The following is a 288,358-nucleotide window of genomic DNA, read 5'->3' on the forward strand; positions in this document are numbered from 1 at the left end:
TAGGTGTTGGATGGGGGTCATGGTTCTGTGCAGGCCACTCACAAACTGGGAAAACCATTTCCGTATGGACCTGACTTTGTGTGTGGGGGGAGATTGTTGAAATGGGAAACTATTGCCACAAAGTTGGAAGCACACTATTGTTTAAAAACACACACACACACACACACACACACACACACACACACACACACACACACACACACACACACACACATGACACAGACACAGTGTCCTTGCTTGCATGAGCCTGCTACTACAGAGCCCTTAGAAAGACAGAGTATAAACACTGCCTTGGCACATGATATAAAGGCTCGAAGAGTTACTTGCTGAGATTATTAGTTTTGTTTGACAGGATAACTACTCAGATTCATGTTGTGCAGCGTCTCTTCTGCAGATTGTCTTTGGGGTTGTTGTATTTTAAACTTGATCTATGGAGCTCTTTGCTGTAATGCCTGGTATTACTGTCACAAAGATATTGACACTTGACAATGGTCTGAATGCTGGATGCTGAGTTGCCTCCCATTCTCCATCCAGCTGTTGAGTTGACATACTTTCACATCTGTCATTAGACAAATGTAATGATGTCATGTAATGATACTGAAAGACTTTTTACTTAAAAGAACCTGTCAGCTGAATACTATTTGGCCAACCATCCTCCTAGCTGCAATGGTGAGCTAGAGGTTATTGAGGCAAACTTGTGACCTGACCAAAAACAGCATCACTCACGATCACTCATTACCACCACCTAGCTGCCCTTGAGTAAGGCCCTTAACCCCCAGCTGTTCAGTGAAGCTGCTCAATGGCTAACAGATCAGACAGGGCAGCGTCCAGATGTGAATGCATGTGACTGTGTGAGTTTGATCAAGGCATTTATACAAAAGAGAGCGTGACTCTCTTTAATGAATAAAGGTTAAAAAACATATTGCTCTAGTGCTGCGGTGAAATCAGTGGAAAAAATCCACTGTTGAACCATAACTCAACTCCTCCACTGGAGGCATGGTTATTATATAGCTTTGTTACTGTCACCAGATTTAAAAAAAACAAAAAAAACAAAACCGACAATATTTTAGTATTTAGTGCATCTTTTTATACTTTCTGAATACATACTGAAGACGTAATAACTCACAAATGTATGCGAACTGAGCCCTTTATTAGAAACACCTGTACACTCGCTTATTCATGCATTTATCAAATCAGCCAATCAGCCATGTGGCAGCAGTACAATATATACAACCACACAGATACAGGTCAGGAACTTCATTTAATCAAATTAATTTATCAAACATCACAATATGGAAGAAATGTGATCTCAGTTACTTTGACCGTGGCATCATTCTTGGTATTGGACGGGCTGGGATTTTCACACACAACAGTCTTTAGACGTTTAATCGAGAATGGTGCGAAAAACAAAAAACATCCGCTGAGAAGCAGAGCTGCAGATGGAAACGCTTTGTTGATGAGCGAAGTCAGAGGAGAATGACCAGACTGGTCAGAGTTGATAGAAAAGCTACGGTAGCTGTGTGTTCTTGACACACTTTGATCATCATTTGAATGCCACAGTCTGAGTATTGTTTCTGACCATGTGCCATGTATGGGCCGCAGTTTACCATCTTCTAATGGCTACTTCCAGCAGGATAATGCACCATGTCACAAAGCAAAATTGGTGTCAAACTGGTTTAATGCATGACAATGAGTTCACTGTACTTCAGTGTCACCACATCTGAATCCAGTAGTAACTTTGGTATGTGGTAGAACACAAGGTTCACAGCATGAATGTGCAGCTGAACAATCTGTAGAAATGATGTGATTCAGTCATGTCGACATGGAGCAGGATCTCAGAGGAAAGTCTCTAACATGTTGTAGAATCCATGCCACAAATAATTAAGGCTATTTTGAGAACAAAGGGAAGCTCTACTCAGTATTAGTATGGTGTGAATATATATTTTCATTTTGTAAAATGCTTGATGATTTCCTAAAACAGCTGGCCACTGCAGGTTTTAACAAACATTACAAAAACAGGAGTGAAACAGTACTGCTGTAGGTTCACAAGAGTTGTTTAAAGTATAATATCATATGGAGATTTTTCATGGTGTATGTCTTTCTTTGGTGGAAACTTTCAGTGTTCCTGCTCCTGACTAACTGGCCAATGTGTCATGGTTCTCCAGCTAAGTGTGGCCTGAGCTGGCGTTCATAGGGATATGTCACAGACTGGAGGGGAGATAAGCTGAGGGGACGGTGTTGACCAGAGGAGATCCAGTGTCAGCTTATCAACCAGGGCTGGCTGCCTGACTGTGGCCTCGGATAAGAGGGAGAGAAAGGGCCTTTGTTTTCAGCTGGCGCACCTCGTCTGGTCTCTTGCCTATCTCATTCCCTCACTGGCCCCCATCATACCCAGTCAGCCCTCCATGTACGGCTGGGTTTCATTGCAGATACAGTATTTAAGACAGACTATTCTAATGTTTCAGATTTGACGAATGAAAGCCAGGTTCAACTGGTTATTTCTGGGTTGTGTCTGGGCATATCAGTCTTTCTGATAATACAATCAGACCATGCTCAATTGATTTTTGCCTTAACAAATGCCAGTAACCAAATAGGAAACCTGAGATCTCCTCTGTGATAATTGCACTAATTCATAAAATGTGTATGATATTATTTCACTTCTTATATTTTATATACACTCGTAAATCCAGCTCTATGTGCTTTTCCAGCGGCAACTTTTGTTTAGTCCTACAAGACTTGTAATAAGCAGCTGTACATTAGAGAATAAAGGAAATGGGTTCTTAAACCTTGAACTTCACCTATGAGAGCTGATTAAAAATGAGTCTCCCTTTGACCCCATGCATTTAGTATCTTTTTGTTTGCCGCACTGCTCTTTTGTGTGTCCACCCTCTGCACACAATCTAATAAAACAAGACAAGACACAATCATGAGTCCACAGCGATGTTAGTGGCTCTGAGAGGCTATATATAGGCACAGCAGTGCTTTGAGCTAAATGCTAATGTCAGCAATCTACACACAATAACAATGCTAACATGCATTTAGCAGGTATAATGTTTACCATCTTCACCATATTAGTTTATTGTGTTAGCATGCTAACATGTGCTAGCTAGCACTAAATACAAAGTGCAGTGCGACTGAAATGTCATTAGTTTTCAAGGTATTTGGTCATAAACCCAAGTACTGGATAAAATTTTGACCAGATGATGGTCCACTCAGTAGCGGTGTCGACATTTCTCTCTGAAGCGCAAACGTCTCATGGAGGTGCAAGAGAGCAGTGGCGATCAGGGGATCCAGGTAAATAATAGGCCCTCTCGAGACCAGGTGGTTAGCTTTTGATCCACCATAAAGATACAAAGTATTTTACAGTTGTTACAAGGACAAGCCTGAACTAACATGAGCAAACTATTCCTACGTACAGTTGACATTATAATGACTTAATGATTACTAACTACTGTGACTGTTTGGCACTGAATCGTACTTTGATGACATGATGCCAAACTTTAGCTTTTGAACAGAGAAGGGGGGAGTGATAAGACCAGTGCAGAGCCATATGTCACCTGTTTAAACGTATGTATTCTAAAAGGTACAACTCTGATCTACTACATTCTCTGAGCATGCACACTGGTTCCTTCTGCTCCTCCTGTCCTCCTGCTCTTCATATGACTCGTAGCTCCAGCTACTCGTTTAGTGCTCTCCACTTCAGCCCATTAGGGTCATCAAACAAAATTTACAGCCCTTTGGTCCCCTCCCCTGAAAGGCCTCTCTCACTGCGCCACTTTTCCCTGAGGTCCAACATTTTGATGTGTTTTGCTGTGTGTGCGTGTGGCTGTGTTGCTGGGGGTGGGTAGTGTGGCTGTCTGTAAAATGCAATATGAAAAGCAAGGAAAGAATGCCTGGGTTGTTGTGTTTTGCGTGTTGTTAATTTGGAGTGTTTTTCCTCTCACCTCTGGGAACCATATAACAAACTGCTGTGGGTGTTTGTAAAGATTTTTTTCAGTGGTTGAGACTTCATAAGAGTCAATAATAAGTTCACATTTTGAAAGCTGATGTTAATTTACAGTTATAATATACAGTTACAATTATAGAGTAGTTTCATTATTAGTCAGTTTTATACTTATGACAGAAATGTGTACAACTCTGTTGTCCTGCTTTATAGGGAAGCATCTTCTGCCCAGGAGTGGATGAAGCAGAAGGGTCACAGACAGGTATTGCACTGGAGGAGCCTGAGACCAAAGCTGTCCACTGTGCCAAAATAGGGATTAATATGAGGGGCTGATATTTGGGAATCAACCTTTGATATGATGCCAGGAGGGGAGTGCTCCCAGCTGCTGCCAGGAGGGGTGTGCTACTAGACAGTCTGGTGAGGCTGAAGACAAAGTTGAATAGTGAAATAAAACTAAAAATCTATGTAGCACCATTCAGACACAAGGCAATTGAAAATGCTTCACAAACGATAAAAAGAAATTTGAATAAATAGAATTTTTTAAATAAGTCATATCAAGATTGTATAAAATCAGGTAAGAAAATAAGTAGAGGGCTTCTTGTCCCAGTTGGAGGTGATTGAAGTAAAGTAGAAGCATTAATGTGTTGTCTTGAACCACTACAAGACTCTTGATATGTCATGATTGATGTTAAACTTGCACCATGTTTTAACCTAAGTATCGGAATAAGATGGATACACAGTTTTAGACACTGCAGTGGAATAAGATTGGTGAAAATCTGTTTAACAGGTGACAGCTTTATATGATTGTTTACAGTGTAACAACAGTAGGATCCCAACCTCATTGTAACATGGACAAGCATGGAGCTACTAGCTCCATTGGTTAGAGACAGCACGTTCAAATGTTTTGGAAAGAAATGAGACGGGTCAGGGGGAACTGTCTTGATGAGCTGAGAAGCTAATTGACTTGAAGGTAGATGAAATGATGCCAGATGTCAATGAAGAGTTGATGACAGTTTTCAAGAAGGGAAGAAAGTTCTGCAGGAGTGGTTTTTCTGAGGGTTAGGGCTTACTGTTTGGAGACAAGCTTAGGTCTTTTAAATAGAAGGTCTATCAATACAACATTAAATTTACTTGTTTGTGGATGTTTGTGTGTGGATGGGATGGTAATGCTACTTATTTCACTAGTCTGAATAGTTACCTGACTTACTGTGGATCTCAGACTCTTTCTTCTATCTTGATCGTCTCTGATTTTTAACTATTTGTGTTTTACTCTTCTACCTTATTTTTCCTCGGACAAACTCCCCTCACAAGTCCCTAACAAAAACACACAATAAGACATTAATTCCCCATCCAGCTACTGAAATCTTAACATCTTACAAACTATGAAATTACTGTAGTAACATCTTCTTGAATGAGCTGAAATTCTTATTTTGTGTCTCAACAGAATGTGTTCTTACACCGAGGGAGTTCTCGAGGGGATGGGACAGTTCTTACAGGACCCAATCGGAAAGGTTCAGTAGTTCGTGGGGATGTCTTTGTGGTGGATGAGGACACTGACTTGTTGGATCCAATCTTCCAAAATGGTGGACAAGTGAACCCCCAGTGGAAGCCCCCCAGAAATGGCGCCAAAGGAAAGCCTGAAATGTCCTCTAAACATTCAGAGGAGAATATTACCACAGAGAAGAAGACAAATTCTAGTGGGAGGACTTCATCGCTGTTCCCTGGAAAACCATCCGATGACATAATTGACCTAGACACCGGAAACACACCCAAGAAGCCCTCAGTGGGGTTTCCTGCACTTCCCAGGATCCCTTCAGATCCTAGAACATCCACAAACTCCAGCAAACTAAGAGAGGAGACAGATGATCAGGCCAGGACTGTCTCACCTATACCTCATGTCATCACCTCTGACCCATCTGCACAGGCAGTAGTTGAGGAGGGGGGACCCAACGCCACACAGAGCACCACAGACTCGGATCATAGAGCCAAGAACAACCATAGACAGCCAGACAGGGAGCACCCCGGAACTGTGGCCATTGTATCCATCGATGGTGACCTGGTCCGGAGCTCAGATGGGAAAATGTACCGGCTCCAGAGAGGACCACCAGGCCGAATGGGTCCTCCAGGACAAGAGGTGAGTGGTCTTATGGTGCTATGCTCTTGTTGGTCTAATGCCCTTGTTTTAATGCTACTGTATGCATCCAAGTGCAAAGTGCAAGAAAGCAAGTCTTCTTGAGTTTCCTCTGCCTGATGTAAACTGTTCAATGAGAAATTATTGTTTCTGCAGTTTTGAGGCTATTGACAGCCAAGGCCAAGACTTATCCCCCACTGTTTTAACAGTAAAGCTGATGTATTATATCAGAGCTATCTGTTATAAGATGAGATTTAAAAAAAGAAAAAAGTTCAAACCTTGTGAATGAAAAAGTGTGACATCTGTTTATGCTTTGCAGCTTACAAGAGCTGTTCTCCATCAGCTGCCATCTGAATCTGATCAGCTGAGGTTACGCTGCTCAAACACATGTTGATCCACATGTCTTTGATGCAGCAATCTCAGCCCTCAGAGAACCACATAGTGAACAAGTCTCAGCAGTTTGTTGTAGCATTACTCAATGTGACAAACTTAACCTCCGGCTGCCAAGTCATCTGATTGGTGCCAATGAGTAAAGTCATTTTATAAGATTCAGTCAGATGGTTTACCTGGTGTAAGAGGTGGGCCATCACAGGAACTGCAGGGTAGACAGAACCAGAACCAGACTGCACATCTGGTCACGTCTGGGCCGTTTTCTGGAGTCACGCTGCCATAAAATGCACAGGATCACTCAGCACGATTACTGTGATTGGAGCCGGCTGTAGGAAACATGAAGGAAGACGTCCCATTCTCTCTCCTCATGTACAACATCTCAGGTCTTGCTTACCTTGTTGTAGTGTATAGCCTTCCGCATCATCCTCTACATGTGTGTTGACAAACTCAGTTTATTTGAGTAAAAAGTACTAATTTACAAAAGAATATTTCTATGCTATGGCCGCAGAAAACACTCTTTTCTGACTGATTGGCATATATATTAAAATTATATACGGTAATAAGATGCCTCAAAGAGAGACCTGGGTAGCAGTTTAACATCTGTTAAATCACAGTGTAAGCTCTTTTAAATGGCACACAGTTTAACCACAGCATCAATACTTCTGCTTACTGTTGCATTCAAACACATTAACTCTCGCTAAAATGGTCGTCACTGACTACTAACTAACTTTGCTAAATGGATTATGACTTGAACACAGCCTACCTTGCTTTAAATGGCTGTTGTATAAGTGTGGTAGAACACTCTGAGGTTTCCTGTTGTAGAAAGTAATGGACTCAGTGGATGACGTGCCTCATCTGCTATACTATGAGGACAACTTGTCGTGTGTTATGCCTGTGTGTGTACTTATCATTGCATGTATTAGTATTGCTCCTTGTAGTTCAAGCATAAGTCAACTATATTAACTCCTGGTTCGTACAGGCTGCAAAGACTGATCACCCAACCAGCAGCAACTGGGTTTTCAGACTCTCATCAAATGCCACAGTAAAGATATAGAGAGATTTATTATTTCTGTACCATTTACATATAGTATCCCAGTACTCCAAGCTATAAAATCTCACAGTGTTTTATTAACATAGGTTTTGGGACCAAGACCATAAAATAAATGGCTTTTGCTTTTCAACAGGCCATGAACTGTGAGTTTTTACAAGGAGCCAGTGCTTTGCTGGTCTCCCAGGTCACTGTGTTTTGCCTGTAAGCAGTAGTAGACAAGATTTTTGTTTTAAATTTCAGAAGCAAATTTAGTTGAAGACACAACAATTTTACAATTTGACCATTACCGTTTTTTTATTATCATTATTTTATCTTGTGTCTTGGAAGACACCTTTTCTTTGTACTGTTTTTTTTTTTAATTTTTTTATCGGGGGGTTGTTTGTTATGTTTCCACAGGGATGTTCTGGTGAGCCTGGCCTGTCTGGGTTTAAAGGTGATAAGGTAAAATAACCTTGTTTATGACATTAAAGCCTACAGTGATGTGCTACATATGTCCAGTTTTCTCTTCAGGATTTAAGTACACTGTTGTCCTGTGCACCCCTGAGAAACCATCCAGAGCCATACCTTGTTTTAAAGCTCAGTTTCACCTTAGACATTTTAATACCTACAGCTATAAACTCCTGCCCATTCCTCCATTATGTCTATATGTATAATATTTATGTTGGAGCTCCAGTGCTGCAACAAATCACTTCTATGATGTAATGCTAAAAACAATGCTGTGCTATAATAATAAGTACCCCATATAAATTGATTTGTCTTGCATGAACGTACCACATACTGTTGATTTCTCACAGGGTAAAACGGGCCCTGAAGGTCGTCCAGGAAAAAGGGGGGAGTCAGGACCTCCCGGACCGCCAGGTTTACCAACACTCTACCTGTGGAGGAATACTGCTGAGGAATGGGCTGCCTTCCAGGTAAGATGGAAACCAGAAAGTATTCTTTATATTGAGTGTGATATTTACAAAATGTTGTTTTCCTTCTTCTGAACAGAATGTCTCTCTTTAATGTAGAGTCTTTCATAATTTGAGTTTAAAATGTTTGAATGAACAGTAGGTATATTTACAGCATAGAGACAGTCATTATGGTCCAGCCGCACAGAAAACTGTCATCCACCTCTGAACTTAACCCCAATTAGAGTTAAAGGGTTAGGGTTGAGTTCTGAAGAAACTGATCTCCTAAGGGGTGAGACTACACTCAGCATGATCTGTATGCTGTCAGTCAGGCATGTTAGATGAATTGTGGACCAAAGCTCCCGTCCTAGACCCGATGGCTCCTTCAGCTGAACCTCCATGATATTTTACAGTTTAACAACAAAGATCATATCAGAACATGTACAGCCCATAGACTGTAAATAAAGATGGACGTAGCCTCCGTGACATCACCCAGCTGTTCTGCTGTCACCATCTTGGCAGTGCCTGACTCCACCTAACTCCCAGCTAATCCAAAAATGGGCAAAGAGGTGGGGGCGTGTGTGGAGCCGAGACTTTGGTGCATGCCGGATTGTGGCAGCATATGCTTACCCACCTGTCACTCAAAGCTGCACGCCCTCAATTATGCAGAACTCTAAGCCTTAATAAAATATACACAGGTGGGATATATAAAAATTCACCCCCTGTACAGTTGTCACGAAGGAGGAAATTAGCTCTAGGGACCAAAACTACTTTTGTTCCAGGCTGAAACATTGTGACATGGGAGTCTATGGGGATTGACTCACTTTTGGAGCCAAGTGGCCATTTGTGGAACTGCAGTTTTTGGCACTTCAGTGTTGGCTTAATTTTCAGCCCTGGATGTTGCCACTTGGTACAGCCACAAATATTATTTGTAAAAGTGGCTCCTTGTAGACAGTAAATGGAAAGATACTTTATGGATTTATAATCTCAGAAGCATTAGAGTTTTTATACAAGCATTATGTAGTTACCATCGGCATTTCTCTAGGCCCTCATTGTGATGCCAGTCGGTCATTTGGTTGGCTGGTCTGTCGGTTGGTCAGTTGGTGGGTCCACCTCTTTGGTCCAGACTGAAATATCTCAACGACTTTATGCAGTTAGAGATTCTGCATTACTTCAATTCATTGATTCTTTGATCTAGGACTTAATACTATCAGAACTAATGGCATTCCAGTCAATATCTTGTGTATTTAACAGATGAAAATATTCAACCTGAGATATTATGGTCTACCAAACAGTCACCATACCCATTTGGCATCTTTACTGACCAACAACAAGTAGGCACTGAGGCCACACATAACATCTCAAAAGTCCTATCCTCACACAGAGAAGTTACCAGCTTTGCACTTTTGTAACTTTGAACAGCTGTTTCATCTAAATCCTGCTAAGCTATCACATCCCCCAGTGTCGCTGTAAACATCTTAACCAGTTGAAATGAAGATGGCTTTTCCTTCCTTCTCTCTCCCCCTAAGCGCCTATGTAATTCATCGTCAGTTACCTAAAAGACACACTGGACTTCAAATGTTCTTTGAGGCTAATCTTGAGGTTCTTTCTCCAGAGCTATAAGACTATCTGTAAAACCTCTGACCCTGCAGTTATAGTGCTTGCAATCTGATGCTCTGTCCTCATCTGTTTAATCTCTCTGCAGTGGACACAGCTGTTTGTCGTCCAGTGTGTCAGTGTGATGAAGAACTGTCTGTCACTGAAAAAAGATGACGAAAATAAAAGTCTGCTAGTAGTTTGTGGTGGCGATTTGTCACCGTATGCGCTTTGAACTTTATGTGGAGAGGCTACAGAGGTCATTGTCATACTTTTACTCATTCTTAATGAGGGTCAAAGATAGTTACTCTAACTCCAGGAACTGTGGAATTTGAAAGATGATTATGTTTCATTATAAGTTATGTGTTTACATTTCAGTGACCTGTCAAAAAAAAAAAAAAAATCCAACCTCCGTCATTCAAACCTATTTTGATATTTTGTGTCACTTTGCTCAATCCCAGTATCCAAAATTTCCCAATATGCCTCCAACGTCAGGGCTCAAATCTATTTTAGACGACTCCCTCCCGCTCAAAGGTCTTACATCCTGCATTTTGAGATTATTGTGCTTTTTAAAGATTCTCCTGTGATTTAGTCCAAAGTAAACTGGGAAATGGTGATTGGGGAAACTTTCCCAGAGGAAACTTGGGATGCTGCTGTGGAGAGAAAAAAACAGTTGTACCTCTTATACTACACCAGCCTGATTCAATTTAAAGTCATCCATCGTATCCACTATTCAAAAGCCAAACTCGAGAATATAGATCCTAATTTAGACAAGACTTGGATAGATGTACTGGGCTCCAGCAGACTTGACTCACATGTTCTGAACCTGCTCTCATACTGGTTAATTATTTTTGAATGTCTCTCCATAGCCACAGGCAGAAGTTTGAGGACAAACGTTTGGACGGCCATTTTTGGGGTTCCAGCAGATGATCAACCACAAACACTAAACATTACATTAAAGAATATTATAGCATATAGCATTATTGGAGAGAAGAAGAATTATATTAAACCCCCTGTTGGCAACCCTCTGGCTTAAAGACCTAATGACATTTATTAATCTTGATCAAATAAAATTTGCACTGAGACACTCTGCTCAGAAGTTATATTCCATTTGGGGTCCTATAATCAAATATTTCATAGTATTAAGAGTCTTCCTGACTCTATGTGAAGGGATTTATTTATTAATGAATTCATTTATGAATAAATCCATTCATTTGTTTGTTTGTTCGTCCTCCTTCTGTCTTCCTCTCTACCTTATTTCTGTCCTACTTTTGACTATCACTGATTTTGATTCGTTTGTCAAAGCACTTTGTAAACTATGTTTTTAAATAGATAGATAAAGTTAAAGTTATTTATGGATCCCCTCAGCTATATCTCTCTGTACCTATTTTTTTTTTTTTTTTACATATTATAATTTTATTTCATTTATTTATTTTCCTCATTTCTCTCAGTAACTCCATCATTACATTTCAAAATCAGCTGACAGTTTTGTATTGTGTCACTAGTAACAGAGAGCAGTGTATATGTAGGATGAGATAAGAGGGCTTGAGTAGAGAGGATAAAAAAGCCTGTTTGTTGATGGGTTTAAAAGAAGCATATATGTTAATGTTTTCTCACTGTGCTCAATGTAACATGAGTAAAAATAAATAAAATTCCTCATATACATTATTATCATCCATATAGACTGTCATTTTCTGTTTTTTGTTCCTGGATCTGTAACTTATCCTGTGTGTTTCCATTCTTCCTGTAGCAAACCAATTTCTATCAGTTACTTCGTGCTGGTTGGCCTGTAAGTATGCTGTGACGATTAACGGCCTTCTTTGTTTGGATGTAGTTGTTTTGTTAATTCCTGTTGACCTGAGGCTGGTTTGTTTTTTGTGAGCTTGCAGAGTAAAGAGGGTCCAACAGGACCACCTGGAGAGATGGGCAGGCCTGGGCTACAGGTTAGAGATGGGCTGCATGCACAGTTTTGATTTAGAAAATTCTGTGTTGATTAAACCTGAATTAGTGAACAATTTCTATTTTCCCTGATCTTCTTTCTCAGGGGCCTGCCGGTGAACCTGGGGACCGTGGACGACCAGGGATGCCAGGAGAGATGGTAAGCACCCAGACTATCACTTCCTATACAGTAGTAAATAGTTGTTAAACCGTTTGGTAAAAAAAGATGTTTTAGAGCCTCAAACCTGGTGTCACCTCATCAAAATTAGTCCATGAGTCTGGAAAATCTAATGTTGGGTAGCAGGGTGATGAGTGGGGGTGAGTAAACAGCAACATACTAAATGCTAAACACGGAACGTCATGCCCTGAGAGACCTGTCAATCAAGGCAGATTGACCGGCAAGACATACTCATGAAAAGTTTGAAATTTATTGAGGTTTGTTTACATTTTCAGCCATGCTAGCGGCGTGACTCTAGGGACGGCATGGTCGGTCCGTCAGTCGGTCAGCCCACCACTTTGGTCCAGACTGAAATATCTCGACAGCTATTGAATGGATTGCTTTGACATTTCGTGTGGACAATCAGGATCCATAGAGGATAAATTCTTGTTATGATCCCCTGACTTATTCTAGGAAATATGTACTATGAAATATGAAATTATTGTACCAGTTGATGGATTGGTACAAGATTTGTTACAGAGGTGGCTCCCAGAGGATGATTTGTGATCACTTTGGTGACACCTTGCCTATTGTGCCTTCATCATTTTGTCCAACACTTTGGTTTATAGCCAAATACTTACAAAACTAATGACATGTCCTTTCTGTTTCATGCTAATTAATGCATATTAAAATGCTTATTTAAGATCCTAAACATAGTAAACATTACACCTGATAAACATCAACTTATTAGCATTATCACTGTGAGCATGTTAGCATGCTAACTTTTGCAATGAGTTTAATGCATCACTGTGGCCAGCATGGCTGTAGACTCTTAGTCTTGTTTCCACACTGAATGACAAAATCACAAGTCTATTGTGGGTCTGCATTTAACGCCTCTAACGCTTTGAATAAACTTAATGGTGGGTGCAGTTAATAAAATAATGAAAAATAAAAATGTCACATTTTTATGCCGTCATCACTTCAAATAGAAATATTCTACATTTCCTACTTCCTTTTAATACAGTCTGATACATTTGGTGTCATTAGAAACTTGGGCATTGAAATTAGTTTCTGTGGAATTGGCCAATGCTTGTTCATACAGCAGTTGAGTTAAATAAAGTGTAATTTACTGTAGCTGGTGGAGCAGAGTGTGGTTAAAAGAAGTGGGTGCTGTCCGCCTGTGCATGAAACTCTATGATGTAACCATTCCCATATTGAGAGAATAAGCAATCAAAGTTGCATTGCTAAATTAAGAAGTTCCATATTTCTTTCTAAATTTGAACACACTAAGGCGTAGTTGATGTTGAAGTTTTCTAAATTTATATTGTGTAATTTCATAAGTTTCACATTCTCTCACTAAGGCCTCACTTCTTCTCATTTAGTGTTGAGTTACATAAGATTTGAAAACCACTGACATAATGTGTTTGGGTGAACAGGTTGTAAAGGTGGAGGTAATTTAAACTGTGTTACATCCATCTCAGCAACCATCTCAAAATACATAAACATGAGTCCTGGAAGTTCAATGTGACTGTATGGAAACTGAAAGCCTGGTGCCAGTATTGTGTGAGGTCTCAGTTGGGTAATAAGTTGGTACTGGGGACCAAACAGTGAGGTTAGGGATAGCTGAAAACACTCACTTGCCTGTACAACAGCTCCTGGTGACTGTTCTGTGAGAGAAGAAGAGAGAATTTATAATGGCTTCAAAAAGTATTCAGACCACTTCACTTTTTGCATACATTACTGTGTTGTAGAAATTAATGTAAAATTGCAATTTTTCCCACCGGCCTATACTCAATAATCCATAAGAACAAATTGAAAATATGTGTTTCATTTTTGGAAATTTATTAAATGTCAAAAACTGAAATCTCTCAATTACAAATGTATTCAGAGACTTAATTCAACACTTTGTAGAAGCCCTTTTGCAGCAAATACAGCTTAGATTTTTCTTGGGTTAGTCTCTACAAGCTTTACACCCCTGGATTTAGGAAGTGTATCCCATTCTTCTTGGCAAATCTTCTCAAGTGTCTGAACTGTAATCTTCAGGTCTCTCCACAGATGTTCTGTGGGGTTTGAGCCACTCAATGACAGTCAGAGACTTGTCCTGAAGCCACTACAGCTTCGTCTTGGCTAGATGCTTCAGGTCATTGTCGTGGTGAAAGGTGAACCAGTGCCCCAGCTTCAGGTCGTAGGAGGCAGGTTTTCTTCAAGGTCCTCTCTGTATTTGGCTGCATTCATTCTTCCCTCAATACTGGCAAGTCTCCCTGTCCCTGCCACTGACAAGCAGCAGTTATAGTGTCCATTGGGTTCTTGGTCACCACATAGGTGAAACACACATAGGTTTGAACCATTCAAATATTTTGCACATTATGTCCATAAGAGGGTAAACCAATACAAGAAAAGATATAACTACTTGTATAGCTGCTTATTTGAATGCACATTTTGAAGATGAACCCTCAGGTTGCTAGTGCTGCTAACTGTAACTTTTATACAAGTTTATCTCAAGGCTCCACAATTTTGCTGTGTACTGACCAAAATCTGAAGTATTTCAGTTTTTAGGTTTTGAATTGCTCAGAGTGCAACTCAGTCTGTAGCTGAGTTGGGTTTTGAACTCTCTGCCATCATTGCCACATGTTGTTGCTATTCATTCATTTCAGCTAGACTTAGATTTCATTTTGACTCCAGTGCATTATGCAATGCATTCAGCGCAGCGGATCAGGCCCACGAAAGAAATCTTTTTTTTTTTTTTTTTTTTTTACAATTCCATCATATAAATGACAAAGACCGTTTTTGCCCAGTTATTCAGTTTGTATGGCCAACTCTTGGAAGAGTTCTGGTGGTTCCAAACTTCTCCCATTTCACAATTACTGAAGCTGCTGTGCTCCTGGGAACACTCAAAGCTTCAGAAATGGTTTTATACCCTGGCCCTGATCTATGCCTCATCACAAAATTTTATTGTGGGGGTTCCTTCTGGCCTGGTTTTTGTCCTTACATGAAGTCTGAATTGTGGGACATTATGTCTGTTCAATTCAGTTAGACTCCTGTCAAGTTCTGGTCACATCTGAAGGATAATTAAAGCCAACAGGATGTACCTGACCACCACAATTTGGAGTGTCACAGCAAAAGGTCTGAATACTAATGTAACTAAGAGCTTTCAATTTCTGATAAATTTGCAAAGATTTCTAAAAAAAAAACATGTTTTTGCTTTTGGGTCATTTGGGGTTATCTAGTGTCGATTGATGGACAAAAATCTTAATCTGAATATAAATATGAATTAAAAGTTAATCCAAAACACATAGTTCTGAATACCTTCTGAAGCCATTATAGGTGGCCAAAAGTATAGATTGTGTTTAGATTGGCAGCTTCTAGGTATGAATGTGTGTAGTTATGAAAAATTAGGCAGTTAATCAACATCAGCTTTCATAATTTTAATTAACCATCTGTGAAGCAGATGCCAAACGGTTCCAGCTACTGAAATGTGAACAATGACTGCTCTTCTCTGTTTTATATGATTATAAATTGAATATCTTTGGGTTTTGAAAGGTTGCTCAGACAAAACAAGACACATGGAGATGTTACCTTTGGTTTTGGGAATTTATAATTGTAATCCTTCTCCATTTTGTCATATTTTATAAATTAAATGATAACTCAATTAATCACTAAAATGGAAATAATCATCAGTGTGTAGGACTGAAACTATCCTTGTTAAACAATGGTGAAAAAGCTCATTCATTATGTCAGTCTCCACATGTATAATTCTGTATCCATCATCCTGAAATATATCATCCTCCAGTGCCAACACAGGTGGTTTAGCATTCATTGTGAATCTGTGCATGTTCTCCACCTGTTTTCAGGCAGTTATTTTGTGTGTTGTTATTCAGGTGATGCCCTGTCTGTGTGATGAATGGCTCTGCAGAGTGGTGGAGAGGCATCAGTGTCTCAACAGTATAGACTTGTAATTTATAATGTAACTATCAGGGTGTGAAGCTCACACACGGCTGGAGAGTTTTGTTATTTCACTCTTTTTCTGGTTCATTATTTTCATTTTTTGTTTTACTTTGCTGGTTTCCTGTAAATGCTGACACACAGGCTGATAGAGAAACAGTCAGTATCCACAGTGGCTCTACCTCTGATGATTTATGTTGCCTGACAGGGGGAGCAGGGTCCCAGGGGTCCTCCAGGACGAGCCGGGGCCCCAGGGAGAGATGGTGAAAATGGAGAAGACGGTCAGCCTGGGTCACCTGGTGCTCCTGGATCACAGGTGGGCATATTCTCTATAGTAAACACTGCTAGTCTAGGATGAGTGTGTTACAGTTGGTTAAATATGTGTTTGTTTTTTCACCTGTTTAAATCTTTCCATCTTGTCTCTAATTGACATCAGGGCCCCTGGGGATACAGGGGAGAACGAGGGTCCAAAGGGGAAAAGGGTGATGAGGTGAGGAATAAAACTACACAGCTGCTTTTGTAAGGAGGAGAAGTCAGCACCATTTAAACTTTTGATTTACTGTTTGTGAAATTAAACATGTGTGGAGTGAAGAACACATTGTTGTACTGCATACAGTTTGAGCAACAACTCATAAATACTATCTTTCTCTTTTCTCTTTTACTCTAATACTGTCTTTCTTTTTTTAACCATTGACCATTTATTTAGCACATATATTTTTGATGACATTGTTTATTTAGGAATATTTTGTTCAGCTAACATTTTGTCAAATCCAGATCCAACTGTTTGGTCTAATTAGTGCTCAGTTTCATTTGAGGTTTTTTGATACTCGTGCCTTTGAGAAATGATTTGGGAAATATTATGAATATTATATTTTATTTAACCCCATTTTCATTTTATTAAAGAATCTAATCTTCTGTTAACTGTTGTCATCACACAAGCAGCTGAACAATAACTTTGCTTAACTAAAAAATAAAAATGAATAAATAAATTAATAATTTTTTTCTCTACCTCCCCAGGGTCTCATCGGCCTCAAGGGTCCAAGAGGGGACATTGGTGAACCTGGTGAGAAGGTACTCTGATGCATTTATTTGTTATCCACCTTTTAAATTAGAATTTGAATTGGCGCCAATGTTATTGACACACAGCGGTACACAACATTAATGAAAGACCTCTGGTCCTTTGTGGCTTTCGTGAAGCATGAAGATGTGGATTGCTTTAAAACAGACGGACTGTACTGCCTGCATCTCTTGATATGATGATATTTCTTTTTGAACAATACAGTATGTTGTAATGATCACATACTCTTCTGTCTTTGTATAGGGCTCAACTGGTTTACCTGGCCCACCTGGTCTTGTCGGACTACCAGTAAGTGTCTCCACTGTTACAGCATCTTTTTATATGTGTAACAAACCAGGAATTTCACATTATGTTCATAACCTTTGTGAAGAAAATAGGTGGCTCATTTTTCCTTTATCTGTGACATAAAGTCAAATGTATGTACAAATGGATATCAGCACTTTAAAATTTAAAACAATAAGGATGACAGTGAAGATGTCTCTGTGTAATACATTTCTTACACGTCTAACTGGTGTAAAATAAGAGGAAAAAGGCAATCAGCTTTTATGAGAAAAAAAAACATTTGCTTCTAAGTCTGTTTTAACCCCAAATGAGTCCTTCTTTGAGCTTTGAGTTCTAAGTCGTGAGGCGCTGACTTTCATTTTCTCTTCAATCTATTCTCTGGTTTATTTTGATTCTACATGGCATCAAATGAGAATCTCACCGCACAGATTCTGTGACCAGTCTGTATCATTGATCCTCACTTTGAATACAGTGTTTTCTATGTATTTTAATGATATATTGAATACATCTTTATTTTTATCTTCTCTGCAGGGGTCTCAAGGGGTCAGAGGTGGCTACGGGCTAGAGGGGCCCCGTGGTCCTGATGTGAGTCATGTGCTATCCGACTGTTGATCTGAACTTTTGTAACTTTGCACTTTACACAATCAGGGGTGACCCACAACATCATCAGTTGGCCTGAGAAGACATGGATTTTGCAGCATTTGTAAATTGGGGAAATGTATTAGACATCCAACCTGTCCATGGCTTGAGTCTATCCCAACAGCTTTGGGAAAGAGGAGGTCTACACCATTAACATTAATATATACATACATAATTTTGTGCGTTCTTTGCTGCTGTAGCGTTTTGTGTTAATGATGTGAATGAAGGTTAAGACTGACTTATACACTGTTGCTCATAAAGTTGGAATAAAATATTTTTTACCTCTTTCCATGAAATGATTGTGACAATGTGATTTATTTCATTTCACCTGGGTAATTGGGACACATAATGTAATTATCGCACCTGGTCAAAAGTGATTACTGATGCATTTAAGTAGGAATAAACAGAGGATTGTGTCTGAAAACTAAATTATTCCAACTTTGTGGGCAACAGTGTATCTTAAATTTATCATACAGTTTTAATCATGCAAGATTCTGAACTGTAAATATGAACCTCTGGACACTGAGGACAGTAAATCATTCACACTGTTACTTTCTTGCTGTTACTAGGGGGAGAGCGGGCTGGATGGCCCCCCAGGTCTGCCAGGGCCAACGGTAAGAAGACAGAAGGATAAGGTGATAAAATATTTGACTGTTAGTGTCAGTTATGAATATATACCTAATATTTTTTTTGTGTGCGTGTCACAGGGAGCACCAGGTGTTACAGGAGGTGTTGGCGCTCAAGGAGTTAATGGCTCGAGGGTAAGATTACACTACAAGTATTTATTACCAGCGACAGCATGGCTGGTATTATTTCACCTTGTGAGTCTTCGTGTGTGTGTGTGTGTGTGTGTGTGTGTGTGTGTGTGTGTGTGTGTGTGTGTGTGTGTGTGTGTGTGTGTGTGTGTTGTGTGTGTGTGGTGTGGTGGTGTGTGTGTGGGTGGTGGGTGTGTGTGTGTGTGGTGTGGGTGGGTGGGTTGTGTCATCAATGGGAAAATGTGTTGAGACATCCACTGTAGCAAGAACTACCACAGAGGAGGTTTTGAGGTCTTTTGAAGCAGATGTTTGAATGTCTGTGGACAGATGTCACCACAATAGCGTCACAACTGTACAAGATACATTAAGGAAACTTTACAGCTTTGTAGTTAAGATCAAAATGAAGCCAGAGTTTGGTCTGACTCATGAGTACTAAGTTAATTACTAGTACTAGTAAAAAGTACTGAGTGCTCATGAGAGTGTCAACATGCTGATTGGCATCACGGGCGGTGTGATCCCATTGTGAGATGGTCTGTAGTTATAACTCTGGAGGTGAAAAATGTTTTCACCTAGCTCTGTCTTTTTTTCAGTTAAATTATTATTCATTAAACAAGTTCCCAGAGCCCAAGCGGATGTCTTCAAATGAGCTGTTTTGTCTAAGCAACAGTCCCAGACCCAGAAATATTCAGTTCATAATGACATCAAATAGAGAAAAGCAGCAAATTGTAATATTTCAGAAGCTGGAACCAGAGACTATATGACATTTCTGCTTGATGAGTGACATTAATGAGAGGATAGATGCATCATCAAAATTGTTGATTCATTTTCTGTTGATCAAGAAATGTTTGATGGAAACAGGCAGATAGTGACTAGCTGACTAAATGATGGTAATTAGTTTGTAGTTTGGGGACCAGTTTTATAGATCTCAAACAAAATCAAGCTTAGATTTCAGGAAATTTCTCTTGTTTATAAAATGTACATGTCAGATAAAATTTCTTTCAGGGGGACATGGGACCTGCTGGCAGTGTTGGTCACAAAGGCCCACAGGTATATATTTTGATTGATCATAATTATGCAAGTTTTTTTTTTAGAGACTATGTTTGACATGAAATGTGTTGCCTTCTTTTTCTTCCCATTAGGGGCCTCCAGGTTTAGAGGGACAGATTGGACCCCCTGGACTCAGAGGGCCTCAAGTGAGTACAGTTCAAGATGAGACCGTTGATGGAGACTTGTGACTCTTTGCGGTGCTGCTTCATGAACTTGTGCAGGGAGTTTAAGTCAAACTGTGTATCTTAACAGGGACATTTGGGACTGATCGGTTTCCCCGGCCCTAAAGGACATCCTGTAAGTTTGTTCTCATCATGTTATTTTGTTTAATTTTTTTTCTTTTAAAGTTTATGTTTTTGGGCTTTTGTGCCTTTATTGGACAGGACAGTATAGAGAGACAGGAAATGGGGAGGCAGAGAGAGGGAGAATGACATGCAGTAAAGGACCGTCCGATGCAAGATTCGAACCGGGGCCGACTGCAGCGAGGACTGTAGCCTCTACATATGGGGCGCCTGCTTAGACCACTGCACCACTCGACGCCCCTTTCTTTTGTTTTCTTTTGGTGCACAGGGGATTTGCTGTTCCACATGGTGGAACAGCAAACATTACAATCTTGTGCATAATGAGGAGCCAACAGTAGTGTATCAACAAGGCCTGACCATTTAAAATCAGAAGATACAGTATCTTATCACTGCTTTCCTGTTTGTTTGTCTTTTGTTTTCTTACCAGGGGCCTGTGGGACCCATGGGTGCCCGGGGGGAACCCGGCTTTGAGGGGCCCATGGTGAGTTACACTTGAACATGTTCATCAGGGTATTACATCATAACAATAATACACTTGCAGGTTCACACTACAGTGGCAAGAAAACAGTGTGAATTACCTGGTTTCCTTTAGTAATTGATCATAAAATGCAGCGTTTTCCCATACACCTTGCTAGTGAGGTGTTTAGGGGACATCTGTAAATTATAGGTTGTAGTGGGTTACATTCTCCCCCTCTAAACAGCATGAGTCTCTGCATGTACACTGGTCACACGCTGCATCACCAGCGACCACAAGTAAAGTCTTAGCCGAGCTGAAATTTTATCTGATCTTCATCTAAACCACAAGTGTAGACAAAATGAATGTGCTTAAGCTAATAACACATAAACAATCTTTAGCGTTCTCATTCAACACATCCATTAAACATTCACGCAGCTGGTGGAAAAACCAAGTGAAGCCTTGGATTTAATAACTGTTTGAACTTCCTTTTCCCCCAATAACCTCAAACAAGCTCTTTAGTAGCTGTAGTGCACAATGTTCAAGAGGATTCTTCCTTATAGAGCTGCTTCAGCTCAGACATATTCTCAGGATGTCTGGTGTGAGCGGCTCTCTTAAGTTCATTCCACAGCATCTCTCCTGGATTAAGGTCAGGACTCTGACTGGGCTCCTACAGGTGGATTTTCTGTGTTTGAAGTCATTCTATAGTAGATTTACTTTGATGTTTAGGGTCATTATCCTGCTGCATCACCCAACTTCTACTAAGCCTCAGCTGGTGGACATCCACCCTAACATCATCCTGTAAGATACCTTGATAAAGCAGAGATTTCATTTTCCCCTTGATGTATGGCCTCAAATTAGAGTCAAAAAGATTTTGAACTTGTAAAGTTTGTAGATGTAAATCAACCTTTCTAAATCTATGAATTTGCATGAGAAATTCAAATTTGTACGTGTGTAAAAAACCTTTGTATTTGTAGAAAAAAAAGAGACAAATCAAACATTAAACAAATGATATCAGTGATAAGGTTACACAAAGACAGTCAAAAAAGTCTGGCTCTTCTGTGACCCAGGTGGATTTGCATGCATACACAGCACATTAAATTTTAACCATTGTTTTCTACAGGATCTTCTTTTTTACCTCACTGATCATCTGCGTTGTGTCTTTGGAGTTATCTTAGCTTTGCCTCCAATTCTACGGAGAGTAGCCACAGAACTCCTTTTCCACACAGTTTGTCTAACTGTGAACTGATGAATATGTAAACTATTGCTATCACTTGGTAACTCTCTCCAGGTTTATGTAAATCAACAATTCAGCAGCTCAAAATGTTTGAGTGTTTTTATAAATGAAAATAGCTCAAACCCACACCTCCAATCTTGTTTCATTTGTTCGACTTGTTAGTGCCGTTAACTGCCAACCTATACTGTGAATGTTTGAATTATGTTTTCAGTACAGACAAGATCAATACAATGATTTGTGTGTTATTAGTTCAAATAGATTGTGTCTGTTTTCTTGCATCTGCATGTATGAACAGACATATATTACATATAGATATATGTAAGAAGGTCAAAAGCACATGTGAATATTAAATTTAGTACCAGTTGTGTGCAAGGTTTTGTATCTGGTCCCATAACTTTTGTTACCACAGTAGATGTACCTCACTGTACAGCATAATATATTTTCACATTGATCTCTACAAGCACTCTGTTGGTGGACGTTTAGCTGCAGCCTCACAGTGCCATCTCCTGGATGTAAGGTCTCAGTGGATCATGACATGATTCTGTGACACTGAAATAACTTCTTCAGTGTCTGCTGAGCTTCACCACAATAACTCTCCAGCAGATTAAAGTTTTCAAGTTGATGCACTACAAAATAAATTCCATTTTTACTAGTCATTTCACCCGCTATCTGTCCTGCTGTATAGTTGGTATTGTAGTGATTGGTTTATAAATTTGCTTACATAGTATGTAATGCTTACTTAATCTGATGTCTCCTTTTCAAGTTTTAAAACATATATTCAAGAGCTTTTGGCTTTGTTTACAGGGCACTCCAGGGCTACAAGGTCCTGCAGGTTTTCCCGGGGTAACGGTAGGTGCCCAGTATAGATAACAAACATATTCACTGCTAAACATTATTGGCTGAACCTGCTTTTGATCATTTCCTTCTTTACAGGGTAACAGGGGACCAGATGGGGACAAGGGGGATGTGGGACCTAAAGGCAACAAGGTAGGACACAGCAATTTTCTGTTTGATAGCACTGAATGAAGAGAATGAGCAACTTAAATGAATAGCTCAACACTTTGAGGGATATGATTATTGACTTGCTCTTTGAGAGTTACATTTATCAACACCATTCATGTCATGTACGCTAAATGTAAAGCAGCAACCGGGGACTGGTTAGCGTAGCTTAGCACAGAGACTGGTAACGGGGAAACAACTAGTCAGGCTCTGTCCAAATCTAACAAAATCCAACTACCAGCACCTTTAAAACCCATTAATGAGCTTGATTTATCTTGAGTTTTCTTTAATCAGCACGAAACAGACTTAAAGAAAGTGAATAAGTGTATTTACCAAAATGTCAAACTATTCGTTAACATTGACACATGATTCAGAGAGGTCTCTGCCCCTTAGAAAGTCTCTCTGTTTTTCTCTTAGGGTATTAAGGGGGCAGAAGGCATTAAGGGTCCTCAGGGAGAAAGGGGCCCCACCGGCTTCCAAGGTTTCCCAGGGAACAAGGGCCAGCCTGGCCCCAAAGGCACTGAGGTACACTTTACAGCACTGTGGTTATTCGTAAATATTCTATGTGTAAGTATTTTTAAAATAAGATCCACCTACAGTCCTGTTTTCAGACAACACACCACTTGTTTTAGATCTATACTGGCAACAAATAAAATCCTTTCCATTACCATGTTATTAACCCACTGTGTTTGCAGAGCATTATTGTATTACATGCTGTTTTAAGCAGGAGAAAGAAGTGTGTGGTGAAGGTGAAAAAACAAGATAAGCTTGACTGATTTTATATTTCTTCATTCAGGGCACAAATGGAGAAACTGGTCCTCAGGGAAAACAGGGCAGTCGTGGGTTAAAGGTCAGTGATGATTTGTGCATCCAACACCGTGAAATGTCAGATGACTTCATATGTTGATCCAGATTTAACACCAGATTTAACTGTGTAACATTAGAGCTTCCAGGGGCCTAATACACATGCATTTAACAATCCACATTCTTGTTTCTACACTTGGTCATTCCACAGAAAGATAACGTGTTTAAAAAGTCTAAAAGTATTGAAGTATTTTTCTTGGAGCATGTGGAGCATGAGTCACAATGAATACTGTGAAATAATGTTTTAGATTCACTCTCAGCCTTCTGCTAAATGTCTAATCCATTGTAAAAGAAATAACTACAGCTAGTTTGTTTGTCTATCTTTGACACACAAGGTAAAGTCTTGATTGTTTAAATGTTTTTAAAACCGACCGATTAAGCCACAATTTACATCTTCACTAATAACTGACTGTTTTTAGCAATGTGTGGATGATGAAGTCTCTCCTGAAGTGAGTCATTAATTATTAGGGGTTAAAGATTCCTGCCATCTTTAAGTTTACAGTGAACTCAGTGTGGGTGAAGTATGATTGTCTCTTAAAATACTGCACCTTAGTCTTACAATATACTGATTAAAACAGAATTGATGTTGAGGAGCTGGAGATATTCAGAGGTTTTCCTTTAGTGTGGGAGCTCCAATAATGAGTGGATCCTACATTTCCCATAATCCTACTTTCCGTTAGTTTGTAGTCTCCATGTCCAATGACATCATCAGGGTTATTGTTTCCTTGAGAGCCGCAGAAGACTTTACAACTGTTTTCTCAGCCTGAGTGGTATTAACCATGATGAGTAATTTGAACTTGATGTCTAAAATTCACCACTTTAAAACAGCAACCTGATTATTCACCTTCTTTGACCTCAGGGAGTCTTCCTTCATAAATATGTTTGTTTGCAATGCTGACTTTGCTGATGTGACTATGTTACACAAGAGTAGTAACCCACACTCTGCTCCATTTGTCTAAAGTTGTCATAAATGAATCATCTGTCATTTCTGCTTCACCCTTTCTGCACAATTTCTCCCATTTTAAGAACAAGAGAGCAAATTCATGCTTTTTTATTAAATTGTCATACTGATGCTCAGCAACAAACACTAACATCTAAACCTCCTTGAAGGGGAACAGGGGACCAGATGGACGTAACGGCAAACCAGGACCCAGAGGGAACAAGGTATAAGACTCCTTTTAGCTCATAGGGTTCATCACACTGCCATCCCAGAGGCAAACATGAACTGAAAAAAAAATATGGATATACTGTTTCTGTCTCTAGAGTAAACACAGAAAAAGACAGCAAGAAACAATTTTTAAAAAATGCCATATTAGAGGTAGCACACAGAAACTGCACCGCACATCATCAGCTTAAGAAACTTACAATGTGAGTTGCTTTGTATTCAGTTTTAGTTACTTAATGCTAATGTCTTCTCTCTTTCCTTCTCTCCAGGGTCGGACTGGACAGAGGGGCCACACTGGCCAGCCAGGCCCATCGGTAAACTTGCTCACTGTCAGAAATTATTCATAGTGTATTCAAGATGAAACTCTCTGTAGCTCATGGTCATATGTTTGAAACGCAGGTCAGACAGAATCTGAATACTGGTATTACAAATATGAGAACTAAAGTTTAGTTAAATTGTTGAATTTATGAAGTAGTTTTAACAAAACTTTCTTTTTACATATACATTTCTAGTATGAGATGCTATTTTGTTTCTAGTCATAATCATGAAGCAGATTTCTAGATAAAAAGTAAACTCACCTGCCATACTGGCCTGCAGAGGCTAAACAGATTCATTCTTAATTGCTCACTTTGTTTCTATTTGAAAAAAAAATGTCATATTTTGAAAGTAGTCAAAAAAAAAGAGGTTTACAGGATGAACAGTTTGCATGTGTGTGTCTTTTGTGTCTGTGTGTGTTTTTGGTTGATTCCTCCCAGGGTTTGCTGGGGCCACCTGGACCAGAGGGAGCAGAAGGAAAGCCTGGTATACAGGTTCCCATTCTCTATCATATTTCAATCCCATCACCTATAAATGTTGTTTTTGTGTGTTGTCTTTACTTTCTGCCAGTGGACCAGTGTTTATTATTTTGTGAATTATTTCCAATAAACATGGACTTATTCCACACAGTCTTTATCACTGGGTTTGATTCCCAGCTTTGACTTTTAGAGGAAAGAGGGCTTTGTAGAGTGATGACTACAGAGGCAACAGACATTTCACTGCACATAGTCACACACTTTAAAAAATTCTTCTCTGAATACAAGATTAGATGGCTGTTGGGTGATGGTTTTGAAGAGTGACATACTGAAACACTACCAAGATGAAAATGCCCTAAAAATGTCAAACCTTCTCCCAAGTTGAGTTGAGGTTACTCCTCTGAAGTAATTGTTGGTTCAGACAGTAGGAGGCAGTCTTTGTACAGTACTGTGATGAGCTGTTGTACATCTACGGTAGAGTTCATGTTGTATCCCCGACTCATTTATTCATCACTACATTTTATCCAATATTGAGAGACAGAGTTTTACTTGGCTGGAAGATTTGTCTAATTCTGACATATTACATTACAGTACATTATTGAGAGTTTCCATCTTCATAATCAGTATTGCCATGTTTTTGTGTGTTATAACAATGATAAAAGTTTAAATGAAATTGATTAAGAGACTGAATATTCATGTCCTGAGTTTATACATTCATTCCTTACATGACCTCTGCTGCTGGGAAAAATTGCATCTCTGGTATTTTCTCTGTCTCTGTTTCAGGGTCCCTCAGGTGCAACTGGCAGTGACGGCAGTAAAGGACTGACGGTAAGACTGTTAGCTGCAGGACAACCTCAGCGTTCAGTTTGTGACATCATCCCTGCACCTCTGCGTTTTTTGGCTCTTTGCCCCCAGCTTCAGGGTTCAGTTGAATACAAACACATTATTACAGTTTTACAAGATATCCCAGGTTCAAATTATGGAGGATTTTATAGATTTGTGAGCAGGAAACTCAACGAACGCTGCCAAAAACATATTTTAAAAGGACACAACAGAACCTGCTACCAGCCAGTTAAACAGATCAGGTGTGTTGGCTAAACGGCTGAGTGTGCATGTGTGTATGTATCACACATATGCCTACACATACTGTATAATAGTATAGACACACTCAATGACCAAAAGTATTTGGTCACCTCAACATTGCACCTACATGTGTTTTTGTCCAAAAGTTGAAACTAAAGAGTCAAAACCATGAAAAAGAGCCACAGAACAAATATTTTGTGTTCAACAGTTTTTGTTAAAACTTTTAATCCTACTGGATTTATTAATCTAAATGTACTGCTGCTGACGAACAAGTTTTGTATTACCAAATTTACAGTCACCACATTATTATTAATTAAAGACAAATACAGCCTGTTAAAGAGTGTTAATCTAAATTCTTAATTACCAATACATTATCCATAATGACATTTAGGCAGTAGCTTCATGAGTTCCATTAAATGAACGACCAAGAAGCAATTAAATGGTAGATTAAGCGACTATTAGTAAAATTCTGAATCAACTCGTCTAAAAACCAAAAATATAACTGTTCACTGCACGTCTGTTATTTGCAAGATATAAATGGCAGTTTGTTTCACATTTGCATTTGGTATTTTTAGGCGGCTTTGCAATTCTCATTATGTTTTCTCATTCCTCTCTGTCCCTTTTCACTACATTTGTCTTTTATTACTGTCACTTTTTTAGGGTTTTCAAGGGGTTGCTGGGGAGAGAGGAGCAGATGGTCCACCAGGTTCTCTGGTACGCCAAGTTGTCACTCTGCGGCTTTGTCATCTGAAGGACAGAGGACTTGAAACTGACTTCTTCAGAGTTGTGGCAGCCAGGCAGGAAATTTGGAGATGAACAGCTCCTTTGATGCGTATAACTCGAGAAATAGCAGCTGGGTTGACTGTAAATATGCAAGCGGCTGAAAAATGAAGCCAACACCGAAGTGCCAGAAAGCAGTTTGTTGAACGGCCAATTGAGGCTGGCTCCATCAGTGATTCAATCCTCATAGACTCCCATGTTAAAATGCCCAACTTTACAGCAGAAATAAACATGTTTACAGCCTGGTACAAAAAACGGTTTTGGTCTCTGTAGCTAATTTGCTCCTTCATGACAACTGATTACTCACCCGTTTAAATTTTATTAAGGCTTTAAGTTATGCATGATTGACAGAATGATGACGACAGCAGAGCAGCCCACTCTGAGCCCACTCTTCAGAAACATGTGGGTGATGTCACGGAGGCTATATCCGTCTTTATGTACAGTGTATGCAAATATGGCAGCCCACAGATAACAATGTTTTGTTCAAAGATGAAAAACAAAGGACACATCAGACTCATTCAGCTAAAACGTCAGGAACATCAATCTTCTAATTTAACGTGTGGTCAGACAGCCAACAAGCATTTTTTCAAAAGATTTCAGATTTCTTTACATGTAGAAAAATCCTTATTTTCACTGTGAATGTTGCCATACATATCTGTGCAGTCCTGCAAATCTGATTGGCTAGGTAGATAAACATTGATTTGTACTTTGGCCGTTTGGTGATGGAGTGTTTTCATCTGATAGGGGCCACCAGGGAAGACAGGACCTCCAGGCTTACCAGGACCCCCAGGAGAGATGGTGAGTCCACAGGTGCACAGATACTGGTTGTGTGTGTGTGTGTGTGTTTGTGTATTTTGTCAATTTTATCTTACATAGATGTGCTTTTTGTGTTTGCGTTTTGTGTGTGCGTTTTGTGTGTGTGTTTTGTGTGTGTGTTTTGTCAGGGTTTCACAGGGAAGCCAGGCATGGAGGGACCTCAGGGCCCATTAGGCATGTATGTAAGTGATTTTTCAGCCGGGCAGATACAAGGAATGCACCTCCACTACCTTTTCATAGCACATACACTGTACACAGGATATACAATACATGTACAGTATAACGTATTGTTGCACAATAAGACTTGGCACTGGAAAGCACTGATTATGGAGCCTTGACAAAATTATCAAGATGTAGAACAAGCTAATAACAACTATCCAGGGCCGTCCCTCTGGTAGCTGTTGTGTGGTGCTGGATTTATGACATTAATTGATAATTCAGTTCTTCCGTCTGTTGTTCCCTCTCCCATTAGGGTATCCAGGGGAACGTGGGCATGCGTGGGCCTCCAGGTTTTATGGGAGAAAGGGTATGGTCATCTTTGTCTCACCTGTCTGCGATGTTAAAGCCTCATGACAACAGTAAAAGATGCTAAAAAGTTTATTATAAATGATATTCAGATATTTTTGCTAACATTTGCTGACAAAGTGCAGACGTTTTTCTTATATACTTGAGTTGTTAAAATCTCTATGTTTGCAAACACTGCAACATTAAATGTGACAAGAAAAGTCAGACTAATAATCTCTTATTTTCTTCTCCACCAGGGTGAGCCAGGTTTACGAGGTTTATCTGGGCCTGTCGGGAAGCCAGGACCTGCCGTAAGTGTACAGTCAATTTTAGTTTTTTTTTTATTTTCTATCCATGGACCCCTGGTAACTGTTAGGACTATATGAGAGAAGGACTGAGTATTGTTGAGAGGATTTGATTAAGACAGCGGCGATGATGGGGTCACGCCAAGGAGGGTTTGGTCTATAAACCAGTGAAGTGTGCAGCTGGTGTGCAGGGACTGCCAGTTTATGGAAGCGAACAGGACACAGTGATTGATTTTGTCGGGGGCACTGCTGGCAAAACTAATGGCAGAGTGACGTGACACGTTCAGCTGATGGAGGACAAATAACTGAGTTTCACTGTTGTCCTGCAATAGTTCCACTGTACAGTATGTGCTTGACACTGTTTGCAATTTATATCCTTACAGTAAGTATGGGTCTGGGGGGGGGGGGGGGTTGCAGGTCTAAGTCAATACTTATTTAAATGTAGTTGAAAAGTGACATTCTGTACATGTTTTGTTTACATACGACCATGGTTTCAACACTACTTCAATAACTGTATCTTATTGTGTAGCACATTTATCATGGAACCTGCTACAGGTTCAAATACTGTGCAATAGTTAGAAAAACGACCATATATTTGTTATTTACTGCCTGTTGGAACCAGGATCATTTCATATCTCCAGGAAAACCAACAGGCCTCTAACACTGGACTCATGTGAAATTAAACTCCATCAAAACGAATAAACATCCAATGAAATTCACCAAGCACTTTATTAACAACACCATACTAATACTGGGTAGTTCCTCCCTTTGTTCTCAAAACAGCCTCAATTCTTCATGGCATTGATTCCACAAGGTGTGAGAAACTTTCCTCTGCTCCATGTTGACATGACTGCATCACATCATTTCTGCAGATTTGTAAGCTGCACGTTCATGCTGCCAACCTCCTGTTCTACCACATCCCAAAGGTTTCTACTGAATTCAGGTCTGGAGACTGGGGAGGCCACTGAAGCTCTCATGTTCATGAAACCAGTTTGAGACGACTTTTTCTTTGTGACATAGAGCATTATCCTGCTGAAGGTATCCATTAGAAGATGATAAACTGTGGTCATAAGTTTATGCCTCAGCAGAAATCCAAATTCATCAGACCATTCTACACTTTTAACTTTAACTGTCCAGTTTTGGTGAACCTGTGCCCCCTGCAGCCTCAGATCTTTGTTCTTGGCTGACAGGCTGACATGGTCTTCTGCTGTTGTAGCTCATCCACCTCAAGCTTGTTGTTGATTCTGAGAAGCTTTTCTGTTCACCACAGTTGTAAAGAGTTGTAATACGAGTTACCATAGTTCTGTCAGCTCCAACTAGTCTGGTCATTTTCCTCTGACCTCTCTCATCAACAAGGTGTTTCTATATGCAGAGCTGCCGCTCACTGGATGTTTTTGTTTTTCTCACCAAACTTAGTAAAAAATGCTAGAGGCTGTTGTGAAAATCTCAGGAGATCAGCAGTTTCAGAAATACTCAAACCAGCCTGTCTGGCACCAACAATTATTGCATTGCACTTTAAGATTGGCTGATTGGATAACTGCATGACCAAACAGGTGTACAGGTGTTCCTAATAAAGTGCTCATTGAGTGTAAATGTCCATGAACACACAGCAGTAACACAAGTAAACACATACGAGCCTCTGTGCTAGCATCTACTGTATCCACAGACAGAAACAGCAGAAACTTAAATGAAGCTTTGTTTTGTTGTTGTTTCCATAATTAGACAAATTGTGTAAACTGATGTTTTCCCCTCTGAGTCTTCTGCTCTGTTTTGAAGTCTTGGGTGAGGCTGAAAGGTCAAACTTTCCTCTTGAAACTCATCAAAGTTTCTGCACCCTATAAATCAGTCCTCCTGTCTTTTGGTTGGTTAGATCTGGGAATAAGAAAGTCCCTCTTGCATGGAAGGGGTTAGTTTCAGTAATGGAAGTCAGACTGTTTTCTGAAGTTCACTTCTTCCCCACAGTCCTCCTTGCAGTGTCATTGGCCACACACTCTGCTCACTCACATGGTTGCTCACTGCTGTAGTGAAATCCATCAATGTGACATAGAGTGAAATCATACAGTACCAAGGAGGTGGATTCATCAGCTGCCGGCTTGAACACTAAATACGCTGGTAAACTGGACGCTTTCGTGTTCACTTCACTGGAAGCACTGACAGCCACACTCTAGCAAATAATGCTGTCAACAAAAGGAAGACATGTACAGCCTGAGTCAGGTTCTGTGTTTTACTGCAAAGGTTTTTTGAAATATCATGTCTATACTTTATTCTCAGAGGGAATAAAAGAAAATGTAATAAGACAGAGAGTAGACAGAGCCGGTGGGGATCAGTGTTTGCCAAAAAGTGAAAGCTTTAAACCTCTGATTTTCTCTTAACCGTGTGACAATACAGTCCTCACTGTCCTTGAGATAAAATAACTGTTCAGGATTCACAATTCATTAAAAACTTTGTTTTTGTTATTAGTTCAGGTAAGTTTTCTAACTTTCTTTGCAGGTAGCAGCCGAAGTGAGGTAATAGCAAATGCAGTCATGAAAGAGTGTTTAAAGAACAACAACAACAATTCATCAAAGGGATGAATTAGTTAAAACTCACCGATTGTTTCCTACTATCCACTGTACACACTGTAGCTCACGAAGCAACCAGCAGTAAAACTATCCCTCAGTGCAGATAAAGGCATTTGACATACTTAGCTGGAAGGTTATGTTCAGTGCATTTTTAAAGTTTAGCCCTAGAGAATAATATAGTGACTGGATTAAGGCACTTAATGCATCAGCAAACAGATAACCTCACACTACATGTTGCTAAAAGACAAGGACGCCCACTTTCCCCGTCCCCATCTGTCATACTTTATCAAACTGCAGCAATCAGGCCTCTCTGTGTTTGTTTACAAGAAAACCCCACAGGGTACATCTAATCTTAACCTGCATGTGTTACAGAGAGTACAGGTAGCCTACATATAAAGTGAATAGTGTATGGTATAAAATGTATCTGAACAGCATAAAATAATATGAATAAGTTATTTATTTTGATAAGATTCAATCCATCCCGCTCCTAAAACGTGCTCACCATGAACAAAAAGAAGCACTGCAATCATACATTCTGCCGCTGTTTGTAATTTTTATTGTGTGTCATGTTTATTATAGTGTTATTTCCCTTACCATCATTGTGGTCTTTGACCAACAATACGAACTGCTTTTACAGGTTGAGTTCATACTGCAGTTGAGAGACAAGAATACAAATTATGTCAGTTTTACACAAAAAAGATCAGATCTGCTTTATCTTATTTCCTCTCTCTCAGTGCTCAGACAGAAGTGTGAGCCATGGGTGGGATTAGCATGTTCTGACTTGCCTTGTCTGTTTTTCTTTTTCAGGGTCTGCCAGGTCCTCCTGGAGAGAAGGGACTCCGGGGACCTCAGGTGAGAGAAGCCTTTAATAAAAGAGTTTGTAAATCAAAGAGAAGCAGATATTTTGCTTCCATCACGTTTTGTTGATGGATTTAAACTGTGATGCCGGTGGTTTTCAATAATTTAAACTCACTGGTCCTGTTCAGACCAGGTATTAACACCTGTCTGTGGTGATCTGGTCCGATCACTCTGAAAATATTTCACTATTTGAAATGGCAAAACTTTGTATTATTTTTTAGCTGTGCACAGTGCGCTGATTTGCTCAACCCCTCTGTGCCTCTCGCTCTCTCTCTCCCTCTCTCTCTCTCTTACAAACACACACACAAACACATTGACACAAACGTTAATACAAACACTCGAAATGCAATTTAAAGCAAGGTGTGAATTGACGAACTTAGAGCTGACCACTTGTGATCAGATCACTGAAGACGCATGTTAAGCCAGGTCTGAACAGGGCTATTGTCCATAAGGAAATCCAGTTTGTAAAAGTAGCACAGCATAATGTAATGTACAATATCATACATGTATTTGTATGTTACCAATGTTCGCATGTACATTTTCTTTGTGTCTTTCTGATGAAGTTCCGACAAAAGCCCAGTTATCAAAAACACGCCAAAGAGCATCACAGATTTATAGATCTAAATCTGTATCATGGACAACAGTACCTTAGTTATGAACTTTTTAAGCAAACCTCAGTATGAGCTTCACACTCACTGAAGCTTCTTATTGGGATCCTGAGGGATATTTTTTTTATTTTACTGGTGGTGCTATCACGACACTAAAACAAAGGAGAAGGTGAACGTTTGGAGATATGGAGGCAGCTGACGAGAGCTTGGTGGGAGTTTACTGTTGCTGTTTTTGGGACCATTTGTCAGAAGTTGGGCCACCTACAGTTCCTTGGGGCAGAAATAGTTAGATTTGTAGGGAAACCTTCGGAACTAACAGACCATGTGTTTCACTTTTCTGTTTCTTAATCAACCAGTGTCTTAAGTGGAACTCATGTTTTTAATCACAGGGCCGTCCTGGAGATGAAGGACCCAAAGGGATACAAGGCCCAGCAGTGAGTTACAGTTCATAGTGAAGTTTGTTGGTCTGTATTTTTAGGAATGTTTTTAATAATTTGTGTTTGTATTTAAGTGAAATACATCATGAAGAGAGAGGATGTGCGCAGCAGGGTGGTGTGTCTGTAATTATCAAGCAGTAAAGTTCAAGTTTGGTGTCAAACATCACAAGCAGTTGTGCAGGTGCTGTCTGTCTGTCCAGAGGAAGAAACCTGCCAGAAGCTGCACATAAAAACTATACTATACTTCTCTCATCAACAAATCAGACTTAACATATTCATGAAGATGCCTTTGAGTAGAATTGCTGAGTCGCAGCAAAATTGGATAACGTCAGTATCAGTGGCAATCATCAATCATGAATAAGGTCAAATTTAACAGAATGGTATCATTTTTATTGTGGAAGAATTCACTCCATCATTAAACTCAGTGCACTGCTCTGAAATTGAATGAAAGAAGGTGATGTCATTGATTTTCTATCAGCGAGGTCCCTACAACACATGCTGACAATTGCTGTTCATTGATTATCACAGTCAATGAACTAATCATCGCAAAAATTAGGAAACTGTCAGCCATCTGTACTTGTTGATGTGCACCACTGATTCATAAAAACAGAACAGCATGTGTATGTATTTGTTGTGCATGTGTGCTGACTTGGATCTCTGATGCGTCTGTAGCTGATGTGAGTCACAGCTGACTGAATGTTATTAATAAACTTTACAACAATGACACGCTAAAACAACAACAGATACAAATTTGCAACGGATGACAAATGTTTCACTGGGTGATTCTTGAACTTGTTCTCAGCAGACTCCAAAATGTCTTTCAAACATTGTTACATTAAAATTGCAGATTAGATTATTGTGATATTCTTTTGACACAAAGGTTTAAATATTGCTCTAACAGCTGTTCTGTGATATTTAGGGCCCTCCAGGTGTTCCAGGTGCCGATGGGGCAATTGGAAAACCCGGACCCAGGGGAAGTATAGGGCCCCCAGGATCTCAGGGGCCACAGGGGCCAGCAGGAATCCCAGTGAGTGGGTACCTACCATCGACTGCTGTTTTTCTTTATGTCGCTTGTCATCTGGAAATAAACAACCCGCTGAAGCTAGACATCTGTCACATTCTAAAAACTAAACACATAAAAAAGTTGTTTAACAGCATGTTTGTTGGATCTCCTCAGGGCCCACAGGGTGCTGATGGGTTATTAGGAGCAGCAGGGGAAAGAGGACCTAAGGTAAACTACAGTACATATAAGAATTCTGTAATATGAGTGTTTTATTATGATATTTATGTCTGTATAAATGTATGTATTATGTCTGATACTATAATCTCCAGGGTTTACCTGGTTCACCTGGTGATGCTGGCCACACAGGACAAGATGGACAACAGGTCGGTGAAGTTTCATAATGAGGCAAAGAAAGCTATTTTTTTTTATTTATCTAACTTCAAAATCATTTATTTATTTTTTTTCTAGTGCTCCATTAAAAAGATAAATTAGAAACACCACAGAACTGGTCAAGTAAACATGTTTCTGAATTAAAATAAAGCTTGTTCATTGACCTGTGATCTATCTCCATCTAATCCTGTCCAAACAAACATCATAAGTAATAAAAAGTTTACCATTGTGTGGCCTGCAATGAGCTGCTTCTCAAACATAAGCCATGCATGTGATCGGTAACATCTTAAATCCACTCTGGATTTTACAGGCAGCTCTTCTGGAGAAGCTTCGTCTATATTTCTGTTGAATTTTGAGAGAAAAGTGACACTGACAAGAGAGAAAAGAGAGTAAATACGATGACTGTAAAGTCCCTGTCACCTTTACACAGTTAGATGCCGTAACATGATGGTTTTTGGATCAAACATCACCAGTTTTTTGCATCTACATTTACTTGTGTACTAGTACCACAGAAAACTTTTGATTGACAGTTGATGATTGTTTTGATCTCCCCAGGGTCTCCCTGGCCAAACAGGAATCGAAGGACCACCTGGACAGAAAGGAGACCAGGTCAGTGACTCCAGCTGCACCGGTCCTGAGTGTTTGCATCACTGTTTGCACACACCACAAGCAACTTAAAAAAAAAAAAACAGTTAAAGTGCATCTGTTTCATGCAACATGAAGCCAAGCAGACTTTGTTTAATGTTGAGGAACAGTCGACAGCCTCATAAAGCCAGCTGTGTACTCTCACAGAAAAACCTGTGTCAATAAGGTTGTCGTGCTTGACAGGGGGACATAGGGTCTTGCGGGAAACCTGGTCCTCCAGGGCTCCCAGGAGATAGAGGACTTGAGGGCCCAAAAGGCCTACAGGGACCACCTGGACCAGCGGGTAAAGAGGTAGGTGCAGTTACAGTTGTTACAGCTGTTTACGCAAAGATGATCTTCACTGTGAATGATTACAGATGTGGACACACATGTTGAGCTGCTGTCTCATAAATGACAGGGCAGCTTCACAGGAGGTGATTTTCCAATTCAGTGAAGAATTTATGGACCTCATCAGATCACCATCAGCTCCACCATGTTTACTTTATAACGTCACACAAACAAAGTGTGTGATGGTGATCAGATGTGTTTGTTTGTGTTTTGTTTATTGGTAGAATTAGATTGTTATCATCTTATAATGTCTAAAAGATTCCAGGTGCTCTGTCAAAGAGGTATAAGAACAGTTTGAAAAGCATTAAACCACTGTTACAGATAGTAAGCTGTGAATTTACATTTTTCTGATGATGCATTGGTGGCAGTGCTTAACTCGAGTTGCTCCTCTTGTCAGATGGTGATTATATAACAAATCATCTTATCAGATTATGTAACAAAAACCTATGCTGCTGGTTTACAATATGTACTGATTATCTTGTCGTGTTGTCAAGTGGAAAGCTTGTAGTGTGTGTTCTAAAGTGCTAATTTTTCAGTTCCTTGTTGAATGTAAAAGGCTGTCTTGAAAAACAATAAAATGTGGTGCACGCTTAAAGGGCGAACCTTGGATTAAGGATAAAAACAAACAAAAAAAAAACCCATGACAATTAAAAGCAAAAGGACCCAAACACCAAGACGTGGCAATGTACAGGAACAAAGTAGATCAAATGGAGCTTCAGTTGGCGCTAACGTACAGTGTATGCTAGCGACTGCTCACTGAAACTCTTCTTGTTGAGACGTGTCCTGGGAATAATGATATCCAGTCCTTACCAATACTTTGTATCATGAAGTGTTTATTTTTCTTGTGTCCGTAATCTGAAATGTCCCTGACTTCCAACAAGATTCGTAAACCAAGTTAAACAAAAAGCAGCCACGAAGTTGTCCAAGAACAGTCAAAAACTATTTGCCCCTTCACAAGGAGCAACACCTGTGTTTACTGCCTTGTGGCTTAAATTTTCTGCGGACAGCCTCGGCCTTACCATACACTTCCTAGTGCTCGGAGGAATATCACACAAATCAAATATATGGCTCCTACAAAGACAACTACGCATCTCTAGACTTCTGTTAACTCCTCTTCTGCAGGGCGATTTCGGGCATCCTGGTGAAGCTGGAGATCCTGGGCCCAAAGGGGAGAAGGTAAACATTACTACTACTTTACTTTGGTTTGTTGAAGGTGAAAGGATAAGTTAAAGTTCACCCTGTTCACATCTCTGATTACAAGCAGGATGATTGTGTTAGTTTGACTCTCTGGGTGATGTTTGCAGTTTCTGATCAGACTGTGGTTCCTGTCCACAGGGTGAGGTGGGACCTCCAGGTTTGTCTGGTCGAGAAGGCCCCTGGGGAGCCCTCGGAGAAAATGGAGAAAGGGGTCCAAAGGGAGAGAAGGGCCACATTGGACTAATGGTCAGCATTTTCACTCCTCACAGATGTGTGGCAATTGTGTGTTTAGTATTTTTTGCCACATTTTAATGAAATGCAGACATGTTCCAAACTTTTCCAAAATTTTGGATGTTGGAGGCTGTGTCCAACAGAGACAGTAAGGAAGTTAGAAAGACTTGAGAGACAGATCAACACTTGTGGTATTTATCCTTTAAAAGTTTTGATTGTATGATATGACTATAAGAGATGTATAATCAAGAACTATTTAATGTTTTATAGCCTTAATAGAAAGATCACAAATATGTTTTCTTCGTTGTGACATTTAATATCCCTCAAGTCCGAAAAGTCATGATAGACAACAGGAATTTTAAGAATTTATAGAATAGAAATAGAGAAATAGAGAGAAATAGAGTTCCTGTAGGCTTCTGGAGTTCCCCTATGATAAAATGCGGAGAAAAAACTGTCCAAGATGTCAGTTAATTATCAGTATAAATGGAATATGAAACTGACCAATCAGACTGATCCATAGAAACTGTTCCTGATGTCACATTCATTTTCTTGAACAGGGTGAACCAGGGTTGATGGGTGAAGTGGGACCTGTAGGTCTGGTGGGGATAAAGGTGAGTTTGTTACAGGATGTGTTGATGATGTCGATGACGTACTGCCTTCAAATTAACCTGTACTGAACAGTTCACAGCTGTGATTGACATTTATTGATCCATCTAATTTTTTCTTCCTGTCTCCACACATGTTCAAAACACATCTGTTTTTAGTTTTGTCTGTGGTGTGTTTGTGCTCATTCTAGGGAATCTCGGGCCCTCGTGGACCTCTGGGGCCAAATGGACCTCAAGGACATAAGGTAAAAAAAAAAAAGATTCCGTAACAAGCTGCTGCCATACACTCATAATGTTCTTAATTACTGTTTAATTAGGTAAATCAAAACAAAACAATGATTTGGACAAAAATTCTACCTGGTATTTTAAAATTGCTTTTATTGATATTGAACTGATGGTATTTCTGGTAACAAGAACGACTCATCATCACAATCACAATTTTTTAAATACTTGATTTAAGGTTTTCAGTTTTACAGTAATACAATATGTTGAAAAGACATACAAAATTATAAAAGAACATACAACACCAAGTGGAACAGATGGAACAAAACAAGAAGGCTGCCAGACAGTTTCCAGAATAACATCAATAGTATCTCAGAAATGTTTTCACAATATTAACAACTGATGATCAAGGTGAAGTAACATGAATAGATGAATTGGGTTTAACAATGCACCCGTATGGATGTTGGGTAAAATGACAGTTTCTTCTTTCAAATCTATCCTGCGTATTGTTACAGCCACAGTTTAACATAAATGTTTTCCATGTTGTCCAAGTTTCCATGTTATTCTGTTATTGTAACCTACTCTACATCAGTGCATATTTCAGTCTTGTGTAAAGTAAAAAAAGGAAGTATCTTAGAGTTTACCCTCACAGGAGTAACTCAACTAAACATAAAAGTGCTTGTCCTCAATAATCACCTCATTGAGAGGACCCCAGCCCTGCTAGGCACATACTGTATTTTCTAATACATCCTCTTTTTTTCTACACAAGCATCACCCTCAGTTCTTTGCTTGTCAGTCAATTACATTAGAAGAAATGTCAAAGGAGCAAAATTAAAGATTTTCATTCATCTCTCCAGGGAGATTCTGGGCTCTCAGGAATGACTGGACCTCCCGGGTCAGGAGGCCCTCAGGTAAACTCTGATTCCATTTAACATTTTATGCAACACTGTATAAAGCATGCGTGTGGAAAATCCATTTTGCTCTGTCTTTGTCTTGTTCATAGGGAATAAGTGGAGCACGTGGCATCAGAGGAGACACAGGGAGGCTGGGACCACCTGTAAGTGTCATTGAGTATCAGGAAATTATTCACTTTTTTTGATTTATTTGCCATATACTCAAATCATTATTACATCTGTTGCACTAAAGTTATTCTCACAGCTCACATTTGACTGGGTTGTAGCTAATGGAGGCAGTATTACTAAAAGCATGAGTTTCCTTTTGTTCTGTTACAGCAAACATTATGAATTAAGTATTCATTTGAGGATTACAACTTCAAGTGATTAAAAGAGAAAGTGAGATAATTACAGTGGTATTGAAGTTTTAATGGTCATTACAGTGGTGCAGTACTGCTGAATGAATTCACAAGGCATGTTGAGTTTAGACTACATCAACTGTTCTTTTCATCTGCTAACATCTGAAGCCCTGATAATGAAACAAAGTTTTCGCAGCAATGAGATAAATATAAGGAAGTGCATCGGGTACATCAAGGGTGGGTTTTAGCCTCATTAGCATCATGGCTCTAGATATGTCAATGTCAGTCTGTTGGTCGGTCCACCACTGTGGTCCAAACTGAAATGTCTCAAGAAATATTGGATGTATGACCATAAAATTTGGTGCAAACATTTTTCCATTTAGTGCCACCATTAGGCCAAAATTTCAGTTTGTTCATTACTTTTGTTCATGACCAAATACATGCAAAGCTAATTATTTTCCTCTCAGCTGTACTTTGTGTTTAGTAGTCATTAGCAATGATAGCATGCTAACATGTTGAACTAAGATGTTGAACATGGTGGACATTGTACCTGCTTAACATCAGCATGTTAGCATTGTTGCTGTGAACATGTTAGCATTTAACTCAAGGCAGAGCTGTGTCTATACAGATAACCAACAGCTGAGGAACTGCAAGTAATTTAAAAATGTTGTCTTTGCATAGTTGAAGTTTGAAGTGGTACAGTATTTGATGTCTGTTGTCTGCATTATTTTACATAAAACTGTTCAAGATTTAGTTGCTGTTGAATCAAGTCACCAAGCATCCCATCCAAAAAGTGGATTTTGATTTAATTAAATATACGTAAAATCAGTTTTTAAAGGAGCTATTGTTTAGGTTTTGCATTTAACAGCTGTTTACTTACCATCTAGAGGAAACATTGCAACTTCAGCATCAAACATAATTTTTTACCTGCCAAGAGCTGTCTCCAGTGGTGGAAAGCAACGCCAATGTTAAACTTTGCGGCTTTTATTCATATTACTTCTTTTTTTCAACTAAAGTTTGCATGCTAACCGGCTAGCGCCAGCCAGGCTGGCGAGTGTCGTAACTTTCCGTTAGGAGTCACTTTAGTGTCCAGGCTGCCCTGAAGAAGTAACTCTGCTCAGAGGTTGTGTTATAACCTCTTGTATTGTAAATGCAACGATGGCTGAGGCTCTTGGCAGGACTGGTAAGTAAACAGCTGTTAATGCTAATGCTGTAGCAATGGCAAACAAATTGCTCCTTTACGCCCAAATGAAAACAAAACAAAAAAACATAATAACTTGTCAAGGTGATTGTGTTGTATTGAAAGTGCATTCTTATGACGTTTGCATGACAGGGTCCAGTAGGACAAGTTGGACCTCAGGGAGATCAGGGAGCTAAAGGGGAACCGGGGCCACAGGGACTGAAGGGAGAGCCAGGAGCTCCAGGCCCACCAGGGGAACAGGTACCTACTGTATGACAGTTATAAGTAAACATGACAACAATATGACCTCAGTGCAGTTCTACATGAGACTGTGCCTTCTTGAAGAATACATCAATTGAAAACAATGTAGAGCTGTGTGCAAATATCCATAAATCTGCCTCAATAATATTGATTACCTGTAGGGTGAGGATGGTGTGCCAGGAATCCAAGGTCCTCCAGCTCTCCCAGGGTTTGAGGTACAACATCAGCTCTTTGTCTGATTGTCTGAATAACTGCTGAAGACTGCTTTTTTTCTTAGCTACTATAACATTGGTATTTGTGCTTCTTCCATTTCTTTTTCAGGGGCCTCCCGGAGAGATGGGACCCCAGGGTCCCCCAGGGCCCACAGGCACTCCTGTAAGTGTACAGATGTGCATAGCACAGATGATGAAATTACATTTTTGGCTTCAGCAGCTGATCTATTATACTAGTTGTTTGGTAGTGATTGATTATTGAGAATTAACCAAAACAGTGTTGTTTGTAATGTTTTTCTGAAAGTTATGTTATCAGCAAAATGAGAAAAAGCTATTATTGCTGTGCAGGGAGTGCAAGGAAGATCAGGACCTGAGGGGAAACAAGGCATGAAAGGGGAGAAGGTAAGGTGTTTCCGCTCTGATTCCAGCCATGATGCTAGGCCAAGCTAACTGGCCGATGGCTATAGCTTCATATTTATTCTAAGCGAATAAGCATATTTCCAAAACATGTTTTTAAAGGCTGCCCCTACCTCCTACATGCATTTGAAATTTAACCAAAGTACAATGAGAGGTTAGGTTAGCTTGGTACCATCCCCGGTTGGTTTGCTAACACTATGAAGAATGAAACGGAGTGCTGAACCAACCCTACACTAATCTTATAGTTTTTTTGGCCATTTATGTCAGACTATGTGAAAATCTTGAGCCTCAAACAAACTATAACTATTACAGTAGTTTTAAATTTCCCTACCAGAAAAGGGAATTTAATTGTTCACTAAAAAGTCTACATGAATGCGTTAACAGCTCAAGAAATGGTTTGTCTTTAATTACTTTTTTAAGTACTGACACTTCTTATCTAAATAATTTTCTCTCGTGTTTTGAGAAGGAAATGTTTTTCAATTTTTGTTCTATTGATTTGATTACAGATTTTGCCACACACAAATTACACTGCAGGTGCTAAACATCTCCTTTTGCATTTGGAATTTGTCCATAGTGATGCTAAAGATGCTGATGAGTTTTTGTTTTACCCCAACAGGGAGACGATGGCAGGAATGGAGCACCAGGGAAGACAGGACATGTTGGCAGGAGGGTAAGAGGTTTTGCAGGTGCAATGTAGTTTTAAGTAATGTAAGTCAGTGTAGCAGGAAATCCACAGTCGTAATGAATCCAAGAAAATAAATATTCAGTCATTGTCTCTGTTGGTAATTCTAATGCTATAACTTTTTATAACTCTGGAGAAGAGTCTTTGTTTAGTGTTGAAAACAGGAATTTTCATGTATATGCAGTGGCACATATACATGGGATAATAGAGGAATGTGGCCAGAAACAGCCATTCTGACAGTCACTGCATGAACTGATTCATACATAAGATATTAGGTTGTTTCGTGTGTCTGTTTTTGTGTGTGTGTGTGCGCGCGCGCGCGTGCGTGTGCATGCGTGCGTGTGTACATCCTCTTGCTTTTGATTGCCTCATTGAAAAACATGACAAACTCGTCCTCAGGGGAAACGAGGGAAGGCTGGAGTCAGGGGGACCAGGGGAGACAGAGGACCAAAGGTGGGGTATATGGAAATAGAACTTCAGGCTTTGTGTACACCCAGTTTAATTATGATGTATGAGCCAACAGTAGATTGTGTTTTGTCATTCAGGGCGAAAAGGGAGACATAGGACTGGGAGGACTCCCTGGGTGGCCCGGTCTCATTGTAAGTCAATTTATTTGTTCATTTAACATCAGTTCATCTGTTTTTATGTCATAGCTGAACATATCGACACATTAGCACTGAGATTGTCTGTTCAGCAATCTGTCCCGTTCAGTGATTTGGAAAGAAGACATCACAAGTAATGAATTCCACAATTAAAGAGCATTTTATCAGACAGTGAATTGATATGTACTTGATATATTTATTTATTTTTTGTCACCAAGGGAATCCCTGGGTTGCGTGGAGAGCTGGGGGATCAAGGTGAAAAGGGAAAAGAGGTAAGCAAGAATAAATAAACCTGACACAGAATCAGTGAAAGGTTTCCACTCAGGACCAAACCCAGCTGGATCCCACAGGATTCAGTTTGCTAAAACAAGGCTTGGTTAATTTAGTTTTTGCTAAAATAATAATGGATTATCTTAGATTCAGTAAAACACAGTGTTTTGTATTGCTCCCTTTTATACAGTATACTGTGCCTCTGAAAGAGACATTAGCTTCAAATAAAAACGTAGTGTACCTTTTCTCTTTAAAGGTAACTAGAAATGAAAATGAAGAAACATTTGAATTTTATTAAAGTTTCCAATAAGCACTGAGTAATTTTGTGCAATACATAACATGCATACATCAGGAAATTCAAAATAAAATTAATGAGAACCAACAAAATATATTCAAATATATTTACAGTATATATATATATATATATATACACACATATGTATATGCATAAACATGTACACATACATATATATATATACCTCCTCCACACATGCACACACATAGAATTATAAAATCAATTTTAGGTGTCATATGAGAAGCTCATTACAGGTTGAATCTTTTTCTGTCAGGGGGATATGTGAGGTTTTTGTTAAAGCAACTAAGGGCTCATAACCAATGAATGAAATAGGCGAAACCAGTGGTAAATTCTCCACTTTGCGAGAGTGACTCTGTGATAACTAAATGTGAAGTTTTAATGTTGCCTGATTGTCATAGCAACGTGCAAGGAGGGATTACAAGTGTTAATAAGCAGAAGTGAAAAATGCTGTTAAAACTGAGCTGTTGTTGTGCTTTAGCTCATAAAATGTGTTTTCCCACTGGGTTTAGTTTGGGCTCTGCAGATCAGAATAGTTTGTTTTTTTCATTATTGTGGAGATTAAACTGCACTGTCTGTGTCCTCAGGGTGAGAAAGGAGACATGGGACTGCCAGGACCACCTGGAGGTGATGGCATGAAGGTAGGAGCTCTCAAGGTGTAGTGTGTTAATAAGGAGATAAACATAATGTCTGCAGGCAATAATAATAGTTCAGGTGGTAACTTTGTCTGTGGGTGTGATCAATAAGTACCAGGTAATGTTCATTAATTCTTTCCTAATAATTACAGTCAAAAAGGAACGAATATTCCTAAATATGCTGTTAAGCAATGTATGCATGCTGTCTAAAAAGTTTTTCACATGTGTAAGAATTGTGAATAGATACTGTATGTTTATGTTTTCGATTAACCAGGTCCTTAGATTTAGAATAGCAATATTTTTGATGGATATCAATACAAGTTTGGCAATTAGAAAATTATTCTGACTTTTTTGCAGTTAAAGCATCAGTAAAATAACTTATTCATAATGTGTTTGTCATATTAAAGCAGTATATAGTAATAATGACTATGTAGAGATACTGAACATATTTCAATCATGATGTCAGCCTTATTAAATTATATACTAGTTATACGTACATCATACTGAAGAATCAGAAAAAACTTGTCCATCCCTTTGTCCATTACATAGTGATGTAAATTTGTCTTTGACATGGTTCACACAGTCTACAGACCAACAACTTGTCATATTGGTGGTGAAATGACTCCTTCATACACTCCCTTTATATTAGACGCTGAACAGTTTACTTTATAGTGAGCTGTAAATTTCAGATAATTATTGATTATTGATTGATTTAATTATTGGAATTTTTGGGGCTCACAATTCAGACACTAAAACAAAATGCAGAGGGGAATTATGGAGCATTATAGTAAATGATCTTCCCATGAGAGTGGAGTTGGATTGAGTTTTTAAAGGGGGTGTGAAGGGTCTTGTGTGATGAACGTTGTTTGGCATCTCACTGACTGGGTGAAAAGATGTTACAGTGGGGACTGGGTGGTGCCCGTTATTTAACTTGTATGGCCGATGATCAGAAAATGTTTTTATTTGTTTAAGAAAGAGAAAGTTGTACGTGATTTTTTTGGGTCTTTTATAGAGTCACTGTGCTGGGATGAGAACAGGACCATTAAACACTAAATGTTGTGAACTGTCCACATGATTTATCTACTGTTGTCCAGCACACTGCAAAAATGGTCACTTATTTATTTATAGCCATTTATTTATGGCTACTGTCATTTTGAATCTGGCAGCATCTTGCAAAACTCAAGAAGACGTTTATTAACTAAAGGAATACATTTGAATTAAATCTTTGCTTGGATGTGTATTGCTCTTATGACTATTTCTTGAATTGTCATGTGAGTTACTTACTTGACTTTGGCCTCATGTAAGAACCAGTCATACGAACAGATTTGTTCTTATGTGGCAGGTACAAGCATATCAAGAGAATTTGTGGCACTCACCAATTTTCTCGTACTGAGAATTTTTTCTTAGATACCAACAAAATTCATGATTAGTCCAGACCTGTTGTGCAAGTCATGAAGAAATAATCTGCCTTTCTTCATATGGCAAAAACATTTATTTTATCTACATGTATATATAGTTTTAAGAAATTTTACCTTTTTACAACACACACGCAACAAAAACAAATAGACTTCACAGAGTGGAACAAAATAAAACAGAGAACCTGCCAGCTCATAGAAGAACTGCTCATATGCATGTCAGCCTGTACAATAATTGAAATCTCCGCAAGTAGATTGAGAGTCAGAGTCCATGGATCCAATACCAAGTGAGGATGAGGAAGAGGTCCATGGCACAGGCCAGAAAGCCAAAATGCTGGCGGATCAGAGCCCAGAGCAGTACAGTACAGTTCAATGTGATTATTTCCCAGGTCGCTCCTTCGTAATATGCTCAATAAAGGGTTGGCACTTGACATAGTATACTAGATTTCTTCCAGGTATAGACAGGAAACCATGTCGTTTTGTTATTTTTAAAGCAAGGAGGGGAAACTGATTTCCACTCTTTTAGTCTAAGCCTTTTTGCTATGACCTTACTGAGCCTGAGGGCTTGTTGTGATGCAGGAGGAAGAGTCAATGGAGTAGTTGGAGTAACCAAATATCACCAACAGACAATCAGGGATTAACTGTCTGCTGTATATGTCTCTGTGCAATTGAAAAATGTCATCCTAAAAACTCTTGAGCTTGGGACATGACCAGAAAAGATGGCCGCATCCCGTCACTTGACTTACATTTATCACAGATTGCAGAGACAGATGGAAAGTTCTGGTGATGGATGACTTTAAACTGAAAAAGCTGAAGTCCAGCATTGATAGAACATGCTTTGATCCCATCCAACCCTTTCACCCATAACTCATCCAAAATCTCCTCATCAGTATCCTTAATCCATACGTCTTTAATGTGGAGAGGAAGGTTGCTCGAGAAAAAAAGTCCAATAAACTGAGATTAAATGTTTGGAGGTAGGGATTCTAGTCGTAAGGTCAAAGAAGTTGTGTTCTTTGGGCATCATATCAATGTAAAGTATAGTGTATAGTACCCAAACAGCTTGGGTCTGTGTATTTTGGTTGAAGCAGTTTGGAGAGCGTGGAGAAAGGACAAAAAGACAGAAAACTCACATCCACACAAGCGCCGGGGCTTCCACAATACTCGTCGTTTATTAACTTGCTACACTTCAACCATACCATGCCTGGTTGGACGACTCTATCTTATCATACATGAACAAAACAGAAATCACGTGTACTCTAAACGTTACTCTTGAGTTGAGGTGCAAAAAGAAATAAGGAACTCATTAACAGGCATCCACTCTTATCAAGGTGCGCTGCTCAACTAACTAAAGGAAAATAACAGCGCAGTCTGATGATGCTGCTCCTCTCGTATCTAGGCAACACAGCATGTCTTGAAGGCACATTTCACAATTTCATCTGTTACAACTGCCAATAGCGAGCAGGAGGGACGTCAACAATTGTTACTGTAGATATCCTTGATGGTAGACCGACCCTTATCAGACCAATGTGAAAAAACAACTGCCATCAAGCCTGTTTTAAAAGAGGGGTTCTGATAAATAGGAGCATAAATGGACAATTCTGAGAGACCAGACAAAGGGCATAACGATCTATTGTCTTAAAGAAAGAGGACATAAGAAAAATTGGTGTGTTTTAAAAAAGATGAATAAATTTAGGGAGTAAGTAATGAAGTAAGAAGAGGAAAGTGCTTGCATTGTGTCATTCTTGCTGTGATGTTTTTTTTTTTTCAGGGAATTCGTGGTCCTGATGGGTTGCCAGGTCCAGTGGGCCTAAAGGGAGAGCAGGTACACAGTATAAACTTTGTCAAGTTAGTTTTGTATTTAGAAGCTTGACTTTTTGACGAGGTGTAAAAATGTTTCGATGATCTCCACTTCTCTTTCTCTCTTTCCAAAGGGGAGTATTGGTTTTCCAGGGTCGAGGGGTACACCAGGGATGCCAGGACTGCCCGTACGTTTCCAATTTACTTTGTAAAACACGTTTGCAAATTTGTGCAGCACGTTTTGTTTATTTAACATTATTATTTTAGCCACCTGCCATATCCCTCTTTTCCTTTGTTTGTAACCAGTATTTTGCTTTTCAGTTTGGTTCCATACTCTTGTTACTTTCTTTAATGGAAAGAACTTTGCCGCTGTGAAAATCCTTTTGGATACACAAAGTTTATTTAGGCAATACTTTTTTACTTATTTCTTTCTTTCTCCGGGATATTCAATATTTTAGATTCAAGCAGATCATCTGTCACTCATACTTTTCTTCCAGATCGTGTCTGAAAAATGGAGATAGCAGGGTAGTGGAACGTGTGATGGAAATGTTATTGTTTTATAATAAACCCAGTCATTCCTGTAAAGTAGTAACTGCTATCTATCAGCCAAATAATCAGCTGCCAGTCTGTTGAGTCTTTCACAGTTCAGCAGCAAATTATGACTATGTTCAACCCACTGTGTCCTGGGGGAAAAAATCCATTGACTTGGGTTATTAAATGTGTGAAGCCGTGGCTGATGGGTTCGTAATGCAGTAGATAAAAGGACTCGGAAGCTCTTTGTTGATAAATGCATGTCACGGTGAAAAATCATGCTAATGCCCTTTTCTTCTCCTGTTCTCTCCTCTGTTGCAGGGTTTGTTTGGATTAAAGGTATGAAATCCTGAACTCTAGCTCTCTTGTCCTTACACTTCTGTTCAACTCACTGTTATCTGGTTCATGTTGATAGCACATATATTTATGAAGCTGTCACACTGTGGAGTCGGTGTTAGTATGTAATGGGATTGTGCCGGAGTCTTTATTTTCATATCAGTTTATTTTATGGTGTGGCATCGCCATGCAGGACAGTGCAGGATCGTATGCTCATCTCATATTCTCCTCCCTGCAGGGTTTGAAAGGATACCAAGGTTTGCCCGGTCTGCCTGGCAGGAGGGGCCTCCCGGTGAGCTTACACCAGAGTTAGACAACACAGGATAAAACACTTGAAAAATCATATTCTCTTATTACTTACAATACACTAGACACAGTACATTCAGAATGTATACATTATTCTAAGATATCTGCAAATGCCTAGAGATGATTCAGTTAAATATGAGATTAGCACAGTGATCATGCCTCTTATGTGTCTGACAGGTTGCTTAGATTATAACTTGACTGGCTTTTAGCCAATATTAGCTTAATGCAGCGGAAATAAGCAAAAACAAAAAAGAAAAGGTTGTTTGTCTATCACTTGGGCCATTGTTTTATTATTACATGCACTAATATATAGCTGAACACTACATTACTTGGTTTGCAAAAACTGTCAAAGTATGAATGTTTTCTTAAACTCAATGCCTGATCACTCACTTGCTTTATGAATTTAAGATTTTTAAGACAAAATAAAATCACTAAATTAATAAATGTTTTTTTCAGTTTACAGCTCTTTTCCTTAACAACCAGATGAAATACAGTTTTCTATAATGGATAATATTTTTCTAAATTGGAATCTATATTAGTACATACAGTATTTTTAATATATTTCTCATTTGGTGGTGTTGTCACTTGTGAATCAACCTTGTGTTTTAGGGTCCACCTGGCGTTCCTGGACCTCCAGGAGAGTCGCTGAACATGACTTTGACTCAGCTCAAGGCAAGTTATTCATATCTTTAGTGTCCAATTAAAATATTTTGGTTAATGTGGGATTACAATTACAAAAGCATTTATCATAAGAGCATATGCAGTATGTCATATTACAAGACTTACATTGTTATGTTACACTGAATATTACACAGTTTTAACTAAAAACATCAGGAATATGTAAAACATTCTCTTTAGAGTATATATAAATCTTTTGTGTATTGGTGTTTGCCATTTAAGTCAAAAACACAGACATTTTCTCCTAAAACATGAAATTAACTGTGTGTTGGGTAATTGTCCTTCCATGTCCAGGACCTGATGTACGTGTCCGATAAGCCCAACTATCCCCTGATCCAGACTCTGCTGGATTCTCTGCAGCAGGAGCTTCGGCTGCTGGTGGATCCTCCGGATGGCAGCAAGGAGTATCCTGCCACCACCTGTCTGGAGCTCTGGCTCTGTCACCCTGAATACAGCAGTGGTCAGTCACAGACACTAATCCACACTTAAAATTTCTATTTTGGAAATCACTGAGTTAGTGTAGTTGAAGTTCTGTTTCTCTGTGTTGTTTGTGTGCATCATCGTAACACGCTGTTACTGTCGTAAGTGTGTCATTATTATGATTCTCATCACATCACATCGGTGGACTAGTTAGAGCAGCAGAAATAAATGTTTTCACACTGCAATTTTTCACACTTTACATCTTTAATCTTTCTTTAGTAGAGTCCAGTACATTGGAGTGGATGCTCAGGTCTTCCTGTCATTGTGAAGTACAGTACTTTGACGCATATGCATATGTCACTGAGCTCTCACTGACCTTTCTCTGCAGGAATGTATTACATTGACCCCAACCAGGGCAGCCCGGCTGATGCTCTGCTGGCCTACTGCAGCTTCTCTTCCACATCAAAACAGACCTGCCTCCATCCTCGAGACTCTCAGGTATAAAGACATCGCCGGATGAAGGTTGCAGGAAATTGCACCTCTGGATCAATGACATGCCCGCTAATTTCACACAGCTTTGTTGTACGACCTGAATCTCATCTTGATGAATTAGCAGTCTGCCCACACTTTCAAAGTATTGACTAACACATCTGCATTGATGACTTGAATTCTGTTTTATTTTTTGGTAGTTTGGCCAGCATTCCTACTGTAACAATATTTTATTCACTCACTTCATTGCTGGGATCTGCCACACACACACACACACACACACACACACACACACACACACACACACACACACACACACGAGCACACACTCTTCCACCCTACAGCTGTCAGGACTCACTATCAAATTTACATAAACAAAGTTTTTTAGCCCTCAAACTGTATGGGACAAAACACAGTGATTACAAATCAGGACAGGATGAGATGCCGTAAACAAGACCAAAGGTACTGTAAAATTAATTATTAAATAAAATAAATTATTATAGAACAAGAAAACTGGACTCACAAAAGTATATTAACTGTCTATTTACATTGTGCTTTATTTTCATACCAAGAAGAAACAAAGAAAGCATCGAAGAACATTTATTCACATTAAAGAACAAGCAGCAACTCAGTATTAAATCTTGTAAACATACCGTACATGGAGTCCATAGGAGTAGAAGTAAATAGAGTATAACATCCATAGTTAGTGAAACAGTACATTAGCAATTACTTAGATTGTTGTATGAATGCTGGCAACATACTGGCTAGCTTGATTAGGGTTGCAAAAAATGTGCAAATGAATGTTGAACTGAAACTAAATGCTGGAGGCTGGATACATGTTTTAAAAAAAGAAAAAAATAAAGCAATGAAACTTATTACTAGACCAAGTAATACTGTATTAAAGGCAGGAACAAAGGTGGAATGTACATATAATACACACAAACAATTACTAAAGGTCTAAATTATGACCTTTACTGTTCACCTTAGTTTTAAGTTTTAAGGTGACTATTACTACTAATTGACTATTTGCTGCATTACTCTTTAAAAATTCTTTGAAAACAGACAGCATTCAACAAAGTAAGCTTTGTGTATGAAAAGCATTGCCTCCCTGTGGGAAGGAGGAGAGCAATGCATGGAATGGAAAAAAATTCAGTTTGAAAGGGTATTCAAAGTCATTTGAAGGGCATCAGGATGATCAGTATGTTATTATTCTCATTATTATTGTCATTTTCTGTACTGCAGTCTGTATGAAAACACAAAACACACATTCACCTGTCAACCTTTCCACTCCAATGCAGTCAATACTACAGAAAACATCGACTCACTCAAGCAAAGATAATATGAATTGTTCATGCGTAGTGCGAAGCGGATGCATCTTTTACTAATGCAGCCAATTTACTTCAGATTCATGCTTTAGCTGCATGCTAATCCAGAGTTCATCAGCTGCTGTCTGAGCATCACTGATGTTCACAAATCACTTACGTGAGCGCAGGACTTGCATTCAGATTTGAAAATGTGTGTCCTTTTTCCCTCTGCTCGCAGCTGCCCATAAAAGCTTGGATGGAAGAATTTTTGGAGGAAGGATCCTTTGAGTGGCTCAGCAGGCTGGAGCAGGGGTTTCAGGTGGGTCAGTCCCTCTGGATACAACTACCAAAATAAACATTCATTAAAACTGTCTTCTGTGATGTTACTGGACATTTGGGGGGAAGTAGAAATCCACAACAAACAGAAAAACACGGACACAAACATATATGGCCAGTGTGTTAGCAAGGATTCACACATCCAGCAGGAGTAGACCTCATTAGTGTCATTTGTCTTTGGTGTTTGTGTCCACCTGATGAAATTATGATTCTCTCCTTTCTGCTCTGGTTTTGTCTCCACCAACTTCTGAGAAAAAAATCAGGCTTTTTGGCTGCTACATGCTCCACTTTGTAACTTTTTCATCACTGTAGGAAATACATCAGTAATTTTCTACATTAATGTTTCTAGTATTGTTTTTCTGTCATTCATATAATGTCATTTTGTTCATTTTCCATTCAATTAGTCTTTGTTTTTACCTGTTAATATTGATTGTTAACATTATTGATCTGTAACCATGAACCATCCTTGATAGTATATTACTATTACTATTACTATTATTCTTCTCCTCAGTTTTACTATCCAGGTGCTAATGTGGTCCAGATGCGTTTTCTGAGGTTACACAGTAGCACTGCCGTCCAGAAGGTGACCTTCTCCTGCCATCCAGGACACAGACTGGGCCAGACAGACAGAGACATCAAGTTCCTCACTGACACAAGGAAGCAGAGTTACCTTGGGGAACTTAAAGACTGTGTGGTAAAAAAAAAAAATCTCTAAACTTCCTTTTGTTGCCCTACTCTTCAAAGCCTTGAGGACGCACTAGTCATGCAACTGATATAAAATCTCTTTTACATGACAAGAGGAGTATTGATCATGTATTAACTGACAGCCATGAGCCTCTTCCTCTGACTCGCTCAGAAACTATCTGGGTCACAGAAGCTTTTGACAGAACCTCTCCACGTTAAGATATGTTGTGGAGAATATTTCAACTAAAAAATATCATAAATAAGTTACATAGTATAGCTTTAAGTCAAAATATATAATGATATGTCAGATAGGAAAGGAAACAAAGTTACTGCAAAGACATTATTAGAACAGTTTGTTATAATTGTTATTAGCTTGTTATTGTTAGCAGTAGTTGTGTTAGTTGCTACTATGAAAATTGGATTGAGGAACTTTAAAGGAGGGCACTGCAATACTTGCCACATTCACACATTCATACATCACAGCCATACACTGATGGAACCGCCATCAGGGGCAGTTTGGGGTTCAGTATCTTGTCCAAGGACACTTCGACACACGGACTGGAAGAGTCGGGGATCGAACCACTGACCTTCTGATTAGTGAATGACCCGCTCTTCCTCCTGAGCCACTGCCGCCCCAGACATCATATTTAAGGAAAGTTAGTCCTGGATGTATCTTTTGGCATTCCTGGAAATATACGAGAAGAGTTATGTTATAAATAGAGGAGTGAAGGTGTCATCTTAGGTATTTTTGATGTTTTCTAACATTATATAGACTAAACAATGAATAAACAATCAACAGCTCATGGAAATAATCATTAGTTCTAACCCTAATTGATAGAAAATATAGGATAAAATATGCTGAACTATTACCGTCACGTAAAAACCTGGTAATGATTCAAAGCAGTTACATGTAAAACATGTATTCTGTTTCCTGTGTGTCAGCCTGGAGAGGAGACGGTTTCTGGACCTCGAGAGTCTGTGTTCGAGTTTGAGGACCTCCAGCTGCTTCCTCTGAGAGACTTGGCACTAATGGGAGGTGGAAACGTCACATACCAGTTTGGCTTCACTGTCGGACCTGTGTGTTTCAGCTAGAGGTGCTTGAAAGCTGTGCCGTCCCAGAGGACTCAACAGTCCAGGATACAAACCTTTGTTCAAAACATGGACACTAAGAGGACACCTGGAACACATCATCCAATTTCTGAGGACGTCACTTGCTTTTCCTGTTGTATTTGGGGATTTCATCTCTCAAGTTGAGTGACTCCATATTAATGAATTTGAGAGGGCACAGGGGCCCCCAGCCTTTTCTTTCACGGAGAAGTCAATTTTGTTTACAGAGACATTTATCTTGTATTGAATAATTTAAAAATGTATGTTTTTTATCCTTTTATATACAATGTTTTTTTTTATGTTTGATTTTTGTTATGTATTCAGGGCCTCTATTATAGTCTGCCCATTGTGTTTATAAAAGTCAGACTGTCCCAGCTGACCTCTTAACAATGTGTTCTGGATGTGGACGCAGCTACTGTCGTCCAATTGGCCGTATGTGACCAGGCCAGTAAATTCTCTCACTGTACATCCCCTACTTCAGTACTGCAAGTGAACTCAGAGGTGTCACTCTTCTCAAGGTGTTGATCCAGTTTTATTTCAAAGACCAACATTTATTTAATTCCAAATACAATAAAAGGGACCAGTCATGTTATCTTAGATACTTGATGCTGTCTCTTGTCAAGAGCAAGACCAAATTTCCTCATTTTGTTAAAATACGAAACAGCGTTTACTGTTTTTAGTTTCATGTTTTTTCACATCTCAGGTATAACACTTTCATGGGCACTGAAGCTGTTGCTACAGTATGTTAGTCAGCTTTGTAGTTTAGCTTTAAAATAAGACTTAAAGGAGCTGTTTGTAAGTTTTGCTATTACTACATAGCCAACGTTAGCATTTACTTACCAGTCTAGAAGAAACGTTGCAAGTTTCAAACTTCATTCCTTTACTCACTAAGAGTCTCCAGCAGTGGAAAGCAACTCTCTTTCTCTTTTCTTCTACTGACGTTAGCATGCCAACCAGCTAGCCCCAGTCTGGCCAGACTGTCTCATCACTTCCCGATAGTGAGTCACTGTAGCGTCCAGCCTGCCTTGAAGAAGTAGCGTTGCTCAGAGGACGTATTATAACCTCTTATCTTGTAAACACAATGTTGGCTGAAGCTCTTGGCAACACTGGTAGTAAACGGCTCTTTATACAAATAGCAACTTTAACATGTGTTAAGACTAGAAATGTTAAAGGATAAATCCATGAGAAGACCAAAACCAACAACAAACTGATTCACCATCAAGTCTAGTTTGTGTAGACAAAGTCTGATATATCTTATTCCTCTGTACCATAGAACTATTAAAAAACACAGCAGTGACCTACACTGTTGCACTGAGTGACACGTTCCTTCATTACAATAATGATACACAACAGTTTATTTTGACTCTTTGTCCCACACACACTGTCCTGGTACTGGAAATAGTCACCAAGTGTGTATTAATGTGCTGCTGAAAGCCATCCCCAGCAAAAACACTACTTAGTTCTGTTTGCTAAAACTACAGTGCGCAGTTGTTTAAGGACATCACTGAGACCATTACAAATGAAACTATACAATTTTAGCTGTTTTTAAATATTTAAATTTTCAGAAGGAAGAAATGGGCTTGGGAAACAGTGCCCCTGGCAGGGTAGGGAGGTCAGAAGGTATTCAGAGATGGAAAAGCACATTGTTGGTTTTGGTCTTTTCATGGGATTTGTTGACAATAGAAAAACAATTCAACGCCAGCCTTATCCTGTCAAGTGGTGAACTCCTGCACATTGTTAATATTGTTAAAGTTTCAGTCATTTGTCATCATTAGGCTTTAAACAACATTGCAATAAGCGTCATCTTTGTACAATAGCCACAGGCTGCATCACCCAATCACAAACAAGGTAAAATGACAGGAACACCTGAGATGATTAGACACTCAACAAGATCAATGGGCACACCTCATTGGTAGAAGAAATCAAACCTGGATTAAAAGGTATTAAAAGTGTAGCTTTGCAACAGGTGTACATTACATTATTTACTATTTTAACAATAGAAATGTTAGATTCAAGTGTGCTAAGGAGATTATCTTTTTTTTGTTAGCCTCATGTAAACCAATACACATATATCCTCACAGAAAAATACTGTAATTTCTTTCACTGTACTGTAAAGATTATGCATCAGTTCAGCAAGTGCAAGAGTAGTAGCCCAACCCTGCAGAGCTTCTTTGGCCCCTAGTGGAAAAACAAGTGCCTATTACCACCCACTTAGCATCGAGTAATTGCTGTCGGTCTGAATTTCTGCTTCATTCAATCTGAGAAGTGCTTGGGTCCAGAGAAAAGAAGCAATTCTTGTAGCTTCTCAGCAGAATCACGATTTGGTCCTGGAGCAATGGTCAGCAGTGACTGATGAGTAGTACGGTGTACAGTCTGCAGGGAGCAGAGGATACAGTTGAGTAAGATCTCAGGGAGTTTGTGGTGAGAGCGTAGTCCACTAGCCTGGCCAAAACAGCAGCTCTGAAGCTGGGAAAACACCAAAGCTTCATTTTCTTGCTTTTTACTAAATTGCCTCCAAGGTTCCACAAGGTTGAGGCATGCTACAGCTATCAAACAGAAATGTACTTAGCCTTCATGTCAGCTTAATGTCAATTAGATTCAAGTTTAGCCACAGGTCTGCAGATTCTGGCCAAGGGGTTATTTTTTAAATGTTTATTATTTGTATTTAGATTTGTCATATCATCAATCCACATGATTGCCTTAGCTGGCTGAGACTGATCATTGTAACTTTACTTGTTTTGTACAAATTGTCATTTTTAAAAAATATGAAATGACATGCTGGACATCTGTCTTGTTTGATCCCTGCATCAGCTCATTCAAAGAATTGTGTCAGCTGAATAAAAAAAAACATAACCAAATGTCGACTCTTGCTTTTGGTAATTCGAAAAAAATACATCTTGGAATGATGATGGCACTGCATAAAGAGTCAAATGTCTGTACGAAACTTCATGGCAATCCATACTATAGAAAAGCCACATGGCTACAAGGTGATATTACCCAAGAATTTGTTTTTTCTTTTAATGTCTGAAGCAATATTTTGTAAGCTAAGTTGTGTCAGACTGATAGAACTGTTCAGCTGCAGGCTCATCCACTGCTGAACAGAAAGCACAAATTTCTTGGGATTTTTATATTTTCACATCTAGGAAGAATTTTCAAGCTACTTTTGTATGTCAGATAATAAATAACATACATTTATACTAAAATGAATTCATAGCAGCAGGTCCTGAGGTATTATATAGGTGCTTATCCAATATATGGGTTACCACATATATGACAAAAGGAAAGGGTTACACCTAACAAGTTTGTTATCTCAAGATATTTCCACTGTGTGTTGCTCTTGGATTTCCATCTAGCTGCCATCTCTTTGAACTGGGTGACAGACCATTCATCTGTTGCAGAACCTGCAATTACAACACAAGCCATTTGTCAGGCTCTGCTTCGAGTTTAGCTTAAAAAAGCAAAGGTTTTAAGAAAAGAAAAAAGAAAAAACATTTAATATAATGATAAAAGTAATTTAAATTATGGAGAACTAGAGTGGCACTTAGTAGGGAGCTTGCTTCCGCCAAGGCCAGACAATCCTAGACAAGATTAGATTATTATCTGGATCTGAACCAAATTGAAGAAAGTCATAGATCTCAACACCATTAATCCGTCTCATTTTTACATCAAGTCCTATCTTACAATGTTAAGGAAATTGATTATAAAAAAGTCTTTGATCCACCCATTTAACCAACCACCAACATTTCATAGGTTGTTCCCTGACCTATGCCCCATTCCTCCAGAAAATTTGGTGGAATCAGTCAAGTACTTTTTGCGTAATCCTGCTGACAAAAAACAGACATGGGTGAAAACATCCCCCTCCTTGGCAGAGGTAATAATGTGAGGAACCATACTGGTAACTGCCAACTAGTGGAGGTAAACTCAGCTACACTTATGCAGCGGTACAACTATCGGTCAAGAGACAGGATCTTACATTGGTTCTTGTAGCTGATTCAACTGCCTCCGCCTATGCCTGTGGCTGCAGAGAACATAGCACAGTTGGCTGCCCAGACACAGCTGTACCCAAAGCCTCCAGCTGCAGGACTTATTTTTGTCGACTTTCATTTAATTTCTCTTCAATAGTTCCCAGGACTGCACCATCCTCCACACATTTGTGCTTGCTCTCTCCAAGACCCAAACTACCTCCTCTGCGCCAACTTGCTTCACGTTTGTGAATAGATTTCAGGGCGTCTGTATTGATCAGTCATCTGTTTTGGACCAGTAGCACTAATAGAGATAGTAGCAGCAGCACAGTTAATTGTAGCAGTGCCTGTAACCTTTGCAGTGGTATCGTTACAATAAGAGTCGTGTTAGCAGTAGCATTAACAGTACAGTAAGTCGCAGTACAAGGGTGTAAGAGTTGGTGAAGCTAGCCTTCAAATGTAATTAAAATGAAAAAAACTAATACATGTAATTAATTCATTCTTCGTTGTTTTGCCATTGCCTCAAATTAAATAATTTCAGTTAACTGCCAGTGTAATCTGGACTTTTTTAGTCAGTTGAACATGCAGAAATGTAAACTATGTATATGTCTACAGGCAACCATGAAATTCAGCTATATGGAGTGGTTTCCTATTCCAAATGAATGAAGAATGGATATTTACTATATGTGTTTTTGAATTAAAAACACATATAGAAAACACATATAGACATGATATACATCACCTGCAGCACCAAAAAGTTCAGGCTGAAGTTTTATGTTTAGGGGTTGTAAAGGGTTAACTCTCAAACCAGTCAGAACACATGCATACGTCACGTGACGCACAGCGTCATCTCTCGCCAGCTTTTACATTTCCGCATTTGTCTGTGGTTTCCCACACGCTAACTATAGCCATGTTTATCCCAGTTTAGTTCGTTTGACGTTTCATGAAACAGGAGTTCATTTGCGTGACAGTGGGACGGGCTGCTGTGTTACATGTTGGTCTTTCTGTCAGCTGAACAGTGTCACTTTCCATTCAGAAACAAGGCGAGGGAAGCGAGCTAAGCCCCTCGCAGCTAGCTAACAGCTGCTTAGCTTTCAGGAGAGTAACGTCGCTGAGAGGCAGCCAACCAGGCACAAAGGTGAGGGGGAGGCAGCTGAATGTATGATATCTTTGTGATTTTGCCGGTGTGTTTACACAGCATGTCAGTAATGTGTGGAAAACGGGGTGAAAGCTACAGATTAGCCCAATTAGCTTATATAGCTTTCTTGCTGCAAATGACTAGTAGTCGGTTTAATTTTTTGCGTACATTCTTAAAATACCCTTTTAAAGATGTCAGCTGTCGTAAGAAGACTATTGAAGTAGCGTGCACGATTTACAAAGCAACCTATGTTATTGCCTTGTCAGAATTATGCTCCCTATAGCGTTCCTCTTTTTACTTTTAATCACTGATAAAGAGACACAGAGACCCTGTGAACACTTAAAGGAACATCACTAAACCCTGTGCGCCGATAACAATCAAAGGGCGTTCTAAGGTTTTACAGCCGCTTCCCAAAATATCACTCAAGAGTTAAGAGCTTGTTATCATCAGCTGTCCATGGTGCTGAAGAGGGTGGCGATGCATACATTTTAAAGTGAAACTGAGAGAGACCAAAAAAAAAAAACAGTCGTTGAGTATAAAAAGCCTAATGCACAATCAACAATCATGCTTTATTTTATATGACTTGTGTGTGTAAAGGAGGGTGTGTATTTTGATCAGTGCACATGCTGCTAGTTGTACTAGTTGTATTACTCTCATAGCTCAAGTAAAACTTCAGTGAGAAGTCTTAGTTTCCTCTCCAGAAATTTTTAACAATTCATGCAGGCTTTAGCAAATTAAAATTGCAGCAGCTGGAAATTGTCTATCAATGAAGAAAAGTCCTTACAGACGCGAGAACAAAACAGTTAACAAAACATCAGGAAAACTGACATGTCAGACAGATGAATTGAAAATAGTATTGAAGGTATTTGGCAGGTAATTGCTGCACATGGTGTCTGGGCATATGTAAATCAATTAAAGTTTGCAATAAACATGGCTGGTTTGTGGTAAAATCATGAATTTCAATCTTCTAACTTGACTTCTAACATGATGGCAGGTTCAAGAAAACTGGTACATCCCCTTTGTAAAAACCTAAACGTTCAGTCAGTTAAATAACCATATTCCAATAACCCTAATGTGGCTCAAAAAAACCATCCTATAATCCTACACTTTTAAGCAAAATGTAGCCTAGTTTTACTTTAGTTATCCTGATGTCTTTGTATCTGGTCCTCCACACAGCCATAGTCCAAGAACTTGAAAGCTGTACATTTATGACGCTATGAAACAGACAAAAGTAGCAAATTCTCACATTTGCAAAAGTGGAACTATTAGTGTGTTGCATTTCTACTATTTAAATCACTAATATGATTGATTGATTATAAAGATAGTCAGTTCATTTTATGTTGATTTTTTTTTTTTCCACCAGTCCTTTCAGCACAATATTGGGATCGACCCTAATTTCACCTTTCATGTTTTACATTACCCTTGCTGTAGTAATCTTAGTTAGTCTAATTGTGGTTTTCACTTTTCTGAGTGCAGCTTCTATGAGCTACGACTGTCTGCCCCGATCAGAGGATGTATCCGCCTTCCAGAAAGGACTTCATCTCTCTGACACTCAGTGATCCGCACAGCCACTCCTACAACAACGGCAAGCACCGCAGACAGTCCTGCTGGAGGGTGAGTGGTCCTGTAGTACAGTGTTTTAGATCATTGCTCTAGACAGAGCTGAGTTTTACCACTTTGACACACAAACCCCTATGTTTGATGCAAGGTCATGAGCTTGTGTTTGACCAGATTTCACCAGAAATGCTGTCACAGGTTGTTATAGTCACACAAGGCCCTTATCTGCATCTGAGGTCCATACACCTCTCAATCACAGAGTTATGGTTTATTGTAGGACGTTAATTGAGAAAATGTTCAATGATAAAAAGACCAGATACTTTAAATGCTGGAGAAATTAAATTCATCATATTGATGTAGTAATCCTGTAAATCAAATATTTCCATGAAGCAGTCCTGCTCATTGATTTGCAACATTGTCCATCATGGCCTAGTATGATACAGCCAGAGGTATTGAAGGGATAACTGCACTTGATATAAACAGCATTAAAAAAATCTAATTTCTTGTATTTTCACATGGCCCAGCCCTAGTTGATGGGTTTCTCAGTTGTGGCTGATTGTGAAGACTACAGAAAGGCTTCAGCTGCTGGTATCAACCTGCCTGGTTATGTTTCTGATGACTTCACTGAGATAGATGATCTCTGTCTTTATGAAATGTATCTGCCTTTGTGACAAATCGATGCCTGGGTTTCAGTCTTCCTTTCTTACGTTTCTTTTGTTGTAGAGCAGCCTGAACTTTCAAACTCCTCAGATAAAAGCCTCCCCTGAGCACATTGTGTCTGTTCACAACAGGAAGATAAAACGAATTCTTTGCATCTCGTCGTCTTTCTTATACCTCCCTTTTCACATTTTCTTTAATCTTGTTTTCTTTATTTTCAATGTCTTTCAACTCTCTCACCTCATTTTGCCCTCTGACTATGAGCGACCTCGTCTTCATTCTTGGTTTTCATACTGAGGTATATTATGTTACAGTTACCATATCACATCTCATACTTTTGTTTGCTATTCCTTCTGCGGGGGGTTTGAAACGCAGAGGCTTCGTTAACAGGTTTCCCCTTTCATCCTTGTTCAACTGGTCTTACAGCCTCGCTCTCAACGAGACTACCTTGTTTGTTCACTGAAATTTTCTGTGTAATCCATTCAGTTTTATCAGTTCAGTGGTCTTAGATGGAAATACTAAAAGATTAGAATTTCACCAATTAATGAGCTCTGTGTGTTCACAGCTATTAGTGTTGTGTTCAACACACACCAGTCATGTCATTTACCGTCTTGCATTTGATGCATATCATCTGACAGCAGTAGGCCAAGTAAATGTCAGGCAACAGTAGCTGGGACGTTCTAATCTCTGGAGCATTTGCGATGAAAATTGCAGATTTTCTGGAGAGTCAAAAATCTGTTGCTATTGAGAAAAACGGACAGTGGTGTATCCTGATGGACAACAGCCTGCAGTGATGCATATCAAGACACCACAGGTATGTGGGGCTGCACAGAAAGCAGTGGGCGTTTTGACATGCAGAAGATGCTGGTGTGCATTCCCTTTAGTTTTACAATATATGGCCTAAAACATGTTGTTTTCCCCCCAACAAATCTGCTTTATTTTAAACACAGTTGGACCATCTGTCACTTTCAAATCAGTGTCCACATTTATTTAAAAAAAAAACAGAAGGTTATGATTAAAAATAAGCTGTAATGTTTTCAACTTTCTTCCTTTATTTTACACCTTTGCATCCTTTTTGCAATCCTAGAACTAGTATAAAACATGAGGTATTATTTTGTTTTTATTGGTAATATTTTACTTTCAAAAACATCTGCAGATACCCTGATTATTAGGCAAAGCGCTTCTTTAATCATCAACAATCATCTTTTCATCAAAAACCATAAAACCATCTTCTCGTAAAAAACAAAAACAGCATGGTCAGCTCTCATCAAGGGAATTCATTTTGTATGAATTGAAAAGGCAAACCACTGCTCTCATTGACTGATCTATAACTTTTTATTTGGGAAGTATATCAACAGACATTTCTTCTATAAATCCAGTTTTATAGCAGAGACTGGATCTGGCTCTCCCCTGGACATGTGGTCAAATTTGATGAGTGTTTATGGTTCCTGAGAGAACCTCTGTCTGCAAATCATGTTGCTTTGAGTGGCTTGTTGGCTCAACATTCGCTCCACACACAATGAAAGGGGCTTCACTTGCCACTTGCTTACTAGTCACACTGGTTTTCTTGGGACACACGTCGGGTGTAAGCGCTGAAACTTTCATTGGTATGTGTGTGTGAGTGTGAGTGATTCTGTATTTCAACAGGCAGCCTGCTGAATGAATCTCCTGCCTCCAACCCAGTGCAGATAGAGAAATGTAATAATGGTCTCTTCTTCATTGTGCACTGTCAACTTTAAAGAAGGGAATGTAACATCTAATAACTACATTGCTGTTCACATATTCAGCTGATGTGTTAGGGAAAGACAGTTGTGTTGACAGTGATATACAGCAAATGTCTGATTAATAAAATATGTTTCTTGTAATAAAATATCCTAAACTCAGGGTTTAGTAGCTTTAGAGCTTTTGGCTGCATGTCTTAGTGCAAATCTGAGTATATTACATCTTGTCAAAAAGTATAACACTGGATCTTATGAGATCCAGTATTCAGAATAAAACCTACATTTTTGAAGATGTACCATCAGGCTGTGCTGAATGTTCTCATGCTGTTGTGTTAAATGAACTATAGCAAAGTAAAATGAAAACGTCCCCTGAGATAAAGTCTGTTGTGTGTTCCGTCACAGCTCGCAGACGATGGCTCAATACTTTCATGGTGTTGCACAGGTGTTAATTAGAGTAGGTAGCAGAGTGGTACCAGCCTGCCTGTTTGTCTTCTCTCCTGAGAGAAGCCTGAGTCTGTCCCTCCCTCTGCACTGCTGGGTTGCACTGGTTTAGTTTATTTGTGATCTCTCACTGAGCTTAGTGCCTCAGGTGGAGAGAGATGTTTAGTTTGTACAGGGTAAGCTGGACAAGGAAGGCCATAAGGCTTCTCCCTCTTTTACTTTGCTATTTTTAAAAGAAGCTTAAACAGATTTAAGATATTTTAGGACGGGGAGGATGATATAATATACTGACAAATGCTCCTGATTTTAATTTAGAGTTGTTAGACATGACTCAATGAGGTAAGTTCTGTTTGTTTATCTCCCTACAGAAATGGAAGCAGCTGTCTCGGCTCCAGCGAAGCCTCATCCTGTTCCTGCTGGCTCTGCTGCTCATATTTGGACTGCTCTCCTATCCAAGCATCACAAAGCAATGGGGAGGTAAACAATGCCCACACAATACTACACTTGCACACAGGCAGAGACAAGTCTGTCATTAATTCAAATGGTCCTGCTCCATGACTAGTTGAAGCTGATGCGTTGGATTGCCTGTTTTGTTGTGTTTGGAGACCCTGTGATAGTTAAGCTTTTTAAATTTAGATTAGTTTTTGTGTGCACCTGCTTCCTTGGACTCTTTTTACTTCTGTATGTGCTGTATTTGATTTTCAGCCCACGTACACACTAAGATGGTTAAATCTGAAATGCCTCTATTTCTCTCTGTTTGGGCATTCCATTCACACAGCCAGTGTTTTTTACACCCACAAGCTTTTCAAAAATCCCTCTCCAGAGAAGATAAATGTGAAAGCTCCTTGAGTTTTAGTTCGGACTGGAAAGACTGAGCTTTTGGAAAAGCATGATATATTGTGTGCCTGCCCAGACTTGGTCAGGGTCTGTGTGGTAGGGAAGTTTGGAAGACAACTTCCATCTTCATCTGTGGCCATCTCTGTGATGAGCCGGTTTTAATGCTATGATGTGTTTTGGCAGACAGTTTTAGACCCATAATTTAATCTATAATGCTTGAAATAGTGAGCTGCCGCAGTCTCAGTTTGCTTTCTTGTTCATTTTGTGTGTGTAGGGTTGGCGGACAGGGAGGACTGGCTGGAGCTGAATGACAGAGAGCTGAAGGCCATTCCTCCAGGTGTGAAGCCTGTGTTGGGTCCAGTTGCAGATAAAGCTCCCGTTCCTGTGGCGAGGCCACATGTGGGACCAGTTGTGGGACCAGCTGTGGGACCAGCTGTGGGACCAGCTGTGGGACCAGCGGTGGGACCAGCGGTGGGACCAGCGGTGGGACCAGATGCTGTGGCGGAGCCCAGAGGACCAAACACCCCCATTTTGGCAAAACCTCCCACTAAGGTCAGAGTTGTGTTTCTATGTATTTATTTCAGTGACATCAATCGACAATAAATTAAAACATAAAAACGCTAGAGTTCACAAATTCTCAGGATATTAGTTATCAGGTGTCCTTTGTGTAACATCTTGGTGAATTAGTTTGATGAAATGGTTGTAAAAGATCAGTCATGATGCTGTAATAACCTAGGTGGCTCACACATCTACAAATTTATTAATCCTTTACCATAAGGTGTTCATGTTGTCCCCTCATTTTTAGCTCTAGCCGTTTGTTTATCCACAGAAAAAGACATTTCCGAACAAGAGAGGTCCGCCGAGCCTACAGAAAGATGGAAACGTTTCAGATACAGTCGGTGGGGAAAAGCAAGAGCAGGAGGTTGTTCAAGATGGAGGAGGCGGGGATGAGGACAAAGAAAAGAAGATTGTCAGGTGATCTGTTGTTTGCTTTTTCCCCTTTTAAATGAATGTACAAAACAACTGTTTTGGAACAGTGGGGAAAAAAGGATGACTTGTTAACACGATGTTGCTTAGAAAATCAGAATCAAACATGTTCCAGCTGCACCGACGCCCTGTAACAGCTGTTTTTGAAATACGTGCATCAGAGAAGCAGTTATAAATAATTCAGGCATCAGGCGTCAAACATCAGATAGGTTTTTACTTTTGTTATGCAGCTGGAGAGGAGCGATGATTGAAGCCGACCAAGCCACTGAGCCTCCACCCTCCCCCAATGAGAAAGAAGCTGCAGCGCCCCCAGCCAACCCTGCTGACACTGTCCCACTAGAAGGTCAGTACTGAACTGCTGGACTTCTTACCAAGAGTTTTAGACAGCAAGGGCAAAGGGACATGAGAAATTAAGGTATACAGTCTGCAACTAACAATTATTTATTTAGTCTTTAAAATGCTAAAGATGTCCATCAAAAGTTCACTTCTTCAAACGTCTGACCAACAGCCCAAAACCCAAAGAGAACAATGATGTAAAACAGAAGCTGTAAGGTTTTGTCATTAGAAGTAGGGAGTAATGAAGGAAGGAGCTGAGAAAAGTTCAAATTTTTCGGGTTTTATATTTCCCCTCAAACGGATTCTTTAACAGTGCTTTGGCCAGCTCTACTGGTATATGCTGTTTAAAGCCCAGCACCTTTTTCTGAGTTAAAGTTTGAACGTGTCTAACAGCCCTGCTGTGCTCAAAGCAGCAGCATCAACACATGACACAGAATATTCTATCTGCTGAAAATAATTATAAAATGAGACGGGCACTGTAGAGGGCTTCCTCTCTCTACACAGACTTTTAAGATTATACTTTCATTTCTTATTCATTCCTTTGTGGGCCTTTGTTTGTAGTTTCAACTGGAAAAGTGGACAGACTGGAGGCAGTACGTGATGCCTTCAGACATGCGTGGAAGGGCTATAAGGACTTTGCCTGGGGTCATGATGAGCTCAAGCCCATTTCCAAGTCTTTTGGCGAGTGGTTTGGACTGGGTCTGACCCTCATTGATTCCCTGGACACAATGTGGATTATGGGCCTCAAAGAAGGTATTGTATGTCACTTATTCCCTCTCTCATGTTTTAATACAGTTGTCAAATGCAATACTAATATAGGCAGATGATATATATTTTGTTACAAATACCAAAAGTATTTGTTTTTTTTTTTTTGTTAAATTGAAACTTTTTCAGCTTGCACAGGTGCATCTTTGCCATAATTTTCACTGCCTGGAGCATATTTGTATCTGTTGTATCCACTCACATCTGTCTATTTGTGCATTATGTAGGTAATCGTGCAGTCGCTGAAGGTTAGCTTTGCATTTAGTTTTAACAAACTTTGAAGGGGAAGCTTCACTGATTTTATGCGTCAAAGTCTTTTTACAGATGTTGGAGTAGCAGTGCATATGTAAAAAAAAATATGTGTAAAACGTCCTGTGGCTCCAGAGGAAGCTGTGTGAGGTCTAATGTGTAAAAGTGATGGGATGTGGCGTTAGAAAGAAGTGAGCTTATCAGATTTCTGTAGCCCGCTACTCATCGCTGCATGAACCTCGTAACTTAAAGCTCCAGTAGCTGCTACTATCATACTACTACTTGCACAGGCAGTCAGCAGTCCAGTTGAATTATGGTAAATGTAGTGCCAGGATTTGAAAAGGAAGAAGAGTGTATGGAATAAAAAAGACAATAACTGGTTCAGCTGGTTTTTTTACTGTTGATTGTGAGTCTGTAAGGGGAGTGTGATGCTAATTAGTGGAATTTTCTTTGAAGAATCTGACAGAACATCAGTGAAGGACTGTCTCTGGAGTTGGTTACTAGACCACTTGATCAAAACAACAGCAAAACATCTTTAAAACGCCATGTTAAATTAATCAAGTGTAGTTCTTTCTTCTCCTCTCTATCTCCTCCTCATTCTTATACTCTGCCTCACTCCACACAGAGTTTGAAGAAGCAAAGACCTGGGTAGAGAAAGAGCTTACCTTCAACAAGAATGTGGACGTGAATCTTTTTGAGACGACCATCCGTGTCCTCGGGGGCCTGCTCAGTACCTACCATCTTACAGGAGACCAACTCTTTCTAGACAAAGCAGTGAGTCAGTCCATAACATACATTCATAGTGTCTGTTTTCTTATGTAGTGCAGTTGTTTTAGAACATAATGGTGCAGGGTAGTTTTAAGTTTTTCTAGACATCATGTTCAAATGAACAAGAAAACAACACTTGTAGCTTATTTGTGGACTTTTTAAAAAATTATTATTAGATCCTTTATTTGAAGACGTAGTTTCATTGAGTTCGTAATCTCTTTTTCAAGAAAGACCTGTGTACAAAAATAAACATATACTATTTATACTTTGACTTGTCTATAAAAAATAGACACACACAGGTAATTCACAGACATACATTATTCATTTTCACATTTAAGAAAAGTATTTTAAACCAGTTTTTCCAAGTTCAGTGTGAACAACAGGTACAGCTATAGTTAAAATGTCCTGTGACCCGACATTGTGACCAGAGAGCAAACGTAGGTAGTTTCTGCAGGAGAGCCTTATATAAACTACATACAGTGCTGCTCCCTTCTGTTTGTTATGGAGGACCATCCCACCTTTTCATATAGGATGCAATGGTGAGTGCGAAAAGTGTCACCTGTGATGAAGTGCAGTGCTCTGTGATACAGAGTCATGAGGCTTCAGGGTTATGGGAGAAGCGTGCACATATACAATATCACCATTATCAAAAGCAGATAATATTTCTGCTCATGGTGTCTTCATATTTATTGTTGTGGTAATGTTACTGCAAAATAGATTCCACAATACCTAGAAAGCAGAACTAGACCATCTATCTCTGTTCCTCTTTCCACTTAAAGAAAGATCTCGGGTCCAGATTGATGCCTGCCTTCAAAACTCCCTCAAAGATCCCATTCTCAGACGTCAACATCGGGAAGGGAACAGCCCACCCCCCTCGCTGGACGTCTGACAGCACGCTGGCTGAGGTGACGAGCATTCAGCTGGAATTCAGAGAGCTGAGCCGCCTCACCCAGGAGCCACAGTACCAGGTCAGGACAACACAAGGGTCTCCATAACAGTGCGCGCATCAAATAATTACATTTGACATTACTTTTAATTCTCTGAGATGGACTGTAAAAAGATTGGAGGTGGTTCATATTAATATTTCCTGGGTTCAGATGGAGGGTTTCAGTTCACTTAAAATCAGACATTAAGCACAGGTCGAAAACACTTGCGTGATTGAAGTGACAAGCATGACCTAGGATTTGCTTTAAATCCATCTTGTTGTCAGTGTATGAGTGATTCCAGAAACCAGAGCTCGCGCCTGAAGATTTTCAACCCAGCCTGACAGTAACTTGAATAAGATCTGTCATAACCTGAGCCAGCCCTCTGAGACATAGCTTTTGACGAGCCCAATTGCATCAAAGTGTGAAATAGCTAATGATTTTGCAATGATAAACAGCTTAAAACCATCTTTTTCAAACACATGAGCAGTAAGTGAAGTGAAGCTCAGGTTCACTATCTCATGTCTTGGCAGTAATGTCATCTCCTCTGTGGTTTTATCTTTCCAGGATGTTGTGAATGAGGTAATGAAGCTGGTCCACAAGCTGCCAGGCAAACATGATGGCCTGGTGCCCATGTTCATCAACACCAACAGTGGCCAGTTCACGCACAAAGGAGTCTTCACACTCGGTGCCAGGGCAGACAGCTACTATGAATACCTGCTTAAACAGTGGCTCCAGGGAGGCAAAACAGAAGACGAGTGAGTCCAGCTTTACTTTTCTGATTTAATGTTCTGTGATTCAGAGAAATATTTGCAAAAGCTTGTAAAAGCTGAAACAACAGAACCATAGGAAAGAAAACTTAGTGTATCGCAGCCTCTCTCGAAGTGTGGTCCGCTGACCACCAGTGGTCCACAAGTGACCCATAGTGGTCCGCGAGTAAATTAGTTAAAACATGTTTTAAATTTAGTGTTTCTCAAAACCGTCTGTGAGTGACCACATGCCTACTAGAAAGTTTCGTATATGTGATGTTTTCAATATTAAATCGACTCGTATGTAAATTCCAATTCAAACATTATTGGGCAGATATGAATCGGCTGTTTTAGAATATAGTTGGAACTCGCTGTAACGACTGTTTTGCGACGCTGCCAACTCACGTAGCTTTGCCAGTTTATAGTTTGTTTTACCATTTATGTTAAAAATGATCAGCATGACATTTGAAAGGAAATGAACCTAACAGTTAACCTGCCCTGGGATTGTGCTAAAATTCACCAGTTATTAGCAGCCTATTAACTATCAAACACAGAAAGAAGACAAAATCATGGACTGGAGGATTAAGACCGTGTCAATTAACAGAAAATCAAATAAAACCTCAGACATAATGGACACAACAGGCAAATGTTTAAGTGTGGAGTTTTAGTAGTAATTTAGTCACCATGACTGAGACTCGTGTTGCCTATGGTGATGGTGACATCCGGCCAGTGTTCATATGTGTGTGATCGTTCTGATGTTACATAAATAACAACACTAGTTGCCGTACAGTGTGTGAGCTGCAAAGTTTCCTGATTATCGAAACTCTTTACATGATTGAGGTGACCAGATAGCTGAGTGATTAAGGCTCTCGGGATCAAGTATTTTCTGAACAAAGTCACTGCTTCTATTTCTGGCAGGTCGGACTTTCTGTGGCATGTCATTACCCTACTCTCTGCCCCCCACTCACACACACACACACACACACACACACACACACACACACACACACACACACACACACACACACATATCATCACAAAATCTGAATCACTTTAGAGAGAGTACATCGTGTTAGAGCTGAGACATATTGCTAATTCACAACTTTTCAAAGTGCTTATCAAGACACATTTAGGATAATGACAATCAGTGTAAATTGTCAGACTCTACATCTTACAAGCTGCAGCTACACCGTTAATTTTTAGTGGAACCATATTGTGATGATATGATTCTGTTTTATTATCTGCTCCAAGTAAATTGGATTTGGTGACTAAATGAGTCTTTGAAGTTTCTGTTTCAAGCATGTGAAGACTTTTGTCTGATGTAATGTATAATAGTGGAACTCACTGCAATGTATTAAACATCACTTAAAGTATTTTACATGAGATCTTTTATTTACACTATTTGCTGTATCGTGATATATGTCGACGTGTTGTGACATTGTCAGCCATTCTGCCAGCCTTAAAACAAATCTCATTGAACTGACTGATATCTATAATATAAAATTGACTATTATTCACACAACTAATATTTCTATGTTAATCTGTGTGTTTTGTCCAGCCTGTTGGAGGACTACCTGCAGGCCGTGGAGGGAGTAAGAAAACACCTGGTGAAACAGACGGGGCCCAGCAGACTGACCTTTGTGGGAGAGCTGTCCCACAACCGCTTCAACCCTAAGATGGTAGAGATGCTCACTTAAAGTCAGTGTGTGAAATACAGGGGCTGTCAGGGGCTCACAGACCCGGTAATTAACTTAGGACCTGGACATACAGGAGCCTACTTTGGAAGTACCACACGCATGAACCCCTGATTGTCATAGTAAGGTATTTCACACGCTGCCAAAACTTGATAAACATCTACAGACAGTGACCATCTTGTTGAATCAATCAGCTGCTGTGCAAACTCATCTGCAGTCAGTCTGCAGTCAATCTTTCTCTCTGTTAGCCAGTCCGATCAATTCCAGCTCTCATTTCGCTTGTCTTTCTCAGTTCTTCACTTCATGATTGATCCCCCTGTGTCACTCTTCTACAGGATCACCTGGTGTGCTTCCTGCCAGGAACCTTGGCACTGGGGGCCCACAACAACCTTTCAGGGGACCACATGGATCTGGCAGTGCAGCTAATGGAGACCTGTCACCAGATGTACACACAGATGGAGACCGGGCTGAGCCCAGAGATCGCTCACTTCAGCCTGCAGGCCAGTGATGGGCGCGATGTTGTTGTCAAGGTGAGGCTAATGGCATTTGATTGTCCCGTCTTTCTTTATTTAGATCGTCATTAATAATATTTATACTTTTGTATTTCTTTTATTTTAAAGACTCCCCAATTTTCATGTACAACCTCTATGAAAAGGTGTTTATATTACTACCACTACTTATATTGCTTCTAGTACTTATTAGTGTGTCTGTTTTCGGTGTGTGCACAAACTATAAATTATAGCCTACATGTGATGTGATGTTGTAAAAAGACATGGACAGACATGGCTGGTGCATTATGTTTTTTGGGTTGTCTGTCCGTCACTGTGACCTCACAAAACACACTTTTGGTTTTGAAGCAAGAATTCATATGCTAATTTTGACAAAAGAGTTCCCCATGTTTATCATTTGACTGTGGACTGATGTGGATTTGAACTGCAACTTGACTGCTTGGTGGAGGCATAGAACTGCAAGGTGGTAGTTGTAGCTGTAGTATTTTTGTACTTGTCTCCTACTTGTACCTGTCTTCATCAACTTCAAATATAAGTATGAAACATTTTAAACATTTCAGGAGTTCATTGTGGTTCCAGGATTAAAAACTAAGGAAAACTGATGTCGGATCAGACATCATTTGTTTTTTAGTAATTCAGTGTGTGAACTAACCACTGGCTGGAAATGGGGAACATTTGTTAAACACTCCCTCTGATCAAAAACATGTTTTTCCTGTGGTTTCATGTCCTTGGTTGTTCAGTTTTCAATCCACAGGAAGATGCAGGTTCAGGTTATAGACACTTAATCAGGTAAGGTCAAACAAAATAAGAAAATGAAAAAAATTTCAAGTAACAAAAAAAATGAAGGAAATCATCATAAAAAGTTGAAGGTTGTTCCAGAGCCTTGGGGACTGGTGGAGTTGTTATTAGTGTGGACTCTTATTCAACAGCTGAGGGATTACTTGTACAGACAGGCTTTTCATAACTTTCTTTATTGTAGTTTTTATTCTTTCACTTTTATTAACTTAAATCCCTGTCTGAGAAATGTGTAGTGCTTCCATTAACTGAATTCTAAGATGAAGAACTCTTATAGTTTGTGGCAAAGTTAGCAGAGTCACATCTAGCCGCAGGATGTTTTCAAAACATTTGTTTTTTCTTGTTTCTTCGTGCTTGGAGCCATAACTAATCTCGCCAAGATGCTCTCAATTTTCTTTTTTTTATTTCTCCCTCAAAGCACTGTGAAGGAAGCACATACATCTGTGTGCCACTGCTGTCCAACTGTCTGCAGTGTAGTCACTCACTGAATTTTGAATCCGTATCTTATTTAATCTTAATGCTCTGTCGTTGCTTTCTTGATAAGTCTTGAAAATGCCATTTTCAGTTTCAGTGGCTTTGCCTAGTAAAATAAGGTCAAACTAAAAAACTGATCTTTATCTTATCACTTTTATTGATTGCAATATTTATTGGCACCTTCCTCTTCATCCTCCAGCCTGCAGACAGACACAACCTGCTGAGACCAGAGACAGTGGAGAGTCTCTTCTACATGTACAGATTCACCAAGGACACTAAGTACAGAGACTGGGGATGGGAGATACTGCAGAGCTTCAATAAATACACTAAGGTACTTCAGTTTAATCACCCCTTTTAATTATCCAGCCAATTAAATTACAGTTTATAGAGAGATGAGCCATATCACCTCTATTATATGAGGGTCAACTGAAATGTTGATTTTTTTTTATATTGCTTTGTTTTGGAGATCCAGGTGTGGTACTAAAAATTAAGATTCAGGTGAGAAAGATTTATTCTGACAGCAAAAATCACTGTGGTCAGATTTTTGACAAGGAAGAAAAGAAAAACAGGTCAACATGTCAGACCACAGTTACGAAAATATGACAAAGTCGATCTTCCTCTCAGGTTCACTGACATTGTTGGCAGGAAAGCCGAGTATGTTTTTCTGTGTAAAACATCTGGCAGCTTTGGGAAAGTTAAACTTGCATCCTCCATAGTGCTTTTTTTTCTGCTTGATTAAACCTCTGACTATATACCTCTGCTGCAGGTCTCCGGTGGTGGCTACACATCCATTAACAATGTCCGTGACCCTGTTAACCCCGGCCCCCGGGACAAGATGGAGAGTTTCTTCCTGGGTGAGACGCTGAAGTACTTGTATCTGCTCTTCTCTGACGACGTGGAGCTGCTCAGTCTAGACAAGTTTGTCTTCAACACAGAGGCCCATCCTCTCCCCATATGGCCCTCACCACCCAAGTGATGTCGCCATACAGTAGACGTCTGTTAAAATCAGACCCACAGAGTCCTGTATGAGTCAAAGACTGTCACTGGCGCTCAGCCGGGCACATCTCTAAGCAACCATCCAGGCTGGACTGCTGTGTCAAGCAGTGAAGCAGATCTGAGCTGTCCACCTGTACTTTGATGCATTTCCATGTGAAGGAGTTTTTTTTTTTCCCTTTTTCTTTACTTTTTCTAAGGAAGAGGTTTGTGTTAGAGCTGGTCTCTAATGATAAAAACTTTTTTTTAAATCAGTCGTGATGAGCTGGAGCTAACAGGAAACAAAAAGAAGAAAGTGGGAGTGCTTTATCACTTGGTGACGGGGAGAGTTCTTGTATTTACTCTTTGTGGTTATAGCAAATATGTTTCCCCCATGTGCGGTAAAACCCTCATTGTTCCTACATAGTCAGGTGTCATGACTGTGAAGGAGTCAACAAATGCGATGTTTGAAGGTGCAGTAACCAGTGATGGTAATGTATGGAGTATGTGAAGCTAAATTCATATTTAAACATGTTGCTCTAATAGAGGAATCACATTGTTTGCCCTTGCTTTGGCAACATTCAGTGCACTTGCTCATGTATTAAACTGATGTAAAATAAGTGAAGTTAGGTCTAGTTAGAACTTTTTAATCCCTCTCAGGACTTTGTTTCCCTGTATTGTCCCGTCCTAAGTGTTTGGGAGCAGTGGGCAGTTAAAGTGCAGCGTCAGGGACCAGTTTCACTTCTGAGGCCAGTGCCTTGCTAAAAAGCAAAGGCAGAATATTCCTAATAACTAACATGCATGTCTTTAATTAAGACTCTGAGGCCATCAGATTGAAACGGTGGCTATAATGCTTATTTTCACTCAAATGGGACAGTTAAAGAGCTGTGAAGCCCCAGAGAGCATTGCACTTCAGATTGATTACTTATTGGTTGATTACTTATTGGATCACTTTTGCACATGTAGCAATAATGGCTTAGATACTGAAAGACAAGAAGTTAAATCTGAAGCTCACTGCACACGCGCACCTTGTTGTGTGTTCAAAGGGAAATCTGGTTGTTGTATGATCTTTACATTTAGTGCGAAGTCATGTTTTTTTTTGTTTGTTTTTTTTTTGGTCGTGGTACTGTGACCTAAAAGTTTGAAAGTAAAGTGTGTATAAAGGTGTAATGAATGAATCAGTCCTGAATGATTTTCAGTCCAGGCTGAACACTTAATGACACAGTGTTTTACTGATGAATGTAGACATTTGTTCTGTAATTTTCTTTTTAATTTTGCATTTTTGTCACGGAGGAACACTAACATGCACGACTGTACCCTGCTTTTGAGTCTGATCCTGGTTTTGATTATATTCACACTTGTTTTATATGAATTAAAGGGGAATGGTCTGAGGCGACCATGCAATTAGATCAAAATAAACCGCCTGGGTACATTGTCATTTCCCCTGTCAGGGACGAGATACTGTACACACAGCCGTTCATTCATCCTCTCTCCATAGACGACTTGTTTAAGAAGTGAAGTTTGTTGAATTGTTTTCTTCATACTTGAAGGAGTTTGATTCATTGCTGTTTAGCAATCCCTGACTCCCTGTCAAATGTGATGAAGAGCATTGTGGGAGCTCTTTTTTTTTTTTCCATACGGTGATGTTGACAAATCATTTTGAAGGACGTATCCGGCCTCATGTGTCTGCTGCTTTGAAGATGGTTCAGTTCTTCACTCTAGAAAGGATCTTGAGTTTCTGTTTTGACGGACAGCAGTGTTCCAGTTTTCACCATCTTATTCTTGTTAATGAACTTCGTCCAACAGAGAGCCATATGCTAACCCACGCCATTGAATGTGCACCACGTTTGCCAACGCTCTGCTGTGCCTGTTGAAATGAATATTGTGCTATGGTGGTTTGTTTTTTGTTTTTTGTTTTGTTTTTTTTTTTATTGCTGCTGTATCAGTGGTGTTTATTTGTGAAGTGTTAGGTGTGAAAGTTTGATTTATGGCTCGTATTTTTACTCTGGATGGGTGGGTGAAAAAACAATATGGGTGTACATATTTTGTGTAAATTGTTTCTACTGAATCAAACCTGTGTGTCTGCTGGCGTTTGAGATATTTCCCGTCTTAATGTTCTTTGCCATCACATCAAAAAAGTTTGGCTTTAAGCAGGTCTTTACTCTTCTGCATTTCCAATGTTTTTTTTTTCCTTGAAATCTTTCATAAATATTATCATGATGGTTTAAAAACCCCTTTCAGACATGGAATTTGTATCATTTCTGCGTTCACCTGTCCGTTAAAGCTGTCAAAGTCTGTTCAATGTATGTTCAATGGATAGAGCTGCAATACTTGCACACTTAATTGCATGTGTAATTTATTCTGTCTAGTAATGTCCATGCAAAGTTAAAATATGCTAAGACATCAGTTTCACAGACTGTATGTGGAGAGCAGGCTGCATTAATGATGATTTAAGACTTATGAAGACTGATGTCTGATTTATTTTATTTTTTTGTTTTTTTATGTCTTTTGTCCACAGAGTGACCTCCATGTCTGAAAGGGGCCTGCAGATGCTCCATGACTCTTACCTAATTCTGTTATGGTTTTGATGAGTGTAATATTCTTAATGTAATTATACTACAACTAAATCTGCCAGCAACATTTCACACTTGATGGGATGAAGCTGGCATTATTCTGTCGTTCTCCTAGTTGTCATCAAATTCTACGAAAATCCAACAACGTGTTAGTCAGCTTCTTCCCAAGCCTGTCTGTGGCACTGGTTCCTTCTAAAAATGTAAATCTTCAAAGATGGCTCACAAATACGTAGTTTCATTTTTTTTTTTAAAGTCTCAGTAATTCCCTCAAACAGCTGGGCACTGTAGTTTTTAACAAATGTTATTCAAACAGGAGTAAACAGTGCATTTGTTGGGGACTATCTTCAGCTATGGATTAATATGCATTTGGTGCTCTAGCAGGGGCAAGTGAATGGTGTATGTGGGTTTGAATCAAAATAAGTTACAGGGTGTGTATATTATTGAAGAAACATCACCCAGTGCAACAGTGTGGCTCACTGATGTGTTTTCAATAGTTTTTGGAAACAGTGGAGCTCTGTGGCAAAGAGGAATAAGATACACGAGGCTTTGGCTACACAGGCAATACTTTGAAATATATTTCTTCATTGTTTTTGCATTTACATTTATTCATGTGGCAGATGTTTTTGTTCAAAATGATATACAATTGAGGAACAGTCCAAGCCACAGCAGATCGATGTGATCTTATTGTCTCATATCAACAAGGTGACAGATTTTGCCTTTCCATTTTTAAGATGCAAGTAAAGCAGCTTTATTTTTTAGCTTGATCTGTAGAAACCAGTAATACTGCCAGAGACAGTGAATGACAGGTTCTTCTCATTGATAAATATTCTGTTCTCTCTCTTATTAGCCTTTATATCATATATTCATAATCACTGTTTTGTGTTAAGTAACTGATGGTAACCGAAGAGATAAAAGAACACAAAAGACTCATTGAGCTCCACATTGAGCTCCATGGTGAGCTCCCACAGAACCTATTTAAATTCACTCAGCTCTGGCATTTCATATTGTAATGGTTTCACAGCTGATTGCTCCACCTTAAATATTCTTTTTTTTTTTTTAATGGAATCAGGCGGTCTAATCTAATCTGACTTTTTTTTTATATAAAAGTCTTAGAGTAGTAAAACGGATTCTGCAGAGGTTGTTTTGCAAAAGTCTGTGGAGGATTTTAAGGTTTTTTTTTAAAGTGGAGGGTTTAATGTACAGTATTTGATCTACTCTCTTGTCACCTGATTGGCCAAATCTCCCTCTTTTGATGAGACTGCTAATTATTCTTAATGTAATTATTAATGAATCCAAGCCATATCAAAATGACAGCTCTGCTATTTAGATGTATGTAGGCTACAGAACAACAGTGTTGTTGATTGTTTCTTGCCTGCAGAGGTTCCTGCTTCACTGGCTGTGACCCTGTGTCAGGGACTATCGACATGGATCAATAATGTTTTAGTGCTTGAAAAAAAGAAACACATCTTGACACAGCGGTCACTTCTCCATGGTGACAGAGCCGCTCTGTTGGCCTATAAGTCAATAATCCATCTAAATATTTTTGAGAAGTATTCATTTTAAATTAGAAATTACTTTTCACTTTTCTGTTTACTGCAGTTTTGAGAGCTGACACAGTTTCAGCACTTTCTCATTTATGTTTCTTCTTTTCATGGTTTCTTACTTACCATCAAACCCATGTTCACTGTACAGATGACTGAGCACTTTGTGGCTTATTGCAATGTTCACCAAATTCAAACTATTTTCCTGCCAACTACATTTTTAAATAAAGCTTTTCAGTGAACGTTTTGTACTGTATCTTGTTCTGAATTGATTTTTTTTTTCTCTCTGAGAAAACCCTGAAGAAGATTCATGGCTTCGGCACACTTCACTGCCTCCCCAGCACAGTAGAGGCTGTTATAATAGGCGATTAATTCCCACGGTTTTGAAATGAGACCTTGAACAATCACAGGCTAAATAAAACATCAAGTCCAGCTGCCTTTGACTCAGTATGTTGATATTTTCAGTTCTGCAACAGCAGGGGGCAGCAGAAACCATCCATCACTGTCCACACTACAGCCACTTACTAACGACTCTAATGAATGCATGGCTTACATTTGTTCTTCCAAGAAATGTTTTCCATCTTCGAGTAACAGAAGGCAGGGTGTCTGTACCCATGAGTCTTTGCAGCAGGTCTAAAAGGAGGCTTGTGAACAGTAGGAGGGAAAGACTCTCACATATGGTGCACTGTACTGCAAGAGCAGCATATGCCTGAGCCTGCTCTTTCTTCAGGTGCTATAGGTAAGTTTTCTCTGCTGCCAAATGTGGGAGTGGGTGGTGGTGATGGTCGCTCACCAAGGGGTTACAAGAGGTTATAATACGTCCTCTGAGCAGCTACTTCTTCAGGGCAGTACGGCCAGACTGGGCCTAGCTGGTTAGCATGCTGACTTCAGTAGAAGAAAAGGGTGAAGGAAACAGAAGGAAGACGACAGTTAACGTTGGTGTTAGCAGACAGCGCTTAAAGAAATAAAGCTTGATGCTTAATTTGCAATGTTTCTTCTAGACTGGTAAGTAAACAGCCGTTAATGCTAATGTTAGCTATGCAGCGGTAGCAAAACTCACAGCTCCTTTAATTTTTTTTATTTTCTTTAAATTTAGTAATTTTTCTGTTCTTTTTTTTTCTTATTTCGATATAACTTTGTTCATGAGAACTGCCTCCTCCATGTTGTTTCCACCTCTGGCACCATGTGACTCGTGTGTGCCTATTTGACTGACACACCATTCAGCGTGAACAGAGGTCCACGACTGATGTGTGTAACACAGTAAAACTGGTTTGCATTGGACAGGGTTGACATTTGCCATCATTTCTATTCAGCATTTACTTTCACTCCAATGCCCAAAGGGTCTGCTGGTCGCTCTCTTGAGCAGCAACCCAGCTCACACACCCTCAGACAAACAGTTGATGAATGAGTCACTGCTGTTTGGGAGTGAAAAATGTTTACATTCATTACAAAATGTTTTCATCGGTCAGGGCCGTGGTGAAGTCACTGCTGCGGCGCTCACATAAAAATGAAACCCGACAGAACTCCACTTAGTAATATGGGAGGTAAATACAACAAGCGGAGGCTGCAGGTGAGATGTGTGTCATCCCTGACATCCACTGCTCACTCTCTCGTGACAGCAGCTGCGGCAACATGCAGCATGTGACATTTTCACATCTTTAAATCGCTAAGCACAGTGATCGTACAAAAGGGACATGACTCATGATAATACACAGATGCTCTTTGTTTGTTGAGATTTTCATGCCTTATGTTTTTTATCACATATATACAGTGTATCACCAGATATAGTGTTTTGTGCAGGAGTATTATCTGGAAAACAAACATGGTTGTGTTAGACGCACTTTGAGAGATGTACTTTTGATTTCAGATAAAGATCAACAAACAGACATATCAGTGACTGTATAGAAATAATGCCCCTTGCTGATAGAGAATTGATTTAATATTTGCCACTGCAACTGCAATAAATATTCTTATAGGCTGTAATTATGTACAATAAGTTATGTTGGACTAGCCTTTTGTGTTTCTCACCTGATAATAGGCCTTTTCCAAACAACACTGATGTAAACAAACCCTTGGCAGCATCGGAAAATGTTAATAACTTAAGTTCTTGTCGTCTACCATTCTTTCAATTTGTCAAATGTTGTTCATTCATTTATCTGTGTAGTTATATTTTCTGTAAATTATATCTGCCTAAGTGATGTTTTGAAGGCGGAATGGTTCCAGACCTCTGAATGCAGTATCTTGTGTTTTGATTTAAGATTACAGGCTACACTGCTTTTCATGAATGTTAATGTGGAATATTCTGCTCACGAGAAATGTGGATTTGGTGGATCTGACAAAAGAAATTATGCAGACCAGCCTGCAGCAAAGGTAGTTGTCAATATAACCCCTGATACTGTGCAACCATGAATCATTTTGCATTGATCCTATTAGAGTTTTTAGCAGCTACCAGTGTGGGATCTACTGCTAGAGCCAGATGGTTTAGAATCCAGATATAATCCAAAATTCTTTAAATCTTCAGTGCATAATTAGATTGGGGTGTTTCTCAGATTTATGTTGCTGTTGTTGACTTGAGGGATGCTGTGTGTTAGTACTATGGTAGTCCGTGGTTTGGCTCTGAGACTTAGCCTGAGGCTTAAAGCTGCATCTCTCTCCCAAAAGAATACGAAGAATAAGTTTTACACAAACTAATTGTTGCCCGTGGGGGAATTTAGAGAGATTTTCACCCAGAACCCACCAGCTGTCACTTTGCCTTTTGCCAACAAATTGGGTTGAAAGAGTCTTATGAATGTTTCAGTTTCCCTGCACTGTATTCAAATTATGAGAATGAGTGCTGTCTTAACAATTTAGCATTTAGCACATTGTCTGCTGTATGTGGTGTCCCTGCCTGTGCGGGACGTGTCTGAATGAAGGTTAAATTTGAATCAGGTAGCTCACACGACCTTCTGTGTTTTCAGTGATTCTTACTCCCAGAATTTAGAAATGACTTTAATAACTTGCTATTGATAATCAAGAAAGAATTATGGGACACTGTCACTGTGACTGTGATTTTCTTATTATGTGTTTAAGTGTTTGAGAAACTGACCATGTAATCTCCCCCTCTCTTATTTCCTGTGCGGCTCTACAATAAAGGCAAGGACATAGAGGTTGTATTCTTGGTGATAGTTCTGGAAATCAGCTGGGTTTATATGAAGAGACATTTAATTCTCAGATTACAAACTGTTGTGGATCTGAGACGTGCTAGAACCCTTGTTAGGACTGTTTCTCTTATCATGGCTCTGTAAAAGCTGGAACCCTGTTGTCTTTAATTTAGCTGCACTCACTGATTAATGCACTGCTGTGTTTTGAATGTGGCTTTTCTAATTGTTGCAGAATGACAATGAATATGAAGTGAGACACCACTCTGAGAAGTCTCAACAAGGACGTCAAGGGAGTGATCAACAAACATTTGTCTGGTAAATGCCACTGTACTCTCTTTACACTCTAAATAACTGTGTTATGATTATCCAAATATAACAGTCTGAGTCTTCATTTGATAGAAGATGAATTCCACACAAGACAAATTCCAAATTCATCTGATGTAGCAGTTTAGACACTGTGTCCGTTTCCAAACCCTCCAAAAAGATTAAAGAGCAAAGTAACACCCCCTGAAAACCTTGTTTTTCTGACCCCCGGTGGTTTTAAATCCCTCCTTGCTGCTGTGGTGTAGAAGTGTACTCCAGGATATGTGACACAGTGCATTTTAATGAGAAACCTTAAATGTAAACATAACTCCGCAGAGCACCTTTAAGTTCCTCTTCAAAGCTGGTGCCTGGGACCCGTCAGTCAGAAGTGAAGATTAAATATTTGATTTGGATGTGTCTTTTAATAAACCTGAACCCAGGAAGTCCCTAAAATGACTTCCAGTGTGTTTAATTTCAAAAGCAGGTGAGACAGTCTGTTTAGTTTCTTCCCCCTGTAGGCGTCTGAAAAGGTAAAGTGTGATTATCTTTTCTCTCTATCTTCCTTTCTTCGGGTCTCTTCTCCCCTCCACCTCGGTGGAAGGTGATCCATGGATGGTGCAGCCTCACGGAGCAGTGTGACTCCTCTGATCACTGAGAGCTGAATTCATCTGAGCAGCTGGAGACCTTGGCACCAGCCTGTGCTGTGCGCTGTGAGCTGTTATCTATCAGCAAAATGTCAGCCGCAACCCTGTGGTCTCTCAGATGAGAAATGAAAAGAAAGGCAGGGGGAATGAAGGAAGGGAAGATGGAGAGATGAGAGCAGCTCCGGTCGCTCTTTGCCAAAAATTATCTTTGTTGGTTAATGTTAAAAATCTCAGAATTTCACAAAGACTACCTCAGGTGATGATCTACAACACAGTTGCATGACCCAGACCAGCCTATTCATATCCTATTTTACATCATTTTGGAAAAAAAAAAAAAAAAAAAAGGTTATCGTTATGCGTACCCTGTGTATAAAAAAGTCAGTACACTCGATTAGTGCAACACAGCATTGTCTTTATCTTGCAAAATATTTAGATATTGCAGATATCTGATATTAAGATCTGAAAAACATCTAACGACCACAGGTTCATCGCTGACGATGTGTCCAGGTTGCACCCCAAGGTGTATTATAGAACTAATACTTTTAATAATCAGCAGAGAGACATCATTCCTATCTTTTTTCACTGTTACATGGTGCTGACAGAAGCTTACTGCCCATACATTTGTCTTTATATGAGTTAGCCAAAAGTGATGCAGTCTAATACAACAGTCCTGCAATAAATCTTATCTTTATTAAGGTTATAATGTTCAGTTTTTGTATGAACTTTTTCAGAGATGTGTTGATTCAACTTTACATTCATTTTGGAGGCTGTAGTTCGTGGTGCTTTTGAATTGTATAGTGAAATAGTGGCAGATGTTTCTATCATTCTGTCCACCCCTTTTATGAATGAGGCTCGGCTAAATAGCAGGTGGGAACATGAACAACAGGCTTTGTTCTGTCAGACTGCATTGGTTTTTGCTAAGTGTATGTAATAAACTGGCGACAGAACGTACACAGTAATTATATTTTTCAACGTAAGATTCTTTTCAGTGCATTGTCTGTTTTTCAAATGTCTCTTTAAGCAACATGAAAACCTGCCAAAGCCCCTGCTGTGTCGATACACAACACATGTAAAACCTTTTTCTGTACGTCATTAATGTCGATTTCCTTCTTCATGTTGTCTGTCCAACTTTATATTCTTTTTTTAAGTAATTTTTTTCATGCGTTGTTGCCCTTTACTATAGCCACAGTGAGACAGGAAAGTTGGGGAGAGAGGGGATGACACTGGATGACATGCAGCAAAGGGCCTCAGGCCAGACTCGAACCATACAGGGCCACTGTGGTAATGACTGCAGTACTGTGGTACGTGCTCATGTGGGCCACCACAGCACCCTCACTTCATATTCTTTACTTGTAATTCCTGGTTTTGTTTAGTGTGAAGGACTTTGTTCTCTTTCGTAATCTGTATTTGGTAGTCGGTGTAAATGGATGAAGTCCACTGGACAGCTGCTGTTTCTGCTCATGTGCTGGGTCGTTTCATACGTAGAGTAATTTGACTTTTCTTCTGTGTTTTGTCTTTGTTTTTGCTTTACCGATACAGGTTGACTTTAACGATTGTTTTGTTTGTTGTTGTTTTTGTGCGACCACTTTGTAGAAGTTAATGTGGATCCAAGTGAATGTAGACTAAAGAAAGCTATGCTGGTATGTGCTATATTTTTATTGGCACTGGTTATGAATGACTCTCTTGTGGCAGCTGAGCTCATCTTTCTGTTGACAGGTGCATTAAGATGCTTTCATGCTCTTTATTTACCTCAGCGGTGAAATATGAGCTGCCCTGTTTGTGTGTTAGCTGAGTTGGATTTGCTGTTTATGTTGGACCACTGATTGTATAAGTGATTGTATTTCATGCACACAAAGTGCTCGGCCTTCATGAGTTTATAAGACACTAAAAATACAGTTGCACTGGTCATTTCATTACATTTCAATTCATTTCAAAATTATAGGATATTTTACAGCTCAGTCTTAAACAAAATATACTGCCTTCTCCCTCAAGCTTAATTGGCAAATAAATACTGCTTCAAAAAAAAAGCTCCCTTCCTGAATCACAACTCAAGTTTTTCATAATCATCCAGACAGAGAGAGAAGAAATGGACAGAAACTAAGGAGATTTTGATAAAACGTACATTCTTTACGTCCTCTTCAGCAGGACAGAAAAACTAAACATGAACCTTATTCTCACTTTCACCTATAGCTCACAAAACAAACAAAGTCTGTCTTTGGAGGGGCATTAAACCTGCCGGTATCCAGGACGAATGGTAGTGATCCTGAACGTAACTGTGCACATAGTGATCTTTGTCTTTTTCTAGTGGATGTTTTTATTGTGAGCGGGCTTTAGAAATGTAGAGATTACTGTTTTCTTGCTCATGGTTGAATCCCTGTAAATCTGGTTTCATAGCAAACTCGATGTGGCTTTTGTCACATACACAAAAGGTTTTGTTTTTCCTTTTTTTCCATACATACTTTATATTCAGCTCAACATTAAAGAAATGTTTCAGCTCAAAACTGTTCTTCATATCACATCAGCTGCTCCAAGCTACACACATCTGTAAGTTTAAAGGTTTTTGGGAAATATGCTCAACTGTTGTGAAGAAAACAGTATCAGTTTCATTTGTATGTTCAGGCAAGTGGATTGGGGTTCAAAAGAATAAAGGTTTTTTGCACATTTTTCCGAAACGTGTCCAAGCAAACTTACCTGTGGCTTTGAAATCCAGTCTGCAGGTATTTCTGGTCACGTGTCGGTGCTGCAGAGCTACGGGTGCCTCTGCTCGACAACATGCAGCAGAGGCCAGCAGTGATCTGAATGTCCGGATTTCACAGCATACGCTCAATGCCACAGCCATTTGTGATTGATGTCCAGCTTATCCCTGCAGATTATCTGACTAGTCATTTGCAGTTCGCCAATTGATAGCCCTGCACACTGCCACTGTGTGTGTGTGTGTGTGTGTGTGTGTGTGTGTGTGTGTGTGTGTGTGTGTGTGTGCGCGTGCCTCTGTCTGTTTGCGTAAATTCTCTAGAAGTGTATAATTTGTGCATCCACATGCTGCTGTCACTGCAGCAGCTCAGCTAACTGTGATCCCTCATCAGATCAAACAATCAATCAACAAAAAAAAACACAGCAGAGCTATTTTTAGCCGTGGATCAATGTTGTGCTGCGAAGTGAGATGGATGAGGAGCAGGGCTGACAAGTCAAAAGGGTTCCACCATAATCTTTGACATTTGACATTTTAATAACATAATGGCCTCCACAGAAATTAGTTGCTTTAGTTATTTGAATGTCATCAGTGATTATTTTCAGCATCAGTCTATGAGAAAAGTTTTGGGCCATAAAAAAAGTTACATCTTTAGACTTTATGGCCTGAAAGTTTTCTTTTATTGACAAAAGCTTCTGTATCTTTGATGTCACCCCAGACCTTTTTCAGTCCATAAAAATACAAATGAATTAGATTCATTATACAGTATAAAAGAATATTATGAAAGAAAACAGAAACAGTTGTCTTTTGTTTGTATGTTTTTCTATGTCAGTAACCCACCTTGTTAAAAAATAAAAGACTGTCTCTGGTTCTCCTCATAGCCTGTCGAGCTTCCTCTTTAAACACCATTAGAGTGTCTTCACAGGGGAGCTGCTCATGTAGAAAATTGGATAGACTAGAAAGCACACAAGTTCTGCCCCTTTTTTTATCTCAAGATTTGTTCACAGAGATGTAAACCTTAATTAACGACTGAGATATGTGTAAAGTCTGTTATTATATTTGTTATATATTATATTTTTATATTCAGGTTAAGAAGGCACAATCCCTTTCTTTTTGTCTTTTAATCAAATTACCTATACTTCTCTTGAAAGAATTTTTATTTCTACATCTATCAAGGATGCATGTCTCATTCAGGTCGACTTATTTCAGACAGAAAAATTATACTTCCCTCTTTTAAAAATGAGAAGCAGTGCAGGGAAAGATGTTCTTGCAATTCAGTGCTTCAGCACGTACTGTAAAAGTTAAATAAGGTGGACACAATAAAAGTAACACCTGCACAGTCGTACACCAACAATACCCCAGCTCAACAGCAGCAAATATAAAATGGTCACAGATGTCTGGATTCAACCTCAAGACTCTTTTGCTACCAACCAAACTTTATCCATAGCACCAACTTTTGAGAACTGTCAAGTACCAAATGCTGGATCTGGTATTGCACATTCCTTCTTACCTGCTGTTTCTAAGCTCCACCAGCTCATTTGTGTCTACATCCAAAGTATTCTCTCTCTCTCTGCATTTATTCAGCTGTCATTTCATGTCACAGGATTTTGTGACCCATCTCCACCCCTTCACCACTTCAAACTGTGGACGCCTGACCATCTCTAATCAAACCCCTTGATCAGAAGTTTCCCCCTCATGAAGACGACCCCATCCCTGAGCCCATTCCTCATCACCATAAATAGTGTCTAGGCTGTGGGGAAAGTTTCTTCAAATGCAATTTGCATAAATTTGCATACTCAAATAAAAGGTTAAAACAGAAGAACTGTAAGGCCAAACTGCATTTATGAGACATCATTTGAAAGGTAACATCTTCTAGTTTCTGAAAATGTGCTTTTTTAGCATGGGACTAAAACCCAACCTAAACTACATCAGCATAGTATTTTTTTTGTCCTCTCCTGAAACAAGTCATATTTGATAACAATAACTAGATATACTTTATACAAGAACTATGAAAATCCTTTTCCTTCTACATCTTGTCAAAAACTCCTGTGTGAAGTTTCAGGCCTCTGGGCATAACCCTATGGGGCATGGTTAGTGCAAAAATTACCTGAATACTTGAATTGTGGAGCATCTAACCAGGTATAACATGTCAATATTGACTAAAGTTTAAGCATTTACAACTCCAGAACGCCTTTGTAACGTAAAAAACTAACTGTCAAAAATTAACTTCAAATTTAAGAGGTTGGAAACACTGTATCACTTTCCATGGGGATCCACTTTCCGCCAAGGTCTAAACGCCGAGCCTGTTCCTCCTGTTCACAATAAATTCCATTCCATTTCACTTTTCATTTCTCATAGTCCTTCGTTCCTCTTATTGGTCTCTCCCGATTGAAATAATTTAGTTGTCTGTAGGGCGGGGCGATAAAAGCATCTTGATAATAATATAATATCACGAAAAAAAATTCTCACAATAAGGTTTACAGACTGGTGAGTAACTTAAGATAAATGTCTGTTCTGCATTTGGGTCAACCCTCTGTGCAATCACCCTGTTAGGCTTACTCACCTAACATGTTTAGGGTCAACAAGGACGGAAACAGCCACACTGTTGGAAACGTGAAAATGAGCAACCATGAGGAAAGTCAAATGTCTGCACAAGACAAGAAAATTGAGACAAAGACAGGTCGCACAGCACTGATGGAACTGCCAAAGAAGACAGGAAATACAACAAACCATTTGAAAAGGTATCAGTATTCAGAAAACCAAAGTACCAAAATAACTAGCACCAACACATGTCAACATTGTAAGTTGCATTTCCATTTAATCCCCTGGGTTTTCCTGCAGTGCCATTGTGACAAGTTAAAAGAGTAATCACTAATGGTATGTTACAAGTTTAACATGGCAGTGAATTCATGTCTGTAATAATTGATATTCTGATTTTCTGTGATAGATGTGTAAATCATGAGAAACAATTCATATCATGAGTTTAAAATTGTTAAATAACAGAAGAGATACATATTGTGTTGACAAGGGTTAAAATGCAAAAAAAAAGTCTTTATTTAATGAATTGTTTATTTAGTTTCTTGTTGTTAAAAGATAATATTAAACAGTATTATCCTTGATCTATTAAGTGTTCTTAAATTGCTAGTCTGAGATTGATTGCTTTAGTCTCCACCCACATATCAAGGGACTGTGGAGTAAACGCTCCCAATGAGGAAACAGCACCCGATCCCTCTCGTGACGATTTCTCCCCGTTTCTCAGGTATGTTATCTATATTGTGTACTGCTAAAGTGGTTGTCATAATTTTGTTATGAGTACAAATGTAGAGAGAATGCGCATGTAATGTTTTGACTGAATTACAGTGAAGTCTCGCGGAATAGAGTGGCGCAGCAATGAGTCCTAAAACCCGGAAATTAGTGGGCATTTAAGGACTTCCGGTTCCCAAGTCCCACAGTCTATAGGTTCTTTGAATGGGTTTTTGGGTAAATGGCTGAAATAAGGTCTGTGGTTAACACAGACTCAAGACAGTTTCATGTTTTATCCTACGACATAAAGTACACAATTAAATATGCCAGTCGTGATATCTTTAAGCTTTTACAACTAAAAAAGACCAGTTGCTAACAAGTGGCTAAATGAGACTACAGAAGTTGTCTGGGATGTTAAATGTCATCACACTGAACTCAAAGAAGGATCAACTCACCTGTCCACCTTTACAGACTCGTTGTGTTTAATACTTGCGTTTTAGTAAATTATTACTAACTTACACAGTTGTTTACATATTGTTTATTTACTACGTTTTGTGAGAGTTGCTGTGAGCTGTAGCTACATGTTGTTTACCATTAGAGAAAATGAAAAATTATGTCTCAAGAGAAATACCCTATGCTGTTGTAACGTAAATGAGGGTATGTTCTCTACTGAAACCAACCCTTTTGTGCAGATGTGTTTAAATTATGTTCATATTTGATTATCCATTTGAGTAAACACTCTCACTGGGAAAACATCACTCCATCACTCTTTTGATTATTTCTAACTGTTTCTCCATCATTTTGAATTAGTCCAATTTGTTTCTTTATGACCAAATACCTGCAGAACTAATGGTATTGTCGTTGCATTTTGTGCAAATTAGCAAATGTTAACATGCTAACGTGTTAAACTAAGATAGGGAACCTGGTAAACATTAAACCTGCTATGGCTGGAAATGCTATGGAAATGGTTGGAAGGAGCTGTTTTAGGCACCTCCATTATTTAAAGTTAAAAACTTCAATTGAATCATCTGTGCTTTTAGAGTAGTCATTGTAACACTTTTTCAATATAAAACATTAAATTATGCCTCCTTTCATGCAAACAGACAGGAATTTTACTCACATTATCAGTTAAATGTCACACTCTGGAGCAATGACTCGAATACATACAGTAAAACTAAATGAAGCTCTCTTCCTCTAAGATGAATAACCATTTATTGTATTTTAAAGTTAATCAGTGGGAAAAGTTCAGTGTCACATGGCTCATTAATGTGCAACTCCAGTCTGTAATTGTTAATGTTTTCAGACACTCAGTTCCACTTCCCTGCAGTCTGTCCTGCTGTTGTCTCCCCACCTCCTGTCTCACACTTACAGGTGAGGGCCACATGTAGCTTATACTCAGGTTTCATGTTTATCCAGTTTGTATCCAAGCTGTTTACCGTGCTTGTTGTGCTGTGGACACTTTTTTCTCCATGCTGAGTGCCAGCGTTTTATAGAAGAAATGATAAATTATTATTATAAATTATAATTCCAGGGTGTTTACGTCTAAACCTTATAGGATGAGGTTCAGAGGGTGATGGTTTGATTTCCGAAGTACATGGCACACAATGAAATCTGGAGTCTGTATGCTAATTAAATTTTTCAATCCACCCTACTACCACCTGTAAACTACTGTTACATCAGTAATGGGAATGTTGATTGAAATGCAAATTCATATTGCTCGCTTTTAGCTCTATTTTGGCCGCCGCTTTGTTCACCAGCTAGTCTCTATGTTTTTGGTAGTGGGCAGTGGATTTATCAGAAACCAAAACAGTAACGTTGTGGCCCCTAAAACCAAAAGAATGAGTTGCAAGATGTTAAAGTGCCCGAGTTTGTCTCTGTGAGCCCTTTCACATTTCTTATAGTCATTGGACTCATTGTTAATATGGAAAGATGGAGCAGTTTTAAATGTAATTGGCTTTTGTTTTCTAATGCCCACCTGTTTAGAGCTTATTTATCTTCCACTTGATGAAAACTGATGACTCTGTTGAGCTTTTGGTCATGAGCTGTTAAGCCTATTAGGTGAAGTATTCAAGCCTTGTTAAGCCTTCAAAATGATTACAGTTAACCATGAAATGCGGTAATTTCCTTGTGAGTAGGTAGCCTATTTTATTTTGGAGAATCTTTTCCAGAGGCAAAATGCTCTGGTCACACTGATCAGCTAAAGGGAGTAGCTTTGAGCTTATAGTGCATCTGCATTGCTGTCTGTCTCACACACACACACACACACACACACACACACACAGTTACACACAGAGCTGTGATGGTAATGCAGCGGTTCAGCTCAGCGCGGCCATCTCTTCATTAACACATTAATTGTTCTGCCACTATGAGAAAATCCGTCTTTCTACGTCCCTGGGAATGCTTTGCAGGGCATTCAGCTAAGAGCTTCTGCAGTTAAAATTGAAAACTGTGATAATAACCAAAATCATTAGCTCAGTGGGTGTTCTTGAAGAACTCTGCATGTTCATCCCCTCTCTTTCTCCTGCTCTCTCTGTCGTTCACTTTCTGTCTCACACGCTGAATTTTCTTTATCTGTCTCTTCTCCGCTGCTCTGCTTGTTTTGCAGTGTGTGTCCAGTATAATGCTGTTTGGCTTTTCAGTGTTTCCCACTGGTGAACTCCACTAATTACTGCGATCAATCAACTTCAAAACACACACTCAAATAGACACATGTGCACACGCTTGTACACAGTATCTGTTTGACCTCCTGCTCAGCCACACAGACGAAAAGATGCTGTCAAATGTTTGCAGTTTCACCTTGTTTCATTCACCGGTAGCAGAGCAGAGCACAATCCCACAGTGTTATCTCTGTACTGCTCATCAGATATCTGACACGCTCTTCTTTCATTCATCTATTGCATCTCCACCTTTCCATGTACACAAGGCTGTATAGAGCAGATAATCATCAGCACTATCTTCTTAAAATTAGATGTTGTCTATGAACAGTAAATACAAGTATGTTGCAATTTGTTGACCTCTCTAAACTCCATTTGTGTAGTCAATGGCGATCCTAGACTCTGGGCACCCATTAAAGGCACCCATTTCCCCTTGGGGGCCCCAAGCATTTGCATGGTTTTCCTATATTGATGATGCGCCTCTCTATTGTGCCATTAACAGCAGTCTTAAAAAGAATCATTAGAAATAAATAAGACCAAAACTGAACAGACCAGCTGATGGGATATTTGTCTTGTACCCTGAAATGATTGCTTTCCAAGAGTTCACTGTCAGTATAATTGCACTGTGAAAACCAGATTCATATTTACCTTGTTATTGTTTGTCACCCTGTAAATTATAATTCAAAACATTTCACTTGTCATAGACTGCAGCGTGTCACTTCAGCTTGACAGGATTATTGGCCAGAGACACTTTTCAGCTGTGCTGGTAATTTAAGCCTAGCTGACCCCGCAGGCTTCCAGCCAGCTCCTGTCATACACACAGAGCTTGTTAAGATTTGTTCTGTTTTGTGGTATTAGACAAGGAGTTTACCGTGTTTATAAAAAATAGCTCCAACAGCAACTGCTCTTCTCTGAAGGGGTTAGAGGTGTTGGGTGGGGTTGAGGTCAGGGCACTGTGCAGGTCGGTCAAGCTGTTCACTGTTAACCTGGGAAACCATTATGAACTCAGCTTTATGCATGGAGGCATTGTCATTCTGTTTTGATATCCATGAGAACATATATTTGTGGTTTTAAGAACCAAAATCCATATCAGTGTAGTTTTACATCTCCCCTCTCAGGCTTCTCTCTAGTAACAACAGGTCGGTGAGCCAATCAGAAGAGGCTCTGAACCTCCCTTCTGATTGGCTGACTGTTTTCTGAGTGATCGAATAAAAATATAGCAGATTTCAGGTAAACACTCAGAGATATCAAATCCTGAAAGGCTGGATGGTGGATCCAGGTGGGTGGGGCTTGGGGCGTAGCTGACAGGGGTGACTGCTTTGTTGTGACATCACAAAGTTACAGAAGTCCTGATGGCTGTTTTTAAGGCTCAGTTTCTGAATACAGGCTTTGTGCATTTCTCTGTGGACTGAGGCTTTGATACTTGCACAGTATTAATATAGAACCTAGTCCTGCTTAATGGTCAAAAAAGTAATGGAAATCTACTTTTATACACTATGGGACTTTTAACTCTGACTAAGGAGGTTCCAGCTTCTCATGAGGATTTGCTTCTCTTCTCTGTTTTCTATCATTGTAAATTGAATTTCTTTGGGATTTGAATTGAATTTCTTTGGGATTTGAATTGAATTTATTTGGACAAAACAAGCAATTTGAAGACGTCACCTTGGACTCTGTTAATCTGTGATGAGCATTTTTCTACTTTTTATGACAGTTTACTGACTAAATGATGGCTCCATTAATCTGAAAAAAAAACAGATTAATCAATAATGATAATAGTTGGTAGTTGTAGCCCTGATCATTACACCAATTCATTCATAAACGGAAATGAACCATTACTGTCATGGACAAGCCAGCTTGGGATGCTTGTTTAGAAGAGGGTAATTGAAAATAAAAGAACCATTAACTGATAAACCTTCTCCTCTGAAACCATGCATGAGCTATCAGATGCTCATGCTTTTATCTCAGCCGCTCTGCTGACAGTTCTGCTGTGTCACTTTCAGCAGGCACAGTGCTGACTTCATCTGTGAATTCAGCCAGCTCGGCTTTAACCTCATTTGCTCCTCTGTGTGTTTTTTGTGCATTCTCCATCTCATTGATTCATTTCCAAAGACAATTTTCATTTTCCAAGTTTGTTTTCATTTTCAAAGTCCACTGGTCTGTTTTCAGCCACACTAATTACTTTGACATCAGTAATTTTATCACACAGCACACACTTGGTCACAATTTTAAATGAAAATAGCACTGCTTTCTTTTCTGAGAGCAGGTTGTCCTCAGTTTGCCCTGGTCAGCCTCTCAAACGCTTCAGTTAAAGCTGAGGGAATATTTGGCTCCAAGCGGCTGCAGATTTTAAGGAAAGCTCAGCTCTGAAACTCTGCCAAAACCACACAGTGCCATTTGTCAACACAGCAGCCTCAGAGTGCAGGGCTTCATTTGCAGCTGACATCGTCACCATTCTACACCTGCGAATGATCACTCGGTCAACCGAGTTCAACCCCACTTTGCTCCTTTTGGCTACAGCTCGAGGACTCATGGCTCAGGGATTGCAGCAGGAGGCCTGCTGGTAAAAACCTACGTTTGAATAAGAGAAAAGAAATATTAGGGACAAATGTACTAAACTGACATGGTATGATAGTGTAATAATGCATTTTTAGATTGTGGGGTTTAAGAAAAACATCAACACAATAGTTTAACACAAAAAAGTAAATCAAGGACAGTTGTTTGCTTTTTATTCCACATAAACATTAAAATGAGATTTTCTTTTAGCATCAGATGAATTTGAAGCCCATGGATAATTTAAAAAGTTGTTCTGGTGCCTGAGGATGTTCTCATTCACCATTATTATGATAAAGTTATTTTGGAATATAACATCATAGCACTCAGTGGTGCCACTCTGTGGTCAACTGGTAATTAGCCACCAACACAACCTCTGATCTAAAGTCAGATGCCTTGTAAAGGATTACATCTAATTGAGAAAGTGTTTTTTTTCTTTTTACTTTAAATCTGTTTGACTGTTAAACAGAAGTGCCTTAAAATATTATTATGACAAATGTATCTGCCTTCTTAATGAACACAAATAGTTGACCTTTGAAATTTGCTCCAAAGACAATGATCTGTTTTATTTGATGCACTGCAGGTTGTGATCATGCATAGTTTTGTCATTTTTCTGTAGCTGACAAAATGAATAGTAATAATGAAAGTCAAATAAATGTAATACATATTAGTATAATTTTTTTTTTTGCTTAATTTATTGTATTCCTCTCAATGAATGTGTATTTGATAGAAGTTCTGCTCATTCATAGCCTACAAAGTAAATTTTAAAACTGTTAACGAGTTGTCGTTTGTTGGAAAAAGCACAGGTGTAAATAATGAGACTAATGATGGCTGAGTCAAATTTAGCTGCTTCAGTGTTGGGTGCTCTACTGCCATTGTACATGTTGGCTGTTAATAGTGTCATTAACACCAGTTTCTACTGTGTCAAGTAATTAGTGAAAAATACAACAAACAAACTTTAAATGTTGAGTTCTGTCTAAGACAAGCTAGTCGCTCAATTATATGTTGAAATAGTGCAAGCAATAAAAACAAATCATTTGAAACCGCAATTCTTTGCTTTCACAGGACATGCAGTAGGATACCTATGGGATATAGTCTAACAGCCTACAGAGATGGAAAACGTAAAACAACCCGACCACTATATCGTCGAATTAAAGTCCTGTTTGCTCCAGGTTGTGCCATTGCCACGAGCGCATGTTGTTGGTCTTAAGCAACGCAGTGGATGCACGCGGCTGCGTCATTTCCTGACAGAGGACGGTCTGAGGCGAAGGAGCCGCCAGTCTTCGCTCAGTCGTTGTAGTAACGTCTGAGAAGCGGAGACGCCGAGCAGCAGGTCACCTCCACACCGCTACCGGACGGATAATACAAAACACAGGCAGCGAGCAAATGTCGTTTGGGTCCTGTTAAACTGCTGGATATTTATATTTTTGTGAACTTGACGTCGTTTGGAACTAAAACCGTGAGCGGAGCGGGATATTGTGAACTCCTCGGGACGCTGAGCAGGAGCATAAAAATAACTTTTTTCTTTTTCTCTTTCTTCGTCGAGGAAATAGTTGGTTTTGCTTGTTGAATTGGCTGAGCATCACTGGACCAAGTAGCCTACAAGTAGTTTTCAGTCCTGGGGTTGTTTATTCCGCCCTGTAGCGGAACTGTTGACGGTGAGGCGGACACCAGAGAAGCAGCGGCTCGGCAGCCACCTGACCTCCTGGAAAATAAGACCGCAGCTAATGACACGGAGGCTGAGATCCTGACGTGGCTCATAAGCTCTCTGACGGAGTAGGACGACTTTTCCGCGAGGCTGTTGCATGTCCAGTTTTGACGCAACGTTTCACACATGAAGTTTGCAGAATCCAATTAGGCTACTCATAGGCTATCTTAATTATGGTAAGTGCTAATTAATTTGTGTCAACTGTGAAATTGAATTAGTTGGACTTAATTGCCCGTTGAAGTTACCGCTTTTTGAGCTCTATCCAGCAAATTGCGAGTAATAAGTGGAGCATCTGTCAGAGCCAGACAGCATGGATATAACCGGAGTGCACGTCCTCCAGCGGTAGTGATGCCAAGCGCCGGTCTGAACCCGCGCCGCCAGCCCGTAATGCCTGCTCTCTAACCCGCACCAGTGTGGCGCCTTGTCCCGGTCACACAGCTAGGATGAGCAGCACCGACCTGGAGCGCATGTCGCTCAGCTCCTCGGCCAACTCGGTGGCCTCCAGCGCGCGGACGCTGTCGGCCAACGTGAGAAAGCTGCACAACGCGCTCAACCTCCTACTCAACGACTTCGAGAGGGAGCAGTTCATCCACTGTCTCAACGTCTACCACTCCAAACGCAACGTGTACGACCTGGTGCAGACCCTTAACGTCATCCTCAACGCACCCAGCAAGCGGCAACTTCTGCCCATGCTGCGGCTGGTCATCCCCCGCTCTGACCAGCTTCTCTTCGAGCAGTACACCTCGGAGGGCCTCTACTTGAAATCGGATTTAGTTGCAAGCAATGGCAACGCTGAAACTCCACCGGGCGACTTCCCCAGCGCCAGCCCGACTCCCCCGGGGCATTTCTCGCCGAGCAACCCGCCTGAGTTTCAGGTGGCGTTGCGTGGCTCGCCGGACAGCTTCAGCACCAGCAGCGACGGGACAGCTCCCCTGGTGCCGCTGCTCGGGAGGAACTTTATCCACGAGCCGCCGGGAGAACTGCGGCAGGTGACCATGAAGCGGCACAAGAGCAACGAGGGCCTGGGCTTCAGCATCCGCGGCGGGTCGGAGCACGGGGTCGGCATCTACGTGTCCCTGGTGGAACCGGGGAGCCTGGCAGAGAAAGAGGGACTCCGGATCGGTGACCAGATCATGAAAGTCAACGACAAAGTCTTCGACAAAGTCACTCATGCTGAAGCAGTGAAGGTAAGTTTGCCTTTTTTCTCTCTACACCAAACCTGCACTTGCACAGCTATTACAACCTGCACGTTCATCCCTTTAACAGAGGCTATAAATCTAGCAGCCAGCAGCAATTCAGTGAACTGGCACGAATGTCAGAGTCATGGGGACTATTTGCACTGGCCTTGTACTCATAACCCACATCTCGTGTGTATAATAAGATCCCGACTCATATTAATTATGTGTTTGGCCTCGGTGTCTAAGACTGACCTCATGGAGCTAACAAGACCCGATTGGTTCAGGGAGAATAATTTTATTGACTGGAATCAGCTATGGCTATTTCTTATATGAGTGGGCAACGTGTTGCAGCAGCGCTGTTGTGCAAACTGTGCACTGACTCTACTACTTCTAGGAAAACATGCAGGTAACTAAACACCTTGAGAGCAGCTGGTAACCATAGAGCAGTATGTGTTTGTGTGAAAGTGTGGAAAGAGAGGTGGAGGTTGGCCCTACAGCCCTGGCGCTATAAAGTAAGAATAAAGACTGGGACTACTTTAGCTCTTTGAACTATTGTCAATGCCGCGAGTGTAAAGAAAGCCTATTAGCAAATGAGGTGATAAAAGAGCATGTCTGATTTGTGTACAGTGAAAATTGATTTAAGAGGAAGCCTTTGAAGGTCCTTGGTTTTATGAGTCCTGTGAGCTGTGCATTGTGCTGGAAATTCATCTTATCAGTTTCTTCTCTTTCCGGGACAGGTTTTACCGTGTACTCATTCACACCTATTTATCCACACTCATGTCACAGAGATTCATAGTCAGTTGTAAAGGATCTGGTGAAGAAACCATACTCTCCCTTATTTATTGCTTTTACTTAATTTCATTTTTTTTTTTTTTATATATTTTTTTTTTTTTTTTTTTTTTTTTTGAAAATTCATACCTGTTCATTTATTATTTCTCTTTTATAGTGTATGTCCATATACCATATTGTATTTACTGTTGTGGCAATCTTTTGAACAGATTTTAATCTTAGTGAGATTTGTACTATAAGGTTCAGCACGGTGATTTCTATCTACCCAGGCAACCATGGCTTACACTTTGAGAGAAGACTTATTGATCAGTTAAAAGATAGGACACAAAACTGCCTAGACAATGAGAAATAATCACCAAAGTGCTAGTCTAGTTGTTGTCTGTAGTTGAAAGGTCAGTGGCTTGTTCCCTCTGACAACCATGGATTATAGCTTGAATTAAGTTCTGTCTAACCTTCTCTGATCTTGAAAAAGTCATCCATGCTTTTATCTCTTCTCGTGTGGACTTTTGTAATTCACTTTATGCAGGGTTCAGCTATAAGGCAATCCCCTGACCCTCAGTAAATCCAAACTACTCCCCATACAGGCTTTCACCTAATGCCAAGAGATGAGAACATGCTATACCTGATTTTTTACTGATTTTTTTCAGCAAAAATTTCAGGTGTTACAAGGTCAAGGTCCTGATATTTTGTCATCCCCTATCCTCTGGATAACTGTGCCTCTCCTTTGCCCTGAGTTGGCCCGATGAATGCATTTTCATGGTTTTATTGTAATATGCTGTTTTATTTTGTGGTGTAAAACAATTTGGAGCTTAGTCCGTCCCGTTAATACATCTGTGAGGGAAACTCAAAACCCCAATGTGTTCATACATAGCTTTTTTGTGGACTTTTGTGATGAAGCAAAGCTTTAGTGTTGTGTGTCCCTCACTTGTAAATTGCTTTGGATAAAAGCATCTGCCAAATGAGTAAATGTAATGTAATGGAAATGAAAGCGGTCATTATCCTAGTTTTGTCTTCATAGTTTCTGTAAATCCGCTCCTCAGACTAAATTCTTTCAGGAGACTGCAGCAGAACGTCCCTGCACCTCATATTGAACATGATCTCAAACTGCGTTGGATAGAATACTAATGATGGAATTAACCATTCATATTTTTCCAATCAATTTTCTTCACATTTAAAGTCATCCCTGATCTGTGGAGCAGAGGCTATTGATTCCTGTTAATGTAAGTGAATGATTAGAGAGTTTGCTTAAGTTCCTTACATTTTGTATGTAACCAGCTGAGACTAAGAAGAAGTGAATCCAAAAGATGGTTGAAAGATATTCTCCTCATGTGTGATGCCTACATCTCTCTGTAATATAGTATTCCTTTATTATCTTTATTCCTACTGTTACTGTCAGCAAATCCTGTTTTCATGATTGTTCTGCAGCTGTTTTAGACCATTAAGCCGTCCATAATGACTATGGTATGTCTATATCTATGACTACTAGTTACACTGCTATGACTGCCACTTGGCCTAGTGCTGTTATTAGCACCCAGCCAACAGAAGAGAAGCCTTGCTTATATAAAATAACCCCCTGGTGGTCCTTAATGCTTCAGTTATTTTTATGCCCTCTAGGTTTAGACTAAATGTTATTAAAGGCTTTTAGAACCATAATCATTTTAACCTTTTAAACTCTGCCAGACCTTCTAAATAGTTTGTCATTACAAACTTCTGTTGTGCAGCCAAACCTGTCTGGTCTTATACAGACCTACACAAGTGTTTTTTATATTCTGTTTCAGATATCAGATGACATACGTATATGATATTTCTGCCTGATGCCATAGCAGCTTAGGTTTGAATATTTCAGTCAATCTGAGCATCGTGTGCCTTCAGTGATGTGTTCGAACATGCAGGGTATGTGATGTAAATGAAAGAAATCATTATCTATAGTGTAAAAGAAGTTTAAAGCTATTCAATTTCCATCATGTTATACAACCCCTTTTTCACTCTTTGGAGTTGTGGACAGATTATTGAGCTGTTGATTGATTCTAAAAGCACTTACTCGTTAGAACAGCCTAAATACTGGATTTAAGCAATAACTGACCACAGACAACAAACCACAACACTTTGAATAAACAGATAAATGTCATTTCATTTCAACAATAATTTTATTCACAGAGGCGCTCTGTTGGGAGGGGCAAAATGGGGAAGGGGAAAAGGGTCCCCTGATGTCCCCTCATATTGGGACCAGTCTGCCACTAGTCTTCACGTTTATGTGTGTTTTCAGTGGGTGTCTTTGCCTGGGGCCGTCCAGAGTTGAGGATTGCCACTGTTTATTCATTATAGTTACTATTATCATCATCTTAACACAATATAACATTTTTATTGTTTTTTTTATAGCCACATTATAGGCTACCATCCAAGTCTGAAAACATCCCACTGAATTTAAGCTTCTGATACATTTGACAGATGAAATGTCACCTCTGAATTAGCTGCTGTCTGTTCAACTCTGGATGAATCCAGTTGTGACAGCAATCACATCTGATCCAGTGTCCTCACCTGCTCCCAGAGTATCCAACTTCAGAGCTCCACCTGTCAGTATTTTTATATTAATCTCCAATCAAATGACTCTGTGTAATGTAAGGGCTTGTGGTGACAAACCAAAAGAGAGTTATCACCCAACTCACACAAACCTTTTTCGCCTTTTTTAGCTCAGTTTTGGTTTTATGGCATGCTATATGATTCGATCTCGGCATTGATCCAGGCAGCTGTTTTTTATCGAAAAAGGTCTGATATCCCCACTGTAATAGCAGACAAATAAAAGTTGGCGACTAAATAGTGAAGAAAGTGGAAAATCTATCAGATAAAGAGCCAGATATTTTTCTTATGGGCTGAAACACAGTTAAAAAGAGTGAATAGTGGACCTTTATTCACTAGGTGGACTTAAACAAAACTGCAAATGAATGATAATGTTGATCCATCTCTGCTTGATTTGTAAACAGGCATTTTTTTTTTAGCAAAGAAGCCAAAAAACGGGATGAACGCAGTTTTAAAAGTCTGCACTGTATACCCCAACCCCAAGTGTTGAGTGATTTTTGAGTCTGTCAGCAGCTACAATACTGCTCATTGCTTAGCCAGAATGTTATATGAAAGTCACTTGTTTACCTCACACACAAATAAGAAATCACTAATCCCACACAAACAAGAAGCTTGGCTTTAAATAAGTCTTTGAAACACATTTTGTTTCCAGCACATTACTCATTCACACTGTTTTTTCCCCGCTGTATACCTCTGCTTAGGCTTAATCCGCTCCACTTTAGCAAACCTGTGTTGCCTGATGAATTCAGGGATGGCCTCTGAAAGCAGTAGGTTGTTATTTGGCCCAGGGGATGAGTCAAGGGCTTACAGCTGTATTTCTTTGTGTGTCTGACTCTCCTCCTCCTAAGAGCCTGCCTTGGCCCTGGTCCCCAGAGTCACTGCCAAGGTTAGCTACCCAGTCAGCATTTAGACCTTTTCTTTATCATCATCTCCGTGATGTGCTGGACAGTCAGGAGATGTGACAGGATAGGGATTGGGACATAAATTGTGTTGTCTTGGAGCCAGAGCCACAACATCAACAAGACAAGCAGTCTTGTCTCACCATCAGCCACAGGCTGCCTGTCTCTCAGACTTTTTAATCTGATTGGTTTCAACTCTGAGGGGGTGTGAGAGGGAGAAACAAAGGCAGAATGGTGGTGTAGAGCCACAAAGACCAACACCAAAGAGAGACAGCGGAGAAGACACAAGATGGCTGAGCATGACCTTGTTGGTCATGTTTCCCTTATATTCCTTTTTGTCTTAATTAGTTTTGAATGCTGTCTACAGTAATTCAAAGAAACACTGTAGTTTGGTGTCAGTTGCTGACAGTTGCTGCAATGACCGGCCTGCAAAGGGACCAGAGGGTGAGGAGATTTAAGAAAAGAAAGAGACCAGCTCGTCTAAATTCTCTGGGTCGACACCTGGGCTGCTGCCAGCCACATTGACATGCAAAGACTTGGCCACAAGTCAGAGGAATGGGAGCTGAGAGGCCTAGAGTAGCTCTGCACACTGCTAATGGTCGGTGTGTTGATTAGATGGCGGAAGGCAGATAGAAATCTCGTTAAACTTAAGGACGGTTTTAATTGATTCATAGCTTGGAGCTGATTCCGCTGTGACAGAGGTTCGTCTTGCTTGATGTTATCAACATGCAGACCTGCACCAGAGTGCTCGCTGTGGAGAGTCTGCAATTGCTTAGCCCACTTTACATGTTATTATGCACTGGGCAAAACTGACACCTCTCCAGTGCACATTATTTGGACTTTAAGGACACCATTAAATAGCATGTTTACTTCCCTAATGTGATGTGATTCCTCTTGAAACAGGTTGTTGGGGTGGGACAAATATCAGTAATGGAGTGTGTTTTATTTTTTGACGGGAGAGCCACACAGGAGGCGTTACTTGTGGTAACTGCTGTCTTCGCTGTCAGAATCAGTTTGCCCAGTAATCCATCCCAAGTTCAACCTAAAAGTTTTGTGACCCTATAACGTCATTCTATTTGTGCTTTACAAAAAACTTCCTGGAAACATTACAGTTAGTCTAACCCACAAGATTTGATTACTGCTTGTTTAACATGTTTAGCTACCACAGACAAAATTATTTCCTGATAGTGTAAACAAGCTGAAAGTGTCTTCTGACGGCTTTACTGCAGAGATGGACGAGGGACTGAATCATCTGTCAAGCCGCCAAAAGTTACTGCTCTCATAGAAAGTCAGGATGAGGAAAAGAGCTGAACAATGCGAACAGTCAGAGAAAATCATTCTGACCACTATAAGAGCCCGACAGTATGGGACTGATGAACAGGCAGCACAGGATTTACTTTCTGCCTTAATGGAAGTGTTTCATGTTTCACTTCAAGGATGAGGACTCTCTCTCTTTTGCATCTCAAGGAAACTTTCCCAACAGCTCGAGTCTGAAATTGTTTCTTATTTTCAAAATGTCCTTTTCCAAAAACAAGTGCTGGAAAAAAACTTTGGGTGGACAGGGTGTTGGGGTCTTTTGACTTTTCTTTAGCATAAGTTTATACATTTTTAAGTATATGATGGCAAATTGGTTTTGACTTATCGGCTCCAATGCAGCAGCAGTTACCACTCATGCGTCACTTGAGCATCTGAGGGTCTTGGGGTGCAAAGACACTCTGAACCTATGTTGCCGTAGCTGATTAAGCACTGCAGTGAACAGCCTGGAATAAATGAGGTACAGTGTCTTTAGGCCTGGCCTCTGGGCTTGTATTTACACACGTTTGTTGGTATGTGTCTAATGATACTGATCAGCAAATTTGTATACAAACTCTCCAAATAAGTTTGGAGTGCATATTTCTATAAACATGGGGTTGATTGTTGCCTAAAGGCACCCTGAAGGTTAGACAACTCCACAGCACAAATGTTGTGCTGCTGAAATCACAGCAAAGGTGAATTATTTCTCTTCTCTTCTTATTCCCAGTCCTCAGCAGCTACTGCTAACATGCCCTTGAGCAAGACATTTAGTCCTTAACTTATCAAGTGGCAAAAATTTGCAGATTTGCTGTCAAGTGGTAAGTTTCCCTGCTGTAATGTGTGTTGCTGAATATGAGGGAGGACATTGCTAAAAAAAACCTGGATGCACAATAAAGCTTCCTGGATAAACAAAATACTTACTAAATAGACTAAAAAAGTCTATAACTTGTTTTTTTGGCCTCTTTCTGCCATGGCTCCATTTATTACAGTCTCTGAAAGCCCATTGGTTTACATAACTACTTCTCCAGGGTCTCAAATGGCATTTTATATCACAGAAGACTTGTTTTGGTGAATGTGTGCACTCATACAAATTATTCATGTGTATACAAATCATGGTGTGCTTTAGGGCTGTCGTTAATGCCTCAAAGCTTTGACCGTTGCGATGGTAATTGATGTTCAAATCAGTATTTGAATGCTGCCTTCTTTAATTATTATTAAACTGTATATATGCATTACCACAAAATTACCAAATAGCCAATGAAATAAGAAATATTAATTCAGCTTTACTCATTATGCATCAGCATGAATTATTATTACTTATTTTCAGACAAAGACATTTAATCTTAGTGATAGTTTGGTGCATCACAGCTCTCATCTAATGTTACCAGCACTGACACATGACCATATGACCGGCTTAAATTACAATTTGCAAAGTTGAGGAAGATCACCCCCAAGACGTTGAGCTCCACATATGCCAAAGGAAACTTGCATATAACATGTGATTTGGCAAATCACCTAAAATTAATATCTTAGCCCTTTTGCATGCTAGAATTTTCTTTTTTCAATTTTGATATTCACAGGTAATTCTCACTGAAGCCTTGAAGCCCCAAGAATTGGATTTGGGACAGGCCTACGGTGCTCATTGTGCTCTGATTTGTATGAAAGGTACAGCTTGTATTTGGTGGAAGCATGCAGTTTTCTGTAAAAGCTGCAGAAACAGTGTCTATTCATGATGAAATAAAGGGACCTTTGGTTGGTTCTCAGATGTTTCATGTTGAAATGATTTATGAGATTATGTAACCCTTTTTTTTAAATCGCAGCACTTGTTGCTTTAGCCACACAGGGTTTAATTATTATATTTGCTTTTTTAAAAACAGGCAATGTTAACGAGATTTGAGCAAAAATCCCACAACAGCAAATGAATCAAGGGACAATAATTTCTCTCTGAAAGAGTCATTTAAAAAAAAAAAAAAGACTCCACCAAGAAACAGCAGCCAATAACGCAATTTACAGTTTTTTGTATGAAGTGGAATTTGGCAGTATAATTTAAGAACTTTTGCATTTCAGTCATCTGTCATAATTAATTGAATTGCGCTTCATTCACTTTCATAATCACAGTTTAGCTGTATCTCAAGACAGCAATTTTAATTTACTTCATCTGGTAATTAGTTTCCATGTTATTTTATTTAATTGAATGGTTTTCTATTTTTCCTAATGGGAGTGTTTCTCGGAATATAACATGCATAGAGCAGGACCACTATCTAAACTGGCATAAAGGCTGAATTTGCATGACATTATGACTGTATAGTTAACTGTATGATTACTGTATGGCTACTGCTACTCAACAAAAACCCATGGACAAATGCCGATATATAACATTTGAGTCTTTTAGCCAGTGTTTGGACAACTCCAGTACAAGGCTGATGCCCCAGTGTTCTTAATGTGGCTCGTGACTACTTCATTATGATTTTACACTAGTGAGATGATTTTTACATTATCAAGAAGTTTTAGCATGTTGTTTTTTGGGAGCAGTGAAAAGTGGTGCTATAATAAAGCGGTGGTGCCGTAATACAATCAAGCTCTATATCTTTAATAAAATGTACTCTACTGTAAAACAGGGCTGTTGAAATGCTGATTTTTCTATATGGTCAACAGCTGTCTATAATGTAGGAGAGTGGATTGAAGTGTTGGATCAGCCAACCAGAAACTCTTGATTAAACAAAGTGCGGACTCACGGTTACTTCAAAAACTACCCTTGTGGTGCCCTTAAGCAAGACACTTAGCACCTGACTGCTCCGCTGGCCGGCAGTTATTTGGCCACCAGCTTGTGCTGGCCGGCTTCCAGTTGTGACAGTGTGTGGCTATATGCATATGAAACAAGTCATGGCTGACGTTTGGAGGATCAGCACTTCTTCTTATTCTTCTTAAATTCTCGGCAGATTGAACTCTGCCTCAAGGACAGAGGGAAATTTCCGTCGACCATACAGATCCAGCCCTGTGGTGAGAGACATTTCCCTTTTCCATCAGCTACCAGTTCTTGTGTTGACCAGAAGTTTGAAAAGAAGAAGAAATCCCTAAATTTGGCATAAAATAATGTGTCGGACCATCTTAGAACTGCCACATTCACACAGATTGTAGAAGCTTCCTTGCAATGAAACATTTACTCAACCCACAGTTATAAATGTTGGCAAAGTGCAGCGTTTGTTTCTTCTTTACCCACAGTGTGCACTTTTTTTTAATTATCAAAACCTGGAGCAAAACCTGGCCACATCAGTACCTCTACATTTATTAAGACATTTTTTTCTCTCACAGAAAACAGCAGAAAAATGTTTTGTTCAGTTCAGGTGAGCAACTACTCAAAGTGGAGGAGTGCAAGTCTCTCAAGCTTTTAATCAGGAGGGAGGGTAGAAGAGTGTTGGTTAGATACTTTGGCTGCAGTCTAAGGAGTTGGCAAAAAGAAAATGGAGGGAAAGGAAGCAGAAACATAATGGATGGATGGAACAATGAATAATGAAGTTTTGTCTATAGTGCATAACAGTGGAACACAGCTCACTGCATGAACTGATTCATCATTTACATGTGATTTTTGCTTATGCCCGGTCATATTATGATGAACATACTGCAAGTATTGGAGAAATATCATATCACAATATTGATTTAAATCATATTCTCCAGGCCTTCCAGCAAACACTACACCTCAAGGTTGAGTGCAGCTCCTCAGTTCTATTCCTCTCTGTAATTAACAAGTGAAATATTTATAAATTGCTTTAATTAAGTGGGCGGGTGCCAAGTCTCACCGGCTTTGTGTTGTGCCATGCTGCACTGATGAATATTGAAATGTTTACTGTCGTTGGAGGCTTAATGGTGAAGGGATGGGAGATGATGGGACCACACAGAGAGGCGTTCTTTTTGTAATTTATATGTTGTCTGAGGCAGGGCAGGAGATGATGTCATTTGCAGCGTTTTAAAGCTGTAATCTTTCTCACTTGTTGATGTTTTAATCTGCCATTCTCCATCTCCTCCTCCTTTATCTTTGTAAAATAATTTTTGTTTTTCATATAAAGCTACACTTTCACCATCACTTGTCCATACAGAAGATGATAGATTTTACCATTTTACTTTCACTTGCTTTTGCTGGGCCATACCCCCTCACACATGTGCACATTAACAGACACATGCAGTTTTATCCCTGCGAGCTGTTCCTGGCACTAAATCAGGAATATCTCTCCTCTTTTGCCTCCTTTGGCGTCAAATATCTCATAATTTTATCCATCTTAAGGCAGCATTTTTATTCTCCTCTGGTTGGCCCACCTGGGGTCCCTCAGACTGATTCGCTGCCAAAGTGACTCCATTGTAACGGTCTAATTGCTTTACAATGGAGCCGCCGAATGCTTCAGTTCACAGCGAAGGTGTCCCCAATCCATCACCTGGTCTCCGCAGCACTAAATCACCGGAAGCAGCCATTAATATCCGGTCAATGAGCTGAATCCCTCTATTTCTGGTCACTTCTGTCTGCAGGCAGGAAATGACTTATTCCATTAGTCCCTGGGGTTCTCTCATTTTAACAGACATGAGATTTTATTATTTAAGGCCTGTGGTGAGACCACAGTCACGCTTTGTGCAAATAAAGCTGTTTGAATGTGTAGTAAACCGAAAAGCCTGAGGATATACATATCCAATTGTCTGTTTATTAGTGCTCCTAGCTAAAACTAATGGAGTCGAATACAACAACTGTGTAGTAAAACCTACCCTCATGAAGGTTATAGTGTACAGCTTTTGTTGTAGAGAGGTGTTGATTCAACTTTATGGCCATTTTGAGATTGTAGTTTGCAGTGTTATTATTGCAGTTAATCTGCTCTCACTGATCAAGGACTGTGTTCGTTTTAGCTAGGTGTACCGAATAAACATTAGATACAGCTGTAATATCAACATGTACACTGTATAAAGCAATCTAACAACACCATATAGACCTGCCACAAAAACTGGATGGCGTCAACTCTTATCTGTCACACTGAGCTTCACAACAACATTTTGACTGCAGGGCTGTTGCATTATGCATTACATTGTGCAGGTGCTTGTAGAGGTCTTAATTTATGTTGGCACCTGAAGTCGGGGGAAAAGTCAAGAAAGATTTGTTGTTCAAGCCTCAGTTTTCGTATATATTTCTATTGTTTTTTTATATTGTTATACAGTATTTCTCCTATTCTGTAAATCAGGATGTCCTGGTAATTTTTTTTTCAGCCCATTCCAAGACCTTTGAGTATCAGCTAGTGCTAGATCCAAAAAATGTCCTGGTTGGGTGACGATCTTTGAGATCAGTTCAAGACATCCCTATTTGTAATATCTGTTGAAAGTCAATTAAATAAACCTGTTCCGTAAACTATTGAATTTGCAATAAAGAATGGAAAGTGTAAGATGTGTAAGAATGAAGGCAATGGAAACATGACATTGTTAAAATGAAAGCAAAGTGATGTGTTCTTTTTTGTCAGTGGGTGATGCTTGTGATGCCCTCCGGACTTTTTTTTTTACGCTCGGTGGGAATTTTGATCAGAGGTAGCGCCGCTAGCGTTCAGCTGTCCTGACCTCTGAAGGGATTTATGGTTGAGTTGAGATGGTTGGGTTTTTTTCTCTGAGGCTGTGTTCAGCCATTGTGGGAGTCATGAGACTGCAGGAGGTCTGCTTTGAATATCAGTGAGGATTTGGAAGGTTCATTGTCACTTTGGTTTTGTCTGTTGCTCTTTGATAGTATAATTATGAACTGGGCACAGGGAGAGGTGTGTATGTAGCTACCACGCATACACATACACATGGGTTCTCTCCAGGTACTCCGGCTTCCTCCCACAATCTAAAGACATGCACATTAGGTTGATTGGCGACTCTTAATTGCCCATAGGTGTGAGTGTGAGTGACTGTTTGTTTCTATATGTCAGCCCTGTGCTGGACTGGCGACCTGTCCGGGGTGGACCCCGGCCCAATGTCAGCTGGGATGCGCGAAATTGGGCTGAGTTGCTCTTTCTCCCTTACATATATATATTTCATAAAAGTTTGATAATTTTGCTGACAGTGGGTCCAGGGTTTTTCTGTTAGACAAGGTGACATGACTCTGCCATACAATGCTGAGGATAACCCTGCATGACTACATCCCTTATCACTATTCAAAACAGTTTTAGTTTGTATTTAAAATGAGTCCAATATGATCACAGTCATGTAATCATTTACAGCGAGGTTTAGTGTCGGCACACTTAATTAAATTATCAAAAAATTTTGATATTTCTTTGAAACATGGCAGTGACGAGATAACTCTTATCTGCTTCCTCTTTTACATTTTTAATACATGATTATATTATCTTAAGAAGCTTAGTGATTGTAGAAGCTGTTGGAGACTTTTGTTTCCCTGTGATTGAAGCTCTGTCGTTTTCTCTGTGATTTGTAAGTTGTACTGCACCGAAGTGAGACGCACACACTCAGAATTACACACATCTCCTTCACCGCCTGATGCAAGCAGCCATTCAGTGATTGCTCTACTGGAGGAGGAGGAGGAAGAGGAATTTAACAGTCTTACATAAGCACGAGAGGATGATTTAAATAATCTCTTCCTGAGCAAACAACTTCATGGGAGGTTGTGAATTCCTCTGATGTGTGAGTTATCAGAGCAGAAGGGAAGTAAAAACACTGGGAGCCCTCAGAGGAGAGTGACAGGCCTGTGTAAATCACATGGGTGTAGTGAAGATCTTTATAATTGCCTAGTTTTAATCACTAACATATTGGGCAAGCGACCACCAGCAGAACGCTAAATCCTCTTTTGTGTGTCTGTCAGATTACATTATTTACTTCACAACACACACAGAGCGAGGGCCAACGGTGATCCGTTAGCCGGCCCAGATGTCTCTTTTATGCTTGGGACATCCACCAGAGAGGAGCCCTGCCGTTATTTGATACTGTGGAGCTGCCTTACCTATCTCCTGCCTACACACACACACACACACACACACACACACACACACACACGCACCTCCTTCCTCTGTACCATCTGCTGTCTGCCATTTTTTCAACACCTTAACGCATAAACCTGAGAAAAATTATAAAAAAAGAGGGATGGAAAATGTGGGAGGAGGTGTGAAGGAGCTCTGTTGCACATTTTAAGTAATGCATGTAATTATTTGATAAGGTGTTGATTCCAAGTAAAAGTGACACACATAAAGATCATTCAACATGTACTCTTCTGCTGAAGGTGCGTGATCAGTAGCCGAGCCTGACGAGGGTTCCAGAGTTTGAATAATTTAACAAGTGAGAGCGTTGTCACCTTGTTGTGCATGCAGGAATGATGTCTGTTTTATTGGTGTGGTTTTCAGTCTCAAGAGTCAGTGTTGTGTAGCATTCAATGTAGCTGTTCAAAATTCATACAAAGACCTTTGCCCTGCATGGATCTGATAGACTTGCAAAGTAATATGGAATTTTTCGGGAGTCTGTGCAGAAGTTAAACTCTGCTTATATTTTTTATACAATGACAGGTGACTAACAATGGGAGAACTTCAAGGTTTGGATGGACATGAATTTGTCCTGTTTGAATCATCAGTACCAAAGCTGAACTACTGTGTTAGAAAGTGTTTTGTTCTTTGCTGAGTCAAAGCCTGTGTACACACAGGAACGAGAAGTTAACTATGACTAATCCAAATGTGCATTTCGGAAAGAATCGCTGCGTCACTTGGAGCTGAAGCTTAAGGTCCTAATAAAGCAATCTTTAGACTAAATCCATTCGCTTTCAATTTCTGGGTGAATTTTGGATGAATTCAGTGACTGTTGGTGCAATATTTTTCTTGAGTTTTGACAAGGACTTAAAGCTCTGATTACCATATCTGACTGACTTCTTCTTTATAGCAATAAAGCAGCTGAGGCTCATGAGTTACATAGTGATTTCTCAGATATGGAGTAGAAATATTTAGAATTTATCTTATATTTAACCCTGTTTTTTGGTTAAAGAGAAAACTTCAGGGGGAAATACTTCTGGCACCAGTGTTTCCTTCCACTGCACACTTCTATTACTCAAGTATGTCAGTATGTCATTTGACATCGGCTCAAATCATGTTTCTTTTTTAAAAATTATGTTGTCAAACCTTAAAACCTTTGGCTTCCCTCACAGGACAGAAATCCATTAAAACTGAAGTTGTGGAAAAACGATCAAGGAAAAGACAGGAAGGGGGCAAAGCCTTTTGTTCGCAGACTACTTTCTTTCACCATTTCCACTTACTCTCTGCAGCATTTTAACAAATTGCTGCTGCTCTCCCTCTCTGGCTGCTGCTCTCCTTGCTCAGCCCCCTCACCCTTTGTCAGTCACTACTGGTGATCTGAGCATGTAAACCTGCATGAGGACCAACAGATTACAAACAGTGGAGATCCATCAGTTGATGGCTCTTAAAGATGTTTTTGCTCTCATGGCTGGAACTGAGTTGGGTCTACCTGTTCCAGAGGCAGCCAGAACAAAATGTGTGTGTAACTGTGCAACTGTGCCTTTGTGGTCAAATCAATGTTTGTGACCATCTTTAATGTCTCTGGTGTGTGAGTGTTACAGTTATTCAGGTAACTTTGATGTGAACAGCAACAAATTTTCTCTGCCCGTGTTGGATTTCCATGTAGACTTAATGCTGTAAATCCTGTCAAAAGATCTGAAACACAGTGAAAAACAGAAGGTAGCGCAGGACTTTAATCACACATTAAAAGCAGTTTTTAAAAGGTGAATTCTGATCATTTCATGAACACAAACATTTTGGTGCAGCCAGGAATGTTATCAGTCCAGTATTCCCCTTTAAAGGTCCCATATTGTATAAAGTGAGATTTGATGTCTTCTTTGATTATAAAGCAGGTCTAGGTTCTATATTAATAGTGTGAAAGAATCAAAGCGCTCAGTCCACAGAGAAATGCACACAACCTTTAAAATTAGTCATCAGGACTTCTGTAACTTTGTGATGTCACAACAAAGCAGTCACCGCTCTCAGCCATGCCCCCAAACCCCGACCAAAAGAGGCTCAGAGCCTCCTCTCTTCTGATTGGCTCACCAACCTGTTGTTACTAGAGCTCCAGAGAGAAGCCTGAGAGAGGAGATGTAAAACTATACTGAGATGGTTTTTAGTTCTTAAAACCACAAATATATCTTCTTATGGATCAACACTTCAAATAAAACTCTGGACAAGTTTAAAATATGGAACTTTTAAGGGCAGACACCTTGTGTGTAACCTGTGAGTATGATGTAGTCATCAAGGTGTTATGGGAAGTAGACCTCCCTCTTGTGTCTGAATGAGCAGGTACCACATGGTGTTGAGCTGCAGTAAAACTACATGCTACAGGTAGTCAGTAAGAAGCATCTAGATCAGCTTAAGATAGTGACACGAAAGTGTTGAAAGGCCAGGAATTGTGTTTGCTGCCAGCAAGGGAATAAAGTTGTTCCGAACACAACTGCAGAGCAGTCCGGGCCAAAAGCTAGTTACTGGCTAAGTTAGGAGCCAGGCTAAACAACCTGAGGGCTCCTAACTAAGGTTTGGAGCCTGATGGTGTGAAAGAGGTAACAATGTGTTTGAGTAGAGATTTCCAGAGGGAGAGGGTGGCGATGGACACAAAAAACATAATGCATGAACAAGATACAGTAAAAACCTATTCTTCAAAATGAAAGTAATTCCAACACTGTTGGATGGTGAGCTATCTCTCCTGCTCATGTGATGCTCTGGAGCAAATTTGACCAAGTTTGACACTGACAGTCCCAGAGCTCACACACCCCCTTGGTCTGAGATACACAACATATGAAAAACAGATATTAAAGAAATATACAAAATTCACCAACAACTACATGCTAATACATGAAGATGTTGGGGAGATGGAGGGAGTTAAATGTCTGAGAGCAGGCAGCAGAGTAGCAGCGAGGAATCAGAACTTAGCATGTTGCTGAATGATTTACAGCCAAATGTTTATATCAACTGCCTATTGTGAGAGAAATAGGTGGAGAATATATTTGGATTGAATGTTGCACGGAACATGTGACTATAAAATGGCTTCTATGCTACAGCAGGACTCCATAAAATAACACAACCATAACACATTGTACAGTAACCCACAGAGAGAAATAATGAACCCATGAAATTGATTTATAAGAAGTATGTATCTTTCTGGTCACTTCTTTTTATGTGCGTAAAAATTGAAATGTCAGAAATTCTTAACATCTAAAACATGATAAAGAAAAGACTGACACTGAATTTCTGGATGAATACCCTTCCCTTCCCCTTGTTTTACTTCCAGCAGTGCACAGCATTGACAAATCGCTGTGACCCACCCTTAGGTAATTGGATTTTGTGTAAATTAAAGTGTTACATAATGTTTAAAACTTCCATCTCAGGTAGTTATTCATCCACAATCCATATCTTTTTCTCCCTTTTAAACCATCACAGTTGAGGCTGATCTCTGCCCTGCAGAGCCTCTACAACGACTATTGCCCTGAGAGAAGAGGATGACCGCAGGGTCTTAGGAAGATTGAAGACTGAGTGACAATTCAGATGACATCACATAATTTGCCCATGTGCTGCGACACTATCTGGGGTCAAGCCCCATGTAATATCTCTATCATGTCCTCCATCAGACTATCAGACATCAAAGTTCTGTTTTGATTGGTTCATGGTGGTGGCGGGAATATGAGGCACATTAATTCTCCTCTGATATTCCCAGAGTCAAACTAAAACTAAGCTGCTGACTCGTCACAGATGATGATTCCCGACAAGGTGGCATGTTTAAAGTCTTAAAACCAGCCACAGACGGATAATTGACTCCATGCTGAGGGGAGATGATTATTTCATCTGTGGATTGTTTCTGCTAGGGATGCGTTTGTATTAGCGGATTGAAATGGAAAAAGTGAAACGAGAGCGATGAGATGGAGGGGGCAGACAGCAGAAGATTGAGCTGGACCTTTTCATCCATCCACAGCTGGTGTGTTTTGTCAGAATCCAATACACAATTATCACCAGTGTCCTGTACAGTCCTCTGTGTGTCCTCTGCTGATGTGATCCATTTGATCTCTGAAGAAGAGAGAATTAAGTGAAAGAGAGAAAGACAGAGAGACAACAGGAGGCTGTGTCTCTGAACGTGCAACAGAGATGCTTTTTTCCCCCCTTAAATTCCTTTAGGTTTTAATTTTAACTTAGCCATGAACAATTTGTTGTGATTATCAGTTATTCTGTTGATTCCTTTAGTCTGTACAATGGTAGAAAATAGTTTAAAATGCCCAGAGGTGATGTGTTCAAAAGGTTTCTTTGGACAAAACCCAAAAACATTTAGTATTAAATGGTATAAAACAGAGAAAAGTAGGGAATCCTCACATCAACATTGTTGTTTTCTTTCAATTGATTCCTTCACTAATCATTTCAGTCCCAATTAAATGTAGAAGATACAGAGAAAGTCAGGTATAACAGTATCACTAATGTTCTGAGTTTGCTTTTGAGTAAAATAATTAAAACAAAGATGCCATGTTTCAATGGCTGCACTGTGGCAAAAATGTTGAATTACTTAAACTCTACGAATGCCATGTTTTATTAGATATAAGCTGCTGCAGTGTTTTATATTTTAACCTTTTGATCTACTGATTTGTATGTTGTTTTGAAAATCCATCCATAGCCAGTCATTCCATGTCTGCAAAAAGATGGAAGCTTGATCCTCTTAAGCTTATTTATAGTATGTAGCCTTTTATCATTAAGCATTATTTATGTTTTCAAGTTGTAGCAGCCTGCAGGAAGAATCATCTGGGAGTGTAGGGACATAAAAAGAGGTGAAAATGACTCCATGTATTCTTTTGTTAAATTGGTAAAGAACAAAAACAGTGAACCGTGGTGGTGCAGCTCTAATTTATCTTTTAGCAAAAGGGTGAACTCTCATTGTTACCACCTGGCTGAACAAACCTATACCTATCACTCTGTGTTCCTCTCCCAAGGTCCTTTTTCTACAGTCCTGGCTCATATTGCTTCTATTTTGGAGGTGGCAGAAATGGTCTTGTCTTTGCCTTTAGTCCTTTCGCACAAAATAACAAAGTGTGTATGTGTGCCAGGCTAATGTGGCAAGGAGCCCGGGTTGTAATGCAGGCCTTGCCCTCAGCTCATCCCCCCCCATTAACCCTGTGTGTGTGTGTGTGTGTGTGTGTGTGTGTGTGTGTGTGTGTGTGTGTGTGTGTGTGTGTGTGTGTGTGTGTGTGTGTGTGTGTGTGTCAAGCTTAGTCAGCAAGCTGGACTGTACCTGCAGCCCTGGAGCTGTGTGTTTGTGCAGATGTTTACTGTAAGTGCGTGTGTGCATGTGTGGAGGGGAGCGAATCAAGTTCAGGTGCAGCACACATCAAGTGTAGGGGGGATGTAACAGTCTTTGTGGTGCCTCTGTCAGAACTGGGTGAGTACTCTCATGCTTTATTACCTTCATTCTCCAGGCCCAAAGCTATCAGCTCCCCCAGAATTATTGCACCTTGCCGAGGCAAGCACGCACACATGCACACACATAGACAAGACACTGGACTTACAACACACAGTGCACTTCTGCACACAGCCTCCAAATTCTCCATTTCTGGTCATTCTGCTTGTGTCTCTGTGGGACATTTTCTCATTTGTGTCTCACACGTTCAGTCGGTGCGTTATGAAAGCAGCTGGATGTCTCCTCCGCCTGTGGTTTTAATACATCAGTGCTTGATATTCTGCTTTGACCTCCGCCGTCTGCCATTAGTGCCTACTTGTCTGGAGAGCCCATCACACTGTGAGAGGCCAGGGCCTTCTGTCAGCTCTCATTCTCTGTATGAGCAGGAGAGGAGATTTCATGGGAGCAATTGCTCTCACAGAGGCTCTGATAATAGCTCAGTGGACCTCTGATCATTGGCTCCCCCAGTGGGGCAATTACACTATTCACCACCTATTATACCCTTTCTACCCCAACCTTGTATAAACTGTGGTCGCACACACAGATGTGGGAACCCATCTCAGCTAAAAGACATACTGAAAGAAAGCTGCTCCAATCACCTTTATGTCATCCAAAAACCAATTTGTGCCATTTTAATATCATTGATTGATTATTATTTTACTATTGAAAGGATAAAACAGGGGATATATATCATTATAATTTTATCAATACTTATTATATACTACACAATACTTATTAACTGATGATTATTCTCCACAATTTTGTAAACAGAAGAAAAAAACTGAAAAAACCCTACATTTCCACTTCTGGTTTGTTGCTGCTTTATTACAATTATGGCTTTGACTAATGATTAGATTTATTATTAATTAATCTTTTAATCATTTGTGTCATAATAGATTAATGTTTTAGTTGATAAAATCTTGGTAAATTGTGAAAATTGCCCAACACATATTCCAGGTCCCAAAGTGACGTCTTCAGATGTCTTGGATCGACCGTCCAAATCCCAAAGATGTTCAGTTTACAATGATCTAAAACAGAGAAAAGCAGCAAATCAACACTTTGGAGAAGCTGGAGCCACAAACTGCCTGGAATGTTTGCTTAATGGACTGAGACGATTAATTGAATTCAATCAGAATTCATTCATTAATTAGCCATACAGCTTATCCTTATAGGGTCGCAGGGGGGCTGGAGCCAATCCCAGCTGACATTGGGCGAGGGCGGGGTTCGCCCAGGACAGATTGCCAATCTATCACAGGGCTGACATATGGAGGCAAACAACCATTCATCCTCACAGGCGATTTAGAGTTGCCAGTTAACCTAATGTGCATGTCTTTGTGGGAGGAAGTCAGAGTACCTGGAGGGAACGCACACAGGCAATGTGAATTCACAACCTTCTTCCTGTGAGGCTACAGTGCTAACCACTGCTCCGCTGTGCCACCTGTCAGACTTGTAGCAGGTTTATTTTCTGTTGACAAACTCAAACAATTAATTACTTAAGAAAATGAGAATCTTGCTAAGATGTTGGAACATAAACCACTGGTATTTATAATAAAAATAATAAGAGTTTTATTTATATAGCACCTTTAAAAACAGAGTTAACAAAGTGCTTTGACAACAAAGCAAAGGCAATAACAACAATATAACAACAGAGAGTCGACAGTGAGGTCAAACAAAAACAGGTCAGAAATTAGGAAAAGTTAGAGAGAAAAGACAAACAATATACTTCAATATAAATAAAAACAATTGGAGAGAGTAGAAACAGTAAAAAGGCAATGAAAAACATAAAAAGATGATAAACAGATGACATCATATAAAAGCAAGTCTATAAAAATGGGTTTTAAGAAGTGATTTAAAAGAAGTCACTGATTTTGCTTTATCCCCTCCAGAAGGTCGTTACAAAGCCGAGGTCCTGATGGCAAAAGCACCTATAGATTTAAGACTCGACTTTGAAATGGCCAGAAGGGCCCGGCACGAGGATCTAAGGCTGCAAGCATTTCTGTTATGAAACTTGGGACTATAGGCCACGGCGTAAAAGTGATGAGTGTAATCTTAAAAACATTTCTAAAGAGGACACAGAGCCAATGAAGAGAAGCGAGGATTGGAGTTTTTGGAGGTTGCAGTGGTGCTTTGTAAAGTTGATAAGTTGTTTTATTCAAATATTGAACTCAGGTCAACACAGTGACTTTATTTTGGGGATTGTAGCTGCTTGCCAACATACTCGAGTTTGACTGAGGCACTGCAGCTGTTTTGCTTAAAAACTCAACACATAGTACATTTGGTCCCATTGTCCCTGTGTGTGTGTGTGTGTGTGTGTGTGTGTGTGTGTGTGTGTGTGTGTGTGTGTGTGTGTGTGTTTGTGTGTTTGTGTGTGTGTGTGTGTGTGTGTGTGTAATTTGGAAGAAATAGACGTGAGGTCGCAGTGATGTGTGTTCAAGTGAAGATTGGAATCATTACATGGCTTGGGGGAGACAACTAGTACAACACACATGATCCAGATGACTGAAATGATTGAATGACGTGTGTCCAGGCCAGACAGGGTGTTAGCATGAGCTTAATTTTCATTCATTTTACTGATGTGAGCCCACACCTCTGTGTTTTAACGTGACCACCATAATGAGAGTCCACAGAATGTAAATAGAGCAAATGCATCATCCTCAGCTGATGATTCAACACAGAGGGGGAAAGGTTGCAGCAGGCAAATAGAGGTCTATCAGCTGTGTTACTATGAATGCAACTGAAGGATGTTCAAACACACAGCCGACCGCTCAGCTGCTCAGTGGTAGTTTGATTCTGACCAGTAATCAGTTGTAGCCATCACTACAGTTCTTTTTGTTCTTTTTCTGTGATTGCTTTGACATTTTGCCTTTATTGGAAAGTTACAGGAAATACAGCAAGTCTGACATCGGCATCTGTCCCTGACCTGCCTGTTCTCATTAATAGTCATTTTTAAATCTAATTTGACTAAATAGAAAGCTAGAAAATGTGCTCAGCAGAGCGCACACCTCTGCTAAGGAGACATAGTGAATCATTTGTGCTCAGTCTACTTTAGTGCACTACTGTAGTGTGCAGGCTGATAATCCAGGGATTGAACTTCATCACCATGAAGTGCCAGAGTTACAGTTAATGTCATTCATATTCATTCTTTTCAAGCTCAATAAAATTGTAGATTATGTGCTGTTAAATTTTCTCTTGTGTTTTTTACGTGTTTTTGACAGTGAATTTATAACATGAATAACTGTATTATTGTAAATAATTAGACCAAGATGGGGTGCCTCGGTGGCTCACCTGGTAGTGTAATGTTACTAGTGTGAATGCCGCGTTTGCATATGGAGATATTTGATATCCACATTGATAAGTTAATGATAAAACCAAATTAAACAGTTATCAGTGCCCCTCTGTCTCGTCAAACTCCGACCACAAAATAAATCTCACCTGTTTGTATTTGAGGCCATGGGCCTGGTGTAATTATGTTATCTGTCACATTCGCTAACCTGTCGCTCTTTGAACAGTCTTTGAACAGGTCGGCGTGTCTGTGGGTGAGACGTGTTGGCTCTCTTGGTCTGCATATGTTTAAAACATCTTTTACACATGGGCTTTGTGTCCATGGGCTAGTCCAGACTGTCAGATGTGTAAGCAAAATGATGTCATAGTTTACTTTGTGCGTTTGCTTTGTCTACAAGCCTTTGGCAAGAGCCCTTGTATTTGCAGCCATGCCTTGTTTTGTTGCTTTTGTGGCGAGTGGAAGCAGAGCACTGCGCACACACTGCCCTGCGGTCGCACATGGACGCAACTCATAGGAACTATGGCTCTTATTAATACATTGTCATTCTTAAAGGATTGGTACTGATAAAATGGGGGTATAGTACTGTTTTAAACTGGGTATATCGACCTCTAGTCCTGTGTTGTGCTGTGGTTGTGTGGAGGGATGCTGCTAACCTTTCGCAGTGTCGTCGTGGGTGTCTTTTCCTTTTTGACTTGATGCCTCCATCACAGTGGACCTGAGGGAGAGCAGAGACAGCCGGGTAACGGGAGTCAGGAAGACCAGGCGGCTGTTTGTGTGTGTGTGTGTGTCCATGTGAATTTGTAAGCAGACACACACACACACACACACACACACACACACACACACACACACACACACACACACACACACACACACACACACACACACACACACACAGTCCTGACATATCTGCCTGGAGGCATTTGTAAAGGACACCTCTGGGAGAGAGAGACGGGATGGATGAGGAGACATTTAGTCAGTTTCTCTGTGACTCTGCTCTGTGGCTTTTCTCAACTCATACCTGTTATCTGACGCTGATTACAATCTCTCTCTCTCTTTCTATCACCCTCTCACTGACACACACACACAGACACACATACACACACAAACCTCATGTTCTAAGGCCGACAGCAAGGCAGCAACTGCTTGACAGATAAGGGCTTCAGAAGGCGACGGATGGACAGATAGTAAAAAGGGAAAAGAAATGAATGGAAAGATGAAAAGAGATTAAAAGAATGAGAGAGTTTGAGAAACTATAACAGCAGGAAGCTTTTAACACTGACACATTTTCATACGCATCATTGCTCTCTGTATCTGTCTGTATGGTTTTCATCTGTAGAGCTCTACCGTCAACGTTTGCAAACTACATCAAATCTCTTCTCTCATTCACATCTTGAAAGTATGTGATCAAATAATTACTCAGCCGTGAATATCCCATATCTACACTACACTCTAATCTTCAAAGTGCTATATCCAGGTCCTCTGAACCGGTTCAAATGAAATGAACTGCAAACAACTATCAGATTAGATTCTGGGTTCTATTTGATATTTCTATGACTCTTTGTCACGACACACAGTTGTACTTGAAATAAAGAACAAATAACATTCATTTACATACATGGAAGCCAAATACATCAACTAGATATATGAACTGGGCAGTCAGTAGATCACTAGTGTTGGTGTGCGGATGAATGAAAGGGTGGTGTTGTATGGTGTAAAAAAAAAAAAAAAACTGAACTAAACCAAACAAAATAAACCATGTGGTGTGAGGGGGAGATCCAGCGATGGAGTGAGGGAGAAAATCGGTGTCTTTCTGGATGGACTGGCCTGGTGCACCCAGTTGCACAAATGCACGCTCCGCCTAAAAACAAGCAGCAGCCATGGACAAGACAAACCTAGAGGCGATGGCAGAGCCAGAGGGCTGTCACACCTTGTAATTTTTTTATTCACTCTTACTGTCACTTGTTTGTCTGGATTTATATTTACTGTAGTCATTGCTTCTGGTATGCTGGTTCTGTGGATATACTGTCTATGAAGTCTTACTCTAAAGTATTTTTGACAATGAGATCTGGACCTAACTGACACAAAAAAACATTTAAACATCTTTGGCAAGAGGAAAAAAAAATATTGAGAGAACTATTGAAAAAATGGGTTAAGCAACAGTTATAATTAAACTAGACGTTTAACAACTCAATTTTCAACTGAAGTTCACTTTTAGCCTACATGTCTGGACATCCTTTGACCTGCTAGTCACCAAATCACTGCTTACTGGCAGGTGGCAGAGAGGCTGGGCTGCAGGAAATTGACACTCAAAGAGTGACAGGTCGATGAGCGTCAAAAAGAGACAAAAAACGTGTTTTGTACCAGGCTGTAAACATGTTTATTTCAGCTGTAAAGTTGGGCATTTGAACATGGTAGTCTGTGGAGACTGACTCACCTTTGGAGCCAGCCTTGTGTGGTCATTTGAGTAACTATAGTTTTGGATATTTTTCAGCCCCGAAGGTTGTCACTTGGTTGACGGTTGCTCTTGTGTCTCTCACACAGGAAGAGCTAAAGTTGAAATAAACACCCAGAACGTGGAATAAAAAAACAATAAGAGAAGCTGTTTAAATCAATCAACCTGAAAGAGAGGTTTGAACATATAATGTGAAAGGTGACATTTTGAATGCAGATTTCACAGCTCAATCATAAACACTGTACAGATCTGCAGGAATACAGACAAGCTGCTGGTATGTACCTGAGGGATGTAATAAATGCAAAGTGATGCAGTCGTCAGGTTCATTATATCATAAAAGCTCCTTGTTGGCACTCAGCACTGTCGTCACCCACTCACAGCACTGACTCATGGTGTCAGTCTGTTTCCCTGCTATCATGTAACAGTATCAACATTTAGCTTTCACTGAGTGCTTCTCATGTGAGTCATGAGACTGGAAGTTGGGGGTGTATTTTTGTCAAGAAAGTGGAGACTTTAAAGTAAAAAGCTGGAGCTGCAGCAGGTTGATGCCTGAGGCGACCCTGACTCCTAGAAATTATGTTTCAATACAACTAAACAGCAAAAGCAAATAAGTTTTGTCAGAAATGTAATCGCTGACTGGATTATGTTCAGGGGCAAGGTTTTTCTTTTTGGTTTTTTTTGAATGGATGAAAAAAATGATACATTTATTAACAGCAGCACGGTTGCCAGGAGGTGGTTGTGGTGGATGGCAGACATGCACAGCTCACAACTGGCGCATCACAGACCTGAGTTCACATCTACAGCCCCATCCTTGGTTTAGGCAACTAAAGCACTTTGGTTAAAGTTAATGAAAAATTCTGGTCTTGGTTAAATGCAGATAAACACGTGTCTGAAGTTTTTCTGTATTACACCAGACCAGGATCTTTAACCAAGTGCTGTGAGAGTCTAAATATAACCATAAAAACATGTCTAATGCTGTGGTCACTACAAGTGGATATTGCACTGCAAGATTGGATTTGGATATTTACTGATACGTTCAGTATCAGTGTATCTGTGGCTTGCCAAATACGTAAATTAACAACATATACTCATTATGTCCATAGAAAATGTAATCAGTCACAATTATACTAAAATACTAAAAGATGTATTTGCTGTTGCAGTTTAGTTGAATATCGACAAAAGTTAAAATGTAACTGACTGATTCTTCTGATTAAGTGTGCAGTAATATGTGATACTGAGCAGTACGTCCATCGTTTAACATGTTATTGTGATATTCAGGTCAGGACTTTACTATATAAAGTACTGTAATTTGACAAATTAAGTAAAACATGTCAATGTATCACTGTTTACCATTGTATTATCGAAAGGCAAGAACCTTACCTAAATAAAATACAATTTCCTTATTTGTATGAGAAAACATCTAATCAAAGAGTAAGTCTGACCAAGCATTCAACTTTATCAGTTTTTTGGTACTTTTTTCTATGAACACCTCAGTTGACGCTCAAAGAATTATTACACTTTGATCACCTGATTATTTGTGCCTTTATTGAGCTCCCATTGTTTTGTATTGTATTTGTATTAACATGTTAGACATACATTGTATCTGTATAAGAAATGTTGACATGTCACGATGGGAAAAACACAGGTGTAAATAATAATACTAACGAGGGCTGAATTTCATTTAGCTGCTTCAGTTATAGGGTTTTCATAGTCTTCATGCTGGTTCGCTACAAGGAGGATTTTCAGCCACATGTTTCACTCACGCATGTCAAACAGAATAGACACGCTCCTATTTTAATCAGTCTAGCTGTCTAAACAAGCTGTGTAACTGCTCATGTTCTGCCTGTACCATATGCAAGTAAACGCAAGTTTGCGTATATTTTCATGCTTTAAGTTTATGTTCATTCACTTTATGTGTGTACAGTGATTGTGTGTTGGCTGCTGCCAAATCGCGGGTGACCTACAGTCAATACTGTGCCTCAACGCCTCCTTTGTAGACACACACAGAGCACTGAAGCTGCTGCTGCTCATGCTGCAACTCCTGTGTAGACTCTGTTACCGGGACACTTGAACTGTGGTAGTGCCAACGTTATTAGTAACACCTGCGCTTTTCCTACTGTGACAAGTCAAAATATCAATTTGATACATTTAGTTTACTGCTTCATACAGTATGAGACAGAATAAGCTGCATAGTTTTCTTAGTCAGTCAGTGATGGACTGGAGGTCACTGGATCTGCCTTTAATGTCTCAACAGTTGTTGCTGGAGCAAAGTGCAATTCTGAAAAAGTTCCCATACGTCTCATTGGCTTTCATTATAAAGGAGGTAAGTTCTGAAACTGGAACAAGTAGATCGGAAGGAATGATTTAATGACGATAATGTTGCCCGCAGGCTCTATATACAGTCCAGCTGAGTAAGGCTTACCTTGTGTGTGTGTGTGTGTGTGTGTGCGTGCGTGCATGCTTTTAGTGCTTGTGGTTTAGGAGCCACTCAGAGTTAAGTGGTGCAGTATGAAGAACCAGTGGAACGGCCCTCTCTCTGTCTCTCTCTCTCTTTCTCCCTCTATCTATCTCTGTCTCTCTCTCTCTCTCTCTCTCTCTCTCTCTCTCTCTCTCTCTCTCTCTCTCTCTCTCTCTCTCTCTCTCTCTCTCTCTCTCTCTCTTCCATCCCTCCCTCAGCTTGCAGTTGGTCCTCTTTTGGCTAGCTGTCTCTAAGAGGCACACACAGACAAAACAGGAATGTCCAAGTGTCAGAAGCAGAAATGTAAATCTTCTATCTGCGTTGGTTAGAAGCAGAGGAAGTGCATGTTTTTGGGAATGACAGCCCACACATCTGTCTGCCTTTTCCCACTGTGTCTGCTGTGATGAAATGTTGGAGGATTAATCAAACAGGATTAGGACCAAAACCAGAGAACTGGCTGCTTCTTTATTTCTCTGTTTCTACCTTTTCTGTCAGTCACACACCTACCTCCCATCTCATCTTCCTCTGTGTTCTTCTTCTACACTTGTACTGGGAAATTCTTAATTTTAAAAGGTGCAGTTCCTGCTGTAGATAAGTTTCTTCTTTTCCTTTCTCTCTGTGGTTTGTAATCTGTAATTATATTTCATAATATGAAAGTGCAGCAAATTTTGAGTATTGTTTGAGGTAGACTTCAGTAGTGATAATAAGGGCTATTCTGGGCTACGTCAGGGAATACTAATCAACTATAAGATCCACTGACACACACACACTCACACACTAGTAACAGCCGGCAGCTAATCAGCTTAACTCTTGAAAAACTGGCTGGAAAGAGCTTTGTCTGGAACAGTTTTTAATGTTTTTTTGTATCAGTGGTTGAGGGGGTGAGATTTTCTCTCTAAATGATTTCTTTCCTCTTGTAAGAATTGTAAGCCTGAAGTCGATAACTTTATAGTTATTATTATTTTAAAAACGCTTGTAGTTTTGGTTATGTAAGCAAACAAAGAGAGGGATTAAGAGGATAAATTTTAAACCCCTCATCTTACATGCATATGCTCATACACATATTAAAAATCTCATGAAACAGAGAATTCTGGGAAAACTGTCACTTCTGGGAAAACGGTGAATTTTTAGTGCTGACCTCATCCCGCACAAGTAACAGGACTCAGAACAATAAAGCTATCACACACGTTGAGAGATGTGTCCCTTCTATAAAATCAAACAGCCTTTTTCTTTGTTGACTCACAGTTTATAATGATGGCTCTTTCATCAGGATAAACACAATGAAGAAGAAAAGGTACCATTTCACAGGGCCTTTAACTATATGTTACGTGCTGTGCATATGAAGCAGTTTCAAAGAAAACTTGCTACAGAAAAACATTGCTACAATACCAATTGTGCATCTACACTACTAAAGTGACTATTATCAAAATTTTTGTATTAACAATGGACTACTTCACACCACAGCAAGACCATGACGAACCCACAGAGAATTATAACCTGACTCTGCAGTTCCTCTCAGCTCTGTGGAGCTTTATAGCAACTTCCATCTCATTATTTTGATTCTAGGCCACAGTTTTTCTGTTTTGGTCTCAGTGCTCTCATCAGCCATGTTTCCAGATGCAGCTGGCAGCTGTTTTTAGCCAAATAGTTCAGATAAAACCAGAGACACAGCAGGTAGACACAGTTAATGGCGAGGTGGTGAACATAGTGGAGCATTTAACTGCTGAAGAGCCAGATATTTTTCTCAGAGTTAGTGGAGACTGAAAGTTAGAGTTAAAAGAGAGTGAATATTAAACTTACAATTGGCAGAATGATGATGTTTATGTTGCTCCACTTGTCCTGAATGTGTACAGTTGCTATTGTTAGTTTTTCATCATATCAAGTGGAAAGTTCACCTCTTGTTTCTGCTGCGCCCCAAGTGGCAAAAAAAAAAAATCAGATTTAAAGTATGATTAGGCTTTAACTACCCAACTTCCCTAAACCTAATGGTCATTGTTATTGAACAGTCAGTTCAGTACTGTAGGTATTGCATTCATAATATTCTGCAGGTCCAGATTTGCATCCATTGTCAGTGTGCAATGCCAGTGCAGGAAGTAGTGACCCCTTTATGTTGAGAGATGGAAAGGAAAGGTGTGGAGGTCAGGGTGGTGGAGGCAACTTTCATGTGCAAAACTGAACTTTTTTTAAAAATCCCATGATCTTAAACCTTCCCTTAAACATGTCATTGTTGTCATGCACATATTTTAAATCGTAAAAGCTTTGGGAAACAGTCTTAAATATTTGAATGTAATCAATAATTACAATGTAATACAATACCTCTGGGCCAGGCCCCTCGACTCCACCACTCCTTCCTCAGCTTCTCCACTGAGCTTGATGAATGATTATCAAATTCTCTGTATTTTGTCAATATTGCTTATGTATGATCAACATACATCTTTACTGAGCAGCCTTATGTTTCCTTTAAAATATAAATGCTAATGCCTTACATAGAAACTTAAATTGTGGGACTGTCTACTGTGTCTTGACAGCCTTCACAGCAAACTAAATTTAACTCAAGTAGCTGCAATTATGTAGCTGCTGCACTCCCCTATTGACTTTCATTAGGGCCCCACTGCGCGCACACACACACACACACACACACACACACACACACACACAAAATGTATATCAAAATATTTATACTGTATATATTGACCAGAGTGTGTATTAAGAGTCTAGCTGCAGCATGTATGTGTGTAGTGGTTTTTGAGTGAGCTGCTCTAAATACTCTAAACACCATATTTTACTCCTTCATCATTCACACAAGCAGAGAGAGACTGTGTGTGTGTGTGTGTGTGTGTGTGTGTGTGTGTGTGTGTGTGTGTGTGTGTGTGTGTGTGTGTGTCTGTGTGTGTCTGTGTGTGTCTGTGTGTGTGTGTGTGTGTGTGTGTATGTACTTCTATCTTTGTGAGGACCAGTTTGAGTTATAGACCTTAGAGTGATGACATTTGGCTGGTCCTCACAACTTCACATGATTGTTTGAGGGGTAAGACTTGGTTTTAGGGTTGGAGTTAGAATGAGATTTATGTTAGGGTTACAATAGGGGATGCAGTTAGGGATTTAGTTGGGATGGTTAAGGTTATGGTAAGGGCTTAGGGAATCCATATGTCAGTGAGTGTCCTCACAAAGATAGAAGTACAAGTATGTGTGTGTGTTATAGTAATCACCCTTTTCTCATGGCAGGAAATCCAGCTAAAATATAATTAACTTTTGGATGTGTGGAAACACGGCAGCAGGTCACGTTAAACTGATCAGCTCATTTTAAAAATCGTTGTAATTTTCTGTGAAAGTTTAGAGAAAACAAAGCAAAAACAAAACAAGCCTTGAATACACTGCAGAGTTCACTCTCTGATGAATACAAAGAGAGAAAACATGTCTGTGCACACGTCCTTGCATGTAAATCCATTTTGCAGATGTACATGCTTGTATGGATATCAATACGTCATGGGCCTGTTTGTATAGTCAGTCACATGCTTTGTTGCTTTTTATTGGCTTGCCCTCTGAGCTGTGGGGCTTCTCTCTAAATGCACCCAGGAGAAGTAGGCCAGGCTCTCAGGCCACTGTTTGTCGATGAAGTCGATATGTGCCAGAGCAGAACATCCCCTCCACACAGACCGCTCCGTGTCGGGCCATTAGGATCCACCAGCATGGTGAGAAATGGATTAGGCTGTGGCAATGTGGGCCATAAAATCATCATCACCTCACCGCAGCCGGGGCCAATCGTCAATAAAGACAAAACTCTCACGTGCACACAAAGGCACACAACATGAAGATGACACAAAAACATGTGCATGGTCCACTCTCACAGTCCGTAAACAACTCAGGCTGAAGCTGTTTTTGATGCAGGGCAGCAACGAGGTGTTATATTGGGCTGTGTAGTAGTGTCAGTCAGTGGAGTGTGGTCAAAGCTTAATTAGCTTTAGATAATCACTATTACCAAACAGAATGAGAGGGAGGGCAGCAGAGAGAGAGAGAGAGAGAGAGAGAAAGAAAGAAAGAGACAGAGAGAGAGAAACAGAGATCAATGGCCCACAAGTAATCAGATCTGTGGGACATCGTCCTTCATAGTCAGTTTAAATACAGATCTTGAATATAGGGCTGGAACCAGTGATTGTGTTTGTTATTAAGCAATGTATTACTTTCCTTTAAATTAATCACTTAAAGATTGTCAAAATATTGTGGCATCACAAGTTCACACAGCCAAAAAATCCTCACATTTGAACTCAATGTTTGACATCTCTGCTTCATAAAAGGAGCTAATGGATTAGTTGATGTTCTGTTGTTTAGTTAATCAACCAGTCATTTCAGCATGAATAGCATACTTTTATCATGGTTGTTTTATATTGTGTAAATACAATCTCGATCCTTGAATTTTTCACCCTCTTGTAAATGGTTGTTGGGATTTAAGTCCATAATTGCTCAGCAGTTTCAGTACTTGACTCAAGATTAGATGCTTCTCTGAAGACTCTCTCTCTTCTGCCTCTCATTCAGCATCTCAAATGTTTTTCTTTTGCTGTCTCTGTCTTCGTAACGTTGACTACCTGCCAAAGCTGATCCCAGTGTATAATCTGGTCTCAGGTGTGTTGGAGGAAAACTGTTGGGATGTTGTTTCTGTTGTTCTTTAGCACTTTTCTTTTCACTCTGCTGGACTAATACTGCTGTGCCCCTCTTGATCCCACTCTACATTTCCCTGCCTGGCAGAAGAGGGGTTGAGCTCAGGGGTCAGGAAACATGCCTCCATTTTAACTGAAGAAATCAATGTGTCAACACAAACACTGAGCTGAAATTCAGATGAATAAAAATGAGAAATGGCCTCTAAAATGGTTCCCTCAGCAAAGTGTAACATTTACCTTACGGTTTTCCCATTCACTGTTTCTTACAGCCATTTAAGTTGCTACAGATATGTTGGATGGGTGTTTTGCTGAGGTGATCTGCAGTGTCTTTCAGGGACATTTTCTGAGCAGCAGATACAGGAAATACTCATCTGTAACATTATAGTAGTGTATGTAGTGGTGCAGTGGTGTTAAGCTATGGCCTGTGATATGAAAGTCTTCAACCTAATGTGTGTGCAACCTCAGAGCCTGGCCCTGTGTGTGTTCCAGGTTTGACTTGAGGGAGTACTTTGTCCCTTAGGACACATTCTGTTTGACTCACCTGTGTGACAGGACAGCGCTCATGTGTCACTCGTGTTTTGTGACATCATGCAGGGTTTGTGGTGAAAGTCGTGATCTGGCTGGCAGACGTCTTCCGGGTTTGGCTGGCTCACTCGTTATGTGAGTCAGTGAGATTTGATTTTATTGCTGTGGTACATGTGAAAGTATGTTTGAGTTATCCTTGTGTTGTATTTCACTCACACTCAACGTGCCTCTCATTTTCTTTTTTTTCTGTTGTAATTAGGTTGTATTGTAATGATTGATTTATTTATGTATGAAAAATATTTGTCATTAAATTCTTGGCCAGACTTTTAGTCTCAATTACAAAAATGTATGTTTCAATACATTTTAGATCACAAATCCAATTTCTACTACAAGTTTAAAAATGTTAGCATGTCACACTACACGTGGTTCAGTGTCATGTCCCTACAATGAAAACCAAACTGATCAAGACAGAACAGAAATTCAGCTTGTGAACATGCAGCGATGTGTGTTTTTGCAGGAATGTTGAACAAAACTCAAATAATATACTTACATTACAACACTTACATTACTTTTGTTTTAATCAGTGTCAAACACACAGCGATGAATTGGTTTAAGGCAGACCATAGTGTTGCCTCTGGACAGTTATATTATTCTGCACCTCTTCACACCTGCCAGCAGAAAAATGTGACGGCTGGCACTGAGCCACAGGTTTTTGCCACGAGACACCTCAGAATTACTCCGAGCCACAGCGCAGCATCTGGTCACAGGCTTACTACTTGTTTTCCTTTCCGAGTCCAACAGAGCTGATGTCTCAAAACACAAAGGACTCTTCAGATTTCAGACACGGAGAATACAGCAAAAGATAAAGTTAATGTGCAAGAGAAGTTTTTAAAACATCCTTAAGGGGAATGCCACTAAATCACAGTGAAAGATGCTTTCTCTCTGGCGATGCTGCTACACAAGATTCAACAGCCAAGCAGAGAAAAATATAAAAAGAGGAGTTTGGGGGTTGAAGGCTGCTTCTTTTTGTCTCCCGTAATCAAAAGCTGACTCAGGTGAAAATCAGCAGAAAATCAGTGCAAGCGCTCCTGAACTCATAAATCATCAAGATTAGAATTTGATAAAATGTTGTCTAAAAAATTTGTGCAAAAGCTAACTTTCTTTCAGTTTCTTTCACTTTTCCAGTTTGTTACAATGTGGATCTTTTTTTAACATTGTATAAGACATTCAGAGGACATGAGAGATATTATTGAGTCATTCAACTGCAGGAAATGTCTGGACAACCCAGTAGTTAATTTCATTGAGCAGGACATAATAGATGACACATCACCAGGCTTTCTCAGAACGTGCAGTTGTTTATCGTCTGTATAGTCTATCTACACATGGTTTCCCCCAGGAGTAGCATGTGTACAATTGATAAAAGGAGACTGAGAAAAGGCTCCTGTAGGACCCCACACAAAGGAGGAGGATGAGAGGAGGAGGAATGATCTCCAAATACAACAGAAAAGGACCTGTTAGACAGATCTGAGATGAACCAATCCAGATTGACATCACTGATGACAACATAGTTTTTCAGATGACTGATTAAGACATTGTGAACTACTGTGTCAAAGGTTCAGCTGAGGTCATGGACAACTAAGATGCAACTGCATCAGCACCAAGTCACAAAGAAAAAAACAGATTGATTTATTTTGATTGATTGTTGTTCATCAAAGAAATCAGCTGTGTGGAAACCAACTCTCTGACCTACTGCTATTACAAACCAAGAAGCCACGAAGTGATACAGTCTGAAGTCTGAAGGGACAGGTGGATGAGTTTGAAAGTGTAACAGTGCGATCCAGGGTGAGTGAGCCAGTGCTGAAGATGAGAGGGAGGCAACATCAAGCTCTCTGAATTCTGTGTCAATGTTCTGCTAAATCTCCACTATCTTGTAGAAATAATGAAGACATTCTTCACCTCTCTCTGGGGAGGATCCAACCGGCTGACTAAGTGGGGGACCAATCACAGAGTTAGTGGTTTTAAAGAGGATTGGGGGATTATGGCCCTGTTTAACTATCAGCTGCAAGAAATAAGAGTACATCAGATGTTTAAGAGTAGCAAGGGACTCAGTATGTTTATCCTTCTTCCATTTCCTTTCTGCCTTCCTGCATTGTCTTTTTAAAGGCTTTATTTCTTCACTTAACAGTGGTAGTGAAGAAGACTTTTTGTATCTGACAGGAGATATAGAATCTAAAATATTTGTGCAGGCTGCTCTACAGTGAGATCCTGATGTTTGTAGGTAAAAAAAAAAAGTGTTTTATGCACAAAAACTTCACAGAAACAAGGTAGAGAGAGTTAATTCAGGGATGGGGAGTGAATCAGTGTTGTGGGTTTAGGGTCAGGAGGGATGAACATTACTCGGAGGATCACTGCTTTGTGAACAGAGAAACCACAGGAGAGCACAATATCCAGTGTATGCCCTGTGTAACAGTTGGGATGTTTGACATCTTGAGTTAGATTAAAAGAGTCTAAAGGTTTGATAAAATCAGAAGTCAAAGAGGCAACAGACATGGATATTAATATCACCATCTCTGTTATATTAGAACATAATGACTGACAAAATCTGAAAATTAATGAATAAAATCAGAAGTAAATTTAAGTCTGTGGATTAAAACACATGGAAAGAGCAATGTATTTAAAAAAACAACAAAAATTAAATAAATATTATATAAATATTAAATATTAAATATTCACAGGCTTAAGACAGACGAGTCATGTATAGAGCTCCTTCTGCTGCTGGAGGAGATCCTCGATTCAGCTCAGCAACAGCTGTGGACAGAGCAAACTACGGCCATGATGGAGAGGACAGACACTTAGTTTTGTAGAATTGCCGGTAGCAGTCAGCAGGTCAGTGGAACAGGGAGAAAACTTACTTACTCTGGAGCCCACAGCGGTGAAACAGCAGAGGTCCTCTCCAGCTGAGGAGCAGAAACTTGCAGACAAAGGCCCAGGGCCAGGCCCACTGTAGGTGGATCAGCACTTTTAAGTCAGAGGTGTCTTCCCCTTGTGATAATGTTTGGTGTCACGAGTAGGGAAAGACAGCAATATCCAGCAGCTGCGCTGGCTGGTAGCTATATATGCTGCCAGTCATGAAGCTGCTCATCTCATTTGTAAATCTGCTTGCATGTAAAATAAGACATCGTATTTCCTTTTTAGATCAAACTGTTGAAAGGAGGAAACATCTTGACGTCCTCAGTGGGTTATCGAATGTAGCCTCTGAAGTGTGTGTGTGTGTTATAGTGTGTGTTGTACCTCCGCTCTCTTATCACCTCAGAGATTAAAGACTTAAGTTATTTTAATTAGCCGCCTTGAGAGAGATATGTTTACCAGCATACACGCAGATATCAACACACACACACACACACACACACACACACACACACACACACACACACACAAACTACCAACAACAGCAGCACATCACGGCACTTAATCACACAGCATGACAGACGTCAGTGTCGCTGGCCAACAGTTTCCTGCTGGGAGTGATGACCCACAACATTGAGGCGAGGTTGTCTCAATATGAAGAGGCAGACGCAAAGCAAACAGAGTATCTACTTGTCTCTTCCTTTGAACTATTTGGATTGATAGTGTCATGCACAGGAGGGTCCCCGTTAAGATGAGGTTTTTGGATTATCCCAGTTATGTCTGTGCAGGTTGACATCATACCCTGGGGTCTGAAACCTGGATATAACTTTATTCAGCGTGGTTTTGAGAACCCTGAATATTCTAAGTCAAGTACCGATCAAAAACCAGAATAATGTGACATGTAGATATTTTTTCCTGGATAAGGGGCATGCGTGCCGTGTGGGCAGGTGCATCTGTTGGTTACAAAATATTCAGTCAGTAGTAAAATATGAAGGTAGATAATGTAAAGATTATAAGTGCCCTACACTACTGCACAAAAGTGAAAGATAAGAGAAAATCCATAATATTGTACTGCAGACATGTTTTTTTCTCTCCTGTCCCATTAATCAGATTTATTCTGCAGCTTGTTTGTGGGCCCAGTCCCTTACTGTGCGTGGAGAACCACAGAATTAGCACACCTTATTTCAAGCCTGTGTGTCAGGACGCAGGGAATCTAAAAGTAAAGCAGCTAAAGTGTCCTTCAGGCAAACTGTTCTGGTTTCTGTTCCTGCCCTCTGACCTCCCTGTGGAGGAAGCCAAATGAAAAGAGAATTTCCCAAATGGCGTCACATTAATCATCATTGTTAAAACAGGAGCCGCACCATCCCTCATAGAAGAGTTTCTGAAGTTATACAAGTGGAGCGGATGGTGACTGGCTGCTGGCAGTCGCCCTTACTTTTCCTGCCTGAAATGCTCACTTTGACTTTTTCAATCAATCATTTGAATCAGACCCAATTAAAATGGTCACGCAGTTGAATCCACAGCCTGGAGTCATTTCATGTTGTTCAGGCTACATTACAGAACGCCCCATTTGTAACATTTCATAAGACCACTTGACCAATCAGCTTCGATAGAAGTGGCATTTTGGTCCTCCGTGTTTATTGAGTTGGCGCTCTGACGACACAGTGTCTGGGAGGTTCAAGAGTGAACTGTTGGCTTTTCTGCGGTTTTTACTTTTTATGCCTTCATGCAGGTGACAGGCAAGGCTGGAGGCATTATGTTATATATTCTCTTGAACAGAATATCTCATTAATGCCTTGAGGGAACTTCTTCAGATTTCACTTAAACATTCATTTGGACTCAACACTCATCTTTGGTGGTCAAGGTCACTGTGACCTCACAAAACACAGTTTTTGGCTGTAACTCTCAAATTCATTCAATAATTATGACACAATTTAACTCAAATGTCTATAAGGATAAAATAAAGTGATGCCAGTTTATATCCAAATGCTTTAAGGGCAACTTCACTGTGACATCACAATGTTCTGCCATAACACTTCTGGCCATCATTCAATGCTATAAGTCAGGAGTGGGAGATTATGACCATATTCCCTGCAACTGGGCGGAGGCACAGAACTGCGAGGCTATAATTCTAGTTTAGTTTGAGATCCACATTTATAGCATAATTAGCATATGATGCCCACATTTGAGTGTTAATTGCACCACTAAGGATCTTTTGTGAAGTTTAATCTCATAACTCAGTCCACTAGAAAGTAACACAGTTTGATTTAACAGATTTTTTCTAACCCTTTTTCTAATGTATCAGTTACATGGGATGACTCTATGATATTATTATTCTGCCTCCTCTGATCTGGTCCTTAAGTCTTTTTTACACTTAAAGGTAAAAATCAACAAAATCAAGAATGAAAAAAATGATAATACTATTTGCATCTGGGGTGGATAGACAATGTGGCTATAACCAGCTTTGAAGTGGTCCAGGAGACTTCAGTGAGTCACATGGGAAGTTCTGGCAGAAAGACCTAAACCTAACCTTGATCTTTTCCTAAACCCAAGTTTTGCTGCTTAAACCTAACCAAACTATGATTGAAAAGTGAATATAATAATAATAACAATAAAAAAAACTGGATAAATCATTTGAGTCTTAAAATAACTAAACACAATACACAAGGGTCAAACCCCATCTCCTGGGGGAAAGTCATGTTCTTGTGCAACCACCACAACCTCCTCCCTGACGTTTAGAGCACTACCCGGTTTACGCCACTTGGCACTAAATGGTGCATTGCAACAATTTGCGTAAAAAACAAGGCATTCTGGGAGCCCCTGGGCGTTCCATATTGAGGTAAATGGCTGAATAGATGCCGTCTGACTAATTTCACCCAGGTGCAAGTAGACACACTATTTATTTATTTTTGTTAAGTGGAACAATTTTCATTTTTGTTTCATTGTTAATCTGCCCAGTTTAAAGTAACGTTCAGCTAATTCAGCAGTCTGAGATAGCCACATTAAGTGGATATCTTGGCAATCACATACAGGTTTATGGCTGCTGCTGTGTCACAGCAACAAACCTTCATGCTACTACCAGGAAGTATTCCTCTGGCACTGCTCTGCAGGGAAACAGTCTGTCGACACACAAATGGAAATCTGTGTACTAAAAAAACTGTGGACTTTGGAAGAAGGGTTGAGCGCTATGATGATAAACACCATTAGATGATACAAATTAGTCTGCTGTCTGTGGATGAAAAAATGAAGCAGGTTTGCGGTATTATGATCGATGGTGCGAAGAAGATTACATTTCTCGAAGAAATGACAATGCAGAGAAAAGTTCTGACGTCACATAAAAAAGCAGAGTGGGTTAACAAGGAATACAGAGAAAGGAGAAGTTAAGAAAACACATAACATATAAAGAAATATGGTCGGAGCTGAATGTGTAAGGACTAAAAGTACAGAGTATAATAAGGAGTTATATGAAGCACAGAAGGCCTATAGAAAGAAGTGTAGTGGAGAGTTGATGAGTATTAGGTCTAAAAACCCAAAGCTCTATTCAAAGATGCTGAATGGATGTGGTTAAGGTAACAAACTTAACTTCAAATTTTAAAAGATTGTCTGACTGGGATGTATCAAAGAATATTTTTTTTTATAATGGACACATCTTTGACACTAGTGTCTTAAATACATGAACAAGCAATGAAGGTTATTCTCAAACTAAAATCAGGAGAAGCAGCAGGAGTCTTGAACGAGTGTATTAAAAGCACTGCGTACATTTCTGTGCCCCTACATCTATGTTAAAAGCAGGTGATAATACTTGAATGTAGTAATGAATATTACAGAAACATCAAATAATGCATATTTATTTATGGTATTAAATCTGAGTTCTTTGGTTAAGTTGGTTAACTTTGTTGGCACTGTAATAGATAGTCACATCCAACTCATGCTACTGATTTATGTGGATGATACAATTATTATGTCTAGAACAAAAGAAGGGTTACAGAAAACAAAAGACCATAAATGTAAAAACTGGAAATTAAAGGTTAATAGTAATACAACTCACAGTCACAGTTTTTGGTTGTAGAAACACTGATATTAGCAAATGAAAGTTTGTATGCGCTGGACAAAATCTAGAGCTTGTTCACCGCTTTAAATATCTCGGTGTCATTATGAATCATAATGGTTCATTTCAGATTGCTATTGAAGAGCTGCATAAACAGGCCTCCTGTGCAGTGTTTGTCATTTGCTGTAAATGTAGAAATTTTGACTTACCTGTTATTTATTAGACAAGATGTTTTTGATAAGTTAGTTAGACCATTTATGTTGTATGCATGTGAAGTGTGGGGATTTGAAAAATTTGATGTATTGGACAAACTACACCTCAAATTCCTTAAGTCCACCTTAAGAGTTAAAATGACAACCTGTGATGATATGCTCTTTGAGGAGATGTGAAGATACTCACTCTGTATCAGTTAGAAAAGAGAGAAAATGAGAATTACTGGCTACTGGGGGAGGCTGATAGAGGGTAAAGAAACTATACTCAGTCAAATAATGTACAACTATTTGTTCAGCCTGCATAATACGTGTGTTTATGCGTCACCATGGGTGTTGCAGGTTAAGCAGATACTGGATGACAATGGTTTGTATTATCTCTGATTCACACAAAAGTGTAGCAGTATTAACTGGTTGAAATAAACTGTTGAACAGAGGCTGAGAGATCTGTTCCTGTAAAGTGAGCTCAGAAATCTGATCATTATGTTGAATTTAAACAAGAGCTAAAACTGTAAAAGTCTCTGTTGTGTGTAGGCAGGCTATTTGTAATTTCAGAGTGAACATCACCAAAACTGCTAGGGTCAGTGGAGGATATGAAGGGCTGGATAGAAACCAGAGGATCTGCAACCTTTGTGATGATAATCGTTTCAGAGACGAATAATAATTTGTTTGGATGCAGGAATGTAAACATGACAAAATAGAGAGAGAGGTATTTGCCAAAGTATTATTTAAACTGCCCATATGTTTAAATTAACATTGCCATTGCACTCAGATTCTTCTGGCCTTTTTGAAGAATGTCCTTCCTTTGTTTAAGTAACATTTATTGACTTTAATCCAGCAAACGTTATTTTGTTATTCGTGTACGTCCTGTTTGTGCTGCATAACATATGATCATGGTCTTGAGTCACGTAAATAAATAAAAATGAGATTTTGCCATGCTGTTTATACCATGGCAGTTGTCCCTTTTAAGATGTGGGTGTATTAGACTATTAATGGGCAAGGTTTTAAACAATGAGCAGGACTGTTTTATGATGTGTATTTTATATTATAAAATTGAACTTGATATGATTTTTGAATGTGATGAAGTAACTTGATTTGTCAGGTAATTTATTTGGTTTATCGAAAAGCTGATATTCCTGTCTGGGTATTTGATCTTTGAGTTTTTTTTCTTACCAATTGAAATTCCAGAAAATGTATTATATCACAATATATACTGATATTACAGATACCATGATATAGGATTCAAGCATATTCCCCACCCTTATTTGGAAATGCCCCTCTTAATTTGACAGTTTTTTTACTCAGTTTTTACTTTGATACCTTACAGATGCAGAATATGTCCTGTGTTGCAGTACATACAAACCCCAGCCCTGATTCTTCTCCAGGCTAAAATATATAGGATGTATGGCAAGTCAGAGGGCCAAAAATAGAATAATCAAACATTAAGGCAGTGTGAAGCAGGCCAGCAGGCGTATCTGTGGCTAATTTCAGGCTACTTTTCGAGTAAAAAAGATTTGTTCTGGACTCTCACCCAGGACTCTGCAGCGCCTGGTTAGGTGTAAAGTGGAGCAGTGTCACTCTAATTCCCCTTTAAGAAAAGGCTTGTACAGGTCTCATTAAAAACACTGTCGGGAGCTCTTTGAACCAATTATTTCAAATGTTCGCAGTACATGCTCTAATATTCTCATAACTAGAAATCAAACTGACATATTCACTCATCGATTTTCCACGACATCACGGTGCTCTGCAGGCAGGAGGATGCCCATTTTTCTCCCTCTAGTGATCTAATGCTGGAATAAGCATTTCAAGAGATGTCATGAATTAAATTGAAATGTCTGAAAGAGACATTTGGAAATCCCACAGGGTATAAAAAGCATCTTTGAACCAACTTTGTGTTCCTCTTTTCTGTTTTTATCATTCATTTTAATTGGCCATTGTGTTTTATTGAAGACTCAATACAAATACAGGGCAAGACAAATACATTCAACGACGGCATCGTTTTGTCTTACAAGCTTTTATGTTTTACTTTGAAATTCTTTTCTGCCTTTACTGGAAACATTACATTTCTCTTGAAGCACTCTCAAATGTTCCTCTCAGCCGCCCTCTCTACAGTTTGTTTGAGAAATACTCAGTTGCACCTTTTCTTTCTTTATCACTCTTATTTCTTTGTTCAGCACTTATCTATTAAACTTTGTGGCATCTTTTGTCAAGATGCTGTTTCTCTGTTCTTCGCAGTTTTACTAGGTCACTGTGAACTCTCACTCCTTACTTACTAGTCTTTAACACTTCATTTCATCCCTGTATCATCCCAGGAAAACAATTTAATGCAATATCATAGAAAATGCTAATGCTAATACTAGATATATCATGTGAGAGGAAACTGGGGATAACATAGATAGAATTAAAAACTGAAACCACAACTGCAGCATTGCAGACCTGCAGAGCCAGATATTGAATAAAAATAGAGTGAAAGTATGATATACTAGTACAGATTGTACACAGACAGCAGTGAGTTCACCTGTCACACAGAGGTGAGCTGTACAGTATCATGGTGAACCTTAGGAATGATTTCCTGAAGCGTTCTTTGTGACAGTGGAGCTGAATGAGTCTGTTAGAGAACAAGCCCTGCTCTCTCTGCAGTGTGTCGTGGAGGGGATGGGATGGAGCGTCCATGATGGAGAGCAGCTTGTTCGGTCACCTCCTGTCCCTCTCAGACTCAAACGTGTCCTGGTTTTGACCGATGATGAATTGTGAATGAGTTTATCGATCCTTCTGGCATCTCTGGCACAGATGCTGCCCCATCAGCAGACCAGGAGCACATAGATAGTATAGCAGATAGATGGTAGAAGATGTTGCTGCATACATTGAAAGATCTAAGCTTCCCCAGAAAGTAGTTGGTCAAGTGGACACCCGGGCACTTGTAGCTCTACACGACTCACCCATCTTCTACCTACCTCCTTACCCATCATGATAACGGGTTTGGTGTCAGTTCTCGTCCTCTTGACGTCGACCACCAGCTCCTTGGTCTTGTCCACATTCAGGGGTTGAAGGTTCCTGGCGCTCCAGGGTTAGCACAGCAGCTGATGAGTGTAATCTCAGCTAATAACCTGTTCAAATGTTGCAATTACTCTCTGCAGGCGGACTGTCCATATAAAGGTTTATCTAGCGTTATACTGGAAATCTGAGGTGGACTGGGTAAACAGAAAGACATTTATGTTTTAGCGGGTTACCTTGGAGATTAATTGGGTTTGCTGCTGTGTTTTATGTGACTAGCAGTGATCATCTTGTAGTGAGTCACAATGGATGACGTGTGTCCTGATGAGTCACATCTCCGGACTGAGACTGTAACCTTACTTCAAAAGGTCACCACTGACTACACATTATGGTGGTAAAGTCAAAGTCTGTTTTTTAGCTCCGCTAAGCCACTGTGCACAAATTTATTCTAAAACAGGAAGCTTTCCCTCTGCAAGATCGGTGCTGTGCTGATTTTATACAGATTAGAAATAAAGAAAGTCTAATTCAGAGAGGAACTATTTTAGATTAAACAACAAGCATTTTTAATGGTTACATTTCCTGTATATACTTGTGTAATTATGGCCAATAATCTGAGGGGGACATTACTCTGATTATGACATTCACCTTTGTTTATAGCACTGGTCTGTGACTGTTGTGATTAATGCACCTCCACATCACATCATCAGATTTCACTGCTTGATGTGAACTGTCACTGACTGTTCGTCATCCATATTCTACAGTGTAATATAAAAAACACAGAATTAATACCATAACACAACAACAACCCAATACACATTTTTACTTGTGATTAAGTTTGGTTTAGTTTGGTTTCTGCTTCAGTAACTTCATTATTTCACAGTGCCGGCAAGTTTTTGAAAATACAGGTTTAAACAACATTTAAATGTCATTTCATTAATTGTACAGATTTGTACAGAACACAGTATCGTGGTTCACAAATTTCCATTAATGATAAGTTCAACTTTACAAACTCTGTCACAGAGACCCTACCTCTGAAATATGTTTTTAAATTAATCAATTAATTAATTACATTTTTTTTTTTTTTTTTACAAATTACTGGTTGTTTTCAACATGTCAGTTATAATATTTTTGTAAATGGTTTAGTAAATATAGTTGATGATGTTTTAATTAGTTATGATGACATGCAAGTTTAACATAACATGTAACATGTTACTAATAACATTAAAGATGGATCTGTTCTAATAAGCTTTGACCGTGGGACAGTGAGCCAACATGAACTATACCAGGACCTTGAAACTAAAGGAGCTAAATGTAATTCAACCATCGTTAATTTTATTATTTACACTTGATGATTTTCTTACTGTGCCATGTCAAAATGACTTCTGTGTAAAAGGCTTATTTAAAGAACTCACCCACTGTTTAACTGCACTATCAGTTACTGAATAGATGTAATACTTAGTACTTACATCAAGGTCTCGTACTTCACTGAAGCTTTAGTAATGTCCCTCATTGTAATCCGCTTTGGATAAAACCGTCTGCTAAATAGGAAAATGCTAAATGAGTAAATGTAAATATAAATTTAAATGTAATGTGTTTAAATTAACCACATTTTAATAGAACATGAATGTAGATCTGAGTGAGCTAAGATCCTGGTTCAACTGGCCTAAATGGACTTTATAAACATGTTTAATCCTCTGAGATTATACTTCAAACTATAAAAGATAAAGCTTTGAACGTATCTTCTGCTGTGATAGACTGATGACGTCTTTGCCATGATGAAATCACCCGACATAGAGGAGCAGATTTTTCACCCAGGAGTTTTTCTCCGTGTGCTCTGCTTCCTAACTAATTTCCAGATTTAAAGGGAAATTTTTCCGTCTAAATCCATGATCACATGATTCACGTTGGGCAAGGTTGCCTAGATACAAGTGATGGGAATGAGTAAACCTCAACTCTCTTGTCTACTGTGTGGGGTCAATGTTGATAGATATTACAGAAATCAGAAAATGTTCCAATTATGAGGCGTTATCAGACTTCTTATAATTAAACCCCTGAATACATAGTGTTCACATTATCTTGTTTAATCACTGTAAACCCTGAAGAGCAGCAGTTTTCTTTGTGTTAATGAGGAGAGATATCGAGATATCTTTATAATATCAAATTTCAAAAAAATTTCATATCAGTTTTTTGTTTATTATCCCCTTCGTTAGTTCCTTTCCTATTCTCTCTCTCTCTCTCACACACGCACACACACCTTGTGAGAAAAATAGCTGTTGGCAAAGCAATCTGAGCAATAATATGCTTCAATAGTCCCTTTAATTATGTTTTGGTTAATTAAGTCTCCCCACTGGATTGCATCCGTTGAGCTAATGAAGCAATTGCAAAATTACACTTCATACTTGTTAAGGTATTTGTCGAATTTGTATGTGTGTGGTTTTGTGTATATTTGTCTACACTGAATGTCATTTTATTGTTGATGTTGCTGTATTCCTGGAAAACACACCTTTGTGAATTAGTGATATATTATACCAAGTATTAGTCCAAATAATTGGTCCTTGAGGCGCTGGCTAACTCTGAGAAGTTTAGTTGGTTAGTCTATTTTTATGGGGAATGACTGGAAACTGACATCCTGAGAAATGAAGGTACATCTGCCATAACGATGATATTCACAAATACTGATGATCTTTCTTAGTCAGCACTAGATTTTAAGAGATCCCTCTGCACACCTGCATTCTTCTGCCAAAGGATTATGAAACAGTGGGAAACATTTGGACTGGTGTTTTAATTGATAATAATTTAGTTGAAAATATTATGACTGCATTGATCTGATAAACTGGATCAGAATCTGCACTGATAAGGACTTTGCTAAACAGAGATGTGTCAACCGGTCATCACCAGTCCACATTAAATACTGTTTCTTAGTCAGTGTTGTTATTGAATTACTCAAGCACAACTTTTTGAATACTGCAGAGCAACAGGATATATGACTTATGGCAATTCCTGATTATGATGATTAGACAACAACTAAGAATTTATTTTGTTAAGAACAGACCCAATTGGGCTTATGACTCTGCTGATTAAAGTGTGTTTGTTATTTGTCAAATATTTGCTACTGTGTACAGTTTTTCATGTCACAGGGTAAAGCTTTCAGATATAGTTATATATATATATAGGTTTCTAGTTAAATTACAAACACTATAAAAATAAAATCCACACTCACCATTTGGGTACATTTATATTTTAATGGATAATTTGTTTGGTTTCCTCATTTCTTTCTGAAATATTGAACCAAATGCATCCAAAATGCACCACAGTGTCCTTCCTAGCCCTAGTTAATCAGTCCCACTGTCCATCATGTCTGCTTCTATTGTTGTCAAACTTAACATAAGTTTTACAGTTATGGATGTAGAAGTGTTTGGTGTATTATGATGGTTAGATTCCACTAGCTCATTTGTTTTTGGAGCCAATTTAAGGTTTGTTAAATATGATAAATAGTAAATACAGTATGTAACATCACTTGATGTCATTCTGTGACTTCAGTTGCTATTATTGTTATTGGCCGGTCTACTTTGTCTCACAGCTGGTGCAGAATGCTGCAGCAAGACACTTAACTGGTCCCAGAAAAGAGACAACATTATACTGGTACTAGCAGTCTACCATTTTCAATGAAATGTTCCTCCTTCATTGACACTTTTAAGGTAAAACATATGTACATGTTTTCATTGGCTTTTTGTTGCTCTTAAATGTTAAATGGACTGCACTTATATAGCACTTTAATAGTCTTATCGACCACTCAAAGCGTTTTATACTACAATCCACATCCATCCATTCACTCACACATTGCATTCAGCGCTTTTCTATCACACACACACACACACACAGATGATACATTGGGGGCAAGTTGGGGTTCAGTATCTTGCCCAAAGACACTTTGACATGCAGACTCGATATATTTATTTTATTTTATAAACTGATCTTACTTCTTTTGTTTTGCATTTTAGCATTTTTTGATATATTTTGATTGCCAGTCGTCATTGTTGTTCATCCCTTTTCCATTACTAGTGCCTTTACTACTGATGTCATTTTACATTTTACTTACTGGTGTCTACTGTTGTGCTTTTAATGAAAAGGCAGCTTTGTACAGCACTTTATATGTGATATATGAATAGACTTGATTTGATTTGATGCGTGAACTTGCATCAGAGGTTGAAACATTCACACAACAACCTCCAGATTGATAAACTCACACACTCACACTTGTGAAATCAAATTTGGGGCCAAGACTTTGCTGTAAATCAGATCAGAGGTGCGGAACAGTTTCGGCAGCCTGACTGTGTTCAGGCAACGGGACGTTTTACTGTCTGTTTCTAAATCCATGTTTTGCTGCTGGTTGGTTGAGCCGCATCAGGCCCAGATGGGACCGTCCCTCTCCGTCTCTTTTCGGGCCATTAGTGTCAGGTTTCAGCTGGTGCCAGTACCCATCTGTTTCTACATCCCCTGTCCTCCCACGGTTTTTTAGACCTGCCTCTGCCACGAGTGGGTGTGGAGGAAGGAGCTCACAGTGACACAGACAGCTGACAGCAGAATGAAATACCTTGTGTATGTGTGAATGTGTGTGTGTGCTGATGAAGACCTGCCTGGCATCGCTCTCACCTCTAACACAAAATGTTTCAGAGTGGCTGCAGAGGCTGTACCCCAACTGGAAGTTTTCCAAGTTGAATCGGATTTGCTGTGCTATTGGTTCCTGTCTTTAGTCATTATTTGAAAAAAAAAAAATTCATGCAATGAATACGCTGCACCTGGAAGAATAAAAAATACAATGTTTTTCACAGCCTCTGCCTCATTACGCTGCAGCTCAGTGCATCACAAGTCCATAGCACAACAAACTGATGAAGTTGTCTACGACAGCAAGCAGCAAAGACGTTGGATTTGAACGAGAAACATTGCAATTACTGAACATGGTCAGCTGTTTAAGCCCATAGACCAGCAGATGTCTGTGGTTTTCATTATTTAAAGATATTTTGGGGTTTTAGAAGTAATGGATATTAATATTTGAAAGTAAAGAGCAGCCAACCTAAAGTCCTAAAATCTACCTGTCAAGTGTCAAGCCTGTTACGCTATGTTGTTTTGATGCAGCAAATAAAAAAAACTTCCACTGACATCCTCGACCGATGAGGCAGATTGATGATTTTTAGGAAGCAGATTTGTATATTGAGAAGATTAGAGCTGAGAAACAGTGTGAGAGACTGAATGTGCAATGAAGTGCACAGAAGCCAATCTGTGCCTGCAAATGACATAGTGTACAGTACAGGTGATTGCTGCTGATGTGGAGGTGTACATGGACTTTTGATGGAGAAAGGGCGTACAGGTAACATCACCTAGATTGTGTGTGCATGAGAGAGAGAGGGAGAAAAGGAAGAGAGACTGATACAGAGGATATAGATAGGTGGAGGTGGAGACTGTGTTTAGACTGGTGCGTGTGACTGCGCTGTAGCCGCTGGAGTTAATTTTCTGCATAGCTGAGCACTGAAAGCATGAAAAACAGCTGTGTAGTGTGGGGAGATAGCCGCTCGTAAGACAGAGCAGCACTGCTGGATGCTGGAGGGGCTGTTTGACAGGATGCCCCGAGGAGGTTACTGCAGCGCTGTTTTTGCTGAGGCCTCTGAATTCCCAGGACAGTGTTGTGGAGTGTGCAGAGGTACATGTCAAACAGGGTCAGAGAGGGAATTTGATGTTTGATGTTTTTTTTCACAGTCATGAAATATTTGTGGCAGTGGAGCTCAGAACACTGGAAAGCATTTGGATATGTATTCTTGCTCCCTCCTGATTGACACATTACATTAAATATATAATACAAAAAACATAGCTCGAAAGTTAAAACACCACCTTTTAAAAAAAAAAACTCTGTCAGTGGTGTTTCAGTCACCTAACGAGTTGTTACCTGATTGCAGATTACGTATTTTGAGTTGACATTCGGATTCTACGCTCTGATATTGTCACTCCCCACAAGACATCAAGCTCAGCACAGCAGAGACTGGGGTCTGACAGTAACATCACACTCAGGGTACATTGGTCTCAAAAGTTTACAGGTGGATGCTGGGGTGGAGGTGGTGCTAATGGAATGCTAAATGAACAGTGGTAGTAGCCGCAGTGAGTATTCTGGTGAGCAGTACAATGCAGAGGAAAGTAGTGAGCAGGGACCGAAGGCTTAAGTACAATCCACTGTCCTATTGAGTGGAAGAATAATGTACTGGCTCTGAGTGTGAGGGGCTGCACACTTAACATATCTGCATGAACTAGCTCACAGGCTTTGCTCCATCAACAGATTCAGGTTATCTTTTAGATAATTAGCCATGATACTGCTGGTGTAAATTAACTGTAATAATCTTGTATTGTTAGTTTTTGAAAACGTCTTGTTTTGCTTTGACCGGAGTGTGCTGTGTAGAAAGAAGATATGTGGGTTTGTCTTAGTTTTGATGTCACAAATATTGCATGAATTGCATAAATGAATAAATTGACAGTGTCATTTGTGATGGGCCTCTGGAGTCTGGTTGCCAGAGAGATTCAGCTCACCTGGTCTGGTTGCACTATATAATCTGGTGGCAGTCAGCCAGTCTCTCTCTCTCTCTCTCTCTCTCTCTCTCTCTTCTCTCTCTCTCTCTCTCTCTCTCTCTCTCTCTCTCTCTCTCTCTCTCTCTCTCTCTCTCGGTTTAGTTGTATTATGTTTGTCTGTATATTATTTCCTTACTTATTTTTATTTCTAACTCCCTCCTTTGTCCAAACATGACCGGGTTGTGACACAACAAGTCAAAATTATCTAGTAGTGATTGGAAATTACATGATTTCTGGCTCAGCTCCATTTGGACAGAGGTGCTGTAACATTGCATGGGAGGTGGGGAGTGAAATGCTCCATGAGCTCCTCTGTAATTTAACTCATTGTTCTGGACGGCATTTTAACTTTAGTGAAATTACAGGTTTTCAGCAACACATATGGACGTTCTGCAGGATTAACCAAAAGAGAATACCAGTACCTACAACAGCACACTTTTTGGTCCTGATGGCTTTTTTCTGTTGTCATATCGGTTCCCAAATAGGCCTATATATTGGTGTTAACATTTATGACTTCCTGTGTATTTACAAGTCATATTTCACAGTGAGCTTGTAAAATGAAGTTGCAGCAGCTAGAAAAAAAATCAGACTTGCGTTTTAAAATACAAAGACATTGCTCCTGCCGGGATTTAAATTACACCAACAGTAGTTAAAAATGGCTGTAATTATTACTCAGGTGTGGGTGTGAATTTACCTACAAATATGACAATGGGCTTTCGTCATGGAAGACATATTGACTTGTCACAGTAGAAAAACAACAAGCGCAAAGTTGATGGCTATTTAGCTGCTTCAGTTACAAGGTCCTGGTGTCGTGCATGCTGACTCACTGTCTGACTTCCTAGGACTGAATAGAACGAAGCCATCACTAATGTCATTAGTAACTCCTGTGCTTTTATGATGAGTCAAAAAGTCTGCGGGTGAAAAAGGGCTGTCTAATGTATATGAACAGCGGCGCAGTCTTCTAATGGATGAGCCGATGTTTTTATATATTTTTCATATAAAAGAAAAAACATATAGACCTACATCGAAGAAGCTGTTGTGCCCTGTCAGACCATTAAGATGTTTATTTCTGCCCTGTTTGACTCTAGCTGATAAAACTCAGCCTAGGAATGAAACAGGAAATGAGACAGACATGACAATGAAACATCTCAGATTTGAGAGCCTGTGTGTTGGCAGCAGGGAACATCACTCTTTCTGTCTTGTCTGATTGGCTGTAAGGTGGAAGACGTTTGAGTTGAGCATGTGAAATCACTGAGGGCTTAAATGGTTCCTAATGGGAGGGCAGAGAAGCTAATTACTTCAGTGACAAATGAGTTTGAAGAACACGAAGACGAAATCGCAAGACCTCTATAGGTCTGTATTGTGGTTTATGTACCGAAACCTTACCAAACCATAACTATAGCATTGTCACGTCATCAAACAGATTAATTTTTTTGGTGATTTGCAGACAAATGGTGTTATCCTGCTGATTGAGGCATCAGATCAGAAAATGCTTATACGTGTTGTTCTGTGGGGGAATTACAAACAACGTATTTTGTCGTTTAATTCTGACTTGAAGCCACGTTCACCTGGTTCTGGACTTCAGATTCACCACCCACATCTAGGTTTGGTGTTGAGCCCAATTATTTTCACAAAAAATGTGTGTCATCTTTCTAAGAAACATCCATGAAAGGTAGTGACTGAAAAATAGCAATAAGGGCAGATGGAACTCTATCCCGACAGTTTTTAAAAAAAATTTTTTTAACAATCTCCTACTGTCACTAAACACCAAATACTTGAGTTCATTTGTCTTTGCCTTCGATAGAGATCCATATGACCATTGTAAAACATTCATGAGTGTTTCCTGATCTGCCACCTCTGTGGTTAGGGTTTAATTAAATAATTGATGTTGACACTTTTCTTTAGTAAGTGAAATAGGAAAAGAGTGACTTCATCAAGATGATCCCTGAGTGTTTATTTCAGCCTGACGCAGCAGCATGATGAACGCAGGTGGACACAGGTGGTAAACCTGTGTAAAGAAATGCACCGGTTTGCGCAGCATTATTCATGACCACCTGTCCCACTTAGCTGTATATTTTTATTGGCTGCGACCCTTAAGTGTCCTCCGTGGACACTTGGCATCATCTCCTCCTTGGTCCTGAGCTGTGGTTATTTATTGGTGCTGACTGCAGAATGCTGACTACTCGCCCAGCCTACTACTGGCCTCATAAAAAGCTTCAGTATGTTCATAAACTCATATTGAATAAAAGTGCTAAATGGCTTTTAACTTGCCAGGAGGCGGAAGCCCATAAAGAAAGTGTTTTTCAAGGATTTCTTAGAACAGGCACTTGTTCCCTGCATTTTGTTTTGGCGATGCAGCTTTAGCCCATCACAGCTGTTCATGTTTCAGAAAGACATCCCTGTCGAGAATGTTTAGCAGAGAGCAGCTCAAGTAGACTTTTATGGCAATCTTGGCAGAGGATCATCAGGCATGTTTTTTACCTGAAGGCTTGCGTAATGTTTGGCTGTCCCGGCTCTCTTTATCCTGAGTTTTGAGAAGACCTCATCATTACTCCTCTGGAGCTGATTCAGGGCTCTCTATGTATACATCCACTGCGGCTGACAGGAAGGAAGACCGGGAGGAAAAATGAGAGGCAAAAAGATGAAAATAAACCGAGTGGTGCTGAATCTGTGGGTGTAGGAGAGGCTCTCGCTCTCCATTCAGTCATCAGTGCTGATGAATTTACAGCATGGCTGACTAGGTTTCCGATATGTTACAGTAAATGTCATATGTGCCGTGGAATTGCACTCACAAGGATGATCTTATTGAAGAGATTAAATCGATAACCTGTAGGAAAACAAATGTGTAATCTATTTACGATTGACTGATGTTGTTGGTGTGGTGCAGCAGCTTATACACACAAGAAAGCTGCACAGTTGCTCTCCCTCTAACAGCGCATGTTTGGTAAATGAAGCGGTGTTAATGCAGGATAATGCAGAGTCTTACAGTTTAATGCTGAGTGCTCCATGCGGCTGGACATTTTCTCCGAAACAAAAGACACGTAAGACTTCAGGGAAATAAAAATGAATCAGTCTCCTTTCTTCCTCCCTCGTTCTCATTTGCATCCACTTCCATCTTTTCTGTCTCCACACACCTCTCTGCTGTGTGATTATAAATCAAACACAGTAAAGCAGAGCAGTAAATCAAATACTGTCAAAGCTGCAGAGGTTCACACAGCCTTACGTCACAATATGCTTTCTATTATGTACTGCAGGAAATCATATTTGTTCAGTGTGATAGAATTCAATCATTTTATATGTCCTTTCATATGTTCATCGTTTTCAATTTCCACTGGAAAATACCCAGTTTTTTTTTTTTTTTTTAAAGGTTCAACTGCAAACTACTTTTTCGCGGCACTCGCAGCTCGAGGGATGGCAGTGCCAGTCTGTCCATCTTTTAGTTGGTCGGTCGAACACTTTGATCTAGAATGAAATGTCTCAACAGCTATTGGATGGATTGTCATGACATTTTGTAGAGACATTCACGGTTCTCAAGGCATGAATTCCACTGACTTTGGTGATTCCTTGACTTTTTCTCATCAGGTCAAAATTTGAATTTTTCCAAAGCTTTGGTTTATGACTAAATACCTGTGAAACTGACAATCCCATACACCTCACCTGTGTTTACTGCTGAGCAGCAATTGTTAGCATGCTAATGCTATTTAAGGTGGTGAACATTTTGTCACTGTGATCATGTAAGCATGGTGATGCAGAGCTGCCAGCATGGCTTAGACTTTTGATTTGAACTTGAACTCTTTTCTAGATAAACATGTTTTTGTTTACAAAACAAATGAGTGTATAAGGAGTGTTTTATATAGTATAGGCATGGGGTTTGTTATTCATTGTTTCATGCAATGTGTTAAAGTCTTGTTTTTATCAAACATGGTGGCAAGTGCTTTTATAAACAACATTGACATTTTGGGCTCTTTTGATTTTATAGAAACTCACCCACTCTTAACCAAACCTCCTTAAAATGATGCACATAATAAAACTCAGTGCACAGGACCCTTTGGTTATTTCATCGTTCACTGGTTTGCATTATTGTGTTTTAGTAATTATTTGTTGTGTTATCTGTTTTCAGTGTCACATGGCAACGGTGCTGTGTGCAACATCAAAGGTGACCCAGGACAAAAGCTGCATATAATATGCATGTGTTAGAGTGGTGTGTGTGTGTGTGTGTGTGTGTGTGTGTGTGTGTGTGTGTGTGTGTGTGTGTGTCTGCTTGCATAAAGGAAAATTGTGAAGCAGACCTTTTATTTTTGTGTAGGCCTTTGTATCCGAAGTGTGTGTGTGTGTGTGTGGTATATGCCATTCTCCCTAGTGATGTCAGACCCCAGGTACCTCCTGTGGGCTCAGCTTGCTATTTGACAGGAATGTTGATGAGAAGCCTGCAGCCGCTTATTTCCTTTCTGCATGGTGGGATAGAGGCGACTGCAGGTATCATACCTATGTGAAATTATACTTTTCATTTCAGACATGCACAAGTGATCTGTATATGTTGTCAAATATTATGTAAATTGTAAATTGTGCTGTTAATATTTATTGTAAAGGAGGGAAGACAAGAAAACAGTTATAACAGAAAATCTGCTTAAGGCTCGCAGCCTCTGGGGGATACCAGGGCTGTTTACTTAGCCAATTTCTCACAAGAATTCTCATATGAGTTGCCCTTTCACACAAGTAGCACACAACAGGAGGCTGCCTGTGTCAGATATGTTCTCACCAATTGGAAATACTCTGTGTGGTTTAGGTGAGGGGTGGTGCCTGGGTAGAGTGTGCAGAAAGCAGGACATGTTGCGGAAAGTATTTTGCAGAAATCGCAGTGTTTTGTTTACATCATACACAACAGAGTCTCTTGCCCTTGGTTGAACTTGTCTAACGATTATAGCATCGGCTGTCACCAACATAAGTTCCTGAATGTCATATCGTCCAGTAAGACATTATCATCTGCGTTTTAGTGTATCTGACCCTCTGATGTTCGTAATCTTCCGCCTTCACACCAGTCTCCTAACAGAAACATCATCACCACACCCACTCCCATTTAATTCTCAGGACAGTCACCTGCTCTATTCACACAGCGGCTCATTCAGACATTACGCAGACTTTGTACTTGGGAGCTGGCAGAGAAAAGTGTTCTTTATGTCCATGATGATCCAACTCCTTTGGACATTTGCATTCTCACACACTGCTCCTCTGGGTAATGTCTAGACAAGTTCAGGGTTGCAGTGCATGTGTGAAAGCAACTTTTGACAGTTGATAATGAATTCATTACTGTTCCTTACAAAACTTCTTGTCAGTGCTTTTTAACGTCATGTCACGTCACGTCACGTCACGTACACGTGATGTACACAATTACTTGATTTTGTGACATCATAATTAGTCTGGAAGCCAATCATGGTCCAGCATTAAAATCTCACCAGTGTGATGTTATATGAAACCTGCAGTTTGCACATCCACTGAGAATGTACTTTACAGTGAAGCATCTTGTTGTTAAACATTTTAAATGAGAATTATTGGTATATTCATGATTGTGGATTTTTGTAATGAAGGACAAGGATCAGATGTAATTTAAAGGAATTTTAATGAGGTGATTGAACTGTTTGTGGAAAAACCATATCACACATATTAGTATTTTTACTTTAAAACATGTCAATAGTTAACTAAATAGATTTGAACTGTTGCTTGACACAACGTCTGTATGTTGAACTGTGTCAACACTGGTAAAATCTATGTATATAGGGTACCTACTGAGTTAATTTATATTGGTCTGTGGCAAATTTGAACTTTCAGCTCTGGGTTTATATTTTGTATTATAAAAGAATAATTCACACATACAGTAAATACTCACACACTTTGCAGACGCACACAGTTTAGTGGTGCGTAATGAGACCATCTTATACACTATTCAGACATGCACTAGCTCCTGTCTAGGTGCTGTAGTTCCTGTTTTCCATAATTTATGTTTCTTGCCTGCAGAGGTGTCTTTTAAGGAAATGAGGGCAGATGAATAAAGCCTTCAGATGTAGAAACTGTTGGTTCATTTGTGGGCAGTGAGGTGGATAGAAAGGCCGCCCACTGACAGGGATGTCACTTGTTTGACCACTAATGTGTGGTCATCTTCAGCCGTGAATGCGTATGTTCTGATTGTGGAAAATGTCCCTAGGCAACACTGTATACCCACTACCTCTCCAGTCGCTGTGTGTTGTTATGGTTACAGCTGCTAAATGCCTAAAATACCCCAAACACATGTATTTCCAGATTCTCCATAAACCCAACAAAACAATTTATATCATTACAAAAATGCTTACCTTAGTTTTTCCTCGTCTCTAATTTAAGATTCCACAAATATCATGTACAAATATAGACTACAAAGCACGTAGCTCCACCAGCGGTGCTGGCGGTGCTGGCGGTGCTGGCAGCCGTGTGTTTTGCAGAACACCTTAATCCTTTTCTGTGAATATTAAGGTTTAACAAGGATGAATTGTTAAACATTCCAAGCGACTCAAACTCATGACCGCTGAGTTACGAACGTTTGAATCCATCAAGTTGATACAGCGCCGTGTGGAAGTGAAATGCCATCAAATTTGGATGCATTTGCACAGAGTTGATGATGCATGTGTCATCAGGATTCAGTTGCAATTGCACAATGTGTTTAAGCATAATGATGCTATACCTTTTAACTATGGTACAAATTATATAAAATTGTATGACAGACGGTATCAAAATAAATGAATTCAATTTGTAGGAGTAGCTTAGTCTGCTCAAGCAAAAAAAAAAAAATACTGTATGATACAGTTTATTTCTCATGCTTTAGGAAAAAAAATCTTCTCCGTCTCATGGTCCAGGAGTTATGAGTGAAAATGTAGTCTTTTATAAGTGGCCACAAGGTGATGCAATTCAAACCAAAAGCTGAAGAGTTTTTTCTGATGTTTTGCAAAAAGACAAACCAAAACCATAGAATAAAGAAAAAGAAGAGGACCAAAATCACAGAGGAAATGATAGAAGAATTTTTTGTTATCCTGTATGAATTTCATATGTTTGAGTTTTCATATCTGATTTTTAAGACATAATCTGATGTCATATAATACATTCTTCAGCCTGGAGTCTTAAAATGAGAAAATGAGGCATGTAGTCCGGCTCCACTATGCTTCATGAAAGAACGTGTTGGCCTAATCTACATTTTCACTCTAAGTTAAACACCCTCACTTCCTCACCACTCTCTGAATCATTGTAGCGGCTGTAATTCATTTTGTCCAGGTACATCCTTTAGCAAGGCTGCCAGCCGAAATACTGATAATTACTTAAAACCATCCCATTTGATATCTCAGACACTTTTCCGATGGCTCCAGGCAGAGCTGTCCTCAGACCGCGGAGGTACAGAGGAGCGCTTTAATTGATTCGGTGTTAGCTGCGGAAACAGACGACATTGGCAGCCTCAGTCACTTGCAGGAAGGATCCATTTTTTTTAGAACAAGAGAAGGTCCATTAACACAATGGTGAGGTTGATGCAAAGAGTGATGAGTGATGGTGACGTTCACAAGCGCAGTACAGGGGCTCTGCTGGGAATCTGGACATGAACAGTTTTATTACGTTCATTCTTGCAGCTTGTCCCAGTCTTACAAGATGGAACAGAGAAAAATGTCTTCATGTCCAGATGCAAAGCAGAGCAGGGGAAATGCGACTAACTTAAACAGTGACGGACCAATGAATCGGTGTTTACTGCTCTCATTATCTGTCCCCTCTCCTTCTCCTGTTCTCTCTCAGTTTGAGTAAATATCAGTGAAAGATGCCGGGCATCTATGTCCGGGAGGAGGCGTCATAAATAACAGCTGCTGAGAGATATAGCGTTCAATACAGGAGATATGAGAGAGAGGAGAGGAGCTATAGGAGGCGAGTGTGATTAATGAGCTGGTGTAAAGGAATGAGTGGGGGGTAGATTGATCCATGGCCACGCCAGCCGTCCTGACACACTGTTGCTTTTTTCACAATTTGAAGCACCTCGGTGTCCAGGTTGATGACTGTGCAATTAGGACTTATTAGCCATCTTTGTTTGTCCTTTTGTAAAACTAGCAGATAGAGATGTCGTTTCACAGCAGGGAGGTCCTGAAACCTCGGTTCTTTTTGTTTGGAGTTTGTTTTCGTGGCTTTTTGCCCTCGTCAACAGATATTGTTTATGATGTATGTTGGACCCACAGACTCAAGTTCTTGAGTACCTCAAGTCAAGTCAAGTCAAGTTTATCTCTATAACCCACTATCACATACAATACAATATCTCAAAAGCCTACCAAAGAACCAAGCCTGATCTCAAAACAATAAAAAAACACTCAAAAGAGAAGCCTTTTCTCAGATGGTCTGGTGCATTAGGAGCTGTTGATGGGAAAAGACAATAACAAAAGATTTATAGAAAATTTATAACACTAAGTACTGTACAAAGCAGTAAAAGCAATAAGCAACAGTAGGAGAGTGAAATAGATTTCACATGTCCAGTACTGATACATCCATCTAACATAGGACTTTCAGGATCCTGTCAAGACAAAGGTCCTCACCGCTTTCACACTGTTCTGGTGCCTTTTTATTTCTTCTCTTTCCACCTTTCCACTCTTAAAAATGCAAGAGCTGTCTGTTTGATAAAAGTTCAGTGACAGGTCTGTTTTCAAGTCTTTAATTAGATTTTGCTTTGTTGCCGACTCTCCAGCACAGTCACAGTGATAACAGCTGTGAAGCATTTTTGTATCCACCCTGTCATTGCAGAAAGCCAGCATCAATCTCTGTCTCTGTTCACCATAAAATGTTAAATAGCAATGCTATAGCAGAATTGTAGGCATGATGCATATCTTATGGAGTGACTTCTATAAGTGTGGCGGGAGGATGGGCTGAACAGCTGAAAATATTGAAATGAAACAGCTAGGTAGTTACAGTGGGGCTTCTATTGATCTGTTAATCACAACATTTTGACTCTTTTCCTGCACATTTACTGGCGGACGGTCACATTGTCTTGTTTGTATCTTATGTGTGTTCATGTGTGTGTATGCAGGTGGCGCAGGACATTTATTTAAATTACAGAGGGTGAGAGATGGAAGATGGATTGGGGAATGGGAGGATTAGCCGAGATGGCTTGGGCAGAGCATTGTGAATGTTTTCCTCTGGCTAATCCCTGTGATTGATGACTTGGCTCCATTAAGTCTCTGTGTTGGCGGCCTTGTCAATTGCTCATTAATCCTTCTAAGTGTTTACTTCATTTTGGGCCTAACCACTTCTCTATGTCCAACAAATGTGCATGTGCAGGCTCACACATGTGGTAAAACAGTACACACAAAGACACATGAGCCTGTAAGTCAGTATACAGCAAGTTATCAGAGCGATTCTGTGTCTGCAGTAGCCCACTGGATTTCAAATGAAACTCCTGCTATTTGTCAACCTGGTTGTTACAGTCATATCTCTGTCTGTAATGAATATTGGTTGTCCAATGGCAAGAATGACATGGATCTGAAAAAGGAGCACGAGCCTCTATCGGCTTTCAAAATAACTGGAATTCAACAGCAATCATCTAAAACCCCATCTCTGACTGTAACCGAAAGTGAGAATGTAAAATAGTCATTCACACCTGTTACAGCACACTGGGCAGTCTGTGTGCTAAAGAAATGGCAGCAAACATGAGAGAATTCTAATGTCTGTAGTTTTAATTTTAAAGAGACAAAGGACAGTTTTCATTAACTGCCACACTGTAGATATTGATAAACGGAGACTCCAGGTGGGATAATCATTTGCAGTTTAATGTCTCTTACCCAGAGACATCTGCACACATCTGGTATTTTCTCAGCTGATGTTCAACCAGGCCTCTACTGTGACAACCTTAACTGCTTGCTTACAGTGGCCCTGAGAGCTCACTGCAACGCAACTGAAGAAAACACATGCAAACAGACAAAACACAAACACGTTCAGAAAACATCTTCATCACATGAGCTGCAAATACTCACAACACAACAGAAGTGCTTCCAGGGGACACAAATAAGTGATAAACCTGGCTGGGACACACATGCTTTGTGACTTTTGAAGTTAAAAGCATTGAAAGCATTGAAAAGCATCCTTGCATGGATGTATTATAATACATTCATGCAAGTGTGTCCCAGCTTGGTTCATCACTTTTTTGTGTCCCCTGGAATCAGTTCTATTGTGTTGTAAGTATTTGCAGCACATGTGTGTTTGTGTTTTGTCTGTTTACATTTGTTTTCTTAAGGTGCAGTGCATTGAGCTCTCAGGGCCACCATACCTGCTTATTAAACCTGTTAAACTAAAATCCTCATGTTGACTGCTACATTTCATATCTAATGCGCTTCAGCCCAAACAATAAAAAACATATTTTTGTCCTCATGTATTGTGACTGCACTGTGAGCTGTGAAAGCAGCACATTGTGGTTCTACTTGTCACAGTAACATAACTGTACCAATGTGGAAACAAGCAGATGAAAATGCAGCGTTTCTTCTTTGCTCTCACTCAGTGTCAGGGAAACACTTCCTCGGCAGGCTCATAGGCACGCTCGCCGCTGGTTACACGCTTTGACTTTTCCCCTAAAGGCACAAACTCACACACACACACACACACACATACACACAGCTGATAGATGGATTGGACTTTGAAAATTGTGCCAACGCTGCACAGCATCGATGGCTATGATCCATTCACACCGCTGACAGATCTGCCTTCCTCCCAGCCGCACTCGCATTTCCAACAAACCATCAAACAAACACATTCCACTTTTGTTACAGCTCGCTTGTTCTCCAGCGTTCACAAGGCCTGCTGTCACTGCTGGATGTTGTAATTGAACAAACACACGAGGCCCAACCCATAACGCAGCCGTGCCAGAAATGAGTAATCACTCGTTTTAATCTCCTAACCCTTTTTTAAGCTGATATGAGTAAAAAATTACTTTTCATTTTGTTTGGTGTCTTCTTGTTATGTACTTTGTTTAGTACAGAAGATTATGTCACCAGGTGTTTGTGTGTCCACAAGAATACAGATGGAGCCAAAGCGATGATTCCCACACAGTCCTGGTCAAAATTTTAAAATGCAAATGAAACAATTTTATGTAATCAGAATATTTAATAAAATATCAAATATGAAAGTTATTGAACAACAACAAATAAATGCTTTTTACAGTCAAATGAAAAATACAGATATAAAATGTACTGTAGCTGTAGCTGTTATGAATTTAAATTAGTTAAATTAGTTCAAACAAAATAAAAAAACAAATAAGCCTGTTCTTAATTTTCAGGGTCTACATGACATGAATTAACCAATGGTTTTACAATTTTTTTATAATGGTGAAGACAAGAGCATCAGCATCAACAAAAGGCTGCAAGGCAATCACCAAAGATCTTGAAATCCCTGTTTCAACAGTTGGTATTTTTATCAAGCTATTGAGCTTCAGTTTGACCTCGAGCAATGTGGAGCAGTGGTCTCAGCCTGTATCATACTCCCCACACTAGACCTAGTAGGGGCTCCATGAGCGAAGGTGAAGGAGGACACCACTATTGAAAGAACAAAAAGGGAAAGACTAAAGTTTGCAAAAACTTTCATAGATAAGCCACAGTCTTTGTGGGATGATCTTCTATGGTCAGATGAAACAATGTGCCCTCTTTAGGAATGTAGCGCACCAGTTTGTTTATAGGCGTCAAAATGAAGCACATAAGGGAAAGAATATCCTACCCAGGTGGAGGCTCCATCATGCTGTGGGGCTGCATTGCTGTCTCTGGTACTGGAGGCAGTGAATGTATTAAAGGAATAATGAAATCGGAAGATTACTTAGGCATTTTAGTGAGAAATGTGTTACTCACTGTAAGAAAACTAGATTTGAAGCAAAGGTCTTGGGTCATTCAGCAGGACAAAGATTCACATCCAGCAGCACAAAAGCATGGTTGAAAAGGCGAAGATGGACTGTTTAAAACTGATCAGCAATGAGTCCTGATCTAAACCCCATTGAAAACCTTTGGAGAGATCTGAAATCTGCTATTGGAAAAAGAAGCTTCTGGAGGCTGTCAATGTAACCTTGGACATTTTATTAAAATATTCTGGTAATACATAATTGGTTGATGGGCATATATTTCTGAAGATATTCTGAATTATGTGCTTGATATTAAAAGGTGCCAATAATTTTGACCAGGACTACACGTGTAGATACGTTGAGCTTCATTTTTCTCCTTGACACTATTGCTTTTAGAGCCAGAAAATCCAAGTTTGAGCAAAAAGTGTTGCAAAAGCCATCCCCTGTAACTGACAGTGATAGCCTAGGACATATGTACATGAAGTACAAAGACACACATCTATAATCCTTGATGTCTTCTTAATAGAGCTGCAAGTTTTAACAGTGACACCATCATTTTATATGATGTGAGAGAACGTCTCATTGCCATTACACCTCTTCCACACACATGGATTAAAGTGGCAGGCTCTCTCTTGTCTCCACTAGCTTGCATGCTTGTGTTGAGGATGATCATTTACATACTCAGCTCTGTTTCATCCATTCTGTTTCATGGAGGAATAGCACCGAGCTAAACTGGTTGTTGCTTGCACATCAGAGGACATTTGTTGTACTTCATGTTGAACCTCTCTCATGTTGTTGATGCTGGGGGCCATTTCAGTCCTTGAGTAGTGCTGGGCGGCGCCGGCGTGTCTGCAAGGCTGAACTCACTGTGAACGAGGCATTAGAGAAGGTGCGTCTTGTAGCACTTCTGCAACTGGCTTCACCATTGAGCCATGATAGTGTCTGCTTGGTCAACAGAGGATCACTGGTCTGTTGGACGCTCCCCACCAGCCTGACGCAACAATTGGCCTGAAGCCACATGACCGTTGGCCCAACCCATCTTTGTAGAAGCCTCACTGGCAGATATGTATTTGTTTACATATGATTGGCTGTTTTACATTTTTTCTTTCTCATACTTACTCTATTTAAATGTTACTTGTAATGTGTTTTGTGATGACCCTGATGAAGGCCACAAGCTGCAAACACATCGGTCAGATAAAGTGTTGTTGGAGTTTTGACCTGATTGAGAGTGGATTTTTCACCAGTGTGTGAGCATGTATGTTTGTGTAATACTGATCTTCTGAGGTTGACGGATCTTTTCGGACAGCAGTAAAGAAACAGCCAATCAGCCCGGCTGCTTTTATGGTTTCTGTGTCTGTATCTTTTTTCATACATGAGATCTGTCCCTTAGCAGGTTGGTGTTTTTGTTTGTGTGTGACTGAGATTGGATGCTTTGACGCACTTGTGTTTTCCTGTGCGTTGTATGTTTTCATGACAACTTATCAAATGTGCAATTAGCGAGCACAATTAGCGCTGAGTGGTTTCAACTCTTGAAGCCAAATCATCTGCCAGCGGCAAAGAAGAAATGCTTTTAATAGAAGACTGTTGGAGCGTTTTCTTTAACTCTCATAAATCCACCTGTCCAAAGCAAAGCCTCAACTGAACCCTCATGAAAGCTGAGACTTTGTGTTCTTGAAAATGACATTAGGTAGAGCAATGGGCGTTTACTTCCATTTAGGGCCCAGAGTTGCCAACTTAGCATTTTTATTCCTTTCTTGGTGACTTTTAAGACATAAGTAGGGATTTTCTAAAATAGCTTTTTCAAACAAAAGCCTATGAACTAAGTAGAGAGTGGTGGGGCACATATTATACTCCTCAGTGAATTTACAATCAGTAAATCTTCACTTTTGTCGCTGTGGAGGCAGATATTTGTGAGCTTGAGTTCCTAACATCCAGTTATCCCCATTGTTTGTGTGGTCCTGCTCTGAAATTGAGACTATTTAACTTGATTCCCTGTTGTTACATAATTTAATGTCTTAGTTATTATTGTTGTTGTCAGACAAAATTACAGTAACTCATTCGCAGTTTGTACAGCAGCCTACACACATCATTTACTTTCACGAGAGGTTTAGTTACTTTAGCTGTAATAAATAAGACACAGTGTTGGAATCCAACCCTGTCTCCTAGAAATGATTAATTTAGTTGATGTACAACTAAAGTGCAACAGCAAGTATATTTTGTAGGAAATGTCATTGTTAGTGGATTATGTTTTTGTCAACATATCCTCATTATGTTAATAATCTATATATTTGGCAAGTCACAAATAAGTTCTTAGACATTGTATTTTTATTTCACCCCAAATTCCTGATCTTGCAGTACAATATCCACCATTATTAAACATTTTTATGGTTTTGTTTGGAAACTCGTGACCCCTGGTTAAGGTTAAGGAAAGATCATGGTCTGGTTTAACACAGAAAAAGTTCACAATGGCTTGTGGCTTCAAAAGTGCTTTTGTTGCCTAGACCACAGACAAGACTGTGGATGCAAACCCTGGTGTAACAGTCATTTTGTATGTCTGCCGTCCACCCCAACTACCTCCTGGTGACTCTGCTGCTGTGTGTGTCTGTATGGGAATGTGGTCCTAGACTTCCTAGACTACCAGGAGCGCAGTGGTGAAAAACCACTAGGATTCTTGCTAGAAATTAAGTGACCAGCCTCGGTCAGGGAGGTGACTTATAACCCAGCATTTGCTCTAACAGCGCCTCAGTAGTCCTCTGTAGAGATGAGAGAACCTGCCGGAAAGACAACCATCTCAGCAGCACTCCATCAATCAGGCAGAGTGGCTAGAAGGAAGCCACTTAGAGTAACAGTTGTATGACAGTCTGCTTGGAGTTTGCCAAACAACATTTAAAGGACTCTGAGAGCACAAGAAAAGGGACTCTCTGGTCTGATGAGACAAAAAGTGAATCTTTTGGGCAGAGCTCCAAACAATGTACCTGTTGAACACCAGCCACTGTTCATCATCTGGCTAATGCCATCCCTACGGTGGTGGTGGCAGTATCCTGCTGTGCGGGGGCTTCTTGGCTGCAGGGACAGGGAGACTGGTCAGAATTGAGGGAACGATGAATGCAGCCAAATACGCCAAATACGGAGAGGTCCTTGAAGAAAACCTGGTCCAGAGTGCACGCGACCTGAGACCGCATCAATGATCTGAACCATACAACCAAGACAACGCTTGAGTTGCTTCAGGACAAGTCTCTGACTGTCTTGAGTGTCCCAGCCAAAGTCCAGACTTAAACCTCATAGAAGATCTGTGGGGAGACCTGAAGACGGCAGTTTACAAACACTTCCCATCCAATCTGATGGAGCTTGAGGAGAGTGTATAAGTGCATATCCATGTGTTGTGTGTATCCATATGTTTCTTTGTACTGGCTGTGAAAACAAATCTCCTTGTGGGACAATAAACACTCTCTATCCATTAATTAATTCTATCAATTGATTAATTCCATCCAACTGTTAACTGATGAAAACCTATTCAGACTTGTAAATGTGCAAATTATCAACTTGTTAGAATTTTTATACGGCCTTTGTAATCTAATTTTACAGCACACATTTTGATAATAAACAGTTGTCAATGGTCATGTCATACATTCGCATATTAACACATGAAATCAGCTAATGATTTCTATTTACTTTAAAAAAAAAATTTTTTACAGCCAATGATTTTCTATTTACAGCTAATGATTTCTATTTACTGCACTTTTGGAGACTTCTCTCCTCCTATTGAAAAGTTTGCATAACTATCGGGTCAATTTAATAGAGACTGTTTACATAAACAGGCTTTATGGTTTAATCCTTCATGCCTCATGTCAAGTCTCCTCTTACGCTATAATTTTCCTGACACCGGCTACCTTTAAACCTCCTCCAGTATATGACCATGCATTTCTAAGTGATGGAATTGGATGGCCTCTACAGCCGGGCTTTGTGCAGTCAGCTTTTTGTGCATGAAATGGATTGCTTAGGCTCTCATGAGAGCGTATTGTTTTTTCCGCAGCCTCGTCTGAAAGCAGCTTACCTGCCATTGCCATTTCCCATTATGCTTTGCTGTATATTCCAATATTTTCCCAGCACAGTTTGTTCTGATTACAAGCCGGGCCTATAGCTTAACCAGCCCAGTGTCACAATCAGCACTTTCCTCCAGGGACAATGCATTAAGGACCACTGTACCACGGCTGCTTCGTCAATTACCACTGTTTCTTATTCACAGGACGGAGCAGCCTGTTAAACCTGCTGCCCTCCCTCCGCTGCCTCCATTACCCTCCATCTTTCCTTTTTCTCCTTCAGTGTCATGTTGCCCTAACTCCTGGAACTGCTGCTTCTCATTGCATCTAAACACTTCTCATTTTTCCTTCTGTATGCCTCCATTTCCTCTAAATGCAGTTAAATTTCTCAGACCAACACTTAGTTGGTTGGCAAAGTGTCTAAGACAGAAACTGTGGCTGTGTAATATGCTGTGTCCCAGTTCCATAATAATAATGTACAATATGTCCCACATACTTCAGATTATGCAGTTTTTGCAGTTATTGTACAATAAATCAATACACGTTACCATTTGCTAGTAACAGGAAATCAAGCGTTGATGGGTGTCAGACTACCAGCTGAGCTGTTAAAATATTTAGCACTTTAACTTTTGTATTCTGCACTCTTCCTTGAGCTGTCTCCACCCTCTTTCTGCTACATGTGCAGCATGTTCATTCTGCAAAGAGTGCAGTCTTGATTGCTCTTCCCAGGACCCCCAGCTGATGACTGGTGCCTCAGATGGATATGTCACTTGTCATATATGTTGGAGATGGCTTTCATCTTCAACACTGTCAAAATTTTGACATAGTAATTAAAATCAAAAAGACAGGTAGTTATACTTTTTGACTTCACGCTGTTTGTGGTTTCATGTGCCTCTTTGTTTGTAAGTGTTTTTTCTTCTCTGTCTGTGAGTAAAGGCGACCAGTGGTGCACCCGCTCATGTGTCGGTGAACTCTTCTGCTGTATTCATATATCTTAAATTGTGTATTTATGCTGCCATACAGAGTGGAGGAGATGGGAGAGGGAGCGGGTGATGACAGATATTTTGGTCCGTCAGTCCAGGAATTTGTTTCGTCACAGTTGAAATCATGATCAGGATTGTGTAATTGATTCAGCTGGGTCTTTGTTCTCATGGAGATGTGCCTTCTCTGAAATCCACAGGACAGAAGACTGATGGGTTATCTTTATTTGTGGTTCACTGAAGGAGAGAATGGAGGGATACTGAATTTAGTTGCTGTGCTTACTTTGATTTTACACACACAGCTACTTTGGGAAGGTTTTTCACCAGCCTCACTCAGAAGAGTCAGCATTTTTGGCACTTTCTTTATTGAATAAATAAAAATGCTAAAAAAAAACATAAGCATAAAAGTAATAACAGATTACAGATTGGAATGGGCATTATGCTCTTTAAAAAGATAAGGAATGGGGGCTTTGATATAAATGTAGGTGGATGAAACAACATCACATAGGGGACATTACACAGCAGACACAAACAGCTGAACAATGCATTTGCAACAGGGCAGAGACAAGTTAAAGTTAGTCTCAATGGTAACACTGATTCATCTCGCACAACTCAAAACAAAAGAAAGAATATAGATCCTGATGGAGAGAGACAGAGAACATTTCTATTTAGGATAAATTGCTTTTTGTTCCAGCTAGTATAGTGTGTCACTTACAATCAAAAAACACACATTTTAGATTTGATTTGACACAGCAGTAATCTGCTAACGGTGGACATAGTCTCCCCTCTTGTTTGATTGTCACTCATATACAGTTTACCAAACAGCCCTGAGCTCTAAAGAGTCCTGATTTTGGTGATGGTCAGCTAACGTCTCACCTATTTGCAGATGATGTAGTCCCCTTTGTTTAATCAGGCTGTGATGTCTGACGTGTCATCACTGCAGTACTACAGCATGTATGATGATGAAATCCTGAAGTAAACCTTCATTGCTTCAGAAATGAAGGTTTTTCACCCAGCCAGGGTATGTTGGGTCGTGTACCAACAAAGCCTGTTCCCTTACGTCTGGAGAATATGATTCATGGGCTGGGGGGTATATATATATATGTATGCTCATATTTCGATTAATTTTTCAGCCCTACTACTCACCCAGTTATAACTATGATCTTTGATGCATTTGATAGCCTATAGTCTTTAACACACAATGATATGAAACCTTTCAGTACTGAGACCTTCCTGTTCTTTTCAAACTCATAAACTGAAACTTTAAGACCTATGAAATGAGTCTTTTAGTAATGTCACTTTTAAAATCAGCAACATTGCAACTGATCATTTTCAGAGATGAAAGCAGAGGTCCTGTCTGTGTTGTTGGTGCACAAGGATTGTTTGATCAACTCCATTCAGTTTGATTTCTCCAGACCTCCGGGAATACATTGATCTGCAGAGGGATTGCACATATACCCAGCGATCAGAAGGCAATGAAGCAAAGCCAACAGCAATTTTCACTAGAAATGTGTTCAAAATGTGTGTGTGTGTGTGTGTGTGTGTGTGTGTGTGTGTGTGTGTGAGAGAGTGATAGGTCATTTGGGTTTTTTTGGGGAGTGATGGAGAAGCACTGAAAAATTGGTTGCTTCTCTGTAATCTTTAATTTTCTGCCAAATATCCCTCTCAGCTTGTTTTAGTGTTGTGTGTCTTTAATATTCATTGCTTTAACCTCTGTGTTTGTGCCCATACATGTATGTATGGGGGAGTATGTTATGGTCTTATAAAATCAAATTCAATTGATTGAATTGTGGATTCATGTGTACTCTTTGCTCTTTAAACCTGAACTCATGTATGCTGTTCTGGGAAATACAAATTTTCTCTCCTCTCCTCTCCTCTCCTCTCCTCTCCTCTCCTCTCCGCTCCTCAGGTGCTGAAGGGCAGTAAAAAGCTTTGTCTCTCTGTGCGTTCAGTCGGGCGAATTCCTGGCGGCTATGTCACCAACCATGTTTATACCTGGGTCGACCCTCAGGGTCGGAGTGTATCCCCTCCTCCCGACCTGCCTGAGCATCGCAGCGCGACCCTGAGGAGAAGTGACAGCCAGCGGCGCAGCAACATGCAGCTACTGCAGGAGGGAGATGAGAAGAAGGTGAGACTTTACGTGGAAAGCAAAACAAAGGATCAGTGTTTTCAATGCCTACTTTTTTTTATCTTCAAAAGAATAATATTATCAGGGGAGAAGTAAAATATTCAAAAGTTGAATAACATGTCCAGAGAATTGTGTAAGATGATTCATAATTGAAATTCCTTTATAGGTGGCCATGACATAAATTCATTCAAAACATTTGCACTCCCTTGTACTCCCTCGTTTGTACCCATTAGGCACTTTTAACATTGCTGTTACTACCATCAAATCACTTGCAAATGAAATATTCATGAATATAAAAACGGCAAGCTAAATTAAGCAGCAATAAAGTAAGCAACAGGGTCTAAAAGTGTTTCATCAATACATCACAAATAACAATTATTCTAAGAAATGATGCCCAACTTCCTCTAAAGGCACAGACTAAATGTTAATACTGTAACAGGCATCATGGTCTTTAAAGTTAAAAGCATTAAACAACAAGTATTTGCAGCGCATTTTTTGTCAAATTGATGAAGATGTTTTCTGCAGTGAATTGAGCTCTCAGGGCCACCATATCCTCATCTGACATGGTCATTTTTATTCTGGAAAAACACTGGTTGTTGTGTAAACTTGCGTTTTCCCACAAACTATCCAACAAAACCATTTCCTCTTTATTTGAGACACACACACACACACACACACACACACACATACTGCTGTATCACACTGCTGTCAGGCTGGCTACTGTCCGAACCAACAAACAACCATAATCCCAAATTGAACTAGAAACCCCGACCTCAGTGCTATGATAAAGGCAAACTGCCGGCTGTATTAATGAATAGGCAGGTTACTGGTCTAGTAGAAGTAATGCTAACTGAATGTCAGTTTTGTACCCTCTCAGATCCTGGAGCTCTCCTGGACTGACCATTGAGACTACCCAGGTTGGCTGTCACATCAGTGGACTGTAAAAAATCCATAAAGTTTTTAACGGCCAAGCCAGTCTCTTTACTGGCCCTATGTGCCTGTTGTTCAGGGTGAGCATTACAGTGTGCTGTGTTGATGTTTCTCTGCCAAGTAGAGTTTCCACAGTTACTCTGGGTTCCACCAACCGCCATTTCTGCTGCCTGAGGAACACCATGGACAGCTATCTGGGAAAACAAAAGCTCTATTTTCTTTCAGTTTTGGTTGCACAATGGCAGACACTCTTCATTTCCCCAGGAGAAAAAAACAGAAGTAAAGAAGTAAGGAGTAAATTAGGAGTAAATTAAAATAGTAGTAGCACTAATAGACAAAATAAATAGATCAGAAACAAACATAACAGTAATTGGACCTTAACTCCTGCAGAACTCCACCCTCTCAGCACCTCAGGACTCTCAGGGAAGGAGCTGTCAGAGCTGTTTAAAAGATTTATTACACTAGAACTTTCAATTTTTCAGCAGCTGAAAGCTTCACATTAATCTTGAGTGCTTCAGCTACGTTAATACAGGCTATAGTTAATGCCATGCAGATAATGTTTCAAAAATATTAATCCTGCAGATAGTTTGTCTATTGTAGCTTCTTTACTCCTATTCAAAAAGAAATTAATATCCATTTCTGATATTTAGGTTCCTTGAATAAATGTGTCATTCGGAATAAAAAGAGGTAAAGCTAGTCTTGTCTGATGTGTGTCTGCATATGAAAGGAAACTACGTGTCGTTTTCAGGTTTTCAGTGTCTTTGATACACAGCAACATGAAGGTCAAAACTGCTGCTGCTATTGCTTCCCTATACTGCAGCTGATGTTGGCTGGCATGTGTCAAACTGGCCTGACAATGACAGAGCAGCCTTTGGAGAATTGGCAGTCTGCTCACTGGCATTCGTTTGTGAATGTGTAGAACCCGTCCCATGAGGTGCTTCACATCAGTAACAAAAGTATTCAAAGTCCTGTCATGTCAGGTAGTAAGAGGCTGACATGAAATTTATGCCTTTGGTGCTTTGATTCCTAGAAACACTGTCCAAAGCTACCACAGTCGCCTCTTCGGCATGCAGTGACTATCATTGTAGTTACAGGTGTTGCTCCTGGCTATCATGTCATTAGCTGTTCACACACGCAGTGCTGATTTCAGTCTTTATAACATGCACAATATAATTGAAGAATCTTGTCTGTGGTTAAGTGCAATCCCAAACAAAGTCCCAATGAATTCTGCCTCAGATTCAGTTGCTTACAAAACAGACTCTGAGACTCCTCTTAGAGAGAAAGATCATGTTATATTGAATTGATTCCATGATAACAGCTGATGCCAGGGAACACTATGAGCCTTAAGAGCTGCTTTGTTTCTGCCAATAAAAGAAGGATGAGTCTGGTAATTAAAAGTATTCTCCATGTCGTGCATAAATGTCAAAGAGAACACGAATGCCTCGATATTCCCACTGAATACTGGCTCACCTCCAGTAAGCAGACAGTTATTAAAGGACCGCAGCACCATATGCACCAAATGAAAGTTAGATTTCTGCGCCAGATGCCAATCCTGCAGCAGCAGGAAAATAAAAAACAGACATTATTTCATAGAGATATTTGCATGTGTCATCTTGTAGCTGCCAGGGTGCAACTGATGCCCCTTTTCAATTTTGGCAAGAGACCGCTGCATTAGATCAAACCGAGTAATGAAGGGCCTCATTGTGATGGAGGAAAAGTACAATTTCAATTTTGGCACACTGCTGAACCTCTCCCAGTGGACAATGCAAACTTTAATGTGGTCTCTTTGCTTTCCAAATGTACATATTTTTTGAATTGTTGAGTTCATACAAGTTGCCATTAGTGAAAGACAGTGGAGCCGTTTTATTAAATGAGCCCTGTGTAATAACTTCCTTTTGACAACCTGTTCATGTCTTTGAGAACCACAGTATGCTTTAGGCCTCCAAGATAAAGCATTGGAAAATCTTAAAATATGATGGCGTAAGTAAGTAAAGTAAGTAGATTTGGGAATCACCAGCATGTGTCATGAACAATGAGGGCTCTGACATTAATAGATTACTGGAATAGGGAGCTAAAGGCTCCGTGACCAAAGCAAATAGCTGCAGAGTAAAGGGACACCGTTGATGATATGACCCAGAGGCACCAAACAAAGATGAGCAGATTATACCTGCCAGTGGGTTAAAATACTGATAGCTGTTTTTCAGACAAATGAACCCTTCATCAAACTGTAGCCTCCAGAACAGACATATAAGACCCAAGTCTTCCATTAAGTCATGGAGGGGAGGTTCATACTGTATCTACAGCTGCTCCACTGTACATATGTGGAGCAGTCATCTGTCATTATCTGAAGATTTTACATTTGGCAAAACTGGCTTGATCACAGCAAATCAGGCAAAAACTCTATATACAAGTTGCATGAAGACACAGTTCCAGCTAAGAATGATGGCTTGTGGATTTGTGGATATGAGGCTGGATTTCAGCAGCTGTTAGAAATGTTCAGGTTCCCCTTTAGAGAGAAGTAACTGCAGGCTGACTTTATGTTGAGCAATAACACGTCTCGCGGACCCTAAAAGTCTTTATTCTTTATTGATGCTTTTAGTCAAGGTCATTTCCCCCTCTGTATGTCAAATGCTGCTCCGGTTCCTTGTTAGAGGGATTCTCAGAGGGATGTGTCGGGTCCACTTTACTGTGAAATGAGTCATATTTTACTTTGTGAAAGTTGTGTATGATTTGTGCAGAAGGCAGAAGAGTGGGAGTGGACCTCGTCATTAATCTATGTGGGTTTGGTTATAATCTCTTCACCCTTTAATCTGATCAAAAAATGACTTCTTCCTCATCACTGAGTCCTTGTTGAGGTGAGAAGAACTGAAACATATGTTTTATAAATTGTGAAAATAAAGTGTTAGTGGTTGCTTGCCACACTTGGAATCTCAGCCTCTGAACATTCATCCCAAAGCTGTTTGTCCTCTAGAGAAGGGAAAGATAGATGCCATTACAACTTCTTTCACTCAGTTAAATAATGCAGTGTTCACTCTGAACCTTGAGCTCTCTTTCGAATGTTGCCATATTGTTTAGGTTTCTGTTAATCATGTTGAAATGACGGTTTCAGCTATAACACAAATGTCAACATAGATAAAGGTATTAGATTCTTCAGATTTAAGATGAGCCTTGTAAACAAACTAATTGACCGATTCAGACAGTCATTCCTCCAGTCAAAATGGATTCAGCCGCCTCATTACTGGCTCTGAGTAACCACATCTAAGTAGCTCCTGAAATTCTTTATTTTCAGCCGACAAATCCCGGCTCAGAGCAGGGCTGTCATTTTCTCCGTGCATTGTGTTTCACATTTCCATTTCACTGTGAACAGATCGACACCGCAGGAAAATCTGGCAGCCTGTCAAGCAGCACAATTGAGACTGCAAACACCGTTTTAAAATGCTGATATTTAAGGAGCGCCTGGTTCACACTATTTCAGATATTTAACCCCCTGCTTTCTCTGTCTGTCTTTAACAGGTCAACTTGGTTCTGGACGACGGCCGGTCTCTTGGTCTAATGATCCGGGGGGGAGCAGAATATGCTTTGGGTATTTACATCACCGGAGTGGACCAGGGATCAGCAGCAGAGTGTGGAGGACTTAAGGTATCACTTCAGTCTATCTTCCACTCGCTGTCTCACACACTGTCTCACTTTGATCGACCTTATAAAATCTGCGACAGTTTAGATTAGAATTGTTCTTTGTTGGTGAGCTTGCTGGGGAATGCACATGATAACTCTCTCTCATACTCAGCCTGTTATTCCTCCCTTTCTGAGGCCTAGTATATGTATGTTAGTATCAAAATATTTGTCTCAGGCTTCATGTCATGTTATAAATGTTGCAAAATTAGAAAAGAAGATGTGTTTTTTCAGAAGAATTCAAAATTGTCAACCACTTTATTCACCAGCAATTTTTATAACTGCTGCTAAATGCTTCCCCTGTGCGGTTTAGGCTCTTTTTTGTTTGCTAGCAGTTGAATCATTGCATGAGAAGAAGCCGTGTACCATTATTCTCTCAACAGCTGTATTACATTATTTTGGCTGCAACATCGCAAACTTTATGCAGTTCAACATACATCGAGTCAAGTGCAGAAAAATCTGTATGTACTGGACAAAAGCTCAGAGCCAGCTAAGGCTCAAACTTTCCATTGAAAGCCACATGTACAGACGGTCAGCAACATCCTAGCTTAGCAACTAGTGAATAAACACCAAACAACCACTGAGCAAGTACCCCAAATTTCATTGCCGGCAGTTACTAATGGACTAACAATCATCTGGTACAATCTTAACAACAGTCACCCTGTAAAATCCTAGTAAGAAGCTCTGGTACTAGCATGCACACAGAATGTTTAGAATTAGAATTATTATTTTCAAAAAACATAACATCTTGTAGTTACTACAGTTATTCCTTTTGCAAAAGCACTGGTTCCTGAGTATGTCTGTGAATGTTCTCATTCGTCCAGGTCATAGTTACCTCTCTCTCAAATTAAATCGAAAGCAACTGGACTTGTATTTGTCTGTGGAAGACGTTTCGCCTCTTATCCAAGCGGCTTCATCAGTTCTTATGTATTGGTCTCTCTAGTCCGCACTAGTCTGACTGGTTCCTGAGAGGGAAATCATTCTGTTCTCCTGCCGTCCTTACAAAGAGGTTAGGGCACAGGGTGAGGAACAGAGCTGATTTAATGCAACACGTTAAAAATGCCAAGCAGTTTTCTGGGATCAGGGTGTATCAGCACTGGGCCTGTCAATGATTTGATAGAATCAGATTAGAAGTGGTGAGACAACCTGTATACTTGGATATCATTTGCTCCTCACATCTATTGTTCACTCTGCCTAGTATACAGGCATCTCTGACCTGTGGTGAAGTTTCCTTTAAAAGAGTTTTTCAGTGAATCTGTCACGTCATCGTGACAACAATGGGAGAGTTTTTGCAACATGTCACGTTCTTTGTTTTGCTCACACTGTGTTTCCTATGACTTTAGGCTATTCTTTGTCAAATTGCTATTCTTCTTCCTGTTCACCATATGGGCTGTCAAAAATGGCTGTTTTATGGAGTTTGAACAAATCAGAAAGAACATATGCTGTTTGGTGGATATGTCGTGATGCGACTATACTCCCTTTTAAAATGGCATTCAGTTCTGAAAACCAAACTATGTGCTTGTGAAACAGCTAAGACTAATGCACTTATACAAACCCTGAAATAAAATCTGCGAGTCATAGCATTTGAGTGTCTCAGAATAATGGTCTTATTCCCTGTGAGGTGGCAGTTGGTGGTGAAGGAATTAATGAAATGAAAATGAATGATTGATTTTCAAAACATCACAATGAGCTGGAAGGATATTTTACGAAATGGGATGCTGTTAGGCAGTATGATAAAATCACAAAGTAAATCCTTAAAAAGAGATAATTTCAGTGTCCTCTAGATATTAAAGTCCTCTCTCCTCTAAAACAATCTTTTGCTTTTGTTGTTATTGTAATAAGGAGAGTAGCAAAAACAATATGCCGGTATTTCAGTTTCACTTGCAATTCACGCATCTGATTTATAGTGGCATGTTACAAAATTAAAGACTAATTTACACTGATCTTAATTTTGGATTGTAAAGTATCCATCCTGTTTGTCATGGTGACATGGCAACAGAAGGAGAGTGAGGTTGGATGTCTCCTCCCCTGAGCTGCTCATCTCATGCCTGTTAGTGATCAGCCCATCAACCAACCAATTACACAGACACCTATTATAGAGGGCCCACACAGACACACACACTCAGCAGAGCATCTCGATGTGGAGTGTTGTTAGCGACTAGAAAGACGTCTATTATTAAAAAGAGAAGGAAAGGAAAGACAGCAGGCAGAAAAGGTTTTAATATACCTTGATATGACACAGGCTTTTCTTGCCTTTTTCTGTTTCTGCTTTTCCCCTCAAGTTCTTTTCTTTATTTCATATGTATGAAGTATTTAATACTGCATCTTGTGCTGTGCTGTGATGTGCATTTTCAGGAATGCGTTTTGGAAACTGTCAAACCTGAGTTTCCAGGGCTTGAATAGCTTTTTTTTTGTTTGTTTAGCCCCAGTTCCTCCCTCCCTTTTTTCTGGTTGGGTGCCTAGTATCCAGGTATTCAGACTGGAATTTCATCATTTAGAAATACTGGAGTAAGTAGAAGGCAGTCCAGTGCAAGTGAGCATATTCACGATTGAGTCCTGATAAAGCACATTGTCCTGTCTGGTGCGATGTGTTCTACCCAGGCTTTTGTTGATATGGATGCTCCAGTGGTCACCTGGCTTCACCTGCAGGGCCAAATACCAGACGCTGTCTCGACAGAATGAGCGGGAGGCCTGAGAAACCTCCCACATTCACATACACAGTTTGCTTTGTGTGCACACACTTGGGTGGTCAGGAAATAGGTGAGACACTCTAATACAGAAAAATGATACTCAGAAATGAGTATCAGTATTTAAGATTCTGAGCTGAGATAGCCATTAAAATGGGTCAGGAACATATCTGTATATCACATCTCCAAGGAGCTAATTATTCTTTATAACTCTCCCTGTTGATATGTGCAGCACGGTCACTGGTGTATCTCAGATTGTTAGCGCCCAAGGCAAGATCATTAAAACATGTGCCCTGCAAACAATGCCCTTCAATGTGTTTTGTAAATACACAAGAATTTATATTAAATACATGTAAATATAAGCATCCACAACACAAAAAAAAATTATCAAAACTTTACGGTCCAATGAAAATATTCAATGAAATGCCTGTTATTGTCAAACCTGGCAATCTGAACACAGTTTCACACCAAGTATGAAACATTTATCATCTACAATCCACATCAATGACCATTGATGTCTCACACCAGGTCCTTTGAATTTTTCAAAAAAGACATAAACCCCCTACAGATACAGAACTCATCCCTTTACCAGAGGTTGCACTCATGTGCTGCTTGGAGAGCGTGACATGACATGAACAGTGACTATGTGAATTAATATTATTTATTAATTTTGTTGATCACACAAACACAAACAATGTAAAACTGATCTGAATATGCAGTAAGTTACTGCTGCAAGATGATGTCTCAGTGCACCGTGGATCTCTGGTTCTTCATTTAAACGAAGCATTAATCATATGTCACAATCTAAAAAAGAAAAACGTTTTAAGGAGGATTGATGGTGTTCAAGTGAATGTCAGGTGTCAAAACATAGATTAATGAAGTGCACTTCTCTATTCTATATGTAAGGAAGGCTGAGGTGGTGCACTCACAGGAGACTGTATTTGTACTATGCATACACGCTGAAATGTTTGTTGCCTCTCTGAGGTTGGTGTTGGCAGCCTGAACTACTGATTTTGTTGGGTGCAAGCATGGTGATTTTTTAATGTTCTGATCCTTTATATCCCATACAGAAATATGACATACATGTCCCTATACCACGACTGATAGAAGTTTATAACATATATGAAATACCCATAGTAAAATTTGTATCTGTACATATATTATAAATATGTATGTGATGAATTTAGAACAACTGTATATATTATCAATATATTTTGATAGACTTTGAGATGGATACATATTTATGTAACATGTCTGCAATATGAGCATACATACATAAATATATATGAATATATAAAATCGTTCCAATTTCTAATAGTTTTGATATATAATTTATAAATTTTACATATATATTTTTATTTTACATGTACAAATTCAATATACTGTATGTACATGTATGACATTTGAGTATGGGATCTTAACTAGAAATGATAAATAATTGGGTGCAAGCACAAGTGTGTTATATATCTGAAGCTGAACAAATGGAATCTGTTTAACTTCTTTCCAAACAGATTTGAAAATAGATAAAAAGATATAAAGGAATTGTCTGAAATTTCAGTCTTGACATGGAGCTGTCTCTTTGCCTTGTTACTGAAATAGTTAATGGGGAATGTGGAGAGCAGAAATAACCCTGGTTAACCTGCCGTAGTGTAAACTCAAAACTACATTTTTAGAAAATGTGTGAATATTAAAGTGATGTTAATGCTGATTTATTCATGCCATGTTGTCAGTGTTTCTATTTTTGCTCTGGCAAATGGCAACACTGTAGATGATGAGCCTCCAGAGGCCAGGGTTCAACTCTCAGCAGGGAGGCAAGCTGCACTGCTGTCAGATTAGATGCGTCCTCCTTTTAAAAGGACATCAGATTGTGTCTAACAGGGTGATCCTGTGCAGTTGGATCCCTGCATGGTCATATCAGTTTTACCCTCCCAAAGGAAGTTAGCGGTCGGCTTGCCAAAACAAACACGAGTAAAAACAACTCAAAGTAGGTTTCATACCCTGTGAATTCAAACATCCTCAAAGTAAAAAATGGTCAGATCAGATTGAGAATTTTTGGCACATTGAGAAAAGGACTTTCAGAATAAGGTACAATACTCCTCATCAGGCTCATGGATGACTGGATATAATTTTATCATATCGAAAACTTGGACCATTTGAAAAGCCAAAAAAAAATATTTTTTAAATGTATATTTATTTGCTCTATAGTCAGAATACAAACTTACAAAAGGAGAATAAAATCAAATTAAATCCCCACAAATGAGCACAGCACAGTGCGAGGTAGTGTGTCTTTAAAAAAAGGACATGAGCATATTACAGTACTTTTTGGGAGAAAAAAGAGAACAGAAGACACAGCATGGTGCTTTACATTGGACTCAACACATTTCTTACCCTGAAAGAATTTCAGTACATGGTCCCATATCTTATCTATCTTCATTGTAAAAGCTCCAGGTGTCTCCAGGTGTAGTGTGTTTGCCATTTCTCCCAACCACAAATCATATGTGCGTACAGAGTCCAGCTTCCACATTCACCCCGGTGACTCACCTGGTAGAGCGCATACCATGTAAGCTCGGTCCAAATCCGAGTAAGGCCCTTTGGTATATGTCGTCATCTCTCTCTCTTCCCTAACTTTACTGTCTCTCTCTCACTGTCCCTGCCAAATAAAGCCAAAAATAGCTAAAAAAAAAAAAACCTTCCACTTCCACAGTTACCACTCCAAACAATACAGCCATTTTTTCATATTTGGTAGAAGATTAAGAGATAGTTGCTCCTAGAATCGCTATCAGTGGATCTGGTTCCCAATGCTTATTAAAAGCCGCCGAAAAACAATGGAAAATGCTTTTCCAAAAGTTGTTAAGTTTACTGCATGACCAAAAAAGAATGCGTCACTAATCCTAGGTTTACACCGATTACAAAAAAGAGAAACATCAGCAAAAAACTGAAAAAGAAATTTGATTTGCTGTGAAGATGAAATTTAGAGCTGATTAATCATTCATGACATTTATCAAGAAAAAAGAAACATTCATTGGTTGCAGCCTCTGAAATGAGAGGATTTACTTCTTTACCATGGATGTTATCATGGATCTGTATGTCCATGAGAATGTGAGCTGCTGTAAATATCCTTGTCCCTATGGAAATTTTTTCATTTATATTGCATTTTACCTTTAGACATATGGTGTTGCACCAGTTATACTACATCATACACCTGTTTGTGACACAGGGGGCAACAGACAGATGTTTTGGCATCTGCATGTGATGGAAATCTTGTGAGCTGAAGGAGGAAGTTTTCGGGAGATCTCAGGTGGCTTAAGCAGAAGCATTTATTGAAGCCTAGTGTGTCAAGGAGAAGAGAGATGAGCAACACAAATGTTAACAAAAGTTAACCAGTGTAATCTGAAGGCAGACCTTGGGAGGGTGTATTTAAATCCCAATAGACTCACATGGAAATAGTCTATGGGTCTGTTTATCATTGAATCACATCATCTACACATATACTATGTATATCTATATATATATACCTAATCCTACATATTACCTCACATTTTACATAACATTATGCACTTGTGTCCTTCAATCAAAGAACTTGTGTAACCAAGTGGCCATGAGAGCCTGAGGCACCGGCTGCTCAACATGGCTGTTTACCTCCTTCACCTGCCACTCTGTCCGTCTTCTGAGGGTGTTTGGTTGCCATGGCCACTGCTGATGGGGAATAAGCAGATGCGTCTTCACAGCTATATGCTTGCACTAAACAATGAGCTATTTTCAATAGTTAGTGAGTTGTGAGTAAGACCTGTGTGGAGATGCTGACTAAATGAAAGAAAAGAGACTTAATGAAAAGACACTAGACCTAAAGATGGAAAATTCCCTCACACTGTATTACCCTCACGTAGCTTTGTGTCATTGTTGTGTGTTGAAGTGGACTTGAGTTGAATTTGATTGAGTCAGTGGTAATAGCTGAGAGGACTAGCATCATGAAGGAATTTGTTTACCTCTGTAAACTTATTGTTTTAATCATGTGATCTGTTGATTTGAACGTGATCTCTCATCCCATTATCTTTAAGGTTATTACTCTGTTAAAAACCAACATTTTGTGTAAATAGTTTGGATTGAAGAGGGTTCGATGACTCTTTTCCCAGGGTCAAGGTGAACCCGTACTCTGGGTTAGGGTTAGGCACATCATAATTGCCAGAAAATCACATATGACATACATGTGACACAAATGTTCACCTATAAACCACTTTATCCCTATTCTAAGTAAACTTTTCCAATCACAAAAAGAGCTGAAGAAGAAGCTGGTTCTGAGTATTAGCCCTCTTTGTGTGATAATTTAGCAGGATACACTGTGCATCCTAAACAGTGTCACAAACATCCTCGGGGCAGCTAGAGACGTCTCTGATTGTCAGTTCTCAGCAGGAGGAGATGCTTCCTCATAACTCTCCGCAACACTGGCGCTTACGCCTCAGCTCCTTTACCCTACAGCTGACTGCCTTCGCTGTCTGTGTCTATATGCTGGTTTTCATCTGGCTAGTATGACGATGATGGATGGCTTATATCACTCCCAGGCTTCTATAATCATCACACCACCAAGATGTCACTGCCTCGCCCTTCATTCTCAGAGAAAATGAAAGCTTGTCTGTGTAAATGTTACAGCATTGCTTTGTGGGAAACCTCTTGAAAACCTTTGTTTTTCAGTTTTTGGTTCATGTGACTGCAGCAAGAAGAGGCAGTGATTAAAAAAAAAAAAAAAGTTGCAAAGATGAATGAAATTAAGATCCACATGCAAATGTGTGCGTTTGAATGTGTGAAAGTTTGGATGACTCCAGGGCAGACTTTGTCCAGTCACTAAAAGCCCCCATATTGCACCTCGGCCCCCTCACTGCAATCTAAAGGAGGAGAAAGGTCAGTCCGGCCCAGTGCCCTTTTGTTGACATCTGCCTGGTTCAGTTTAATGTAATTAAAGCCGAGGGAAAAAGGTCATGCCTACTGTGATGTAAACACATGAAGATAATCAGAAAGGTGAGGGGACATTTGTCAGATGTATTTAACTGTTAAACTTACCTATTGTTGTTGGTTCATTAAGCGTTCGGTAAAGTCATAATTAAGGAGATTTAGCTTGATAGATTTAGAAGTCTGCAAATTAAATGTATCCTTTCCCCTTTTTTCTCTTTCACTCAAACCAACAAACAAACATACATGTCAACAGTGTACACACATGGACCGTGTCTAACTGAATTCAGACAGCGCCAAACACGTAGATGGATTAAGGCCAAGTATTTTCAATTTGCACAGAGGTGATTTTCCTCTGATGATAAAGCAGTCCTGCTGAAAAAGCACAAAATTAATCGGGACAAAGAAAACACTTGGCGAGGTTTGGGTGTGTGAATGTGTGTGTGTCGCTTTCCATAAAAAGAAAAAAAAAAAGAAAAAACCTTTAAAGATTTCATTTTAACCATCTAGACAATAAATAATAATAATAATGTTACATTATTGTAACATAATGAATTTTAACAACCCATAAACAGCTGACAAAGTTAAAAGTTAAGTGAAGTTTACAACATTATTTGAACCCATCAGTCAGGATACTGAAATGAAAATAAAAGCTCAGGTCTCCTTATAAAAAAAAAAACTATATACTGCATAAAGAAAACCTTGCTGTTATCAAGTGTTTGATGTAGCAGCAGTTTTAAAAATCTAAATCAAGGCAAACATGGAGTAATGCTACTCAGTGATTCCAAACAAACTTTGGATTCTGTCAACTAATAAAAAGAAAGTGAAGACGCATCTTTGATTGTATCTGACGCTGACCGGCCTTTGATGTTAAAGACAGTTGAAAGTCCAAACACAGCAAGCATGTAAAACCACTGAAACAAAAATGTAGTTTGATTCATTTTACCTCCAGTTCATAGAAAAAGATAAAAGCATAGAATGGAATAAAATCTGAAAGATAGTGACGTCTGGGCTGTGCTGGAGGCTCTGCCGTAATCGGTTGGAAATTGATCTGGATCCTTTTGTTGCTCTGTTACATTTCCTCTCGCCCTTTTTTTCCGTGCCTTTTCACTGTAAGCGGTCTAATGAAGCAGAAATGCCATAAGGTGTAATGTATAGAAGACCATCTCCAGTATTGAATGTCTGGGACATGACACTTCCCCAGATCATTTCTGGTAAATCTATCACTGATGTATCCACATACTCTCCCTGAATGGGAAAATATACTAGAGCTGCACTTCTGAGCTCCCATCAAAGGTAGTTGGTAATCCAATCTGCAGGGATACAATAAAAAGCATCAAGATGTTGAACAAGTTGGAAACATTAAATTTAACTCTAATATGTAATATCTTATCCCCCTTTCTGTTCCCATGCATGGCTGTATCAAAAGTTAGCCAGTTTTATCCTTCAGTCGGACTTTGTTCTCCTTTTATCGTGACTCTTACACCCCCCCCCCCCCCCCCCCCCAAACTAACTAACAGATTGAAACATTTTCCTTATTCATGCAAAACTTAAATGCCTTAACATGTTTTGCTAATCACCTGTTATATACAGTAAATTGCATGAATGAGAATTGCTAAAAACCTGGAAAGCATGAGCTCGTTGTCGTATCAGAGAGCAAGGACAAGTGGCCTAATGTATATATTGTCTTAAGGTGGGAGGACTTGTTGAGTTTACCAAATGACATGTGGCTACTTTAAGTGTTAAAAAAAACACAATATACAATAACACTGAGAGCACCTCTGGTCAGTATCACTAAAATGTTAGATAATTACACATCCTGTTCATTTAAAACTAATTTATTTTTTTTGAGGCAAAGCTCAAGAAGAATGAAACCAATTAATTTAAAAACAGAAACGTTTGACTGATTAAACTATAATGAAAGATCCATATTAAAGAACCAACCTCAGCAAATGTCAGTGTACCCTTCATTAGTGAGAATCCATTTTTTTATTTTTCTATATTCTGTTTGCCTGCTTTTATTTTTCATGACAGATTTGATCAGTCTTGCATACATCTGTGGAGAGATGTGCGGCCTTTCTTCATTGATTCTTTTCAGCCACTCTTTGCTTCAGGGCTATTGTTGCTCTACCTTCCATTTTAAAATACTCCAGTGGTTTTCTATTGGAGTCAAGTCAGGGGAGATAATTGGTAAAGTCATGGGTTTCACTATTTTCTTCTTGACAAACTTTTATGTGATTTTTTTGTGTTTGTGTTTGGGATCATTGTCACGTTGGAAAATTCATCTCCTGTCAAGCTCCTTGAGACCAGGAGTTGTTTTTTTATGCAGTATTTGGGTAAACAAACCTGAATTCATAGTGCCATCTATAAATGTCATCTCCTCTACACAATTTGCATTCATGCAGCTCCACATCAGCACACTCCCACCTCCATGTTTCACAGTCAGCACTATGCAGTCACTGTGGTAGTCCTGGCCAGGTCCACGCTAAATATGCTGGACCCCATCTGATCCAAACTAATTTATTTTGGTTTCATCTGACCAAAGGATGTGCTGCCAATATATTCATCAGGCTTCTCCTCATGCGCTTTGGCAAAGTTTATTCTTGCAGTTTTGTGAGCGTCATCTGTAACTGACCTCGTGCAGTGTCCTTCACACTGAAACTGGAACATCACTATTCACAGATAACGTTTGTGCCAGGTCAGTGGCACTAACCTATCTGCTTTTCAGTGCAAGGTTTCATAGATAGCAAATTGTGCATGGCGTCACTGCGCCCTCTGTTATTAGTTTTATGGTTCTTCCTGTACCTCCTCACCTGCAACCCTGTTTCAGCTTATGTTCAGTAGACCTCTGATGCTCTTGTGCCCTCAGCCGTCATTATAAAATCTGACAATCTGGTTTTTTGCTTGAACAGGCAGTTCCATACGATGTGAATCATGTTGCATGAGACACAACCCAGGCCTAAACTGAAGAAGCTGCAGTGTTCACAGCTTCTTTTATAACCTTGTTCATGCAATTAGCCTTAATTGGAAATCACAAGTAATGAAATTTGTTGCAGTGATCACAGGTGTACTCACTTTTGTTGCACAGAGGTTTTAATTTATGCCCCATATTTTCAATACAGTCCTTTCAACCGTTTAGTTTTTAATTACATTTAAGATCAAATACCTTTCACTTAAAGTAAAAAATAATAGAAATATTGTAAGATGATACAGTTTTGAATCATTTAACATTTTAGTGATATTGCACAGGGGTGGACTTAGTTTTGTTGTGTTGAAGTGAGACAAAATAATGTAAATGATACAAAACAAAGCCGACACTATGCAGATATTGCAAAATATATACTGTATTTATTTATTTGATCATGCGTCTAGAGCCACTACACGTACTGTACACTGTATTATACATATGGATATTATGCACTTAACATAAAAGGTAGAATATAAAGCCGAGCACATGATAACATCCACGCTACAAAACTGTCATAGATATGTAGATATATATATATGGCAATAATCTGGATGGCTGGTAAAGAATAAACAGTAAATGAATCTGTGGTAAAGAGAACAACAAACACTGCTGAGCACCAAACATCAAGTGTTTGTACATCTACCTGCTCCAAGGACAGATATTAAACTAGCTGACATTATCTCGAAATAATTTAAAGCACAATGCAACAGGAATTTGCTTCCACTGTCCTTGTGACTGTATCTGTCCTTGTAAAATAAACAATTTATAAACTAATTTTCGCCCCATAAAAACCTGCTGATCCTCGCACAGCCTATATAAAATATCAAGTCCTTGTGCTTCTGAGGTACAACCGGGCTGCAGGTCCATGTACAGTGGAAACTCAGTGTTTCTGCCATGTGAAGTGGAAATGGACTCTACATTACACTATTTCTGGCTGCACAGCTGGAAAGCACTTTAAGGGCAAAGCAAGCCATTTATTTCTACTTATTTTAGATATATGACTGTGTGCCCACACCAGTAGAAAAACCCTGCTGCGCTGGAAAAAAAGAGAAGGCAGTTCCTTGTTTCCCGCTTTAATAAACATGAGATTCAAATACGAAATGCACCAACCGCGGACCACACAGACAACAGAAAAGTGTGATTGCTACCCAGAGGCTCATTGATCAAAGTCTGGCCTGTTGACAGGCACCTGGGCTTCCTCATTTTCCCAAATCGCCAGGGACCATTGAGGAGTAAATAACAACTGCTGTTCTTCACATAAAAACATGCCAGTTTGCCCACTCTGCTGTTTCTGTTTTTCTCTCTCCTGCTCACGATTGCTGTTTAAGGCTTTTTACTTTTTTTTGTCTCGTTCTTAACTGCTTTATTTGCACTTAACATAATTTTATAAAGCTCATTTAAACCAACAATCTAGCTTCCTTATTTATTTTTTTTTTTTTTACAAATAAAGTCAAATCAAATTTAATTTATACAGCCCAATATTACAAATCACAACTATGCCTCAAGGGGCTTAACAATGTGTACAGCATTATGACACTATCTGTCCTTAGACCCTCCATTCCTCTTCCAGGACAGAAAGACATACAATACATGTTGTATGGATAAGTAGATTTACAGTATTGACAAGGATGACAACACTAATGATGATAAATATTAATGAAGAATAGGATGTGGGAGGACATCAAGCATCATCCAGGTACAACCAAACAGATAGGACCTGAGCACAAACATGGAGAGGCAAAACCAAGCACATCAATCACACATCTAGAAGAATGAAACAAACACAGAGGGAGAGATAGAGACGAGGATGAGGAGGCTGGGACTCCTGGAGGAGTAAACATCTGGATTGAGGCTATGACAGCTGGGAGATGGAGAGAGGTCCCACGGTGGTCCAGCAGAGAGCCTGAGTGACAAGAGAGGGCAGGGAGGAGAAAATCAGGAGATAGAGAGAGAGAGCAGAGAGAGAGAGAGAGATAGCCTGGATGCTCATGTGCTTAAGGGAACAAACAAACAGAGGGTAGGAGAGATGCAGTGGTTTGCAGTAAGTTCACAGTATTCTCATCAGCAGGACAGCATGGACTGGACTGTACAGTATAGTCCATGTTGTCCTGCCAACTCAAAACTGAGAGAAAAAAGGAGAAAGTAAAATAAAAAAAAAAGGTTGAAGGAGGAGATTAAAAGAGAATGGGAGTACCCACTTGAAAAATGTATAACTCATTAAACCTTTAGCTTGGTTTACAACATGACACTCCTCACAGCGTGTGCTGGATGATCATGAGTTAACGCTCACTGTACATTTGCTGGGTTATCAAAAAGCACTGTTGAACTCTAATAACACCTAATATCACCCTGTTGTTCTGAGCACTAGGTTTAAAGACCCCCTCTGATGGAAATCAAGCTTTTAACCTTGTTAACATCCATATGATGTTTTATATATAATACACGACATTTCATGGGCGAAATAAGCAGTCAACGCCATGGCTGAGTGTTTCCACCTTGGAACTGCAGTGAACCAATGGCAGTCTCATAAATCGGAATCAGACAGCCGGGGTTTCATACATCATATAACTAAGGAACCAATCCCGTCAACTTTTGGGATCAGGGAGCGGGAAAAATAAACCTGAAACCTTGTCAGCACAGAGTGTGAGCACAACCACTAACACTGTGTCAGCCACTGCCAGTTACAAGCTAACAAACAACATGAACAAATAGCTAGTTATCCATCAGTCTGGGTCTGACTGAGGCTCAAACACGTGGCTGAGTCTCTCCGATGTTTCCTCCTCTAACCATCTTGATATGCTGCTTTTTCACCTGTCAACTTAACGTAAGCAGCGGGGGTGGGCGGGGCTTAAGGCCTGATCCAGAATTTCTCAATGATGAAGTAGGAGTAGATGAGCTTACAGCCCCAGTTTTTCATGTTAAACAAAATATTAATCATAGCAGAGAATTTTACATTGTTTAAAACATGTCTGGGGATAAAAACTTTAAAAAGATTAGCACCACACATGCAGTGCAACAGAACAAACCCTCTTTAAAACTGTCAGTGTAAAATGTCAGAGGCTGAGAGGTGTTTTCTTTACTGTACGTTTTCTAGAGGACGTATAAGCCAATGATAATAAGTGATGTCGAAACATTCTTAAAGTCACAGTTGATCCTATTCTGCACTTTTTGTGTTCCTCTGTATTCTCTCTACAACACAAACGTTCACACACACGCCGATGTTTTCTCACATTACGAGTCAGGATAAAGGAGCGAGCAAGAATACAGCCCATCTGTTTCTCTGTGATGTGGCTCCTGCAGAGCTCTCTCCACATTATCAATCGCCCCACTGAGCCAAATTCTAGTAATTGTATCGTATCTGTTGGCACAGACTACAAAGTCACAGCAACCGCTCTGTCATACAAATGGCACAGAGGACAAATGGAGAAGGCTCGGAGGATTTTGAGTAGGTGCCGTTTATAAATACAAACTGCACATTTTCTCTGGAAGTGACTGTCAGTAACTGTTCATGTTTGCCAACTGAACTGCAGTATACACACACACACGAATCTCACACTGATATCCAATAACACAGATGGAACAAACGCTTACTCTATTCCATTTTTCTCTTTAGTTATTGTTTTTTGGATATTTCTGGACAGTGCCGACTCGTTAAACACATGTTTTTATCTTTATCTTGGACAAAATATTTATTTAAAATATGCACAATCATCCCTCATTGAAATCAGAGTACAGACCTGCCAGTAGAGTGCCACGCTTTCTCATTTCAACCACATTAACTGGAAATTACATGTTTTCCACTCCACGTTTTTATGCATATTAAATAATACAGTTAGTGAGAAGATCAAAAATTCAAATAAGATGCCTCTGCACACTTTGGTCCAGTGAAAGTACTTAAAGGTCCCATATTGTATAAAGGCAGATTTCCATGTGTTGTCTGATTATAAAGCAGGTCTAGGTTCTATATTAATACTGTGAAAGTATCAAAGCCTCAGTCCACAGAGAAATGCACACAGCCTGTATTCAGAAACTGAGCCTTAAAACCAGCCGTCAGGACTTCTGGAACTTTGTGATGTCACCCCAAAGCCGTCACCGCTCTCAGCCATGCCCCAAGCCCCGCCCACCTGAACCCACTGTCCAACCTTTGCAGGATTTGGTTTCTCTTTTCTCTTTACCTGAAATATGCTATATCTTTATTTGCTTTATTATCTCCTCTCTTCTGATTGGCTCACCAACGTGTTGTTTCTCCAGAGAGAGGCCTGAGAGAGGAGATGTCAAACTACTTTGAGATGGTTTTTGGTTCTTAAAACCACAAATATATCTTCTTATGAATCAAAACTTCATATAAAACACAGGAGAAGTGTAAAATATGGGACCTTTAATGATAAAAGATTCACAAAGGGACCATCTGACTTCATCACTTAACATAGGACTCCTGTGCTTTTTCATGCAAGTCCACATGGGATATGCAGTTCACTTGTGGTTCCCAACTTCCATATAAAGAAGGAAGAAACAAAAAAGTGTAGTAAAACAAAAAAGTGAAAAATTAATTTAATTGTAAATCAACTTGTATCCACTATTTTATTCATTAACATGATGCCAGCTTGATTTAAGTAGCTAGTTATTGTTGTGATGTGAATATATTTACCTTATTTTATTTACTTATTTTCAATTGTTTACTGTAACGAAGCACCTGATTTCAAGTGTTTCTCTGTAATATTAAATATTAAGCAACAATCAAAGTTAAAGTAAAAACAAAACAAAACACTGTTATAAATCAATAAGAAAAGACCTTAGAAAGATGGAGGAGTGTTCAGGTGGAACTCCATCACTTATAGTCAGAGGTTGATTAAGCAAATTGATTTTCAGGGCCTGAATTAACCTCAACAGTTATTTCCTGATAGCTCGTATTTCTCACTGGATGAGATTAAACTGATTGGTTATAGATGACCCACATTTGTGGTTTAAGTCGCCCTCACGCCGCTGTGTGACGACTCCCTCTCAGCAGCACTGAGCTCACTGTTCACTGGATCATAGAGGAGCTTTGTCGTACTGACAAGCCTTTTGTTAAAACCGCTGTTTAAAACAGAGCAAAGCAGAACAGGGAACAGACAATGAAAGTTTAACGCAGGGTTTCCTGGAACAAGCAGACAATTTGGCAGGTAAACAGATAAAATGCACTGTGGTTCAGAAAATCATCCGGAGGCTCTGACAAAAAGCAGCTTACAGATCTCATGTGTAATTTATTCTGTGTATAATACACTCTAAAAACAGCCGATCTAACAGGAACATTAATTTTTTGATCCCTAAATGTTGTGTTACACTGATGTGTCCTTGTTTTTTCTGTTTGTATGCGTTGTTGCTGAAAAGGTTTGTTTTTCCTTCTGAAGATCTACAGATTCAGTAGCCAGTGATGGGAAAAAGAGATGAATCCCTTGAAATGTTTAACAGGATTATTGTTCAGAGTAGGTGATCTGCATACTGCTCTGTGATCTTTCCAGGTGAGGTGTAAACTCCTAAAACTCTCATTAAGGATTTGGTTCACAGTCAAAGGATTGAGTCATTGCTTAAAGAATAAAAATGTGGCTAAAAATACGGCTTCATTCAGAGTCATGAGCTTGTTTGAACAAGATGGCAGTTGAAGCTGAGCTGTCAGAGCTGAAGGCCAAAATCTCCTCACTCACTGCTCTGTCTCTGGACCTGTCTGTGTCTGCCCTATTGTGCTGGGGAAATATTCTTGTGCTCATTTCAGGAAACTTTTGGGAGATCAGGTTGTCAGGTCTCCATGAACTATGCAAAGAGAAAAGCCAGTTTTCAGGCTTGGCTCTGTTATTTCAGTGTTTATGCACTGACTTTCCTGTGAGACGTTAGAAATCATATCCACAGTCGTCAAATACACCAATGGACAGGTGCTTTCATTTTCTCATTTTTAAAAATAATGACATTAGTCTCACTTTCCATGCCGACTGTCATTAATAGAATTGTTATAAGTTGATTATATCTGTAGACACAACTAAAAGTTGAGAGGAATTTTGAAAAGTAAAGGAAGCTTTGTATTGCTGAAGAATAAAAGAATAAAAACAGTCTGCAGCCATGCTAGCAGCTCAGTGAGGCTGTACTAGTTTTACTTTGGGCTAAATGCTAATGTCAACATGCTAACATGTTTCGTTTTGTTTGTGTTTGGTCATAAAGCAAAAAATGGGACAGTTGACACTTTAAGGTGATGATGGCACTAGATGAAATATCAGATGATCAAAGTTAATACAGTTCATCCTCTCGGTATCATTACTATTATTTTTTTTTTTTTAAACAAATTTCTCATCAATCCATCCAACAGTTGTATATATATATATGTCAGTAAAATACAAAAATTGCCACCTCATGGAAAAGTCAGGGGATCGCCAAAGTCAGTAGGAATTATCCTCTGTGGACCATGAATGTCTGCATGAAATTTCATGGCATCCAATAGTTTTGAGATATTTCATTCTGGATCAAAGTGGTGGGCCGACTGACTGACGGCACCTAGAGCCATGTTGTCAGCGTGACACTAGTGCATTTCAGCACACTTGCTTTCCACAGGGTGTCTAGATACACAATGAGCCCACACCAATTTGGGAAGTAGCCTGAATTGCTGTGGGTGGGTGTTGGTTCGACAAAGGAAACACTCGGGGCAAAAAACTGGAGAACCTAACAGACATAAGAGATAATGTTGTTGTTGTAAAAATGTTTGAGTTCTGAATCAAGCATAAACATTTTGTTTCCAGTGAAACTGAAATGTGAGGATTTTGTATATGCTGTTACGTCAGTGTAAACTGAATTTCTTTAAGTTGATCAAAACATTTTCCAGACTTATAAACTTAGTTCAGTAATGAAATAAATGTCCGATGTAGCCATGAACCTATGTGGATTTCAGTGGCTCACCAGTTCAGTGCTGTTTCCGATCAGATGTTATACAAACATTTTTGAGTCGCTCTTTTACAAACCCCAAGGACTCAGGCTCGTATAATTGATTTGTTTATGTGAGCCACCGGCCTCCTGCCCGCGGGAATGCTTTGTTAAAACCCGAAGACAAGAAGCAGAAAGAGTTCCTGCTGGTCTGGTACACATGGTCTGACTCTTCACACTGATCTTGGCTTTGGGCTACTCCATATGATGCAGTTTAACACATCAGTGTGTGGTGGAGGGATTATTTGATGCGGTCTGGATGTGTGAATCATTAGTGTGCTCAGGCAGGATCAGTCAGTCAGACTTAGACACTCAGCTTTCACTCCACACGTCTTGTTTCACAGCACGTCACCACTGTCAGAGTTGCATCATGAATGCAGATAATCTTGTTTGGACAGAGGAGCAGTGGTGCAAAGCTTTCCAAACACATTTATCAATATATAAATATATATTGTTGGTATTTTATCTCCCTGTGTATACAAATACACAAAGGTGAAACAGACGACAATACAAACAATAAACAGTCATCATTGATGTTTAGGGAACATCATTTGATTATTTTAACCTTAGAAGCCTCCTAAATGTTTCATATTGAGATTTAGGTTAAATATACATATAGAACAAGGACTATGCTGTAAAAGACTGAAGTTAAGCCATAAATGTTGCTTATGCTCCTCATAAGCGATTAAAATGTTTACTCAGTTCATTTTAGCCGAATTCGGTGTTATGAAACTTAAAGATTATATAATGTTTATATTAAAGTTACTCTCCAAACATGTTTTTAAACTATGTAAAAATACTCTGCTATGAATAATATTTTGTTTAACATGGTTTTCCTCCATAAAAAGTGAAAAAAAAGATGGAAAACTGGAAGCTCATCTACTCTTACTTCCTCATTGAGAAATTCTGGGTCAGATCTTGTGCCCAACCTACCGCCGCTGCCTGCTCCAGGTGGACAGGTGAAAGAGCAGAGAGTATCAAGATGGTTAGAGGAGGAAACATCAGAGAGACTCAGCCTCATGTTTGAGCCTCAGTCAGACCCAGACTCAGATGAGGAGTCTGTTGAGATGAGAATTGGCGACTAGCAGACGTATCAGAACGGTTAGCGTAGTTAGCATCTTTTATTTTTGTTTATGTTGTTTGTTAGCTTGTAACTGGCAGTGGCTGACACAGTCTTAGTGGTTGTGCTAATGCAAACTCTCTCTCTGCACTGACAAGGTTTCAGGTTTATTTAGCCCCGCCCCCCCCGTCCCCACAAGTTGACAGGATTGGTTCCTTAGGCAGATGACAGGAAACTCTTGCTGTCTGAATCTTTAGTGTTATTGTTCCACTGTAGTTTAAGGTGGAAACACTCAGTCATGGTGATGGCTGATTATTTAGCTCATGATATGTCTTGTAATATATAAAAACATCATATGGATGTTAACAAGGTTAAAAGCTTGAGGAGGTCTTTAAGCAGTATACCTCTGTACCTACTTGATGTAAAGACATTATTACTTTTACTTTACTTTTAAAAGGTTTAGCGCTGACACATGTGGCTCCCTCTATTCATTTATTTCCATGTGTTTCAAAGTGCTGGGCCGTTCATAGAAGTTATAAGTGTACGATGTGACAGAGGTCCACAACTTGGTTACAATTATCTGCTTTCTCGAGTGTTTCTGTCAGCTATAGGAAAATGCGGTGACCTTTTTAGTGAAGCATCATACACTGAAAATCATGGCTGTGAATCACACCAGAAAACAGTCAATATCAGACTTCTCTCTCACCACTATGCTGAACTACTGACACAGAAACTCTTGGCTGCTTTATTCAGATGTTATGTAACATAAAACTGCAGCATGGATTGACTGAAGGGAACAGTTAGTAGTTGAGAGGGCAAATGTGAAGAAATATAATTAAAGAAAAGAAAGACAAAATTGTGGATGGAAAAAGTGTGGGAGGGAGGAGGAGGGGAAGACAGTAGGACAGACAGAGGAAAGACGCTAGAGAAGAGAAATGAAAGAGGAAGACGGGAGAGCTGGAGGATAAAATGATGTTTAATGAAAGGTACACTCGACTGCTAAACTAGTAAAAGAAATCAAGAAATGACTTGTTAAAAGCTGCACAGATAATAATGAGCAATACAATGAAAATAAAAGAGCCAAGGGGTCCAATTAAAGTTTAATCATTTTCAGTGAAGGTCTCAAACTGAAGATAAATGTGTTGTGTGGACTTTGGCACACTCCATGTGTTCATCCCCTTTCATTCTGGAAGCAGCTACAGTTCATCTACAAACTCTAATCTGTTACAAGTTCTGCCCATTTAAGAAGACAAAGGTACGAGGATTTGGACGGATGCATGCAAGTCGATATCTAATCTCTCCGCTGTTCTCCTCCGTCCGCCAGGGGACAGAGGAAATGTCAGGAGAGCTGAAGTATATGAGAGGCAATGACTGCAGATGGGCAGCCCACGCACTGTTCCTCACTTTTTCTGGAGAAAAAAAAAAAGTGTCTTGGATGATTGAACAGCTGTGATTGAGATAGATCACTTGAGACAGATTCAGAGCTGGTTAGAGGCACATGTGGCCACAGTTTTAGTGCTGTGTGAATGTCCTTGACTGCGCCGAAGTCACCTTTGTGCCCCCAGAACAAATCTCCCAAGCACAGGCTACCTGAGGTCGTCCAGCAAGCACCATCAAAAGAAATATTTAAGATTAAAACTGAGCTTTTTGATTATCTATCTTACATTGAGTCATTGTTTAAAGAGCATTTTAATGAATATATAACACAGATTCCTCAAAGGGATATTTTTTGAAGTATAGTCTTAGAGAAAGAGTAAAACTGGCCGAACCTTACAGACTGGTGTAAGAGATCATTGTCAACATGGCAATTTAGATAAGAGTGAGAAACTAATATCTAATAATCGCTACAATTTGTGACACATTCTGAGTGTGAACTGCCGTCCATCTCAACCAGCTTCAGATCTGGATAGATCTGAATACAGCGTGATAAGTCTGAACAACAGGACACAGAGAGACAGCACTGTGGATAGAAAAGGAAGCATTTAAGTGAAAGAAGCACCAAAGGGCCAGATAAAACTGCTTCACTGTTCTTAATGTAGCTTTAGGGATCAGTGGTCCGGAGCTGCCACTTTATCCCTCTATCTCCCCTCTGTGTGTTCTCCACCGTTCAGCCCTGAGCTGTCTGACCCAGACAGTTCCTCACACAGCGCTGATAGTGTCAGACGAGTCATTGACAATGGTCCTGATCAAATGGCTGAAGTAATACAAGTCAAAAGGAGTGTAATAGTCCATCTGCTCATCTCTCTTCTGACTGCTGTCAGTGCTCTGCAGCAGATGTCACACTCTGCGTTTGTACGGTCTAAGATGCATTTGAGATTTATGAAATGCTGTTTTAGATGCATAAACACATGCCCGTACTGTATACATGGAATACAGATCAAAATATGAGGGGACTTAATATGAGTTGTTGCTAAAACACAAGAACCTGCATGGCTATCAGTGGGAGTCACTCTCTGTCCACCAACATGCAGGATTTCATTTGTTTTCACACCATGTTTTAATTATCAGCGAAAAACAGCTCAGTGTTTTTGTATTATATGGCACATATTCCAAACACTGAGATGTCTGATGTCAATGAACAGCAGCTTTTTTTGTACCAGTTCTGTGAACTCTTTCTGCAGGAGAGAGAAACTTATGAATCCCCACTTTTAAAAATAAGTAAACATCAAGTTTGGTGTCCAATCCTCTACCAAGACTCAAAGCATCCACAAAAAGCATATGTTATTATCAATATTATAATTATCAAGACATATCAGGCTGCACTATCCCATGTAGCAAGGCCACTTGGAAAAAGAAACCCCAAAGGTGACGTTGTTCTGTAGTACAGTAGCTTGTAACTAATCTAAAAACTGGTTACGTAGCGTAAATCATCAGTATTTACAGTGTTATGTGCAGCGCTTCGTGCACTGATTTTACCATGAATTGGAAACATATCTGTAATTCCGTGTGAAGGTAACCATTGTTAAGGAGAACAGGCATCAACGCCACCACAGTGCTGTGATCACAAAGTCATCTCATACAGGCAGAACGAAGAGAAGAGAGAGCTGAGGAAGGAGCCAGAATATATTTTTAGGAGCAATTAGTCTGAGCAGAAAAAGACAGGAATATGATTCATCACTTACAACTTGCCAAATGATGCACTTTAATTTGCATTTAAATCTGTCTACAAATGGACAGAATCCTTTTCTTTTAAAGATTATTTGTAAGGCAGTGAAGTGGAGAAAGACATTAATTGTCAGTGGTTCTGCGTTTTTTTTTTTGGCTTTATCTTTTCGTTAGCAACTGCGTAAATTATATTCCAGAGTTTACAGGTTTATTGGTGTTATCATTGCGGATTATGCTGCAGAGTTTATAGACTAATCCGCCTGCTGATTAGAGTGTTGCACTCTCCACTGATGCTGCCATTACTGCAGTGACATAGTCCAGCGAAATGCAGGTTCACTGACATTATGAAGTAGATGGCTGAACTGATCTCAGTAATTGCCGCTTCCCTTTGATGAATGAGGGTGGCCTGCAGTGTGTGTCTGTGGATGTTAGCTCAGCCTCACAACATTAGTCTGAAAGCACTTCTGACTTTGTGCTTAGCCACTGGATCCTAGTAAAGATGCAAATCTTTGAAAGAAACAAATAATAAAAACAGGTCACAATATGTCGTTTTTTTTTTTTTTTAAAGGCTCAGTCATTTCCTAAAACATCTGGACACTGTAGCTTTTAGTAAACTATTCAAATAGGAGTAAATAGTACATGCGTTGAGGACTATTTTCAGCTGTGGATTGATCTATATTTGGTGCTATTTATGACAGCAGGACAGTGTGTCAGGGATTGAGTCAAAATAAAAAATGCATTGTACAGTAGCGTAGCTCTTTAGCACAGAGGAATAAGATATATATCATTATAATATATTTTTTCTTTTTATGTGATTTGCTAAGAAAAATACAAAATACTGATGATTATGTTTTATTATGTATCAGGCTTAAATGGCAAAATCTGTACAAAAACTGTTAAAATCCTTTACACATGACAAATTTGAGTGATGGCAGCTTGTTTACTTCTACTTACTTCCATGGATTAGCCCACAGAGCTGCTATGATACCACAGAAACTCTCCTGCCTGGTCCTGGTGAATCTCCAGTCACATGCAGGTGTGTGCTCACAGCTGCAGTGACAATCATTTTGGACATACTGGGTTTGTAATTGGAAGAGTTTCAGTAAAAGTGTGAGAGGCATGTCACCGCGGTCAGTCGAGCTCCACTCCTCCTGCCGCCTCAGTTGTTTTCCTCTCCGTATGAAGAATGTGTTATTATTGCGCAGCAGCACTGATTAGAGCTTTAATCATAAACATCATTGCTACTGGTTGTTGTTTAATTGCCCAGAATGCAGCGCTGCAGCGGCGCCTCCGGTGCGACACAGAGATTGATCATGAAAAAATGAAGTGGTTGTGACTCAGGACAGGGCCCATCTACTCTCAAATAGAGGTATAATGAGGGAAAGGAGGAGAACATGGAGGAGCAGAATAATGAGAACAAAGGAAGAAAATGAGAGAGAGTGGAAGTGGTGAGGTGTTGACAACAGGAGATGCAGCAGCACAGTCAAGTGAACACCTTCTCTTGTTGGTCCCTAAGTTTATGGAGGAGAACAACAAATAACTTGTGAAGCAGTTCATGTTCTGAAGGATTGGCGATCTGTCCTGAACCATTAGAATAATAAAGAAATTCAGAGGAAGATTAATACTGCATATTGACGTTATCTGTTTCGTTCATCTGTAATTAACTGTGTGGTTTTAAACGAGGATTAAAGGGTGATAAAATTTCATCAGCAAGTAATAAGAGCCAGAATCAAAGTTGTATTCATATGTCAAATATGTGACTTGATTAACTGCTGCTGACACACCACACCACAAACTGCTGGCCAAAATATAATCTGCACTGAACATAAACATAAACATAAAAGATGTAAACAACACCATGAAACAAAGTGCCACTAAGTATCCAGCCATGTATTTTTATTCTCATTTTAATTTATAAAACCACCTAAGAAGAAACAGAAGTCAACAAATACACCTTGATGTTAAAGTAGCTGCTTCTTCTTCCACTAACGTCACATCTTCAGTCAAAAAAGCCAAAAGAATAAAGAATAGAAAGAGTGGGTGTACTGGGGGTGTTTGTAACCGCAACATCCCCAGTTCGATCCGTGCTGTATATCATCCCACTCTCTATCGCCACGGCAACTAATACACCTCTTTCACAGCAGACGTTTTGACTTGTCATAGCAGGAAAAGCACAGGTGTTAGTGATAACATTAACAATGGCTCAGTTCCATTAAAGTGTCCCAGTAAGACGTGACAGTATGAGAGGCAGCGTGAGCAGCACCAGGACCCTGAAACCCAGTCATTCATTCCATTATTTACACCTGTGCGTTCCCCACTGTGACGTTTCAACATGGCTTTAACAACACTACAGGGTGCATGTGGATCAGAGAGGGTAATTGATTATTTGTTTATGTATCACGGCATTAATCAAAAATTAAAACCTTTCATTTCTCTCAGTACTCTAAGTACTCAGCCTTTATTTAGTACTTTGTAGAAGCAGCTTCAGCAGCAGTTACAGCCTCAAGTCCCTACAAACTTTGTGCAACTGGATTCGGGCAGTTTTCCCGTTCTTCTGGGGAAATCATCACAAGCTCTGTCATATTGGATAGGAAGTGTCTGTAAAGGGACATCCTCAGGTCTCATTTTGAGGACATACAGTATAGAGATGTATCCCAAGGCTAATCCAGCATTTTCTTTGCCGTATGTTTCAGGTCCCTGTCACTGAAAGGTGACCTTTCACCCCAGTCTGAAGATTTGAGCAGGTTCTCTTCAGTGACCTCTCGGTATTTAGCTGCAATCATCCTTCCATTAAATCCGACCAGTCTCTCTGACCCTGCCTACTTTTGGCTCCACTTCAAGTTCGATGTTGTTACATGCTCTTTATTTAGGAGTGGCCTCAGAAGCCTCTCTTCCATAAAGACCTGGTTGATGAAGTTCTTCTTCTTTGGTTATCTTTGTGGTTGGTTCTCCCATCTCTGCAGAGGACTTCTGGTCACCTCCCTGACCAAAGCCCCTTTTGCCGTTTACTGACTCCGCTGCTTCGGTTTCAGAGTCATGGCCTGTTTCATTCCCTACTCTGCATATAATAGCGCATAGTCAAGTCAAGTCTGTTTTTATTTATATAGCACCGAATCACAACAGAAGTTATCTCAAGGCACCTCTCAAATAAAATACATATAGACGGTAGGCTACTCGTTATGACACTGATTACAGAGACCCAACAATTCCAACCCAGAGCAAGCGCTAGGCGACAGCGGCGAGGAGAAACTTCCTTTTAAGAGGCAGAAACCTCGAGCAGAACCAGACTCAGGGTGGGCGGCCATCTTCCTCGACCGGTTGGGGGGGAAGGGGGAAGGACCACTATGCAATGACAATGACAATAATACTACTACTACTAAAGATAATCATAAATATAATAATTATTACGATTGTTATAATAGACACTCAGCAATGCACACAATAGTGAGCAGTTAATTGAGCTCAGAATGAATTCATTAAAAGCAATTTGTGTGATCACTGACAGCTGTTATTTTCCATCTATAAAATGGGACATTGCGTTGTGTTAGCACAAACTATAGCGTAGAATTAATTGCTAAGAGTAAATTGAATCTGTTCTGTTGAATCTGTAAATTAAAACGATTAAACAATAAGGAAGGAGTCTGAATACTTTCATATGAAGTTCATGTCGCGATTCACATTTTATTTTTGCAGAAATTTCAAACAGCATTTTAACAACAACATAACAGTCGCACATTTCCTGACCATAGTTTGGAGACAGCTGTCTGTTACTGTACACACACACTTCAACTGTTTAAACATTTACTTTTGGAGGGAAATAAAAATACGTGATATGATAATATAATGATATTCATGAACACTCTGAAGTGAGAATTGCATTTCTCTTCAAGTGACGGCGATACTTGTAGAAAGGATAAAAAGAGCGTTGTGTTTGTGTGCCTGTTCAGCCATGTGTGTTGTCAAACTGTGTCAACTCCGAGTGAAAGTGAGATAAACCACTCTGAGCTCACATTAAACTGAGCTTCAAGGTTGTCAAACGCTGTAAAAAGTCGATAAGAAACAGATTATTGACTCTTTTTAGTGGCTTTTTGTAATGCATACAGCTGGAACAAACAGCTTGTAATCTGTCTTAAAATCTGTCTCTCATCCCCGAGGATCCAGCTCAGCCTGACAGCACGAATAAGAAGTGTTTGCTGTGGCAGGAGTGTGTGTTCTCACTGCAGTGGCGCTTGTTAGCATGGATTGATTGATTGCAATTTTAAGTACAGCTTTGATTATGTGCCTCTTATTTGCAAGCAAATGGCCCTACTACAAATTATTACACATTGTGCCATTGTAAGGGCTGATAAAGGTGGAGGTTTATGTGGAGGTGCTGCATGTGCATTAGCAGCAACAGATCTGGTGCTGGGTTACCTCAGGTTGTTGGAAAACACCCAAGAAAACTGAAACGTATGAGATTGTGAATGTCTAGTTTGCATTTGCTGCTGCTCAGAGAGAACGCTGAAATGACTGTGAGATTTGGTCGGATGGCCACAGTAAATGAGGAATAAAACAAAAAAGGCAGAAAATTATATTTGGGGACTTTTGTAAAAATGCTTCACACTATATCAAGTCTAAATGCCAGACAAATTAATTTTCAATACCAGCGACTCTGTGCTGTTTTGTAAAGGGAGAGTGTGAGCCCATCCTCTGTGACTAATATTTATTACACAGTTATAGTGACAGATACAGTTAATAGAGTTAATAGAGTGAAGAGGCACTGAGATGACCAGACCTGACATTCATTTCTTTACCCAGAATATTTTTTTTTTACATCTGGAAGAACAATAGTTTCTGCACTGTGACTTTCACATTATTGGTCACTTGTAATATAAGAGGTTGAAATTAAAGAATGAATTGCACTTATGCTGCAGTGCGTACGTGCGATGATTGAGCAGCTCTCTGTTGAGGCATGTACCCCAGACATGTTTGGAGAAATATTTGCAGTGGTGCACACTTCTATCACAGAGATACGGTTATGATAAGATAAGGTCAGATAAAATATGTATGATGAGATGAGATAAGATGAGATAACACTTTATTAATCCCAAAGGGAAATTAGAGTGTTCCAGCAGCTTACATTCAAGACACTTATAGAAGTAAGAAAATTAGATAAAATAGAATAATAATAATCATTATTATTACATAATAATAAAATAAATAAAGATAAAATGGAAAAGTATTTACAATGAGAATATAAACAGAGAAGGTGTATGGTGTGTGTGTTGTACAAGTACAGTAGAAATGTGGGTTGGATTGTTCACAGCAGTACAGTGCCTGCGCAGTGTCACACAGTTTTAAGTACATGTGCTCTGTGTGCACGATGGTATAACCCATGCAGAATTGAGCAGTAACAATGTGCAGTGCAGCTGTACTACAGATGGTGAGTGGATGAATTGGAGTCCAGAGTTGTTGTACAGAATATGTCAGAGTCGTAACTGAGACCAGTGAAGTTCAGCCAAGCGAGGCGGACGTGCAGGTCCAGAGCGGAGGGAAGGTGCGGACCGGGGCTGAGGTGGTGCTTCAGCTTCATGAGCACAGATGAGGGTCTCTGATACACCTCAGAGAGTTGACCTTGTCCAAGGTGCGCTTTAGTATGGACTTCATTATACTTCCCTCCCCCACTGCCTCCAGGCTCAGCCCCTTGATGTGATGTGAAACTACATATGAAAGCTTTTTCAATTACACATTAAACAGTTCTTTTCTAGAACCCGTCAGCGAGCACAGAATACTCTCATCTGTGTGTAATTATTTCTGTTCGTTGCCTAACCTGAGAGAGCCACAACTTTTAACAAGGAACCTACAACCTCATTATCTCGCTCTGATCCATTAAACATTTTATACGCCTCCACCACCTCCATCTGTTACGTTACCTGTCTCTGACCCTCGATCTGTGAACCTGTGCATGTGTCAGTGTCTGCCTGGTCCGTCCTCGCCGCCTTGCTCAGCCCCTCCCGCCACGCCTCTCTGTTCCCTCCCCTCCCTGCAGGTCGGCGACCAGATCCTGGAGGTGAACGGCCGCAGCTTCCTGAGCATCCCTCACGACGAGGCCGTCAGGGTCCTGAAGTCGTCGCGTCACTTGATGATGACAGTGAAAGACGTGGGCCGCCTGCCGCACGCCAGGACGGTGGTGGGAGAGACCAAGTGGATTGCCAGCTCCCAGATCGCAGAGAGCTCCGCCAACAGCAGCGTGGCAGGGTGAGTTTTGATCGCCCCCCCCCCGTTACATACCCCCCCCCCCCCCCCCCCCCCCCAAAAAAAAAAAAAAAAAAAATTCGGACCAAGCTCACTTACAAAAACCAAATTCATGTTGTTTCTCTGACTTGCTAATGTTAATACATTTTCTGTGAAGTAAGAGCCACCTGTTTCCATTAAGAGACCAACTTTTACATAGTATTCATTTCTAAGGTTTCAACAACAAACTTACATTTTCAGAAATCAAAACATCAAGTGAAAAATGTTGCTTCATTCAAATGAATTTTTAGTTATTATCAAATCACAAATAAGGTGCTAAATGAAGACAAAACCTGTTAAAACAAAAAATACATTTCATGTCCCTTTTGAACTCAACTACCCACGCACGAAAAAACAGAACAATCTTACCAAGAGTTTGACAGATTGGTACCGCTCTCTGTCTGTCCAGTGAATATGAAGCAGACAGGAGATGGTCAGTTCAGATAAACACTTGAAGCAGGGGAAACGGCTGGCTTTGTCCAGTGGTCAAAAAAAAATCCACCTACCAGCACCTCTAAAGCTCCCTGCTTAACATGTTAATCTCATTAGTTCAATGTGTACAAAAACCAAAGTGTGAAATTGACAGCTTTACGGTGATGACCTAGATTAGAGTGGTATTGATCTTCTTGTCTAACTGTCAGCAGATATTTCCCACGTTGAACTAGTCCTTTAAGCCTGCTGGTCCAGACAGGCACGTTCCAGTTCAGGCTGTGAATCAGAGCTGAAGGAGAAGAGTGAAGCTTTTATGATACTAAATAATTTGGGTATGAGTTCTGAATAAAACAGTGTGAAGACTTTTCACCAGTCTATTGTATCAGTGATATTGGATAAATTTGAATTAGCATTTATTGAATGGATAGCAACTTGAGATGTGGCGTCTCATTTTGGAGGCGGTCCTATGGACACAAATACAAAATTATACAACACACACACAAACAAAAACAGTATTACATCAACATGCAATACAAATACACGCTCACTCTCTCCCATGCACTCTCCCAGCCCTCAGATGTTGTACAAGAAATATTGGATACAGTGACCCAATAGGAAATCCATTATATCAGCATAAAGAGAAATTGTAGTAGTTTGTCTTCAGTCTTTGTAACACAAAGGGACTGAAGGTTGTAAGTACACACAGATTAAAAGCATAAACAGTCTCTGAATGTTCTGGCTACAAGAAAGAAGTGATATTGCAAATGTGTGAGTGGATATGAACCAAAAACATCTGAGGATGAACTGAACCCAGTGACGTTAGCTTCTGCATTTAGGCTGCAGATTCGATTCTTTACTGTTTTTAAGCCTCCACAGCGGCGCCAGTCTGGACTGTACATTTTCATGCACGTCATGTCTCAGTAACGCCTTGAAGGAATTTCTTCAAATTTTGGTGCAAACTTTCACTTGGACTCGAGGATGAACTAAACTGATTAGATTGTGGTGGACCACGGTCAAAGGGCAACATCACGCCCCCCCCCCCCTCAAAACACTATATATCTATAATATCCACAATATCTCGGGAACCCCTCAAGAGAATCCCTTCAGCTGTGGCACAAATGTCCTTTTGGATTCAGGGATGAACCGATTAGATTTCAGTGGGTCAAAGGTCAAGGTCACGGTGACCAAAACGTTTTGGCCTCTTGCATGGCCTCAGGAAATGGAGATTGTGACCATATTTCCTACAACCTAGTTGGGTGGTAATTTTAGTTTAAACAAATATAACAAAACTGAAACTACACTAGTGTGAATGATGGAAAGTGGCACAAGAGAGGAGCTTGAGACTGGAGAGCAGTGCAGCAGGAAAAAGACTTCACAGAGCTAATGAAGCGATTCCTCAGAAAACCATCCTCTTCTTCTTAGAGTAAAGTAGATGCCACAGTCTTTAACCATCTAATGTGATCAGACGTCCGTCTCTGCGATGGCAGCACTTTCCCTCTCAGCCTTTTTGCAGGAAAAAAAAAAAAAGCAGCTCTGTTGGAAAAATGCCAGAGCTGCTCTCAAAATGCCACACCTGAGCAACTCATCTGCAGCTCACACCCTGGAATAAATGTGATCCCCAACAACCAAATTAAATTCTGATGTAAATGCCAGACTCATTTTCTCATCAACTCAATAACACCCAACGCAACAGCCCAACAAGTCAGAACTTGTAATTCCTTTCTGATTCTCCAAAACCAACAGGGTTATAAAAGGTATTTAACATTTACGTTGACAAATAAATTTCTTTCGAATCCCCCTCAGAGGTGTCTCGTCATGGTTATTACAATGTTTCGTGCAGAGGCAGCACAGCTGAGACAGATGGTTGCCCTCTGTTTGTGTTCATTTCTTCACTCTGCTGTATCTGTGCATAAAAACAAAAAGACACAGCTAAATAAACAGTTTTTTTTCTGTTTGATTGGAAGTTAAAATGCCACTCTTAATTTCTGTGAATTTTCCTGAATGTCATAATAAATTTACATAATCCCCAGAGTACCGAATTTTAATTTCAAATGTTTGATCATCTAAAAATGAAAAATTGGAAAAAGCAGCATGTAAAAAAAAAGAAGAAAAAGGTTTCCTCCTTGACACATTTGACAGATGAAATAATGTTACTGACAATTTTTTTTCTTTTCAGCTTGTCTATAGTATGTCGAGTGCATACATTTACATAAATCCATAAATAAATTTCCATAAATTCATAAGTTGTGTTTCACTTTTTGTCAAATTTTAAGAAATAACATGGGATACTCACCAGGGGACATGTAAAAAAGTTATTCTCTGCCGCCCTGAAGTGATGTTTTACTAATCATTTTCTGTCTTTACCATGTTGCACACATAAACTTATGCAAATTCCATAAATAAAATTTTATTATCCACAGATTTATTTCACATTCTTCCCTAACTTTGAATAAGAAAACTTTCACCAAGAGCAGATAAGTTGAAATGTTGGTTGATGTTGAAGCTGTAAACAATGTTTTACTGAATAATCTCTTTTCTGTTTGTGTCATTGCTGTGTTGAATATTTTCAAATCAGTGAAATTATAGAGCTGAGCACATTTGCAGCATTTAATTTAGCATCTTGTCCTTAAAGAGTGCCAATTATCTGACAGTATAGGGAGCAGCCAGAGAGGAGACATTTTAAAAATCTGCAAAAAAAAAAAGGAGAATAACTGGCTGAGGTGGCCTCAAAGGTCAGCAGAGCTAATTGAATTTAAATCCCAAAACAGGTTCCCATGCTGAGCTTAATGTGCTGTTGCAGGTGGGGGCTGCAGTGTTTTTCGGACTCTGGTTTAAATATATATTTTTCATTGTTTCTGGCCCTAAGGGCAGCACTTTGAGTTGTCACATTTACTGATTGGATTTAGAGCTTGTTACTTCGTGGGCACTTGAGGATATAAAGACATCTGCTGGAGTCATTTCACTCAGGCAGGACCATGGAGCTGGAAAAAATGACACACATTTCAAAATACCTCCTTTTATGCATTCACAGAGAGATTTTGTTGGTGTGAGTTTGTGACATGCATTTCAATGTCCGTGCTTTAATTTTACTGAAAAGCCTGACTGAAAGACATGCACATTTCACGTTTTCCTGTAGAAAACGGCTGTGTGTGCAGCAGCTTCTGCCACAGCGCTGAGGAACATGAAAGCCACGACGACAATTTAAAAATCTGTGCTACTGTGCATTTATCAGCCTGCGATAAAAGAGAAATATATTCCAAAAGATGAAATGCTGTCAGTCAAGATATTTCAAATCCTCTATTCCATTCCTATCTCCAAAACATATTTAGAAAATATAAATAACTCTTCATGTTATATGTGTGTGTGTGTGTGTGTGAGAGAGAGAGTGTGTGTAAGCACAGTCTAAAGGTAAATCTGATAAAATGATTCAAAATAAACAGACTGTGGACTGGTCATATATTATTGTCCTGCAGGGGTGACGTATTTTTGTAGGCCAACCTGGAAGTTAGCATCGCCTTGGTTCCCTCGACAAAAAGCTAATGGGAATTTTCCATTGGCTTACTACACATTTTGTTTTTTTACAATCGCCAAATAAAAGGCTAATGTGTGGCTATTAAGGAACTACACCACGGTCACATGACGTCAGCGTCACCGCTGAGTTTTCAACTTCAATGATTTAGCTCTTACCTCTTCCACAAAAGGCTTTCCTCTTACAAAGTTAGAAATAGCGCAATGAGTCTGTCAAGGTGAACTGGTGAATAGATGTTCATCATGTTCAGCATGATAATGTTTAACCTCTGTAGTCTCATTTAGCTACTTGTTAGCAACCAGCCTTTTATAAGACAGGTAAAAGCTTAGAAATATCAAGACTGGGGTAATAACTGATGTATTTTAGAATAAAACATGAAAAAGTCTTGAGCTTGTGTTAACCACAGACCTCATTCCTTATCTCACCAAAAACCTTATTTCTGGATTTTAGCACTCATTCCTGCATAACTCTATGAATCTCCCATTTTCACTTGTTGATGATTTTATTTCCTTTATTTTTCACTTCATGTATCCATGCCAACTCTCTGACACTTTATATTAATGTTTAGATTGTAATCAACACACCAGTCACAATATTATTGTGTCTGTATATGTGTGAGGACTCAACAGTCCCACAGTGATTAATTTGCCCTTTTGGTCTGTGTCTCTGCAGCTTCTCAGTGGACCAAGGAGCATCTGCAGCAGGAAAGGTGAGATTCACAATGTGTGCACACTAAATACAGGACTCTCTGTGTGTTTCTCTTGGGATGTAATTATCTATCTGTCTGTCAGATTATCTGATAACACCATCACTGGTCTGGAAAATGTTATTGCAGAGCGACAGTGGGTCAGTGGTACATTGGTTCAGCAGCACTTAATGTTTTTCGATGTTGGCTAATAAGACCACTTGAGGTTTTACATATGGATTGTCCTCATAGCATGTCATGTTAGAGTCTTACTCCCAGGTTTCCCAGGTTTGTCTGCTGACAAATCTTTGGTTTACCGAATGTTTACTACTAAAAAGCAAAAACAGGCCTGTTACTACCCCACACCATGAAGTGTCCTTAAGTCACTCCTCACACACTGTGACTTTGACTGTGACTTTGTAAAGCAAGAAAGAGTGTGTTGGGATGGAGAAATAAGAGGAAGAAAGTTGGAAGAGACAGCAGCTGATGGCAGGGAAAAAGGGGCGGTGAGGGTGAGGGGAGGAAGGTGAAAGGGACAGCTCACTTTTCATTATGGAAGCTCTGCTGGACAGCCCTCTCCTGACAGAGGGGAGGACGCCATGTAGAAACACTGTAAAAGAGAAGAGAGTGAGTGAGGATGGAGGTGGGAGGTATTTTGTGAACACAGAGAGAAACACATTTCCTACAGACTGGGGTCCAAAGAGGGATTAAAAGAAATATATAGATGTAGTTTTAAACCTGTTAGCCACATAACACAACCTCTGGTGTGCACAGCAGTGGCTATAATTACCTGCCCTTTTTGTCAAAGGTGCCCTTTGCAGACAGAAAAACTAAGATGGATTGTATCAGGGGCTCTTCTACAAGCTGTGAGATAAAAGAGTAATTCTTCAGGAATGTATTCAAAATTAATAAATGATGCAGCTTTTACACTACACGAAGGCTGCCACATGGTAAATGGACTGCATTTATATAATGCTTTTCCACTCAAAGCGCTTTACAATATACTGTATGCCACATACACACATAAACACACTCATGTACTGATGGAACAGCTGCTCTACCTCCTGAGCCACAGCCAAATTCATGTACTCACCAAACAAATGTGTATACACCAAACTGACAAAATATGTTGTTTATCAGCTCCTCCCAAATGTACGGTTAAGTCTAGGTAACTCTAGGTAACTTGAACTGCTTGGTCATGGTTGTCTTCATGGTTAAAAGCACTGACTGCTGAATGGATAAAAGAAACTAACTGTACTCACTTTTGTCCTCGTTACAGGCATTTTCAAATTGTGTGGTTGCATCCTTACTTCAGCTCATGTTGCAGCCACTGTCTTTCCAGTGATTTTATGTATAATCATTCCAGTATTTAAAGGAGCTATTTGTAAGTGTTGCTACTGCTACATCTTAGCATTAGCATTAATGGTTATTTTTTACCAGTCGAGAAGAAATGTTACAGGTTCAGCCTTATCCCTAAAACAAGAGCTGTCTCCAGAGCTGGAAAGCAACAGCTAACTTAAAAGTTAACTCTTAGCATGCTAACCAGCTAGCCCTGGCCCGTTTTGTCTCCTTCTGATAGCAACTCACTGTAGCCTCTAATCTGCCCTGAAGATGTGGCGCTGCTCAGAGGGCATATTATAACCTCTTATCTTAAATGCATTGATGGCTGAAGCTCTTGTCAAGCTCAATCACCACCACCTGCTCCCGCCAAGAAACTACATTCGGCGGCTGAGAAAACTTACAAATAACCCCTTTAAAGTGAAACTGAAAATTTTGCGATGGCTTTACAATAACATGCTTCTTCCACCGGCATTGATGAGAGATAGGATCGTCATTATTTTCACAACCACAAGAGGAAAACATTAGTATTGATCATTTAAAAGCAATTGAACTTAAGACCAGTGCTGTCATTTTTCTGGTGAGGACAGTTTCCACCTCCGTGATACTGTAGTAGTGGTGCCAGTCAAAGCACTGCAGCCACAGCGGCACGTGTATGAATAATACGATCTGTGCATTTCCCGGTTGCAGTGCCAGCAGTATTATGGACTCTTTCTCTGTGTGGTAGTCGTGTGTGAAAAAGCATTTCTGCTCTTCATCAGCTTCCGCTAGTCAGCCTGGAGAATTTATGACGACTTGGTTTCCTTCACCCTCTCCAACAATTTACAGGACACTTGCCTTCCTATCCAGTCTCTCACCCAGTGTGCGGAGAAATAAGTCAAGCTCCTTGTGATGAAAAACCATCCGAGCTGTGAGAGGTGCCACACTGCAGCTGTTGAACTGGGACTGGATTAGATTTGATACTGTAAAGAAACTAAGGACTGCATTGTAAATAACGTCAGAAATACTGGTTTGCTATGTTTTCACACTTGAAAAGTCCTTTGCACTTTGCAAAATTCAATTATGTTTTTTAAAGCTTCCCTTCTGGAGAGCAACATGCATTGGACCTGTGCTGTTTTTGTGGAAATGCTCTTTAGAGTTTTTGTTTGGTATTTCTGCTTAATTCCACAGTTCACTGTGAAATTGAGGTGACGTGACAAAGGTCCCAAGTTCAGCCCAAGTCTTTGATGTTGCAGTTACGTGACTGGTTTCTTTGCGACTTGAATTGGCAAAACAACTGAAAACTGTGCTTTAGGAGAGAGATCTGCCCTCTCAGCGTCAGACAATGAGCACTAGGAATTTGATTCAAATGTCTGTTTACAAGATTTTCCATAGATGCAAACATACTATGACATTTCTGATTTTTGTGACATGATGATGCATTAAATGCAAAATTTTCCATCTATCCTTCCATTAGTCTAATGCAAAAAACATATGCAGGCGGATACAGGTTGAGTCTATCCTGATTTCCATGTTGAGGTGATGTAGAGGATCAATAACCTTTTATAAGACAGTGTGCAATCATCTCAGATTTAAAAGAAAACCCTCACATAAAAGTGTCATCAGCCGTGAGACGTTACAGTGACAGATTAAGAAATCTCTGAACGAGGGGGAGCAGAGAACAAGCTCATTCTGAGAATCAAAGGAAATCATTGTCATGGGCTTCAGTTCAGCTCATATTTGTGAGATTCCCTTCTCTCTTCTCCATTGTGGCTGTAAAGAAACATCATGACAATGCAAATGGTTACCTAATTAATTTCAATCCATTCTCTAGCCATTATTTTTCCTGTCTACAGCCAGTGCAGGAGGAAGAGATAATAAAACAGAGAGGTGCTCAGCCTGTATTGCCAAGACAGTTTATGTGAACAACACATGCTGTGCCCCTGGACTTCACTTCAATAGCAGCAACTCAGCATTTTTCCTTTTAAACAGACATTTTTATGCCAACCAGAGAGGTTATAATGCCCTGCAGCAGGACTTTAAAATATTGGTTTCTCTGCCATGTGTAATTAACACAGATTTCAGTATTAGAGACAGTACTGGTTTATATCTGCAGTGAATTATTTCATTGTCTTGACCACGGGTGCTTGTGCACAGCTGTGTTTTGAGCTCAGTGCCCACAGGGGGACAGCAAAATTTAATGTAATGGGTATCCATTCAATAGTTGTTCAGACAATTAACACAACACCACAAATGTCAACATCATCGTGTTGTTATGGGAAAAGTCAGGGGATCACCAGAGACATCAGGATTCATCCTCGGGGGACCATGAATATCTGTAGAAAAAAAAAAAAAAAAAAAAAAAGAAGTGCCAATCCATTTAGTAGATAGTAGTTGAGATAGTTCACAGGATAAACTTTGACGTGCTGGTTGCACTAGAGAGAAGGTCAGTGGGTGACAAAGTCATTGGGATTCATCATCATGGATCATCACCATGAATATCTATACAGCATTTTCATGACACTTCATCCAGTAGTTATTGAGATATTTCAGTACTGGCTGTTGCTATCATGGCTAAAACTTCACTGAGAACCACCTCTAGGACTCCTTCAGACTTATCATGCTACCTCTGATTAATGTATGGTTACCTCTGGGCAACTTTAGGGCAGCAACAGTGGAACAAATAACTGTGTTATATGAAAGGGATCGCTCATAAAAAACCCATTGCATTGCCCAGTATCAAGTGACAGAAAGCCGAAGTTAGCATCTAGCTACTGAAGAAAGTCAAGCATTCAGCAGGTCGGGATTTGGTGGAGACCAAGAGCAGACCTGGAAGGAGAGTGAATATTCGCCAAGTGCCAAGAAACACAACTTCACATGTAGCCTATGCTAATGTTCCCAGTATCTGCTCAGTTGCTCAACTATGGTTCAATATATAAATGACAGTAACTGCTACAGTAGTGTGAGACAAGGCACAAACCCAAACTATACATGTGTGAGGCAAAAGCTTAAAAGCCCCATGCTTAGTGACGCAGAGTGGTGGTAGCAAAAAAGACACAAGGATTGTTACAAATAAAAGTGTATGATAGGAAAAGTTCCACATATATTGCATGGCCCATAAACACATTACACCCTGCACTGGGTTAGAATCGCTGCATATGAACATGAGTCATAGATGCTCATTTAACTTTTTGTGATTCACTTGGCTAGGTCATTACTTAATCAATTTGTAAAGTTAGTTAGTTAATTTTAGTGAGCTAGTCAGTATATAAATAAGTTAGTTTGTCAGTAAGAAAGTCATGTATTTATTAAATAATAGAATTAGCCATGTTTGTCCTGCCAATAAAAGTGTTGATAACTTTTGAAAACAAAGCAGGTTAGTTAGTTCATTGGTCGGTTGGTAAGTCAGGAAGTTAGTTAGTTAAAGAAAGTAAGTTAAAGTTATAACTTTTCACATTGTGTGTATAAGAACATTACGTGTAATTAAAAACAAAACCGACATGAAAACATCAAGGGGCATGAAGGCAATTATAAAAACTGTGTGTATAAACACTCTGAGTGCAGAGGGGCTACATGCAGTTTGGTTGGGGAATGACACATACTGCCAAACTCTGCTATAAAAATACACAAACAATACAAATATAAAATAACCTGATTTAAACAGTAGATGGATTTTCAGTAACAGTCAGCACAGATGGCACAGTGGTGTCCTGTCCTCCCCTCTCCGTGTGTGGCAGGGTCAATACTTGTAAACCAGACACTACACTACAATCCCACGGCCATGTAGTGTTTTTGATGCTGACTATTATTAAAGTGTCAACTGGATGATATTATTGAAACCATGCTGTGTGTCCGTTTGAAACCCTCGTCCTATACACTGACCTTGAGGAAGTACGTGTTTGATGAAAGTGGAGCCTTTTGATCTTCTAGACATGTTCTGTTTGTTTGCATGAATTTCAAGCAGCGCTGGGTTGTTTGCTGATCTTCTCCATTATTATTGACCCTACTTCCTGAGCTTCTTGCTCTGGGTCCAACACTATTATCTGACAAACGTAAAACCACACTGATTATTTCACATAAGAGATTTATAGTTTTATGTTTTTCTTTACTCTAGTTTATGTTGGAAAAGATTTAAAACACCAGAAATCAGAATTTGAGAAAACAAGAATCAGAATTTGGTGTTTGCTGTTCAGATCTTTGTGTTATCACGGAGATGCTGCTGTTCATCAAATCTGAGAAATCCACACAGTCTTATAGAGGCCTGTGGACACATACTGTTGTGTAGTTTTGGTTTGTTGTTATTTTTCATGGTTTCAGTTGAGCCCTGCTGAAATGAAGGGACGTGTTTAAAGCCACAGCATACAAGGATTTTTATTTAAAAGTTTTCCTCCAGCTGTGCAGCAAAAGTTTGGGGAAGATGCGTCTTTGTGACGTCTTTGTGCTCAAACTCATGTCCATGAAGAAATGGTTTTCTCAGTTTGTTGTGGAAGAACTTGGCTGGCCTGCACAGAGCTCTGACCGCAACCTCATCCAACATCTTTGGCACTGAATGGTATTCAGACTGGTATTTAGGTTTTATATAAAAGGACAAAGCCCTGCTATGCTATAATGGCATGTGCTACAGCAGCTGTATGAGAAGAAACTGGTACAAACACCAAAAGCTTTTTAAAAAGTGGAAGAAATAAAAAAATGTTGAAAATAAAACCACAGTTTTTATTATGAGAGTCAAAGTGTACAAGCTCAAAATAAGTCAAAACAACTAAAAGACCTGCAGGTGGATCGGCTGCTGCTCTGTGCTTGTGTAAGAACGGGTTTGTACTGTATGATGGTGTGTGTCTGTGTGTGTCAGATACACACAGTGAGAGAAAGGGAGGGAGAGAGGGCATTAAGTTGGAAAGATATGTATAGCGGCGTGGCTTTAGGGCTCGGCAGCCGGGGTTGGGGGGCGTGTGTGTGTGTCGTGTGTTGGGGGGGGGGGGGGGGGGAAATAATTCACAGCTCTGCAGCTCCTCCATGTGAGCCAGAGATCCTCTGTTAGTCGACCCACACTGCGAACCTCACACTGTGTCAACACGTCCTCAGCATAAATATTAATCTCTCACAGAACGATCGGCCAGTGATTGTGCTGATCAAACAAGCAAAGAGGTTTGTGTTCATCTTATCATTTTCTGCATCCTCCTGTCGTCTCTCCCCCGGCTGGTGGAGCTCATCCCCACGGTCACATCGCCTGTCCTTCCACACACACCCCCTCCTCTCCTCTCTCCCTCCATCCTGTAATTGAAGCCCAAAGGCCAAACCAGACCGATAAGCTAATTAATTAAGGATAGGTCACACAGCAATTCTCAGTCATTAATTCTGCTATGACCCCATTTGGGCCCTGATCTACAACAGATGAATGTTGTTTGAGAGACAACAAAATGTATTACAGCAAATAACCAGGGTAAATATTGCTTTTGTCTGTCAAACACAGTTTGAGGTTTAAACAGGTTGAGAGGCCCAGTGGTCAGTAAACTGCTCATAGATGTAATGACAGTGGAGATAGGCCAAGATGAACAGCAACGTAAATGTTAGCATGCGTGCGCTTGAAAGTTTGAAAACGTCTTAAATTCAAAAACTACTGATGCTCAAAACTGAAAGCTTCAAGAAGCTGAACCTTAAGACGTTCTACATTTGTCATCAAGACAATTCCGTCAACTTCGAAAACTGATGGTTCCCAAAACTGAGCTGGCAAAAAACAACTGTAATTCCCAGAGCTCTCTTGTTTAGCAGCAGCGAGGTTCTTTCGACTGCTCCAGATCAAATCCTTCTGCTAGCAAACAGAATTCATGATGGATTCATTGTATTTTCCAGAGGTTTTAGTTTTACAAAACAGCACTGGAAATAAACAACATAAAGCGTGTGATTACGCTGGGTTGGCACCCAAGAAAAGCAAGGCTGAGGCTGCATTTAAGGAAATAGACATTTTGTGAGTAATGGCTGAATGAAATCTACTGGCTTGAATGGGATGATAAACACACTCAGAGGGGGACTAAATTGAGCCACACTCACAATCCAAATCCAGCTCACAAAATATGTGTTTTTTGTACCACATTGTCGCAATAAATTTCATTCAGATTTAAAAATGAAAAGTGCAGGAGATGTTGCACGGCAGTAGTGGAGAGTGTTGCAAACAGGATGAAATAAGGCAGCTTAAGCAGAGGTTGTACAAGGTTACACACGTAATAATTATTCTTAACACAGATACCTTTTCACTACTGCATCATCACTGTGCGAGACGGGACGCTCTGAACATACCCGCCATATTTAAACAGCCAAGCGACCGCACACCGCTCACTGTAGCCTGTACACGCGTCTTAGTTACTGTTATATTCTTTTACGAAACCCACAAAAACCACACCGAGGTCAGATGAGGAGGTGCAAACGTTTCTCTATTTAGTATTTCTACGATATCCTCCGTTGTTCAAGTGTGTGTCACAATAAAGATGGCGTCATGATAGCTTCATGCGATATCTCTATAGTAAGTAGACACCATATTGAGGGGAAACATCTGCAGTGGAAAGTCAAGAGGAGTTGAGTCAGTACCATGCAATGGATAAACGCTATAACATGGCACCATTGTGCCGGTGTGACACTCAACTGTTTCTCATGCAAATTAACATCATCAAACCAAATGGGGGCCCATCTGTCCTCAAACTCCATAACAACTGCTCTATTTCTCACACAGTTAACTTAAATGTCTGATTTTCCATTTTCTCTTACAAATCATTAGATGACCAACAGACTTATGTCCCTGTCAATATTTGCAATTTTAATTTAATTGACCATTCATGGGTAATTATGGGAGTTAATAAGTCAGATCATGGTTTGTAAACTTAAAACAATATTCCAGTTTTTTGAGATTTATAAAGTGTAAAGTTTAAAGTGTGATTTCCAGGAGAAAATTGTCAGTTTAATGCAGTTTTATAAATCAGGATATGTTGAGCCTAAAGTCATTCACTTTATTTATACACAGATTGTTGGCGCTACACAGCCTGGGTGTATTCAGTGATTTACTCTCTGCATTGTACTGCCATGCAAGAACGACTCCAAATCGGCTGATGGCAGCTCTCTGTTGTGAAACATTTAATCACAAGATTTCATTTGAATGAATAAATATGAACATGTCGGGGAAAAGTCTGACAAACAAAGTCAAAGATATTACAGCATTTACACAGATGCCAAACACAAAGACAAAGTTGAAAGAGAGGTTTCTCGAACTGGAAAAACAAACCTGCCATATGTTGGCAACACAGCAACAATGACATGCAACTGATGTTGCATAACACCACACAAAGATATCCGGCAGCCTGTTTGATGTATAAATATTAATAATCCCAACATGCAATCCAGATTTCAGCTCTGCCGGCCGTAAGCTGTTACTGTTGAGTATGATTTCAGAACCATCAGATCCTACCTGTCAGCCAGCTGTGCTTCCTCTGCACTGATGCACACTGATACGTCCAATATGACTGCAGCAACAATCCAAAGCCTGCAGCTGAAATATGTCTATGCACAGCTCATCAGACCGAACCAAAGAGCAGAATGCACATCAACCGTTGGAGAGAGCTCAGGAGCAATATAAATACTTTATAAATACTTTGACAGTGAGTTGGTGAGGATTTATTGAGGCTGTAAAAGTCTCTCTTAAGAGATGTTGGTTCACTTGCGTGTCAGCTTGGTAACGTCCCCACGCAGCAGGTTTGTGACTTTAACAAGACAAGTCTCTTGTCTTCTTCAGGGGGAGTTGTTCTGATGTACATGTTGTCATTTTATTTCATATTTGGGAAAACTGGAAAACTCAAACTCAGATTTGTCCAAACTTGTTGTTTGTATACTATTGTCACAGTAAAATTACTTTTTTACTTCTTCTTAGTATTGTCATTCTGACCATGTTAGCATTTAGCTCAAAGCACTGCTCCGTATTGAAGCTGTCATTAGTAGAAATGTATGTAGGCCTACCACTTGTATTATTGAGTTGTGTTTGTGTCTGTGTTGTGTTTACATGAGTCCTGTTGGAGATGTCAGGAGCTGGTTTTTAGGATCAAGGCGTATTTTACAGTACTTTATCTGTTGGACTATCAGCTGACGTGTCAGAAACATCTTATTGTCCTGTGCAGTGGCAGCAAACATGAAGGAAAAACATGACTGAATCAGAGTTCATTACAATCGATGTTACTCTTGTCTGCTGTTGTGTCTGTTGGGTCAGAATTTCTATATTTGTAAGAGTTTTATGATACTTTAGAGCTTGTTTACTTGATTATAGTGTTCAAGTAATAAATTAACACTGTTTCATCAAAGGAAAGCTGCTTTCTTGACAAAGACTGGTGCACTTGTCTTACCTATAATAAACTGCATCCACTGTGTGGTACTTGTGCATTCTGCACCTGTATTCTTCAACAAAATCAGGACAGTTTAGAACTATCTTTAAATGAATAATTTGACTCATTACACATGAATTGCACGAAACTACTTGAATGTAAATGAAAGATAACATCTGTTAATACTCATTTTAATTGTATACAAATGATTTCCATTTATATTTATCAGTCAATTGAATAATAAATGTCTTGTGACACCAGAAGGTAATGTATTTCCTGTACATCAGCCAGTCTTCAAAGAACGTCCAGTAATTTCAACATCACAACACCAAATCCTGATAAAGTCACAGATATTCAATCGGTTGCTACTAATTTATTTTCTGGCGTATTGAAGAGTTTAGCAGATGTGGCTGCTCTAAGCAAAAGACAAAAGAAAAGCCAATTAGCAGTCATAAATTGTGATCAGAGCAGGGTGGATTTCACGCGTTGGCGAAATGTGCGGAATGAGATCGGAGCTGGTTTGAACCTTGTCATTGAGCAACGGATGAGATCTGACTCAATGGCTTGAACATATTCCTTTTATGGTTATTGTCATTAGAGATGGACTCTTATTTCTCCATCTGATGGCGGCATTATGTCTCATAATGTGATTAAATCAGAAGACAGTCACCCTGGGAATCTTAGGTATCTGCCAGCTTCATTGTGCACAGTGCCAGTGATGTAGTAAATATGTCTATTGTTATATCTTTCTGGCTGTGCAGAGACCCTCATAAAGTTTACATATAGACCTTACAGTTCTGTGAGTAACCAGGGATGGAATTGAGAAGAATTTATTGGATGTTTCTGCAATTGCAAAATCACAACATGGCAGAGGTAGACTTGTTCCTGTAGGTTTTAATACCAAGATCTGCCCTGTGAGGTTAGACCCAATCTGTGCCATAGTCATGTGTAATCGATTTTATGGTGTTGATATGACGATCTTAACTCTGCGTTCTTTCCCTTGAATTTCCACATCCTGTTTTTTATTTTCAGAGAAAAGGGCTTAAGCTCTCTCTGAGAAAAATACAAACACAGACCGGGTGCAGGGATGTGAGGAATCAGGCGAAACGTCACTTAGCAAGTAATCTAGTTTAGACTGTTGTTACTATTTGATAATGAAGCTGGAAACTGACTTTTCTTGGTCTATGTTTACTCAGTGTGTGTGTGTGTGTGTGTGTGTGTGTGTGTGTGTGCGCGTATGTGTGTGTGTATTGAATGGACCCCACTGTTTATATGTACATGTGTGTACAAATTAAAGGAAACATTTGAATGAATGAATATAACTAATGCAGATGCTTCCACACAGGTGCACTACATGGGAAAGTGGTATCAGTTAACATCCCATAATGCTCTGTGGCATGTATGAAAGTGCTGAGCGAGCCAGGTTGATTCTGATTTTGTATCAAGAAGCAAGAGGAAAAGAGCTGGGTGACATTGTTGGGACGTGGACAGCAGGAGCTTCAGTCACAAAGATGCTTAACTGGCTTTGTTTCAATAGGAACAGTGAGTAAAGTGACATCTGCATTTAGATCTATGGGAAAGACATCAGTAACTAGGCTCGGATATTGTGGTCTACAGCGATACTCGTGCATCAGTGCGATACGTAGGAAAAACAGAGGAGCGACTCTTTCTGACTGATCATTTCAATGCAGGTCGTGATCAGACTGTGTCAGCAGTTATAGCCCTACAGGTATAGTGGGCTTGCAGTGCACAAACCCCTCATTACAAAGATGAATGCACATTTGAGAGTTCAGCGGTGCAAAAACCGCAGGCAGTGGTCTACAGAGATGAGCAACAAAGTGATATGGTCAGATGAGTCAGAATGATACAGGCTTGATGCTTGACCCCTGCAGTGAAGGGAACCGGAGGAAGGGGCACTGCAAATCAATACAAAGTTGTTCTGAGTGATCACCTTTATCATATGATGAAACATTTCTATCCTGATGGGAGTGGTCTCTTCCAGGAGGACAGTGCCTCCACCCATAGGGCACAAGGGTCACTGAATGGTTTGATGAGTATGAAAATGATGTGAATCATATGCCGTGACCTTTACAGTCACCACATCTCAGCCCAGCACAACACAGATTTTGGACTGACGTGTTAGACAGCGCTTTCCGCCACCATCATCAAAAACACCAAATGAGTTCATAGACTTGTAGAATCAATGCCAAGGAGGATTGAAGCTGTTCCCGTGGGTTGTGGTGGTCCACTTTCACTTTCAATTAAAAATGGAAGAATGGGGGGTGGGTGTGAGTGTGCGTGCGTGCGTGCGTGCGTGTGTGTGTGTTCTACTGAAAGCTCAACAGATCTGGTCTATTTGAGCAGAGGATATACTGTAACAAATAATTTACAAAACATGGGGTGTGAATGTCATTAAGATCAGTGCGAGATTGTGTGTGTGTGTGTGTGTGTGTGTGTGTGTGTGTGTGTGTGTGTGTGTGTGTGTTGCAGAATACCTAAAGTAGACAAGGAATAACAAAAAGGCTACCACATCACCAACAGGGTGCCTGCAGAGAGCGAGAGGGAGAGTAACAGGACCTAGATTTATAGGCTGGTGAACGCCGTGGGCCCAGGTGTCACCAGAAGGCACTGATGAGCGTGCTGCAGTGTCCAGGTGCATTAGACACTGCCACACAAACAGGTGTAATCACATACATTTACATATGTAGGTGTATATACATCATAATGTATAGAATGTATATGATTCAGAGTATCTTTGGAAATTTGTATTCATTTGTCTAACCTACCAAAAAACTGAACAAAAGAAATAAAAAAAAACAAACACAAAACTCACATAATAGTGAAATATCATAAACGTAAAGGTTTTGACGACCATGTACAGCTCAGCCAGATGATTGCTAGTTGTCATTCATGGAGCCTTTGCAAAAAGCCGTTGGATGAGTTATTCAGAGCTATGTTTACAGATAAGCGAGGTGCAGAGGAGGCTCAGTGTGCTGTACAGTGTGAACTTTAGGGCAGGGGCATGCAGGGCACGAGAGGTTTTTGTGTTCCAGGACTAAATATGGAGAGTAATGGAAGAGTAATTCAAGAAAAAACAGTCTCATATCTTTTGGGAAAATGCCTTTTTTTCTTAACTTTATCTCTTTATCTCTTACCTTTTTTGTTAAATTGAGTCAAGCTATGGCAGAGATAAAGCTTGTGACATTTCCAGGTCTTAATGCAGCAGCTTTTTGATCTGACCTTATCTGATTTGCTCTTTATCAACTGGATGTCAATGGTGGTTGTAGTTGTTGTTGTAGTTCGTCGCTGCGATTAAAGGGCGAAACAGCTTATCTGTTTGATGGACGAACAAATGGACCGGCGTTACGGGATGTCCATTAACTGTAAAATGGTGGTCTTACAGTAAAAGCGTCCTCCCTCCGTCCTCGTGTATCGCCTTCACGAGCAGACCTCATTAACAGGAGACTGCAGGTGTTCCACTCCAGTTGAGTGACGACCGATTTCATTAGCTCCTTCAAGTGCCAATCTGCCCTCTAATACGACAGCGAGAGACGGAGCGACTGCTCGCATGCCTCGTGTGGTCCTGTCCGTTCACTCCATGACGCCCTTGACTTAAGTAACCGAGACACAAATGCTTTGGAGAAAATCTCGTGGTAAGCACTGCGGTGATTAAGATTCAGGCTGGGTAACACCAAAGTTCACCTTGGGCATTAAACAGTTGTTGGCTCTGCTCAGGCAGGGACACTAGAACAACTGCTGCTGATAATACAGACGGACGAGTGCGGGCAAGAGTTGAGGATGAGGTGAAGGCAAAGAGTGGAGGCGGAGGAGGGGAAGTCGTTGCTGGGCCTGTTTCTTCCTCCTGCTTCCGTCTCATACAAACGCAGGCAGACACAGACCCCGGAGCTGTGACTTTGAAGTGGTGTCTTTGATTAAGGAGTTAATTAAAGAAAAGCTGCATGGTAGCGAGCAGATAACTGAGAAAATAAAAGAAAAGGGACAGGCAAAGAGAAAAAGAAAAAAAGGAGCAGATATGGAGTGAAGAAGTGATATCGACAGCTCATCAGTTTCTGAAGTGTCAGAGTGTCGTCTTTCTGATTGACAGAGCAGCCAGCTGGCAAACAGGAAGTGGATATGAAAGCTGTAAAAGAAAAAAAAAAGAAAAGAAGTGTGAACAGCACAGTTTCTGTCCTGCTGCTGCGTCTGTGGTGTTCGCATCGCAAAGCGTGAATGATGATGGGTGATGGTGGGACAGCAGGAAGACAGGATGATAATTTATACATCTGGGATAAAAAGACTGATGGTTAGTTCAGTGTCTGTGGGTGTAATTTATGTTCTTTTCCTGTCCACCCTGATCAGTTTCCTTTGTCTCCTCACCCTGCTGCTCCTCTCCTCGGTCTTTGCAGTTATCTCCCGCCGTGTCCCCTCTCTCCTCCCTATCCATCACTTCTTCCTCCTTATATTCTTCTGCTCTCCTCCTCCTTCATCAGCCTCCTTACTCCTTGTAGTTTCTCTCCACCTCTTCCATCCAGCTCATTTCCATCTTCCGCTTCCTCTCCCAGTTTCACTTCTCTGCCTCTTCTTGCCTTCTCCTGTTCCCTCACATCTTTCCTCTTCTTTTTCTACCATCTCATTTAATCCACCCTCTGACTCCACAATCAATATTTTTCTCTTTTTCCTTTTCTTTACTGTCCTCATTCTTTTCTCATTTTTCATTCCTCCTTTCCACCCTCGGCCTCCTCTTCTTTCGTCCCTTCCTTATCCTTGGCTAAAATATTATCTAATCCCATTTTACTGCCGCCACTGCTCCTCTCCCTGACCTGTCCTCTTTCAACTTTATTCCACTTTACCTGCCAAGAAAGTGTAATAAATAAGAAATATAAATGAATGTTAAAAAGCAATAAGTCCTAAATGTGTCCATCTCTTGTCTTTTTCTTTCCTCTCCTCCATCCACATCAGCCTGGGTTTTATAAGGGTGTGGCAGGCTCACAGGTGACTCTGTCCAGCCTGGTGAACCAGTCCCGGGCCATGCTTGACGAGCAGGCGCGCCACCTGCTGACCGAGGTGGAGCGGCAGACCATGAGCTACTACGTGGAGGAGTACCGGGACGGCCACATCGGCGTGGAGCAGCTGGTCATGGCGTTGTTCGAGCTGCTCAACACTCACGCAAAGGTAAATGTCCAGGAGGCTTTTGTCGAGTCTGAGAAAAGAAGGAAAAATATCAAAAGAGAATCAATGTTCTTTGTGCGGGGATCTGTTCTCCGGAACAGTTTGTGTGTGTGATTGCTGTGAGGTTTGAATTGAAGTTTTCTGAGACCTTCTGAGATTTATTCCCAGGCTTTTCGTCGATGCTTACTGTTCTGTTTTCCTTCCTCCCCGGCTCTTAAAAGTCTTTTGTTTTTCTCACAGTCTGCAGTTGTTCACCTTATAAAAAGACACAATAAATCAAAGGCATTTTATTTCCAATTTCTCATGTACACTGCTGTATCATACTCCCACAGAGAGCATTTGTAGCTGCCTTGTGCTGCATTTAGAACCACTGTGCAACTGTCTTACCTGATTGGTTGTTTTTCATTATCAAGTTTTTTGAATTGTACAGTAGTAGCTCATGTTAAATAAGTTTGATCATTCAAATGATCATTTAATTTTAGTTGGTGGATTTGAATTTCTTTATACCAGTGTTACAGTTAGATGACCCTGATGAAGGCCACAAGCTGAAACGTGTCTGTCTAATAATAAAGTTCTTCTGTTTACTGCAAGTGTAGCAGGAGTTTTGACCCTGATTTTAATCCAATGTCCATATTTTACATTTTTCCTGTGTTTTATTTGAAGTCTTGATCCATATTGATCAACTTTGATTAGCTGACTCTTTTCTGGAGGTGAAAAATAAAAATATAGTAGATTTTAGGTAAACACTCAGGGAAACCAAATACTGCAAGGGCGGATGTTGGGCCAAGCTTGGGGCATGGCTGAGAGCGATGATTGCTTTGTTGTTACATCACAAAGTTACAGAAGTCCTGATGGCTGGTTTTAAGGCTCAGTTTCTGAATACAAGCTGTGTGCATTTCTCTGTGGACTGAGCGCTTTGATACTTTCATAATATAGAACCTAGGCCTGATTTATATTCAAAGAACACATGGACATCTACCTTTAGACTATATGGGACCTTTAAACAAAAGCTTAAAAACCTATTCAGTTTAGAATGGTTTAAAGTTTTGGTGCAGCAGACTTGAAAGATAAACCGGTACTCAATCCTTTGTTTAATGTTCATCTTAATTGGTGAAACCCACCCATGTCTGTTGCATCATACCCATGCCTCCCCTTTTGTTTCTCCCCCTCTGTACCTCCCTCTCCTCAGTTTTCTCTCCTGTCAGAGGTACGAGGCCTGGTCACGCCGCAGGACCTGGAGTGTTTTGACGGGATGGTACTGCGACGTGAGATTCAGGCTCTGAAGGCGCGGCAGGGCACAGCTGGAGCCACAGCCCTGCAGCCAGATGCCCTGTCTATGGTGTCGTACCCTGATACCCTGACCTCGTCCTCAGCCAGCTTCATGACCAACACCACCCTCAGCTCTGCGCGGGTAGGCTGGGTGCACTGGTGGAGTAATTATCTAGATCTTGTTGCCTCTATCTCACAGTGTGTACCTTTGAGTTAGATTTTTTTTAGTTTACTTAATATTTTTGGGTGGAAACATCATCTCTCTTCACTTCCCTCTGCTTAAAATGTATATTCTACTGCTGCAATCATTTGAGGTTTTTCTTACATGTTTGAAGAAGCAGCAGCAGTTAAATGATGACGTATGGGCCAGAGTGCTGCTGTTTTCTGGTCTCCCTCACAGTCTGTGTATTTGGATTTTGATTGGCTACTTCTGTTTGGCTGTCTGCTCTCACTTCCTTTCCTTGGCTGTGTGTGTGTGAGAGAGAGAGACAGGGGGGGGGGAAAGCAGTGTGATGTATTTCCATGGTTTATAACAGATTCTGCTTTAGAAAAGATATTTTTGCTTTGGTGTGGACTTTGTTGGGCTGAACAATGACACCTTTCACTGCCTTGCTGCTGAGATTGAAAAGTCTCTCTTCTGAGATTTGATAGGTTGTATTTGTCTTCCACCTCACGCCCAAAATCCTCCCCGCTCTCCCCCTTTGTAGGAAAGACTGCTCTGGCTGATAGATATGATGGAGGTAGGAATCACTGCTGAAAGAGATGAAGCTTTCCAACACAAAGCCACACATGCGGGATACACACTAGAGCAAAGAGACGTTAAGTTAACTGTGGGCAGCTGACACACATACACACACACTTCAACTCAATCCTTGGTTTGTGGTTTTTGCTGTGAGTTTGCTTGGAGTGTTTTTCTTTTTTTTTTATTATTGCCTTCTCAGCCTGGATTTGGAAAGGAACTGTAGTGCTTTTAAAGAGAGTGTGTCACTCCACAGTCTGAGGTGTTAAGAGTTAAGACTCCTGACACTTCATGTTGTGAGTGTGAGGACTGTGGCTCTCCTCCTCATCCCCGTCTACAGATCTGGCTGTTTTTGTGAGGATGAGGTCACACTTCCAGAGAGAAGAGATCACAAAAAAAAACAGCTCCTAATTACAGAAGCATTTTCTGAGCTGTGCTCATCACAAGAGAAGGTTACATTTGGTTTATCCTTCTCTTTGCTAATTTGGAAAAATCTAGTTTTCAGTGAAAATTATTAAAATATTATAAACATAATATTTCTGTTAAAATGTTTTAAGCTATTTACTTGAAATACATGATTCAGTGTGTGTTCCTATCCCAAGATAAGATTTTTAAAGGTTTCTTCATGGGTGGCAGGGTGGTGCAGTGGTTAGCACTGTTGCTTCACAGCAAGAAGGTTCTGGGTTAAAACCTGCCGGCGGGTTGCAGCCTTTCTGTGTTTGCATGTTCTCCACGTGCCTGAGTGTATATCAGCCCTGTGATAGACTGGTGACCTATCCAGGGTGTACCCCGCCCTCGCCCAGTGTCAGCTGGAAATGGCTCCAGCCGCCCCATGACTCTAAAAGGATAAGTGGTATAGCTAATGGATAATCTCAGTAACGGCAAGTTAGCTGACGTTATCATAGCCGGCCACTAATGAAAACAGACATGTAACATTATGTGGCTTCCAAGTTACTTACACATGGAGAAGAAAAGCCAGTTCTGAGTCAAGCCAGACCCTTTAGCAGCTCGTAGGTCTCTGCATCTCAGTTAAGTTTTCTTCATGTGCAAACTGAGACATTACAAACTATTCATTAAAAAAGTACTTACATAAAATGACTCAATAGGAAAAGTTATCAGTAACATTACTTGTTACTTTACTTTGGTTACCCAGCCCAGCTCCATCAAAGGTACTGTACCTTTAAACAACTTCAAAAACTCTGTATACATCTTTTGTATTTAACATAAGTGTACAATGAAATGAGCAACCAGGCTGTTTGTGATCACTACTATAGTCCAGCAACTCAAACACAAATGTGTTAGTATGTTCGCATGCAAGTGTCTGATTTCTTACATGAACACACACACACACACACACACACACACACACACACACACACACACACACACACACACACACACACACAGGTGTACACTCGGTGTCTAAGCTGGCAATGGAGATAAGCTGTAGACTGCAGATTTTTGCATCAGTCATTCTCATTCAGATGCCTCAGATGGGTTTTGCCTGCCTTTCTGCTTTCCCCTTCGAGAGGCGACATTTACATGTGTGAGAGTGTGTGTGTGTGTTGGTCTGTATTCTTCCCGTGTGTTTATGTGTACCTATTTGTGTATATTTGTGCTGTTTTGGACCCATGGGTGACTGCTACCGCTGCTGTGTAAAGCAGATTAGAGAGCTGGGTGGGTTTGGGAGGATAAAAATACTGAATTTCCGAACCGCACTGAAAGCCAGGTATACAGTCGACTGCATACCAATGCACGTACACACACACACACACACAAACACGCACACATTATGAAGATAGACACGTAAACACAGTTGCTGTTTGAAGAATACCAACCCCCTGGCCAAACACAATGTTGCTTTTGCATGATTCTGCAAAACATCAGATTGTTTATTTTTTAAATTCAGTGCGTCAATTCTTTAGATTATTCCCTCTAATATCTGTGGATGTAAACTATAGTAATGCTTACACATGGTTAAGTTTAGGCAACTTAAGCTGCTTTTAAAAGCCTAAAAAAAACAGCCAACATTAAGGACTGGTCTGAAACAGGCTGTGAACACAAGGCTCTGGAGTCGCAGGCTGTGTTCGGACAGACCAAATTAGATTAAATACATCCAAGCACAGATTAGCATGCATTACAGAGAGAATACATTGAAGCGTGAATGTAGTAAACTTTACTTCCTGGATCATATTTCATCTTGTCATCATTTACTGTAGCCGCATGCCAATACCAGTGCAGCACCTTGTGTTTTTTGGCTGGACCGGCCTTAGAAAAGCAAATATCCTTGACTGAGTCATTACAGCACTGGTCGGCCATTGCTCTTTCAAAATGAATTGACACAAACACTACATTTCATTTTCGTTGATTTCATTACATTGCAGGCAGTGATGCTAACCTAGCTCCTTTGTCGTTAGATTTACTGACTTTTCATCGACCGACTTTTTACAAAAGCTTTAGCTACTTTATGTAGAAAAGAGTCACCGGAATTGCCCTGTGAGTCCGGGGTCAGACTTTCAGTGCAAAGCAGCAGCTTGGAAATGGTTCGGAAGTGACAGCTGATTTATATTTAGCCTAGTCTTAATGGGCCGCGTTTCAGTCACTATTGTCGGACAGCAAATTGTTGTCCGACAATAGTGACCGAAACATGACAACAGAAACAGAAAAACATGTAAATGAGAACAGCTTCATTGGGAATTCAGAAGCATTAACATACAGTTTTTCCAAGCACAGAGAGTAGGAGAGAAGCATAAACGAATGCAAATACGACATGATGACATCAATGATACGCTGATTAGCATATTTTGTAATCTATTGACATTTAGCGACTTTTCGAGCAGACTTTAGCTGCTTTCCATTGGAAGTAGTTGTTGACATTGGTTCCAGCCATATACAAGGGTTATACTAGGTCTTATTTAACACAGTCCTATTTTAGGTCTGAATGCGGTCCTGCCCAGAGCAAACACTGCAAGACTGCCAGGGCCACAAACAACTTCCACAATGAGGCGTCTGTGATCAATAGTGTTTGTAATCTGCTGTAAGTCTGTAATTTGCCTTCACTGTTGTTGTAGTTTAGGGTCTGTTTTATTTTAGCAATAATTAACAAGCCTGTATTATCCTGTAATCCTCTTTAGTCATTCGCATAGAAAATGAATTAGAGCTGCAAATTCAGCCCAGTTCCAGCCTAGCTGTGTTCACCCTACGCTGCACGGTTGTCTTTAAAGTTCGTCACTGTGCCAGTTGAGGTGATCATGGTGCTTCACCCTCTTGCTGTGACTTAGCCGAGAGACATGTCAGACTACATGTTGAACCCATTATAGCTTGCAGTCTGTCAGCAGGGCCGATAGGGCCAGAACTCCAGGATCAGGACTGCTGACGGTGTCACAGAGCATGTCGTACACATTGTCAAACCAGGCAAGAGAGGGGACCAACATTCTGACAGTCTGCCTCATGAGTGCCATCAACAGAGTCAGTGGTCTTCAACATGAACAAACCACCACACTACATAAAGATGACACTACTTCCTTCATGCTGAATGATGCCATTGGATGTGAACCATGTTATGCAAAATTGTCTAACATTACTCCTGGGTAGAGTGCGACACACATGCATCCAGATACACACACGCGCGCGCGCTGTTGATGATAATTGTGGTTGGACACGGTCATACATACACACAAACACAGCGTGCTCTCACTGGTTACAGTGCAGAGCAGCATCTCTGCATGTAAAAAGTTGATAGACTCTTGTGATAAATAAATTGTCTGTAAGTGCTCCCCGTGCAGCAACGAGGGGTAATTAAGCTGAATTGATGGGGCTTTTGTTCTGCTTTAATGGCAGAGTTAAATGAAGGGCAATGTTTCTCTGAACTCAGCTCCCCCGCTCTGAAATCCCTCACAGATCTGCCACAAATTACCCCCTCTCCACCACACCGGTGGGATTGAGCTGCCAAATCCTGCTTTGAACTGAGCTGATGGTTCTTTATCGATTTCACAGCATGTGTGTTTTGCTTGTGGAAGACGACATGATAGCTGTGTCTATGTGAGCGTGTGTGTGCGTGTGCATGACTTATTTGCTTGCCTTCCTTATAGACTTTGAGACTGGCAAGCAAATGCGAACAGATATTGACGTCTTTCCTCTTTTCTGGGAGATGTGGAACATCCACCAAATCTAATTTGGCATTTGTTTTCGGGATAAACACACATCTGTGTTTAGCATCTGCTCACTAGCTTTCTCCCTCTCACTTTAATCACTCTCTCCTTCCTCCCCCCTCTCTGTGTTTCTGTTTCTGTTTCTGTTTCTTTGCTGTCTTTCATCCATCCCCCCTCCTTCTCTCTCACCTCTGGCTTTCGACTTTTCCTCTATTTCTTTCCTGTGTCTCTCAGAACAACAGCGTGGTGGAGAGTAATGAGGAGGATCCTCCGGAGAGTCTGAACACGCTGCTGACCGACATCTCTCTGGTGAGCCTGGCAGGCCCCTGCTCTGGCCTGATAAAGATGGATACGGCACAGGGGAGAAGTGAGGAGGGGTGGGATGAAAATGATGAAAAAAAAATAGGAGGGGAGATGAGATAGGGGCGGATGGAGGTACTTGAGACATGGCTGACCCGCAGGCTTTGTATTGTAGACTGAGGTGGAGTGAAACAAGTGTTTGCACCGAATAAAGAAAGAAAAACAGAGCTTTTTGAGATTAAGTGCCGGTGTAGCCTTTCCTCATCTTTTCTCTGTTGTGTGCAAAGTGATGAGGGGAGACTGATCACTATACTCCACCTGGCCTGTCCAGTTCTCTTCCTGCCTCTTCATCTCTGCAAGAAGGAAGAGCTTACTGTTGCACCATAGTTTACAAAAAACCGACTGCACGGCGACCTCAGTTTCAAAAGCAACAAATCGAGAGGTCTCATTTGTTTATCTGAACCGCAGCAGAAGGTCAAGGAGGAAGCTTTTAGTCTGCTGTATTCCAAGGCTACCTGTCAACCGAATCATAACTCACTTTTCTTTCGTACACTTTCTTTTTTGCTCATTTTATGTCTCACTCCATACACGGGCAAGCCATCCACGTCTCAGTGTTGTTCATTTCACCGTCAGTTTGAGTTTGAGCTTTGTTACCCAGAAAAGCAGGACACCAGCGGAATCACACCAACGAGCAGCGACGTGTTGGGCCTGGTTTGGATGTTGTCAGTGTCTTCAGGTCAACTGTCACTGAACCTGGTGCAGTGGTTAAACATGTGTCTAATGCAGCTGTGTGAGTGAAAAACTGCTGAGAAGTATGAAGAAATTAATATGATAACTGGGTTTAAACTCTGGCTTTAACTGTATTCCCTCTGCATAATAGAGATGTAAAAATCCTTTGTGGAGTTCATGTTCGATACACTCTTGATATTTGTAACAAAGTTTGAATTTAAACACAAGCTGTGACTGTAAAATTATTATATTAAATATTATTATATAGTATTATTATTTATTTCTCTTTAGATGTAAAATCTGTTTTTTCTTCTTCTAGTATTTAGTTAAAAATGCAAATAACAGAAGATGGATAGTCTAAAAGGTGCATTTCATTCAAATGACTAAAAACATGTCCCTCACTTGTAAGTTGCTTTGGATAAAAGCTTCTGCCAAAGGAGTAAATGTAACATATTTTGTCATCAACCTCCAATGAAATTTTGTTTGACATTTTAAGAATAATTAGTCTTACCACAAATTAAACTCCATTCACCTCCATTGTATTGGCAGAAATCTCAGGGATTCCTGCCAATAAAACCTGGACAAATAAAAACAAAACTAGATATGACTCTAGGTAAGTGAGCCAGGAGATCCTTATTTACATACAACAGTGAAGTAGGCCATACAAGCCCATACACAAAAAAACTCTGGGAAACATTCTCTAAATTGAAGCTCATCTAAACATATTTACAGAAACTAATTTGTGAAGGCGGAATGTTTTTAAGACTTAAAGCTAAGATAAACATGTTGAGGCAGTCGTAGAAGCCTCTGTTGACAGTGTTAATGGGTGAATTTAATTTCGCCCTCTGGTATTTAACATATTAAAACAAAAATTTGCACATTTTCCCAAGTCAGAACTGAAGATTTCAGCTCCATGATACATATGGTCACATTCTCCATTGCAGTATATTGTGCTACAGTATATTATCACACCCCTAATCAATGATGATGAATATATCCTTTCACTTCAGGATGACGTACAGTCCACCACCGCCGAATCCCCCCCCTCCTTCAAGCCTCCACCCCCACCGGGGGTGCAGAGGCGCTCGAGTAGACGAGATCAGCTCAACAAATGCCCCTCGTCCGAATCCTCCCACTCAGGCTTGTACTTCACAGCCCCGAACTCCCACAACCAAAGTAAAGAGCCAGGACACAGCCCTGCCTCACCCTCACTGCACCACAAACGAGAACATCCCAGGGACCCGTCTCGGGACTATGCGGCCATCAGAAAGAGAGAGCCTTCGGTACCATCCAAGAAAGAACAAATCACAGCTGCTCAGTTGTCCATGGTCACCCAACACAACATCGGCCCTTTCCCCAGGGTCCAGTCCCCCAACAGAGGCACCAAACCTGCTGCCCCGTCCCCTTCACCTCCACCTCCACCTCCACCTCCACTCCCTGCTCCTCATCCACCCCCATCTCTACCCCTTAAGCCAGTGTCCATGTCCAAAGCCTCCCCCGCTTCCTCTCCTGGCTCTAAACAGCAGTTTGTTACAGTGGAGGTTCACAGGCCCAACGCAGAGCCCGATGTCAACGAAGTGCGGCCGCTGCCGCAAGCTCGAGGTGAGGACATAGAACACAGGAGGTTAAATGTACAAACTCGACATGTTTCAAGAGTAAAGTTTATGTGATTTGTCAAATAATTGCAACTAATAATTGTTTTACATTATTGATTAATGTGTAAATTACTTTTTTAAAACTTCATTAGTCATTTAGTAAAAAACTGCAATCACAATGTCCCAGAGCCCAAGCTGACATCTTCAAACTGCTTCAGACCTTAAGAGAAAAAGAGCCAAACTAATTATCAACTCTATGAATTACTAATTGCTGTGCAAACATTTCCAAAAATGTTGCCTGATACCTTCCGTGCTTTATAAGACTGTTTTGCCCGGATACAATTTTCTTGCATCAGTAAATTTGCTATCAGAATTGATATTGCAAGAACCTCTTCACTCATCAGTTTGGTGCAGAGTTATATTTGTAGACAACCAGCTCCACAAATAATGGCACACTTACTTTTTATCAGTCAGAGCACTGGAGCATCACAGACTGACTGTGCTGTGGGAACGTGTTCATGTTTTCAACCTTTCTTTTTAGAAACATTTGTAGTGTTTCTCTCTTGATAATGAAACACTGAGATTAAACGCTACAGTTGGGATTCATTTTCTGATACCAGTCATATGCTGATTTTCACTCCCTGCTCAAAATGAGGAAATATGCAGTTTCGATAATGAAGAAGATGGGTATAAATACATTATGTATAATCTCTCTCAAATGTGTATTTACTTGGATGTAATGTGCTTAAATGAGCAATTATCCAGAACATTGTGCATGATGCCACTGAATGCACTAATCTTAATAAGGTTTTAATCCTGTATTAAATCTTAAAATCATATTTTTTATAAAACTCTGCTTGAGACAGGCTTAAACCAATGAAAATAAAAGTGTAGGATTGCTTCCACACAATAAGATTTAGAGGCGACACAGTATAATGTGTGTGAGAGTCCCTGACATCATGTCTGCCTGCTCCCCCTCAGGTGGTGCCCTGTCTCAGCTGTCAGACAGCGGCCAGACCCTCAGTGAGGACAGTGGTGTGGACATAGCTGAGTCAGGACACATCAGCAAAGACAGCAGCCCCCATTCCTCACGCACACGCCTCCCCCGAGACACCCAGGGAGGCGGGGGGGACAACCCCTCCAAACCGGTGAGGGGGTGTATCAGAACAGTTGTGATGGATGAGTGGATGAATTGTGGGGAATGAGAGAAGTGTCCAGGTGACCTGGGTGTCTGTGTGTGTATCTCTGTTTTTGTGGGGACTAATTAGAGTTTCAGACCTTAAGGGTCAGATTATAGAAAGTGAGACAGCTCTGAAAATGGAGAGATTTTTAGACACTTTTAGAAATCTAAGACCTTTTTGGAAATTTAGGGCATTTAAAAATGAGGGAACGTTTTTGGTAATTGAAGACCTTTCTGGAAAATGAGATTCTTGAAAAGTGAGATCATTTTTGAGAATGAGGACATTTTGGAAAGTAAAGACATTTTTGAAAAGTGATAATATCGTGTCTGATCCTTACTTCTTTCTCTCTGAGGGTTCGGACCTGGTTTGAATGTTAAAAGTAGAATTAAAGTTAAAATTCAAGTTGGAGTTAGGGGGTAGGCAATGCATTAATATATCACTGTCCTCACAAGTGTAGAAGTATGAACACGTGTGTGTGTGTGTATGTGTGTGTGAGTACTTGTTTTACTATATGCGTGGGGTCTGGTCCACAGGTTTAAAGGGCTGTTTGAGGGTTCAGACTTGTGCTGTGTCTCAAATCGGATACTTCAGTCAATACATTCACATGTAGTACAGTGTGTACACAGTATACTCACTGGCATGTGAGTTTCAACAGGGTAGTGTTGCCCCAAATCAAACACTCCCATTGTGCACTCACCAGAAATGATGATCAGAACAGGTGACCGCGATTGTTGCCCACCTGCAGGCTGCGTCGCTCACTTGACTTGAAAATGAACATTGCATTTTCCTGTATGTGCCCCCTGTGTCATCTGACATGGAAATTAGGCCCCTAATCACCCCCCTGCTTCTGCTATGTAGCCAAGATGGCGACTGTTGGAGGTGAGGGTTGACGGTTTTGAGTGCACCATACAGGTACTTACAGTGCATTGCATGTTGCCATACTTGACAATATAACTCACTTCTGCACTCAAAATAGCAAGTGTTGGTATGGAAAGATGCAAATTGAGACACAGCATTGGTTTTAGGGTGCGGATAAGGGTTGAGGATAGGCATTTAGTTGTGATGGTTAAGGTTAGGGTGAGGAGCTTGGGAATGCATTATGTCAGTGATGGGTCCCCACAAAGACAGCTGTACAAATGCGTGTGTGTAAGTGAGCTGAAAATAAACCATGAGTTACTTACAGGTTTAATAAATCAATGTGCGTTATTGCTGATCCTCCTCCAGAATCTGCCTGAATCAATCCTAACCGTGATCTCTTCTCTCCTCCCTCCGTTTGCTCAAACACACTTGTTTCCTTTCTTCCACTCATTTCTTTATTTATCACTCATGTCATTCATTCAGTCACATGGTCCATCATTTATTTCATCACTCACTGCAGTGACGCTTAATGAAACTTTCAAATCGCTCTCTGGTTCTTATTGATTGATGGGAAAAGTAACGAGTGAGGTTGGGAGTAGCCAGATTGTTTATGATGAAAAGGCTGTTAAGTTCAATGTCTGTGTTAGATCAGAATTACTGTAGGTGGGAAAAGTGATGGCTGAGTGGACTTTGTGTCGCAAAGCGCTACATTTCATTGCTAAGGAGCAAAGCATTTACCTTCTGTTTGTTTTGGAGTGTCAAGCAAGAAGCTGCTGAAAAGAGTGAAATGATGTGCTCATCAAAGAGAGAACATTTGTTTAAGCCTTAATATAACCTCCTCATTCTCACGCCAGTAAAAATACACAGCAGGGTGGCAGGTGCAGAAATGTAGGCTATGTAAATATGGCCCAGAGTCATGAAAGAAAATATCACTTAATATCATGTTTGATACAAAGGCTAAGGTGAAGGTGAGATGGCTAACATCTGTGTTTATATAAAGTTCACCTCCTCTGCCATCTAGCTTCAAGTAGTTGAGTTGTGTTTTCTCATCATCTTTCCTGAAAAGCTGAGCTAAATAGACGTCTATTGGAACAACTTATTTGCTAGGATTCAATAACTACAGCTGACATGAGGCTTTAGCTGAGTGTCAGTGGTTTATGGATGTGTTGTTACTTAATGTTGACAAAATAATCAGCAATTTATCTTAACCGAAGCTTCTCTAGTTAGTCTAAATCACTATGAATAATATGACTCTAATGTTAAAAGAGTCACTAATAGCAACATATTCGCAGAGTAAGAAGAATTAACATAACAGGCTGTAGTTAGAGCTGAAAGCAACCGTTTTCAGCAAACACACTCACGTAAACCCTATGTGCACGATCTGCCAGCTCCAAATGACAGACAAGACAAGGTTAGCGAATAGCTAATGGATAAATAGTGACAGAAAACAAAGAGGACAGAGAGAGGGGTATGGCATTCAACAATGAAATGTCCCCAGCTGCAATCGAACTGAGCATGCTGCAGTTATATGGTTTGCATCTTAACCACTAGACAACCATAGGCATTTATCTTAGAGTAAGGACGAACATACAGATGAGAAAACCCCCACTGTGTTACAGAAGCTAGTGGAACAGAAGCTTTACAAGAGTTGAAATAAATAATAAATTAAATAAATTAATACAGGTGATTCAACAATGGCAAAAATGACATACATGCCTTGTTAAAAATGAGTAAAAGGATTTAAAAACAACAGTTATTTCTTTTGTCCTCTGACTTGTGAAGCTGTTTACCAAGATTGCTCATTATTCATGAATATACCACCAGCATTGAATATGTACATGTTAATAAAGAGGCATGGCCTTTGTTAATGTGTAAATCCACTGAGAAAACTCTCAAGAGACAATAAAGCTCTTACATGGATAAACAAAGGCAGAAAGAAGTGTGTATGCATAGGGGGGCACAAAGACAGAGGCCGGCAAAGGGAGGCTGTGTGATGTTATATTTGGTTTATGAATACAGATTAATAATGTTCTTACATTATAACTTGTCCTATCCCTTACTGTAGCCAGGGCTGTTGGAGCCCACCTCTACACTAGTGAGGGTGGCAAAGAGTGCCAGCACCCTGGGTATTGCCATTGAAGGTGGAGCCAACACTCGCCAGCCGCTACCACGAATTGTCACAATACAGGTGAGTTGGGTAGAAAACAAAATAATAGTTGAAATAATACCACCGCCTATTTAACCCAGCATTCCTATTAATATTAAAGAAGCTATTTGTAAGTTTTGCTATTGCTACATTAGCAGGCGTTTGCATCCACAGCTGTTAACCTAACAGTTTGGCTAAGAGCTTCAGCCATTGTTGCATTTACAGGAGGTTATAAGCACCGTAGCAGCGCTACTTCTTCAGGTCTGACTGGACACTGAACTGACGCGGTATTGGAAAGTGAGCTAGCTAGTTAGCATGCTAATTTCAGTAGAAGAAAATAAGTGAGTGAAATAGAAGTAAAACAAGAGATTGCTTTCCACCACTGGAGACAGCTGGCTATGTAGCAATAACAAAAACTTACATATAGCATCATTAATTCCGCTCCATTTTTGGTGAATGTTCTCCTTGTATTGTCAGCTGTGTGTTTGTGTCTTTTTGATTGTCTGCAATGGTAGCGCGCACACACCCTCTGGGTGGGACTTGATGTCCTTTAAGGCTTTATATGGATTCACACTGCAGCTGAACACACACTGAGATTCCTGCTAATTTTGTCCTTTCTGGGGCCTCTCACAAAGATGATTACAACATTAATGGCCCCCATGAAAAGGCTCGACTGCCAGGAGTCTCTTGCATTTCACTGCAGTTAATTCTTTCAGTATGAGGCAGCTGTGGTATAATGTGTTTGTGTTGATGTTTGAGGATACAGGCAAAAGGCAATATCAGCAGCAACACCTATGGGAGACTTTACAGCATCTTTCACATGAAAGTTTATGCTCTGTTTGGATATATGAATTTTAATTGAATTATGAAGCTGAATGGAAATAAATATGTTGCATTTGCATCATGTGTGTATTTAAAAATCCTGGAAAATACAGGCTATGCAAAGTGAAATCCATGAACTGACAGGTTAGTCACCCCTGAAGAAAGCTATTGCTATTATTGAGTGTGCATATGTCTACATCCCATGGTAATTTTCAAGTCAACAAAGCCTTTCATTAGCTCATGACTATCTGCGGCACTAATCATTTTCTAACCACAGAGAAGCGGGGAGTTACAATTTAAAGAGCAGAGCAGTGGGCAGCTATAGACTACAGTCCACACCGTGTTCAAAGCTGTCGCTCAGCCTCTGACTGCACAGAGGAGGTGATTGAAATAAAAAAGGGTTGCTGATTGCAAGGGGAGGGATAAAAGGATTGGAAATCAGCACATTCAAAATCAAAGAGTGCACTGAAAGAAAGGAGGGCAAGTGTGAGTGAAGGATGCAAAAGAAGTGAGAGCGTTATTACTAAGGGGAGGGGGAGGGGAGGTGTTGGGTAGGTGCAGCCCTTGAGTGTTTGGTGGTTGTGAAGGTGGTGGGAAGGTTGCATCAGGGACCATGTAAACAAATGTGTTTTTAATCACACACCACTGTTGTTCTCAGCAGTGATTGTGATACAGAACCGAAACAAATGCGGGACCCCAGTGTCACTCCCTTTTAAACTTGTTTATCCGACGTATGTGTTTCTGTTTTTGTCTCCTTACACGAGGAAACAGCTCGGCTAATTTTATTGGAGAGCTGCTTCTTTTCTGCATAATTGTCTGGGCCTCAGTGGACCATGTATCTTAGCTCCATTCACTCAGAGATAACAAGACAGCAGCTCTTTAATGAAGAAAGAAAATCCTAAATTCAAAGATGGAAAAGACTCAGAGAAAGTGGTTTTCTCAGATCTGTCAGGTAGTGTCTCTTTCACTTGGTGGAATATTAAGACAAAAACAAAAGTGGTCCAGTATACTAGGCTGAGATTTTCAGGAGAATAGATGGATTCAAAAGATAACAAGCTACAGGTTCTTGCACATTTTTACATAGACATATCCTGTTTTGCAAAATATTATACTAACACAACAAAATAATGAAAGAAAAGAGCGTGCAAAGTCACCTTTCAAGAAGGCCAGCACTGCAGCTGTGCGTGCATTCATTCAACGGCCACCCTGATATGCAAGTCAGGAACCCATGTCCCTTCAGACCAGGACTGTCTGTGATACTGAATGCTGAAGTAGCTGATTGCAAGGGAAGATAGCGCGGACAGAGATCTTGAAACACGGTTAAAACTCTTTTCATGAGCTCATTTGAACAGAGATAAAATTCATTTGAACCATCCAGGCAAGTGGACTGACATGTTAATCAGGTTAAATTATTGCTCGGTGTCTAATTACCGCTCTTATTTTAATTACACAGATATCATCTAAACTTGTGATGTGTCGAGATCTAGACCCTATCGATCACAAGCGAGACAAAGCCACAGGTTACATGACACCACTGCTACATCCCTGAACAATAACACTGAATCGTTTCACAGTTATTTAAAGACATTAATAACATGGCAGCCTCGAGGTCACTTGTTCTCCCTTTCCCTTTCCGGGAAAGGGAGAGAGACTTTCAGCACGTTCAGTTTTCAAGGTGGAAAAGTGAGCTGTTAAAACTTTGCTGTGTCACCTGGGGAAAGCTAACTCAATATTATTAGGCCCTTGAGCAAGGCACACAACCTCAGTACTTCTCCCAGTCAGGACCGAGCATCAGAATGATGAATTTGCTTGGGGAAAAAAAAAAAAAGGTTGGTTTTGTTCTTGGCTTTCTGACAAGCTTCCGCTCCATCAGTGGGACAGATGATGGCATCACATCACAGCCAATGCCTTCGACAATACCGCCTCTCTGCTATATTGGAAGTGCTCACAGTCCGTACAGCAAACCTCTGGCTTCTGTATTCCTTGTCTCTGTGGGCACGAGGCCTGTCTACTCAGGTCGCCTCAATCACAGCTGCAGGGGATGAAGTGCAGATGAGTAAGCCACTGCTAGCCAACCAGCTGTTATCAGTCCCCATCACCCCTCCGGAGGCAACAGCCTGTTATCGCTGCCATCTTCCCACCATGACGACAGACTGCTCCACTCGCTTGGGGTAACTGTTGTAGGCTCAGTAAATAGCGATGCAGTCCTGATGTGGAGGACACTTTAGCCATTGTAGTTGCACGTAAATGAGGTTAGCTGTCAGAGTCATGAGGAGGAGAATGTGGAATCTTTGGTGTGTTTTCAAGATCATGAGTAAGTGGAACTTGTGATTTGTTTTTCTGTAGATATGTTGTTATTTGGTTTGAATGTAGTTTAAAGCAGTATTTGTTTATTTTTATGGCTAATTAATGGCTGACACACTGCTCTGATATTTTATGGACTTATAAAGTTGTTATTGGTCACATGTTAGCAAATAGACATCCAGCAGATACAGAGCAACATTATCATCAAGTTGAAGTTGAATTTGTGTCCAATATGATGAATGTAAGTCCAGTTCTAATTCTCCTTTTAGCTCTGGTTTGGTCTCTACCAACCTCTAAAAAACATCAGGCTCTGGCTGTCGGTCCAGCAGTGAACATCAAGTTTATCATCTGCTGTATGCTTTAGGGTGAGGCCACTTAGACATTAGAACAATCTGTCCTCGTTCTCTCTGTCTTGAAAATATGAGGGTTTCCTTTGTTCAGAGAGGAGAAAGTGATTGGCCCAGGGGTTGTGCAGCCAATCACAACCCAGTCATCACCAAGGAGCCACGCTCAGTTGGTTTCAAATGAGAGAGCAGGATCCTCGCCCAAGCTGCAATGACATAATCCCAGAAGTCTGCAGTGGCTTTGTGCAAGACTGCACTAACTGCCGTGAGAGGCCTGCAGAGGTCATTACATTTCGCCTCTTGACATGAAAAAGCACATTTCTTCGTTACGTAAACCATTCACTGCAGAGACGGTTAAAATAAATGTGTGATGGAAGTAATTTTGATGAAGACTGGTCTCGACTGAGATTTAAAATGTGTGATTTCCACTTCAGACTGGAGAAGAGGAAAGAGAGCAGTCATGACTTCTTCACTTTATAGCCCTCCTCTGGGGATGTGAGGAGATAGGGCGAACAAATATGACTTCGGTTTGCTTCACAGAAACAACAGTGCTGAGGACCTACTTTGTGAAATGAGTCGTCCAGACCAGAGTGGTCTTCGCACAGAAACTAACCCCTTCAGTGCAGCGGTTCAAGACTGTGGCTGAGGATGATGAAATTGATGACATTCTGGGACGTATAGAGGCAGAGATGCGCTGGTTCTTTCAGGAGTCTTCTAATGTCACTGCCAACAGAGCTGAGACTTAAGAAACGAGACCCCAGTCCTGGTGTGTTTCTGAATATCTACCAAGATGTCAGCGCGCAACATTTTTCTGATCACAGATGAAAAGTGTGAGGATGAAACTGCGACGGGGGGGGGGGGGCGCTGCAGGTCAGGAGAGAGCATTTCATTTTGTTGATCACACACTCCTTTGTAAAGGCATGAGGCTGCATACATTTACTGCTGAGCCTCTGAGAGCCAGACTGCAGAGGTTCGTGTGTGTGTGAATGTGTGTTTCTCTGACAGGGTGTCTCTGTATGCTAATGCAGTACCTGTCGCATTTATGGTTCAATGTTTAAATTTTAGCTTGGACACAGTGAGGACTTATTTACTTGGCTGTAACAGAACAGAAGCAGGAATCTCAGACTCTTGTAAAGACTCTTTGTTGGCTCTTGACAGAAGGAACAAGAAGACTTCTTTTTGGCTGGCTGGCCTAGTCCTGAGCTGCAGTTAGTCCCAGGTCTTTGATGTAATGATTGGTTTTACCTTTGAGACTCTTTGTGGTGATGACTGTATTTGATCACAGACAGAAGCTTTTTGTTTTTTCCCCTGAGAGAAATACAAACCAAACTTTGTAAAAAGCCGTGCATGTTGATTCACAACGCTTACCACTTTTTTTGATGGCATTTCCAGACCCATCAAAGACTGTTCTGTCCTCTAAAAAAAATATTAAGTCTGTTGAAAGGTAATGACAGAACTGATATAGTGTTTATATTATCCCGGTGTTTTACAAAGGTGTTTTTTTGTTATTCTGGTGGTGGTGCTGTAGCTTCTCTTTTTTTTTATTTGGCTTTGATTCACTGATCATTACAGCAGATTTACTCATGCAAGGACATTTTCATATTCTTATCCCAACCCTGGTCCTGAGCCTTGTTTGGACGAGTGGTCCAAGTCCGATTTAGCAAGTTGGTCATTTGAGCTTAATGAATCCCACCTGTTCACGAGTAGTTGCACATTTGTGAGACGTGATTGTTAGTATAAACAATGCCTCCAAATGACTGCATACTGTCAGCTGGCCCGTTCTGCTCCATTTGCGAGCAGGCGGCATTCACAAAAATATCACCTGAGAGTAAAAAGAAGAATTTTACACTGTAGTGCTTCAAGTCCTGCTGTCGAAAATCACCTTCACTTTACGTAATGAGTCTTTTCCCACCATCTGCGCATGACCTGCACAGACCTGTACCCCTTGTCAGTTTCGGCCGTGTCCATGAAAAGTTTGTAAATCAGAGAAAATTGGTGAATCAAACAAGTTCTCTAGTATGTGCCACTTGATGAAATTTGTTCGTATGAGAGGTTCCCACATGAGGCCCATCAATGTGTTTTAAATTAACAATCAATGAATCAAATCAAACAAACGTGATCTGTGTAACACTTTTCATACAGGTTAGTGGAGTTCAAAGTGCTTCACAGAATGACTGATAAGTCAAAAAAATAAGAAATCTGATGATGAGTTACAATAAAACAGCTTTAAAAGCTATAATAACATAGAAAACTGTATAAGAATCTTAACAAAATAACAGATAGAAATACAATAAAATACAATTTACAACATAGATACAATACAATAAGTAAATAAAAATAAATTCTATAATAATTAAAAACCATAATTAAAATCGAGGTACATTTCGAGTTAAAGTTTAAAGATGGCTTCAGGTCCTTGGAGACTGTTCCAGCAGCTCGGAGTATAAAAGCTGCCTCACCAAAGGTTTCAGTCCTGCACTTCAGAAGCATTACCAGACAGCTGTACTGGTTCATAGACTGTAAGCATGTGAGACATACTGTATATGCTGGTGCAAGACCATGAAGTGCTTTAAAAACAGAGAATTTTGAAATTAAAAGAGAAACTGACAGGCAACCAGTGTAAGGGACTTCAAAACAGGTGTAATGTGTTGGATGTCAATCAGCATTAGCTGATTTATAACATAGTAAACCAGATAACAGAGGGTTAGAGTACCGTAGTCAAGCCTGCAGGATATAAAAGCATGCATCAGATTCTCTGTCACTCAGAGAGAAATGGTTGCACTAATTAAGTTCTTCTAAAATCCACCTTGTGCTTTTCTGTCTGTGTCTGTTTCTGTTTCTCAGAGGGGTGGTTCAGCTCATAACTGCGGCCAGCTGAAGGTGGGTCAGGTGATCCTGGAGGTAAACGGGGTTTCCCTGAGGGGCCGCGAGCACAGGGATGCTGCACGCCTCATCGCCGAGGCCTTCAAGACCAAAGAGAGGGACCACGTGGACTTCCTGGTGACGGAGTTCAATGTGGCGCTATAGCTGAGCGGAGAGAGGACGATCACAAGAGCAGTGAAGGTCAAGTGCAGAGCAGTACAAGGAGAAGATGAGAGGGAGACATTGAAGCGTCTGTTGATTTAAATGGCACAACTCTTTTAGATAGACGTAAACAAACCACCACCTGATCTCTGAGCCCTTCTCCCATTAAACCCCTGAATCTGGACACATGATACTCAAATTTATACGGTATTATCTCCACTGTGGACTTTGTTCAGGATTCTCCTCAACGTGTTACCTCCCCACTGTGAGACCTTATGCACTACAATGGAAAATAGTGAAACCTATTTCTTTTCTTTGTTCTCTCAGTGTTAGAATTCGTGGATTTGCAATCATTTGAAAACCACTGGAACTTCTCCTAGCGCTCCCACGTCCCATGGTCAGTTGATTTTATTTATTTTTTCGCTTCTATCTGAGAGACAGCTGCACATCTAAGACTGATTCTGGCTCTTTACGAGCTCGGATTTGTATATGTAAAAATGAACAAATGTAGATACAGATGCATATATACTGTACACATAAAGATACTCCTATATGAATTATAAAACCCGTAACCTCTGTTGCATCATCAACATATAGGTAATATATTTCAAAGATGATGATGATGATGAGTCAGGCTTTCCTGCCGACATGGGAATCTGCAAATTTTACAGCGATGCTATAGGCCCATCTTCACACTACCACCTTCTCCCAAAAAGGAAATGGATACATGGATCATGTCAGGCAAACAACACAAAAACATACTCATATCTGTGTGATCAGACATAAAAAAAAACTGTATACGTGAATGACAGAAACCTTCATATGGTATTCACACAAAAGTTCTTCATTTCCTGTTTCCTTTCCCCCCTGTGTGTGTGTATCGTTTGAGACTACATCCACACTGAGCCAGCTGAATTTGAAAATGTCACTGTTTCCATTGGCAAACAACAAATTCTGCATCACAGTTTTACAGACAACAGCAGGCCACAGTAGAAAGAGTTGTTTACCCTGCTGAGGAGTTGGATATGTGCAGCTTCTCACCTGCAGCTCTTCATCCAGCAGCTCACTGTGGCTGCTCCCTCTTGTTAAATCACTCCCTGCAATATTTTAAACTGATCCGCTGTCAACAAATGACCATCGTCTTGTTCTGCAGATGCTCTTTTTGATGAGCAATCACGGTTAGGGCTAACTTCTGTGACAAATGCATTGCGTGCTTTCTGACTGTTTCACAATAAAAGCCACCCTGTATTTTGCGAGTTGAATGCTTTTAATGTGAAGCAGCAGCAGGAAACATTCAGTATGCATTAGCAGCAACTTGATACAGCTTTGATGCAGTGTTAGGAGAGTTTACAGTAAACAGTGAGGCTGATGGCAGCGCAAGGTAAACACTGGATGACATGCATGCATTATTTCCTGTGAACACCTGGTTGGTGCAAAGGTAATGTGAATCCAGCACATGAAGGGCAGATCCTGCCACTAACACATAAACATATAAATATATAAACTACACATGTATAAAGGCAGTTTAAGAAAGTAAAACATTGAGGGGCTATTGCCAAAAATAGAATAAAAAATTAGGTTTCTTGAAAATCAAATAAAAGATTAGGACTTTGATGACAACAAAGTTTTCCTAATGCACACTAAACGCAAGGCTGTCATGTTCAGATTCAGTCACTCTGGAGCAATTTTGAAACAGTTTTCGTCTGTTAGAATAAAAGATCAAAGTTACGGATCAAAGATACCTTTTCAGATTTGGCCAGTTTATGTGGAAGTTTTCTCAGAGGGAATAAAATCCCTGACTCCTTCCCTCAGACCACTCAGCTTTACTCCTGCTGCTCTCCCTGCTGCATAACAATTGATGATTTTATTTTGTAATTTTATAGTTTTAATTATATTCACCCTGGGGGGTTTGCTGAAGCTGTGCTCGGTGCAGCAATTACACCCAAGAGGGAAGTAATGAGACATTTAGAGGACGACACTGCCAAAGATTTTAGAAAGACTTCTCCACACATGCTCACACATGGAACATGTGTGCGCGCACGCACACAATTTATCCATTTATAGAAAAGCAATTAGGAGATAAGCAATCAGGTAGAGGGAGAGATGGAGCGAGAGAGAGAGAGGAAGACACAGAATAAGAATGAGAGAGTCAAGTAACAAATGAGGAGTGATTGTTGTTGTGGAGATGATTTGCTTCCTCTCAGGAAGAGTATAAGCTTGGGCAGGATGTACAGCAAGCATCCTCCATGTGTCACTCCAGAGACTCACATTAGGCTGCAGGCAGAAATATGAAGTAATTGGAGTAATTAATCTAAGCATGGATGTGTGTTATTTATGTGTTTAATGTGAGTGGTGTGTGTCCGTCTGCGAGTTAATGAATGCAAAGAGAAAAAGTATGCTCAAAACAAGGAGACAGCAAATAAAGACAAATGTAAATGTCATCAAGGGAACTGCTGCATGAGACTCAGGCACAAAGTGAAGCAGTAGTCTGGGCTTTTAAGAATGCCAACAGGGCAGCTCTGTGAGAAATTGCCTTCAAACACTCCTGAATCTTTCCGGTGACAAGTGAGAGAGGAGAACAACACATCCATGCTTTGTTTTTACAGCAGATCCCTGCTGTGTACCTTCAAAATGCCAACCTTTAATGAATAAAAAGCAAAGTCAGGGATGCACTGATACGCTTGTTTAGAGGTCATACCCATGTCCAGTATGTTTGTACCCATAATGCCCAATTATCTCAACATATATTTTTCAAAAGAATCTATTTTTCTTAACAGTCAAAAGTCATGTTTCCTTCTGTTGCCAATTTTACCAGTGAAAACAAGAAAAATCCCAACATTTTTAAGCTACATGTGTTGGTTCTGGCAGCTAGAAGGTGCATGTACATAACTGTGACACATCTTTGTCCGATTAAGTTGTTCATTTATTCTTTGACTTGTCTTTCTGTCAAACTGAGGAATGTTTCACCCTCCTTTAAGCCCCGTTTTTGTCTCTACCAGTTTGTGAGAAAACTATGTGGCTTTTTAGCCACTAGATGTTCTACTTTTTTACGAGCTAGCTGTAAATATCGTCTGTTTTTTGGTGCTGGACATATCGATAGTGTACAGTGGGTTTATCAGCGCTTGTTTACTGAATACGGCTGCCTGCTGCTGTTGGCAGTGGGGTTGATGAGAGGGCTGAGACTGACTGTCTGTTCAGACAGAACACAAAGAAAAATTTCAACATTTCAAGTTGAAAACATTTCAACTTAAAGCAAAAACTTTGTGTGTATCCCAGGGCTCTATGAATCTGCTTCATAAACATACAAAGACAAAGGGAAAACAGAGAGAGACCGCAGGGAAATACTGTGTGAGAAACAACCAGAGTATCTGGTGAGCTCTTACAACAGTCAGAGGCTGAGCACAAACACAGAGGCACACTACCACTCACATCGTCGGTGTGACTGGTGTTAACTAGCTTACGGTTAACATACATTTGGTACGTTGGCTGTTTCTGTTTAAACACACCTTGAACCACACAGTTGTGGTGTAAAACCAAAACAATGAGCTGAAGGACCCTAGAGAACCCACAAGTTCTCTAGGTTCTTTCAGCTCATTGTTTTGGTTTTACACCCCTGTACACAGCAGCCATTTGATTGATTTTCAAGATAATGATACTGATTAATAGAGTTTTAAAGCTGATATGGGCCAACTTACAGTTTCAGTGCATCCCTAAGAAATATCCAAACTAAAACAAAAGATATTGTTGTTAGTATTCGGAAAAGTTTTTAATGTTAACTTTTCCAGCTGACATCCCCACAAATTCACAGGCGGTTGATTTCATTTGTGATCAGGAAAGGTGAAACTTCAACACAGGAGAAGATATTTTCAGGTGGCTGCTGAGTTTCATGAATGCATAAATTTCCTTTTGCCTCACAGAACCGGGAGTTATAAGACTGTCGACATAAAACCAGTGACACGATATAACTGAAACAGTGAATCAAGATAAGAGGAATAGACAAGGTGGACCTGTAAATCATAATAAAATTGTAAAAAGTAAGTCTTTAACAGTAACTCTGTTAATCCTGTTGCAGGATTTATATAACATTTTTGTGGGTGACGTCCATTAACAAGTCAACAGGCTGATGAAAACACAATGAGCTGCTCTATTAAACTGCAGCACCAGTTTATATCAAAGGGAAACATGGAAAAGCTAATTTATATAGAGATCTCTGATGCCGTTGAGTGCATCCATTAATACGATTAAGATGAATGTAAACTGTGTGCATACTAGATGATACAAACAATATGTTGAAAAGAATGTACTCACTGCAGCCACTAACAAACTTGACATTCAGGATTCATCTGTGTGCGTGTGTGTGCGTGTGTGTGTGAGACAGAATGAGATAGAAGGATAGAGAGACATTCGGGCAGATGGGAGCTGGAGTGCGTCCTCTCAGTGGAATTACTCTCCGTTAAACAAGCTAATCTTGAAAGAATTGCAGCCACACAGACAAAGGTTTTTGTTTTCTGAGCCGAGCATTTAAACATCACACATGATGCCTCCATTCAGAGAGAGGAGAGGAGACGAGGCCAGAGGAAAGCAGGAGAATGTCCATCTGCGGTGATAAAAACGGTACATCTGTCCAATGAAAACACGCTCCAAATTTGATCTGAATTAGATTTGCTTTTTAAGGTCTTCCAAATAAACTGAAGGATAAAACCTTTTTATAAACCTTTTGGATTAACTCAAAAATGCACTGCATACATTATTATGCATTATTATTTGGAAAAGTTCAATACTCAATTACAATACTGATTCAATAGCTTAGTTTTGGTGAAAAAAGAATACTTAATACCTAAATTCAAGGAATATAAATATGTTTTTCTACAAAAAACTTTAATTTATTTAAAAGTTGTGTTATTCTATCTTTTTCTTATTGTCAACAAATGCCATAAAAAGACCAAAACCAACAAAAACTTTGTCCACCTCGTACTTTTTGACTTACCTGCCCTGTCTAAGGCACTCACCTCCAAGCCCAAAGGTTCCAATAGATAGATAAATAGATAGATAGATAGATAGATAGATAGATAGATAGATAGATAGATAGATAGATAGATAGATAGATAGATAGATAGATACTTTATTGATTTTATTGAAGACATAAATCTTTCCAAAAAAAAAATCACAAATGTATATTGGATGGCTGTGTGAAAGCTCAGTCATTTCTGTACTCAAACAGGAGAAAATTGTGCATTTGTTGGGGACTATTTTCAGCTGCAGATTAGCACAAACTTGGTGCTCTAGTGAATATTTACAGCAGACATAAAAACTATTTTCAGAAGTCATTTTTGCAAGCAGCTTATGATGACCCATAGATACAGATTATTGTTAAGCAACATCAGTTGTGTGAGACAGCATCAGTCTTTTCAGAAAACATTTATGTTACACTTATGTTCAAGTGACAAAGCCCTGTAGTGGCTGTAGTGATTATGACAGGCACGGAGGAGGAAGTCAGGTGACGTTGTTAGGATGTATAGAGCCAAAGTCTGGGAGGAGGTGAATGAATGGGTTGACAAAGCATTGGACTTGGGAGACAGCTGTTCATCTCCTACTTCAACCAGAGACACATTTTTCAACAGTGAATTTTTAACAGTGTATCTGTGGCACATCAGTGCAACAGTGTGGCACTGATGTGTTTTTTTAATAGTGGAGCTCTGTGACACAGAGGAATAAGATACTGTATATCAGGCTTTGAATATACACATAATACTTCTTTGTAAGATGTATTTGTTGTTGACTTTGGTCTTTTTAAGGGATTTTTGTATAATAACCTAATCCTTTAACAAAAGAAGACAATATTGTCTAAACATAAGCAGCAACAGGAGAAACTTTGCCTAAATGAATAAATGAAAATTGGGAGATTTAGGATTCTTTTTCCAAACTGTCTCATCGATGAGTAACTGAAGAGTAAATTTCCAAAGAGTTCTCAATACTCAGTGCTAGGGATGCGTTTTGGACAGTATCAAAAAAAAGTATTAAGGTTCACTACTGAGCCCTTATCTTGAAACAAAGCAGATATCCAGGATCTGAAAAACTTATATTTTGCAGATGGTTTTCACATAACTGCTATAAAGCAACAAGTAAAGGAGAATAAGTTTAAATAGGTTTTCTTGCTCATTTTATCATTTTATTCACATCTAGCGAGGTAAATATTTTCCAGTGACCTTAAAATTACTGATTCAATCTCTGCGACAGCTACATGTGTCTATCAATGCCAAAGTTCCCTTAAGCAAGACACTGAACCCTTCCTGCTGCTGGCTCCGTGCTCAGGTGAAATGTAGATAAATGCAAACATGTCTCAGAGAAAGTCAAGAGTGAGAAGTGATAAAAATGAAGCCCTTCAGGAAATGACCCAGCCATTATTATATTTACCCTGCATTTATTGAGTTAGACATTTACAAAACATATTTTAACTCTAGAATCGTTCGTCCTAGTCACTGAAACTTTCTGTGACTGAACTCCACAACGACCCTGTCTTGTAGACATGTGTCGATAGTGGCTCGGCCCTCTCTTTGACCTGATATTAAAGGGCCATCCAGGAGGGAGGGATGATGGAGGGAAGCGATGGAAGCTGCTGACAGTCTCATTAATCAGACACCAAGACAGAGAGGTGCTGGCCTTGGCTCCAACATGAGACACGACAGCTCAGACATTGACTTGTGCCGCAACAAGGCGCGACGGTTTGCCACCCCACCCGTGATCCACGGCTTTCTCGCAAAGGTCAGACACAGACCAGCCAACACCGCCGGTTGACTCTATTGATCATGTTTATTTGTTTCACTGAGTGTGCCTCCTGCTCTATTAGCTGCACAAGTTCATTTTGGTTGGTGTTCATTTTCCTCTCATGCAACGCTCTTCAGCGGCCTCCTTTTGCTTTTGCTTTCCTGTCAGTCATTCAGTTCATCCATCCTTTTGCCTGCTTCCTGCACATTTTAATGAGGAGTGTTGTACAATGACATGCTGTTTATACAGAAAGTGTGTTTAATTTTTCAATAAAGATAACTGCACAAAACTAGAAAACTGTCTGCCTTTATTTTGAAGGTTTGGCTTTACATGACAGCATAGAAGGACTGTTGCTGACGCGCTATACACTATGGCCAAAAGTCTGGTCTGGGGCTCTTTTTTACTGTTTGGGATAAGCCACTTAGTTCCAGTGAAGGGAAATGTTAACATGCATTGATATTTTGGACAACATCATGCTTCCAATTTTGTGTTTGGGGAAATCTTCCTGTTTGAACATAACAATGCTCCCTTGCACAAAGCCACATACATACAGAAATGGTTTTCCCAGTTTCGTGTAGGAACTTGACTAGCCTGCACAGAGTCCTGACCTCAACCACTGACACTGACTGTGAAGCAGACCTTATCACCCAACATCAGAGTTGGACCTCACTAATCCTCTTGTAGCTGAATGGAAACCAATACTTGGAACCAGGTTCCAAAATCTGGTGTAAACCTTCACAGAACAATGGAGGCTCTTAAAGCAGCAGATTAATGCTCATGGTTTTGCAACATCAGTGTGATGTTCAAGTGTCCACATAACCCTGCACACAAACATCCTGAATATGCTGCTGCATGATCCTCCTTCTATTCATTTACAAACTTGCCTCTTGTTCTTTTAGAATTTTTATCGATTCATTTCAGTTCAAATCTATTCTGTAACTGCTGAACAGTTTTTCCATTGCCGAAGCAAAGATACCAAAGAAGCAATAAAACAATCGCCCAGAATACAACAGATGCTATCAAGTTTAACAATACATTAATTTGACTATTCAGCTGAAAAGCACAATTCTTACTGTAAGTGGAATATACTACTGAACAGTACCACAGTCCTTTTAATGCACCTGTTATCTTGTCAGGGTCACATGGGAAGGAATCTGTTCTAGCATGAGCTCAGGGAGATGCAGGGCGCATCCTGGGTAGGTCACAAATCCAATCTTGTCCACTGATGGGGCTCACTTGTTCTCCTTTTAAAGATGGTGAATGATTTTGCATTCTTTTTACATGTTCATGTTTAGAAATGAGAAAAGAGTAAAAACTAAGCAAGGTTTTCCTCCATCATTTGTGAATTGTAAACCCTTTGTAGGACATTGGACATTTATGATTTTGGCTCAATTATTTTTTATGCAAAATGTCCTGTAATTTCTGCCTCTCAAATGTGAGGATTTTCTTTGTAAATTGTGAATTTAAGGTGATCCAGCTGAATAAAACAAGCAAACTAAAGACTTCCCTCTGAATTCTGGGAATTTGTAATGGGCATACAAATCTTGTCGATTAATAGATAATGAACATATTTATTGATTGCAGTCCTAATTTGGAACCTGTGCATGGCTGGAACAGGTGCCACCTGTTTCTGAAAATTATGATTAAAAATCATCATGTCATCAGCTTGTCTTTCTGATGATTGCACTCAAGACATAATTGTAGCGTACTAATTTTCTGTTGGATTTGTTTGTCATATTTCATTTTTTATAATCAGAAAACAGCTCTGACATGTATTTTACCTGGTGCAATAGAGTCTGCAGCTTTGTCTTTTTATTTTTTACAGAAAGCAATGAACATTCAGGCTACTTCCCCTGGCAACCAGATCTGCTTACAATAGTTTCATTCAGTGCCATTGACCACATGATGCTCTGTGATTACACTTTCCATGAATGCCAAGTAGCAGTCTACTGTAGTTTGACTTTTGTTTTTGCTTTTACCAAAATGGAAGATGTTTTTGTTTTGCGAACATAAAGGTTGGAGTGAAACGGATTGTTGTAGGAATGTGCTGAGACATGAGGAGATATGAGGAGGAGGCTGATAGATGTCAGTTACATGTTCATCTGTCTCTGTGTTTCTCTCAGATCTGTCTCTCAGACCCAACTGACACTACACTGTGTTAACATGATACACAAAAACATCATAGGAAAAGCTCTATACATGTTCTAATATACATTGTAGCAAATGGCCTCAAGTATGTCAAAACCATGAAGTTGTTGCAGATCATTGACCTGGAGATACCGTACTTTGTTCTCTTTTATAATATTGTGAGGATTAATCTACCAGAATAGGTAAGAATATATAAGATTTACATCAGAAATGTGTCAGTAAAAGTTCACCTCTCGCTTCACTTTACCTTTATGATTTAACCTGTTCAGTGATTTTTGTCATTTAGATACTGAGAATGATGTTCTATGTTATCTGCATCACACAAGTGTTATTATAACATATCTACTGTCATCTTTGTACACTACATGGCCAAAGGTATGTGGACACACAAACATTACACCCTTATCATTCCAGAGCCATGGCCATGAATCTGTTGTAACAGCCTCCTCATGGTCATGGCTCAGTGCAAGCTTGTCAAGTTCTTCCACTGAAAAGTGTGAAAACCATTTTTTGGTGTGGCTTTGTGCACAGGAGCACTGTCATGTTCAAATAGGAAAGGATAAATGATGGTTTTTGCTGTTTCATAATGTAAATGTATTTTTGAAATAATCAATGATTTAAAAATGTAGTTTTGAACTACTGAAATGTAGAATCAAAAAGATTTTTAAAAAACAACAACAAAAAAAACAACAAAAACATGTGAATCTTTAAAAATGTATAACCTCTTTTTTTATTCCCCAGCACAGTCTCTAAATTACGTTTTTTATACACAGGAAGGACAAGGTGAGTTATTGTCCTTACAGTTGGATGATGTAGAAAAGTTGTAAAATTGCGCCCTCCGGTGGCCACCTTTTCAACTGCACCCCGAATGTTGTAGTCCCTACAGCAACCTGGGCAAAGTACCGCCCCTGAGCAGCCTCATAACCAATCAAAACTCAGTGTTTGGATCCAAGCTCTCTAAAAGTCTTTTCTCAAAATTTGTCCTGAGTGATGCCTGTCAGGTAACACTGTCTGCAACAAACACCACAAATTCAATTATTATATTTAGACTATGATTATCAAACGTCAACGTTAGGGTCGAGGACGCTGTTTACTGAAAGGCACGATTCGTTCGCGGTTTGTTAGCAGGTAAAATGCCTGAAAGACTAAACGCAGGACCTTAAAATTTCCATTATTTTGCCTCGAGTAACTACTCTGCCAGCTGAATCAGTGCCACACTCCACAAGACGGCTAATTAGCCTCACAAATATCACAAACCCTGGCTTTTTGGGATAAATTACCTCGTGTCACTTCTCCAAAATTAAGGTGCAAACATTATATAGCTGAAAGTTGTCTTAATGTGAGTTTTTTGCGTTTGTTTTGATGTCTTGAGTTAGGTATAATTGATGGAGACGGTAACGAACTTTTGAAAGTGGCACAGGCTGCGTTAAGGGTAGCTAGCTTTCAGTTACCAACTGTCTTCACTAACGTTGCTCGCCAAAATGGAATGAAGTTGCTAAATGCAGTTGTTTAACGAATGTGTATGCTTGAACGTGTTTTAGGAAACCTCATTAACCTGTTAAGTGTCGGTGGTGGTGGTTTGTTGTAGCGTGTGTGCCATGGTGACACAGGGGTGGGTCTTCTCTCTCTTTAGTTTTGTGGTTTTCAAGGCAACCGACCCCTGTTGCTGTGAGGTCTGCCAGTGAAATCTCTGCAGCCTTCGGGGAAACCTGCCTGCTGTGTCGACGAAGTAAATGTATCTATCTATAACATAAGGTAAGTTTGCAATGCAACGCTGCTGATCCAATGATTTCCTTTTCTCAACAACTGTTATATGGATTTCAGTGTGTTTTGTATACTATTCTCAGAAAAGCTAGCTCTGTGATCCTCAGCCCACCAGCCTGACTGGTTGGACTTGGTTAACAGTTGATACTTGGATGTTGTTGAGCAAGTCTTTCTTTTTCCCTGCTGTTAAAAACACTGGAGCTATCTTAATGTTTCAAAGCATGGGACATGTGTTTGAATACAGCCTACTTGGATACAATAATTAATAAAGAAGAGTATTGTAGCTGTAGCTTCTTCTCTTGCCTGACTGTGCCTGTGGGAAGAGAGATCAGAAATAGACTTTACTGTAACACACTCACATGGCTCTCAAGGCAAGAGGACATGTTTTCACATGGTCTGTGCAGGAAACAGATTTTTTGTAAACTAGACAGAGCATCTTAAAAAATCCACTCCAACTGGCTGGACAGTCTTTTAGAATACATTGAGCTCTGATGAATATGAAGTTACCAGCAAAAGTAATTGGAGAAAACTTGTTGTCTGCAGCCAAAATCTTAGAGAAATCTGTGAGCGAACAGGGCTGAATTTCCCTCATAGTATGGTGATCCAGGTCCTCCACTAACATGGTTAATTCAGTGATATTTTTCCTATTTTATTTTGTGTTTATGCATCAGCACAGCTTGTTATCAATTTCTGTTTTACAGTACTGCTGCCGATATGATGAGTTTTGGTACTGATACCAAAGTCGTACCTTTTTCAATTCCTCACACAGGATAGTTTCTTCAAAACAGTTTGTTTCCATGCAATAGAATAAGCCAATTATAGCAATTGTTTATATATATTATTTAGCATCAAAGGCTTTATAATTTGTGGAGTGGTACTTGACAACCTGAAAGACACTGACAGAAAACAACGTTGTAACATCAGTGTGATTGAAGATTAGAAATTGTTATTTGCAACATTTTAGGAAATGAGTTGTTGTGAATTCATGAAGAAATAAGGCATATTGTACTTCATTTTATTAATAAACATTATTTATGAAGCACTTTTTGTACACAAAATGCAGCTTGAAGAACATAACAAAACAAACAAACAAACAAACAAACGAAAGAGCAGACGATTGAGGCATTAGTGCTGTAATATTTTAATTTGAATTTCTTTTTTTAAAATCAGGGCTGCTACTAACACTATCACTATGAACTAACAAGTTGATTTTTTTTTGATTAGGTTAATCATTTAGTCTATAAAATGGTAAGGTGAAAAATTCCCATCACAATTTCCCTGACTCAAATTCAAATCCTTCTGCAGTTGCCTCTGCATAGTGTCTGTGTCCTCAGCTCACTGAGTGCCTTCTAAAGAGATTAGGTGTCATATCTTAGTCACTAGGCCATCCTAAACAGGTTGCAGTAGCTCTGCCAGCCTCTGGGGCAGCTCCAGCCACACTTCTCTTCACTGTGCTCAAAATTCAGCTGGTGTCACCCCGTGAAAATTCATGTAGTGTCCCTGTTGGCCAGGCTGACTGTTTCTGTGACAGCTGCTTTGGTAAGCCTGAGAATGACAGTAGAGCCTGTCAGAAATTCTCCCCCTCTCTCCTGCCTCTACTGCACTTTTCTTTCTCTCTCTCGTTCTGTTATTCCTCTCCTTTCCTGCTTTCTCTCTCCTCCACCTGTCTGACCTGGATGCAGCCTTAGCTCACCTGACAGTCAGGTGATTACAGCCCTGCTGTCTGTCTGTGCGGAGCTGGACTCGCTTCATGTCCTGAGTGTATATTGATGATCATCGCCTGTTTACAATCTGTGAAGCCCCCTCTGAGGGCTTTAGAGCAGCTTAATTCCCCCCATCTGGCAGCTGAGATAAACCCTTAGTTCTTTTGAGAATGAACAGGGAGCATGAGCAAAGCAACAGGTGAGTTGTTTATTCTTACTGAAGAAGCTCTGAATTTCAACAATTATGCAAAATCTTTTGAATTTGGGTTTTGATTTCACTGTAAGTTTGTTGCTGTCTGCTGCACTTCTGTATTTATTCTAAATCTAGTTACTGTTGGCAACATGTCCTGTAAATGCTGTGTGAGACAGAAACACAGTACCACCCAAAACTAAAATTATAAAAGGTGGCAGGGCTGGTACTGCTGGTTACTGGAAGTATTTACAACCTTTAGTACAACTAGAAATACCACAATGCAGAAATATTCAAATAAAAGTCCTGTGTTTAAACTTTTACTGAACTAAAAGTAAAGTGTTACCCGTATTCTCAGTGAAATGTTTGCAAAACGCCCCCTTTAAGAATGTCAGCCTTGTACTGAAGTATTTGAGGAAATATATCAAGTTGCTTTTCACCACTGGTAACATATTGTAATTGAACAGCAGCTCATATTTTCATGCTTGTCTCCTGGCAAAGGTTCACTCTGGAGTCCCTTGTCTGATAGAGAAGGAAAAGAGAAATTACAGAAATAATGTATACTGTAATGTTTCACTCTCTCTATTCTAAAGTTATTGTTTTTCTAAACCGACCTCTCCAGTTATTTATCCATGGTGCTGTGCACTCTCAATCCTTGTGGTCTGCTTTAAATGCATGGTTAGTTCGCCATGTTGGCCGGCATGGAGACTCGGTGTGGATTTGTTTATGGAAAGCTTGTAGAGGGAGCACGATGTGAATCTGTTAGTCGTACGCACTGAGCCTTGTATTTGTTTTCAACACAATCAAGACAAGTGTGTCTGGGGATGCAAATGAGTGTGTCTAGATTTCTAAGCAAAAAACATACTCTCCCCTTACGTGTGTGTGAGGTTTGTGTGTTGGATAAGAGACACTGTAAGAAGCAGCAGGCTAATAATCTTCTTGTGGTAATCTGGGATATTAATGAAAGAAGCCAAGACACATGGTAACTACTTTTCATAATGAGAATCTGAGAGCAACAGTACTGTACAATATGTCTTCTACCTTACTTTGTTATTTTTAATGCTAAATTCCTTGCATTAAGTTGACAGCATGTCTCTCTGATGATGCTTGTATAGGTCATTGACATAATTTGGTGATGTGGTTGTTTTACCTCTTGGTTGCCAATGCTGCTTAAAAAAAGGCAACTCGATTATAATGCAGAATTTAAATGCATCACTCGTTAAATAACTTTAATGCATATATGCTTGATCCTCGCAACAGCTGGTTTGTCAACCACTATCAAAGTAATGGTGCAGAAAAGTGTACATATTTTAAATTATCAGGGAAATATACTGAGATTAAAACTGTAAAGGGAGACTGTGACATTGGTGCTAAATGGTTTTAAAATTCCCTAAGTTTAACTACAGATGGACTTGGTGTCTTTTTATGATATTTGGAAATTTTCAGATGGTATGAGTGTGCATAAATTCTGCTCTTCTTTATAGCACAGTACAGCAGTACCACAGTATGTGAAGACTTGTCAGAGATGTTTTATCGCAGACACTGAAAGCTCAGCCAGAGTTCATGTTGTGGAGTTGCCATAGTGAGTGTCGCAGCTCCAGGCAAATACTTAGGGAACTTTATGTGACATTGTAAACTAGTAGTCTAATCTAAGCTCTGTTACATGTATGATATGCTTGTCTATAGTAAAGACCTATGGTCAGGATATGTGAGTTAAAAGTATAAGGTGAATTACATGATGTTAGTAAATTTGTGTAAGTGAATGCTGAATGTGGTGCAGACTAACACATAGTTCATGTCACCTTAGAAACAAGTCTTTAAGTGTAAAGCAAATGTAAAGCATCCCATCCACAGATCTACCATGATCAATTTATCTGTGGTTCATCATTATTTATTTATTTATTTATTTGATCAATTGTAAGTCTATAAAATGTGGCCCAGTTTTCTTTCTTTTTTTTCTTTTTTTTTCTTCTTTTTCTTTTATAACAAAAACCTCTAGCTGGTAGCTGGTTTGTGCTTTTGTGCATCTAGAATTAACTACAGTGGGGCAAAAAAGTATTTAGTCAGCCACCAATTGTGCAAGTTCTCCAACTTAAAAAGATGAGAGAGGCCTGTAATTTTCATCATAGGTACACTTCAACTATGAGAGACAGAATGGGGGAAAGAATCCAGGAAATCACATTGTAGGATTTTTAATGAATTAATTGGTAAATTCCTCGGTAAAATAAGTATTTGGTCACCTACAAACAAGCAAGATTTCTGGCTCTCACAGACCTGTAACTTCATCTTTAAGAGGCTCCTCTGTCCTCCACTTGTTACCTGTATTAATGGCACCTGTTTGAACTCGTTATCAGTATAAAAGACACCTGTCTACAACCTCAAACAGTCACACTCCAAACTCCACCATGGCCAAGACCAAAGAGCTGTCAAAGGACACCAGAAACAAAATTGTAGACCTGCACCAGGCTGGGAAGACTGAATCTGCAATAGGTAAGCAGCTTGGTGTGAAGAAATCAACTGTGGGAGCAATTATTAGAAAATGGAAGACATACAAGACCACTGATAATCTCCCTCGATCTGAGGCTCCACGCAAGATCTCACCCCGTGGGGTTAAAATGATCACAAGAACGGTGAGCAAAAATCCCAGAACCACACGGGGGGACCTAGTGAATGATCTGCAGAGAGCTGGGACCAAAGTAACAAAGGCTACCATCAGTAACACACTACGCCGCCAGGGACTCAAATCCTGCAGTGCCAGACGTGTCCCCCTGCTTAAGCCAGTACATGTCCAGGCCCGTCTGAAGTTTGCTAGAGAGCATTTGGATGATCCAGAAGAGGATTGGGAGAATGTCATATGGTCAGATGAAACCAAAATAGAACTTTTTGGTAAAAACTCAACTTGTCGTGTTTGGAGGAGAAAGAATGCTGAGTTGCATCCAAAGAACACCATACCTACTGTGAAGCATGGGGGTGGAAACATCATGCTTTGGGGCTGTTTTTCTGCAAAGGGACCAGGACGACTGATCCGTGTAAAGGAAATAATGAATAGGGCCATGTATCATGAGATTTTGAGTGAAAACCTCCTTCCATCAGCAAGGACATTGAAGATGAAACGTGGCTGGGTCTTTCAGCATGACAATGATCCCAAACACACCGCCCGGGCAACGAAGGAGTGGCTTCGTAAGAAGCATTTCAAGGTCCTGGAGTGGCCTAGCCAGTCTCCAGATCTCAACCCCATAGAAAATCTTTGGAGGGAGTTGAAAGTCCGTGTTGCCCAGCGACAGCCCCAGAACATCACTGCTCTAGAGGAGATCTGCATGGAGGAATGGGCCAAAATACCAGCAACAGTGTGTGAAAACCTTGTGAAGACTTACAGAAAACGTTTGACCTCTGTCATTGCCAACAAAGGGTACATAACAAAGTATTGAGATGAACTTTTGTTATTGACCAAATACTTATTTTCCACCATAATTTGCAAATAAATTCTTTAAAAATCAGACAATGTGATTTTTCCGGATTTTTTTTTTTTCTCATTTTGTCTCTCATAGTTGAGGAATCCCTATGATGAAACTTAGAGGCCTCTCATCTTTTTAAGTGGGAGAACTTGCACAATTGGTGGCTGACTAAATACTTTTTTGCCCCACTGTATCTATCAGCACAAGTTAAACAATTTCCAGTGAAAGTGTTTTGTATCAGTATACAGTAGCTGCTGCTCAGTCCACCTTATGCACTTCTTCAGCTCTGTGTTGACACCTGTCATATTCGTTTGCAAAAATTACAAATGCTTATGGATTTTCAATGACACCTTTGACAGACAGATGAAATGCACTGACAGTAGTATCTGTCAAAAACATTATCTGCTATTGGACTTCATCAGCCAATAACATCAGTGAATACTTGTCTGTAAATGTGATGGAAGCCAATTGAATGCTTAAAGGACACAGCTGACCTAAATGCTTTTAGAAGCCTAGACTTCAATCTGTCTTGAAAATTTAAAGCACTAAAGTGATATTGTGTGAATTATTTTGGATTTTTATAACTACAAGATGACAAATATTAAATAAATATTTTTGTAGTTTTATTGCTATGAATGGCATTTAGTTTTTGAAATGATTGCTTTTTCATATTATAGCATCTAATTGTATTTATTGCCTGCTTCACACGGCAACACTTCCTCCTGTAAGAGAATAATACTCACAATATTTATGAGTGATGCAGAGTGTGCAGTGGGACACAGTTAAAAACTGATATATGGAGTGTAGATGTTTGTTTACAGAAGAGAGCAGCTGTAGGAGGACAGACTGATGAATTCCCCTGCTCTTAAATCACTTCATTAAAGTTTGGTTCTTTTTTGGTATGAGAACACAGTCTTAACCACAAGGCTGCTGTTATCTTTGACTTTTAAAAAGAAGCTGTGTCGAAGATTGAGATTTTGGTTTGCAGGAATGCAATAAATGTTCTACTCTCTGTTGTAGGCCTGCAACCGATGATAATTTTCATTATCAGTTAATGTGGTGATTATTTTCCTGATTAATTGATAAGTCATTTGATCTTAAAAGAGAAAAAAAAAGGCCAATGAAATGTGTTGAGTCCAAGGTAATGGCTTCAGATTTCTTGCTTTGTCTGACTAATTGTTGAAAAATCCAAACATGTTGACTTTTTGATTAGTTGACTGATTAACTGACCAATCATTTCAGGATTTAGTGTATAGTATCACAGCACTGCACAGATGTATCAATAAAAAATGCAAGATAAATATGTAAATAACATTGACTTTATCACCTTCGAGAGTTACAATGAAAAACAATATTGTGATTATCTGTTGGATTATGTTATATTTCATTATAAATTATAGGTATTTTCTTTTTATTAACTAGTCCTTGTGCATTTGTTTGTCTTTCGTTTGTCTGATTTCCTGTGTCAACCTCTGTTTGACATTTTGATTCTTTAAATGGTTATTGATACTAAATAACTGGCACTGTTTTTTTGATTCAGGAACTGCATCAAAGAAAATCAGAGATCTCTTCTTCCTCGAGACTGAAGACAGACAGATGAGTCTTCCTTAGCTGTACCTCTCCAGTGTCACCAGCTTACTGACATGCCCTGGAATTTGTAAACCTCTGTAGCCATGGCTTTGAAAGTGGACCTCACTCAAGACCAAGATCAACAAGAAAAGAGGCAGACAGTTCCTGTGCCTGGCTGAGACAGTAACTGAGGTGAGAGAGAGGTAACAGTTGGCTCAAAGGTGAATGGAGATTAAAAAAAACACCAAAGCAGGCATTCTGTTCTGGACTCCTGCCCCTGCCCACACTTCATCCACCAGCTCTGTAATATCTGAGGACGAGTGGGAGGATGAGGATGAAGAACAGGCAGGGAACGAGGATGACTTTGGCAGCCAGATGGATGACAATGGCATCATTGGACTGTCGGAGGCACTGGACAATGTGGAGTTGGGGAAAACTTGTGGTGATGCGGATGCAGAATATAATCCAACCTGCTATTCTAGACCTCTCACCCCAGAGGAGGCTGACGCTAGTGGGCATGAGGGGGACACACCACCTGGGGAGTGGAATTACACCCTGAGTGAACATCTGTCCTTGACTGAAGCAGCAGGAGAGGATGTACAAATATTGTCACCCTGTGAGTCTTTGATTATCTATCTTTTCTTTAACCTTGCTTGTTTTGTTTTTTTTGTTGCAACTTTTAATTTTATAGTTCCTGTACTACTGCACTTGGAGGACCATACCACCAGTTTTATGTCTTTTAGTCTGTTGTCTTATACTTTACACCACAGCTGACCATTTTGAAAACTAGGACGTTATGTCTCAGCAATTTCAATATATTTTCTCCACTGACCCAGGCAGCTATTGGTTTCCATTCATATTTGTACAATGTGAAAATCGTATCGACTATTAGCATATTCTTGAAACCTACTTGGGTTTTACAATCAAAGGCTGCAACTAACAGTTGCTTTCATTATCAACTAATAAGCCAAATATCTGCTCAATTAATTGTTTGAGAAAATCTAAAACATCTGAAAACAGTGAAAAATGCTCACCACAATTTACTGCTTTTGGTCAACTACTCTAAAACCTGAAGACAGAGAAAAACAAAAAATCCTGACAACTGAGAAGTTAGGACAGAGTATTTGTCAGTTGTGTGAAAGATTTTTTAAATGAATAATTGATTAGAAAAATACTTTATTTATATTTATATTAAGTTATTTATTCTGTGCTTTTTCTGTCAATTGACAAATCATTCAACCAATTAATAGTCTCAACTGTAATGGATCACAATGACCAACAAGTCCACTTTTGTGTTTAGATTAAGAGATAATGCTGTGCAGTTTTTGTCATTTCAGTGTTGTATTGTATTTTCATTGTATTTCTGTTTGCAGTTACAGTTTGACAGAGCAGAGACAGAAGAAAGCATCAACGCATCATTGCAATATAAATATTCACATACAGCACATATGAAAAAGAAAGATACTTGGTAAACAGAAACAACATTTCTCAGATTTCTTGGATAATGAGTATAAAGACAAAAAACAAAAAAGGACTCTAACTTTTTTTGCCTAATTTACAAATGAACCTGCACTACGATACAATGATAATATCACTGTAGTGCATTATGAAACTAATATAGTTTCAAGAGATTTGGGAATTGATTTTCATGCTCTATGGAACTGAGTGGAAATCTTATTCCTGGCTGGAGCAGCATGAAATATGACTCACAAAATCAATTATACAGGATGATTTGGAAAATGTTTCATAAAAATGCAAACTAGTATGGTTGTGTGAGACAACTCATGGCTGTATGTTGTATCCTTCTAAATTTTCTTCCCATTTCTTCATACGTTTTTGTCTTTGGCAGGTGATGGCATGATGAGTAGCTTAAAAGCACAGACAGAGGGTGAGGAGGTGAGGCAGAGAAAGGAAGAGCACCTATCTAACAGGGACACATACCTGGACATGACAGAGGAGGAGAAAGGGATGAAGAGGTGTGACAGCAAGAGAAAGAAATGTGAACAAAGTAGCACATTAGGAGAGCTTGGAGCTACAAAAGGCTTGGCTGGGAGCTCTATTAACAAAGACGAGGTTGAGAAGATCAGAGCACAATCCTGTGTCGCTCAGTTGTCAGTGGTAAAACTTGCTGAAGTCTCCAACCATCACTGCCCAGTATCCCAGCCTGCCTCAGCTGTCACAGCCACCACTTTCCCTCACCTTCTCCACTTCACTGCTGAAGAAATAGCTGCTGCTCCAGGGATTGAAGCTGAAACCTTTCCAGAGATGGGCTTCATAGAAAGTTATCCAGAGTCACACAGCAGCCACATGAGCCTCACGCCCAGTCCTCGTCCTCGAAAATCTGAAAAGCAGGAGCCGAAGGGACTTCAGACAGCAGCTGTCCTCCCTGAACAAGTGATGGCAAATTGTTATAGTGGAGTCTGTAAAGGGCCTTTAAAGGGATCAGTAAAGTCAGATAAGCAGTCCAATCACTCAAAGAGGAAAATGAGTCAGCCCTCTTCTAAAGCTTCACATTCAAGGAATCGTTCCCTCAGCACCGTCAGGGCAGACTCCATAAAATCCAGACAGCATCCAGACAGAGAGCTGATGATACCCAGTGCCAGGACTAAAGCTGCTGAAGTGAATGAATCCAGGTGAGGAACATTCCCTTAGCCACTTGTTTTGACCTCTGCTCATGTTGTGGCTTTCTCATCTATCCTTGCTTTTTTCAGTTTTCATACATCATGATTGTAGTCATTTCATAAAAAGCTTTCCCCATGAATTTTGTTGTATTTCCAGAAACGGGCCTCTGAGTTACCGCACACCAGACTTCTCTCAGGTGGAGCCCAGGGTCCATTTCCCCAAAGGTGGTTACAAGCCTCCCAAGAGCAGACGCTCTCCCAAGAGGGAATCCCTGTCCCCTGAGCCCCCCATAGTGTTCAAGTCTCCTGCTGACATTGTGAAAGAAGTACTGCTGAACACCACTGATGGATGTCCCCCATCAGACTCTAACAGACCACCAGTCAGTGCCCCCAACTCCACTGTGCCTCAAGAGTTCAGATGCCGGCAGCAGGCCACCACACTGCTTGAACAGCTACAGGTACTGCTAGAGACTGAGAGGTGGGAGGGGTTTCAATGTGGATGAGATTTTTACAAAAATAACACAAAAATACTAGCCTGCAGGATTTTTTCATGCATAAAACACTGTTTTCAAAATTAGCCTTCTTAGCGTTGAAGTAATCTTAAAAATAATGAACTGGTTTATCAGGCTTGGAATAAGCCATAATGGGGATTTACAAACAAGGAAATGATACGCTATCAGGGTTGGCATTTGAAGGCTTCAATGTCTTTGCCCTAGTGCAGGCCTTCCTCTGATGATGATAGCACAGGCTCAGAGCTACAATTCTGATAAACCACTAATTAGACATATTAGCTCTTATTTGATTGTTTATAGAGCAGAAACACATTTGACCATAAATGTTTATCCTTCCACTTATTGTCTGGGGACCAGCTCAAGGTGAAATGGCAGCCAGGACAACACAGTGACAAATCTCACCTGCATCTCACCTTTAGAAAAGAATCAAGTTTTCATAAAGACTGATGATACAGAATAAAACAAGATCCCAAAAAACCTGAAAGGTATTTCCTAATATGTCCTAAAGAACATTTTCTGAAATAAATTTCATCTTTCATTTCATTTTGGAAGTTTGAAATTTAGCCCTCAAAAACGTCAAAAACAAAGTAGCGCTTGCATCTTGCAGCTTGCAGCCACTTTACTGCCATCCTCAGTTGTTCCCAGAGGCAGCAGTACACCAGCTGTCCCACTTTACATCCTCCCTGTTTCTGTAGCAACGCTGAAGTCAAACAACTAGACACTACAGTGTGTGCCAAACAGGGAAGGCACAGTTAAAGTTAAATGAAACTTCAGAAGTTTGTTTAGTATTGTGTACTGAAGAGATTCTGTGTTGTACCAAAAAGAAGATTAGACCTTCTTCATTCTGGTGCCTGTTTTCATAGAAATGTCATCAGCCAGAAGCAGTAACTATGGTAACAAGATTCCATTGAATTTCCTTTGTGTTGAAATCTTGTATGGTGTAGAGACTTTTTTAGCTAGGTTTGGCCCATGTTCAGTATTCCGTTCTTACACTTTATTGTTCATCAGTGTACTGCATCGAGGTAATTACAAAGCTTGGACTTCAGACTAATGTTTATACAACAGAGATCCTGATTGAAAGTGGGAAGCAAAATCAGGTCTGCAGCTCATTGACCTTGAAACACAAATTACTTTCTTCTCACTCAGTACTGCAGTATAGCAGTAATGTATAAATTACCCATCCAGGATGCCTAACTTCAGAAGGTGACCTTTTGTAAATGTACTTCACATTGAAGAACGATGTTGTATAAAATTAAGATTTCACTTCTCTGGAACTAAGAGGCCCAAACCATGAAAAATAACTACACACCTAAAGTTCATAGAAGTGTCCAGATACCTGTGAATTACTCTACTTTTCCAGACGTATGAATCGGACCTAACAGTATCTAAACCATGTTCCATTCTCTCTGTCATTGCCCTTGCCTCCCCCGTTTTTACCCAACCTTGGTCTCTTCCCTTTCTTTTTCATTCATCTGTTTTTTGTTTTTTTTTTTCTTTCTTCACATGCTTCCTTTTCGCTGTCTTTTTCATTCTCCTCCCTTCCCCTTACTTTCTATTTCCTCTTTTTCTCCTCTTGCTGCAGGAGGACTACAACAGACTGCTGACTAAGTACGCTGAAGCAGAGAACACCATTGATCGTCTGCGGCTGGAAGCTAAGGTAGTTGATTTTGAGATCAGGCAATAATTTATCACTGTAGGTGTGCAGCGGATCGGCATTTAAAAAAAAAACAAAAAAAAAATACATACCAGTGCCATAACAGATTTATTTTTGGTCTCAGTTTTCAGTCATTATAACACCTCCAAGTTATGAAAAAGCCTTAAAATGATGGACAGTTATTTTCTTCAAATATGTGCATTTTTGTTCAGTTATTTATTTAATTTTAGGAACTGAGACTTTGCATTCATTACAGCACTACTACAATCATTATTGGCACTTTGATTCAATGAAGGAACAGCACTGAACAGCAACAGTGAAAACCAATTTTTAATGCCAGAAATGCCAGTTTGAATAATAATATAAGATTAAATTGTATATATAATAAGATATAACAGTCCATTTTATGGTATGGGGTATCATACATACTGAAGCTATTGTTTTATATGCAAACACTGGCTGCACAAAAAAACAAGAGCAAAAAGATTCTGTGAGGAGGACTATGGTCTCTTCTATAGTCTGTACAGTCATATTTGAGGTCAAAAACCACACCCAAAAAAAACAAAACACCAATCTGTAAGCAGATTCTCTTGTAGAACTCAGAACTCAGCCAATGACAGCCGCCCCTTTCTGCGTGTTTCTGCTTGTGGTCAGTGCTATTTTAGCTCTGCTTTGTGAGTTTTAATGTTCAATTTTAAATGGAGATTTAAGATTGATTTGTCATTTATCTGCAGCGCAAACATTATTCACCGATCGAAAAGACAAACTGTTATTGAGTTTCCTTCATTTTGGGGGTTTTAAATGGCGCATAGATCCTGTCATTCAGTTTTGGTCATTGTTGTGTTTGTATTGTTGTGGTGTTGTTATGTGTAGTGTTAAGATGCAATGAACAAAAGGCAGGTATGATTTTCTTACTAAAGGGATTCTAGCATCAAGACATAAATAGTAATAATAATAATAATTTGTATGCTATAAATCAATTCATGCTGTGCAACAAAAGCCAAAACTAGAATGACACTCAGTAGAGTGCACACCCTGCCAAGGCCAAACAATCCTACACATGTCTGTGAGATCAAGAATATTATCTGGATCTGCACCAAATTGTACAAAGTCATAGATCTCAACACCATTAATATGTCAGATTTTTTCATCAACATCAAGATCCATACATTAGTGAAAAAAGTGATAAAAAATTTCCTGGATATGGCCCAGAATTTAATGGATCCAAACCGCACCAAAATTTATTGGGTTTAACCCAATGGCAGTCACTGGTTTCGGGTAAATCTGTTTAGTACTTTTTGTATAATCCTGGTGACAATCAAGCAAAGAAACCAACAGACATGGGTGAAAACATAACCTCTGTAGCAGAGGTAATAAGACAAATTGAGCCAAATTCAAATAATTAAATGGTTAAAAATGAGTGCAAAAAGAATCAAATCAAAAGCTGTTGAGAAGGGAAGGGTTATAAAATATATTCACAGATCATTTCAGATTTATAATTAAATATTTATTTATATGGAAATACCATTGCTTTAACTTTATTTTTACAGGACAGATGTATAGAGAACCAACAGCCTGGGTCCAGTCAGCATCAGCACATCACAGACAGAGCAGTATGTCAGAACAAATTATTAGAAGTCTCTGAGAAAGAAATGAAGGAAGAAGAGAGGGAGAGGTTGAAGTGTTATGAAGTAGCTCCTTTAAAGAATTATTGGCCCGCTTCTGTTTGAGCCGCAATGCTCCACAATCAGCACCAATTAAATTCAGCTTACTGATTCCCCCACCTCTTGACAACACTGAACCTCCATCTGTCTCCACCTCGAGCCTCAAACAGACAGGGAGGAGGGAGTGGCCCTACACTGAAATCTACTGTCAGATTATTTTCAAAAGAAGAGGTTTTCCTTTTTTTAATGTTAATGTTTTCTTCTATTTAATGTTGTGGGCCCTGAATAATCTCAAACAACATGAAATGCAGCAACATCATTTACTCGCACTGCCTCAGATTCAGTGCATTATCTTTTTAGGCTTGAATCAAGGTATATCATAATTTTAATACAAGCTCAAATCATTTTCTTGATGTTTTAGATTAAAATCTTCTAAAATGACCCAAGAAAATATTTTAGTCTCTCTAATGAGAAATAAATTGCTGTAGGTTTTATCTCCAGTCTGTCATATTCTTTTTGTGGCTCAGTGTGCATGCAGTTTATTAGAGACGTGATGGGTACTAGTCTCATTTATGATCTTAATTTAGTTCATTCCATCTTTCTGACCCATTTTCTCAGGTTCTTGCCTCTTTACTATGTAGAAAATTGGAAACAACCTAAAAATAATAGTAGGAAAAAAACAAAACAAAAGCTGCCTAAGTGGCTAACTGGGTGAAATACAGCTCAAGCTTTGATGTCTGTTCCGCCCTTTGTGTGTGCGTGTCTATGCGTGTGCATGTGTTTAAGTGGACTGAGGTCAGTTTAAGGCCATTATGATTTACTGTTTCAAAGGCTGATCGGGAAGGGCGTCTATTCAGTCTTGTATTCATTAATTCTGTGTGTGTTATCAGGGGGGTGGGGGGGTGGTGACCACTCTGTGCTTAACCCCTTTATCATACAGTCTAGGTCAAACTCAGTTTGTCTTTTCTGCATTGAAATAACCTCAGTGGCCTCCTGTGTTGAACTGAACAGCTGTTTGATGTTGTGGCTCCACAACTTGGTGCTTCATTAACATTAAAGCCAAGAAAGACAAAGTGAAAACATACGACTTTAGGACACTCCGTGGGGATGTTATCCATCTCTGCTAAATCTGTATGTTGCAGTAAATCAAGTGTCTTGGGAATTTGATAGATTTCTCTTTTTATGAATCGTTTATTTAGACAAACAGCTATTCCACAAAATAATAATAAACATGTTTTCTAGTCAAATATGCTTTTGCGCAGGCTATACTCATTTCTAGAATATGAAATGAGTCTAATCGGTGATCCAGAAATGATTAAGTCTGAAATGTGACAGTAGACGGTAAGGTCACTGATGTCATTGTTCTGGTGGAAAGGAAAAAGTTGCACCAAATATCACCAAATTTAGAAGTTCAACCATAAGCAGGTGGACTTGTGATTCTAGATGACATAGATGATGATATGTTATGGCATGTTCTTACATTTCCTCCAGGTGAACCTGTACTCTGAGCCACCAAAGCCCGGCCACTTGGTACAGTCAGGACTGAGCCACAACGTTTCAAATGTCATGACCTTGGACTTTGCTCAGGCTCAGAGAGCAGAGATCAACTCAGCTTCTCCCTCTCCAAACGGACACAGTGCCCATCAGAGTACGTTCATCCTATTCAATATCTCAACATCTGCGTCTTTGCTGTCAAATTCATCATTTTATATGTCACATCTTATATTATGTAAATCAATGAATTAGCTTTCCTCAGCCATCTGAGTCACACTGCTCTTCTCTCTTCCATTAAATACTGTCACAGAAAATTTTCATCAATATGCAAACCTAGCTTTCATCTATCATTCAGCTGCTGCTAACATCGCATCATTCTGTACAACTTGCATCATATAACTCTTCTTTCTGCTGCACCTGCCTGTCAAATGAACAGTCCTCCAGGTGGGACAACAGCTGGCGAAGACTCTCTACAATCAGGCTGACAAGTTCCTCCAGCAGGTAACTGAGATATTAAAAGTATCAACAGGGATGAAAATCTTTACAGATTTGTTGGACGATGTGATTAAGTAAAGTAAACAAAGATCAAGGTTTTGTTGTTTTTCATTCAGATGCACACTTTTGAGGATCTCCTAAAGAGAGGAAAACTCAAACCTTTTGAACAGATGAAGGTGAGAACAACAAACAGTTTAAGTCTGTAATCCTTTAGAAGAATTACTTCTAATTGCCACCTCATATCCAAACTAATGCTGTCCTTCAGGGTCTCTCGCAGCTTGCTGAGGGGCTCAACTCTTTAGAGAGGGGCTACCTCTTGGCGAGGGATGAGCTCAAACTCCTGCAGCAGCGAGGGGCAGAAATCAGTCACTTTGACCCTGAACGGTGAGAGTTATGTCAAAGATAAATACGGCATATATTCATCAGTTGATTTTATTGTTTGCATTATATTTGTCTGCGTGTTTGTGCATCTATGGGTTTGTATCAGGGAGCTGGAGGGGCTCATCTACCAGTGTGGACTGCATATGGATGAGCTGAAGGAGCAGGTGGAACAGATGCAACAGGAGCAGCCCACCTGTGAGGCTCCTCCCTCTCCACCTCCTCAACCCTCGCCTTTATCTGTTACCTCTGAGGGGGGAGAAACTCTGGTCCAATCCCAATGTCCACCCTCACAGACTCACAGCCTTGGAGGCGTGTTCCCGGTAAGTTCGTGAAAGCTTAGGGCTGTCCCACTGTCAAACCATCGGGGGCATGAGGGCCCTCCAGCAGACATTCTGAGCCCTTTATGCACACTTTCCGTAAGTCTGCATTTCTGCAGACTTTGCCTGAGGGAATAACCCAAAGTTCATTACGTTGTGACATTAAACAAGGGGTTGCCATGATTATCAGGAGACGCCCGGAAGTATGAAAAAAAAAAAACTGGCCATAAAACACAAGAAAAATTAACATAAAAGAACGACAAACAAGCATGAAAGGAACAATCCGTAATGTTAGAATTATAAGAAAAAAGAGCTCACTGGTGATTCAGTGCCTGAACTGACGATGATGAATTCCGAATATTAACATGTACAATCAAAAGTCCCAAACCCACAATTTGAATGCAAATGTTTTGGCATCATCAAGGTAACATGATATAAGTGCTTACCCATTCTTCCTTACACTATTTGAGCGATGTGATGAGCGATGTGATGAGTGATGTCAATTAATTCTGTGAGGGTTCAGGCCTTAAGGTTTAGGGGGGACATTGAGATGGTGCCTCTGACTTAGCCACAGGTACCACCACCATTATTCTGTGCTGTGCCCCTGAACTGTCCAGAAAGTCTATTTGACTTTTGTACCTGTGCATGTACAGTTGTGTGAAACATATCATCCCACAGGTACCAGGGTAATTCTGAACGGAAATACGAGAGAACATCTACAGTTGCTACTATTATGTACAACCATAGAGAAAAGCCTGTAGAAAAAAACATCTCCATGTTTGTTTTCCTGATAGGAATCATGTGAGATACAGTGGACCTAGTATTTAGGATTTGCTCTTCTACAGTCTTGTGGACCTTTCACTTACAATGATTATATAATCTGTATTCATGTGGAGATGTAGGTCACTAATCATCTGGTTTTACATGTTGCCTGATTGGTAAAGTTTATGTCACTGAAAGATAATAGCTTTATGGTAAAATGCTTTCTTCTACATAGTGTTTCCAACATTTTTTTCCCCAGACTTTAAAAAGACAAATACAACTCAACAAACAGTAGCTGTGTATCTGTCAGGTCATTTCACATCATTTGACCTCTGTTTGTTCATGGAGAATAAACTCCGGCTATGAAACAACAGGACATCTTCAATTCACTGTCTGCAATTCCTTCCAGAGATCGCCTGTGCCTTTGCTGGCACATGCAGGAAGAGCAGCAGAGGTGGAGGTGAGCTCAGCCAGAGAAGAAAGTGATGAAGAGGAGGCAGATATGGATGATGAAGATAGTCTGAGTTCTCTGTATCTCAAACCTGTGAAAGGCAAACACAGACATGTTGAACAAGACTTTGACGCGCTGATGGATCAGTGAGTGATGTTGATGTCTGTGGTTTTAAGATGTTGATTTTGGAAAAAAAAGGTCCCCAGCACTTGAACATGTGAAGAGTGACCATGTAACCATCAGCATGTGGAAGTATATGTTTGTATATGGAAGGATTTTGATTAATGTCAGGAGATGGCCTTACCCTTACCAAAATGCTTTTGATTGTTTTGCACACTGTCAGAAGTAGATCTGGAAAACGAGCAGCTCAGTCTGCAGCCTGGACTTTTCATTATTTCATCCTTAATGTTTTTCCTCCTTCTGTTTAGCTACCAAAGCTTCAAAGACTTTCCCAAAATGTTTGACCAAATCCATAGCGACATGCAGCCTGGGGATGATGAGACAGAGGGACGGGGTCAAGGAACTGGACACATGGAAGTCCAGAAAAGCCTTCCACAAAGGTTAGTCATCAAAAAAGCAGAGAGACAGTTTCATCAGCTGCACAGTAAACGCTTGTTCTTGAACTGGAAAACTCTTCCCTGTTAAAATATAATTTTTGTTATCTTTAATGGTATAAGAATATTGATATATCAGTCACTTTTTGATAAAACAAGAAATTGGACATACATAAATACATACAAAAGACAAACACACATACATATGAAAGCTTTTTTTGGGGGAAGCTCATTTCAGTTATTGGACTTAATTGTACTTCTGTGTTGACAGAGTGAAAGCCGAATCAGACCATCAGGAATCTGCTGTTGGCATCAGCAAACAGCGGACCAGCAAGTCCACTCAGCCTTCACACAGGGCCTCCAATCAGTCCACCTTGCTCTCTGTTCATCCTCCCAGTAGCCACAGGAGGTTAGAGATGGAAAAGTCCCACAGTAGCAGCCTAACCAGCCTGGGAGAGATCACTGCACCAGAGAGCAGAAACTCCAAACTCCAAACTGGGAGCAGGAGAGTTCTTTCTCAGGTCAGTTTATATTATAAATTGCCAGGGCAAAACAAAATTTGTTACTGATTTTACACTTTTACACTACTCCCAGTCGCACTTTACATGGATAGGTGAGGCAGTTCCTCAACATTTGCATATGTCTGCAGTCTAGACCTCAGAATGTTTGACTTGAGGTGTTTGTAAGGCTCAAAGGCTTCACAACTTAATATATTTCTCAGAATTCAAAATTCTTTCTGCGGTAACTGATCAAAGGATTCTGAGCTTTCAGAAATATTGAAATATTTTTATTTCATTTTCTTTTGTAGTAGAAATATTGGTACATCATCTCATTAAAGCTTAAAAACAATATTCAAAACTTTATATAACAGAATTAAACTGATTTAGTACTCAAGCCATTTTCATTCATCCATACATTTTTATTTTTTATTTTTACATGTTATGAGCTAAGAAACTCTTGGTATGTGTGGAGAATGAAATTAATAGTTGATCCTGTCTTTACTTGTGCAAAAGAGCCTCATTAAAAAAAAACATATCACTGTTACACTTGGTATATGTTCTCATATCAGATACACAGGGCTGATAGCGCTCCGGCGCCACGCCGGATTTCCGGCGTACCGAGATGTTTGCGAAAAAAAAAAAAAAATCAGGTTCACGTTCGCGTGATCTGACAATTCCGAAGATCCGAGACGCGCTTTCACTCTAAACCACACCAGTAGGCATAGCCTACTTAAGCCAATCGGTAATAGGGTAGGGGGTGGTCTTGGGTTTTGGCCAATCAGATTGATTCAGCAGTCACCCCACGTGCCAATGTGTTTTGTGTTTCCCATACACTATGAATGTGTTTCCCACACTGGCAGTGCGAAACATAGCCGAAGTCACGGAGTGCAATTTTATGAAGCCAGGGGAAGACACCAAACTTGTCGATAAAGGTATAAAGAATAAATGGCGTTGGTCTTGGATAGAGGAGGTGAGTAGAGACGGAAAGCCCTTTGGAAGCTGGTGTCAAAAACTCCGGCAACCAGGAGCATGTTTCTGCACTTTGTGTGCAAGGAAAATATTATATGGAACTAGCAGGAAAAAGTGCTGCCACGGCACGAGTTCGACGCTAGTCATCAAGCAGCTTTACGAGCAATTCAACATACCTCACGTTTGCCGGGGGCAACAGCCACAGCAGATATCCGGCCCTCAATGACCGATCGCGTGGCTGATTTAAAAATTCGCTTGTGCTCCTTCATTGTCGAGTATGATCTATCATGTTTACAATCGCTCGTCCACTCGTCACTTTGTGTCAGAAATTAGCGGAGGATAAACTCGCCCTTACGCATCTGTCTGTGTCGAGGCAGCATGCAAGCTATCTTATTACACACGGCATCTCACCAGAATTTAAAAGAAATCTGTGACAAGCTTAAGAATAACATGTTTTCACTCAACATTGATGAGGCCACGGACAAAAGCATGGATAAAATTCTAAATGTACTTGTCCGATTTTATGACGAGGATGCAGGCAGTGTGAAAAGTGGTTAGTGAGGTCCCCCTTCCATTGTAAAAGCGCTTTGGGTATCTTGAAAAGCGCTATATAAATCCAATGTTCATTCATTCATTCATTCATTCAATTCCTAGTTTACTTTTGAGTATTATAGTTGTCACCCACTGACCTTTCTTGGTATGGCTGTAGTATCCGTAGTCTCAGTATGCTATACAAGCAATAAGTACGCAGGTAAGTGACTAGTTAAAAGCAGGGATGGATTACTGAACAGGCCTACCAGGCCCATGCAGGGTCCCAAGAGCTCTGGTGCTCTACACAAAGATGCTACTGTAATATAGGCTTGTATTGGGTTTGTTCATCTCATGTCTGAATAATGTACATTTGTATCCACAAAAGTCATCAGAATATTTAATTCAATGGACTATTTATCAAAATGTCCCAGGGGAGCACACCCCTGGATCCCGCTTGACAATTGCGTTGATCGGGGCATATATTTTAGCTTCGGGGCCCGCTTACCTCCCAGGGAAAAAAGTTCAGGCTCAGGATTTTTTTTCACCCCTGGATACACCTTAATTAAGATAAGGGTGGAAAATTTGACATCATTAGTTTTATGGTGGCTACAAGAGTTGTTTTAAAGACCAAAACACTGTGCTACCAAGTAACTTCAAGCCACTAGACAAGAAGCTGACAGCAGCAGTCTGTGTACACTTACATAATCTCATGATTTGATTATCCAAAAAGCACTTCTGTATGCTCAGCAATTCCTTCTTGAAATCAGTATAACAGCCACCCTTTGAATTGCTTTTATAAAACTGCAACTGTGACCTGGTGATTGGTGATTAATAAAACCTTTTGATTCCACTAATAAACCTGTGTAGTATGAATGAAAACAATGTATGAAACAAATCTATATAAAGCCTGTGTAGATCAGTCTTGCATAATCTTTGTTGTGTTGTGTTGACCAGGATGGGATCATCTCTCCAGAGACAGACAGTGGGTTTGTTGGTTCAGAGAGCAGCAATCTGACTCCTGCAGCAGCTCCCAGTCCTCTCCACCAGAGGGCCTCACAGAGGTGAGGAGGTCCAACACTGCCTCTCTACATCCTCACATGAACCCTACTATAAATTTTACATAATGTCCCAACCCCCACCCCTGTAACATACACATACCGAGCACACTGATTTTTGATCCTACAGCTCTGAAGCCTGGTTGTTATTATTCATTCATTCTTTTCATCAATGCACACAATGTCTGTCTTTCAGCCCATTTCTGATCAGGCCTTTTGTATTTTTTTGTTTTATGCTTGAATACTCTTCCTTGTTGCAACAGTGTTTCAGTCCATCAGGAGGGGAACACAGGGAAACATCAGACAGGTCCAGTCTCAGCACCATCTCCTGCTTCCTCACGGTCACACAGTCGCACAGCTACGGAGTCAAGAGGGGCCCCACAGTTCGGCCCCGACCAGCCTAACAGAAGCAGACAGAGTAGGCGCACCTCCTCATGCGCCCCGCAGCGCTGGGTCGGTCAGATGGAGCAAACCAGGGCCGACAGTGGAGCCAGTGAGTTTGGGCTGGAGAGTGACAGTTGTGAGTCTCCAAGTTCTGTCACTCAACTAACTGTTGTTTTCTAAAAATAAATAGCTTTTAAATATATGAAATCAAAACTAAGAACTGTTAGTCACTTACTATGTAAATACTCTTTTTGATTAGTGTTTTTTTTCATTGTGTATCTACCCTCCTGTCTTCCTCTTGGCTCTGCAGCTCACACTGTGTCTGATGATGGACAGAGTGACCAATACGCAGAATCCATTCCCTCCCTCCACATCTCCCACCCAAGCTCCTCACCCACTGTATGGTATCACCATGGCGATTCTCTCAGAGCCATGGGCTTCAGACAATTGGCGAATCGCAAGTGAGTGTGTGTAGCGGCAGCTGCTGCCATGGTTTATGTCTCCCTGCAGAGACTCTTGGATGGGAGTTGGTTGTGAACATGCCGTGTTACCACACAGTATGACAACAGAATGTTCCAGAAAATACACCATCGCAGCGAAGAGCTACTGTAACTTCCACTTCCTGCTCTCTGTTGAGTCAGGGAGAAAGAAAACTTCATGTTTCAGCATGTCGATCAAATTAGGATTATGATTTCTGATCAATGAATTTCAGACAATAATTCCTGAAACTGAGTTGACTTAACTCCTGAAGTTCACCTTGTGATATCAAACTTCCTAGCCCATGAAATGCTGAAAATCCTTCATGCTTTTATCATATTCTTATTTCTCATCTATATTTTATTACAGAATCTGCTGCTATTGAATGTGGTTGCATATTAGGAGGTACTGTGTATTTTTCCTGCATGGTGTGGTGGTGCATGACTTTTCAAAGAGTGTGTGTATATACATTTGGACTGACACCTGAATTGATAGCTTAAATCACCTGGCTGTTCACTTGAATATTTTCAGGGTGCAGCACTTCAGCGCTCACACTTACTGGACTTTAAAGTGTTTGACCTTGAATATGTGTGTGTTTGTGAAAAACCAAGTAATATGTACTAAATGCAAAAGTTACCAACAATTAGTTTCATTTGACTTTAAACATTTTTTGTTTTTGCTTTTGTGTGTTTGTTTCTAGTGATATGATCCAGACACTGCAGGCTGAGGTCACCACACTGAAGGACAGACTAGAAAGCTGTCTGAGCAATAAACCTTTCAGTCCCATGAGAGCTGCTCCTTCAGCTCAAGTTAACTACACTCACTTCACCTCTACACCTCGCATCAGGTTGGTTTTTATCTTCCACACAGTAACAGTTCGTCTGCAGAAAGAAGCAACGGGACAAAGCTTATAGCTCTAACAAAGAAGCCTGCAGTGAGAACGTTTTTCCTTTACTAATTACATGTTTTTTCCTTGTTGGCTTGTACTTAATTGATGCCCTCCCTTTGCTCAGGCCTGAGGAGAGATGTCAGAGTGATGTCAGCAGAGGAAGAAGAGAAAGACGATTGGTAGAAGAGGAGTCTAGAATGAGACGAACAGCCAGAGAGAGATCACCCTGTGTAGACATACAAAAACCACAACGTGACATCTGTAAGTTGATCTGAATTAAATTTCACCCTTAATTTAGAACTTTGGTTTAACGATCATTTATTATACAAATCTTACTACTAGCACATGTAAACTAGGTCAAGGTGAGTAAACAATAACTTTATTATCCTAACCTGGTAACACATCACATTTTATCGTAAGAGTCTAACACACACAGAGAATAACACATAAGGACTCAGTAAAATGTTGTGCGTACAGTGATGAAGACGTACAGAAAACATTACCACTTTGATTTGTACATGGACACATTACATTTAATGCATGTAATGTTTGTGTTTTCTGTGACAGGTTCAGAGCCGGAGACCCCCACAACCCAGTCTCGGCCTCGGGTGTCCAGATGTACTCAAACATCCACTGCAGCACCAGACAGCTCCTGTTCACACACAAATACTACCCACAGCAAGAGAACACGCCCCAGTAAGTGCAGCTCTCCCTCCACTGCAGACATTGTGATTTATCAGCTTCCTCCCGCCAAACAGAAATCCAGCTGACTTTTTAGCCAACTCCCTATGTTTTAGCTGATAGTCCAATTCAGATCGGCCTGCAGTGACTGAGCAGGTTGGAGTTTAGTGTCAGTGTTGTTGTTACAGGATCTGAATAACCTGCTGTGCTGTAGTCAATTGCTCTAATCAACAGGACAAACCAGTGCCCTTTTTCATGCAGTTCAGAATGGAAACATGTGCTTGAGCACTTAAATGTTTGAGACCTCAGTAATAGCAAGCAACTGTTATCTGACAAAACACTGTGGAATTTAATTTAGTTAATTGCAATGCAGTGTTTTCCCTTTTGTTCTTGCTTGCTTGCAGAGACACTGCTACATTAATCATACAATAGCTTCATCATTGCTCATATACAAGACTTATTGCTTGATTCAGTCTCAATCCCAAAATGTAAGACACTTTTATATTTCCATAGATATTCACACAGAAATAATGTGTATTCTCTTGCTGCAAAACTAATTAAAAACATAGTGTTGAACTACTGTCACCAGCACAGAATTTGCCATCACAGATTCTGTTTACCCCCCAGTGAGTGTATTTGTACGTATCTTAAGCTTTGTGTGTGTTTGTTTTGCAGGGCAGCATCCTGCCGTGTCTATACAAGTGCCTAACATAGCACATGAACCTGACAGCAGAAATCATCAAGCTCCTGTTTGTCTCGAGTGTTCGTCTTGTCACAGAGGACGATCTGAACGTAAGAAGGCTCCTTTCATCCTCAGCAGGAAATCTGTGTTTTTTCTTTTGTTATGTTTTTTCTAACTTTACTTTCTTCTTCAGGCAAAAAGGATAAAATCCAAGTGTGTCTTTAATTCATTTGAAACCAGAGCTGCTGTTTTTTCCTTATTAACTGTCCTGCTTTAGTTGTTGATCAGCCTTCTTAAATCCTCCTTCTGTCTGTCTTGTGCTGTCAGGACCAGGTGGTGGCAACAGAGAGCCGACCCACTCCTCCTCTCACTGTCCTCACTGTGGACGCCCTGAACCGTACAAAAGCACTAAGCCAGGTTTGTCTAATGTGATGCTGCCCAGACACATTGTTACAGAGAATGAGTTTTGTGTGTACAATTTTCTGTCGTTCTGTATACTCCCAGGTATCAGGAACTGTGCAGTCACTGAGCTCAGCGCATGAATTATTTTGATCTGCAGTAAATTAAATAATTTTTAAATATGTAAGTGTTAATGGAGCTCCTGACATGCTGTGATTCACAGACTGTCGCAGGGACTCAGACTCCCCTACACACACAAACTGCCAACCGGCCAAGTCCCATGACAGAGCGGTGAGGAACAGATATGCTGCAGCTCCACCTGCACTGCTGCAGTGCATGCCAGTGTGCCCACCACCACTCCTGTAAGTAACTTGCCCACATACACACACTTACTCTCTCTAAGCGCTGTTACTGACTGGCTCTAAGCCAGCAACAAAAAGGGAGGCCACACACAGAGACTAAGATCAAGAAACAATTTATTTAACTCAAATGAATAAACAAAGTAACCAACCAAATGGTGTGTGTAAGTAGGGGTGGGCGATATGGCAAAAATATCATATCACGATTTCAATTTTATCACGATCTTAAATAGGAAAAAGAAAAACAGACAATTTATACCCAAAAACCTTTCTTAACAGATTTTATTCCAAATAGTTGCAGTTTGCCTGCATGTGCAAACAACGTAAAGTTTAAGGTAAACAACAACAATATCCTAATAAAGTGCACTCTTGCAAAACTAGTAACAGAAAGTAAAATATCAATCAGACATTACTGACAGTCATTTAAACAGGATTTATTTATCAAAACACTAAATAGCTTATTTAAACGCAAAAATACAAACTAAAGTGACTGTGGTTATCTCTTTTAGTGCAACAGTTGCTAGTGCTTTAGTGCTTCCTCTTCAGGTGATTAAACAGGTTCGTCGTGTTACCACCCGACGTGCGAACGGTTTCTGTGCAAACTTTGCAAATTACATTTGCTTGCGCTTGATCAGTTGCGGAAAATCCAAACCAATTCCATATAATGGAGGTGGAATTTTTTTTTGCTCCGTTTGGCTTTCAGCCATCGCTCTCCATGTGCTACCGCTACACACACAAAGAAGGAGGCGGGTAGGAAAGCGCGTCACTGCCCGTAATTCACTATGATTGGTCGGTCAGATGACTGGTGCGTTGGTGCATCAGCATAGAACTGCAATTTATATTGTGTAGTGTATGTTGTAAGATGCAACAAAGTACAAGAGAGGCAGCAGCAGCAGACAGACAGCAGCAAGCAGACAGACAGACAGACAGCAGCAGCAGACAGACAGCAGCAGCAGACAGACAGCACGGCTGGCTGGCTGGCTGGCTGGCTGGCTGGCTGGCTGGCTGGCTGGCTGGCTGGCTGGCTGGCTGGCTGGCTGGCTGGCTGGCTGGCTGGCTGGCTGGCTGGCTGGCTTTTAGACCAAAGAAACTTTTTAGCAGATTTGCCTGCATGTGTAAACTTTAAGGTAAATAACATTCTGGTTCGTCGTGTTACCCCTGGTTTCTGTGCAAACTTTGCAGAGCTGGCTGGCTGGCTGGCTGGCTGGCTGGCTGGCTGGCTGGCTGGCTGGCTTTTAGACCAAAGAAACTTTTTAGCAGATTTGCCTGCATGTGTAAACTTTAAGGTAAATAACATTCTGGTTCGTCGTGTTACCCCTGGTTTCTGTGCAAACTTTGCACATTACGTTTGCTTGCACTTCATCAGTTGCAGAAAATCCAAACCAATTCCATATAATGGAGGTGGAATTTTTTTAGCGACCAACTCCGTTTGGCTTTCAGCCATCGCTCTCCATGTGCTACTGCTACACACACAAACAAGGAGGCGGGTAGGAAAGTGCCTCACTGCCCGTAATTCGCTATGATTGGTCGGTCAGTTTGACGACGTCAATACGTCTGGTGCATCAGCATAGAACTGCTATTTATAGGATGTGCCCTAGACACGATCTCTGCAGTTTGAAAGAACATCTTCACGTTGTAATCCTTCACCATCTAATATCGTCATATCGCCCACCCCTACTTTGGACTAAGAGTGTGAACAGAACCCACGGTAGTAACCCACCATCCCCGAGAAAGTTCCTTCTTGATTGTTGGCATGGGAAACTGATCAATTGCTAACACCTTAGCCCTTACTGGGCACACTTGCCCCTGGCCAACTACCTTACCCAGGTAGGTGACATTTTGTCAGGTTAATAGTGAGCGATGCCCAGGCTAACTGGTCAAACAGGGCCCAGATGCGGTGAAGGTGATCTTCCCAGGAGTTGCTATAAAACACAACATCATCCAAGTACACAGCACAGCCCACCAATCCAGACACCACCTTGTTGATTAGGTTCTGGAAGGTAGCTGTGGCATTACGTAAACTAAATGGCATAACTGTAGGAATACAAACTACTGGGTGTAATAAATGCTGCAATCTCCCTAGCTTGAAGCATCAAAGGAACCTGCCAGTGACCTTTAAGTAAGTCAAACTTACTGACAAACTGCACCAAGCCAACCTGGTCCATGCAATCCTCCATACGTGGGAGTGTAAAAGAGTCAGGCTTGGTTACTTGGTTCACCTTCCTAAGATCAGTAAAAGGTCTAAACATATCATCTGCCTTTTTTACTAGCAAGCACGGGAAAGACCAACTGGATGCACAAGGCTCAGCAATGTTCTCTAACATGTACCTGACCTCTGCTTCCAACTGTTCATGCTTGTCTGGAGACTCGTACTCGTCGTCTCCCGCTTATCCGGATCCAAGTCGTGGGGGCAGCAGCCTCAGCAAAGAGGTCCAGACAGCCCTCTCCCCAGCCACTTCCACTTCCACCAGCTCTTCCGGGAGAATCCCGAGGCGTTCCAAGGCCAGCCGAGAGATACAATCCCTCCAGCGTGTCCTTGGTCGGCCCCGAGGCCTCCTCCCGGTTGGACATGCCCGAAACACCTCAACTGGCTCCTCTCAACATGGAGGAGCAGCGGTTCTACTCCGAGCTCCTCACCCTATCTCTAAGGCTGAGCCTGGCCACCCTGTGCAGGAAACTAATTTCGGCCGCTTGTATTTGCGACCTCGTTCTTTCGGTCATTACCCAAAGCTCATGACCATACGTGAGGGTCGGAACGTAGATCGACCGGAAAATCGAGAGCTTCGCCTTCCGGCTTAGCTCCCTCTTCCCCACAACGGACCGGTTCAGCGCCCGCATCACTGCTGACACCGCCCCAATCCGCCTGTCGATCTCCCGCTCCATCCTACCCTCAATCGTGAACAGGATCCCGAGATACTTAAACTCCTCCACCTGAGGCAGGACCCCCAACCCCCCCCAACCCGGAGCAGGCAATCCACCCGTTTCCGGCTGAGAACCATGGCCTCAGACTTGGAGGTGCTGATCTTCATCCCAGCCGCTTCACACTCGGCCGCGAACCACCCTAGCGAGAGCTGAAGGTCGGTGCTCGATGAAGCTAAGAGGACCACATCATCCGCAAAAAGAAGAGACGAGATCCTCCCGCCACCGAACCCAAACCCCTCCACCACCCGCTTGCGCCTAGAAATTCTGTCCATAAAAGTTATGAACAGAACTGGTGACAAAGGGCAGCCCTGGCGGAGTCCAACCCTCACTTGGAACAGGTCCGACTTACTGCCGGCTACGCGGACCAGACTCACACTCCTTTGGTACAGGGACTTGATGGCCGCTAGCAAGGGGCCATCCACCCCATACTCCCGGAGCGCCCCCCCCCACAGGGAGCCCCTGGGGACACGGTCGTAAGCCTTCTCCAGATCCATAAAACACGTGGACTGGATTGGCAAACTCCCATGCTCCCTCCAGCACCCTAGTGAGGGTAAAGAGCTGGTCCACAGTTCCACGCCCAGGGTGAAAACCACATCGCTCCTCCTCGATCTGAGGTTCAACTATCGACCGGACCCTCTTTTCCAGTACCCTGGCATAGACCTTACCAGGAAGGCTGAGGAGTGTAATTCCCCGGTAGTTGGAACACACCCTCTGGTCACCCTTCTTAAAGATGGGGACCACCACCCCGGTTTGCCACTCCAGAGGCACTGCCCTCAATGTCCACGCAATGTTGCAGAGGCGTGTCAACCAAGACAGTCCTACAACATCCAGAGCCTTGAGATACCCAGGGCGGATCTCATCAACCCCCGGGGCTCCGCCACCACGCAGTTGTTTCACTACCTTGGCGACATCTGCCCCGGAGATTAGACCATCCATCCCCAGGTCCCTTGGCTCTGTTTCCTCCACGGAATACATGTTGGTGGGATTGAGGAGCTCCTCAAAGTATTTCTTCCACCGTCCGACTATATCCCCAGTCGACGTCAGCAGCTCCCCGCCCCCACTGTACACAGTGTGAGCGAGTTGCCGCCTTCCCCCCTGAGGCGCCGGACGGGTTGCCAGAACCTCTTTGGAGCCGATCGATTGTCTTCCTCCATAGTCTCACCGAACTCCTCCCACGCCCGAGTTTTTGCCTCAGCTGTTAGGTGCATAAGCACCAACAACAGTCAGAACCCGATGCCCGACCCGGAGGCGCAGGGACGCAACCCTTTCGTCCACTGGGGTAAACCCCAACATACAGGCAGAGAGCCTGGGGGCGACCAAAAAGCCCACCCCGGAGCAACTCCAGCAAAGAGGAAAGACCAGCCCCTCTCAAGGACTTGGGTTCCGGAGCCGACGCTATGTGTCGAGGTGAGGCCGACTATATCTAGCCGGTATCGTTAAACCTCTTCCACAAGCTCCCGCTGCTTCCCTGCCAGAGAGGTGACGTTCCATGTTCCAAAAACCAGTTTCTGTAACCGAGGATCGGACCGCCAAGGCCCCTGCCTTGGTCTGCTGCCCAGTGTCCGCTGACTCTTCCTGCAGGTGGTGGGCCCATTGGTAGACGAACCCATGTAGCCGGTTCGGGCTAGGCCCGGCCGGCTACATGGGTTCGTTGGGCTGTACAATATAGCAGCCAAAATGACTGTCAGAAATTAAAACCACAACCATTAAAAATACTCGGGCCTGAAAGTATTCACCTAAAACTCACGTCATTCAACACCATACATGGTACATCCCTCAGCAAGAGGTCACAGCTGATACAAACCTCCTAAGAAATATTTCTTACCGTGACTCTGTTTCCAATAGTCGGTAACCTCAGACACTTCAGACTTTATACTCCAAAGACGTTAACCAAAGTTCCGTTATCTTCCTCACCATTATCTTGTTTTTTTGCTAGCTTTTCCTTCACATGGCCCGACTGCCGAAAAGCCGTCACACGTGTAGTGGCAAATTTACAAAAATATCGTACCCACCACGAACCAACAAACGCACAATAATTAACTTTTGGAGCAATTCTTACTTTTTCCAACCTAAAGTGTCTGACCGTCCACCCAGGAAACCGCTGGAGACCTGACTTTTTTTTTTTTTTTAACCACACCGGAATTGGCTCACAACAAAATACGCATTTTTGATTGACCGATGTCCACTCTGCCTGCTCGCTACTGCACTGGTTTTATTCATGACCAACCATAACAATAATAAATCAGCAATATGAACCAATAGTAGCGACAGTAGGCAGAATAATATATTTATGCATAAGGAAATGTTTCGCCTTTTACTGAAATTTACGTATTTTAGATACTATGCAAATTGTACTGGAGCCCTCTTTTGGTCCTGGACTGCAATAACGCCACTTCATGACAGATGACTATAAAAACTAGTTCTAGTATTTCCTTATTCAGGGTCAGCCCCTCCTTAGGAAGGAGGGGCTGACCCTCAACAAGGAAAAGTGTGAATTTGCCAAAAGCAAACTCATGTTTCTTGAACACAGCCTCTCGACAGAAGGAGTAAAACCCGACCCGGGCAAAGTCAAAGCCATACTGGACATGCCAGAGCCCACCTGCGTTGCTGATGTCAGACGAGTGATGGGCATGGCTAACTACCTGGGCAAGTTCCTGCCTCACCTCTCCTCATATACACAGCCCCTAACAATTCTTCAGTCAAGACTGTTGAAGTTCACATACAACATTGTACATGTGCCAGGAAAGCAGCTCATCACGGCAGACACACTGTCACGAGCTCCAGTGGGTCACACAGCCACACAGGAAGAGGAAGAGCTGGAGGCAGACGTTCAAATCTTTGTGGAATCCATCAGACAGTCTCTCCCAGCCACTGAAGCAAGACTGCAACAGCTAGCAGAGAAGCAGAAAGATGACTGTCTGCAGTACATTGAGACAGTACTGTCAAACAAAGTGGCCTGACAGAGCTCACTTGCCACCTGATATCGGACCCTACTGGTGCACGAGAAATTATCTGTCTGTGGCCGGAGACCTTCTCTTAAAGGGACAGAGGATTGTCATCCCCAGCTCCTTAAGAGATGACATGCTTGACATCCTCCACCAGGGTCACCAAGGGATAGGAAAGTGCCGAGCCAGGGCCCGTCAGTCGGTCTGGTGGCCAGGGCTCTCAACTGAAATAAAGAGAAAAGTGGGAAATTGTCCCATATGCATCGAACACAGGACCACACAGAGGGAGCCTCTGTTGACAACCCCTATACCTGAGAGACCGTGGCAACGCGTTGGAACGGATTTATTCATCTGGGACAAGAAAACCTACCTTGTAGTGATAGACTATTTCTCTCACTATATTGAAGTGGCGCACCTCCATGTTGCATCAGCCGAAACAGTCATATCGGCTCTGAAGAACATCTTTGCCCGGCATGGAGTTCCAGTGGTGCTAATGTCAGACAATGGGCCGCAGTTCGCTTCTTCTCTCTTCAAAGACTTTGCCAGTGAGTATGGTTTTGCTCACACAACCAGCAGCCCGCGATACCCACAAGCCAATGGCGAAGCTGAGCGAGCAGCGCTACTCAGCTACCGAGCCACCCCTTTGGAGAACGGATACTCTCCAGCCCAGCTACTCATGGGGAGACAGTTAAGAACCACACTCCCTCAAGTGCCTAAAACGCTGTGTCCACACTAGCCAAACATCAAACAGCTCCGGAGCACAGAGACACAAGGGAAACAAAAACAAGAGCAATACTACAACAAACGCCACAGAACACACAATCAACCGGAGTTTCACCCAGGCCAGAGTGTATGGATCACTACAGAGAACACTCACGGGACAGTCGTACAGCAGACAGCTGCCCCGAGATCGTACCTCGTCAGAACAGAGGATGGGCTGTTGAGGACAAACCGTACACACCTGCGAGCAACCCAGCGCCCACCTCCTGATCCAACCAACGGAGAGGACACTGACTCAGATAGTGCAGACCAACCTGCAGCGGAGCCAGATGCTACATATGTTACAAGCTCAGGCAGACACTCAAGTCTGCCTAAAAGACTGGATTTGTGATTAGACAGTTTAAAGGAGTTCTGGACTGTAATTGTCAATGTTCAAAAAAAAAAAAAAAGGAATGGGTTTAGAATGTTTGAAGAGAAATAATGTTTCTTACTTAAAAGGGGGAGATGTTGTGTAAGGTTAATCTAACCAGTTACAGTATATGCATGTTGATGCCTCAGCCAATCAGAAGGCGGGTCATTGGTAGGTGGGGGTTACAGAAGGACGTCGAGGGGTACTCGTCTAAGAAGTCTGAAGTAAACTGTTAACAGAAAGTCACTCTCTCTGTCTCGTTATTATGATACAGTAACATAACACAGGACTGTATTCATGTTGTTCTGCCCGCCGATTATAGAGACTTTATTTTACTTTGGGCTGCATCTAGGTTTTATCGCACCATTTTGTTTGCCTGGTACAACCGCTGTCGGAAACCATTTACATAATCTATTAAACTTTTTGGGTCCTCCTTTGCTTGCCAGTCACTGTGAAGGGTTGCTAAGGGGCCTCGAACCGTGTGACCAAAAACCAGGTCACTGGGACTAAAACCAAGATCCCTGGTCAAACTGGACAACCTTTGGGATACCAAAAATAGACATGAACTGTGTCAGAGCTTTCATAACTGACTTGGTCATGATGTTTCTAAGGGGATAAACAGCAGGATAGTGCGTAGCCTGGCACATGACAGTAAGCAAAAAGTTACTACCAGCTTTGGAGCATGGCAGGGAACCAACACAATCAATGATCAAATGCTCAAAGGGGTGCTCAGCAACTGGAATGGGATAAAGAGGCGTAGGTTTAATCGCCTGATTAGGTTAACCCAGTTAACTGACGTGTGGCAAATTTTTAATAAAAGCCGAAACGTCCCTTTTCAAACATGGCCAGTAAAAATGCCGCAAAACTCTATCATAGGTTTTTCTCACACCTAAATGACCTGGCAACACAATCATGAGCAATCTGAAGTACAGTTTGATGCAATGAAAAAGGCAGAACTATTTGCACAAAATCATCCCCTAAAAAACAGTACCCCTGGGGAACCCATCTACTCACCAACAGGTCATCTTGTAGAAAGTAACCACAGACTGCACTCTCCACCTCGCCATCTGGTAAAACCTGGCTGTACAGTGCCAGAAGAGTGGGGTCAGCTTATTGCTCTTTCACAAGATCACTGCAAGACACAGACAAAGGAAAAGCAGGCACAGGAAACACAGACTCTCTTGTCTTACTCGAACTGTCAAAATGTGGACTACCCCCACCACAGCTGATAGCGTGCATCACTGCACAGTTAGAGAGACTACCTGAGGGGCTGACCTTTATGCCTTTTGGGAGGCCCTACCCAAATGGGCCGGTATTAACTAGCCACACTCCAAGCTCCACCTTCCAGCCAACTCCCATAACTGCAGGAGAAGAGTGAGGCAACATGCCAGGAAAATGGAAAAGGGTTATCACAGCGCTAATTAGGCAGACTTCATCCACTGGCCTCTCTACAATCTTAATGGCATTTGTTTTGTTGGTTTAGTCATTCACTCCATTGTTATAATTTCCAAACACAAGTGTCTCTCTGGGAACACATTTTTCTTTCTTTTAGTAAAATTTTAACTGGCAGTAGCCCCCCAGATTTGTAGTTTCACATCCATCAGCCTACATATGCTTTCATTTCCTGTTTGTACAGAAAAATGAATTAATGTGTTGTACTTCTATACACACTGCAAACACTACTATGAAAACATAACATATATAGTTTCACCCAAACTGTTACACTCATTTTCTTTTTTGTCATCAACATTACCCTCTCTACAGGATGTACTCACTGCCACTCCACGTGTCTCCTAGCAACAGCACTGGCACATCCTCAGGGGTCAGAGGTCACGAAGAGGTGAGGGGGAGGATGAGACGCTCCCTGTCTACTGATAAGCAGCACACCTTGGACACCTCTCTGAACAGAGCAATCAAAGCAGCTCAAAACATGAAGCACACCTCGAGACACATGGCTCGCTCTCTGGCTACTGGACTGCAGTACCAGGAGCTGCTGACTCAGTCCTACAGCTGCTAGACTGAACTCACTTTACTGGCAGCTTAGACTGAGAAACTTTCACTCAGCAGCTTCGTTTCAGCTGCAGAATGAGGCTGTGAACATCACCAGCAGACACAAGCAGGACCAAAGTGAATAAAAAGTCTACAATACCCCTTATTGTAACTTTTCTTAAGTTTGTACATTTGGGGAAAACTGGTGCTGAAGCCTCTTCATTTTTAAATGGCATTTTATGGCAACAGTTAAGTCTCAGGTCGGCACACATGAATTTGTTTCTTCCGCAGACATTTATTTATAAAGACACTGATGCTGGCATACATGGAAATCACTTTCTATAATGATGTAGTACTGTAGCTCAGTTTGATTGAAACTGTAGTAAGTTGATCATATTGATTTTTAAACCCATGAGGTAAAGACATTAGTTTTTTTACTTAACATGAGAAATTACAGCTGTCTGGATATGGCAGTTGTCATGAGTTAATAATCAGTTATATTAAGCTATTTATTGATCATGTGATTATATTTTTAATGTGACTATTTTTCTAGTTTGTAGAAAAAATAAGTTCAGGATTTCAGTGTTACTGTAGTTGCTGTATAAACTGTGTACTTGTTGATACAGTAACATGTTACACTCTAAATGAAATGCACTCGCTCACTGCACCTGCTCCATTTTGGATGGTCATATTACGAACCATCATGGATCTATTTTGTTAATAGAAACTTGCTTGTCATTTTTAATCTCCAAAATATAATGAATAGAGTTGCGTGGCCACACAAACCTGAGATGCTGGATATCCTTAAAATTAGTTCTTCTTCCGTGTTGTTAAGTCATTTTCTATGTATAGCCTACACGTTCAAAATTGTGGAGTTTAGAATGATATTTTGTACAGTGTTTAATCATAAGCTTGCAAGTGTACATGAGCCAGAGGAACCAGTCTACTGTAACTGACCAGCTTTATGTGGATCAGATACCAGCACTGCGTTGGTGAAGGGTTTTTGACATCCAGGCTGGTTTGGATCCAGATTTACACACTGGTGAGATTGCAAAGACATAGGATTATTTTTACAGATAAAATTGTCTATTATATTTGGTTAAAATATACCACAGAGCTGGTGAATATATTAAGTGAATTCTGTTTTAGTTAGTTTCTAATCCTTTTTTACCTTTGTACCATTATTTCTCAAACTGTTTGTCTTTTCAATAATTTGCAGGGAGTTTTTTTCCAGTTGTCTACGGAGCCAAATAAAAGTAGAAATGAGCATTTACTGTCACTGCTTTTTGATTAATTTTTTTGAAGAAACTACTACTTGTTTTTTGCTTTTTTTTTTTTTTTAAAAAGGAGTTGAGTCCTTCATGTAATGGAAGCCAATTTATTAGACAGCCTTAGTACATATTAGGTACACATGGAAGTATTGTTTGTGCTTCAACACTGGCAAACAAACAATCCCAATAAGTTAAACAGTTTCAGGACAGACTAATGTATCATCATTATTTTTTCTCTGGTAAATAATTTTGATATAAATCAATGGATTTAACAGAGTAAACCCTATACAACAGCAAATTATAATAGAAAAAAATAAACACAAAGTCAAGCGTTTGCATCACAGAAAACGCATTATAGTGCAATATACAACTTGTTTGGCCAGGAAAGAGGGAGGGAAGGGAGGAAATAAAAGTGAAAAGGGGGGGTTAAAGTTTTGTTGTTTTTTCTTTTTTTGCAAAGCCATTCACCATTGGAGGGTTTTACATTGCACCAGAGGAGGAAACAGACAAAGAAAATATAGATAATAGTTCTTTTTCCCAGCTGACCACTAACAGCTACAGCTAAAACATCACAAACACGGCGGCTTCACATTGGCATTTTAAAAGGAAAAGTATCACTACTTCACAGTCAGAAATATCACCAGTCAACAGTGAGACGCTAAAACAGCAACATATGGCAGATACACAACACTACTCAGTGCATGGCCCAATTAAACATCATTACTAACCAATGAGATAAGACTTAATCTGACAGATACAATACTGAAATACAACTGGCCCTTTTTAAGATTATTCTTTAAATATCAGCAAGCAACGGCCTCTTTGACATTAAAACGTGAAGTTTCTCCGGAGAAAGGAAAAATTTGTGGCAGGTAAATACTTCACAGTCTCGGCAGCCGGAGGAGGGATGATTCGGGCTATTTTTTTTTTTTTACAGAGCTTTCTCTTTTCGTCTTCCGCTCTGCCAAGTGATTTTAAATGAATACTTCACCGAAAATTCAACTATTTTGACTATGTTTTGAGTATCAAGCACTCACCAGCCGTAGAAGAAGATGGAAAGCTTGAGCATGGCAGCTGAGGATAGCTTAAATACACGATGGTTTCGCCGCAAAAAAAACTATCAAAACATCCACAGGAACTTATAAAACCATTCCCATAGCATAGTCCACATCTCCATCTGTCAAAACATGTGCTAAGTATTTTACAAAGTTGTATTTCCGTCAAAATATGCCTGAAAAAAGACACATTCTGTTTGTTGCTACAGCAGTAGCCTGTTATGCCATTGTCTGTGTGCAACACAGCAATGGTTACCGCCCACGCCGTTAACAAGTTTCAGCTGCTGAATGAGTCGTGGATAATGCTTCAGGAGTGATTAGACAGGTTTCAGTGAACGTTTTTTCTACTTCTTGATACTTAGAAAACAGGTTTCCGGTGGAGCATTCAATCTCAGCATCTTTGGAAAAGGTTAAACGCCAACTCTGCAGCTCCCAGAACATCCACACTGGATACAAACACATTAACAGTCCACACAAGTCCAAGCATGCTACTGAATATGCACATCTCAAATGGGCAGGGGGCGACTCTTCTCTGATGAAATATATTTATATATATATGTATATTGCATGTTGACTGATATGATATATTTTACAACATCAACCTCTCAAACTGCACATCCCTCCTCCACCTGCTTCCAATAAAACTCACACCAAGGAGGTAATCCAAAGGAAAACAAGAGAAAATGTCTACCTCTTACACATTCTAGCAGGTTTCATAGCATACAATATTACATTTTGGTACTTTCAGTTCTAAATGGCCTTCTGTTCTGATATTTAAACCTTTTTAAATAAGTTCATTTAGTTGCATCCATTGTAAAACATGAGAATACTTGCAACAATTTTATTCTTTGATACAACATATATTTTTTTTTAATCATCTGTCTTTTTTTCTTTTCAAGCAAGATGCATACACAATTAATGGATAGGGTGGGGTGGGCGGAGGGGGTTATGGAGGTAACATGGGTAGAGGAGGGGTGTGGGTTAAGGTTAAGGAGGAGAGAGATGTGATTGGAAGATTTTAGCTTGTCACTTCCTCGTCTGGTTTGTTCATGGCCTTGAGCTGCTCCAGCAGGCTGGTGGGGGTGAAGATGTGGGTCGATCCTGGGGACACGCACACGCAAGCACACACGCACGCAAACACACACACACACACAAACACACACACACACACACAGAGAGCGTTAGATCTGCACGTTTGGAAAGAAACAGATGACAAAATGTGTTTTCAGCTCTTGCTATGAATGCCTATTGTAGATGAGGACAGTCTCACATAATGTTATGTCTTATAGCTGCAGTCCCTGGTTACTCTGCAGATTGAGATCTTGCATCTTAAAACAGCTTGTCACTGCTGTCTGGTAAAAATCTACCAATACTGAAATTTAAAACATCCTCAAAACTGCCTCAAATGATTTTAGACTTTATTTTACAGCACTGTGTTAACCTGTAGAGGAATATGTACTACTTTAACTGACCTGACAGCAAGAAATCCCCCAAAACTAGAGATATGACCTCTGCAAGACTGACTGGACAGAGTGGAAAAACTCATATGCCTAAATTTGGGGGTTCTCGTTTTATCTCTGATTGTCTATCCATCTTTTGCTTTGTTTAGATTTTTCTTTGCCTGTATAAAGTACCATATTAACTCCTTCCACTACTGACTAATACGTCTCCACCCTACAGTCATAGAGTTGATACTGAAACTCATGAGGCTGTGTTAAATCAGATGCAGCTGAACATTATGGAAGCACACAGATCAGTGATGGTGCCACACAACTGACATGACTCTGTGAGCTGAAAGCGGCAGGTGAGGTTAGAAGAAAAACCTGCGACACCAAACCTGTCTACACAGCACAGCCAATCAGATGTTAGAAAAATGCGCACATGACCATGTAAGCCTTTAATTAAAGAGCATGCAGGAAGCTGGAAAAATACTGGTAGAAAAAGCAAAAAAGACAAAAGCAGATCTTCTCTACATGTCATGAAATCCCAAACCCGAGAGTTAGGTCTATTGTCTGCCATTAATATGAATGAAAATGTGAAACTCAGTAACTTTAATAAGACAGGGATGAACTCTCGTGACAGCTGAAGACACATTTCAAACATTGTAAAACTTGAAAGGCGCTGACTGGAGTAAATCAAACATTTTGCCCAATTTGTTTGTCACTTCTTTACCAGATTTACAGATGGACAGCTGCCATCTTGATTCTTGATCATAGAGAAAGCAAACAGACTATTTGATTTACTCCACACACACCTGTTCAGCATCAACAGTATTTGTCCTACATTGGTTTGTTTCTGTTGCAAAGCTGCATGTTTCTTCCAGTTTGGTCTGATTAGCTTTACCTCATAGACATTCAACCTACTATTAAAACTAAACTTGAAGAGGAAGTGGAAGTAGTTGAAGGTAAAAACAGAAGAGAAAGAGGCAAGTCCATCTCGAGTTGGGTCATTATGGTGATGCAGGGGTCGTGGGTGTCAGGGATCTTGGGTGGGTGGGTGGGTGGGGTTTAGTGTGAGTCACAGAAGTCAGTGTCAGACTGGCCTCACCTGCTTCTCTGCTGTTCCCCAAAACACACAGCTTCGTGGGCCTTTCAGCCCCAGAAACACAACACTCTGATGTTGATCTCCAACGCCACTAAATAACTGTACATGGCTGGGTTTGGACCAAAATAGCATAACAAAAACAAAGAGTTGTTTTAGTAAGTGATGGCCATTTTGCTCAGGAAGTGCTGAATATGGCAGTATGTGGGGGAACAGCCATACTGCCTAATGTGAGAGCTGCTTACAGAGGAAATCATAAAACCAAAAGTTGGTTTGTAAATGATATCGCTTTAGCAGATTAGTCAGGTATGAGATGGATGCCCAGGACTATAATATTCTGTCTGTATGGGTGAGAATCCAACTTTAAATGACAATGTGTGTAAAGTAGACGTGTAACAAAGTGGTCATGGTTGTGGAAATAGGTGTTACAAGTATTTACTACATCCACCGAGGAAATGTTTAAAATATTCCCAACCTTGTGTTTGTTAGCAGGATTTTTAGAAACTATGTGTAGAATTAATGAAATCTGGTGAAGGGAGGAATAATTGTTTTTTTGGTGCAGACAGCTCCACCATGTGGCCGTTTATAAAACACTTTTATGGAGAACATTTCTTGTTTTTAACTTCTGAATCAAAGCAATAAAAGACATATTTTTTTTTGTCCCTTCACTACTTGGTTCAAAAGATTTTTTTTCCAACACTACACACTTCATCAAATCTAAACAAATTCCAGTTCTTGTTTTGTATTCCACACCATTTCCTTTTAAATGGTTGCCAAAGTTTTGCAGGTGTAGTGCAGTTTAAATAAACTCTAAAATGCATCGTGAGGACAACACATAGACTTGGCAGAGGTATGGGCTCTCTGACTGCTTTCTAATACAACACAGGTTTGTATGGATGCAATATCTGTTTTTGTGTTCTTGAAAAACAACTTGTGTGTGATTGCCGTGTGTAAGGGATGAGTTTTGGAGGAAATAAAGAGTGTTCTACACTAAATGGTAGGAAGGGGGGGTGGTTATTAGTGGTAGCTGTTTGACATATGCGGCATCTTTATTTTTGGGTAGGTTGCTAAAGCATATCAGGTGGAACAATGCTACATTCTCAGACTGTGTCAGCAGAGAGACATTACAGAGGCAGCTTTATGGGCAACTGATCTGAATACCACTGAAATAGTTACTGTTGTCTGACTGTTTTCCATTTCGTTGCCACAAAAACTGCCCTGTGTGTAAGCAGCACCCTGTAAATATCATCATGATGATCTGTGATTAATATCCAGAACCCTCTGCAGACGAGCCATGAGCCATGTGAGCATGTGATGGTGGGCTGAGAGAGAGTGACGTGGATGGAGTCAGAGGATTGTATGGAAGCCCTGAGAAACAAGTAAAAAAAATTCTGGTGATCCTTTTTCTAAGTCTGATATGAATTGTTTTCTCTCTTGTGTTTATGTCTTAAGAACAGGTGAAAAAAAAAGGTTTTGCCAGGTGACCTGTGCTAATCTTCCATTAGCATTAGCTATACTGTGGTTCACCTGTCAACTGAAGGACTGATTAAAAATAAGCATTGCACTATAACTGCCATATAAATACACAGCATCCAATTCTATATCATAAATATGAATGATAACCATATACATTTAGATTACCAGAATTAACATGTATCCAAAGTGCGTATATTTTAAATTATCCTATTCCCACTGATAAGGATTTGATTTTTTATTCTTTATTGGAAAAACATCCTACTCATAAGGGGTGAAGTGTCCCTGTTAGACTGTAGCTGTTGGTTAGCCATGAATGATGTTTTTCACTCGCTAGCTAGCAGGCTTACAGCATTGATAATAGTATGCAAAGGGCATTAGCTATACTGACATTAGTACTTTTAAGACTGGGGTAGTGGTACACTTCAGCCTCTTGTGGCCAAAATGAGTATTATAACAACAAACACTTACATCATAAAAATGTTTTTTCTCCTTCCTAAACTTTTTTTCCACTTGTTATCACAAAAGATAAAAATGGAATTTGGGAAAGATTATCCTGGCAAAAACCTTTTTTTCCAGTTGTTTTAAGTCATACACACACAAGAGAAAACAATTTAGATGAGACTTAGAAAATGGACCACACAATTTTTTTTTTTCACACTTGACCTTGAGCTTCTGTCAAACGAGGAAAACAAAACAAAACACAAAGAACAAAAGGAGAGAATCCTTCTTTGAAATCTAGCATTAGCTCAAGGACCTGCCCTGAAAGAAACCAGTAACAAAATCAAGGGGATTGTCTTTTGCAAAGGGTTAATTACAAAAATAATCAGACGGTTAAAAACTGATAAAGATGGATCTCGGGGGTAGATTAAATCTGGAGTGAGTGTTCAGCAGGCTCAAATGGCCTTTGGGTGACCGTCAAGGGGCGATTTAATCCACCCAGTTGAGATGATGGGAGGAGGCAGCAGGGATCGGGTCACAACCCCCTCAGGCATGGCCCCTCCTCAGCACAGACTTCACTTAGACTGAATCCAAATGTCCACCCTCCAGACTTGAAGACACGAAACTCATGGACTTCGGACATATGCACTGTGACATGCTACCCATCATCACGTCAAGTTTTCGAGGCTGCCTGAATGGAAGGCTACATAAGATCCTGATAAGATGGTTTTTGCACTTCTCTGATTTTATGCATCACATTTTTCAACAATGTATCTTATCTTGTATGTATGTATGTATCTCTTTCTTTAGACATTTCTACAACATGACATGGTTAAGTCCTGTTTCAAATATTGCAAGTAACTTCTCAGCATACTTGTGTTTTTTATACATTTATAAGTTTTATGTTCTTATTGTGTCACAGTCTCACATTCGGAACATTAAGTCCGCCACTCTGTAGTGAAGTCTGGACATTTGGATTCAGCCCGCCAGCAGCTGATTGACTAGCAGGACTCCCACTCTGGTTGGCTAATTGTCAGTATACAGAGAGCAGAGCCTGATGCAGAGGACCATGCACTGGGGAAAGGTTGGGGGTGCCCATCCCTGAGGGACACAGGGAGGAGGAGGGTGGAGTTACATAAAAAACAATACTGAGTGTTCAAAGAAGAAAAAGGAACAAGGTGGAAGCCCTTGTGCTGTTGAAGTTCAGAAAGGGCTTCTTTGTGCGGCTGCCTTTACTTTTTTCAGTGTGATTTCTCTCTCCCTCCCTCCCAATCTGTCTCTGCCTCACTCGTCTGAGGGGTCTGCGTCCTCAAAGGACACCCTAGTGGACTCTCGGAAGTCGGGGTGCTGCAGGTCCGATAAGAATTTGGTGGGGGTGAGCATGTGGGTGGCACCTGTGGAGGAACAGAGGCGGCTTCACCACTCGTCTCTCAGCACATGCCACGCCCCCTCCCCCACTCACTCCAAAAACAAAAGGGTTAAAACAAGCAACCTGTCATACATACACACAGAGACACACTTACACACTTACACACACACACACACACACACACACACACACACACACACACACACACTTGGCATGTTGCACAAACATAAAAAAACTGGTACGCACAGACACAGAAAAAGACATGGCGTGGCTGCAATTTAAAGACAACAGTTGTTTTTAAAGACAACAGCAGAAGCAGAGCACAACAGAAACTAACAACACACTTTCCCATTTATAACACAGACTGACTGGCAAAGCTTTAAGACATCAAATAAACAATACAGAGGGGCATAACATAAAGGGCTATTTACATTCACATTGCACACAATAGGTAGGTTGTAACAACTACAGTATGTGCAGCTAGACGTTCTGAAAACCCTCCACCAGCTTACACTTAAACTGCTTCAGTGTAACTGTTGTGAAGCTGTTGTGGCCATGATGTGTGATGTGGGATTCAGTGTCTGGGTGCATGAAAGTCAGAAAGGAAATTATTCTGTCCTTCATGAGCTGTGCTGTTTACAAAACCTGAACCTTAAATCCCAATTTGTTATTTTATGTTTGAAAAAGTGAAAGTGTATTGAGTTAAAGTCAACGCCAAAGTAAATGTAAACCTGAAATATCAAACACAAATCAATCTTGTATTGGTTCTGTGTGTCAGCGCTGTGAGATATTACTGGTTTTGTCTGAGATTGTCACCTTTTATCTAAAATTTTCTAAAAATATAAATGATGAATATTCATCTTTTCACCTCCTTCAACAAATGCCAGAAACAATTCATTAAAAACTCTTATTATATTTTCAAAAAGTCAACTGATTTCACCCCATGCTTTGTGAAAAAAACTGATTCCCTTTTCCTTTTGCGCAATCAGTTAATTTACACCTCTACCTCAGGGTCACACTGTCCATTCACTTCACTTCCTGTGGTTGACTCCCTTCATGTTTTCCTTCCATCCGCCTTTATTTTGGTAGCTGTGTTCCAGTTCAGAAGCTGTGTCCTTCTGTCGCCTTCAGAGGACCTGAAAGCCAGACTGGCCTTATACCTGCTGCTCCAGCCTCACACAGTCCTCTGAAAATGCTTCAGAAAACGTCGCCCCTGAATTAGGACACAGCTTTTATCAGCATGTCCACTCAGAGACACGTCCACTCTGTGTTCAAGGTCGTGGTGAGTGTATCTTTGAGTAGCCATGTCCTCCACCTACACATTAACCCTTCTCTTGTTCTCAGCCTGCCCTCAGTGGTGCCCCCTGTTAGATTACTCACCAATGACGGCTTCCCATTTCCCATTGGCCTGTGTGACCTCATAGGCGCAGCGCATCTCACTGAAGGACACGCCACCGATGACAAAGACCATGACACGTGGACCGGTGCGGTATTCTCCAGGTGTCTTATTCTTGTGCCAGTGGCCGTACCGAGCACTGTCAGAGCAGAAAGGTGGTCACATTATTAGAGATCTGTGCCAATTTCTAACTTGGCATTATATTTCATTGCATCGATTCTCTCACAACAATATTTTGAGAATTGAGAATAATTTCCAAAATGTGGATTATGTTTCATGGACACAAAGATGTGACATTTTGGGTTATTTAAGGGCATAACTTCTGGAGATGGCGGAGAAACTCAAGTCATCAACACTGAGCAAAGATTTTGATCCATTTTTCACCCTGTGCTTTGCCTCTCAGGTACTGTTTCCATTCAGGCTACATACATAGGCTGCACTCAAAAAAATCTACTTTCCTAACCACTTTTCCTTGATGAACTTAATAACACAGGGAAGATAAGTACAGTGACAAATTCAATGTAGTATTCCTAC

The 288,358-nt window shown here is 40.2% G+C and overlaps 4 protein-coding genes and 2 long non-coding RNA genes across 6 annotated transcripts in view; 5 read left to right on the plus strand and 1 right to left on the minus strand.

The window, feature by feature from the left end:
- The window catches only part of col27a1 (collagen type XXVII alpha 1 chain), a 70,263-nt gene extending 16,828 nt beyond the window's left edge, over positions 1 to 53,435 (plus strand). Inside the window, exons 5-52 of the mRNA XM_022744445.1 lie at positions 5,388 to 6,077; positions 8,310 to 8,429; positions 11,891 to 11,944; positions 12,046 to 12,099; positions 16,247 to 16,354; positions 16,475 to 16,528; positions 17,056 to 17,109; positions 17,930 to 17,983; positions 18,607 to 18,651; positions 18,745 to 18,798; positions 19,932 to 19,985; positions 20,569 to 20,622; positions 22,766 to 22,819; positions 23,249 to 23,356; positions 25,130 to 25,174; positions 25,616 to 25,669; positions 26,435 to 26,479; positions 28,259 to 28,312; positions 28,803 to 28,856; positions 29,092 to 29,145; positions 32,508 to 32,552; positions 34,523 to 34,630; positions 34,781 to 34,834; positions 34,936 to 34,989; positions 35,552 to 35,605; positions 35,825 to 35,932; positions 37,091 to 37,144; positions 37,304 to 37,411; positions 37,954 to 38,007; positions 38,193 to 38,246; positions 39,081 to 39,134; positions 39,227 to 39,280; positions 40,809 to 40,916; positions 41,078 to 41,131; positions 41,238 to 41,291; positions 42,162 to 42,215; positions 43,048 to 43,101; positions 44,000 to 44,053; positions 47,231 to 47,284; positions 47,394 to 47,447; positions 48,112 to 48,129; positions 48,365 to 48,418; positions 49,042 to 49,104; positions 49,405 to 49,570; positions 49,919 to 50,028; positions 51,562 to 51,642; positions 52,171 to 52,353; positions 53,286 to 53,435. Of these exons, the coding sequence (XP_022600166.1) occupies positions 5,388 to 6,077; positions 8,310 to 8,429; positions 11,891 to 11,944; positions 12,046 to 12,099; positions 16,247 to 16,354; positions 16,475 to 16,528; positions 17,056 to 17,109; positions 17,930 to 17,983; positions 18,607 to 18,651; positions 18,745 to 18,798; positions 19,932 to 19,985; positions 20,569 to 20,622; positions 22,766 to 22,819; positions 23,249 to 23,356; positions 25,130 to 25,174; positions 25,616 to 25,669; positions 26,435 to 26,479; positions 28,259 to 28,312; positions 28,803 to 28,856; positions 29,092 to 29,145; positions 32,508 to 32,552; positions 34,523 to 34,630; positions 34,781 to 34,834; positions 34,936 to 34,989; positions 35,552 to 35,605; positions 35,825 to 35,932; positions 37,091 to 37,144; positions 37,304 to 37,411; positions 37,954 to 38,007; positions 38,193 to 38,246; positions 39,081 to 39,134; positions 39,227 to 39,280; positions 40,809 to 40,916; positions 41,078 to 41,131; positions 41,238 to 41,291; positions 42,162 to 42,215; positions 43,048 to 43,101; positions 44,000 to 44,053; positions 47,231 to 47,284; positions 47,394 to 47,447; positions 48,112 to 48,129; positions 48,365 to 48,418; positions 49,042 to 49,104; positions 49,405 to 49,570; positions 49,919 to 50,028; positions 51,562 to 51,642; positions 52,171 to 52,353; positions 53,286 to 53,435 (3,975 nt within the window). The remainder of the gene's footprint in view (positions 1 to 5,387; positions 6,078 to 8,309; positions 8,430 to 11,890; positions 11,945 to 12,045; positions 12,100 to 16,246; positions 16,355 to 16,474; positions 16,529 to 17,055; positions 17,110 to 17,929; positions 17,984 to 18,606; positions 18,652 to 18,744; positions 18,799 to 19,931; positions 19,986 to 20,568; positions 20,623 to 22,765; positions 22,820 to 23,248; positions 23,357 to 25,129; positions 25,175 to 25,615; positions 25,670 to 26,434; positions 26,480 to 28,258; positions 28,313 to 28,802; positions 28,857 to 29,091; positions 29,146 to 32,507; positions 32,553 to 34,522; positions 34,631 to 34,780; positions 34,835 to 34,935; positions 34,990 to 35,551; positions 35,606 to 35,824; positions 35,933 to 37,090; positions 37,145 to 37,303; positions 37,412 to 37,953; positions 38,008 to 38,192; positions 38,247 to 39,080; positions 39,135 to 39,226; positions 39,281 to 40,808; positions 40,917 to 41,077; positions 41,132 to 41,237; positions 41,292 to 42,161; positions 42,216 to 43,047; positions 43,102 to 43,999; positions 44,054 to 47,230; positions 47,285 to 47,393; positions 47,448 to 48,111; positions 48,130 to 48,364; positions 48,419 to 49,041; positions 49,105 to 49,404; positions 49,571 to 49,918; positions 50,029 to 51,561; positions 51,643 to 52,170; positions 52,354 to 53,285) is intronic.
- Positions 53,436 to 58,340: 4,905 nt separating this feature from the next.
- LOC111221245 (endoplasmic reticulum mannosyl-oligosaccharide 1,2-alpha-mannosidase-like) lies at positions 58,341 to 76,076 on the plus strand. The gene is made up of 14 exons (XM_022744626.1): positions 58,341 to 58,550; positions 60,027 to 60,164; positions 63,295 to 63,403; positions 64,038 to 64,315; positions 64,593 to 64,738; positions 64,981 to 65,093; positions 65,648 to 65,839; positions 66,723 to 66,871; positions 67,645 to 67,833; positions 68,356 to 68,546; positions 70,096 to 70,216; positions 70,567 to 70,761; positions 72,209 to 72,340; positions 72,776 to 76,076. The coding sequence occupies exons 2-14, from the start codon at positions 60,063 to 60,065 to the stop codon at positions 72,983 to 72,985; spliced, it is 2,127 nt and encodes a 708-aa protein (XP_022600347.1). The 5' UTR covers positions 58,341 to 58,550; positions 60,027 to 60,062; the 3' UTR covers positions 72,986 to 76,076.
- Positions 76,077 to 94,469: 18,393 nt separating this feature from the next.
- On the plus strand, positions 94,470 to 233,871 carry whrn (whirlin). The gene is made up of 12 exons (XM_022744586.1): positions 94,470 to 95,213; positions 162,115 to 162,333; positions 166,777 to 166,902; positions 194,598 to 194,881; positions 199,551 to 199,587; positions 214,197 to 214,409; positions 215,596 to 215,817; positions 220,800 to 220,874; positions 222,605 to 223,196; positions 224,171 to 224,337; positions 227,294 to 227,416; positions 233,689 to 233,871. The coding sequence occupies exons 1-12, from the start codon at positions 94,470 to 94,472 to the stop codon at positions 233,869 to 233,871; spliced, it is 2,985 nt and encodes a 994-aa protein (XP_022600307.1).
- Positions 233,872 to 254,503: 20,632 nt separating this feature from the next.
- LOC111221247 lies at positions 254,504 to 260,079 on the plus strand. The gene is made up of 5 exons (XR_002665084.1): positions 254,504 to 254,541; positions 256,178 to 256,252; positions 259,405 to 259,561; positions 259,844 to 259,908; positions 260,019 to 260,079. It is a non-coding gene; the product is annotated as an uncharacterized LOC111221247 (long non-coding RNA).
- A 347-nt stretch (positions 260,080 to 260,426) lies between these two features.
- On the plus strand, positions 260,427 to 279,539 carry akna (AT-hook transcription factor). Its single transcript, XM_022744446.1, has 14 exons — positions 260,427 to 260,603; positions 261,772 to 261,959; positions 262,242 to 262,373; positions 262,639 to 262,888; positions 265,322 to 265,428; positions 265,686 to 265,942; positions 266,117 to 266,267; positions 266,984 to 267,130; positions 267,297 to 267,433; positions 267,740 to 267,868; positions 268,529 to 268,645; positions 268,863 to 268,952; positions 269,158 to 269,296; positions 278,054 to 279,539. The coding sequence occupies exons 1-14, from the start codon at positions 260,427 to 260,429 to the stop codon at positions 278,304 to 278,306; spliced, it is 2,274 nt and encodes a 757-aa protein (XP_022600167.1). The 3' UTR covers positions 278,307 to 279,539.
- A 101-nt stretch (positions 279,540 to 279,640) lies between these two features.
- On the minus strand, positions 279,641 to 287,960 carry LOC111221076. Its single transcript, XR_002665080.1, has 2 exons — positions 287,809 to 287,960; positions 279,641 to 281,705 (listed from the first exon to the last, which is right to left on the minus strand). It is a non-coding gene; the product is annotated as an uncharacterized LOC111221076 (long non-coding RNA).
- Positions 287,961 to 288,358: the final 398 nt, after the last annotated feature.

The sequence above is a fragment of the Seriola dumerili genome, unplaced genomic scaffold (assembly GCF_002260705.1).
Source record: "Seriola dumerili isolate Sdu_G_001 unplaced genomic scaffold, Sdu_1.0 BDQW01000081.1, whole genome shotgun sequence".
NCBI classification, from domain to species: Eukaryota; Metazoa; Chordata; class Actinopteri; order Carangiformes; family Carangidae; genus Seriola; species Seriola dumerili.

Coding starts and splice junctions, on each gene's coding strand:
- LOC111221245 (XM_022744626.1), top strand. CDS start 60,063: ATGTATCCGCCTTCCAGAAAGGACTTCATCTCTCTGACACTCAGTGAT. Junction 65,840..66,722: donor GATTATGGGCCTCAAAGAAG/GTATTGTATGTC, acceptor CACTCCACACAG/AGTTTGAAGAAGCAAAGACC. Junction 68,547..70,095: donor GGAGGCAAAACAGAAGACGA/GTGAGTCCAGCT, acceptor TGTTTTGTCCAG/CCTGTTGGAGGACTACCTGC.
- whrn (XM_022744586.1), top strand. CDS start 94,470: ATGAGCAGCACCGACCTGGAGCGCATGTCGCTCAGCTCCTCGGCCAAC. Junction 215,818..220,799: donor CCACCCTCAGCTCTGCGCGG/GTAGGCTGGGTG, acceptor TGTGTCTCTCAG/AACAACAGCGTGGTGGAGAG. Junction 224,338..227,293: donor GGGACAACCCCTCCAAACCG/GTGAGGGGGTGT, acceptor CCCTTACTGTAG/CCAGGGCTGTTGGAGCCCAC.
- akna (XM_022744446.1), top strand. CDS start 260,427: ATGGATGAGCTGAAGGAGCAGGTGGAACAGATGCAACAGGAGCAGCCC. Junction 265,943..266,116: donor TGGGCTGGAGAGTGACAGTT/GTGAGTCTCCAA, acceptor TTGGCTCTGCAG/CTCACACTGTGTCTGATGAT. Junction 269,297..278,053: donor GTGTGCCCACCACCACTCCT/GTAAGTAACTTG, acceptor CCCTCTCTACAG/GATGTACTCACTGCCACTCC.